Source organism: Gymnoscopelus microlampas (assembly GCF_963454915.1).
Source record: "Gymnoscopelus microlampas genome assembly, chromosome: 3".
In the NCBI taxonomy this organism is placed as follows: Eukaryota; Metazoa; Chordata; class Actinopteri; order Myctophiformes; family Myctophidae; genus Gymnoscopelus; species Gymnoscopelus microlampas.
Genome location: NC_139940.1, coordinates 39,970,361 through 40,173,392, shown reverse-complemented (window position 1 = coordinate 40,173,392; position 203,032 = coordinate 39,970,361). Strand labels below are relative to the sequence as shown.

The 203,032-nt window shown below is 42.6% G+C and overlaps 1 protein-coding gene across 19 annotated transcripts; it reads left to right on the top strand.

Moving 5' to 3' along the window:
• The first annotated feature begins 47,347 nt into the window (after positions 1 to 47,347).
• plecb (plectin b) lies at positions 47,348 to 182,601 on the top strand. Of its 19 annotated transcripts, none has more exons than XM_084053676.1 (36): positions 47,348 to 47,579; positions 134,804 to 134,865; positions 138,873 to 138,887; positions 140,133 to 140,222; positions 142,222 to 142,299; positions 142,492 to 142,584; positions 143,932 to 144,098; positions 148,612 to 148,727; positions 149,636 to 149,742; positions 150,792 to 150,911; positions 152,275 to 152,370; positions 152,516 to 152,643; positions 154,541 to 154,634; positions 155,551 to 155,705; positions 155,878 to 156,202; positions 156,358 to 156,435; positions 156,533 to 156,694; positions 157,187 to 157,291; positions 157,488 to 157,583; positions 157,727 to 157,852; positions 158,019 to 158,171; positions 158,429 to 158,583; positions 158,956 to 159,082; positions 160,228 to 160,411; positions 160,733 to 160,756; positions 161,591 to 161,748; positions 162,531 to 162,709; positions 162,962 to 163,100; positions 163,468 to 163,824; positions 163,993 to 164,076; positions 164,184 to 164,288; positions 164,765 to 164,863; positions 166,791 to 170,144; positions 174,089 to 181,239; positions 181,440 to 181,556; positions 181,737 to 182,601. In XM_084053676.1, exons 1-34 carry the CDS (start codon positions 47,489 to 47,491, stop codon positions 180,251 to 180,253), a joined length of 13,587 nt encoding a protein of 4,528 aa, XP_083909802.1. In that variant the 5' UTR covers positions 47,348 to 47,488; the 3' UTR covers positions 180,254 to 181,239; positions 181,440 to 181,556; positions 181,737 to 182,601. The 19 variants fall into 19 exon arrangements, with proteins under 19 accessions (XP_083909802.1, XP_083909786.1, XP_083909787.1 ...); XM_084053661.1 differs by lacking the exon at positions 47,348 to 47,579 and adding an exon at positions 67,895 to 68,075; XM_084053663.1 differs by lacking the exon at positions 47,348 to 47,579 and adding an exon at positions 84,117 to 84,156.
• The last annotated feature ends 20,431 nt before the right edge of the window (positions 182,602 to 203,032 follow it).

Here is a 203,032-nt window from a genome sequence, read left to right as displayed (position 1 = left end):
TGACATAAAATCGAATATTCCTTGCAAATAACAATATAATGCGCAAGTAATGTTGACAAGCCGCTGGGTGCAGCCAGCCAGCCTGCCAGCCACCCAGCCAGTGAATGAAACAAAGAAAAAAGCACTGTTGCACTGAATGAAATAAAGAGTAAATGTAGTGAGTTGTGTTAAGAAGACATCTGCTGCTAGTTACAAGTTAATGAACGATTCACAGATGTCATCCCCTGGGCCAGACTGTCACTGCTCCAGACTGGGGGATTAAACCTAAAGGCTTAAGGAGAGGAACTGCACTGAAGTGGATTCATTAAGCAGAAGACCACCAGCACCACTAAAACACACATTACGACGTCTGCAGTGGAAAGAAATAAAGGCACCTCCGAGGATTTCTGCTGCACATTTACAGTGAATGGATCTCTTGTTTTCCCTTCAGCTTTGTTCCCCCTGATACCAGCACGGCAGTTGTGGCGACCCTTGTGACCCTTAATTGTGTTTGTGAGGAAGGGCTGGACGTCGACGGCGGTTTGAGTGTTGTGTCGTAGAACTAGAGGATCAGCACGCTTACAAACATCTGAAAGAATGGTCGTCCCCGTTCCCGACTTCTGTAAACCACTTCTGTAAAGTCTGAGGTAGCTTTAAAGGATATTGTGTATGCGCGCGTATGCGTGTGTTTGTGTGCATGCGTGTCTGTGTGCACACGCGTGCATTTTTGTTGTGTGAGTGTTTTACGTCTGTACCGTATGTGGTTAGGTGGCTGAGACTGAAGCTCCCTTTTAATCTGACAGAGAGCATTTTCATTAGTTCTGTTGGGTCCTATTATTAAATCCTGCTTCAAAGGACCAACAAGTGAAACCACTGACAGGAAATGGCTCAGTGGGCTCTAAACAGTATAGATCACTGATACCCATCTATGCTTTAAAAGCAGGATGTTATGGTGCATAAGCACTGTATGTATCCTATCCTTACAGGTAATGTAATAAAGGCAAAGGCCTTGAGAGCCATGCTGTAGCCTACATTGGAGAGAGAGACCCTCTGTTGTTTGTCATATGCTGTTCTGTTAATGCATTCATGGTGGGTCTTGTCCAAAACTTTGGCCCTTACAATCAAGGGGCATAAGTATGACAGGTGACCGGTAATTTTCCTTCAAACCTTTATGTATTCTCAAAAAGACATTGAGGTTGCCCTCATTTGCAGTGTTGTCGAGATACATCACAGTACAATTTCATTTTCACATCAATATTCACATCAATGATAACACAACAACAAAACAGAAACGTTCCCCTAACGTGTGATACAACACAAGTTTAAAAGCAGTTGCAGACATTTGTGGGTCGGTCTGCAATCAAAGATTTAAATTGGCCGTATGTTATGGGAGAACAGATCTTTAATTTAAACTGTAGGTCATTCCAAGTGGTTGGGGCACTAAAACAAAATGCTCTTTTTCCCAGTCTTTACTTATAGGCTACACAGTAAAATCCTTCATTTTTATTCTGAGAGTGTACAATGGGTCCATTTGCTTTCATGCGTTCACTGTCTGAGTTAAAAATGGATACATTAACAATGAGGATTTTCTTCTTCTTTTTTTTACATATTTGCTAAAAATAGATTGCTTACGTGTACAGTATATACGAGTATGGGTGAAGCCGGGGTGACTATTATAACAATATTATGTTTCATTATCACCACTGTGAATCTATTTCTATATTGTTGTTGTTTTTTATCAAAAGGATGAAAACCATTATAAATAATAATTTAAAAAGAAATCAATAATTACAGATACTAAATAGAGTGTTTCTAATTATGAGCTAGATTAAAAAGGTATGATTGATTTTAGTTGCCATGTAAAAATGTTCACAAGCCCACGTCTCAAATACTTGATAATACTTGTTTGATACAGTGTTGCACCATTTCGTGTGTATAGAGGGTGAAGGCATGCTTTCCCACTTTTATTTTGGGAGACTTTTGGAATGTTTAAAAGACATGTTGAGGGCCTTAGGGCTTACGCACCGTGAAGTCTGTTAATTTACTCCGGGAGTGTACAAATGTAACCAAATGGACCCTTATGGGTCCATTTGGTTACAATGTCTTAATGCAAATGGGTAAACTAGCACTGAGGATTTTACTGTGTGAGGGAAAATAAAACAACAGGGAATCAGTGATGTAAGAAGGTGCCAAACCATTAAGAGCTTTGCATACAAGCAGAGAGACTTTAAAATCAATTCTAAAAGATACAGGGAGCCAGTGCGGTGTAGCTAAAACAAGAGTAATAATCATTCTCTCTCTTGCTTATTGTCATTAAAAGTCTAGCAGCAGAGTTCCGAATTAGTTGTATAGTTTCTCAATCTCAATTGACTTTTTTGTTTTTTAAGAGCAGTAAATGAACTGCCTGCTTCCCATGGATTGGATTCAGCAGGGCAAGTAACTTAATTGGGACAAACTGATTGGGAAGGATTAGTCATTTAGCCTCCTGTCGTTAAATTAAGTTTATGTTGTAATGAGTTTGTATAATGGTAGCACCAAATTTGCCCGGACTGCCACTGGGCAAAGTGACACATTTTGGTCAAATGTAGATGGCAGAAGTGGAAGTAATGACATCGGCTGGGCTAATAACATTTCCGTGGACAATAAACGTTGTAATAATTTGCTGGTTTTAATAACTGTATAATGGGGCAATGGTTGCCCTTTGAGTTGAGGGAAATTTGGAAACGTTAACATTCAAATGGGCGTGAGCGTTTGCTATTGATGTACACAGCAACGAGTGGGGACACACTCTTATATCACAGGCCAAACAAGTCTTAATACATACTGTAGAACTAATTTACCATATGGAAATCATGCGCAAAGTGGAGACATACACAAATGTGTGTATCTTTTTATTCCCAAATTAAGACAGATTCTGTCCAGATTGCAAATTGTATCCAGAGTCCATTTCATTCGAGCACAAAATGGCTTCATAGGGGAAAAAGTGGCTGGCTAACACATTTATTGCATAAATAAATATATCAATAAAAAGTAATCGCCTGTTAAAGTCATTTGCAGCGACATGTCAGATTGGAGGACCCTAAGCAGTTATGGAAATCCATAGCTAATGCTCTGTCTAAATGACATGGTGGAGCAGCTGGACACAAGCGTCTACAGATAATGAACATTAGTCACCTAACCCCATTATATGTGCCTCACCTGCTGCACAGGAAGGGACAGGAGTCAAGTTCACTCTAGAGATTCATGCTTTTTAACACCCACCCTTCGTATTAATATCATCGTTATTTTATTATTTATTATTTCCAAATATCCAGAGTTGGATGATAAATGGGGAAATATTTATGAGTCACCACTTGCTCTGGTGCTGTTTCTTTGGTACCAGCTTCATAACGTCAGGTGCAGAGTGAGCTCATGGGATCCATATCCGCTGTCCATTACCGAGAACAGACAGCCATTTCTAAACTGTCCTGGAATAGGGTTTCCTTTGGGCACCGTTAGTTGTGTTTGTTTAACCCCACAATATTATTTAATCCCCCCGTCCCCTCAAACGCCTAGTTTTTTCCAAGCAGGGAACGCAGAACCAGCACCGTGGCGGAATCCTGGAGAACAAGGGTTCTTGGAGTGCAGTAAATTTACACACCGACTCTCAAACAAAAACACACAGGCATTGTCCCTGTCCACCTGAGGGGAAGGAGGCAAAGCAAATCTGTCCTTCCATTCAGGATGTGACATGCGAGGTCTTTATGACCCGAGCTGAATCATACTGTGCAGCTAAAACACATTAGTGATTACCGGCGGAGCAAACAATTCCCCTTACTGGTGCGCTGAGAGCCATGGCACGGCCGTTGTGTTGGACTCGGGAGCCAGCTGGTGAGGACAAATCCTCAAGGATTCCTATTTTCCCCCTCCCGGTTCCTTGGCAGCCCCTCTCAGTTCATAGAATTTTTTATATGTGCCTAGTAGCCGTGTTACTACCGGTTTCAAGGGAGAATTAATCCAAAGCAGGTCTTATTAAAGCATATTAAGACCGGTGAGTTGGATATAATGTGACCAGTAAAGGCCCAGAGGGGTCGTATCTCCTCCATAGCTGACACTAGTGGCCCTTTAGGAGCGGGGCTGAGTGTGCTACCCCTGTAGTGGCACTGAACAGGTTCCAGGGGGGCTATTCGGGGCAATTGAGCCAAGAGTGCAGCATTGTGGGTAAGTAAGCAGGTTTTAGAGGGGTATGTGCGCCGTACAGTAGGGGGTAAAGGAGAGTCTCATTGTCCAGGAATGTTTACCCCCCCCCTTTCCTTCATTCAGGAGCGGATTATGCAGCGCCATGCACCGGAGGCAACCTTTGCCTCCACTTGGAGGGTCTGTATGTGGGGAATATTCATTCATACCGATACACCCACACAACAGACCATATCTCGATAATAAGTGGGCTGGTTGATTGCCCCCCCCCCCCCCCCCCCCCCCAAGCAATGCTATACGAAGGTGAGAGTGAGACTGGGGCCCTTTGCAGCAGGGCGTCGTACTTCCGTCTCTCCCGTTCCCCTCTGCTAGTCTGGGACGGCTGGAGCCGGTGATGCTCTCCCCTCCAAGTAACATGCAGCCGTCAGCCGCCCTTAACGCAGCACTTTTTATTAGGCACCGTGGCGTTGTGTGGGTTGGCAAAAATGTGTTTAATCAGCCCAGCAGCAGGGGAGGTCTTGACCTCATGTCAATAGTTCCCAGTCTTGATTAGGCTTGCGTGTGTTCGTCACTAACTATGTGTGTCTGTGCGTGTGTGTATGTGTGCGTGCGTGCGTGCGTGCGTGCGTGCGTGCGTGCGTGCGTGCGTGCGTGCGTGTGTGTGTGTGTGTGTGTGTGTGTTTGCGCGCGCATGCGTGCGAGTGTGTGTGTGTGTGTGTGTGTGTGTGTGTGTGTGTGTGTGTGTGTGTGTGTGTGTGTGTGTGTGTGTGTGTATGTGTGTGCGTGCGAGCGTGCGCGTGCGTGTGCGTGTGCGTGTGTGTGTGTGTGTGTGCGTGCGTGCGTGCATGTGTCTTGCATTGAATGTGCTTGCATCTGTGTGTATGCGTGTGCTATATGGTGTGTGTGACCTCATGTCAATGGTTCCCAGCCTTTGCTGTGGAGTGTGACCTGCGGTGGTGCCTCTGGTTCACACTCTGCTCTCTCTGGTTTCAATGATTAACTGTAGAAAGTGATGACTAATATGTTGGTAAAGCGGTTGAAAGTATTGGGATTTCAGAACACATTCTTGCTTAATCACAAAATTATCCAAACAAACAGCAAGCGAAACCAATTTATAGTGTGTGACATTGACATTTTGAGATTAGAATACAATTCAGTTCATAATTTATATAGTATAATTATTATACAGTAGGTCTTTTTTTACATGGCCTGGTTGAATGCTGGATTCTGATTGGTCAGTCATAGCATTCAGTGGTCTGTTATCTCTTGATAGCAGACCACTGCTATGTAAAACCACACGTTGAAGAACAGACCCTTGCTATGGAAGTAGAGCTCTGATTAATAGACCGGGCACCTGGATCACATCAATTCGCAGTCCTTGTTTTTTTGCTGTATTCAACATGGCGGACAAGTAAACAATGTCAATTTACATCTAAACAGTACACTAAAGAATGTTTCCAAAAACATTTCAGGCTAAAAATAAACAATGTAGTACTTGATTCATTTTGATCAGCACAGTCAGGGTTTATTTCTCAATAATCACTGCCTGGCTGTTCATGATCCCTTACATGCTATGTTTATGTACTATACTATACTATAGCATAGTATAGTTCTATTCCATAATTCATAGTTTTTATTGTTCATATGGGCTGAATTAGTTTTAGGGACAATCCCCCCCCCCCACCTGCAATATGTGCTGTTGATCAATATGATTCGTATTGTAGGCCTATGTCCTGTATTATTACCAATTAAGTCGCCTACTGAAGTTACCATACATAGTATCATTAAATGTTCTCATTTTCTTCGTTCAATCAAAGAGAGTGTCACTTTTTTATATGAATGAGCAACATTTTTTTTAAAGGACACACATTTTTATTAGCCATTCACCAAATTAAGAGTACTGATACACATAGACATAGTAAACTTAATTTAAAGCACTACACAGCAAACTCCTGAGTGTCAATTTAACTCTGATCAATAGTCTACCTTTACAGGTCCCTTACAGGTTAGGTTGCGAGCCTTTAAATGTTGCGGAAAGTGTTGTCATGTCCGCTTATTAGGCCTATAGGCGACTTTGGGCTTATTTTTTCTGTAAAGTTGCTTGTAAACCAACTTTGGTGGTTGCGGTTTATTTGGGCTTGTTTCTAAAGTGTAGTTGCTTATTTGGGCCAATTATTATTTAAACCAGTGATTCTCAAACATATATTGTAGATCTGCTATTTGTGTGATGTGGCCTAGTCGATTCTTTTGGGCTTGTTTTCATAGACCTGGTTGCTTATTTCTCTCACAAAACCTGGCAACAGCGCAGCTAAACAACGTGAAGCTACCATTGTAGCATCTAGCCAAAACAACGCAACAAAAGACACAAACTAGTCCACAAACTAGACAAAAACAATGGTTCTCTACAAAACGTGAGTTTCGACCCCTACTGCACTGTGCTTAGTGTGCTATATTATTTGTGTGTGTGTGTGTGTGTGTGTGTGTGTGTGTGTGTGTGTGTGTGTGTTTAACTTTAGGGAATGGCTGGGTTCATTTTGTCACAGACCGTGGAAAGTAATTAAGTAGGCTACATTTACTCAAGTAGGCTACTTCCACCAACGTGGGTCTTTTTTTGGAGAAAGAGGGCCCGAGGAAAACCTTTTTTGCTTATACTGCCAACGGGCGCCAGTGGTAATACCCTACAGGCAACGTAGTGATCGTACACGTCGGCCTGACGGTGAATGTTGATCGCACGGAAGGAAACCCTGGAGCCGCAGGTGACGGAGGGGGAGACAAAACCAATAACGCTCGTATCTTTACGTCCGACTATAAATGATACTTTAAGCATGATTCAATCCAGAATCCAGTTTAAATGACTGTCTGTCTGTCTGTCTGTCTGTCTGTCTGTCTGTCTGTCTCTGTCTCAGTCTGTGTGTCCAGTGGAGCTTTAAAATTAGCAGCCTGGAGACTCGACATGGTCTGTAATTATTTCTTGAAGTCACTGGAAGACTAAACAAATCAAATCAAACATTCAAATATCAGGTCCCACCGTACACTACTGTAATGCTCTGGTTCTCAATGACCCTCAGGGGTCATTGAAGAGTTACGGTTATGTAACTCGAGAGAGTGTACAAATGGAACCAAGCGGACAACATTTGTTTACAGGTCCAGTTGGTTCCATTTGTACACTCTCAGAGTTAAATTAACACTGAGGATTTTACTGTGTAGATTATTGGGTCCCAAAGGTAAAACATTTTATCAAATGGGGGTCCGTGACCTAATGCATATCAAACTGGGGGTCCAAATTAAAAGGCTGAGAATCACTGTGTGTGTGTAATCCACACATTTGTCTTGTGCTTTTACTAAATTGCAGAGTGGAGGAATGTGTTTGTTCGAGCAGAACAGGGTACTTACAGTAAACTCAGGCTACAATGTGAAAGTGATGCAGTGAAGAGTGTCTGCTAATCACATGAGTAATGCAGTAATTGCAGCATCTTGTGAGATCCTCAGCTTACCACCCCAGTGCTGAGACTGGTGCCCTTGAAAAAAGCTCACATGCAGATTTATAGACAGCATACTGCAGTTCACCAATAAGCAAGGCCCTAATTGCTGCCTGCATTGTGTTTTTGTCTTTGTGTGTGTGAGCGCGCGTGTGTGTTTATGTGAGTGCGTGCGAGATAAAATAAACCACATTGTGTGTGTGTGTGTGTGTGTGTGTGTGTGTGTGAGGAAGCTGGACAGAACACTCAGCCCTCATTTACTATCTCGCTGTGTGGTTTGGCAGCAGCTCTGTTGGTATACGGGGGCGTGCAGCGGGCATCCGTCTGGGCGCGAGGCAGGCATGGCAGCGCGCTCAGCCCCCCGCAACACTGCATGCGGGTGGGATCAGAGCAGTAGTCCGCCAGGCTCCAGACTGGCAGTCTGTGGATGTGTGAGTGCATGTGTGTCTGTTGGGGCAATAAAAATCTCAATCAAAAAGGCTTATCTAGAGACCATACTGTAGGTACAGACACACGCACGCACACGCACACGCACGCGCACACGCACGCACGCACACACGCACACACGCACACACACCAATGTGAATGCCATGTCAAGAGACACAGCATTGTATAAGCACTTGTATAACATTATACTTACCCTACGTTGACCCTAGTTTAACTTCACAGCTCACATCTTGCGCCGCTAACAAGCAGATCACAATATCTGTGTGTTCCGTAATCATTTCTCACTGAATTAACGCTGTACCATTTATTTGACATTTGTGGTCATTATAATTGCGAGGTGCGATCCAACTACGCTGAATGTGATACAATAGCATGCGCACCACCTTGGACGGCCGCCATCCCTCCCCACACTGTGCCTCTCTGTTGGCTAACAAGCCAAGCACAGTGGAACTGAGCTGGGCTTGCTTAACAGTTGGACGGCAGACCACCCTTTGGAAAATGAAGTTGCCGCTGGAAGTGTTGTTTGTTAGAGGCCAGTAGAGGACATTATTTGATATGGGATCACAGCGTGTGGGCCTGTGTGAGCTTGTGTGCAGATTTTATGTTCTGTACTAAGTCAAGATGGCGTTAATATGTCAAGCGGTCTCCTTCCAAATACCAGATAATGTGTTTCTTTGATTTGAAATGACATCCTGGCAAAAGACTGGATAATATTAGATCTTTATAGAGTTGAAACCCTCTGAGCAGTGCAAATTGTACATAGTTATAGTTTGGTTCTACCAAACCCTGCTGTGATTCCTCAAGCCGTGTACACAGATAAAATGACTCATACAAGACACCACAGTGAAGGTGTACAACGGTTGTTTGACCCAAGCAAACATGTTCTTCCATCATTTAGTGTCACTGTTCCGCAATATTAACCACTTAAACCCTACAGCAGGGGTCGTCAAGTGTGTTTGGCCAGTTTTTTTCCTGGTCATTAGATGGTGGGCCAGAACATAATCAATGGTTAATTTAAGAACTGGAACTTTGACTGACCATCTCATGCAAATGCTGTTGCTATAAAAGTTCATAAAGATTTGTGTGGTATAACTGCATACTGATAGAACTGCGTGTGTAATCAAATGTTACAGGTGCAGATAGAAATGTGTGGGGTAATCATTTTGTGCCGGCCTCATCCTTGAATGTTGTACAAAGGGGATATTTAGTTAATTGAAAAGTTCAAAAAGAACATCTGGAGACAGACAGACACCCTTTTCGAACGGAGGTAAACAATCTCTTTCACATAGGAGCTCAAGGTCTCTTCTTAGATATGGAGAGAAACAGCTGCTTGGTAATCACTCTGAACATGGATAAAGGATTTCTTCAGGTGCTCCATACCATGTGAGTAAATGATGATGATGATGAGATCCTCTATTATAGCACAAGGGTTCTCAAACTTTTTTAATTCAAGGAACCCCAGTTTGATAATTATGCAAATTTAGGGCATGGACCCCCATAACTGAGTGTACAAATTTGCATATTCTGTAACTACAAGAGTGTCTATTTGTACACTCTTGTAGTAAAGACCTTTTAGGGTCAATTTAGTTCCAAACTATCAGTAATTTAGCTGGGGACCCGCTTGAAGCCCTTCAAGGGCCCCTGGGGGTCCCCAGACCCCACTTTGAGTATCACTATACTAGCCTACAGTATATGTAAGACTGTCACATATTGTAAACTATTTATACTAAATAATTTGCCGGGCCAGATATCATCGCTGGCAGGCCAGTTCTGGCCCACGGGCCGCCTATTGCCTAACACTGCCCTTAGTTGACAAGGGGTCCCTCAGGGGTCCTATACAAGGCCCCCTCCTTTTATCCCTCAACACCAAAACTCTTCGCTGAAAATAGCCAATCTGCAAGCTGGTAGAGCTTATAGATCTGCTATTTTCGCAGATTGTTTGTCCCAGAATAGGGACAGGGTTCATGTGGTAAGGCCTGATCTACACTTCATCATACGACAGAGTATTAATGAGGCAGTAGTGGCCTCCCACCCCCTCCCCTCTGTTCCATGCACGCACGGCAGTTGGCACCGCAGCCCCTGAAAAGCAAGACTTTGTGACACAATACTGGGAACGTTGCCAAAGCATCTGTAACACAGGAAGAAAATCCAAATGGGAGACCATTGTAATTAGTCCAATAAATGTTTTAATGTGAATGTATTGGAAACAAAGCGGCGCTTATTGCGGCGCGCATGGCTTTTATTGTGAGACCTTGTAAGCGGATGATGTCTTCTGCACAGAGTCAAAGGGCTCTCTTATTCTGTAGCAATGAAAACATTTAAAAGGATGCCTTACACCAACAAAACCTGTATTCTGCTACTGAGGAAGCAGAAACGTCTATAACTGCTTCCCTGTTTGCAAATACGAGGATGTAATAAAAAATGCATAAATGGATTTAGCTTTAATTCGAGTCCGTTTTTTTTTTTATGATCACTTTAGCCCTGATAAAAGATATGAGAACGGATCTAAAGGCAGATACCACTGCAAGAGGCATGCTGGTTTCATTTGTTTTAAGTATGTGCTTTGTATCATGGATGCTTGCTTGTAATATAATGTTAAAAGAGCAATGTAAATCTGATTAAATGGCACTGCAGAGCTACTGAAATTGTTATATGTGTTTAATACAGTAAAGTAGGCTGCCATGCTCATTACTGAATAGGCGGCTAGGGCAGTTAGAAGATATATCGTATACATGCCTGGAACAACTTTTTGGAACCTGCACATGCACACACACAAACAGACATGCACTCCAGACTGCCCAGCTTTAATGGACCGGGGCTTCCAGTCAAGGCCCCGCGATAGATGTGGCTTTCTAGAGGGTGTTGGGGGGGGCTGGAGGGGCAGAGAGGGGGTCAGGCACGTTCACCACTGGGTGTCGGCCAACCAAATTGCTGCCACATGAATGGCTTGTGCACTTGTGATTAGGAAAATAGAGGGATAGGAAGGTGGAAGAGGGTTACCATGGTTTCAAAGAGATCCGGATAGGTAGGCACACCAACTAAAGGGGTAAACAGAGTGTAAACATCAGCATCTGTATTAGGGCAACTGACTGTTGAGTGATGTGAGAGGGGCCATTCGCGTTCATCCATCGCGGTCGCCATATGGAGCAGCCAGTCAAAGAGGTCCCATCGGCCTCTAATTTTCTATGACTGTGTCCTGTGCTGGTTAATTAACCTACAAGTTAGCCGGTCAGACTCAACAGTTTTGTCTCTGCTTCCTTCCCTCCAGCAGGCAATATATTTAGCCGTCTCGTGTGGAGTGGCGGGGTGGTTGTTTGGAGGTGACATGGCTGCCGGTAGTGGCCTGCTCGGTCATAGTTCTGTCGCGGCTGTAAAAATGTTTGTGAAGTGAAAAACCCAAAAAGCTGTGGTCTTGTGCCAAAAAAGGGTCTTCACTCACACTCGGAGAGTAATGACAGAGCAACAGACGTTCATCGGCGGTGCTCAGCAAACGCTCCCCTGGAGGGCAGTGAGGCCCTAAAACTATGAGCTAAAGTCCCCTGGTCGATGTGCTGTGAAGGCCCCTGCTTCTTTTGCAATCATTCTTCAAATTCTTCGCAATGACAAAAAGGAGTAAACAATCTTTTTTTTTATCATGCCCATCCGATGCCTAAGTCTTGTTAAGCATACCCAGACTGCAATTAGCCTGGAATCTTAATTTGCCTGCAACGTTAATTAATCCATATAACTCGCACAACAGTCTCGTAAAGACCCATGCTGGTATAGCTGCGATACATTATGGAGAATGTGCAATGGAAATGCTTAGGCCCACTCTTCCAACCACTCAGGAGCATTTAGTAAGCAAAATGGCCTTTTTCAACACCACATTCTGTCGCCCACCACTTCTTCCAAGCAGGCGGTCCAGAATGAGCCACATTGGAAACCGTTCTGATTTTATCCATGTTGCCTCGCACCCAGCATAACGTGGCAAGCATTACACGATGAGGGACTAATGATATATTTTCTCAGCTGGAACGTGGGAATCGCACCGCGGACCCAGAGCAGTGTCGAGTCTCAGTAAATTAGTGCGTGCTGCTAAGTGAAAAGTGAACCGCTTGCCAGAGCTGTGTTGGCTCAGGACCCAGGGGGAACCCGCGATACCACATCATGACGGGAGATACAGAACCTATGGGGAGAGGAAGCTTTATGCCAGCAAGACACTCTCAGAAACCCAGACTTCACCCCTCTGACTGCTCGGAAATATCCATTTTAATAAGGGGGAAAAGTGGATTTGGCCAGACAACTTCTATCTTCGCATGGAAACTCATCTGTCCCGGTGTGAGGCGACACCCTCTGTGACTTTTAACCAGAGCTTTGAGCATGGCAGACTTCTGCAGTGCCACTGGGCCTGACAGAATGTGTCAGCAACTTTTGGTGGGTTTCTCTGAGAAGTGATTATCTTAATTGTCATTATCTTCGTAGTCACAATTGGAGTTCATATATGCGTGCGTGTGTATGTGTGTGTATATATATATATATATATATATATATATATATATATATGTATATATATATATATATATATATATATATATATATATATATATATATATATATATATATATATATAAATCTGTCTGTCTGTCTGTCTGTCTGTCTGTCTGTCTGTCTGTCTGTCTGTCTGTCTGTCTGTCTGTCTGTGTGTCTGTGTGTGTGTGTGTGTGTGGCAGGCACGCAGATAGGGCCATATATGGACTGGACATTCGAGAGAGAGGTGGAGAGTGAGAGGAGGACAGAGGGAGGGACTATAGGAGAAAAGGAGAGGAGAGTGAGAGGGCGAGTGGGAGAGACCCTATTGCTCTGGCCCTCCATCTAATGTCTGAGAAAGAAGTTGCCCCAAGGCCAAACTTACATGTGGACCTGCCATATGGACATGCTGACATCACAGTACGCAAATCAGCCATGCACCGGTTTCTGTTGTGTGAGATGTCCAACCAGAGCTCGATCAGTGAGAGAGAGAGAGGGAGAGAGGTAGAGGTTGAGGGAGAGGGGGAGAGAGCCTATTACCACCCACGCAAAAACGCCACGCCAATGATGGGTACCTGAATGCCCCTACGCTGATCAACATGTTGCTTTGTGATGCATTGTCAGCGCAATAACCCTGGTAACTCCAGCAAGCTGGTCAGTCAGTCAGTCAGTCAGTCAGTCAATGAGACACTTGTGGCCATAGAGCTGACCAAAAATATAGGGCCATTATTCTGAAAGAGCCATTCAAGTTAGTTATGAATGATAGCCCTTCTGAAATTATATGATTTCTTGCTTTTTTTGTTCTATTTACCCCCTACAGTTATTCAATTAAGAACTACAAAAATGCTCACAAATGCATGAACTCTGCATTGGGTAACTTATATTTAAATGTTTTAAGAGGGCTACATTACCTTTTTATGATTTTGATTATAATGGCTCCTTATTCAAAACACATGGACGTAGTAATATTCAGCAGCTGCACAACGCAGCCTCCAGGGCATTCTTTGTTTCAGCGAGGAGGAAGAAAGGACCAGAAGAAAAAAGAGAAAAGGGGAAAGGAAAAGAAAAACTTCCACATGCTAACATTTACACAGTGATTTCTTTTAATTGCACTCTACTTTTTAATTTGCCCTGGACTAATGCTTTTAAAAGCAGGCTGGAGGTATTTTATTGAAGTTGTGCCTAGCGCTGGACAAAGTTTCCCTGATTGCTGTGGCCTCGTAGCCTGGCTCCATCCTATCTGACAACCTGCGTTATCCTTTCACTTGCGAGTTGCAATGTCAAACATGCCACAAAGCATTTGGACTTGGACGGCAAGGGGAGCACACTGACTCACTGACTGACTGACTGACAGACTGAGATTCCTTCTGATCCCTGCTTTAAAGTATTAGCTGAATTAACACTTGTTAGTACAGTCTGAAAGAATTCAACCATTTTGAACACGGTGTCGCTATTTTGGGCATGTCATGTAATAATGATACTGATAATGGGCTGTACGATACAGCAAAAATCTAAACGGATGAGAAACAAGACAGCAAAAGTCAATACAGATGAAAAACATACAAAACGCTGAGCAAATACATCTCATAAGATGCTAGTTAAAAGCTAAAAGTTAAAAAGTAGGTTTTCAGTTGACGCTTAAAGTTTTTTAATAGTGAATATAGCAGCTCTACCAGCTCACAATGTTCAACAAAGTAAAGGGCTTAAAGGTGCAATCTGACTTTCATGTCCTACACCGAATTTGAATCTATTGGTCCCCCGGCCGCACAAGTAAGGAAGGTTGTTGAGCTGTAACAGACAGCACAATTGGGAAGTCTATTTATTTCCATTTGAGCTTCATGCAATACCGTTTTTGTCGTGTTTGATATATCTATATTAACCTACTCCATACAGATTGGTTAAAATAAAGTATTATTCACTAAAACAAGTTTATGGATTGCAGCTTTACTGTTAGTAAATCATGGTTGACAAACAGGGGAGCAGTACATTCTGGAAGAATTGTGTTTTAAACGCAGGGTTGACTTCCTCTCTCGTTGTTGGACTGCAAACGCAGATGGCCCTAATAGATGTATGTTGCTGTTTAGGGGGAGGGAAAGAGAGAAGGAGAATGTTTTACAGATCCTAAGAAGCCAGAGGGTAAGTAATATTTAGTTAAAGACTTCCAGTCAAAACAAAGCTTCTGTCAAAAACGGTGAAAATAGACCACTGGCTGATGATCAGGAACTATATATTTCAGACCCACTGACAGCTTGGATGTCACAATTCTGCCGGGGGGAGGACACATCCTATTATAACACTTATCACACCGAGTGTCAGCAACCTGACGACTGATCCAGGCAGCTTAATGTCCTGTAAGAACAAGATGTGACGTCTCTAACTGTCCTCATGGAAAGCCGTGCTTTCCCTGATGAGAAAAACAACAGAGTAAATATCCTCTCCATGATATTTATGATTATGAGCTTCCAGTCCCTTTGGCTGCTCGGGGGTCTTATATCTCCTCCGTCTGACAGTAGTAGCAGTATCAGTTTCAGTAGCAGTAGCAGTTTACGCCGTAAAAAGCATGCCTGGCCTGGGATGGATGATGGCTGCTTGTGTCTGGCGCTACACGGTAAAATCCTCAGTGTTCATTTAACTCAGAGAATGTGCAAAATGTAGCCAAATGGACCCTTTTGGCTACATTCACACATTCTCTGAGTTATAAATGGACAAATTAAATGGATAAATTAACACATACACCTCCATAAAAGACCAAACCGAGCAAAATGGAGACACATCAAGGATGTTAATGAGGGGGAAAATAGGTGGGAAAAAAAGTGTGTTGAGGAGTTATAGCTGGGGTTTGACCCTTACGTGACCCTCTGAACCACTACTGCTACTGTATCTTATCCTGCTTGCTGTAAAGACCTCAGTTTTATGGTCTCAATTTCCCATGTGAAAAATATGCAGCCGTCCCAGCCAGCAGATGTGCTGTTTTAGGCTGGGGAGAACTCTTCTCACACCATCTGTGTGCGTGTGCGTGTGCGTGTGCGAGTGCGTGTGCGTGTGCGTGTGCGTGTGCGTGTGCGTGTGCTTGTGCGTGCGTGCGTGTGTGCGTGCGTGTGTGCGTGTGTGTGCACGCGCGCACGCGCGTGTGAGTGTGCGTGTGTGAAAAAGACACTTGCACCTTGTAAACACACACGCATGCGCTTGCACGCACGCACGCACAAACACATACGTGCACATACACGCACACACACAAATGCATGCAAACAGAATTAGTATTTACAAATTAAATCACACCAACACACACAAGACACATACTGTAGTATAGTATGTGTACCCACACGCACACACACACACACACACACACACACACACACACACACACACACACACACACAGTGGGCGGAGGTGAGGTGAGAAGTGTCAAGTGGTTAAATGCTCACTTGCTGACATCCTCCATAACAGTCTCCATAATAATCCTCATCACATCTTAATCATATGACACATTTTGACAGGGTTTAGGACATGCTGTTTTCGTGATGAATTGGACACTTCATCAGCAACAGCAACACTTCATTAGAGGCTAAATGGAAAAGTGAGTGTTTATGATCTCAATTGACACCTATGCTTTAGTGCCGACTTTAATCACAGCCATATCCCTCTCTCACTCAACAGTACAAAACACACATGCATGCACTATTCTGTTTTTATAACGTTGGCCTACTGTAGAATTTCGGTCTGAGCTGGCTTTCAACTTTCTGGGTATAGGCATTGTTTTGAAATACCACCATCATACTGTAATGATTGTTTGCAAATGTCTATTTGCTCGTTGCGAAAAAGGAAAATGATGTGGAACATTTCCCTCTTATTCCAGATCCGATATTACACGCTAACACGCAATAGTTTCAACCGCTTAAGATACGATGCAACGCATTATTTTGAGTTTGTAGATCTGTTTGCAAATAAATCCTTTTTCACGTATAATGACATGCCCAAAAATATGGACGCCAGTGGTTAAATATTTTAAAAAGAGCTTTCTTTATTCAGCCCTGAATAAAGAAACACACACACACACACACACACACACACACACACACACACACACACACACACACACACACACATACAGTCAAATAACTAGTGGCACACAACCTTTGGCCATGATGATCATCATTATAGTTAATCACCGTTCATTTCCAGTTTCACAAGAACCCGCAGGATCAAACATGGAGTATTTTGGAGCTTTCCAATAGCATGGTCTGTTTGGAGAAATTGAAATGATTTGCACCGTATCAACACTCACAGTTACTGAACCATCACCTCAGTTTTCAGGTATTGTGATGACTAGGTGAAATTGTTTTCTCTTTGTTGTGGCCAACAGAATCAGCTTTGTCCATACAGAATAACAGCAACTCCATCTTGTGGACACAATAGGTACATTTTCTCTTAAAGTTACAATTCTGTTGGGGTTAGTCAGTACAGTAGATCCTGTGGTGCAAGCAGTGCTTCTTAAACCCCCAGAAATAAATCAATAATCAGCTCCAATCTTTCGCTAAAGGCTATACAATCGTCTGAGGTTGCGTCAGAATTGACATGAAGATGTTTGTGTCAAAGACCTCAAAAGCCCTCGTTTGGGCACAGCAGGAACATGACTGAATCAGTCAAAAAACCTCAACAATACATTAACTTCTGACATTCCCCTCTATTATGGTCGGCGTTTGATTTGTGGTCTTTGTGTCGAAGACAACATTTCCCGGACTTGATATATTTTCAGTTTTTAGTATGTTTCATATTTAACTTTGTGCATTCCTTTTCATGTTGTGCACGCCAGTGATGGCGGCTGGACTGTTCTATGGTGAGATGCGACAGTTCAAACACACTGTGGTTCATTAAAGACATCCTGTTGGGTTACAGAGGGAAAAAGATCCCAACCAGCTTACAGTGCTGCATGCACTGGGCTGCCCTCTAAACCCACGCTGGTCCAACCACATCAGGACCAGAGCTAGGAATCACAGAACGGCCGTGGTCGACCATACACACTACACCATTTCCATTTTGTCATTTTTCCTTCCTGCTCAGTGTTCAATAACTGTTGCAGTATTGAGTGTCGCTTCCTTCCAACCACACAATACCGGTAAGCTGAACGGATGGGTGTTCTGCATAGCTTAATGTCAAGTTTTATAATGACAGGACTATTAGTCGTTATCGGATGAAGGACACAGTTTCTAACAGCAGCCTACTGATGAATTGAACCCAATCTCTACTGTACTTTACACAATGCCGTATTTCTATTTTACGAGACAGATAGCATTCAAAGAGAATCTAATAAGAGAGAGCAGCCAGTGCCCACAAACTGAGACACAGCAGCGCTAATGGCATTCTGACAGAGGACGCAGATGAATGTCAGACACTGGTAGTATGTAGAAAGTACTGTAGGGCTTTGGTTTTACAAGGTCATGTTTTTGTAATGAGTAAAAGAAGCCTGAAAAACTGATACATGATATGAATCGATATCTGTGGTTGGATCACATAGTGCTAGGCAGCATATAGTAAAACAAACAAAAACAAAAATACTCAAATGATAACATTGCCCATCCCTTGGGTACCATATATGGCTGATTTCCTGTAGTCTACGTGAGTTTAGATTTCTAATCAATGCCTGATAATGGCTGTAGAAGAAATTATATTTGGCGAATCCTGAACTTTTACGACAGAACGGGTATGTATAAGTTCATTGTGTATGTATGTGTATGTGTGTTTTGTAGTAAGTTTGTCGTAAGTTTGTATCTGACTGCATATTTATGTGTTCATTCTAAGCGTGTACAGTATGTACATGTTTGTGTGAGTGTGTGTGTCATGTGCGTGTGTGTGTGTGTCTGTTCGTGCATGCGAGCATACGAGCATGCGAGCGTATATACGTGCGTGATACAGTAGCTGTGTACCCAGGGCTCTCATCCAAACAGCTGGTACCCATCTGTTGGTGCTGCTGCTGCCCCTGTGGCCTGCGGCTCCCAGAGTGAGGTGCACTGGCACGCGCTTGTCAGGGTCTGAACCAGTAGTGGGGAGGTATGTAGGAGTGTGTGTGTGTTTGTCTGTGCATGTGTGGTTTTGGTTGAGTGTGTGTGTGTGTGTGTGTGCGTGTGTGTGTGTGTGTGTGCGTGTGTGCGTGTGTGCGTGCGTGTGTGTGTGCGCGTGTGCGCGTGTGCGCGTGTGCGTGTGTGTGTTATTTTGTTGGTAATTAATAATCCCATAACATATACCATGTTGATTTGCAGACACGCGTTCTTGTGAACATCAGAAGCACGGCGCTCTGCTGCCCTCCAGGGCTCAGATCCTCACTGCCTGCCCTGCATATACTCTGTTATCGTACAATCCGCTCCAAAACAGTGAGTCATTGTGGGGATGTGTTCACTCTTTCCATTCATTGTTTATGTAAATCATATAGACTGAATTCAACATGTTCCCCCATTTTTCCAGATATTTCCAACCTACTGTAAGCTTAGGGCTGTCTGATGAAATGATGACTCTCTGAAAATATGTATGTGCCATCACACAAACATAAAATTGAAAAGCTTGTGATGTCTTAAACAGAGAGAGCGTTAACACAGTGGCTAGGGGTGGCATTTCCTTTGGTGGAGAAAGCAGATGCCTGGAGTGTTGAGTGGATTAAAAGGATGAGATGATCTTGAATAACGCAGGACACGTTAGGTCTGGGGCTTCAAGGATGGTTCAAAATGTCTTCACCCCGGCTTACTGGCTCATTCAGACAAGGAATGTTTTAAATGTCCCACAACCTTCCATAAACCTAATCCCAGTTTTGATGGAATTCAACAACTTATGCATGACCAAAACATATCCTTTATTTCAGCAAGTACTGTGTATGCATTATTATGAGCTGTACTCTCCAAAATATTCATATTAAGAGGTTTTGGTTTGATTAACCACATGAATCCTAGTGTCCCTACTTTGGGGCGAACATTTAGTGAAAATTGCAGACTTACATGCGTTGTGAGCTTGTAGATTGGCTATTTTCAGCGAAGAGATTTGGTGTTGAGGGGAAAAAAGCGAGCTGACATAGAATAGAGCCCTGTGGGACCCCGGTCAACAAAGTATATTTAGGTTTAATTTGTTACAGGACAAAGATACATGACAGTGTTTCTTTGAAACTAGTTGGTGGATTCTGCACTATGTATCCTTAAATGGAGACAGTGCTGTCTTGTAATACTTGGCTGAACAAAGAAAAAGAAAACATTGTGGTGGTATCACTGAAATGTTGTCGGAAAGGCTGGAGATTTGATGACATTCCGACCATCCACAATAATGTGAAAGGCAGCAGACCTCAATCACCACGGTTGGAGATTTACAGCATTGCTTCTGGCAGGAATGTTTGGGCAATTACATTTCAATTAAATGAGATTGTTTTGAATGGGACAGGGACAGTTAATAATACTTTAATGTATGATATTCTTCAAAATAAACTACAACTTTGTCTACGTCTACTACACAGACTCCCAAGCAATTTAAGCAATTCATATGCTAACATGTCCAGTGGAGGGCAGTATTGGTTTTATAATGACATAACTCTATTTGGCTGGCTGTGCAGGTGTGTGCGTGCGTGTGCAGGGTTAATGTGTACAGTCTATGGTACAAGCTGATTGATGCTAAGTGGAATTTTAATACATTAATTTGAATACATTATACAATGATGAACTGATAAATTCATTGTTGCTACAGCGCTTCTATATTAAATGCCAAAATAAGATTTCAGAGGTGAGTCATAAATTCAGCCTTGAAGTCCCCAGGACCCAGTGGTGGAAAGTAACTAGTACATTTACTCAAGTGCTGCACTTAAGTAAACGTTTGAGGTACTTTTACTTAACTTGCAGAGGTGGACAGAGACCCAGTACTTGAGTAAGAGTACAGATACTCCCTGGTTAAATGTACTCCACTACAAGTAAAAATAGCTCAGTCAATATGTTACTCAAGTAAGAGTAAAATAGTACTTGCTTTTAAATATACTTAAGTAATCAAGAGTATATGCTTTTAAAAATACTTAAGTACAAGTAAAAGTAAAAGTACATTTTTTATTTTTCACATCAATTAATTGCTGTAATTTTTTTTATGACTTTTTTAGCTGCATGCGCTAGCAGCGCGGCTCTATAAACAGCACTAGTCTTAGTCCGACACCCGAGTGAAAAGTGTCGACACCTGAGTGAAAAGTGTCGACACCTAAGTGTCATTGGCTGTCCTGACTGTCCATCACACTTCCCCCCTTTTAAGCCCCCCTTTTAAGCCAATGGGGAGACGGAAATGTAATGGACACGTTAGTCAACGAATTAGACGAAAATGTTAGGGCGGGACGAATGGAGAAGAGATCCAATCAGAATTACTCTTTTTGAGGGACTAGTTGGGAAGGATCCAATCAGAAAGATCCTCATTGTTAAGTTAGGTTAGGTTGAACCACCCGGAAGCAGACCATATTAGGGGCCAGCATGGACGAACACAAATCACAACAAGGCAACGCACGGAGTTACACAGCAGAGAGAGAGAGAAAGGGAGACAGCTTCAGCCAGGAGGGTTAGCCTAAATGCTAGCGTGCTTCATTAGACCTAGTTTGGCTATTAAGTTATTATTTGCCCATGTTCACACTGACTTCAATCTTAGCTATTGTTGGGAAGACCTGTGTGGTGTCACAAAATGTTGCCACCACTTATATAAAAAACATTAGAGCGTTAATTTGCGACGCTAAATGTTGCCAGGTTTGGCGAGAGAAACAAGCAATCCAAAAAACAAGTAATCAGGTCTATGAAAAGATTGGGGCCAAAAAAGCCTGCCACATGCGGCTTTATTATGACTTTGGTCATACTTGTTTTATCACAGGTCAAATTAGTGCAGCATTGGTTCAAAACGAGTAAACTAAATTAATATCTTTATAGCCTAGTGGTGCAGCACAAAATAACCAAATAACCACAAAATATTAAATCTAAATATACTGTCTAAAATTCAAAAAATACTAAAATATGTCTAAAACCTCAGCAATTCCAATGCAACAAAAATCATTCCCCATCTAAGCAGTAGCAGTGATGTTAGGTTTTCAATGTAGTTATAGTGGGTGCCAGGACCCAGGAGAGGTTATTTGAATGGGTCCCAGGGACATTTTGTGATTCTATGAGATATATAAATAAAAACGTTTCCCGATTCAGACATATGCCATACTGTCTGAATGGGGAAACGTGAATGAAAGGCATACAATTTTGGCATACTGAGTATAGCAACATTGTATGCCTTTCATTGTTTTCAAGGTGAAAAACAAACCATGTCACTCTGCCTTTCATGAATATTCAAGACAAACAAGTACCATATGTCACTGCTATGTGCTAACTGCTAGCACCAAAGCACCAAACCCAATTGGGGGTGCTCCTTCCATTCCGACATCTCGCCACTCCGACTAGTGGCTTCCGCGTGCGGTTAGGGTTAGGGTTTGGGTTAGGTATAGGGTTCGTTAACGTCGGAAAGGCGACATGTCGGAAAGGCGAAATGCACCCAACAAATTGATAGTTTTAAACTCTCAAAAGGGATCTAAAGTGTTATACTTGCATCGACAACAAGTGCTGTCCCTATCTACTACTGCTTTTTTTTTTTTGCGAGCAGTCTACAACGTGAACTAGTGTGTTGATACCCATTTCTCTGTCAAAAAACAAATTGAGTTTTGCTGAACATATTGCTTAAATACACACCAACAGCAGCTGGGGCAAAGCCACCTCAGGGTTAGGGTCAGGAACAGCGGGAGGAACAGTCTTCCGAAGGTCAGTCTTCCAACTCGGACCAGCTGTTAACAGAAAAAAGAAAATAATAATGCTGGGAAGCCCTTCCATCACATTGTGACTGGAAGGGCTTCTGCACAAAAGTCAACATGTGACTTCTAGGCAGTGAGACTGTGTTGTCCAGTCTGATCTCTCATCACGCATGCATAGAGCTAAGTGTTATTACACACACACACACACACACACACACACACACACACACACACACACACACAACTCTGCGTCTGAGGGGACTGACAGAGGCTGAGTGGAGCACTGAGTGGAGATTTCAGATGTGCGCGTCAATGTTCGCCGTGTGCACGTGGGTGCACGCTGTTCCTTTTTTGACGAACACAGCGTGTGGCCGTGTGTGGCCAATTGCATTTTAGGGGGGAAAAAAAACAGCGAACCTAAAAGTAACTTGCTTTTGGCCTTCCTAGAAATGTAATCGAGTAAAAGTAAAATATTTGTCTTGGAAATTTACTTGAGTAAGAGTAATAAGCATCAAAGAAATCTAATAATACTCAAGTAAAGTACAGATCCTCAGAATATGTACAGTACTTAAGTACAGTACTCAAGTAAATTTACTCAGTTACTGTCCAACTTTACTTTTGTACTTTACGTATATTCTGATGCCAATACTTGTGTACTTTTATTAATCTTTAAGTTTCTTTTCTTAAATTCTGAATCCAGGACTTATACTTGTAACAGTGAGTATTTCTACATAGGCCTAGTGGTATTTCTACATTTACTTAAGTAAAACATCAGAGTACTTTTTCCACCACTGCCAGGATCCATCCTGGCCTTGACGAGTCCGGTTGGCAGCTGTCCCAGCATTCCTTGTCCAGAATGTCCACATTGTCCAGTGGTTTATGATGAGTCAGCTTCATGAGCCCGTGGGGTCGGCTATTTCTGGATTGATCATCTGAACGGATGGACCAATATTATGCACATTGAGGTACTGGTCTGGACCAGGGGAAGGTGTGTGTGTGTGTGTGTGTGTGTGTGTGTGTGGCACAGACAGCTTTGGCAGGATGGATTGCTGCAGTGCCCCCAGAGACACAAACAGGAGGCTAGTAGCAGACAAACCCCAACAGAGTATATTTTATCACCACACATTAAACCTCATTTATACTTTGTCACGCAGTGAAAAGAACAGATTCTCAAGTGTTGGTTGGACAACATGAGGCTAGTGACCAAACAAAGACAACTAAGAAGTGGCCAGAATGCAGAGTGAGGAGATCTGAATGGTATCTAGGTTACAACACAAGGGGAGAGAGAGCATGGAACACATCAATGCAATGAGGTATCAGAATGCAAAATACTGCTGCTGAATGGTGTTCAGTTGTAGACATTCTGTTATGTCCAGGCATGTACAGTTTGACATTCTGGTTGAAGTTTCAGAACCAAAGTGCTACTACCTGCACTGGCAATGTATGCTCTCACATTTCAGCTTCTTAGACTATGCGGTTTTAATAACATGAAGCCTTAAATATCTTATATGTTCTTTGGTCAGCTGTGCATTATTACCCCTGAAGGACTCTACACACTAAAGCTGGGCCAAGGTTTCATTCAAAACAGTGATTGCCAAAGACACTGACTATGTTTTGAAATGAGAAATACACAGAGCGGATTAACTGAAGGCAAGCGAAAGAGATCTTTTGAAGATCACATATTGTACGGCAGTGATTCTCAATGCCTTTTTAATTTCAAGACCCCTAGTTTAAGGGCGTTTATGAGTCCATTTCGCTCCAATCAATCATTTAGCTGGGGACCCCCACCTCTTCAAGGACCCCCCACCTTTGTCACTTGAGTCATTCCTTCTCTCTCATTATTGCTAATGCATGCTCTCTTAAGATGTTAACGACCATCAGTATCAGGTGGTTTTATCTCTGGGCGTACAGAACATCACAATGGCCATCAAAATATGATTTGTCATATCTGTTTCGCATCTATTTTATGCAGTAATAGCCTTTCCGTTATTACTGTAATGTAATGTGGTAAGGCAGACCTGGATCTATCCTCACCGCCACTATAATCACATAACAGTCTAAAGTAGTCCCTAATGAGTCTAAAAGCCCTGATAGTGGACTCTGTCCCCTCTGGTCAATAGGGGCTTTTGTTACAATTTGGCTTCGGCAGAGTAAAGCTGTCTAGAAGAGGGTCTATCTGTCCGTTTGTCTGTCTGTGTGTGTGTGTGTGTGTGTGTCCGGAGTTAATCTCGCAAACCACGAGACCGATCACTGCCAAAATTCTTGTTCACATTGCCAGTAGGCCACATAAGTACTGTACTTCCACTACCGGTAATTCTTTTTCACATTATGTATATACCTTTTGAAATATTTCACTTTAATTTTATATTGAAAGTGGATAGGGCTGAAACCTTAAAGATTTGGAGTCGTACATCCTCAATATGTCATAGACGACTGATGTCATAGATGACATGAAATCCAAGATCCATATATCCACGCCATAGCCACGCTGTTATCCACATGATTCGATATTTAAATAGCAAGCCTTAAACTCTAGCACCACCCTTAGGGTGGTGTTAGAGTTAAGGCCATCAGGTCATCAGAATCAGTAGGGTGCACTTTGCAATCTGCACCTTGCAAATTAGATTATGTATATTTTGGCCTGAGGGTAACACTAGAGGAAACGTCACGAATGTTTAGGCTTCATCCTCTGGGAAAGCCTGCAGGTGACTCGAGGTTATCCTCTGGGAAGCATGAATGTGCTAAGCAAGTTGCATGGCAATCCTCCCATTTGATTTTGAGATGTCTTGTGTGCAAATTCATGGTAAATTTAATGGGTGATTAACAACACACGTTGTTACATTATTCATAAGACCATTTTAAGGCGTTGGCAATCCATAACGTGCCTAGCTCATTGAGTAAACTTGCACATACTGCAGTGAGGTGGACACATCAGATTGTGAACGACCAGGGAGACATTTGTCACTCACATCATAATTGAATTCTCCTGCTTGACAAGCAGAGGTGAACAGGCATGAGGACACTGGACATAATCAGGAAGGCCAGCCCATAAATTACACTCTTCACCACGGATCACTGTAAGTGTAGTTGTTGGGTAAGAAAAGGCTCATGACACTTTAGTCTGACCTTGAACTTTGTAAATCGCACCTGCTTGCCCAAATTGCATGATAATAAATGTTAATGCATTGCTCCTACTTTACATAATGTACCAGATCACCCATGTATGTATGTGCAATGCATGTTTGGATTGACTTATTCTGTACTTATTAGTGTTTCCATTATTGTTTTGTTGTTCTGTTCAGTTATGTTTGAGACATTTGTGATATATTTGCGCTGTAATAAAAAAATGACTTGTCTTGTACCTGTGCTTATAAGGCAAGACAGAAACACTATTGGCGTATAGTGCCTGGGTACTTATAAGGCAAGACAGAAACACTATTGGCGTATAGTGCCTGGGTGTGGATTGTCATCTCTTGGTTGTAAATGCTGCAGGTGTCAGGTAACATGAGTGGTTTGGTTAGAGGGTTTGACTGTGTGTCCAGGGAGGAGTGCTGCATGGATAATGTTGAGCTTGTTTCCATTGTGGTCCATTGTATACATACATATAATACATATGGAATTAAATACAATGCAAAATATTTTGGGATAAAGCTCACTAGAATAATTAGGTATATTTACAGAGAAAGGAGGGGTGGGGGGGGGGGGGGGGGGGCGGGGGCCAGATGATTCCACTGTCAAGATGCTCAAGGAGTTAAACTACGTATTGTATTTTGAGAACAGGAGTTATTTTTAATCAAGTTTAAAGTCTGCTTAAAGCTCATAAGGCATCACATACATTAAGCATAAGAATGGAGATCGCAGCCTGTGTTTTACACACATGTTTTCACTGCAGCATGTATAGTGGTATATATTCACAATTTCTAAAGCACATACAGTATCGTAACATAACTACATATGTCTGTATCAGTGGTATAAATATTTATGTGCAAAAAAATATATATAATCTTAAATGGGTGCCTATACCTAGAGCTTTTTCCATTAGTCTGCATACCGTAGCACTGTGGTGGTGGTAGTGGTGTAGTATTATGATGAATGTGCTGCTGTAAATGCCCAGTGGTTGAGGCTAAAGGAATACCTCCAACTTCCAATACCAGCAATAACTCCATCTTACTTACACTCACTCTCCCTTGTTTCCATGGCAAATAAATCAATAACCCTTGTTGTTAAATCTTCCAATGTTATTCTATTAAGCTATACTCGTTTCACAAGGGTTGAATAATACATCATTGGCTATAAATATATAGATAGATAAATAGATACATAAATAGATAAATAGATAGATACATACATACATACATACATAAATAAACAAACAAACAAATAAATAAATACATACATAATTAAATAAATACATTTTAACTATCTCATCATTTAGAGTTGTTGGCAAAAGACATTATGTCAAGGCTAGGCTACTATATACAACTCATTAATGAAGCTGAAGGCATTCTAAGGAGCATAATAATACAACAGAAAGAGTTGATTCCATCATCCTTCCTCTGCATCTCACCTATAATGCACCGGCTCTCTCTCTCTCTCCTCAGGACCACCAGCCAGGGCAACTAATCGAACAATGATTCATGGTACTTCACCGCATTAAAGACTCTCTGAGAGCAGACCGAAGCAAGCTGGTGGTTAATTGCTTTGGAGGGTCAGCGGTGTACTGTTGACTCGACCGACTGCAGCGCAATGACGTCTGTCAGCTCCCCCGCTCCCAGTCCCTGCATGCATGATGCCATGGTGAAGAAATGGAAGGAGTATTCACAGATTCGGCGTCCCGTTTAATGAATAATCGCCCGCGGCGTCTAGATTGAATGACGAAGGGAAGATTGTGAACAACTGCGCCGCGGCAACGGTAACCGGAAGACTCGCCCCAAAACACGCTTGCCCCCATTTCTTTTTCGCGGACCGCTCGCCCCCAGTGGTTCTTGTATTCTTGTATTTGTTCTACTAAGGATAAGGGTAGAAATACGTTTAGGTTTAGCCATAGTTTTAGAATAAGGTTAGGTTTTGGCACCGTTTTACTGAGGTTACGTTTAGGAATAAGGATAGGTTAATTTAGGCATAGTTTACTGAGGTTGCGTTTAGGAATACGGTTAGGTTTAGACATAGTTTACTGAGGTTGCGTTTAGGAATAAGGTTAGGTTTAGGCATAGTTTACTGAGGTTGCGTTTAGGAATAAGGTTAGCTTTAGGCATAGTTTACTGAGTGAGGTTACGTTTAGGAATAAGGTTAGGTTTAGACATAGTTTACTGAGGTTACGTTTAGGAAGGTTAGGTTTAGACATAGTTTACTGAGGTTAGGTTTAGGCATAGTTTACTGAGGTTACGTTTACGAATAAGGACGGTTAGGTTTTAGGCATAGTTTACTACCGAGGTTTCATTTAGGAATACTAGCCGAATTTGCCCCGGCGGCGACTGTGTTTTGGGGCGAGCGTTTAGGTATCCGCTGCAACAACACAGATGACTGCGGTGGATTGTGGTGCTGCTAATCGGATCGTCTCTCACTCAAACCCTGCCTCCTGGAAAGGAAAGGAGTGGCTATTTAAACATTTCACACGCCGGGTTTAACACATGCAGACTCCCAGGCTTTCAGCAAGTTGATTTGTTTTGGTTGTCATTAAACTTGTAAGATCCAGCAGACTGACGCACAGAGAGACACGTCAGGTACTTCATGGCTGTTTGACCGAAGCGCAGAGGCACTTGTGTACCATAGAGCCTATAAGGTAGGCTACTGTAAGAAACTGCATGCTTTGTGTTTTATGTTCTAATATAACTTGCTGTGTCTGGGTCTATTTGAAGACACACTGATAATGGTACATTGTGGTACAGCATATTGCATGATGAATGGAATCTATTTGCTGGCGATGCACCAGGCTACTGCTGTTATACCCTATAGCCTGGCTGGCCATTTCTCCATCACTGTGTGTGTGTGTGTGTGTGTGTGTGTGTGTGTGTGTGTGTGTGTGTGTGTGTGTGTGTGTGTGTGTGTGTGCACCTCCTGTCCTGTAACAGTGATGAATGTGTTGTTATGGTCTACTACTAAAGCCTCATTTTATACTTAGTTACGTGCCAGTGTCGTGCTCAGTAAATAGCAGATCTACAAGCACTCCACTTGTCACAAATGTGACGCGTGGGGAACTTGTAGATCTGCTATTTACTGCATGCAACACCAGCATGCAACCAAGTATAAATGAGACTTGAGGCAGGCTGATATACTGGACAATGGACAGAATAATAGTGTGCACCTACTCTCCTGTAACAGTGATGAATGTGTTGTTATGGTCTATACTATCTGAGGCAGGCTGATACTGGATGGAAAGAATAAGCTTCAGTACAGAGAAGGCTGGTGCAGAGGAATTCCCTCAGCATACCATATTATACTGTACGTGTTTGATAGCCTTGGATCAAGACTATCATAGATGTATTTTATGAGTCTGACTTTTACTTTCGTATCTACGATACAAAAGTACAAGTCAGACTCGATGAAATACATCTATGATAATCTTGAGGCTACATGGTTGACAATGTTTTGGGAGTAAAGTCCAAACTAATCTGTGCCAAGGTGAAGCAGTAAATCTTTGCACCATACTGCAATGCCATTTTGAGGACTGGGGGAATGAAAGTGAAGGTGATGCCCTATTTAGTTTGTGCTCACCTATGCATGACTACAGCACAGGTAGGCTATGTGCTTGAACAAAAAGCTCTTTGCATATAATGCAACGTGAATACATAATGCTGTAGTCACTAATGCTAGATTGCACAATTCAAAATATCATGTCCCGTGAGAATAATTACCCGCGTGCTAATTGATCCTGCTGGAGTCAGAACCATGCCACACATTTACATTTCTAACAGGATCTTCCTGTGTCTAGAAGGTTCTGTGAAGGTTGGCTTATTTGTCACATTGAGTGTGCCATTCTTTTTGCAACTCAAATATGTCTGTCACAATAACAAAAATGTGTTCTCCACATTGTGCTACTGAAACTGCAGGTGAATATAAAGTAACCCAAAGTCATGTGTCATTGTCATCATGAAGTGACAGTTGGCAACAGATAAACACCTTCAACCTTCTTTTGACAGATCTTACAGCATTCATGAGTGACTTTATATTGTGACTATATTTAGGCCTTTTCTTATGTCTACATGTCTGAGTGCAAGTTTAGATTGCAGTGTAGCCTATGGTTTTCAAAGTACAAGAATTGCACTGGCTGCTGTAGGCTACTGCATGTGGTGTATTGTGCATGTGACAAATACCATGGTCAGTTGCTGTTGTCATTGTATATATAACCTTTACCCTGTATGTGGTATACAAAAATGGTCAGTTCTATGGGGTGTATTGTGTGTGCACATGTGTATGTTGATGATGGGTGTGTATGATATCCAGAGGAGGCCTGACTGGGTATGAATGATGTAATATGTGTAACGAGGTGTAACATTCCTGTCCCAGGGATGAGCTACTCTACCCTGTCACTGTGCCAGGGTCAGATTATAGGAGCCGATGCACACCACTGGTAAATATGAAACCTAAAGCCAAGGGTCAAGGAGTGAACACGTTTGCTAAATAAAACCCTTAAGATAAGTTATTGCCATAGTAAGTGTGTACAGTAGTTGTAGCAATCACTGCAGTTACAGTGGTACATGGTCAGTACTGCCCTGCCAGCTCAGTTAGTGGCGGTTAAAATGTCCGCCCTCAGATTGGGAGGTCGCTGTTCGATCCCTGGCCAGGTCATACCAAAGACTACAAAAAATGGGACCCAGTGCCTCCCTGCTTGGCACTCGGCATCAAGGGTTGGATTGGGGGTAGAGTCCCTGCGACATACTACTGTCATGTCCAGGGGGTGTACTTGTACATCAAGCTGCCTCACACTGAGGAAACAGGAGCCCTATGGGCCTCATGGCTTGGCAATGCTTACTATTACAGACATGCCAAGAGTGTGCCATTTTGCATTTACAGTAGCTAGCAAGACATACTGTGCTCAGTGTGCTGGTGTATCACACTCTTTGTACTGTATATATGAGTCTGTAGCTTACTGTATTTGCCCCGGTGTTGTTATTGTATAAAAATAAATAATACAATGTCTGTTATTATTGTTTACCGCTACAAGCCTGTATTATAACCTGCCAGTGTCCCCAGTATATCTTACACCAGATAGAAGAAACACCCTCCATTACCTAGACTGTAAGAACTCTTCAAGCTTCAGTACTTTAGCTGAATCGATGATGAAATCTCCCACTCACTGCTGTTACTTTATTTGTGCTGTAAATTCCTGCTACAGCTGCAGTGTCACGTTCTAGTGTCAACGTGGGTTCATCACGGTGACAGCTCTTTAAGGATTTGAACTTTTCCGAGTCAAGAACATGCACTGTACATGTACTGTACCTTCTGTGCTACTGTATATCAAAATAATGGATTATCGTTAAAGGTGTTTCGTTTTCCAGTATGCCCAGATTAATTTAATGAATTTTTTCATTCGTAATTTAGTTTTTACAAAGTTTCTAATGCTATATGTATTAAAGTACTGCAAAAGAAGATGGACTATGCTCATGCACAGGAAAGCTTCTGTTTTGCATACAGGTCTATATAAGCATCTGTTCTCCTCTTGTATAATTGGTTATTTTACTAAGAACACTCAGGGCCTATGCCAGTATGCCTGCAGTTTGCATTTTATTGCAATTCTACTGCACATGGTTAACCCTCTTGCTGTTATCTGTGTCATACACGTTAAATGACAGTTAATCATCAACAGAGAGAATGAGGTCATAGTCATAGCATGCTGGAGAAACCCTGGCGCTCAGATAAATGGCTTGGTTGTTTGACCCCGGATGGGCCACACACTGTTGTCTGCAGTCTGACCTTCTCTCTTTTACACCCTGCGTCTGGGCGGCTTGACGCCTTTCTGCTGGAGCATACTGTATAGTGTAAATCAATCACGAGACCAGTTAGGTTACAGCGTTGAAGTCAGTGTTTCAGTTACTAGTACTTGGCTGGATATTTTGGTGGCTAACTGTTGACATACATTGTAGTAAGGCCTGCTCACCATGAGTGAAATGTGCTCCAATCCTAGATTAAGTTATTTTCTTTCTTTCTTTCTTTCTTTCTTTCTTTCTTTCTTTCTTTCTTTCTTTCTTTCTTTCTTTCTACTATACTGTAAATGACAAATACAACAGGAATCAATTAGTGCAACAATTTCTGATTAACCGTTGAATAATGTGTGTGGGGGTGTGTGTGTGTGTGTGTGTGTGTGTGCGAAATACAAATGTGGTTTGCAATACTGTAACATAACAACAATAATAAAGATAAAGATACAATCATAAGATAAAGACAGAGATAATAAACATAAAGCTCCATAAGGAATTTCTATTGCTTGCAGCAATAGGGAAATTCCTCATGGGGCTTAATCTTTACTATCTGTGTGTCATTTCACCACCGTTGTCTTCCCCGTCCTTCAGGTGATGGCGAGCCGTAAAGACAGACGCCGGGACAGGACATCGTTGGAGGAAAGCTATGGAGAGAAGGACAGTGTTCCCAACTGCCCGGGCGACACCCTGCCTTGGAACCTCTCCAAACTCCAGAGGGTCAAACGATCCAAATCGGCCCCGGTGGAGGTTCTGGACCCAGCAGACCGAGCCGTCATACGTATTGCAGGTGAGCGCACCACAGGACATCTCTGATTGTCACACAATGCATAGTGAGACCGTGCATACTGGTTCAACTTTATACACAGTAAAATCCAGTGTTAATTTAACTCTTATATGTATACAAATGTAACCAAACGGTCTGTTTGGTGGTTACATTTGTATACTCTCAGGGTTACAAATGAATAAATGAACACAGGATCTTACTGTGTAGTTTTGTTAGACACTATAGGGAAGGGGACATACAATAGTGTGGAGATATTCAGCGTGGTGAAAGCTGTTAACAAAAAGGACAAAATGACCTATGGGTGTATTTACTGCAAGTAAACTTTACCTTTGCCGTGGAGATTCTTTTCACAGTGATGGTGACAGGTTTTGCCTACTGAACAGGATATACTGTAGATACTGAGTTATGCATAATGAGGCATGCAGTCTCAGGCTCTTGTCTGCATGCTGAGAGGTGTGGTTCTTGCTACACAGCTCAAACAATAGACTAGGATCCTGTTTAGTTGAATTGTAGGGATTGTGGAAACACAATATTTATTAACTGTACGGGTGCGTAGTACCGCTGCGTTCACATTGACGCTAATTGTCTGAGAGTGGCTACCGCAATATTCATGTTGACAGTTTGCCTGCTGTCCAACGGGCTAATAGCATTTTATAATGCGGACTCTGTAAGAGTGAGAGTGAACGTGAGAAAGCAAGACAGAAATGAATGGGAACGCTGATGCTGCAAATGAAGTCATCTCTGTCTGCATGTCTGACTCATTACTCATTATCTGTAATTGTAATGACAAATCATAACAAAAGCAATGGTGGATTAATCCTTAATTGTTTTTACTGACGTCATGATTCACTTTGTGGCTGTGTATGCTATGGTATTGTAACCTTAACGATCACCCATGGACCCACTTCTAAGTAATCAATGTTTGAATCACAATCTGTACAGCGGTCTCTGTTACTATGGCATGACAACCCAGATAGACTTAGAAGTTTGACATTTCTCAACTAAGCTTGACCTTTTCCTTTACATTTATGAGACTGTTGAAATGTGACGACTGATTCCCAATTCTGGCAGAAATAAGCTAATCTTCATGACTACCATCTCTTATCATGATAATGAAGAAGTTTGTTGTGTGCTCTTCATTTTCCTGATGCTTGATGTTGATGATATTATTGATGATATTAGTTAAATCCCTTATACTGCCATTCCAGATTTCCAGTAGAATTGCATTGGGTTTTGGATAAATTAAGAAACAAGCTCTGTAGCAAACAAAGGGTTTATATTATTCACATATTTTGTTCAACAAGATAATCTCCACAGATCAGCACACTATTCATAATTTTTTAACCACACGCAAGGTTACAAAAAGCACATACAGTAGCGGTCTCAAAATTCATGGTTGTATTATTAAAACGGCTATAACAAAACGTGAAATTCTGTATATTATTCACAGACCTAATTTTCTGCATAAAATCGAATAACTGGTAAAAAAACAAAACATTGAAGATCTGGTGAGGGAACCCACTGCGTGCTCACTTCCAGGTTTTAGGACTACAAAGAGTTGCACTCTTACTGCTACTCTTGATCGTCACAATGAGTCTTTGATTACCGGAAAGTTGTTTTGGAATACTGAGTTCCTGTCAGGATGAACGGAAGTTTACCTCAGCAGCAACCTACTGTACAATACGTCCTGTACTGCCTTTCCTCTGTCCATCTGAGGGCCAGATCAGGCTGTGTCAGCACTAACAAACATGGGGAGACTGAGCCTTTGTTCTGGGGCTCTGCCCACCGACTGCCTAGCTGTTATAGAATTCCTGACTACAGGGGGAATCGTATAGATCACAGTGGTATGTGATTAACTGTTGTCATGTGATTAACTGTTGTCTAGTAGGGATGTTTTTTCAATGCACATGTGTGGTACTGTAGTGGGTTGTAGTGTGTCTGTAGTGCGTTATCTCTCTGGGCTCGTAGGCAAACATTCACAATTTGATCAGTGTACGTAGTCTAGATGGAAAGTGGGGTCCGCGTGCATAGGGTGGATTTGTTTCCTTCATCCTTGAAGTGTGTATTTTAAGATTCTGCCAGGTAACAGGCTGAAATAATGTCCCATGGGGTTCATTTTTAACCCTTTATTACACATCCTGAACCCAAACCTGAAAATGGAAGAAATAGAAGACCACAACTTTTTTTTTTGAAGGACACAACCAGAGACAAATACATTTAAAAACAAAATCCCAAACATTTTGGACCCAAGGAATTAATTAAAGTGGTTATTATTAAGATTCAAGCACCTCTTGACTCTATTAGGCTACAGGACAAAAACAGCACCAAAAAAACTGAGCAGAACTGATCACTGATTTTACTAAATACTTTCTCTTAGTTACTAACTGCATTTTCTTAATCCTTGAAGTGTGTTTTTTAAGATTCTGCCATGTACCAGACTGAAATAATGTCCCACAGGTTCATTTTTAACCCTAGTATGTTAACACATATCCTACCCAAACCCAAAAATGGAAACATATATTTGGAAGTATACAACATACAAATGAACACAATCCATACAATTTGGACAATAATGGTATTATTAAGGGGAACAACAGCACCATCATCATCCATAGTCTCTAATGTCATCATAGCCAGTGCAGTGCCATGTTTGATTACTGTACCTCATTAACAAATTACATGACCTGCCTGATGAAACATGTTCAACATGTCACAAAGTGCTTTACATACAACAGAAATAAAAAAAGTCATGAAACATTCAAATGATTAAAAACAACAAAAACACACAAAAATAATCTAAGACATTTCACAAGTGGTTCTTAAAAATGTCCACTGAGGCTGCAACTCTCAAGACCTGCGGAAGGGCATACCATACCTTTTTTGTTTATGACCTTTTTTCGTCCCGCAGGGGAATTTCAGCTTCACTCACTGAAATTCCCCTGAAATTCCTCCACCCACACCTGTTAGGGGTTAAGGGTCTTGCTCGGGCACATTTTGACACTTAAGACTTAAGACAATTTTTTCGGGGATGGGCTGTTGCGCGACAAAAAAGGACGATGTTGTAGCGCCCTGCTTCTAAATGTTTTCGCCGTTTTTTTCCCTTCACGCCGTTTGGTACCCCCCCCCCGAAGGTTGGTGCCCCAATCACGTGCAGCATGCGTCCCCTCCCCCTCCGCCTAATGGCTGTGTATGGGGCCGACGCTTGCTTTAGCGTGATTGTGTGAGTGTGGCTTCAGGAAGTAAATTCCTGTCCCAGCGGTCCCAGCTGTTGGTACGCAAATGCGCTTCCCTTTGTCTGATGTGCCGCGCAGCATGCATTTTGACGACGCATGCACACCTGCGCACCAGTTATGTGCACCCCTGTCTATTGATCATTCCTCGTACCAGGTTGGGCGGCATAGTTGAATGGTTAGAGAGCCCGCCTGGGAAGCCTAAGGTTCTAAGTGTCCCTGAGGAAGACACTTAACCCCTAAATGCCCCCCCAACTGTAAAGCACTTTGTGAGTTCTCTCTGTGAGAAGTGTTATATACAAATGCAATGTACTGTACATACTTACTTCACCACAACACTCCGTGATCGCCATCCTCTCGTAGATCACGCCATTACACGCACGGTAAATTGTTTTTATCCGGTCGCGGTAATCTGCTGCATAGCTGTGGCCAGTTGAATGTGGCTTGTTTTTGCCGTAAAGCAAGCAGAACGGAGATATAGCCTTTTTTCCCACAGGAAATAAACCGGAAGTAAATGAGCCGTTTAAAAAAAAAATTATGTCAATTCCGAGTCTGTCGTTATCTGGCAGTGAAAGCATCATTCATAGGGTAGCGAACAGAGCCCTCTGGTGGAAAACCACTGAAAACACAAATCTCATCATTCTCGTCAGTGGCAGGCTGCGCCTTGGCAGAATCAGGCAAAGAGTTAAAACCGGGAAAGCATCTGTGTCATTTTAGATTGTTGCTATGTACATGGCAAAAGGATTTTCTTTTTCTTTTTTTTTAAATAATAAGTAGAAGATTTTCTGAAAACTTAAGTTAGGATTTAGAAGGCGTTCGGCCTCAGGTCTAAATGGTTTAAGAGGATTTGAAGGTGGTTGATGGGAAGCCACTCAATTCAGTGCGGACTGACATGAAATACTTTTGACCTATGGCTACTATGAGGACCAGAGGCCATGGCCTAAACAAGTATTACATTTATCACGTCCCTCTACTTGTGACAGTATGCAGCTCTCTCTACAGTCTGTCTCTTTTATACATAGTAGGTGCCTACTGCTCTGCTGCCCCTCTAAGACAAAGACAAATCATTCAGAAAATGTTTAGAAAAATCCCTCTATATTAATTGAAGCATAAAGGACAGTATGTTCAAGGTACTAAGGTAGGGTTACTGACTACTGTTCTAATGGTTACCACTGTATCTCATTCACATACCAGTGAATACCAGGAAACTGAGATGAGCTGAGGACATTCAGCCACTTAGCAGAGAGAGCCTGGAGAATGTTTACGTGGAGCTTATGGATCTGGTTCAATGTAGATCAAAGGAAGAGGTTAGAGGTTGTCTCTGACCAAATGTTTGGAATCCTCAACCTTTCCATTGAACCAGCCCCTCCTCTCATTTGTCAGTTTGTACGTGCTTGATTATTTTCCTGTCCTCGAGTCTTAGTTCCTTCCCACCTGAGTGGAGGAGGTGAGGAAGAGACATGAGGAGAGAGGAGTCGAGGCAGCAGGCATTTATTAACATGTTAAAGCAACATCAATTGAATATGACAAGTGGCACAGCTGCATTTTCTGTACATGTTGTTGTCGTTATAGCCCTCTGCTGTATTTTGTGATCTTCGTCAGAGAAGCATAACTGTTTTTGACAACTAATACAGTACTTATAATTCAATTCACAATGTGGCATAATGTGACAAGAATCTACGGATGTCATACATTAAAAAAATAAAAATAAATCACATGACCTGTAGAAACCTCTCAAAGTTGCAATTAACAATACTGTAGTATAAGTATGGCAAAGAAACAACAGTCTTTGCCTATAAACAGGAGTTCATTTCTTTTCATACCTCAACCTGATAAGGTTGAGTGTTCATCAGTCCCTGTAAGAAATGACAAAGAACAAATTATCTCAGTTCTATACTGTACTTTTGGAATGTCTTTTGCAGACTATATAATGGACAATTAGTTCTGAATGCAAGAGAATGTTCTTGTTGTAGTAATTTGATGTTAGCAGCTGTTTACACTTGTAAACATCATGTCACAATTCTAGCAGTTTAATTGGGTGTAGCCTACATTAAATGATATAAAGGTCAATAAGGAATGCGGTTAGAACAGCGCCTTATGAGATGTTACACAAATGTTAAAGGGCAGAAAGTTTGATTGTGCATTTAACCATATGACTAACATCACTTATCAATATGAGCACTTACATTTGTGGAGGCCTACTCTGCCACGGTTTATATATTCCAGCTGTGTGTCACACCTCACAGATTCTGAAAAGACTTGCATCCTCGCTCATACTCTAGCTAGCTCCTCTGGTAAGCGTCCTCTCTCCTCTCCCTTTGAGATGCTTTTCAGGAATTGAGATGCCTTTAACATGGTCCGCTGAGATAGATTTCCAGGTCACAGTCAGATGGACAGAGGAGAGAGATGATAATGAGTTGACAGAAAATAGAGAAATGAGACGAGGCCCAGCATTCCAGGTCAGGGACAACTTCATCTTTCACCAAAAGTCAAAGGGCATGGCTACAGAATGGGACAGACTCAGCCCTGACACCTTGTGGTGGACTTGAGTTTTAGTACTACTAAACTCCTCAAAAAAGGTTTTGAAACTTAACTTCGGTCGATTATTCCTCCCATTCAATAATACCAATTGGTATTGTATTTTATATTGTTGTTATCGTTGATTAGTCACCTTTACAACAAGGTATAACTTGTAAGGATCATGCAATCGTGGAATGAGCAACACAGCTAAACGTGTGGGTAGCGCCCTAAATAAATGTGCCAAAATCCCCTTAAATTGCTTCTGTTGGTATTTGTTCTCATTTTGAGCGACCTGCCAGGTGACCTGCGACCTGTGACTAACACCTGAACATGGGTCCCGCAACTTTGTTGAGTTTGTGTTACCGTGTTACCCACGTGAGCTGTGTTGCTCATTCCATGTTATACCTCTTGGTAAAGATGACTAATCAATGATAACGATATAAAATACAATACCAATTGGTATTATTGAAGGGGAGAAATAATCAACTTTTTCTTTACTACTGCTACTTGTACACATAATCTCTTTACACTATCTAGCGGTGATTACAATTTCTAATTCCATGAAGTGTCTCTTATAATGGTTTATTGCTCCTTTTCTTCTCTGTTGGCTGCATGGTGTGTGTCTCAGTGCAAGCCCTCCAAAGGGCCTGAGCATTAACTTAACCTTCTAACAGGCCTCTGAAGACTTCTCAATTATTCATAATCATAACAGAGCTGCTATGGTCTGATATGCCCAAGGCACCAGACACACACACACACACACACACACACACACACACACACACACACACACACACACACACACACACACACACACACACACACACACATACACATACACATACACACACACGTCTGAGAGGGGAAGATTTACAGTGGGAAAGATCATTTCAGATTAATTGGCCACTAAGTGATTCAGTGATTCACAAAGTTTTACATTGCAGGCTGAATGGGAAACTCTGTGAGTCATACAGTATGTCTCCAGTGTGTCTTCAGTTCCTTCCTCATAGTATGCTGCTTTCAATGTGCATTGTGAACTCTCTTCAGAAGCCTAATTCTTCATCCGCACAAAGGGCAGTTTCTTTTATTTTTAGCAGATTCTATATGTAAGGCTTGGGAGGAAAAGACAGAATGTTCTGTATGTAGTAAAAAAAAAACGGACTATTTCTATATTATACACCTATGTAATTATTTATATGTCGTTTCCTTTAAGTCCATGTCTGCTGGGCACCTTTGATGCATGACTTAAACATAAAGAAATCTACTCTATAGAAGCAGTGACAATTATTGCTGGAGGGGACATTTTTCAATACAGCACTGAGTTGCATTTGGGCATTACCATTTAATTTTTCATCAGCATCAGAGCTAAATACATTGGCATTTCAGTACAATATTTTCACTATTTAATGCATCAAATAAGTGTGAAATAAATATGTTTCAATGGCTTCGGCATTAATTGGGAATTTGAGAAACCTATTCAACTGAAAACTGCTACTGTTGTCAAAGTTAAGTTTAATGCTGCTATCTTATCAAAAAGCAACAGAAAATAGATGAAGATTGATGAACACAGGTAGACCCACCACCAGACTGCAGTAACCCCAGTGTCCACCAGATGTCACTCTTAATGAGAAAGTCAATCGGCTTAAAAAGAGAGTCGTCCTGGAAACCCATTACAGCCACTGGAAAATGTGTCTCATTCCCAACCGCTAGTACAGTACATAGTATATTCCTTGTGCTACTGATGTTATTGGCACTCAATATGGACCCTTATTTCCACAGAAGATAGGTTTTCCTGCTCATTGAAAGTTCAGACAGAGTAGTTCTATTTCTTGCCGTACTTTTATGTCATGACATGACCATTTGGGTTTCACCGTTAGACTCTGCCCCAGGGAGGGATTGCTTAACCACATCACTAGTGCGAAAGCTGTTGAATTAAGCATCAGACATAGACTCAAGGAGGGGATCTGTGTAAGGGATCTATAGTCATATAGCCTAGACAAACAATAAGCTACAGTACTTACCAGTTATAGTTATAATAGTAAAAATCTTGTGAATAACCAGAAGAGGGTGCCAACTTAGCACATCATTTGCCACGCCGCCTATATTGTCACCATTACAGGTCATTGCAACATTATTGCACACATCCCTGGCCCCAGCTGTCTGGCAGTGAACTTCTATAGCTGTTCCCAACCCTGGCTAGAGCTGATTAACATACACATAATGCTGCTAGAGAGGTACTGTTGGTCAAAGAAGCTAAGGGGAGAAAGAGAAATTTATGGTAGGTAAGAACAGGGCTGTAATAGGGCCCCTCGGAGCGCTAGTAGAGACAGCTGGGTGGAAGGTCACTTTGACAGGAGGGGGACTATAGGGGACAATCCCAACTTAAGAAACGTGTTCTCTCAGCAGAGACTAACGGCCGGTCTGACGCTGCAATAAGTAGCCTTGGGAACCAACGATTCCAGAGCCATGCGGCCCATAGGTCAGGAGCCTATCTCTTGTTTCTGTAGCATGAGCAGGCCTGGAATTTCGTTATTTTAGGGGGAAGGCAAGGCCACTTGGCTTTTGGTGTTTTCCATTTTTTTAGGGCACAAATGCCAGGGCAGGAAGGCCATCAAATAAAACAAGATTTTAGTCCATTGAAATAATTAATTGAATTTAAAGGTTAAGGATTATTTTAAATTTAATATGTAGACTATCTGCAGTGAAATAAATAAATCATGGTATTTACAATCTGATCCATGCTCAGCCCTGCACCAATCAAAGTCACTGGATTGGTTTAAAGATGGGGAGTGAAGAATTCAGAATCTCAACAAAAGACATGACAAGAAAGAGACACTGGTGTCTACATATTGATAAGAAAGAGACAGAGGAGAAAGTGGTACAGTTAGCTGGGGCATTAAGGCCACTGTGGGCTCAGTGCATGCCAATTTTCTGAAGGGCACAAGGCCAAACTGAGGGGCAACGACGGCCATGGCCTTCGTGGCCTCCCTGAAATTCCTGCCCTGAGCGTGAGGCAGCATGGTACAGAATGGTTCAGAAGCTGTGTTTACGTTCACTCTTCCATTGGAATTATTAGACTCCAACCTGTTTCCGGTCACCTAAAAAGGCGTCCACCTACTTCACTCAGATACGGGAAGTAAACCTGAGATGGCATGTCTTGCTATTTTCGTCTTGGACATGACTTACCCCAAATACAACCCCTGACCTCTCAATGTCAGGACAGACACTGTAACCACCAGGGCACTGAGGTGGTACAATAATGTGTGTCATTTAAGAATGGGTGATATTGATCGATCAAATACCACAATATTTTTGACCAAACATCAGTATTGATAATGTGACAATAGCTTGGGGATGACTATTAGTGATTTCAGAGAGATGCTCACACAAAACAGAATTTTCGTATCTAATAACCTAATAATTATGACTTAGCGTCTCATAATTATGAATTAGAATCTCATTATTATGGTTTTTTTTTTTTACTTTACATTGTCGGAGATCCAGAGCGCGGAATCTGTGACCGCCCCTCCATAGCATGGGAAGCGATAGCGTCAATAGGAAAAGAAGCCTGTCCTTCAACCATTCGAACCAATCATCAAAAAGTCACCAGAAAGTGTAGAACTATATGCATTGTTCATACGCATTATGTTACCTGCCAGCCACCGTATGAGGTCCAGAGTCAGAGTCAGTCCAGACTCGCGACAGGCAAATATTGGACTTGGGATACAGCTGTATCCCAGTCAATAACATCTGTTGCCATATACACATACACATCCTATGTGTGTGTGTGTGTGTGTGTGTGTGTGTGTGTGTGTCATTATTTCTGTTTAGACAACAGCAAGTTTGTGTGTGTGCCTGCGTAGCGTACGTGTTTCTGTGTGTGCACGTGCCCGCAAGCATGCGTGTCCCCCAATCTTTCTTTTGTACCAGTGTCAAGCTGTGCCTCACTAATCCTCCTGCCAGTTGCTGTGATTTGTGATGTGCTTTGGGGAATGACATCTCATTCTAACAGCACACAGCACTGGGGCAAACATGAATGATGTCGAGGGAAACTCAACCCATCCCTGCTAAAAGATCAAACAGACCGGAAAAAATCACTGATGGAAAAAAGGAAATATGTTTTCCCTGGGACAATTTGCACAGGGAGTCTCACAGGCTTTCAAACCTGTAATCCAATGGAGTTATGCGATGTAGTCAGAAGCTCGTTAATACTTTTTATCTGGAGATGCAAGGTTTTAGTGTAGCTGTCGAAGACCAATGTGGTCTTGGTTAGCTGTAGGGTCAGAGTTGTTACATGGTGATTGTAGAAAGGCGACGCTATAATAATTCTCCGACACAGGGCCACAGTCAGGTAGAGGTTTCAAAGCATTTACTGTAGAGTGGAAAGATGTACAAGCCAGAGCAAATGTAATTGCTGTCATGACAGAGGCTCTCTCACTCTACTATATGTGGGGGATGACTGATTGTGCATTGTCACACCCAGCTCAGAGCCCAATTAGTTTGGACTCACGTCAGGTGTAGCCTCGGTCCCAGCCTCACTCATCTGCGAAGAGAAGAGCCTGGTCACGACCTAAAGCAGCGAGTGTCTAGGAAGTCCTGAGTGGACAGGATTTCCGTTTCCCCTGGAAACGATATTTTTCGACCAATCACAACACTCGTTTCATTCACAGAGAACGTTAACAGATTTGTAAAGCATCAACGTCATTTCCTTGGGCGGTACTTCCGCCAAATTCAACCATTTCCGGTTGTCAACTTCCTAGACAAGCAACATCCCAGGTCTTGCCCAGCGTGCGTCAGGTGTGACTGCCTGAAACAGCCACCACCCACATCCCACACCACAGTGATCTATGTGTGTTGCGTTGCATGTTGTGTGTTTACTTGTTCATAGTTCACACATACACACAGTGTTGGACTTCACAGTCTCATATGCAAATTGTCTAATGTGGAAAGCTTGTGTGAGTAATCTAAGCCTCACACAAAAGACTTTCCTGCCCCCACATACTCATACACCTGTTCAGTATAAGCGGAATGACGTCTGGGAAACCCCATGTATACGCACACACACGCTCGCACACGCGCGCCCGCTCACACGCACATACGCACACACTTATACATAGAGGCACATTTATTATATTACGCTGGAGTCACACTTATCAGATGAGTAATAAACACATTACGCCTAGTCACACACTTTCATTCCATCTGTGGTCAACTTCCATGTCAACCGAGAGCAACGCGGTGAGCCTGTTTGGGGTCACAGATGTCACGCAGGTGTCGTCATTGAGCTGGATTTAGCTGTGGGAATAGCAAACATATCGAAACCTCAGTGAGAAATGTAAATATTTCGAATGTTCCGGCCTCTGCTCAAACTCAACGTTCTTAGTGCTGGGAGGTCTGGTTGTAGGGAATGAATGGAGGCTATGTACTGTATGTCTGCTTTTGTGTGTTCGTGTGATCCAGTGCTCAGGTATGTTCAGTCTTTAATCTCTCCATAGGGACATTGGAGAAGAGAAGCCTCCCACTGTCTCTACATTATAGCCCACTGCCACACTTCTCTTACACTCCAGTAAATGTCTTTACACACCGGGAGTGTGACAAATAAACAATCCGAAAATGTGTTGGCGAATATTACGCATCAAGCTATTCATAATAGTTGATGCTTCATTTGTACAGGTTGATAAATGTATTTGTGTGGAAAGGTTGACCTCTTTTCAGAGAAAACAATGACATCGCTTTATCTCTGCGTAATATTTGCGTTCTGGGTTAATGAACTCATGGCACAAAAAACAACACTTTGTAAAAAAGTATTTTGGGGTGAATTACTTGTGTAAGGACCTAAAGAGATGAGGGCTTGAACATTGTCATAATATGGAATAATTTCTTGAGAGAAAACACAAATGGAGACACATTTTAATAATTCACTTTTCATAAGAGAGTCCATATCGTAACCAAATAAATTAAAACCAGTGACATATTTAAGAATCTGTCATTCATTTTGGATTCAAATTCAAAAGCATTTACTCAACTTAATTGACTGAGTCCTCAGAGTATTGTCTAACCTCTCTGCATGATAAAGACACATAGCTAGTATGCCAGCAGTCCAAGATGGAGATGTACCAATGACTGAGCCTACAGGTAGCCAGAACAGACCATCCTGTCCAAGAGTTTAACTCACAATGGTGAGTCAGATGTTTACAATATTGACATTCACTGAATAAATCCCCAATTGAGTTTTGAGTCTAAATTATGAATACTAGATCAATGCCCATTGTGAACGATGGCCGGTGGGAAGGCATGCTCCTCGTTGTACCCGCTGTACCGTTGTCATACAGTAGCACCCGTTGTACGTATTGGCAGACTGTCTGTCTGCGTAACTTTTATGCCCATTAATGGAGATCTCTGTATCTGTCTGTCACAGACAGACAGACTGACAAACAGATACAGATATTTTGGATTCTGGACAAACTGGTCTGACTGAAATCCCACTTGGTAACACGCACCCCTTTACTTTATTTGTTTATTTGGACAGGACGATGCATATTAATGGACGTCACATGGACGTAAATACACCGGATTTAGCAAAGATGCTAGTTTTCATCCACAGTCCTCACAAAAAACATAAAATCAGAAAACAGACAAACAGTGGAATACATTTACATAACATTACATAGGGAAACCCCCTGGGTTCCTAGTGATACAAACAGCAAGTTTGAAGTCAATTGAATGGACGGTGCTCGAGTTATACGCAAGACACGCAACACACACACACACACACACACACACACACACACACACACACACACACACACACACACACACACACACACACACACACACACTCTCACACACACACAGATTCGGTTGATTTAAAGATAGATAGTGAGTGGCATATTTCTTTGCACCAGTGAAATGGTTTCCATTTCCATTTTCCTGAGAGAGTGGGTGTAAAAAACATGCACACGCACACACGCACACGCAAGACTGCTCCTCCAACACAGGCGGCCAGGCAGCAGCACAGCGTTTGGACTTATCATGTTTCCTCTCAGGAAAGCCTCTCGTCCTGGCTGATGTCATATTGGCCTTGGCCATGAGAAACCCCTGATAGTCGGACTAGAGCCAGAGAGCATTTTCCTTTTCCTACATTACCATCCACTGCCATTGTACTTTCACCGGGCCCCTATGTAAACCAGCACAGGTTCGAAGGTCTTTAGTTTGAATCATCACTTTTTTTAACCACTTCTTAGACCCTTTATGTTTCATTGACCGTGGTCCCCCAGGGGTCTATACTTGGCCCCCTCATTTCTTCCCTCTACACAAAATCTCTTTGGCGAAAATAGCTGATCTACAAGCTCACAGTGCTTCACAATGGAATGCCTTGTGAGCTTGTAGATCGGCTGGTATCAGACTAATGTTTCCCTATTTTCACCGAATGTTCTCATTTTATCATGTGCCCACAATAGGGACTCTATGATTCACGTGGTTAATGAGGTTTACTCTCATGAATACATACATATTTTTCTGAACTCTGGATGCCTGTATTCACTTCACATCTCTGTTATTAGAGAGGACAAGGACATGAAAACAATAGGGGCTCAGTAATGAAGCAGCTAAATAAAGTGGAGTCTGTTGACACACACTTGGAGTGTATATCCCCAATTTATTATCTTTTTCTCCTCCTCGTCTTGCGGGACTGGTGAATATTCAGTGGTAGCTCTAACATAGATGTCAAGGGCATATCTGCTGCACTGCAGTCACCTTTAAACATATTCTTCACCTCATAGTCAGCGAGGAAAGTGCATCATAAAACAGTATGCCACACCCAGGGAAGCGTGATGTCATTGCCCGGGGCAAAAATGGTAGCTTAAAACTGTGAAAAGAGAAAATGTCAGCCCCTGCGAATGCCAATGGTCAATTGCCATCTGCAATTTGAGATCAATTGGTCTGCCCACTAAGGAGACAAATGTATGAAAAAGGATATGGACAGACGTCATCTTAGTTGAGTGACAAAGTATTGACAATTGACATACCATCTTCATCAGTCCCTGCCTAGGGAAATCGCCTTTATCACTACCAAGGGCGTATCGTCATAGAGGCCAACGGGGCCATGGCCCGGTCTATAAAACTCTGCTCCCCCAGGGGAAAGAAAAACAAAAAAATCAACATAACAACATTAGCACCCCTCACCCTATTCTGTTGTTGCCAACCACAGAAATTCGCCTTTGTTTTCAAATCGGGCTTATTTGCATTCGGCCGAATTGTTAATGGGTGGCCATTAAAAAACGGTTTCCCCGTCAAACCGGTTCTCTTGCCAGGCACCAGCGGCTGTTGGTGGGGGGGCCAGTGGGGCCACAACCAGCAGCGCCCACCACAACGCCAGACCCGCCACCACCAGCAACCATCTCCGCGGCCAGCAGCACCATAAGTGCGCCCCAGTTGCGCCTACAGACCTCTCTGCTATCGACGAGCCAGCAACTCAACCCAAACTAAGCCGCTTCCCAACTATACTTGCATATTGTGTTTTATTCACGTTTCTCTCGCTTGCATTAACGCTGATGGTAATTCTCAATATTCTCAAATATTCTCAACCCCCCCCCCCCCTCCCGGCGGGGGGTTGAGAATATTTGAGAATATTTTAAGAATCTGGCCCGGTCCACGTTAGAACCCACCGTACGCTACTGGTCACTACCTGTATATATCAATGGTCAATGCCCATGTCCAATTTCAGATTGGTTGGTCAACCCTTTGAGGAGAAAAAGTGATTTAAGATGGACAGATAGAGTTTTCTTCATTTTATACTGCAGTAGGATAACATAACAACAGTAACCGACTGCAGTTCAGTCAGTTGCACACAACCCAACCAAGAGTTTTGATTTTTCGGTCCTTATTTGTTTTCTTTCAGTTTAGGATTGAGATTAAATCAGGCCACTGAAGAGAAAATAAAAAAGATGCCAAGCCGCCACTAGCTACTGTAGCATCTTTGAGATGAGTACTTGTTCTATCTCTCTGTGTGCCTGGTGTATTCCCTGTGTGAAATTAGCTTTTTTGGAAACTTAATTTAAAGTATGTCCTTGGGTTATGACAAACTTTAGCAACTCTGTCTCTTTTGATATGGTTAGAGTCTTATCAGTTACTGACATATGGTGAGTGTGTAGGATTTGAGGCTGCAAAGTAAAATCCCCACGAGTGTTCATTTATCCATTTGTCACGGTTAACTCACAGTTGTTACAAATTCAACTCTGAGAGAACTCTGAGAGTCTACGAATTCGTACACTCTCAGAGTTTAAGTTAACATTGGGGATTTTACTGTGTGTAAGCATCTTATACAGTATACTCTACTCTCCTATGCTCTGCTGCTGTGAGTCCAGTCTGTATGTCTTTAAGAGGGAGGGGCCTGACATTCCCATTAGTATCTCTGAGTCAGGCCGAGGGGAGGGGAGGTTAGCGAGGGGAGGTGTGGCGCAGGGCTGTGTGGAAAGAAGTTGGGAGCTGTGGATAGCTCATTCACAACAGAGAAGCAAAGAGGACAGCAGAGGTTGTCTCACCCACACATACATTACTGAGACACAGACACACGCGAGTAAAGAGAGGAAGAAGAGAGCAAGAGGAGAGAAGAAGAAGTTGAAGAAAGAAGGGGAAATAGAAGAGGGGGAGAAGAGGGTGACAGAGCTGTCATGGCCATGTATGAACCCGCCTACCTGCCCCCCAACGCAGAGGAGCAGGACTTCATCCAGGCCTACGAAAACGTCAGAGAGAAATACAAAGGTGAGCGACACTCACGTAGAGGTGGAGGGGGTGTGTGTGTGGGGGGGGGGGGGGGGGTTGACGGTAGTGATGGTGATGACGGCCACAAGCGTGTGTGATGGAGGAGGTGTGTGTGTGTGATGGGAGCGTGTGATAGTGCAGGTGGAGGCCGCATGCTTTGTTTGCATACATTTGCTGGTCAAACACACGTGTTCCCGTGCACATGATGACTGTGATTGTGGTTATTGTGTGTTACTGTGTAGTGCATAGTGTATATACGTCTCTGTCTGTGTATTTGGGTTTCGTCTGTGCAACACACTGTCAGCCATACAGGCTGCATCACTTAGAGTGCTGAGTGCTGTATTGATTGGCACACATGTTCACTGTCATTCTGCCAGTGTCTCTCTCTCTCTCTCTCTCTCTCTCTCTCTCTCTCTTTCTCTTTCTCTTTCTCTTTCTCTCTCTCTCTCTCTCTGTGAGTGTTGAGGTTGTGAAAGTTCAGAGTGGATTTACTGGAGCGCTTTACTTTGATATGTGACCAATAGCAACCGATCTGCTGTGCTGCTGACCTTCGACCTTGATGAAACTGAGAAGCATAGGGGCTTACGTTCAGTCTGGCCACTGCTCTGCTGTAATTGTGTTATCAAGTGCCCCGGCTACAGCAGAGGACATTAACAGGTGACACCGCTTGCCAACAGTAAACTTCCTTAACACACAGAAGGACATTTGGATTTTGTGTTACTTCATCCATCAGCAAAGTGGATGTTCTTGAAAAGCACGCACTGTAGGCTCAACATTGTCCGCATGCCTTCACTGGTTTATCTGACGTGCTTTCCCTTCATTATATCCTTTTAAGGAAATGCTCATTTGGCTGAGATATTAATCAGAGGAACTGGAACTTCAGGATCGCCACTGAAAGCTGTCGTTCTCCACAGCCCTTTACGGTGTTGTACAATCCAGAGATTAAATTGTTGTTTTTGCAGTGCATCTACAGGCCGCTCCAGCTCCCCAGGGCCCTTTCACTTTCATCTTAATGTGCCCCATATAGGATGCTCTCTGGTGGAGTTATCTATCCCCACACTTCTCTTCAGTCACTTTGCCTTTGCTCGATTCGTTCCATTTCCTCCGTCCGTTCGTAAGCTCCTTGTGTCCTCTAATCTGCTTCTTCCAGATTTCTCACCTCATTCTATAGTCTTCTTGCCTCCTTATGTCCTCTCCTCCCTCCTGCTTACCCTTTATGTTTCATCCCTTCCATTCCAGCACATCATCACATAGGGAAGACAGAGCTAGGGCTCCTCTATAAATATCGCCCCAGTTAAAATTTCCTCCCTTTCTCATGCGTTGGGGAGGATCTGGTGCTGAGTCACTTTTCTCTCCCCTTTTGTTTCTGTGCATCAGCATGTTCACATGTACTGTACATATCCTCTTTCTACCTGCTTGTTTGTATGCATGTCATCTTGTTTTTTAGCTGTGCGTGTGTTGTGTTGTGTTCATGGAGTGTATGTACCAGGGGTAATGGGAAACAGAAGCATAGTTGGTGGCAGGTGTTTATATTCCAGTCGTTCCTCTTTGCTCCTCCTTTCACAGTGTTTCTGCTGTCCTTATTAAGGCACATCCCAGAGCCAATGAGAACATCATCTGATGATGTCTTCTTTTCTCTCTCTCTCTCTCTCTCTCTCTCTCTCTCTCTCTCTCTCTCTCTCTCTCTCTCTCTCTCTCTCTCTTTCTCTTTCTCTCTCTCTCTCCTCTCTGTGTTTCATTAATCGCTGTCACCCAATTTAAACCTTATTGTACGCAATCGTGGAGCATCGTTTGTAACGAGCACAAGACTCATCACATGGTGCCAACAGATATTTAATGTGGCATCCACTTGTGTAACATCTGCTCTGCTTCTGCATGAGTTCCTCTGTATATATAACACGCTGTGTGTTTGTAATTAAGTTTGTGAGCGTGCAGGTGTGTGTGTGTGTGTGTGTGTGTGTGTCTATGTGTTTTGACGTGCCTACTGATGCTTGCTAATGGAAAGTATTTTGGCCTGTGATCTGTTCTCAGGGTGGTAATGTGCTTTGTGTTGCAGGGAGTGACATCTTTACCTTGAAAATTTAAGCAATTACTGTAGGCCTACAGAACATGTTATTGTCCATGTTATCTATAGACTAACACCCCTTTGGTTTTATGGCTTTTTTGGCTCTTCGCCAGAGCATCATTCATCGACAGTGTGAATAGATTGTTTTTCTTGCATACTGTTTGGCTGAAATGCGAGAGAACTATCATACTTTTTATTATTGAGCGCTTGGATACGTGGCGCTCTAAAACTCAGGCAGCGCTGTCAAACAACGAGGAGCTAACTGTGAGCCAGCTGTCAACTTGGAGCAAACCGTTGACGAGGGATGTCATGCAAAACCTAGGCTGTATATTCGAAAGCTGTCTCGTGGTATCTTCCAGACGGCGCCATGCAAATAACGTATTTACATGTTCCCTCTAGATACAGAACCTACTGCTGGGGTGAGAGAAACGCACAAGAACAGGATATCGAACAAAATTGTATTGCCTTATTATTTCATTCTGACATGCATTTTGGCTGTTAGACCCACTCGTGTCATGCCCGATTTAAACTTTGTTGTGCACTGGTGTTGTGCAACCAATCAATCAGGCATCAGTCACTCAGTCTGCATACTGTACAGTCAGAATGAAAGATGCTTAAGCCATCAATATACATCAGTTGATTAAAATCACATTATTATGAATATATTATATTCATAGAATACGTAAATACAGGGTCCCCACGGTCATGAAATTCCTGGAAATATTTTGAAATTAAAAAAAAAAGATCCAGTACTGGAAAAGGTTTGGAATTGATCAAACTTCATCAAAGGTCCTGGAATTTATCAAGGGTCCTGGAAAAATATTTGGCTATGCATTGTTTTTGGCTATTGATTTTTTTTAATACAAAACCTTTTCATAAAGATGTATAACATTACACGAAATATGTAACATAAGTAGTTTTTCGCCGAACAGGCTGTGTAACACCCCATCCGCACTGCCAGCGATGCGACGTGACGCGACGCGAGCGGGCGATGAAATCTCATTAAAATACATGTTTTTGAATGAGACCGTCCTGACCTTCCGCAAGCGACAACGAACCGTGCAACGGCGTCGTCCACCCCTCCTATTTTCACTCACAGGCTCTATTTGAGCGAGGTTTCGCGGCTGTGCCCCACCCCCAAACACTTTTTATTGTTTTTTATTTATTTATTTTGCTACACTGTCTATCTTTGGGCATTGTACATAGGAGTAAGAGACACATTATTGCGCTGAATGATTGTTATATAGGCCTGGAAATTGGGCTAAATATTCTGGAAAAGTTTTGGAAAAGTTTTGGAAATTCATTGCTAAAAATGTGTGGGGACCCTGTAAATAAGATATTGGTCACACAGTATAGTTGCTATTGTAATAGCTCTGCTCTGTTGTTGTTCCTTCTATACTCCTCCTGGCAACCTGAAAAGGGAGCCAGTAGACTCATACACAAATAAACAAGAGAGCATGATACTTGGATAACATGAATAGATGATAGATGTACTAACTCCATGTAAATAGAATATTGGCCAGTCAGTCAGGCTGAAGTTCCTCAGTGCTGTCTCACTGTCTCCACCCTCAGCATGCCTTAGCTGGCTGCATGCACTGCATGGGCTTGGCTGTCTTCCTAGCGTCCTCTAATACAATTTGTGACAGCAGGTGATGTGGGCGTCACTGGGCCACCAGCGAGGGGGATTGCCTTGTGCAGGACGTGGGTGTCTACGGCAGGCATCCACATTCTACCCCTGCACTGTGAGCTCCGTGAGGCCCTGTCCTATGCCCCGCGGGGCTTTAAATAACCCCTAAATATAGCCACAGCCTTGTTCGGGCAGTCAATTAAACAGTTGGCTAACTTGATTGTCTGCTTGTGATAATTTAAATACCAACTCATTACTGGATGATAAAATACATTTAAGTGGCGTTATTCTATTTCTTGCTTTCAGTTTAATAATAAGAAAAAGTTGTTCACGCTAAGATCTGACACATAAATACTTCCAACAAGTACTATTGCCAACTATATTTTAAGTGTCTGTGTAAGAAAACATAAAGGAACACTTAACCCATTTTCAAGCTTATCCTCATATTTTCTCATTGTTTCTCACTAATGCTCATTATAAGATGCATGGCACCATTTCTGTCTACTCACTCTGTGTCTCAGAGTCAGAGATGGGCTATGGAAAGGTAAGAAACCTGCCTACCAATGGCATCATCAGTGGGGAAGCCAGTCTTTACTGGAAAGACACTGGATTAGAAGCCATTGTTCTAGCATCAGTAATCAGTTTGCATCAGTTTGAAATGACCAAACCTGTACTACTGATATCACTGCATGGTAGGCAGGTTTCTGAACTGTCCACAGCCCACCTCTGAGACACAGAGCGAGTTGACAGAAATGATACCATCTTATCATATACTGTAGTGAGCAGGACAAATTATATGAAGACAAGGTTGAGAGATGAACTGCTCCTTTAAGAAGCCTAAATTGGGCTACACAGCTCTTTTAAAAAAAGCAGGGCATTAAGTATTCAAGATATACGGTCACACCAGTTTGACTAATTGCATAATTTTCCTCTTCTCCGTACCGTGCTGTAGCTGCATGGCCGACAGTGTTGATGCACATCTTTATGAATGACTGCAGACACTTTTAGCCTATTTGCAGTATGGGTCATTTCATTGTGTGAGGTAAAGGATGTGTGAAATGTGCAGTCACACAGCTTTATGAATGAATGAACTATTTAAAAACCAGAGAGGTTAGCAAGCGTTTATTTAAAACTACTGTTGTGCACTGCAAAGGGGTGTGTGTGTGTGTGTGCGTGTGCGTGTGCGTGTGTGTTTAAAGTTGGCATTGGAGTATATAGGCAGGTCAGGTTTCTTCACTGGCCATGCTTGTGAGTAAAGAGTGTGGCGGTGCTGATGGCTGTAATACCTTTGCGTTTCCTGTTCCGATGGGATGAAACGATAGCGCCAGGGATCGTTTAGCGTCGGGATCAGTGTCAGGATCTTGAAGAATTGTGAATCACATGATTTCCCCGGCGTCCCCTCCCTTCTCCTCCCATCTCTGCGTCACACCCTTTCTCACGCTACATTTAGCTGTCACATTAACAAATGTTTCCATAGTTTGTATTGTATGGAAATAAGGTCATACTGTACATGTAATGTCACGAAAAAAAGTGATTCCCTAAGTGAGTTGATGTTCAGATGCTTATGTTTTATCTTTGCACCTTGCCAAGCGTTACTGTACAACACTGTTCTGAGGTCAGCCTGTACCTTCTGTAAAGTGGTCACAGTATGTCACTCTGAGCTGGAGATAAAGGTCTGAGGGTACGACATTTTGTGCTGACAACATGATTGGTCGTGATGTTCTACATGAGTGTGTGTGTGTTCTCATAAATTGTCCCTCAACCTCTGTGGTAAGCCGTCCATATGTGGATCTACTGTAGCTTCTAGTCCAGTAAAGGACAAAGTGCTGAGGTCAGCTGTTTACTGACGTCAGTGGCAGGTGAAACGTTTGGTGGAAAATGGACCGTTTTGACCGTTAGTAGAAATATTTGTGAATTTGTGGCATGTTAGAACCTCTGTGTGTGTGTGCTGGCTCGTCCAGTATGACATTTCAGTATATTTTTGTGCCAACAGGGTTGCCAAACGGTGCCCTTTTTACAGCCAAAGCTGGTAGTTCCCCCACAGTGAAAAGCAAAAGGGAACATCTGAGTAATGGAATTGCTCTGTTAACCTACCACGCTTCTGTCAAATACTGCAGTAGAAATGAAGCAGCACTTCCATTCAGGCTGTCCAGTGTCTATAGTATACAGTACACTGCAAAATCCACGGTTAAATTGACACCCAGAATGCTGCAGTGTACTGTATTGTGTCTTTATGTGTGTGTCTGTGTGTTTGCCCATCTGTGCAAGACAAGTGTGTGAGAGGCAAAAAGTGCTTTGCTTTGTTCCTTTTTAGACATACTGCTGTGTTGTGAGTTGAGTCAGATCCGTGCTGCCAAAAAGACAGCATGTTGTCCCTTTTTTCACCTAGATTTTATTTCTTTAGCTTTTTCATGTGATTATGTCATGTCGGCATCCTGTGGGCGTACAAGGCCTTCTGGGAGAGATCAAAACTGACAGCGCACAAAGCTGGGGTCCTAGGGTCACGCGGTGTCAGGGGTAGGGGTTGATAAGGGCAGGCTTTTGCCAAAATTCCTTTATAGGGCCTTGTAGGGAGCGAGAGGCGCTCCTCCAGAGACACCAACTCCCACAATCTGCTGGCCCCGAACGCTCGACTCTTTCATAGAACAGAAGTCATTGTTCTTTTATGGTCCGACCTCCTGTGATTTACGAGTGTTAGTGTGCGAGTGTCTCGGTGCACCTCTGTGCGTGTACAGTAGCAGAGGGTTCGAGAGGTGGAAGACAAACGCCAGAGACAATGAGTGTGTTGGAAGGTGGATACATTGCACAGATACTAGTGATACATACAATGTAATTCGTCTTTCTATATTATAGAAAGACCAAATATATACTGTAAAAGTGTTAGTTCAACTACAAATGGAGATTTTTACAGATGTTATCACGTCATGCCCCAATTCGTCATACAAGACTACCGTGCAAAAATGGCAGATGTCCAAGTGAAAGTGGTTAAGTGTGTCTTAACACACGGTTTTATAAATATTGAACCAATGAAAAGTATTAGCAAGAGCTTATGACTAAATAATAACTACATTGGAAACATTGGAACACTGTTTACTTTCCCGGTTTTGGAAATAGAATGTTTCTTCCCGATTGTGACAAAATGGATAAATTAAGACTGAGGACTGTATAGACGTAGACATTGACACATTGACATATATACAGTGAGTTTGCAGTGTAGTAATTGGACTGCCCATACCATATTGCAGTAAAATGCTAACTCAAAAAGTAAAGTCGAACTCATTGTTCCCCTGTCCCTGTCATACCTCTGTCTCTGAATCCGTGAAGTTGCTGAGTCAGACAGACGGACACGTTCTGCTTTGTCACAGTCCAGCGCCACTCGCCTCAGGCCGGCCACAGGACATGATGACCTCATGTCCCCTCCGGACGCTGTGCTGTAATAGGCCTACTGTGGATCTTACCTGATGTGACGTCTCGTCAAGGTCGGCATGAGGCCGACAGGAGTGATTGACAGAGTGATTGACGGAGTGAATGACTGAGTGATTGAGGGAGTGTGATTGGCCGAGTGATTGACGGCTCTCGGCTTATGACGGATGCGTCGCATCAGATCTCTCTCTGCCACCTCCTCTGTATGCGCGCGCTCAGAATGGACACGTGCTTTCGCCATTAGACGGTGCCCTTTAACAGAAACCAGGAGCAGCGCAGCGGTACTTTATAGCGCTTGAGTTCCACCCTGATTTTTACGAGGGTTGAAGCGTAGGCTTTGTGTTAAAAAAAAAATAAGAAGAAAAGAAAGAAAGGTATGGAAAACACATTTAAACAGAGTGTGATGAATGCACCTGGGTTGTGTTGGACACAATGGCTTTCTGTCCTCTGCTCTGCTTTATTAACTAGACTGTTTGTCTGAGACCACAGGGCTCCAGTGACCAATGAAACAGTACTGAGGAAAGCACAACCTCACAGCCATGCCCAAAAAGCCTGTGAGTGTACATGTGCATGCACATGTACACTTACACTTACATATAACACACGTATGCTTTTACATACATACACACATACAGTACATGCATGTACTGTATGTGTGTAGACATATACAGTACACGTTCACGCTTCCACCAAGGTTTCAGTTATAATCTGAACTTTGTAGGGGTCTTTAACGGTATACGTGTCAAACTGTCCCTGAGCTAGGCACTTAACACCTAACAGCTTGTCTTAGCCATCTGAGCAGCCATGAGATGGGTGAAGGTGGAAAAGCAATTAACCTCAGCAGGGACCAGAAAAATATTCGTGTGTGGGTGCATGTGAGAGATGGAGAGAGAGAGAGAGAGAGAAAGAGACTGCTTATTATACAGTATGGTCCAGCAGTTTCACACACACACACACACACACACACACACACACACACACACACACACACACACACACACACACACACACACACACACACACACACACACACACACACACACACACACACACACACACACACACACACAGCAGTCCAATTCTGACAACAATTGTATCAAGTAGACTGCAACAACAACAACCTGAAACTGTCTTTGATATTGCAGACGCTTCAATATCCTGAAATATGCCAACCCAGTCTCAGAGCCAGGACTACACACATTACAACAAACAGCACTATTGTTTCTGTTTCTATTTATTTCTTTAACTTAGATTATAAAGCTCATCATTACATTGAATTAATTTGATTTTAAAATAATAATATTGATAATAATAACTACGGTAACTTAGATAGCGCCTTTCATGAGACGCTTTACATCAACAAGTAAATAAACAAACTAGCTGCCAAAAGTCTGTGTGAACAAGTGTCTCTTCAGTGTGGACTTAAAAAGAGTCCAGTGTTGGCGGCTGGCGAATCTCCATGGTGGTAATGTATTAGTCCCACACAGATATGATGGAGCCACTGGCTCCCACATATGTTTGAACCCTGGATTTCACGCACTGACATACAAGATTGTACCCATGCGTGCTGTCAAGCCTTGACATACATGGCATGCATACTGCATGTGTGCACACACGCATTTACATAGCACATGCACGGTTTTCACACAGACACAAACATACCTGCACACACACACACACATACACATGCACGCACGCACGCACGCACGCACGCACGCACGCACGCACGCACGCACGCACGCACGCACGCACGCACGCACGCACGCACGCACGCACGCACGCACGCACGCACACACACACACACACTGCAACATGGAAGGAATGGTCTATTAAAGCGGTCTATTAGAGTCATCACCTCTGAAGCAGGGAGAACATTCCCTCCCCCTCATTTCCCAACCGTCCTCCCTCACTTGGTGGGCCATTAGAACCATACTATGTTAGGTGTGTGTGTGTTTCCATCAGTTTTTTTCCGCCAGTGTTCTTGTTGTTTTGGAGTTTAGTATTGCTGCTGATAAACGTTGGCCATGGGTTCTCAAAGTGGAGTCCGGGGACCCCCAGGGGTCCTTGGGGGGGGGGTACGGGTCCCCAGCAAAATTACTTATTATAGCGTCACAATAATTTTAACCACTTTAACCATATTTTATACTTTGGCTATTTTTTTTTAATCCCTTGCACACAATATTTTTGAGATGGGGGTCCGCAGCCAAATACATATCATTTTGGGGGTCCTTGACATGAAAAAGTTTGAGAACCACTGACGAAATATCATTCATATAGATGGACCTAATTTTACGCTGTTTTCAACATACACGCTTAACACGCATCTTTCATTTTGGCAACTTGGATGCAATGTGACACCATTCACACAGAAAAAGAAAGAAAACTGAATGGTGACAACGTGCTGTTTACCATACTGTTACTGTAAGTGACGAAGTGCTGTCTGGGCCTCTGTTGCTGCAATTAGTTCAAAATGAATGGTCTGTGTCCACTCTGAAGGAGCACTCTGTTGAAGGAAGACAGGACTTGTTTGATAGCCTGTATAATTTAATCCCCGTTGAGCACTATCCAAATTCTTCTGGAGAGAAGAGTGAGTGAGTGAGTGATTGGAAGCGTTTCTGTTCTGTCTGTGTCTGGGATTTAAAGGACCATACCAGACTTTCTCACTCCGTTTTTTAATATCCTTTTTTGTTCTTGAGATAATTGACTATTCATGATTGTTATTGATGGAGTCTGATGCCTTCCAAAACCTTAAATACCTCACAATCACATTATTAGTACCACACTTGTTGCTATTCACAATCACATGCTATTCGTATTCTGATGTTGGTGTTGTCACTTAGGGTTCCCAGTTTGATCCCCGGCTCCCCCTGGGTTAGTGTCGAAATGTCCTTGAGCAAGACTCTGAACCCCGAACTGCTCCTGATGAGGAGGTTGATGCCTTGCATGGTTTCCCCTGTCGTCGGTGTGTGAATGTGTCAATGTGTGAATGCAATGCACGTTGTAAAGCACTTTGGATAAAGCTGCTATATAAATGCACCATGTACCATTTATGTATAGGACCAGGGGGAATTGGTTTATGGCTCAATTAAGCTATATTATGAAAGTAATAATAATTTAAGTGAGAACACCATCAGAATAGCATTTTGGTGAAGTTTGAGGAAGTTTTCAGGAATTCAATCCTATTGAATTAAAGCTGCACTATGTAACTTTCCTATTCTACCCCGGATTTGAACCCGGTTTCCTGCGCAAGTGTTGACATTTTTACCATTGAGCTATTAGAGCCTGCATGCTTGCTCAGGAGATAAATTGAATCTTGACCAGTTGACTCACAGGTCAAAACATTTGTCAGATCCTGTGTCTAGGTGAGACATGACCTTTGACACGATCTAAATATCTCAATAGGAGAGCAGGGAGACAAAATACAACCACCCCAATTGTATAAGTTATATTTTATTAACATATTAAAATGTATTCATTCAAAAAAAGTTATATAGTGCAGCTTTAAGAGTGACACAAGATGACCCACATGTCAAAAAAGGCTTTTTAAATATAGACTATTGGGTTGAGTGAGTAACACTGGTGAATAATCTTTGATAGGAGATCATGTGTATGCTTATGAGACTATGACTCGTCAGGTAATAATGATGTTCGTCCATTTGTAGTCGGCGTCTGTGTCATTGGCCAACATTGAGAGCTTACAGTAATACTGTTGGCCTGCGGCACGCAGAGCAACTCGAGCCGGTGCGACAGAGTCACCACAGGGGGCCGGAATGTCACGACAGGTCACCCGTCACAGCTGACAATGGGGAGAATGTTCCCCACACGCCATGCATTAACATACACACACATGCATGAAACCACATGCACACTGACACCTCTCTCTCTCTCTCCTCCTCTCTCTCTGTTAATAACACAGTTACACACATGGGAACATACACACGCTACATACCCTTGGATGCTATAAACTTGCCACGAGGCATCACTTTTTACATTCTACTGTGTTAGCAGGGTACTGGGTATGTTCTACTCTGACACTACAGAGCTTAGAAAAGTGATAGATGGCACCAGAGATCATCTAGATTTCCCCTTTGCTTTGACAGAACTTCCAAAACCAGCATTGAAGTCTGATGCCTCTCAAAACATTTCGTCGCTGTTGGTGAAAACCTTGGATCCATATTTCAACGGTGAAACGCAAAAGTAGCGAAAATAATAACTTGACAATCTGAATTTTAAAAAAGGAGCAAAAATAACCGATCTACAAGCTCAAATGTGTCATGATGCGTTGTGAGCTTGTAGATCTGCTATTTTTTCTCCTTTTTTGGGGGAGGGATATAGAAAGTGAAAGTGGTTAAGTATTTACAAATACTTAAACAATGGAAAAAAGTTAGTTTTGAACTTGAATACATAAATACATTCACCCGACAGCGAAGATATCTTAAATACGTCAAAATGACACTTAACTTATGTTATGTTCGCCACACGACACTATATGATGTAGTATAAATCAGGTTTATATGGTTAATATATATGGTTAATATATGTGGTTAAAGCATTATACTTCGTTGTATGATAGCGTCGCAATTGCGACGCGTTGTGAGCTTGTAGATCGGCTATTTTTTAAAACAATTTGAAATTATTTTTACCCTTTCACCTGATTTGCCCCAGGTAGGGAAAATAGGTTGAAAGTGATTTATCACCCTGACTTATAGTCTAATACACTGTGATAAGTACTGTATGCATTCCCCAAATCAAGTTACACAAGGTGCTACTGCTTCACAAATTCCTCTAGTTCCTCTGATAAGACATAAGAACGAAACTCCACCCAAGATGATCAGATACTGTATATGAACCCACGGCCCCTGGTTTTCTTGCGTTCTCTCTCTGGCCTCTTGGGCCATGCGGGGTGTGCCCTTTCATTTGGTCACGCTGGAAAGAAAAAAAGCTTGCTGCTGTTTGTTTTGTTATCGCTGTTCAAATCACAGCTAGCTAATTCAGGCCTTCCTGTAGTAGCGGCAGCACTTTGGCATGGTTGAACCGTGTTGTGTCAGAGAAACAAAGGGTTGTGGCAGTATAGGAAGTGGCTCTCAAGCCTCCAGTGACCTTAATTATTTTGCAGAAAATCCGGCCACGGTTTTCCTCGTAAGGTTTTAAAGGTACTCCTGTGTTTACACTAAGAAAGGATGTAGGTCATATGTTTCTTGTTTCTAGTCTCTGTAAAAAGAAAAGAAAAATGAATTGAGCTCTGAAAGGTCACATGCCGAAAGCAAGTTGGACTATGTTTTCCCTCTATTGTGTCATTGATGCATAGAGTGGTACATCATTATGATATGAGTATATGTTATATTATTTGGTAGTTTGTCAGTTTACATGAGTGCTGTACTTGGAAATAAAACAATAGTACATCAATTTGATGGGAGTTTCTAATAAGCTAAACATGGGATATTCTCTCTCCAAGAGTCTAGAATGGAGGCCAAATGGAGGCTGATCTCGGATCAGATTTCCCAGAGGACCCAGTAGAGTAGACCATGTGAGGCAGGAAGACGTGTTAATTCTGGCCATGCTGAGATCTCTGCGGAAGAATCAATACAACTCAGGCAGACATCTGGGATGGAGCCCATCAGCCCTAACAGAACACAGTAGCACCGTAGCCAGACTGGCGCCTCCAGCTGGACTCTCCGTCACACATACCAGGGACAGAAAAAGAAAAGAGAGAGAGAGGTGGATTGATTCTTTAAGGATAGGGGGGAAAAAGGAGAGGAAAGGAAAAGGGGCAGATAAAGAAGGTGTAAATGGATGGTTGGGGGGGGGGGGGGGTGGGGGGGTTCCCACTTAGCATTGATCGTCTTGTACGGGGTTGACATGCAGCAGTGTTGTTTAGATCGAGGGACATGTTGTAAGGTGAGAGGACAAGTCTCGTGTTCATGGTGGACCTGCCTGCTACTTGTCTGAGAGGTTTTTCATGTTTGGCCACAAAACTGCTGTTTCTGCTGATTCAATGACATGATACTGTATTGGACAACACAACGCTTTATACTGAAACAAGCGCACGTACAGTACGCACTCATGTACACACACACACACACACACACACACACACACACACACACACACACACACACGCACATGCACACGCGCACGCAAACGTCACTATATGGACTATACAGTACTTTACTTGCCCCCCACATGACATCCCTTGGTGAGGGGAATATTTGCAGTGGTATGCAAGCATACAGTCCAGTTCATCTCTCCCTGGAGGGCTCTGATTCTCCCTCTGAAAGTAGTGCATACGTGCTTAGTCTGTAATATCCCGCGACAGAGGGGAAATGTTTTGAATTTGCATACTACTTAGCTAGCATCCATAATTTATTCATTTTCCTGTGTCAGTATTGATTGAACTACTGTCAAATTGTTGAGTGTACTGTATGCGGCCCAAGCTAGCAGTAACTGAAAAGGTGTGTGCTTAATTAGTGCTTAGTGCATTGAGGCCAACCAAGGGGGATGATTGTCTTATACTACTGTTGTTGAGTTGTACATTTAGCTTCCTAAAATAAGTGAATAACATCCTTTTGTTTGCTTGGTCTTATCCTCTGATTTAGGTTTTACAGTGGAAGTACAGCCTCTAGTGGATAATTGCCCTCATAACAGCAGACATCGCCATTGAAAATCCAGAAGATAGAAAGTAGGGAAAATACATAATATTGAAATCAAATTCTGAACAAACAGCTTGGAACAGAAATACATGGACAAGCACTTTAAACCAATTTACATAACTCTCACAATGTTAAAGGATTGCAGGTGATAATATAGTAGTAGTATCATATTACAAAGCATTTAATTTCACCTTGAATCACACACGGGGCTAACATTATCCCACAACTCAAGCATGTCTCATCTTCTTCAGTAACTGGGCTCCATGTCTAAATAAAGCTCAAATGACCGCATCTCCGGGATGGTCTTGGTCCAGCTCCAGAGTCCTGAAGATGACTTATAAGACCCATGAGTCAGAGCCAGGGGTGTGTGGGATCTCTGCGCCCCTGGAGCCTGCTCCCTGGGACCTAGGATGAGGCCCACTGCAGAACGACACTAACATTAAACTATGCCCTCATTTACTACCCGTCCACAAATAGGACATGAGTGGGAGAGTAGCACGCTCTATTTTTCACCCTGTTGATTTCATTGAGATGGTGAGGCTATAGTTCTCGGAATTGGGAGTGAACCAAAGAAGATTTGACAGGACACTGACTGTTTTGAATAGAAGGGTCCCCCAGGGAACCGGGCCGCTGGTCGTCTTAGGGTTGAACAAGAAGGAGACCACCAGTAGGGGTCGGTCACTGTGCAATGTTAACCCTGCACTTCCATTCCCAGAATTCCGTTGCAGGGATATGGCTGGAAAGGAAGTTCAGCTCCCCCGAGCGGAGCTTTTAAACAGCTGTATGCTGTTTCCCTGTCAACATAGGAAAGTGTTGCTAGAACGGCTTGTACGTGTCCTTTCAGAATTATACAAACATAACACCAGGGTTTGCGATTGGAAGGAATTGTAATATTAAATCCAACGGAGAAGTTGCAGTTCATGTTACACGCTCTTGTGCTTTTTGGTTTGTAATCACTTATAGAATCATTAGACGATGAATGTAACTATTAAATGAAGTCAGAATTACTAATTCTAATATCCAATTATTAATTAATAATAATTGGATAATTATGCAAGTTAGATAAGTGTTCCCTGATCAATTTACCTCATTGTGTGTGTGTATGTGTGTGTGTTCATGAATCACTTTTCTGGTCCCCTACCTTCGATAATCTTTACGCAAGATTGAAGTGACAAGCTATGATGTGATCGTACACACAGAGTCATGCATCTATCTCAGTGCAGTGGGGAAGCTGGCTGTGTGCTGACTACTGTCCTGTGCTCTAAGCTGTTACATTGAGACGGAGATTTGTGCGACTGGGTGACCTCAGGCAAATGGAATGTTTTGTCTGGATGTCCACAGCGGGGCTACCGGTCCGAGCTGGACAGAGGGGCTTCATACACAAGGCCGAGAGACAAGAGAAACAGTCTGACATGGATTTTATTGGGGCTAGAGCCTTTGTTGCAGTGTTTAATATAGTCGTTACTCTGTAATCTCTGTTGATCTTGGTCAAATAGTCTTTTCTGCAGTGTGAATTTGCAAACAATTCTTTCTGCGAAACCAAATACGGGAGAATGTTATAACTTTAGCTTTACGAGTGTGTCTCGCTGTTAGGTCGACAGGAATCTAGTCAGAGGAGCAACATGCAATGTCGCAATAAAGCCATCACATAGACAGTGAAAAACATCCTCTGAGCATTGCAGAGACTGAAAGAAGATTCTAGACGGCAGGCGTTGACACTTCAGCCTCAGCACTTTGCAGCCTCCCTGGCCGCTAATAAACTCTTGTGTAGATTGACGGGCTCCCGTTATAAGTCTGCACTGGACTTATAAACTGCAGACCAGCACATTGCTCCACCCGAGGCTGGGCTGGCATGACAAAAGCCAAGCCTCTCATAACTCCCATTCCTCCTGGAACCGACATCAGTTACAAAACACTGCTAGTGGTTCAAAGTTCCATTCCTTTAACCTTGGACTTCTAAACTGTCACCCTGACAGTTTAGAAGTCAAGTTTGACGTTAATGTGTGAAGCTGGTAGAATGTATTAGTAAAGTATGTGTATAGTACTGTATGCTATGAGTAGCTTTACCAACAGCTACAGACCTGTGATATATTCGATATAATGTTAAACCTTTGCATTAAGACAAACAGAAAATAATTTACTGATTGATCGATTAAATTGAACTTTATTAACAAGTTGCTCGTTGTTCCCACTGGGGTCCTACTGTCATTATGACATGTATACAGTATGTATCATCATAGATGACAGTATGCATACAGTATATGAAATAGAATGTCAAAAGTCATCAATGACAAATTAAGAAAATTAATATTCATCATTGATTCAGGTATTATGTGACGATGTAGTGGACCCTCGCTGACTTTTAAGCGTTGACTGTGTCAGTGTTGATAACGTGGATAAATATTGCTACACGTTTTTGGATTACATTTAATGTTCTTTCTTACCCTGGCTTTACAGATCACAAAACAAAAGACCATAATACACAGTGATCCATGGTGAAATCTGCTTGAAATCTCTCACTAAACCTCATCCTGGCCTCATCTCAGACATCACTGACTCACAGGTTGTTATTGCATCTGTAAAGAACCACCAATAACCCATTTAGACCTGAGGCTGATTCTAAAAACACCTTCTAAATTCTAACCTAAGTTTTCAGAAAAAACTCTATTTTTGATTCAAATTATTATTATTTATACTCTGGCTGAAATTTTGCAACCCACCGGAAATTTTATTTTCTGTTTATTGAAGCGATGGATAGATGGGGAGACTCCTGTTACTGAACAAACTCTCTATAGCAATGATTACTTTCAATTTAACTTTAATTGAGCTTTAACCTTTTAACAAAAAACTAGTTTTAACCAAAAAATATCACTTACCCTACCTTTTAAGCCCTATATAATTTAAACTTGTTGCATAACAAATAGCGAAAATACCAAATTAAATCAAACTTATTTATTTGGCACATTTAAATCAACCATAGTTGACCAAAGTGCTGTACAAGTTAAATGAGCAAAGCAATACAGCTAAAGCAACACAACACGTCACCTCGTGAATTAGGGTGAACTTGTAGATGGGCTAAAAAAAACAACCAAAAACCACCATTAGTGAAACATTTTGAAAATGTGCCAAAAATAGGGACGTCAGAATTTATATATTTTGAATTAAATTGTTACATTGTGTGATATTATCGAACATAAATATCAAACATAACAAACAACATGTCAGCTTGTAGGTCGGCTATTTATGATGTGTGACACCATCGAGCGACGGATCATAAATTAGACTTTTACAACCAGTCTTAATTGTGCTGAACTGTGTACGCTGACTGATATTCCTGGAGAACAATGTGTGAATGTGTAAACTACTGTACAGCACAGCCCTTACTGTGGTATCTCGCTCATGATACCCAAATAACCGGGGTTACGCTTGTAACCTATAGCTTTAGCTGCTTTGTGGCTGTAGCATTGTCATTGTTCACTGTGTTTACAGCACCTTTCAGAAAACATGAGTCAGATTGATGGAATGGAAGCCATTCAATAGCAGACCGTAGGTGTGCCAGGCTGGTACCGCAAAATGCATTGTGGGAATTGAAACACGGAGAATATCCGCAATCGAAAGAAAAATGTTTACTTCCTCAGTCAATATAGGCTATATCCGGATGGCTGTATTGTAAATATTGTTGTTTCAATAGACTAGGATAACCATAAAATAAATTAACTGAGTTGCACATCAGAGTGCTCTGAACCAACAACAAACAGGAATCATGCCTGCAAGTGAAACACATAATAAATCAGTCAGTCAAACAGGAGCAGACTGAAATGAAATAAATATTTCCTCCTTTCTGTTCTTATCTGTCTAGCCTTATATTATAAATAAAAGACGTAGGCTAGGATTTCCAGCCATTGACTCTGGGTGTAGTCATCATGGTGGCGTGAGGGATGTCTGGACCAGGCCCTCTGTTTTCCAGCTCATTATCACGTACCAGAGACATTCCCAATGCTCTGACATGTTCAAGAACCAAAACCACAAATCATCCTGAACAAACTACCTGCTCTGTTGTCATGTAGGTTCAACATTTTATAATGTTCCCTGGTGGTATATATTTACCTGCGTGTCTCAGAGAGCAAAAATGTCCTGGCGTTCCAACATACAGTACCTAATTCACATTGAGTATGCGCTTCAATTACATTTAACTTTAACCACTTAAGCCCTATTTTATACTTTGTTGTACGACAGTGTCGCACAGTGAAAATGGCAGATCTACAAGTTTATGTTGAAATGTTTTTGACATTTTGGAACATTTTTGCCTACTGTGTATTTGTCAAAGCGGTTCCGAGTCTAAAAGTAGAGGTTAAATTAACCAGGATTAATCAGGATTTTACAGTGTGCAGCCATTGTTAATATCTGATTCAAATTCCTTCTGCTTTCTCTTGTACAGTGTAGACCTCCTTAATTCAACCCATCACTTTGACACACCAGGGCAGGAAGAGAGAAAGGGAGAGAGAGAGGCACAAGTCCAAAGGACTAGTGGTGTCAGCCAATTCAAACAGTCAAACACATACGCTCACAGCTGGGGCCATCTGTATGTGTGTAGTGTACAATGTTGGCTGTTAGCTTCTTCTGCTGCTGTGCAAATCGGGTGTAAAGACATTATTCAGAAGGAAGTAGACACGCACGACAACCACAGCTACATCCAAGAGCTGGCTTCATGCTAGCTTGGGCAGCGTACACATGAAGAGATGCAGGCTTTTTGAACACAAGGTATTTGCATTTGCTGAATACTTAGATAATTCTAAGCTTAATTCTTTAGCTTGGGATAAATCAACAAAGGGAACTTATTCATGTGTCACAAATAATTATTTCTATTTTTGTGTTTGTGTAAACTGTGCTTGTCGTGCAGCTTTCAATTATTGAGAGGAGAATGTAACTGTAAATCTATCTAGCTATCTATCTATCCTTCCATTCTTCCATCTTTCCGATCCTTATTTTTGTTTCAGTTTTAGTTAACTATAATAACCTTGGCTAGACTTCCACTTTCCCTGTTGCCAAAAATGTGTCACTCATTTCCTCCAGCCTTCCTTTAGTATTTGTGAGGGGCCTTCCTAGTGTTGAATCAAATGATAGCCTGAATCAAGGCTGTTTAGTGTCTATACTGTAGGCCTGCTCAACGCCAGTGGCTGTCATCATATACTCCCTGTCTAATTCATATCCTTGGCTTTTGACCACCGCTTCTGCTGCTGACGCTGCAAATGATTTCCTTAGTTGATAAGAGATGACCAGTCCAGAGGTTGTTATGAAATATGCTTACAGCTTATTTTGTCCTCCTTAGCTGGAAGCTGATGTGATATCTCAGATTGTTTATGATAAGTCTATTATAAAAGGGATTCGGTCTGTTGACTTTGGACATTAGTTTTATTTCATCACATCGGACAATTCATTTTATGACATTGAGCTGTTTGTTTTTCAGTAGAGTTTATTTTGGAATAAAACGATGTTGGCTGCAGATATAATATGACTTTATTTATGGTGATGGTTCCTGGGCTGGGAACCAACTGGCACCGTGTTAAATTTGAAAACAATCAATAATCAACAACACTGTCCCATTGTACACTCTAACCACTCTGATATATTGTGTACGGGGGTCTATACCTCCTTTTTTCCCCATCTCTTGGCCAGAAATAGACGATCTACAAGCTCATGTTGTGTTGCAACGTGCTGTGACCTTCTGCTGAATGTTCGCGACCGGAATAGGGTTCCGGAGGGTTCATGTGGTTAAGTTAGTTTTAGTTTTCATTCTTGACTTTTATCTGTCTCGGATGTTTGTGGTCAGTCTGTGCAAGAAGGGGGAACAGTGTCGTATGGAAACAGCGGCGGGGGAAAAGGGAGGGCCTCGACGATTTGATTTCCCTGCTTCTTAATGTCACATCCTCCCTCTCTTCTCGCTTTCTCTTTTCTCTGTCCCTTGTTATTATCTCCAGCTCTCTCCCTCTCTGTGGTCACTTTGTACAGTACTTACATCCTCACATTAAATTATTATTAGGAGACAGGATGTCCAGAGGGGTTAAATCCTGATTGGCTGAAATGCAATTAAGCCGTCTGGCTTTTTGAGTCACCGATTGGCCAAGTGATGGATAAATGTGTCTCTCACTGAGGCATTGCCTCACAATGAAAAGCCCGGCTTTTAGGTGAAACAGGAGCAGGAGGGAGAAGGGGAGGGGATGAGGGAGGAGCTTCCCCACTGTTCAGATTCCTGTACACACACACACACACACACACACACACACACACACACACACACACACACACACACACACACACACACACACACACACACACACACGCACATACATATACATACACACACACACGCACACACACACAAACACACAGAATGGGTGTGTTTGTGCGCATGCTGTATTAGAGGAGCCAAAACAGAGCAGCCACCCGGCCAGGAGACCTGGAGTAAGAGAGGAGGAAGGTGCACGAGAGAAGCCAGATCAAGCTTACACATTTCTCAGCCTGTAGTGAGAGATTTAGTAGCCGCACCATCGCAGCCTGAGAGGAGAAAGACATAATACCAAAGCTTGTATCAACCTCACACATCATCACTTCATCTCTCCCGTCTTTACCACCATCATCATCATCATCATCACCATCAACACCTCAAGGAGGTCAAAGATTCGCAATGGATGGCTCCAGGTCAATCCAAAATGAGATTATGTCTCTTAAAGGTATTTGACATGTTGATTATTGTATAATATTGTTAGAATAATAGCTATAGCAGGTGCCTGATGACTTTCTCCAGTGATCCTAGCATAGAAGAACCAGTCAGAGATAGAAATAGATGTGTGTAGATGCAGGAAAACGGAGTGTGATCAGGGTCGAGTAGACAAACAAAAACATTTTGTTTTTTATTGTACTCCGCTCCAGGGAGGCTGCCTGGGAGGGGTGTCCGGCCGTGGCATTGTTTGAACAGCAGTGGATGTTTTGCCTGAACGGCCCCCGACTCAGACCCTTTAAACCGAACGCTATTGTGTGATATTTGTACATATAGATCTTGAGTCATCGTCGGAGAGGGAGGAAGAGAAATAGATGCAGGAAGGAAGCAGAATCGGACAGGGCAGAGTAGAGTGGAACGGGCTCCTCTGTACATACGGGCTCGTACTGTATGTGTTTGGCTGTGCGCTACTGTACCTTTGCACTGTTTACATAAGAAAGTGTGTCAGTGCGGCTGTCATAGCCCAGCCAGTGCACACAGGAAAACACAGCTGGTAGAATGCATGTAGGCATTGGTGTCAGTGGTGCTCTGACAGACCTCAGATTTCCCATGCAAACCCACCAGGCAAATGTGAACCAGCATCTTGGCTTAACTAAACTTAGAAGTCCTCCTACCGTACTTAATGCATGGACGGAGTGGAATTTCTGATCGTCGAAGCGCCTTATCAGGTTTATCTCTCTAAAACCAGTTTCTGGCTCGTGCTGAGCACAGCGCAGCATTTTCTGTTGTCACGTTACAATGAATGACAAGCCGGCTCACTAATCTCGAGAATGTGGAGAATTTGATTTCCCTTGTAGACTCCCCTGCATGACTTTCTTTGACGGTGTTGTCCTGTTGCGGCCGAGCTGTCTAGAAGAGGGTACATAGCTTAGAGGGTCTGTGTGTGTGTGACTGTGTGTGTGTGACTGGCTGTGGCTAATCTCACGAATAACTGGACCGATCAGCTCCAAATGTTTTGTGCACGCTGCCAAGTAGTCCAAGGCAGTAATCCCTGAAAATGTTTCAAATATTGTGAATAATTTGTGTGCGAATATCTTTCACATTTTGTGAATTCATAATCTCAGATCCAGCGTTCCGTCATCACTCCTCCATATTGGGGCAAGATTGACGTACAGTTTATTAATATGACATAATCCACGGGGAAACTATGCCGTTATTAGACCCCGTCTTGTTTTTAGAATGATGAGGAGATGAGGATGACGCTAGTTAAAATGTCATCACTTTGTCGTAAGTGTCAGTGTACCAATAGCTTCACTAGCATTCCTGTGGTTATGCAGCCCTGGTGGCAAACATACAGACATAAGCCATACAGACTTAAGCAGATTTAGTAGATTTGTCTATTTTTGACCTACAGAGTATAAATCACACAATATTGCACGGTACTGAGAGTTGTGCAAGAAGGCAAACAAACGGAGAAATGCAAGTGTGACCTGATGATGATGATGGGTGCAGTTCACACTGACCATACCAGCTCAGTGGACTTGTAGTTAGAGTGTCCGGCATAAGATTGGGAGGTCAGGGCGGCGGTTCAATCCCCGGTCGAGTCATACCAAATGGTAACCAATGGTTCCCTGCTACTTGTACACACATCATGCTGCCTCACGCTTCCGAAACAGGAGATAGGCTCCTGAACTATGGGCTAAATGGCTTGGTTCCCAAGGCTACCTACTTACTCTCACATGCACTGACCCTGAGGGACAAGCTGATTTATTATGAGAGGGAAGGTCTTCAGGCTGCAGTTGAAAGAAGTTAGAGGTGGTCTCCAAGATTTACTGTGGATAAATGATCCCGCACAGGATCCCTCACCTCACCTCATCGCACGCACACACACACACACACACACACACACACACACACACACACACACACACACACACACACACACACACACACACACACACACACACACACACACACACACACACACACACACACACACACACACACAGATTGCTGCCCCAAGTCGACACTCATCTCACATAGCATGCACAGAGCCATAAATGAGATTGCGCTATAAATGAGATTGTACAGTACTTCACTCTTAACGCTATCGTACAATGTGGGACAAATGTTTCTCGTAAGTGCCCTGCCGTGACGTGATGTCAGACCTAAGTCTCACTCTCAAAAACATCACGGCTCTCTGAGACAGTGTGTGTGAGTGTTCACACAGACACACTAATAGCAACACTTTTATTGCATCTCACTGCTGTGCAACATTTGAACAAGGACCGTGATGACTTATTGGAAGCAGGCGATAGCTCGTCTGTGATGCCTGTCCATCACAAACTGCAGCGTCAGGGCGCTGGGAAGGCACTGTGGCACTCTCCTTAAGTGCTGGCATGGATTGCGTGTGTATTCAACAAGCAATTTACCGTGACAGTGGCTATTATCCATACATGATTTGGTCAGTGTATAGTGCATCACAACGGTCCCATAATCAAGCTTCTTTGCGTAAAGTAACATGACCTAATATTTCAGGTGAGTGCAGCCAGAGGATGTGTTTGCCAGGAAGGAGCTTGATTGATGTGTGATTAATCCAATCTCAGGAACATCAAAATAGAACGGAACAGTGGCAACGGTAGCATAAGAAGATCATATATCAGTCATTGATTCTCTCTTCCTCTTTCACTCTCTCTCTCTCTTTCACTCTCTCTCTCTCTCGTCCCATCCCTTCCAGTCTCTGTATCTCAGCTTAGGATCAATTTCAGTCATCACTGGGGCCATATAAAATCTGTGATGCCTTGCACTGCTCTGCCTTATGATAGATAGCCACTGACACCTACTGTACTGTGGGATATTGTGTACTATCCCGATAGAATGCCATTACATCCTGTTGTAATCCTGCACTAGTATATGACAGATGCAACAAAGTGTAGAGGGGAGATGCTGTAAATGTACACAGTAAAATCTTGAGTGTTCATGTATCTCTGAGAGTGTACATGGACCTGGTTGTACACTCTCAGATTTAAATTAACGCAGGATTTTCCTGTGTACACATTTCTACATTTACCTCCATTCGATAATATGTGGGATCTTGACATATGGGATTCTCCACTGAAGGTGGATCTCCCAAGTGAATGTTGATGACAAAAAGAGTCTAGAATCAGAATCAACGTTATTGTCACACGTGTATAGGAATGTCATAATTCACAATATGTAACCATTGCATTTACTTTGTCAGAATTACAGATCAACCTACAGTAGATCTTTGAATACAAATTTAAACCATTAAACGCAACAGTGTTGCAGTTCATTACAGTTACATGTAACGTATGATATCATACAGTTCAATAACTTGCTTCCTGTTTTAGTGATTATGGGTACCGTATATAATTGGCAAGAGTGTTGCATGGATTAACTCTATTTGCTGTTGCATCATAGTCCATTAAGTCCTGACGTTAGTCCATTAGTCCTCTATTCTATTAGATACACATACACACACACACACACACACACACACAGTTCAGAATAGATATTGTGTAATACAAAACATCACTTGGCGAAGTCGATCGACTCACAGCCATGTACTGCAGACGTCCCAGTCTCAATAACCAGATGCTCAACAATATCTCTTGTGATTGTTGTGTTGACAAATCTGACTAAATTGACAAAGACTAAAACTAAAGACATTTTCTGTTTATTCAGTTTTAGGGCACGCATGCACGTGCATACGCGCAGAAACTCAAGCGCGCACACACACAGAGTAAAAACAATAATAAAAGTCAAGCATGTTATCTAAAAAGGAAACACTCATAAATATGCAGGAAGCACACAATCATGTGTGCATTCCATAGGCGCATTCCACACCATAGGTGTACAATAAGTGAAAGGAAGTCTGCTTCAAACTTGAACTTAATGCTTGCAAAGAAACCTGCAAAATAAACACTGCAATGTACATTCTGTTCACTTAATATTTTCTGCAATAAAAAAAGTTCCATCATTTCAATACAGTTTGACTGAACTGTTGCTCACTTCTCTCATCACTTTCAACCTGTGTTGGCCATATCATTATCTAGGCAAAAGATTTAGAAAAAGTTAAAAAATAGCAGATCTACAAGCTCGCGGTGTGATGCATTGTGAGCTTGTAGATCTGCTGTTTTAGCAATTTTTTAAAGTAGGGCTGAAGTGGTTAAAACACTGTCATTGTGCTGAATAAGGACTAAGGAAAGGAGAGGCCTCCTTTCCTTAGTCCTTATTCAGCACAATACATTGCCTGTAGGTAGTCTTGGCACATTCACTGAACCACACTCACTGACTCACGTGTACACAGAGTACAGCACACACACAGCACGTATGTACAGTGTGTGTGTGTGTGTGTGTGTGTGTGTGTGTGTGTGTGTGTGTGTGTGTGTGTGTGTGTGTGTGTGTGTGTGTGTGTGTGTGTGTGTGTGTGTGTGTGTGTGTGTGTGTGTGTGTGTGTGTGTGTGTGTGTACTGTACCCTGGTGTGCGCGTGCACATGCACACATTACAGTCATTACAGAGGGAATTCCCTGGCCTGTCTGGGAGTGTTGCTGAGGGAGTTACTGCACGCAGAACCCTGCTTGTCTTGCTGCCGTCATTTCCCCGTTCCCCGTCAGTGTTGACAAAGGAATCAGTCACTAGAGCGAGCAGAGGAGGTCCCTGCTCTAGCCCCGTTTCCGACCTGTAGACTTTATGCTTAGCCCTCATTTCCCTCTGTCACAGTGTGCTGCACCCCTGTTTCCTGTCCAGGACACAGTGGCATGGAAGGTTAAACCTCCTGCGCCGTGGCTAAAGGTGGAGGTGTGGCAGTGCAGCGCTGCTTGAAGAGCATAAGATGAATGTCTCCGCTGGACATGGGGGGATTCCCCTTTGAGCGGTAGATGTTTGGTTTCCCATGATGCGGGAGACCTGCGTTTGAATCCAGGTGGTTACAGAGGCATAGTTATTGTTGTTTGTTGTTAAAGTCCTAAACGGGCTGCCTCCTCAGTACATAGTACAGTAGCTTAAACTCCTTCACTGTCACACCCCAGCCATTGCTCTGACGTCGGCTGACCAGCTGCTTCTGGAAGCAAAAAAAGAAAAAACTGAGATGACCAAGCCTTTGCGGCGGCTGCCCCTAGGCTCGCCCATCCACATTCGTCCTGCCCAGTCCCTGGAGGTTTTAAAATCTTTATTCAACACTCATGTTTTCTCCCTGGCCTTCGATTCTAGTTGAGCATGCAACCCTGGCCATTGATGTGTACTGCTGTTGTAAACCCTTCTTTTTTGTCTCCGCCAGGCCGAAGGCATGGCGAGAGAGTATGTTTTACCCTCCGTCCGTCCGTGTGTGTGTCCGTGTGTCCGTGTGTGTGTCCTGTCTGTGTGTTAGCAGCTAATCTCTGACACCGTTGGCCCGGTCGCTGCGAAACTGTGCACACACACTCCCTGGATGCCAATTCAGAACCTCTGCCTCAAATTCTTCACATGGGCCTGTTATAGCGCCACCTGGAGGCCGATTTGTGCAAAACCCATTTTTTTACATTACTCCTACAGATTTTATCCAAACGTCATGCAAATCGGTACACAGTATCTCTATAGTCATGTGATCAACACGGATCTGTCCGATTTCCCATATTCCGTCCTCATTGGCTAAGGTTTGCTTCCAAAATATGTAGGATTGGTCCGTTTTGAACAAAATGCCTCAAATCATGAACGCAGCTTGCGATTTCCGTGAAATTTCACACACATATTCCCACTAGGCCAAGGAAGAAATGCCACCCTTTTTCACATTGGCCTGTTATAGCGCCACCAGCAGGTCTAATTTAGCAAAACACATTTTTGGAACAAAATGCCTGAAATCATGAATGCAGTGTCCGATTGAAGAATAAATGGCACCCTTTTCACATTGGCCTATTATAGCGCCACCAGGAGGCCACAATATCGTACCTGACCTGGTGGAGACCTGTGCTCCGAGGAGCACTTTCTCTAGTTGTATTTCATTTGCCTAATATTTTGTTTGTTTGTCTTTTCTTGTTTGTGAATGTATTCTCCCTTTTACTGACATGTACAGCACTTTGGTAGACCATGGTTAAACAACCTTCATAAATAAAAGTTCAGTTGACTTGAGTAGTGTTACTGCGCAGAAAGAATGAATGAGTAGCAAACACACTCACTGAGATTTTTTTTTGTTTTTAGCTGTATTAGAAGTATGAAACAGCTGTATTTTTGGCCCAGTTCAATGTGTTTGCTCAGTGATTTGTGCCAGTGTGGGGAAATGCGAGTCTAACTCCTCTCTCCTCTCTGGCCCATTGCTCCCTCACAGAATCATGGCCCAGTTCCTTCAGGGTTGCATGACAAAGACGCTGTGGCCTAGCTTATGGTTTTCTTGGCTTCTGCAGGCTTGTGTTAACCTCAAAACCAAAATGACCGTCTTCTGAATTGATCTGGTTCTGTGTACAGCCAGGTCACACAATTGCCCCCTTGCCTATTTTAGACTTAATATTGTATCTTTTGAAATACTTTTTTTTTTAATGCAATACACATGCTAATCTGTTTCAGAGGTTATTCTCTCACAAACGTCTCAACAGATGTTGTGCCAAAATACCAGCATTTCAAGTTCTTAGTAATCCCTCTTTGATGCATACAGTAGTGTTGCTGGCCCATGATCCCAGTGCATTCATGTGAACGTAGAGCAAGGCCAATAACAAACTGGACGGTCACATTATCAGCAGTTAGCTGATTACAGGGTAGCACTGTTTGAGTCCAGGATGGTTTTTGACCTCCTTTTGCTGCCAAACATTATGAGGCGCCACAGTCGCGGGATAATGATGCATGGATAGGCCTACTCATTTGACAACACAGTGAGAAGCTGTGTGTCTTGTGTGTGTGTTTACTTTGCTCAACGGACGTGTGTGTGTGTGTGTGTGTGTGTGTGTGTGTGTGTGTGTGTGTGTGTGTGTGTGTGTGTGTGTGTGTGTGTGTGTGTGTGTGTGTGTGTGTGTGTGTGTGTGTGTGTGTGTGTGTGTGTGTGTGTGTGTGTGTGTGTGTACTTTTATTACTATACTTGTGAGGACTAAATGTCACCACAACTAGAGTAGAATTTGAAATAGACATTGTGAGGACAATTTTCCTGGTGTTAGGCTTACAATTAGGGAAATATTCCGGTTGAGGTTAGGATTAGGTATTTCCAGGTCATGTTTAGGGTTTAGGATTAGAGTTGTACCTAATTTATACTTAGTTGCAGTGTCATACACTGGAAATAGCCAATTTACAAACTCACAACACATCATGCTGTGAGTGTGATGTGTGAGCTTATAGATTGGCTATTTTCAGTGCATGACACCGGTGCGCAACTATACAACTCAGGCTTAAGGGTTACGTTTTTATATCTGAACAACTACAGTAATACCAACGTGTGTATGTGTTTACTTAACTAAGAACATTTACCCACAAGGCTTAAATTAACACTATGGGTTGTACTAGTGTGTACAGTAGAGGTGTGTGTGTGTGTGTGTGTGTGTGTGTGTGTGTGTGTGTGTGTGTGTGTGTGTGTGTGTGTGTGTGTGTGTGTGTGTGTGTGTGTGTGTGTGTGTGTGTGTGTGTGTGTGTACGACTGCCATGTACGTGATCTTGTGAGAATAGTTTTCTATCACGGCAGCGCTACTTTCCAGCTGGTCATCCGTCACCCGTTGTCCGGCTCCCTGACTCATTAGGCACACACTGAGATGTGAGGGCAGCAAGTTCAGGTTGGCATATCAGTCAGGAGACTGTACTGGGTGAGGAGGAGAGAAAAAAAGAGTGCAATGACCCTCGGTGAGGAGGAGAGAAAAAAGAGTGCAATGACCCTCGAAAGAACCCACTGCTGAACTCTCAGTGATATACAAAGAGCCTTCACAAGATAGAGCCCCACTAGCAGCGGGGCTCGAAAGGTCTTTTCACACAGGGAGCAATTGACATGCCTAGTAATTCATATGAGAGGCTAGTGGGCAGGTAGGGAGGCATGGGCAATCACACAGGCATAGTGACAAGCAGGCGCGATCCAGTGGAACCAAACGGTCTGGTTTGTGCTCATCTCACGCACGCACATGCCCGCCTGCTGCCAGAGTTGAAATCTGTTTAACTTTTTTATTTACTTGAGGAATGGACAGAATCTATACACAATAGACCATGTAGTTGCTCAATCTTTATCAATTTAAACTAAGTGCTAGTTTAAAATTTAGTTTTTCACTATACGGAAGTCTTTTTTCTGTCAGATTTCTGTCAATCTCAAGTGCGCCACACCCACTAAGTGTATCTGCAACATCATGCCCACAGGCGTCAAGCGTTGAGTGGAGCTAGCGTGAGGCTCATTGCATGTGTAAACGTAGCGGTCTTGTTTAAATAAATATATCCTCTTCACTTTTACAGCTGGAAGTCTCCTTCACCTCCTGGACTTGTGTAATCAGTCACTTAAAGCTGTCCACCTCCTACGCTGTGTATCTGTCAGAGATGTGTTTCTTCTAGACTAAGTGCTGTAATATCAGACTCATATCTCACTTTTCAAATTCTGGTCACAAGATTGAAGAAACGGAGACAACAAAGACAGGAAGGAAAGGCAGCAGGAGTCAAGTCTTTTTTTTTTTTTTGAAGACTCAGGAAATTGAAGTTGCTTTATAGAATCTGTTGATATTAGATGAAAGACCAGTCTGTTATTTGCCCCGTCACAGGCTACTGTGCAGCAATGCCCCCTTGTGCGTGTTTGAAGTTGATATGTTTGCTTGTTCAGTATGAGGTGAAACAATGTCCTACTGCGTGAGAATCCTGTAACCAAATAAACATTAAATTCATAGCCACAGTGTGTCTGACCACAAAGGATTTGTCTCTGTACAGTTAGCTATATACCAATACAAATGTCAAATATGTTAGTATAATAACATGAGGGAGTATGCAATGTTCAAGTCAAGGAATATAACGAGACCCAGATGAAATAGAACTGCAGCAATTTATTTCCAATTTCCTACAGCTTGGCAAAACTTTGACTTAGTTTGAACCATGTCAGAATTAGGCCTTTCATTACTGTTAATGAGCCTGTGGGTTTTTCCTTTTCTCCCACAATCAGCATACAATCTACGGGAAAACCAAACTAATGTTTATATTTCCTCATGGGTGGTAGAGTCTCAGTAGACCAATGTCAGACGGATGCTGGTTGTTATCTTGTACAGGAAGTGACTCACTCACCAGGCAACAGAAGTGACTTTGCCATCCCTGTTTTGGAGATGACAGGCTGGATGAAAGGACAAATAGGAAAAAAGAAAGAAGCAGAAAAAAACAGTTGCTTGCTTTTATTGCCAGCTATTTTTTCCATTTCCCTTTCAATGTCCAATCTATGACAGTCAGGCTGTTGGCTTTTTAAGACCAGTTTATAAGCCAGACGGATGAGCAGACAGACCAAATCAGTCAGTTCTCTACCCGGCTGTCAGTGGTGGGAAAGGAATGAATCACCGACTTCCAGTCCTATCAGAAACAATCAAAAAACATGTTTGATCTGTGGGGGGAGGGGGAGGGGGGCTGTAACATGTACCGTTATAGCAATCTCTGAGTCGTAGTAGACACTAATGGCCAGCAGGCTTCAGTGTGGTCTACTTGAGAAGACGGTTGCAGCTAACAATGGTTGGGGTGACTTCTGTTGTTACAAAGGGCATGCTTCTTGAATCTTCCATCCACCCCTTCCACTTGTTTTCCGCATATGGGAATTCCATCAAATTCCTTGGCCATGATCCAAATTGAGATGCTTGTGTGTCTGATTGTGTGCCTGCTGGAATCCCAGTTTCAGTACGATGGCCTTGAATGAACCATTCACCATTTCCTTTACCAAACAATATCATATTATGCTGAGAACTAGCATTCTGCCACTGTGTTTTGAACCTGCTTTTCAACAGATTATCCCCATATGGGCTTTGGACATGCGTGCTTGCGGTTTCATGGCCACGTCCATAACCGCTTTAAAAGTTCTTACATAATCCATGACAATCCTGTGACAGGGTTATCCCTGCATCCCTGTTAGGAAATGCATCATAGGGTAGTTTCCCTTCTCTGTTGTTGAGCTATTTACAGTGATAGACAGTGGGGCCCTTGGGAAAGACCTCACAGCAGAGATAAGCATGTCCTCCTACAGCTGTTGCTTCAGTTAATGTCCCTCTGATGGATAAAGATTGCAAAGAGGAAGTACAGGTGAAGTGCTACAGTACCTGAGCACACTTCACTTCACTTCCTCATATTGTAGTAAAAAGTGCATGTTGTGAGTGCGTGCGTGCGTGTGTATCTGCACGAGTGAGTGTGGAATGAATATTTTTGTGGCTTTGCATGATTTATGGATGAATTTAAAATCTTTATCCTCACTCAAAATCCTGTATTGTATTGTCACTAGCTAACATTTGATGAACATTAAGATGCTCATGAGTCATGATAATAATAGCCATTTATATATGATAATTAATTCAATATCTAGCAGTGAAATTGTACAGAGCATCAAGAGGAACAAACTATCAATAGTAAGACGTAGTCTCTCTCTGTGGTGCATTGGGGATTTTCCCCAAGGAACATGATGACTCAGAACTCAGAAGCTGAACCTTTGGCTTTCAGAATAGGATTAGCGTGCTGATCAGCCTCAAAGAGGGTTTTAGGGAACCCAGAAAGCGTCCTTCATCTCAGGACCAAACTTCAATGTACAAGAGAATAAAAAACTACTGGTAATGACTCATCAAACAAAATGTAAAATAGCATACTTTTATTTGCATTTTATTTTGTTTGACATCTTGACTTTATAACTCTTATATTATTGTTATGAACTAGAAGCTCGGCCCTGCTACGCAGGGCCTCGCGTCTAGCCCGCCGCCACGCCCACGTAGCGCCCGCGGCCACTTGGCAGCGCATATAAGTGGCGTAGCGTCATGAGGGCCAGTGGGGCCGTGGCTCGGTCAGTGAAGACCCTGTAGAGCGGATGATATGTGGCATAGAGGGATAGATTTTAAATCTCCAGAGGAAACATCCGTGGGCTACCATTGGTTCAGCGATGTGTGCGGTCGCCCTGCGGCCCCTCCTCCTCCACCAATGTGCAGTATTGAGAGCCCTGACGTTGGCCTCCTGGTGGCGCTATAAAAGGTAGATGTGAAAAATGCAGGGCAAAGGTTTTTCCTTGACCTGTAGAGAGTGCACATACAAAGTTTTACACAGATTGGTGCAGTTATAGGTAAAAAGACAAATCGGGCTGTTATAGCGCCACCATGAGGCTGATTAGAAAAATCTCAAGTGGAATTTCTTCCTCGGCATAGTGGGAATGTGGGTGCAAAGTTGCACGGAAAGTGCATGCTGTGTTCATAATTTGAGGCATTTTGGTCAAAACGGAGCAGTCCTGCAAACTTTGGAAGCCATTTTTAGCCAATCAGGATGGAATATGAAAAATCTGAAAGACCCGTTTTTTTTAATGACTATAGAGATACTGTGTACCGATTTGCGTGATGTTTGGACAAAATATGTAGGAGTACTGTGAAAAAATGTGTTTTGCAAAAAGCAGCCTCCTGGTGTCACTATAACAGGGCCATGTGGAAAAAATGGGGCAGAGGTTCTGAATTGGCATCCAGGGAGTGTGTGTGCACAGTTTGGCTGGGATCAAGGCAACAATGTGGGAGATTAGCTATCCACAGACGCACGGACGGACGGACGGACGGACGGACAGGGGGTAAAACATACTCTCGCGCCATGCCTTTCGGCCTGGCGGAGACAATAAAAAAACGAAAGTAAAGGAAAAGACCATTACTGCAACAAAAGTAGTCAACAAACTATACTGGTCTTCAACGTGTTCAGGCCAAGGACCCCCTAGCTGAGAGAGAGATGAAGCAGGGACCCCCTCTATATTGTATCAAATTGTGTTTCAGATAAACGTTTGCTGCTCTTTTTTCCCTCTACACCTATAACTCTGCCAAAAATAGCCGATCTACAAGCTCACAACGTCTCGCAGCGCAAGGCGTTGTGAGCTTGTAGATCTGTTATTTTTGGCTAAAGTTCTCCTCAGAGAAGGGATGCTTGGGTTGAAATGGTTCAATTTCAATGGTTGAAATGGTTAAAAATCATATCACAAAGATTTGGCGGACCCCCTGTAGTAACTCTGAGGACCCCCTAGGGGTCCCGGACCCCCTGTTGAAGACCCCTGCTATAAAACATTGGCCAAATTGTCAAATAATATAAGAGAGAGGCAAACATGTTGAAAATAGTCGATCTACAAGCTTACAACGCCTCTCAACATGAGGCGTTTTGAGCTTGTAGATCTGCTATGTTCACAATATTGACTTGTGGAACGGAGTCAAACAAATTGTGGGAGTCTAAACATGTGTTGCACGGGGCGGTCCTGCCATTACGTTAGTTACTGGAGTTGCTGTGGAGCTACACAGTTCTCCAGAAGACACACAAGGCCACAATATACACCATCTACAATGGACTAACTGAGCAGCAATAATAACATTCACCACACGAACGTGCATTGTTGACAAAGTGATTGCACAGCCGCTGCAGGCATGACAACAACGATGTTAGCGTTAGCTACATGCCAACTATCACAGCGCCCTGTCCGTCGTCGCTGCGACTGACTCTGATGGCAGCGGCTACAGCAAGCTCTCTGCGATGCCATTGTCTGGAAACTGCTCTTAGCGTGACACGAGCAATGAGAGTGAGCACTGTCGTTGTTGCTAAGATACGGTGGCGTCTCTGCCCCATAGCCTGTAGATCTCTCACGCATGATTGGCGTAGGCTGCGTTGCCAGGTCTGACTGTTTGTATAAGCGTTTTTGGGCTTATTTGGGTGCACTTTTGGGCTCGTTTCCATAGACCACGGCAGTGCTTATTTCTTTCCCGTGACCGATGTGGCGAAAAAAGGTGCAAAACGAACCATCCGGAAGTAAATTGCGAGATGAAATATATAGCACTTTTTGATTATTAGAGAAGGAGACACATGTGAAGGTGGAAAATGAAATGTAGGAGATTATATAGTTTTTCATGAGCGATTTTTGTAGCAAGTTGTGAGTGAATTGGGCCACTCCTGTGGGCGGGGGGCTGATTAGAACCATTGGGGTTTGGGAAGGAGACGCTCTCTGTTTGAGTGGTAGGATATTTTCGCTAAGTTACTGTCATTACACAGTTCATTATTTCACATCTAGCTGACATACTGTATACCATTGGTTCTCAAAGTGGGGTCCTTGGGGGGGTACCAGGGGGTCCCCAACAAAATAGCATCACAATCATTTAACCACTTTAACCATATTTTATACTTTGGCTATTTAGCAGATCTACAAGCTCATAGCGCGGTGCGAGCTTGTAGATCTGCCATTTTTGAAAAAAAATGAAAATGTGTGCAAATCTTGCTTCTGACGGTCCCCGCAAACTGTTTCTGAGATGGGTCGGATCGGTCCGCGATTAAATACATACTGTATCAATTTGAGGGTCCTTGACATAAAAAGGTTTGAGAACCACTGCTGTATACTTATACTGCCATGTCTCTGACATAAAAAGTGTCAAATTTTGGGATGAGACTACTCATATATTCATAAATTAAACAATCTCGGTCACGGCTCACTATCGAGACGTACAGCTTGAACATCACTCTCAAACAGTGGATGCCCCCAACCCCCAAGAGATTGGATCAAATATTAGAGAACATTTGGTTCCCTTTATCCCAAGTAATAAGAGCCAGAAGGAGAATGGAAAATATTTCCACTTCTGTTCCAAAAGCATGTGTGATTTAGTGTTTTCATCTTCCATATTCAGCCAAACACTTGCTCACCAAATTCCTATTTGCCATTTATTGGTGGTGACTTAAAACTGGGCTAAAACTTAAAGGTAAATCATCTGTTCCTCTGGGTTTGATGGAGGCATTTTGTAGTTACAGTATAATGTGTGTGCTGGAATGTCATTTATGTCAGAGTACATGTAAATAATTAACCCCAGCCACCATCCCCTTCAGCTCAACACCTGCTCAGTACTCCGACTTGATACTACAACACCCTTTGCAACTGACCCTCTAGAGACGGTTCACTGTACCCACCTGCACTGGTTTCAAAATGAAACCCTAGTTGGAGACTGAATTCAATCAGATAATTTAGTTTGGTTGCATACATCTATATCACACTCCTACTTCTCTGACAATGGCAGATGATGTCGACACCAAAATGTGTCCTGAGGCCTAAATAACAATATTCCTCCATCTTTGTTTGTGACCCTGACAGAGAACCACACAACCCTCTCTCAGGTCCCGACATGCTGTACTGTAAGAAACACAAGTCTACATTGTGCGTCTATTCTAAAGCCTGAGTAGGCCTACCCACTACCCACTGGTTCCTCCCCCTCAGCTGACTTAGCACAAAGCCAGGTCTACAGTACAAGCCCATGTGGCTCTGTGCCAATGCACTTAAATGCTGCAACCCCCTGGCACCATGGGCCTGCGGGGAGAATGTCACCCCTGGGTCTCTTTCATCTTTCAATGTCATTTGCCTGACTCTTTCTCTCCCTGTGTGCTTGCGTGTTGATAATCGCTATCTCTTTCTATATATTCATGTATCCATATTAATAACTTTTAAAAAAAACAATATCTCCATACGTATCTTAGGAATTTAAACTGTAGATTCAGCATGGAATTATTTTCCCCTGGGTGGGGCCATCACTCCTGCTGAAAACAGCTAGCGATGTGCCATGTATTCCATCTTCTTGTTCTGCTTTACTGACAAAAAATGAAAACGTATGAATCTCCATTATCCCACAGCCAGCTATGTGCAGGCATTTCATATTTAAGAGTTGGACGGGGTTATGCTTTCTCTTCGTTCCATTTGTCTATTAGCAGAATAACTGGAGAACGGGTGGATGGATTTTCGTGAAACTTGATCAGTGGGCTGCCCCGAAGAGATGATCATTATTTAAGGTCAAGTTCCACTGGGTTGAGGTCATGGTCAAAATTGAGAACAGATGGGCAGATTTTCATGGAACATAGTGCCCAGAAGAGATCACTTTTGGGTTGTAATGTCAGTGGGCAAGGTCATATAATTGGCAGAGATCGATTTCCAAGGAGTGTTTATTCAAATGAAATGGTCCATCAGGTAACTGGACAGAACGTTGCCACGTTTATAACAGACAAAACAGATACATGGCTCTGGATTTCACAAAGTTGGTCAAATTCTTTTCTCAAAAATGAGAAAGAATTTAGAACATTTTAGAAAAAGCCTAAATGGAGGGTGGATGGAGAAGTCAAGTCGAGCAGGAAAGTCTTTCATTAGTCCTTCATAGTTGGCGTTGGCAAGAAAAACGCATTCAAATGAAAACTGTCAAACTGTCATATTTTATTCATTTTCTAAAGAATGACTCAACTTCCAGTTTAGCAGAACAGAGCAGATATTAGATCACAAATAAGATGGAAGTGGGCCATTATGATATACAGTACAGTACTGTATCAAGTGTCCAGCTGAAGTCGACCTGCATAGTCTTGTTTTATACAGATGCATTTGTGCAATAGCTACTGCTGTGCTGGTTTCATATTTTAGTACCTTTTTAGAAGAACACTAGAGACTTAACATATTCCTTTTTTGGGCAGACAGGGTTGTCTCTGTTTTGTGTTTTCTTGTATTATTTCACTTATATCCAGCTATTCCCTTTGAAGTTTGTGCTCTTGTTTGCTTTTGTTGCGGATCTGAAACTTTAGCTCTCTGTCAAACACTTGAGCACCACCACACACACACACACACACACACACACACACACACACACACACACACACACACACACACACACACACACACACACACACACACACACACACACAGACACAGAGGTTTTATTATAGAGGGCGGCTCTGACCTGTGAAGGAGGGGTAGACTCCCATTCTGTTGATCTGCACAGCGTGACGTGTATGAAAAGAGAGAGGTAGAAAGAGACCACAGACTGTGAAAGAAAGTTAAAGATCCAGAGAGGGAGAGAGAGAGAGAAAGGTAAAATCGCGAAGAAGAACAGTCTCTGCCGTTGCAGTTCCAAAGGTCTCTGTCTGTCGCTGTTGGGCATGGACTCGTACTACTCGAGCAAAGGTAAGCTGAACCAGTGTGTGAAAGGAACAACGCTGGGGCTGAGAGGAGAGAACAGAGACAGGAGAAAGCAAAGGTGCAGTGAAACAGGTGGAGAGCGTGCGAGAGAGAGGGGGAGAGAGAGAGAGGGGGGGGGGGGGGGGGGGCTTGGCTGTGGGCGGGGGTGTATAGTAGACCATAGCGCAAACAACACATGCACATCAGGTGTCAATGTTACTGTATGGCGAACCGTAACCACTTGAACCCTATATACTGAGTTGACAGGAATCCCCCAGGGGTCTATACCAGGCCCACAGCTTTTTTTCCCTCCACACTAAATATTTTCGGAGAATGTTTGCTATGGTTCAAGTGGTTAAGAATCCTGAAATATATTCTCTCACTTTATCAATCATATTTGTGTGTGTGTGTGTGTGTGTGTGTGTGTGTGTGTGTGTGTGTGTGTGTGTGAGTGAGTGTGAGTGTGAGTGTGTGTGTGTGGTGTGCATGAGTGATCTATGAAGATTCAAAATTATTTTCCTGGTTCTTCTCCACATTATGTAATACACAGTCCAAACCATTTATGGCAAAAATGAGGTGCTGTTCCACTGGGTTGAGGGGTCAACGTAATTTGTTTAGACAGTGCTTTGGGGTGATGGAGCCCTGTAAGTACAGCAAAACATGAGTGTAAATGTAACTCTGGAGTTAAATGACCACTCAGGATTTTGTAGTGTACGAGTACATGACTTAGAAAGACATCAACAAACACTGCATCCGTGCGAACAGATTATTATATTTTTTACTGTTTACAGTATGTGCTCCTGTCTGTGCTTGCAGGGAAGACCAGACAGAATGTGCGAATACCACTAATGATGGTGTGTACCATAGTAATTGGGGACACTGCGTTTATAATAATAAGAATATGATCCCCACTCCTTTGGGGTATTTTTTGGTCACAGTACATTTGCACACAGCCTACAGTATGTGAAATTGGGACCTTCTGTTTCCCAGGTGGCCTCTCTGTCCATATTCAGCTATGGCTGCCCACTATCCCAGACTTTCACCATACACACCTACCTACCTACCTACAGTACCTACCTACCTACCTACCTACCTACCGACACTACCTACCTAACTACCTACTTACATCTGGTAGGTAGGTAGGTTCTTTATTAATCCCTATGAGAAAATGTCATTGCTACAGCAGCAACACTAACACAACAAAACTTAGATAAAATAAGAGTAGGAAGTAAAATGAGGGTAAGTTAGGGATATACAAATAAACAATACATTCTACAAATATACAGTAATACTGTAGAAATATACAGAAGAGTAAATGTCCAGGTGCGTAGTGCATGTCTGTGATTGGGGGTTGAGGGGGTTTAGGGATGAGTGATAGAGTGTGATGGTGATGTGCTGCTCAGCGAGGCAGGATGAGCCTGTTACTGAACGTGCTGCCTTGCCTGTCCAGAATGTCATGACGGGGATGAGAGGTGTTGTCTATGATGGCCAGCACTCCTCCTCTCAGCCACCACATTCACTGGGTCCAGGGCAGCTGGCCCTCAGGAAAGAACCACACCTTCCTCAGCAGTCTGTTCATCCTGTTTGTGTCTGCAGCTTTTATGATGCGGCTCCAACACCACAGCAGCAAAGAATGGGCACTGACTGATGGAACACATTAGTGTGGTTCTGTATGGACCTGAGCCTCTTCAGTAAGTGGAGTCAGCTCAGCTCTTCTCCCTTCTGGCTCCCACACAGTGGAACGAACTCCCCATTGCAGTTAGAACTGCAGACTCACTCCCAATCTTCTGCCGTAATCTGAAGACTCACCTCTTAAGACTCCACTTTAGCCTGTAGGACTTGCCCTAGTCTTGATGACCTTGCAGGCTTATGCAAATGCTAAAATGTCATTTGGATAGCATATTATGTAGACAGTTACAGTTATGTACAGATTATTTTTATTTTTTTACATTATACTGTTTAGACTGATGATAGGTTATTGGTTTACCTATGATCCTAGATTACTATTTCTATGCATTTGATGTATTACCTCGTGTTTTCCTAGCTTACTGTAAATCGCTCTGGATTAAGAGCGTTTGCTAAATGCCTAAATTGTAAATTGTATATGGCCTCTCTGTGTTTCTACTCCAATCCAGCTTGCTGCCCACCGGACATCAGGTGCACTGCTTATTGGTACAGTGCACCTGGTCTATAGGAGTCATTCTGAAATCCACCACCATCTCCTTGCTTTTTTGCATGTGGTCTTCATACTAGTTGTTTTATTGGCTTCATACTAGTTTTTCAGTCAATTTATACATTTCTTTTCCTCAATTGTGCACCATATTTTATCAGAGAAAGGGCAAAAAATATATGTGCAGGCGTCACCGTCAAGCAATTTCCAATTTTGTTCCCGCATTTTATATAATGTTTACCCGCGCCAATCACCTAATAATTATGCACTCATACAAAACTTTCCCAACTTTTATCATGGTTTCCATGTAGAAAACTCAGTCTCCACCTCTGGTCCACTCGGGTCCATACAGAAGGGTCAGCCGTAGCTTAGCGGGTGGAGAGGCTGTCTGGTAAGGTCACCGCCATGTCCACGTGTTGAAGTGTCCCTGAGCAAGAGACTTAACCCCTAACAGCCCCCCCCCCCATCCTGAGCGGGTGAAGTTGAAACTGAATTTCCCCCATGGAATTAACAAAGACCTCCCCTTCCCATGCCTATGCTTTCAAGGCCTAAGTAATTGGATGCCAACAGTGGCCTTGAAAAGATTCACTGTCTACATACACACTGTGTGTAAGCTTACTCTTGAGCCACCATCACTGTCTCTGTTCCAACAGCCAGTACTGTATGTTTGCAGCGATGCTGGGATGACTCTCACTCTAGCCCATTCAAACCGGGAAAGCATCTGTGTCATTTTAGATTTTAGCGTTGGCTATTCAAAATTAGCAGATATACAAGCTCACGGCGCGTCACTTTGTGTCGCACTACGAGCCTGTACATCTGCAATTTTAGCTTTTTTTTTTTTAATCTTGTGTTTGAAAACAAATAGAACATTTTAATTACTTTTGTTAAATTTGAATTAATTAAATTTGAATTAAAATTTTGAGAACTTCTGATTCAGAAGGCCTTTGTAGAATCGGCCTCAGGTCTTAATGGGCTAGAGTCCAACAAGCGTTCTTCTCTCACTGAATAAGGCCTTTTTAATGCCACACTGCCTGGCGGTGAAAGTTCCCACTGTATCGCCATCAAGCTGTGGCTAGATATGAAGACCCCCCACCGAGTAAAAAGAAGCATCTGTCTGTCCGTCTGGGTGCAGTGGGTGGGGTTTGTCTTTCTGCCAGTGACTGCTGTCTCTAACCCTCCAGATAAAAAGGCCCAAGGCATAGGATTGTGTGTTGGACTTGACACTATAGTGTTGCCCTCTAGTGATGTAGAAATTGTTCCTAATTATGGTTTAATTGACCACTTGTCAATTTCCCGTCTGTCTGTTATTCAGCAGCAGTAGTTCTCAGGTCATGGAATCCCAAGTGAGGATCTTTGGGGTGGTTCACAAACCAAAAATCAAATGCAAGAGCCCAGGTGTTTATTTTTACACATTTTTGTCAACAGTGATTTTGATGTATTTATGTTTTAACCGACTCGCATGATTTGCAAAACTATTCTAATGAGACTGTCCTTTTTGTCAGCTGTGTATGTACTATGTACAGTACATTATGTACTGTATACTGTATGTCACTCTGTGCACAAATTTGGCCACCAGACGGTGCTGAAAACACAGCTCAACTATGCACGTATACTGTTGGCTGCCTTGATTTTATTGCTATTTCAACTATACTAAACTAGATACTTGAAACATTTAGAGCTGGATTGTTGGGGATGGGAATCTCGCTCAATACCGCCCAGAAAACCATTTAAACTGAGAATCCAAATTCTGAATGATTGTCTGGGGGCCATCCTTTTTACAGTATACAATAAATACACAGAACCAGTGCACTGATGGGTCTATCTGTCACTCTTGCAGTAAATAAGCTCATATTGCGCAAAAATATTTCTCATAAATAACACTTATGCAACTCAAGCCAACTGTTGAAAGCAAATGTCAGAGGTCTGAGAAATCCCCTTTTAGAAAAGAGTGCTGTGTGCCGATTCACCACTGTCACAGGGTGGTGATTTATAACAGTTCATGGTTACACACTCCAAACAGTAGGAGTAAAATCATGGTGGGTGGTTAAATTTGTGGACAGAGTTAACACATAATTGACGAGAATCTGTAGCGAGGCATGAATAACTGTACAGTATGTGTAGTCCAACAAACCATATGGGTGGTCTCTGTTAGGGGTAGACTGGAGTGACCCAGTATGAGGACACGCTGTAACACATCTGACCAGAGCTAAAATAGTTGTGGCATTGATTGATTGGATCGAGAGCATTTTAAGTCCACGGTGACCCAGTTTTATGGCACTTGATTAATTCAACCCAGAACTTATTTGAATGAATAAAACATCATTTTAACAAATCGTTATGGCAGAGTATGTTGCAGTTGTTGTGGAGATGGTCTCCCTAATCTTATTCCGAGAAATGTAGACCTTGGTACGACACATACTGGCTGACAAGTAGAAGAGCAAAATCTCCCCCAGCCAAGTGGGGGGTTGCCTCTTGAATGAGCGGTAGGAATGTTGTCTCTCATGTGGTAGACCAGGGTTCGGATCCCGGGCAGGACATAAAAAGTTACGGTATTGCAGATTTAAATGACGTTATTATTATAATTATTTTTGAGGTTATTTGTTTCTATCAGGAGATGCAAGAGGCATAGCCCCATAGCATTTGAAACAACTCTACCATCCACAGTGTAGCAACTCTGGAAATTGGCAGCTGTTGCTCATATTATCCAGTAGATGGCATTATTTGCAAGTTAACTAGAGGTTGAGACATGAGGTTGTCTGGCCTGCATCAGACACAATAATTGGTCTTACATAATCCTCTCTGTAACAATCACTCAGAGACCTTGTGAGCAAAAATACTTAGCCTCTCCACCTTGTCCAAAAAAATAATTGTATTACATTCTCACAGTGCATGTACGTAACGCAATGAAATTGAAATGAACTTATGTCATAGTCAAATGCATTGATTCAGAACTTATTGGTGCAGCTGTCAGTTATTAAAAATCAGCAGATGGAAGAAAATTCACACACTTCATTGACGTATTTGTAAGGGTTAGAGGGCATGTTCTTTCCCGTCATGCACTACTGCTTCCAAGTTTATGTCCTCAGTAGTAGTTCATCACTATGAATATTTCACTATGTTTTCTGATGTTTCACTATATTTCACTATGTTTTCTGATGTTTCACTATATTTTCTATTATGTTAATGTATTTATTCTGTCTGTGTTTTTACAGGTGAGTGCCACTTCCATTGTTTCACTGATGTATGAAGAATGTCCTGGATGACCTGATGGCACCTCAAACAAATGAGTACTCTAATTCAGTGATTCTTAACCTTTTTAATTTCAAGGACCCCCATTTTGATATTAGGCCACCGAACCCCGTTTGATATGATTTTTATCTCTGGGACCCCAATCTACACTGTAAATTCCTTGGTGTTCATTTAACTCTGAGAGTGTACAAATGGAACCATCAGTGGTTCCATTTGTTCCATTTCATCATCACCTTTATTTAAACTCGGAGTACAGTTGAGGGGCAAGCCCTCATTTACAATGTAGCTGAGGTTACAATAATAGACACATTTGTTTCTTAATTATCAATTAGCTGGGGACCCGCTGGAACCCCCTCAAGGACCCCTGGGGGTCGACCAGACCCCATGTTGAGAACAGTGCTCTGACCAAACTACAAAAACAGCATCACTTTCAACACCTGTTCGATAAGGACAATACATGGAAACACACTAATGTCTGTATCCTGACTGACTCAGTGTTTTTCATAATGCTTGATTGGGAGTTGTTTGTTACGTTTTAACTTTGTGTCGTGGTGAGGTGAGAATTGTACAAAATGTGAGGTGAGGTGATCACAGAGATCTCTTGATCTCTGTGATCTTTGTGCCTCACAGTGAGGCATTGCAGCTCAAAAGAAGGTAGCTAGGTTACTGACCATATATCATGCATGGGGAGTGGTAAACTCCACCCCCATGTCATAACTGCAACATGGAATGTGATGTGGTATATTGTGCTGACAGAGAGCTCACAGATAGTCAGTTAAAGTTGTTAAAAGAGTTCTTGGAAAACAGGGAAAAAGACAGTGGTGTAATTATGGGTGTCTTTTGCAATGTTTGCAGGTAGTACTGTATGTGTAACAGACACATACTGTAGGCACTCACACAATACAGAGCCACAATACATGCGTAGAGCACATTCCAGATTCATATTTCAAAGAAAAGAAAAGAAAAACCTAGAGGCATGTTTAAATCACTCAGACGTTTCTGACATCTATGTTTGCACGGGGTCATTGAAGGTTTTGAAGTGTGTCTGGAAGAGTTGTAGTAAAGGGTTGGGCCGTGACTTGCCTTTCCTAGACTGTCATGTTGCTCTGGAATGCTTGTTCACACCCCATGGGAGTTACCCTGTGTGTTATCGTACTGTAACACCTGGGTGAGGCCTCGCCCCCATAGAAGAGGTGACATCTCTACATTCATTGAATTATATCCTTTCCAAAGGTATTGCCTGGGTATGTGAAAAAGACAAGTTTAAAATGAGGTTCCTCTGCTTGCATTTACAGTATTTTTGCTTTGTGAATAATTATCACTGAAGGGTGATTTTTGAATTTCAATTAACCATAGTTATAGAGCAGTCAAGGGATTATGTATTTTTGGGGCGTACGGAGTTACCCAAGTTAGCATCTTCCTGGCTCCCTAAAAAAAAGGCTATGGGATTTTTGCTTTGGATTTTTGATTATTGCTGAATATAAGCAAGTACAAGTTAACAATACTATCTTTTATTTAGCAAGATAATTGTCACAAACACGACTTTTATTATGTTTGAGATGCAATCACCAGAAGTAAAAAGCTAATGAGTAACCTGTTACAATGCGCTAGACCCCTGAGGAGAATAAAATGTTAAAGGTATTCACTGATGTATTTTATGTTGGATAATAAAGTGTGGAAATCGGTTAACCCTGTGTTAACCACACAACCTTATTTCATGCATCTAACCAAAAACTAATTTAAAAAAAGCCCATAGACATTGAGATGAGTTGAACCAGAACTGCAAAATAACTTATTTTTTTAACAGGTTTTAGGACTACAAACCTTCAGTGCTCTATACTGTTATATAAATGTTCAGTGGAAGTGGTAACATTCCCACACTGGATGAGTGGGAATATATGGGCGGCGACAGATAACAATGGTTGTTCAGTAACTTCGAACTTTACAATGTGAAGAGTTGAAAATGCCAAGAATAGATGCTCTCCAGTGATGTGATGATAGCTTCACAAACACATATTTTCTCAAAAGTTCTGTGATCAGAAGCTTCTTTGTGTGTGTGTGTGGTAATGCCATAAGAATACTGAAGCCTTTTTTTTGGCTGGCTTCTCAAAGGGGACTGAGATTATAGGCTTTAGCGTTCACTTGGCAGCAACGCACAATGGTTCTTAAATCATCACCCGAGGTGGATAGAGATCTGAGACATGGGTCCCCTATCTATGACAAACGAAGTTGAGATCATTTTGAAACTTTAATGCAGTGGGTTTTGCATTTCCAAGCACATGCTACCATTGCTGCCTTTCTATTACTGTATGTCTCATTTCCATGCATCAGCTGCAGGTACATAAAATACACAATTCAAACAGTACAATTCAAATAGTACTGTAATGCATATAGAGCCTACCATTTCACCCCATGATACTACCAACGAGTATTTCATTAAACCACCTCGATACAGCAAATTAAAACCATTGTCTTGTTTTGGTTCAGCTCTGGACCTCATTCATGAAACGTGCTTATGATCACAATTTGACCTTAAAGTGCTGCGAGACACGTGTATGCATCTAGAAATGTGTAAACGCCCTAAGAATGCCACATTCTCTATGAAAAATCAATTACAGTAGTGTTACGTGGGAACATCACTCGTCAGCAGCTCTACAAGCTGACAGTGCGTCGCAATGCAAAGCATTGTCAGCTTGTAGATTTGTTATTTTTGACGAGTGACAGTGTCGTACTATGGAGTATAATTAGGCTTTCCTCTTCTTGTTGCACAACCCTTCGGTGCATGCCTTTTATGGTGTTAATCTTCTCAAATTATTTAACACGCATCCAATATCATTCATCACCTGTGTAACACAGTTTCAGTTTCTTGAATCCAATTGGTCTTTACTTAGCAGCAGGGCTAAACTACAATATTTTTGAAATTTAAGAAGAGTTTCTTGAATGAGGAATGTCTCTAATAGTTTTTGTTGAAACCCTCAGGGGAGTTGCAAAGACTTGAAGCAATTTTCAGAGTTGTCAGGGCAGAAACCAGATAGGCTGTTGGCTATAGGAATACTCTGTTCCTTTCTCCCCTGCGGGGCTACACTCCGTCAAGGTCAAAATGTTAACATACACTTAGTGATAGAGTATTATAACTGTCTTCATATAGGCCCTATATATTATTTTCATATAGAACTGAACAGTACATGAGGAATTTGTCCACAGTGTTGTTTGCGGCCCTGGAATGGATCCCACCTGACCCATAGATTGTTTTATGACAGTTGAGTGGAAACGGATGTACACACTGTAGTAGTTTGCCTTCACATTGTTTGGACTGGCATTCCCTGTCTTCAACAGGGAACGTTTTCTCTACGGTAGGTGTCACAGTGGAAAACAGGATACGGCTTGACCCAACCCAGCAATACCGATACGAGCCAAATAGGAAACCTAAATCTCATTTAATGCGGCACTGGTGGCACAAGAGTAATCGTTTTTTCTTTCTTTTTCCCCCTCTCAGTTCAATGAAGATAGACTATCACATATATATGGCTAAAGGAGACAAACCTTCAGCAGCCTTTGAGTTCTGTGACTACAGGGTACAGGGTATTGTTCAAATACCTCACCACATTTTGCAGATAAACACCTAGCAGCATAGGATATTATTATACATCTATGGAGTACACCCTGAGGCTCCGCTGGGTGTGGTTTAATTGTTTGCCAGCATTCAACACTTGGACACTGGCCAGAAGTGTCTCAAAGACACTGGTGGAAAGAACATTTGAACCCCTGTATGTTTTAGCCGGCGGTACAGTAGAGACAGAACAATGAGATATCATATCTCGTTCCACCATCAGGGCGTGATGCTCTCTACTCTTGTACAGTTATCTCCGGTAGTTCACGTGCAGTCAGTGGCACAGAGTGGCATGATGCCTCTCTATCACGGCCGTGTGTGGAGAGTGAATGCTTTACCGCACCGTTGACACATTAAGATCTTCTCATCACATTGTGGCATTGCTGCTGCACACACTTGTTGAGTAACATTTTATGTCGGTTCATGTACAGTGTTCTTATTTCCGAGGGTGTTGAGAGATTGCTGACAACCAGAGCAACATACTCCGTGCTCACCTAATTGGATTGCGCAATAGTGATGCGATAGTGATTAAGCTGATATTAAAGATAGGAAAGACATTCTACAGTAATGCATTTGTTTTACCACTGACCTAATACAGTACTTCTGCAAAGCAACTGTACTGTTAGATTAATTAATTCATGAATATTGTAATATCATTAGATTTTCAGACAGTTTTTCACAACTTTATTTATTGTGTTCCAAGGGTGCCATTGTAAGAACATTTGCATTCAGTGATGTATATTTCTGCAGAGTGTCTGTAAAGGTTGTCTGGAAGTCGTTGACTGAAGTCTTTTCTGGAAATGGGGCCTTGCTACTCTGTCCTCACCTCTCAGCAATGCAAAGCAATAACAGGATTGTGAGAACCGCTAACAGTCAGATAACATCAAGACACCTCTCAAACCTGCCTTAACAAGAAAAAAACTTTCTCAGAAAGAAAAAAGATAGTTAAAATGGTGGAGAGTATTATTACACTGAAAATGTATGTTGTTGTTGGTAATGTATTTAGCTCATCTTAATTCATGATTTTGTTTATCTGATAGGGACAGAGCACATTAATAAACATGAGTATAAAAATAAGATGAAAACATTCCAGAGTTGGCAAGAATGGTAGTTTACGTCTGTAGATTCTTGAATCTAGTCCCAATGCAATGCTTGTCTGCAGTAGGGAGCAGAAAGAGCCCTCTTGTGGGAGATCAACTCAGTGAAAGTCAGCGTGCTAAAAGAGCTAACTAAGTAGATAACAATGACGGTGAGTCACTACTGTAACTGATGTGTGTGAAGCAGTAGAATAGACCCTTTCTTTTCTCAGTCACAAACAAAGTAAGTAAGTTACTGCAAGCCTTCCTTTCAGGAAAGGCAGTGCCTCTTTAGCCGTTTATTTTATTTTCTCTTCATGCCAGAGGAAAGAATGCAACTGATTCATTCTCTCCAGATGGAAGGGGTTTTATGGGAATGTGGTTAATAAATCACGCTATATTGTGCATGTGTGTGTTTGTACATGTGTGCATGTGGATGTGTGTATCTGTCCCTGTGTCTTTTCTGTACATGTTTTGAGAAATCTTCACTTTCTCTGCGTTCAGACATCTACACATGTACTGTAGTCCCTGATTGTCAGGACATCTGTCTAAAAATACACCTCAGCCTCTTCAGGTTGCAATGTAAATCTGCCAATGTGACAACGAGCCAGGAAGGCCAGACTCCGGATCCTGTGTCAGTTTTTTTGTTTGAAAGACTGTTGCCCCTGACAACGGCTAGGCCACATTCCCTGCGACCTCAGCTGCGGACAACACGTGGTATTTACCTAAACTGGGTCCTGAGTGTATGAGTCACATTGTCATAGCAACCCTATGGCCCGCACGACCACACCCGCCCATGTGCGATTTCTGTCATCGGTGACTCAGAGTGCAAATATTCCAAACGATATTTTTATGTAAATCATCAACTTTTGTTTTACCGTTGGACACTTTTCCTTGTAGTGATCCATTTTCCTTTTGCTTTGTCCCATGTACAGATTATTTCCTCCCGTGCATTTCCGATTGTGTGTAACCTAAGCACTCTAACCATAACAGTGTGATGAGGGAATGAATGAGCGCTGCCCTCTCATCATAGTGGTGGTTTGTTGCAGTGGGTGGTGCGAACAGGCTGGCCCCTTTTGGCTGGCACTCACCAGCCTGATGTTTCCAACAGCCATTTTATGCTCTCTCTCTCCACCATCATGGAACTGGATTTCCATTTTGTGCAGGTCTGATTTCAGCTAAGCAGTGTTGGATCTTGGAAAGTTCCAATTATATTGCGTGAGAATGAGGTGTGTGTGTGTGTGTGTGTGTGTGTGTACATGAGCTCAACTTCATCTATGAAGTCTATATCAGTTTGTCCTGACTCTTGCGCAAGACAAGGCATCTTTGGACTTCAAGGAAGTACTGTAGAGTAGTTCTGACATAGCCAGAAAAATGAGGATATAGGTTTGGACAGGTTCAATGCTGTGGATTAATCAGAACAAAGGCGTTCAAATTACTTAGTAGAGGACAAAAAACTCTTTTATCTGAAGGGAAGTTTATTGCCTGAGGTCCGTGTGCACCAGTAGTTTACTTCAGATCAAGTTTTAAGCTCCGCTAGTGATGGGGTAGGATGACGATGTTGGTCCATCATCCATCAAACATTCTGTGGAATTTGCTGTGCACCTTCATGTTCTTCAGAGAGTCTAGCACCACTCTTAGGCCAACAATTCCACTGGCACACAAGATATCTCAAAATCCCATGAATCTTGCTGAGCACATTTATGCCCCGGCCCCCAGAGGATGAAGTCTTAACATTTGAGTCACCCCATGCCCTTTGCTCTACTGCCCCTCCCCAGTTCTTGCATGTATAATAATTCAGTCAGGAACACCCTGGTCATATATTTAACTATTTATTGCAACAAATGGAATACAGTTATACTTGACACGATGACTCCTCTCTTAAGATGCGCCTTGAATTAGCCAAGCAGCATGCTAAGCTAAATCAGGAAACGCAATGCTGAAATCCCCCATGGGAAGCTGGCCCAAATTAAGACATTAAATTTAAGTTTAACTTTAGAGCCATGGAAGACAGATAAAGTGTAGGTGGGAGTCATATTTAAATTGACCACCTTGTTGTGAGAATGGATTGTGATAAGTGGCTGATTAGAAACACTTATTCAATCAGCAGACTGACAGCTGATAAAGCTGGGCGTCCCGTGTCCTGCATGAACTAACGCGATGCTTCATTAGAAAAGGTTTCATTTTATTTTTCATTAGGCTCTTAAAATAATGCTGATCCACTCTGAAACAGTTGGTTATTTAGAGTCACACAGAAAGAATTTGCTGTGTGAGCATTCAGCATGTGTTAAATAAGTTGGTTTACTCTTCTCAATTGGTTCTTTACCCTTCCAAGGCTGAAGGGGTCTTTAACAGCTTGGAAACGGCCTAATTGCTCTCCATAAACCATGCTATAAGTATGCAAGAGACACACTCCTGGACTCACTCTGGGGTTGTTCTTGGACACCGTGCTGGTGCCTTTTGCTTTTAGCTCAGGTGGCCAAAGTTCGTCATTGCCTTTTGTCTCTCTCCCTTTAGTTCTCTCTTACCCTCTCTTTTGCAATGTCCACCCATCGTCTTAATGACTATGGGGTGAGATTTGCGGGAATTCATGGACAAGGCAGCCACTGTGCAAGCAACGCAGTTAGTAGTGCTGGAACAAGACGTGGGTGCTATTAGATGTACTGTATGGGATATTGGCAGGAGGGGCAGCCAAGGGGATGTTTTCTGGCCTCGGATTTATGGCATCAATGTACTGTAGCTTTGTATTTATGGACTGGAATATGAAAAGAATCCCTTGTTCCTCTGTAACCATCTCCCTCCGACGCTGAATGTGCCCCCTCAGTCCCACCATTCTGTCTTCCTGCCCTGTCTCGCATGCCATGAGGCTCCGCCGGACGGGCAGTGGGGTTCACATGGGCGAAAACAAGGAGTAGCAGTGTGATTCAGACAGGGTGGTGGAAACGGCCTGAGCTGCTGTTATTAGTTGGAGGAGGTACTGGACGGAAGCCTTTTCACAATCATGTTAGATCAGAGCAGCATGGACTTAGGAGACCCCCTCGGGGACCGCTTCTGGAGGAGCTATAAGAAAGGTAAGACCACCAACAATATTCAGCTACTGGCTGTGAAGGTGGGAAAGGAATAAGGTGAGGAAGCAGTAAATTATTTTCCCATTGGTCGGTTAGAGGCTTATGTCATAATAAAGGGGTGTGGTCATAACTCAGCTCATAACTCAGCTCATAATAATTCCTTTCAGTCATGTTGTATCGTGCGCTGTTGCTCTCACAAGGGTTTTATACAAAATGTTTATTTGATTAAGTGTCCAAGTGTTTTTTATCATGTATGACGGGACGGATGGGGTGCCTGGTGGCTCAGTCAGTTCTTTGCAGACCATATGACCTCAGGACCTGGGTTTGAATCCAAGCAGATTTACTGTCTATAGTCTGCACTGACCTATTTCAAATTAAGCATAAAATGGCAAAACAAAAAAATATGTAAATATGTAGGCATCAGGGGTGTCGCGTTGATGCATCCATGGCATTACTGCAATACTTACTTTTTTTTACGGCATGGCTCTGCAAGAGGCTAGCCATCTATGACAGGGTCTGTTGTTGTCTGTGTTCTGTGTGTGACTGTCCGGAGCTAATCTTGTAAATCGCTTGACCGCTCAGCGCCAAAATTTGTATGCATGCCGCCAGTAGGCCACACATTGTTTCATCCTTTTTAAAATATTTAACTTAAATGTTATAATGGAAGTCAATGGGGCTATGATCTAAATATTGGATGAATATTGGTCACTAGACAACTGACGTCATACTGTAGTGTAGATGACTGATTTCAGAGGCTGGTCTCATGAAGTCCGAGATCCGCATTAGAGCAATGCCACCTCTATGTGCGTCCCACGATCCACACAATTTCCTAGTTTTATAGCTTTTAAGTATACTTTCTTTATCCCAATAGATGTAGTACGTGTCTCACATGTAAATCCTGATCCCTGGCTGCTGCGTAGCTGAGGGTGGACTTAACCCTGATTCATACTTTGTTGCGTTCTGGCGTCATGCGCCAAAAATAGCCAATCTACAACCTCGCAATGCATCGCACCTGGACGCGTTATGATCTTGTAGATCGGCTATTTTCTGCACGCGGCACCGACCTGCAATGAAGTAACAAGCAATAGAGCTCTCACAGAGCTTGGAAAACAGGAGACGAGGGCTGTTTCAAATCTGTGCACATCTCACTGCTGGAACTCGTTTACTGCACACAAAGACTTTTTGTTCTCCTTCACTGTTGTTTATATACTTTACCACCAAATATCTGAAATCCGATACCTGTTATTTCTTTTATGTCACAAATGGTAAAGTGATATTGGACCTTTGAACGTGTGGCACCACTGAACTACAGTACAACATTTACCCGACAAGGCCACGTTGAGTATTGATACTAATGTAATTAAAGTTTGCCTACAGTAGCCCTATTGTGGCTGGAAGTGAGCTTCCACTGGGCTGGTCATAGGAGCTGTAGGGGGCGTAGCTTAGTCGGTCACCATATCCCCAACACCTGACAACTTGTTAGAGAGATAGAGAGACAGAGGTGGCTGGGACGGGGGAAGGGTGGTTAGTTTGAGGGGCAAGGGTTAAGGATGAGTGAAACTTGGCAGTGTTTTTGGGTCCCGAAGATTATTTTTGGAAGGCAAGGGGGGCATAATCTGTGACTTCACTTCTTTCCACTCTGGAAAAGGAGAAGTCAAAGTGGTCCGTGACTTGCAGAGCTTGGAATATAAGCGAGGCTTGTCGTCTTTATTTTACCTCAAGCACATGCATGTGTACTGTATGCCCGTGTTAGCCAATTTTCCACTTTTACCTTGGAAAAAAGGGACTGCAGAGAACTTTTGCAGGCATCTTTCATCAGCTCCTGTTGCGTAGAATGGGAATATGGCTGCACAAGCTCTCTATTATGTAAAAGCCAAACTTAAGTGTTGCATGAATCCGAAAATATTTATGAGCTACATCTGGAAACGGATTTAGTTGGCTAAGTTAAGAGAACAGCTTTTAGTGGTCTCTGATTGAATTCAGCGCATAATTTATTGTACGAATTGTTGATGTTGAGTGCACATTTATCTCTAGTGTTCCCAAAATAGGGACGCCAGGGTTAAAGTGGTTAACTGAAAGAATATAGAAATGACAATATGAACCACTACAAATTGCAACAATAAACTTTTTTTTTTTTAAGAAGAGGGAAATATGTATCAGGCAGATTCTTTTACAAGATGTTCTGGTATTGTGCAAGACATTCCCTGGTCAATAAATCAATTTGCATGTTGGAGAATGATCAACATGCTTCACTTTCTCTGAGGCCCCTCTGAGCACGCAAGCAATGCAAGCCAAGCACACCAATTCACTTCAATCCATCCATGTTTAATCTCACTAGATCATCTCAAATGAGTTCCGCAGACAGTGCAAGAGGGTTAATCCCTGCTGTTTCATCCCTCTTGCGTTTCAAAGGCTATACTCCCACAGCCTTGCAGTGTGCTAATTGCAGTGGTGGAAAAAGTACTCAAATATCAGTACTGCAATGTAGAAGTACTTTGTTACAAGTAAAAGTCCGGAATTCAAAATGTACTTGAGTAAAAGTAAAAAAAAGTATTGGTATGAAAATGTACTCAAAGTACCAAAAGTAAAAGTACTAAAATGTTTGAAAATAGCAGTTCTACAAGCTCCCAACGCGTCGCGATGACACGTATTGTGAGCTTATAGATTGGCTATTTTCAAATAGCCTATTGTAGGTATAAAATAATAATGTATATCTGCAAAGTAACTAGTTACTAAAGTTTTCAAATAATTGTAGCAGAGTAAAAGTACAATATTTGCCTCTGAGATGTAGTGGAGTAGAATAGTACAGTAGTACAGTACTTGAGTAAATGTACTTAGTTACTTTACACCACTGGCTAACTGACTCACGACTGATTGTCCTGCCAACATCCACATATCATTTCAAGGTGACTTCAGGAACAAGCTGACGACGGGCTTTGTGGCATGGAAGAAGTCACTTGGTGCCATCATCTTACAAATACTGCTCAGTGCTTAGTGTGAGTGTTTAGGAAGGAGCAAAATGTTGTAATTAGTCACCATCTAACCTTTCCCCTCTTTTAAAGCCCACCTGTGTTAAAAGTTTTTTTTTAAATCCGGGTCCCATGTGTGTCAGATTGCTTTAATCCTTCCACACACCAAGTACAGGGACAGGATCATTCCTGGACAGTGCTAGCATCCCAAAACATAGAAATACTAACACTGTATCTACTGTAGATACAATTATTTGTTAGAATTTGTATGCCTCTGTTGACAGTTGTCCATCCGTCCGTCCAAACGCAATAACGCAATATCTCAGGAATGCCTGGAGGGAATTTCATGACATTTGGCACCACTTTGACTTAGTAGTAGATGGTCAAAGGTCAAGGTCAATGTGACCTCACTGAACACGTTAGTAAATTCCTTCCCAGTCTTCATTCATATGAGTCTGGACAGCCAACAAGATGTTTTTACCTCATTAGTATTATTACTTTTTTTCTTATCTTGTTATATTGTATTGTTGTGTCAGAACAGTCTCTGGGGAACACGTCCCACCAACATTTCACAGCTTGTGCCTGTATGAGTGACAAATGAAATCCCTCTTGATTCTTTTGGTGGAGCCACACAACCACAATGCAGTATTTCTAGTTATCTTTTCTTTGTATTTATCAACTGGACCAAAGACACCAAGGACTGGACATGAAAGCAAGGCATCAACAATTGGGGCATTTTATTGACATAGCTGTCAACAGACTAAACAACGGGGCAAAAACATCAGATGTTCCTTTGTGGCTGTGTTAGTGTCCCGTCGCAGACCTCACAGTTACCGCTCCAGCTGCTTTCAGTAATCTCTATCTTTGAGAGATTCCCGAGTGAGGTGTTAGTCCTCTTACACGTGTCAGCTCTTTCAGAGGGGCAGCTGTCCCCAGGATGAAGGGTCAACCACCCTGACTCACCAGGCCAACAGGTTCAATAAAAGACTCTACATCAGGGGTCTTTCAGGCCAAGGACCCCTTAGCTGAGAGAGAGATGAAGCAGGGACAGAATGCAGAACAGACAGGTTGCCGATTAAACCTTTTCATAGATTTCATAGATAGCTATAGACTTGTTTGGCAGCACTGTCATCAGTGTATGTTGGATTCATGTTAATGTGTATTTTCAGACATTTAACCACTTAAACCGTCAATACTTAGTAAACTTGACCTTTCACTCTGTACTTAGTCCAATCTTTTTTCCCTCTACTCCAAACGCCTTTGCCGCCTTGTAGATTGGCTATTTTTGGCTAAGGTTCTCCTCAGAATAAAGATGCTAGGGTTCAAGTGGTTAATGTAAAAAAAAAAATCCTATCACACAAACCTTTGGCGGCCCCCCTGTAGTAACAATGAGGACCCCCTAGGGGTCCCAGACCCCTTGTTGAGGACCCCTGCTCTACATTATGAGACACTTTCATTGACAGAAATGTCAGTCATTCTAACATCTAAAATGTTCACATGCGTCTTTATTTTGTGATTCAAATACGTTTCTCCAATCACTTTCCAGTCATGATTCATGTTCATGAGCCTCTCTCTCTGCTTCTATTCGCATATTTGTCCATACTCAAAATGTATTTATTTACACACGTGAATTGTGTTCAGGAATAAAATCTTCAGTTTGCACTCAACTTCGATTTTCCTGCCACATGGCAAAGTACTGTACAGTAAGAGGCATAATTCTTTCCAGTTGCCTCTGTTTATTTAGAAAACTCCAGTGCCTCCTCTGTATTGGCTGAGGGAGGGGAGTGAGTCAATTTTGAAGCCCTCCTTCAAACAGAGAGCTGCCAAATGTAGCTATTGTATAAATCTTGCTTTTCAGACGAACCACTTGCACTCCTAATTTTTTAATACCTCATCAGCGCACAGTAAAATCCAGTGTTAATTTAACGCTGAAAGTGTAAAAAGGAGGACCCAGCCAGGACCATTTTAAAACATCTAGCGTTAAATTAACAATCTGGATTTTATCTGTAGTTCGCTCATGAAATTGCCTGTAAGAAAATGTACATTATTCCATTGAACTCTCTGAGACACGTGGGTCAAATCACAGTGGCAAAGTCTTATCAGTAGTCGTTTCATTCTTTTTTTGGCAAACCATATTTTCTATACCGCACAGTAGTGTCTATATTGAGCTCACTGGTATGTTTCAGCTTCAATTGAATTCTGAAGAGGACCGTTCATGTGGACTCATACAATAGCCTGTAGGAAATGTTCTGCTGACCTTTGCTTTCTCTGAACTTGGCTGTATAGTGACACGGGTCTGGTATCAGAGTGGAAGGCACGTGTGGCGGAGCGTTAAGCCCACAGAGAACATAGCCTTTACGTTGGGCCGGTAGCCAATCCCCCACAGTCAGTGCTGACAGATCTATTTTGGGAAGGCAGAAGTACGCTCTTACTAGGCACAATATCTACTGAGACCCCTTTCCCTTATGATTATATTTGTAATCACCTGTCTCAATCATTACATTGGCACACATCATCACACACACACACACACACACACACACACACGCACACACACACACACACACACACTCACACTCACACTCACACTCTCTCTCTCTCTATTTTTGACCAATCATTCAGCCGATAATGCCAATCAAATGACCAACCTCCACAGCGTAGCGTAAGAAGGCATAACCACAGCCACAGTCATGGTAATCTGTTAGGTAGGGACTGTGATAGTTGTTAGGTGGGGGGAAATTGAGCAATTACATTAATTAATTGCATTTGGAAGATGCTCTTACAGTATATCGTCGGTGTCCAGCCGGGACCAGCTAACTCCATTTTCAGTTTATTTTTATTTTTTTCATAAATCAATGCTATTGAACCCCCTTTACATCTGTGTAAAGTTTTTTTTTATAATAACCTATGAAAAGTATTAAAAAGCGCCTCTGACGAAAACTCCCAACTCCATTGGATCCTCAAACTGTCCGTCAAAAACAAACAACTCCCCCCTCCTCTCATGCTCTCCACTGCTGCATACTATATATACAGGGTTTTTGCCAATTGTCAAATATAAATACTACAGATTTAAAAAAACGTAATTCAGACTTTTTTTTTTTACCAATTGTCAGATATAAATTTGAACAGTTTTCACTGTGTAATTTCAGCGTTAAACCAATATGCAGGATGTGACTGAATATCACTCATGTCAGACTGCATTCATGCTTTACCCTCCACCTTTAGCAGAGACTTTAAGTGAACAATCATTTGCTCTCGGCTCTGGTCACCGTTTTGCGGGGTGTTTTCACAAACCCAGTGACTGGAAGGTTTAGGCAACACACAACACACAACAGTGTAATAATAAAATGTTTATGGATAGGTAAATGCAACTGTGGTTGTTATTGTTAGTGCAGTAGGCTACAGATTTAATAGGCTACAGATTCTATTAATCATGAATGTATTTTTTTTATTGATATGCCATTTATTTATTGTTGGTGTGCCATGATTGCTTTTGTTAAATACATTTAGTATTGAGTATTGAGGCAGAATTGTTTGTTGTACTCAACTGTAGAAGAACAACAGTGGTAACAGTTAGATCCATGGATGTTTCCAATGCATGTTAAACTAAAAGTTGTTTAAGTACAGTATTCAGCTTGATCTATACTTAGTATATGAGGATGGCGCACACCATAAATAGCTGATCTCCAAGCTCACAATGCGTTGTGATGTGTTGTGAGCTTTGAGATTCATTGTCAGCTGTTCTTATCAATGATTGACAAAACCTCCTAACTCCACTTGAGCTGGATTTGGGTAAAGTGGTGATAATATAATGACAAGTATCTGATAATATATAAAGTCACAATACCAAGTTTGATGAGGCAGTATTGCTTTGTTTTAAAAATATAAGGTTTTCTTCATTTTCTGAAAAATGTATATTTTGTTTTTCATTTCCTGAACAATTACCATTTTGGAGTTAGCTGGTTCCGGCCGGACAGCAGAGATATATTACACACACACACACACACACACACACCTACGCACATGCACACGCAAACACGCACGCACGCACGCACACAGTTGTAGTAAATATCCAAACATGTGAATAAGTAACCAACATACTGTATATCTGCATAATATAATCAAAATAGGTGAGCACTGACAATTGACTGGGCTCTGGGCCAGTGTAAGAGTCACTGCTAAACCTAGAACTTCGCTGAGCTCTCTGTGAACAAACAGTGCATGAGTTTTGAAAAAAGGCTGCCTGGTATTCATTCATTCAACCTTTATTTAAACATTTAGGAAAGATCATTTAGGGAGTATGATTTTTTGACTTGGTTGGCTTCATTTGCATAAGTTCTTGACTTTCCTCCATAATAAAGGATTTAAGACAAGATAAGATTAGATCGGCTTTATTGTTCCGAGGGGAACTTTGCCATGGACACATGCAGTATCTGTTGTTAAAAATACAATGGCAACATAGTGCATACATTCAGTACATACAGATAAAATCCAGTACAAACACGGACTGCCAACACATTGCACACTGCCCATGAACGACACTTTGCTTGTTCTGTGGTAACCATTGTTACTTACGAACTGGAAATTCATTGTGTAATCAATTCAATACCATCTTACTTATTCACGCAAGCTCTTTCACAATCCAAAGTACTCATACTGTACACACACACGCACACAAATACCAGTTTGACAGTTCTACAGCCACCTCCACTCTGTGATAGGCCTTGGCATGCCATAGAATATTTCTTCCAAAGGACTAAGGGATGTACATGACGGGTGAGAATGTTTCTGCGATCACAGGGGCCTCAGTCTCTCTGACGGGACATACACAATGTTCATAAATCACATACCCTTCCAGCTATAACAGTCAGAATAATTACAGTACACAGTACTTGCATGAGGGACATTTCATGGTACATCTGGTGTAGGTGGAGCAATTAATGGTAGAACCCTCTGCTAGCACCTCCTAATCTAAATAATTGGTCATCAGAGGCAAATCAGTGTTGTGAGAAAGGAGTCCTTCTCATAACAGCCTCAGTAAACATATAAGTAAAGTTTATAACCGGCCAGTAGACACTGTCCCAGCTGGGAGGTTTCGTACAAACCTTGTTAAGCAATTATTTAAGGTTCAAGGTTGAAGGTTCTTTATTGTTATGTGTTGTGTACGGTACATAAGTGTGAAATGAAATTTAGTTCGACTCCTCAGACAGCAGCAAAGTAACATGATGAACGCCAATCATAGGAAAACAGGAGAAACAAAAACAAGCATCTTTACATTATATAATACACAATGCCAGTTTGTAACTGTAACATTGTTGGAGCATTATGTAACTCTAAAAAGACCACTTTGCTTTTACTGTAATTGCATGCAGTTATATTTAATATGTGGCTTGCGGGTGAAAGCACCTACAGTATTTCAAAACTATAATGCCTGCGGATTAATTTGGGCAACTTGACTGCTGACCAAGGGTCCCGACATAGCCAAATAGATTAAGGAGTTTTTGTCAGATCACAGTACAGTACGTTTGTGGACGACTGTCTGCAGAAGTTACGGCGTCATCCAGCTGTCCAAGAGGGACACATTTATGGCCATCCGCTGCACCGCAGCAGCGAAACAGGATATTTGACTCACTCGGAACTGGCTCACTTTATATGGCTGTTGCCATGGCAATTCAAAAGAAAACACTTTCCCACCAGTGTTTGGATGTGTGTATTATGGTGGCTATGTGGTTCCAAGCCATGGAAGTGTGCATCATCAGTACTGCCCAGCCACTGCAGCTTCGCAAACTAAAGTCCTTGAGCTCTGAAACTGTTTCAGTTTCCACTCTGTCTGCGCTTTTGCATAAATGAGAGTAAGTGATTATATTTTGAGTATCGTCTCCTGTCCCACCCCACTACGCCTGGTTAGTGGGAGAGTCTCACTGACACAGAGAGAGATGAGAGCGAGACAGATGGACAGAGAGAGGGAAGTGATCTAGGCGATAGAAATATGATATCATGTTTCTGAGAGCATGGAGAAGGTTAGCTAATAGCTTCAATGTACACTTCTTTATATAGTTGTGTGAGGGTGATTCAGGGTATTCCCAGCTATATTGAGGTAAACTCTTTATAAGCCGGCTGAAACAGGGGAGCACAACTTTAGTGCTCCTTACAGCCTATTGCATCACTTTAAAGAGCCACAACGGGAAGCATTGGTCATTCTCTTTATTTCTTTCCACCTGCCGGTTGCTCGTGACCCACAAAATAAACACAGATATGAATAGGCTTGAACTTAATATCACATCTATTATTGGATGCATTCTACCGGGCTGGAAATAAGCTACAGGTATCTGAATTGTTTAAAACGTCATGGCCACAATGTCCTTCCAACTGGAGAAAAAAAATGCTTTGTAAATATGTGTGTAAATATAGAGAGCGACAACGTTACACCGATTTTACAAGATCACAGGGTCCTGTGTGTCTTTTCTTCAAATGTCAGACTGTGGAGCACATCAGAGACAAATGTCAAACAGTCAAAGCACAGCTCTCTGACTCGTTAATGCTCACAGACTGTGTTTAGAGGGAACGTTGTCCAGTGATATCCAATAGTAGAGGTGCAAACTGGACACCTTGTGGTTGGTGGCTTACTGTACATGAATGGCCCATGTGTCTCGGAGTCGGATAACACTATCAAATCCAGAGTGTTCACTGAAGTCAGAGAGAGTAGAAATGCACGTGTAAGTGTCAGTGTCTACACTCTCAGAGTAAAATTACCTCTCAGGACTTTGCAGTGTACATTCATGCGAAATAGGTGTGTCTCTTTTTCATCACTAATCTCCCAGTCGAACAACCCACTCTTAAAGTCTGTGTGTGTGTGTGTGTGTGTGTGTGTGTGTGTGTGTGTGTGTGACACACAGCAAGGGGGGGCGTGTGCTTGCCTGACATGGTATGTGTGTGTGTGTAAAGACGAGTAGGTGGGCGGCTCCGTAAAAGTCGCAGAGCTACAGAACGTGCTTGAGCATTCTCCATAGGTGTGCTACTCCATTCACTTGACTTTGCTGTTATTCTTTCTCTCAAGCATATTGTTACAGTACTGTACGTCTGCTTTTACAAAGATTTGTTTGTCCTTTCCTCCTCGCTGTCATTCAGTCTCATTTATGAGAAGGACTCATTTTTCCATGCCAGCTTCTCTCCAGCATTAGAAGAGAAGGAAGGTAGGAGGAGCTGTACAGAGTGTGTGGCGTTCTCTCTCTCTCTCTCTCTCTGTTTCTATTTCTCTCTCACTCCCTCAGTTGCACACTCTCTCTCTCTCTTTCATTCTGTCATTGCCGTCTAGGCAGCACGGAGCCTGTTCACTTAGAACAGCACATTCTGAACTTTGTTTAGAACTCTTCCCGCTGAGGAATATTAATTTTCTTCACCGGGGAATCGAGGGGAACAAAAAGAAGCTGAAGAAGAAGTAAGGTGAAGAGAAAAGAAAAGGATTTATTAATAGTTTTTCTTTTTTTAATAACAGTTGAAAAGCACGTGGCAGCTGGTTTTGCCACTGGACCATTACACAGTCCAAGGAGTGAGATCATCCAGTTATTCGTCTGTGTCTGGTGCTGTTAGTCATAGTTTTTGAGGAGGCAAACAGTCCTAGAGCACAATGGTGGCTGGAATGGTGATGCCCCTCAGGGAGCTGAGGTCCATCTATGAGCTCCTGTTTCGAGATGGTGTCATGGTGGCCAAGAAGGACAAGAGGCCTCAGACCATGCACCCTGAGATAGCAGGCGTGCGTAACCTGCAGGTGATTCGTGCCATGGGTTCCCTCAAGTCTAAAGGCTACGTGAAGGAAACGTTTGCCTGGAGGCATTTCTACTGGTACCTCAGCAATGAGGGCATTGTTTACCTGCGCGACTACCTCCGCCTGCCTGCTGAGATCGTCCCCGCCTCCCTGCAGAGGGTCAGGAGGCCAGCGGCCACCCTGGCAATCGCCCACCGGGCCGCTCGGGTCCAAACCGTTGAAGGTCCCACCTCTTATGTTCCCAAACCAGGGGGCAAGGCCGGGGCAGAGAGCCACGAGGCGTTTACTGAGCGCCAGGGCTATCGCCACAAAAGGACGGGCGACGGAGAAGAAGAGGGCTACTCTCATGGGACCCCCAGGTTCAGGGGTCGGCAATTTTCGGCCGAGCCCGTCAGACCAAAAGCATCATGGGAAATGGAGGACCAGGCTCAGCCTCTACCCAGGAAGGGGAGGGGCTTCCGCAGTGAAACGGCAGCCATGGAGGTGAGCCAGGTGAGAAATGTTTCTGTGGCAGGCAGTGGCAGTAAGCCAGTCATGGCCAGTCAAGTCCAAAGGCAAAGCGCTCAGGTGATCCAGGTTCAGAAAACATCCTCAGCACAGGAAGTTTTTCAGACAAAGGCAGCAATGCCATTACCTGTGGTTGCAGTGGCTGCAGTGGCTGCAGGTGCTGCAGCATCAAAGCTTTCCGATGAACCCTCTTCTATCAAAGCCAATAGGGAGAAGCCGAAGAAGGCTGGAAAAGAGGCTCCCATGCAACCAGAAGCTGCTGCCATTAAACCAGTTATCTCAGCAGCGCCTGTTAAAGAGGTCAAAGATGAGAAGATGAATGGGGAGGTGTCAGAGGAACCCATTAAAGCAGAAATGATGGCTCCAGCTGAACATCAAATTGCAAAAGAGCAGCCTCAGAGAGCGGCTATAAGTGTTACTCAAGAAACTCCCAAATCCCCAGCTGAAACTGCCACGATCAAGTCTGTCACCTCAACGCCTCCCACTATGCAGCTGAAGGAAGAGGTGAAGGTCCCAGCTAAAGCATCTTTTAAAAAAAATGATCAAGAAGAGGCCAAGAAAACTGCCGAAGTTTCTGTCACTATGGAGACCTCCGTGCTCCCCAATGAAACTGACATTAGCAAGCCAGCACTATCTGCTGATGTAGTCCTGGTGGAGAATAGCATTGAAGTTAATCTGACTCAAGAGCCTCTTGATGTTAAAAACTTGAAAACAAAACTCAAAGCCGTTGAAGTGCCCAAAGTTGCTACGGTGACCATTGCAAAGGAGGCCCCGAAAGTGGCTGTTGAAACAGCCATTACAACGATGACTACATCAGCACCCACAGCTCCTGTTGAAGAGTGCAACAGTGTCACAGAAGACACTACAGAGATACACACACTGTCAGAAGTGAGTACCAGTGTTACAATGACCTCACAGGTCATGAAAGCGGAAGAAATACCAGTTTCTGTTGAGAGCTCCAAATCCGCAGTAGAGGACACTGTGTTATTGCATAATGAACCCTCTGCCCCCCAGCACAATGTTAACATCATCACCACTGAAAAGGTTGTGGAAATAAAAACAGTGACGGAGGGTGGCTCCAAAACTAAAAAGAAGAAGAAGAAATCTAAAGACAAGGCCCTTGATGAGGTGACACTGGATGCAACCAATTCTCCACCCCTAATTATCCCACAATCATCACACTTATCTGCCACCATAATGCCTCTACAAGAAAAGTTGCCCGAGGTTAAAAAACCTGTTGAAATAGAGATAACACAGGAAGTGGCTGATCAAGTTGTGGGCCAGAGCAATGCTAAATCAGGACCAGCTCATTCAGATCAATTCTCTACAGTGCCCCCGGTGGAGGTTGCAGTCACTGCGGCAGAGAATGTTGAAGTGACCAGTGTACACAAAGTAACACAGGGACCACTATTAAGCTCTACTGATGAGGTCACTTACTCTAAGCTGACTTCACTGACCCACAGGGAGACAGTGACATTTGAGACTGTAACTGAGGTGGAAATAGTGACCGTACAAAAGACGGTCAAAGTGGAGCTCACACAAGAATGCTCCAAACCTGCAGAGAAAAGCTCTGCACAGCCAATAGAGTTGCAGGAACCTGCAGGTGAGCCTGCGGCTAATTCCCCAGCAACCATAAACATAGCTGTGGAAGAATCCTCAGAGGCAGAGGAGAAAGGGAAAAATCAGGCTCTACCTCAAGTGTCAGAGACGCTAATTACTGAGTCTGTCTCCCCACCTGCCGCAGAGCCACTAACATTCACAGAGGTGATATCAGTGCCTAAGGCCACCATAAAACAGGGTCCTGTCAAGGGCCCTGGGCCAGCAGTGACGGATGGGCCCAAAAAGATCTCTGTTGAAGGAATGTGCAGCGAGGAAATCACACAGGCAGCAGCTGCTCTCACTAAGGCCCAAGCAGACAAAGGGGAGGAGGAGCCAGCCCTGCTCTCAGAGAAAATCAAGCGGGAGGGCCAGAAAGAGAAATCATCCTCCTCTGCGAGGGAAGCACCCGCAGCCAGAGAATTAGCGTCAGCAGCAGTAGAGGCAGTCGGAGCCGAGGAACAGGACAGCCCCCTCACTGAACAAGGGGAGCCTCCCATAGTTGTACAAGAGTCGGCCACTCAGGCAGCCAAGCGCAGCGCAGAGCAGAGGGAGAAAATACTCTCCGTGACTGAGGCCTCGGAGCAGGAGGAAGACAGGAAGAAGGATCAGGACACACCCTCTGTCACTGCCACACCTGCAGCCGCCCAGCCACACCTGGGAGACACCTGTCAGCCCGTAGACCCTGAAATTGACGAGGCAGCCATGAGGAGGAAGATTGTAGTGGTCGAAGAGATCATTGAGGTGAAGAAAATCTCCAGTCCCGAGGAGGCTGGGGGTCAGTCGCCTCCTTCACCTGTGAAAACCGAGGAGGAGGAAGGAGAGGAGCTGGACCTGGATGTCCTTGAAGCGCTGGCTATTGAGCGGGCGCTCCTGGCAGGGGCAGCAGCGTGCGGCGCACAAGGAGCCTCACCTGACGCAGAGTGGGACCACTCGCTGGACGACCCTGAGGAGAAGACCTGGCCTAACTTCGTAGAAGGTAAATTACTTTACTTCCTGTCCTGCCTCAGCTGCTCTGCTTGCTGAATGTGATGTCACAGCTGCTGGTCGGGTTTACGCCCCTTCTTTGAAGTATGGGAGGTCTGTGCGTTTGGGGGGTAGGTTGATCGGGTGTCTAATTGCTCTATTGTGGTATCGTATGTTTATCGTGTTTTATAGTCTGACACATATATTTTTGCTGTGATTGTTTTGACTTCTCGTTCAAACCATTGTCTGGGAGGATTTGATTATAGTTCTAGTAGATTGAAGTTGCATATCACAGAGCCCATCCCTACAGTACAGTGTATTTTTTGATGTGAGCAGGGGACAGTTTCTCTTTGGGAAAAGTTTCAGTGAGATGACTAAGAGTCAGTTTAGATACGGCCGGCTGTGATCCATTAACATATGTATGTGAAGATACATGTGGTATTGGTGACACTGTAATACTAGGGAAGTTGCTCACGCCCTAGTGTAGAATGTAGATGCTATGCATTTTTTTTACAAAAGCAACAAGACTGAGATGCCTCTCTTGTAGACAACCACAGGTGAAAAGTATGTTATTCACAAATGGCAACATGCTGCAGCATAGATGGTAAACAAAACATGCCAACACACATCCCTAAGTATTATCTCTCAGCACATTGATGTGCTTTAGTAGCAATCATCTCTCAATGAGGACTTTATACTTCCAAACTCACTTTAACAAAGTTAAGAAATTCTAGCTTCTCTTTGGTATTAACTGAGCTTTTTGAGCTCTCTCTCTCTCTCTCTCTCTCTCTCTCAGTCACAGCAGTAGTCTCAAGAGGCATCTTTTGTGTGTTTGCCAGCTGTGATGATCCAGACTTTCAGTAATTCCAACAAGGTGGAGCCGTGTGTGCGAAGCGTGCAGCCTCGCCTGGTCCCTGCAGGAATAGACTTGCGGGGTGGAGGCGAGGGGAGAATCAATGACAGAAGGGGGGTGTGGTGCTTTTGGGAGCCTTTCTCCACTTTACTCCATTAAGCCTGTGTTCTTGGCACAATGATAATGTTTCTGGCTTTCTCCCCTCTCTTGGGTAAGATAAGACTGGCCTGGAGAATGGTCTGTGTGCCCCCTTGCATGTTACGCAATGTTTTGGTTAGGATGTGGGGGTTGCGTAGATGATATATTATCGTAACCTGCTCGGTTGCCTACTTCTGGTACACACACTAAAATGTCAGTGTTAATTTAACTCTGTGTAAAAATGTGTCCATGATGGTGACGATTTTAGTGTGTACCGACTCATGTATTGGCTGAAATGAAAGTACAAATCACTGGGTTTCACTTCTGACACACACACACACACACACACACACACACACACACACACACACACACACACACACACACACACACACACACACACACACACACACACACACACACACACACACTACACAGCGTGAATCAAATGATGATTCTGAATCACTGTCTTATGACTGGACTTGAGTCATTTAATAACTTCCACAAAATAACTTGGAAGGTTATTTGGATTTTTGCAGTCTTTTACAGAGTGGATAGAGAGCAACGCACATGGGCGTTGTCTGTTGTGGGTGTGAGCAAGAGGAGACTCGGGAAGTTGGAACAGTTTGCTCATAGTTCTCTGGGTGTGTTTGTTTGGTTCCACACGTGAGAGTTCTGCAGGTCTGGATCTAATTAGCTCCCTTGTTCTTGGATCAATTTTCTGTGTTAGTCATCAGGAAAGAAGTTCTTCATTCTGATGTTAGATATATGGTACTAAAGCCACACAAACGGCAAGCCCAGCTCATCATAAGATACAATTCATCCTGTATACATTAACTATATGATCATGTTTTGTTCAGAATATCCAAAATATCAAAACAAACTAAATTAAGGCCTAATCTTCATCATGAATAATATGTAATGATTACATTCTAACTGCATCCTCAACCTAAGATTTAAAGGGACGCATTAAGTATGAGGAAGCTACAGTGTGTCTCTAGATGAAGATGCCACTTTAATCTAAGCTCACACATACACAGCAGTACCATCACAACAGATGACCACTCCACAATATTTTTGCTAACTCACTGCTGACATCTACTGTCTGCTATCAGTCATTGTCAGCCAGCTTGGATAACCATCTGTACAGACGAGATTACCACACTGAATTCCTAAAATTCCTATCAACACTTCATATTTTTGTGGCCTTAATGTGCTGTAACTGTGTTTTATTATGTTGTAAATAAAATAAATATATATATTTTTTATACAGAATCATATTCAAGATGAGCCTTATTTAGTGCAGAGACCTAAGTCACTAGGGCATCCATGGTATGTTGGCTAATTGAATAGCTGTCACCAGAATCAGCCACACCCTAGGACCGCGCTTTGGTGTCTGTTTATCTTGTTAAAATGAGGTATCAATCAGTAATAGCCATGTGGACACCAGGTGCATTTGGTCAAGCTGGTCGCATTAACTGGTATCACTGGAAACATTGCTTCTAAGCTCCTTTTCACGAGGAAAACTGGCTCCCAAGTCTGAGATTCCAAGGACACACTCGCACCCCTTTGTCGGAGACTTTTACTGTACCAATGAACAAAGGCCGGCTGTGACATTGTGTCTGTGACATTTGATTACTGAATGAAGCGGGCTGTGCGTGCTCAAACAAAAGCAGTACAACAAGTAGAGATTGTAATGAGCCTGAAGCGGCATTTAAAGTCTACCCACCGCACATGGCACCAGGGGCTATTAGAGCAAGTCATATCCCAGACATGCCATTTAGTTTCTCCAGTCTGTATTTCCATCTCTGAAAGTATGCCCAGTGCATTTTTGTGTAATTCATCAAATGCTAGCTATACTCTCCCTTTCATTACAGCAGAACGTGATTGTTTCTTTTCTGGTTGCCGTGACTCACCCCAGACCAGTCGCAAATCAGTTAGCCTAAATTACGAGCCTGACCTTTCCAAGGTGAAAAAAACAACCAGGGGACGGAGTCCTGTTAGACTTGTGCCCTCTATCAATAGCCTGTGTTGTGGCTCGGCAGCTAGCCGGCGTTGCTGTGTGGGGCTGGCAATCTCGCCTCTGTTTTGCTCAAAACAAAGTTAACCAGTCTAGCTGCTTAGGCCTATCTCTTACTGCTGACTCTACTGTACCTTTGAAGTACCATCTAAAGTTCTATTGGACGCATCATGTCAGGATAGAGAAATGGAGAAATATAAAGTAGAGAAATTATAGTATAGATTAGCCTAAATAGCTGCCTACATAGCACTCTAAGTATAATTCTGGGTATACAGGAAGATCCTCTGTGTAAATTTAACTCTGACAGTGTAAAATGGACCACTATTCGGGTCCATTTGTACACTGCCAGAGTTAAATTAACACAGAGGATCTTCCTGTGTACACAGTGTACGGAGCCCTAGCTGTGTATAATTCTCCAACAACGGAGTGCTAACTGCCAGTTTGTATTGCCTCTCGCTGGCATCCACAGAGGAAAAAGGCTGCTGGAAGCAGCTTTAATTGCCGTCCAGTGCAATCTAATGAGCTCTGCCTGGCCAGCGCCAGAGAATGAGTGGGTAAACTGCTGTAGCCATGGAACCATGTGCTGCCCACTGTAGGCACAACGCACAGATCGATAACATATGGCTTATATTGAGGATTTGTCCAAGAGTGATTGGGATGTTAGTCATTTCCCATGGTGTGTTTTTAACGTCACAGAGGCTTTGTGGTTTATTGGAGTTGACTAATAAAGGTTGCATACTGGAAGATTGTTTAGCTTTGTGAGCTTTCTATAAGTAGAAACACGCACACACTCCCGCCCCCCACTGACGTCTTCCACACATTCTGCAGTGTGTTTATACTTGTTTCAAAGCTCAACCTATAGTGTTTAACTTTTACCATGACCCTCCCGTGGGGTGTCTTTTCTCAGGAGATAACACACTGTCTGCCGCTTCGTGATCGATTATTAACTGGAGCAGAGCAGGACCTCAAGAAGATTTACTGTGTATCCGAACCACTCCCGTATTAGGAGCCTAGGTTAGGTTTCTGTGGCATAAGTGAGCCCAGAGGAATCTGTTTCATGGGGCTCAAGTTTAGAATACCTTATGGGCTATAAGGGCAGACGCGAAAGATGAATGGATTGTGTGGTAGACGTGTACTCATTCATGTACAGTAGGTCATGGGTTCATGCAGACATGTGAGTATGCCAGCTAGTGATTGTATGCCATGAACCTCTCGAAAGCCCCCACTTGGTGTCATTGTATAGCCGCCTGTGCTGCAGAGACATTCAAACGCAGTGCCCACATTTCATACCTGCTGGCCCAGGAGAAGAGACTAGGGCCAGCTGGCTGTTCTCCAGGGACTGAATGAACTTACTTTCAACATTACAGTGAAATTACATGTATGTCAACACTGTCATTTAGAGTACCATATGCATAAGCTCAAACGTGCTATAGTTAGAATATGTAGACCATTACTGGGCTTCCAAAAGCAATGGGGGATGAGCATTAAGGGAGGTCTGGGCCTCTCAGTCCATGCTAAAACATCCTCCACCCATCTATCATTCAATACACAACAGGAGTTCCACTACTGACATCCAAGCAGATCAATTGCCTGTTTCTTTCTTTGTGCTGAAAGATTACAGAGTTACACATGAAGTAAACATTAATTAGTCCTTATTCCTGATGCGTAAAATTCTTTCCTTCCTCTGTTGCTATAATTTATTTCTGTTTTGATTCAGTTCCAACGGTTCTCCCCTAATGACATCCAATTCACAATCTCATACACAAACGAGTAAGCTATGTACCGTATGGCTTCAATGTGCTTTCTGGAACAGCAGGACTTAGGTGATGAGTCTAAGTATGTGCTGACAGTATATTATGGCTCTGCCATATGGTCATCATGCTCTATCTCACTCTACGGAGTGCTCTCAGATGGTTCGGATGGGTGTCTTGACCAGGTGGAGACCTGTGACTTAATCTCACAGAATACGTCCACCGTCATCGCTCAATGAGGGGGGGGAGTTTGCCTGCGTCTCTAGGGGAATCTCCAGGGACGACATGCAGCCAAGTGGCCGCCAGCGAGCTTCCATCAGTTGCTAACTCTGACACAGTGTGATCATCTGGTGGATATTTATAACCCGCATACAGCACCAGCCCTCTCCCCCGGTCCACACACCCCTCTCAGCCCCCCAGGATCCTGCCCCCTTGTCAGTCTGCCGCCCCCCACCCCCTCCCTTAGCAAACGGTTAGGCCAGCAAAGAGTACATTGACAAGTAGAGGGGCAACAGGGCAGTGGCGAGTGAGCAAACAGGAGCCTCTTTTCCCTCCATTCCCCCCTCATTTCAGCTCTCTCAACGGCCTCCTCTTTTTCTCCTTCCCGTCTTTTAAATGAAGATCATTCCTGGTAGGTTAACATTGTATGTCTATCTGTGGCTCTTGGCCTGTCCGTCCTTCTGGCTCTCTGGTTTTTATTTTATCGTTGCTGACTAAGGGATTTTTGTCAGACACAGTGTGTGAAATGTCATTGTGCTTAAATTAAGAATAACATTGGCTGAGCTTCTTTAAGGTTTCTTTAGAATATCTGTTGCTAAGGCTGCCCGGTGCCGACCCTCTACCTTTAACAAGTGTCCTACTGTCCTTCCACTCAGACTGACATATGATAGACATGTGCATCAACAGCGGCAAGCGGGTGTGACTTAAAGAAAGACATGTGCGGGTGTGTGTGTGTGTGTGTGTGTGTGTGTGTGAGTGTGTGTGGGTGTGTGTGTGTGTGTGTGTGTGTGTGATGGCTCGCTGTGGTTGTCTTGGCTATTTGCGATAGCTGTAAAAACAGGGCCACCTGTTATTGTCTCACACAAGCAGTGGACATCTGTGAAAGCCTGTTTGTTGTTGTTGATGTTGTGTGGGGGTTCTGTGGGAGGTGAGGACAAACATTATAATGTTATGCTATCTCAGTGTCACGCCACCCATGTAGTGTGTGTCAGCGTTTCTCAAATGGGGGTACGTGTACCCCTAGGGGTAGAGGGATGTACTACAGGAGCTACATGAGAGAAAGTGGAACATGGACAAATGTCTGTTACTGTTATGTTTAATGATAAAACCTCCTGACCTGTAAGGTTTCAACCAAATTAAATCAAAAACTTGATTAGCACAACTGTTACTGAAAGAAAGCGAATACTTATTTGCTTTATGCTGTTTTATTTTGAACATTGACATCAAACTGGACTTACTGCAGTGTTTTGGCCAATGTTTAAATAAAAGCTGCTTAGGAGGCACTAATTGCTCTCTCACTCCATTTCTGATTTGTAATGTTATATTTTTCAAAAGGTGGGTTATCATTAATTCATAGCATCACTATGCTAGTTGCGGTTTTCTAAGCAAAATGTTTAGTAAAGGGAGTACTTGGATTCAGAGATCATGAGGGTACTGAAGCCAAAAAACTTGAGAACAACTGGTGTATCGTAATGATGTTCAGTAAAACTAGATGACTTTCCTATCTCTGAGATGTTAGTAGTTTTGAGATATTCATTTCAGTACATTCAGTACATGTTGCAATCACAGTGTGATTTAATAGGAGGTATCTGGGGATGAGTAAGAGATGGGATGGGAGGATTTCGTCAGAGCGATGGATGTTTAACATAGTTGTTGGGGATAGGTCAAAAACATGGCTCACATACGGTATTGTGTGTTTGTGTTTGGCATGGATTAGGCTATATGGGCTGTTTGACACATGGTTAGCCAGAACACTTCATAACAATTAAGTAAAATGAAAGGTTATTTTTCCACACTTTAATTTTTGTGGAAACATGTCATCTACAGTAGCTCTGACAAAAATAAAATTCATAAGCATTACGGAATATCTAAACCCCCACTAAACATGAACCAGAGAAGTACATCAAATAATTGAGAAAAAAACAACAGACGATCCGTGCACTTAGGAGTAAGAAGGAGGAAAAGCCTTTATTTATTAAACGGCAACTGCCAACTTGTTTCGACCTTGGAAGGTCTTCATCAGGGCGATAATTATTAAAACAATCAGTTGTGAACTGGAACCTCAACATTCTCTTTTCAGAAAGTAAAACTTGGAAAAGAAGGTGGAGTAGTAGTGGAATCTCAAATGTTTTTGTTAACCCATTAAGATCTGAGGCCGATTCTACTAAATGTCAAACAGTTTTCTGAAAAATGTTTTCTATGTCAGTGGTTCTCTTCATGTCAAGGACCCCCAAAATGATATGTATTTGGCTGTGGACCGCCGGACCCCCATCTCAAAATATGTTGTTCCAGGGAACCCCAGAACCAAAGATTTTAGTTAAAAATGTTTGCTTTAAAAAATATATATATTCAAAGATTTACACAAATTTTCATTGTTTTCAAAAATAGCAGATCTACAAGCATAGCATGGCACATAGTGACGCGCTATGAGCTTGTATATCTGCTATTTTTGAGTAGCCAAAGTATAAAATGACATACTTTCCCGTTATTAATGGGTTAATCCAGATGAATATTTGCTGTGCCAATCATATGTGTTTGAAGAGAGCCACGTGAACAGGGTGACTAGATAGGCTGAGATGAAGTCTAACAAGCCCATTGAGTGGAGTGTACTGTAAACACTCTGACACACTGACATTTAATCACACAGACGTGACGGATATTCTGTATGTTGGGCGGACAATACAGAACAAAAATAACACCACGGACATGAGATTGGCTCTGCGACGAAGGTCCAGAAGAAGCAGACAGGGAAATCCAGTAAATCAAGTAAATAGTCTCAGGGTGGAGAAAACTGGGGGAATTCTAAAGGTGTCGAATGGCATGTCCTCTTTTTAAATTCCTTGCTCGCCCCCTTCCTAGTCCTACTGCCCCGCCCGCCCAACCTCGCTCCCCTTTCACCCGATGCCCATCCACCTGTCATCGCGGAGAAAAATCTTGTCCCCCGGTTTATCAAGGTCCTAATGCCGGCAATCCCCCCAGGACACGTACTCCCCGCCCTGGTGGTTTTGGGGCACATAATCACCCTCATTGCAGTCTGGCGCTTGAGAAAGAACAACGGGCAAGGTAAGGGATGCGGGATGCATTATGGGATGAAAACTGACCTTTCAACATTAGGTCCCCATGGTGGAGAGGGATTGAAGTGGATCAACTGGAAGCTGTGTTGAGCCAATATTCTCCTCCTCTACTCTCTCTCTCTCTATCCTCTCTCAGTTCTGCCCTGTTGGTGGTTGACCCTGCACTGTCTTTAGTTTTGCGCTGATACACAGTATAATGATATTTTTGGTGTCTTATAACCCCTTAAGGGATGGGTCTTGGAACAAGACACGAAAATATGAATTCATTCATTCATTCAAACAAACCTAGTGGTTGGAGATGGCAGTAATGCAACAGTGTATTTTTTGGTGTGTTACTATCATACCAGTAAATCAACTTAAATTTGTGGTTAAATATTGTATTATAATACATTTTGATATCTAGCCTACATAACACCCACTAACACATCTTTATGATTTGACACGATGTGCATCTAAGGTCACCTTCATAATTGTATCCATGCAGTTCATTAGTTGTACCTCTCAGAGACGTATCCAGTGAAGATACCACCACTTGTTTCTCATGCCAATTACTGCCTGGCGATTGAAGTGACTGCCAAAGGGATTAGCCTTCATTACACTGAGACTGCACAGTAGGCCTCCAACTTTGTCTAGCATTTGTGTGACCTGAAAGTGACAGTCTGGAATGGCAGCCCCCCCCCCCCCCCCCCCCCCCACCCCCCCCCCCCCACCTATAGCCGGTCTCTTCTCCACCTTTACACACACCCAAACCTCCACCGAACCCCTTTTTTGTTGCATAAAAAAGGGAGCTGAGTGCTGCTTCCCGTTGTGGAGAAGTTCCTCAGCAATGTGTCTAGTCACGTTTGCTCCGTCTTGATGTGTGTGCGTTTGTGTGATTGTGTATTATTGAGACAGGGCGTCTATAGTGTGTCTTTAATAGGATTAAACACTGTGTGTAGGTGATGGCTCAGTGTACTGTCCCAGTACCAGGACCTGCCGCACCCTGAAATGTCAGACAAAAGTTCAGAGAGTTGAGTGCACAGGTGTGCCCGTCCCTTCAACAGTAACACTTTGATCTCTCTGTTTATGTTTAGGCTGGATTTATGTCATGTCAGTGAGACACGAATGCCCAGGGAAAGCAATAGGATCTTTCATCTTAATGGCTATATTTTTAGATTCCGCGTATGATTACATATTCTCCATAAGGCATTAAAATGTTACCAAACTTTTAAAACATTTAAAATTCAATGATAACATAATTTTTTTACATAAAGTAGGCTAACTATGATATGCTGCTCTTCCTCATAGTGACTGTCGAACAAGGTCTATCAGTTGTGTATCAGCTGCATCAGCTGTCCATTTTCACTGGCACCAGTTCAGCACGATGACAGCCCTGTCCCCCGTCCACTCACTACCACCTCAGCTAAAGTTATCGCAATGAGGTGCATCAGGATCACACTATTAGGCCCCCCAGGGTTTCACCATCTTCTCACTGTGAGAGCTTAGCACGTAGTCAGATGTACTTTGTTGCGCTGGTGGTCCGGAGGTGAGAACACGGACACATACACATGCACACTCCTTTGACCCTGTTGAAACGAGGTCAGTTAAAAGGTTGTGAGGAAAAGGGGAGTGGTCAAGTAAAACTGTAAACACTCTCTCTTTCGCACACAAAAGTTGCATCACTCTGCATTCTCTCAGTGACCTCTGACCCCTTCATCTGTGTTTGTTTGCCATTTCCCAGGTAGCCATACATGGCACGTTGTTGCCCCTGGGGCTAAGCTAGCTAAATATACCAGATTTTTTTTTATATGCTCAGCTCCTGTGCGTGTCTTTGTAAACGCATGCTCGTTGAAGGGTATTATTATAAAGCGTGGGTTTTAAAGCCAGGCTTTTAATGGCATGTTAGATTGCTTTGCATAACTGGCTGGGGAAGAATTTTCCTATCCAGTTTTTCTCAGGCAACACAAGTTGAACAGGTGCACTACTCGGCTAAATCAAGCCCACATTCTTGCTCATTGCCCTCACAGAAGGTTTGTATATAAAGAATGTGTCACGTCACTTATAAATTGCCACTAAAGTGCAACTTCCTGTTTGAGTTACAAAGGCCAATGCTTCTATTGTATTTGACCATATGTTGTCAGCTCTCAGCAATCGTTCCCCGGTTGTCTCAAAGATGGCGGTAGAGTGTCACAGCCCTGTGTTGCCGACATTTTTCAGAAAATAGCAGATCTGCAAGCTTTTCCAAAATATTAGTCAAAACAGGGGCAGCCAAAGCTGAATGGGTAGAGCCTGCCTGTCCCAGGTTCGATTCCTGGCCCTGGCAATGTGTCAAGGTGTCCCTGAGCAAGACACGTAACCCCTAATTGGCCCCCTGCACTCCTCTGTGGGCTGTGTGAAGCTGAAAACAGAAATTAAATTATTATTATTAATTAATATCGGTCATCTGTGATCTAAGTAAGCCTTGTTGAGTCATGAGGCCCTTGGGGCAGGAGCCTATCTCCTGTTTCTGTTGCGTGAGGCAGCTTGATGTACAAGTACACCCCTTGGACATGACGCTAGAATGTCGCAGGGACTTATATTACCCCAATCCAACCCTTGATAATGAGTGCCAAGCAGGGACATCAAATCTGTCATCTAGGACTCTCCAAAATTGGGATTGTTGGGCTGTAGAAGATATCATTTTAACCTGGCTCTGGTTTGGGCCTGGCCTATGGAAAGTAGTGTGTGCTTCCTGGAAACAACCAACACTCCTACTCCGGAGGCATTTAGTGAGGGAGGGCAGCAATCGAATACACTGGTGTGTCATTTTAATGATGCCAGGAGCTGTGCGTATATTCGAAACAACCCATGTCCTCCATGCTGCATTGGCACAGCAGACATAACAGAAAGCTCCAGAATTTCAAAATAAACAGTGAACACATGCACCAGGAGTGCATTGGGTACCCAGGGGGGAGAATATACGGTATCTGCTGCGTTTGTGGTTGAGATTGTTGGCTTTTTCTGGCCCCTGGGCCCATAGAAACACATCCGGTCCTATAATGGAGGTTTATTTATAGACCTCTTGAACCCATCTGGGGATTTCTCAGTGCCCCCCTTGGTCCCTTGGTCCACTGCGCTGACATCAACACTGTTTACTTTGCATGCACCATGTGTTTCGTGTAGCTGTTGCTATTTCTCAGTCTGTGACCACTGGGGTTTCGGTAAACCCAGGGACGGCAGTAGCTGAGGGGGTAGAGAGGCCAGCTGGTAATCAGAAGATCACCGGTTGGCCCCCCGGGCCTGTCCAGTATATGTGCCGGAAATGTCCCTGAGCAACACTTAACCCCATGTTGTGAGCTTGTAGATTTGCTATTTTCGCGTAATGTTAGCCCCAGAAAGAATAGGGACGCTAGGATTCAAGTGGATAATAAAGGTCTACCTTTATTCTACTGAGATCTAATGAGAATCTTCCTACTGTGAATGGATACTACCCTTTCATCCTTTCTATCTCTCTGAAGTGTACATTCTTATGGCTTAATTATATGTTCCCTTACAAGTACAGTTCACAAACTGTTGGTCGGTAATAACATTATAAAGCTCTAAGAGCCAATGTAATTTTTTTACAGGCTAATATTAATGAAACAAAGCATGCTGCTACCAGCTGAGCGGTTTAAACCTGGAGATATTTGTCCATATCAGGCATGACGCGACCCAAAGCCTCGTCTGGTGGAATCCAGGACAGAGGTCAGTCTTGTGTAAAAGGAGTAGACTGAATATTCAGGTCACTGTCCCTTTTAAAAGTGACCTAGGTTCTGTTCAGCTGGGAGTGACCTGTGGTGACCCGTCATAAAGTTTCACCTCCTAAAGTTGACTGGCGTTGGTCAGTGTGGGACCGGCTGACCGCCCACGTAGGCCATTCCATTGGCTAGATTATAAATCAGCACTGAAATAACAGTGTGTTATTACATGCATTGCTAGGTGATGGATAGTTTACTGTTGTTTGTTTATCCTTCAGTGATTTTCCAGGTTACACGGTAACACTGAAAACTACTGTATGGCGATAGCAATTATTATTCATTTTTCGGGGGGAAGGGGGGGGTATCATGAATCATGATAGAATCATGGTACTTTGTTGGTTTTATGTGGAATACAACTTCCCGATTGGAACCGTTTTGAAGATGCAATGAGGATCTATAGCCCGCATTTCTTCAGGGCTCACTAAACCTGAAGTAATAACATTGTAATCTACAACACTAAGAAGTCCTGTCAAATGTCTCACCTCTTTGTCAACTTGTGTATTAATTAGCCAAATGCTCACACTTGAGCAATACACACAATGCAATCGTTTCTTTTATCTTTCTTTTGTTCATGATGAATTTGCCACAAGCAACAATATTATTGAAAATAAATACATCTGTCAAACAAAAAACAGCATATATCAGTACACTTAGCATATCTGATAATGATTTTGGCAACATTATTTAAAACATAAACAAACAGGCCTCAACTTCAAAATCCTTTGTTAGAATTTTCACAATGGGATTACGGCATCCAATTTGAATGTCTCTTGAATGCTTTCCATGCTCTAGGAGCACAATAACTATAGTTGAAGGTCAGGTTGCTGTGATCACACAGGCAGGTGTGGTGATTTTACATTGGAACGAGAAGGGCAGGGCTTCCACGCAACTGTCACCTGTGAAAAAGTGGTGTGTCTTTTTCTTCCGTTTTTTCATGGCTCGGGACCAGCTGGCACATGTTGTCAGTTGCACACATGTGCTCCGGGGGACTATGGGACTACCACCACGATCATCTTAAAAGGACCTGTTGCTCGAGTTCCCACAGGGAATAATGGCGGGCGCAGAAATACCTGATGCTTCTACCGATATGTGGATGTATACCGCTCGTCCTTTTGGAATGACATATGAGCGGCAGGACTATCTCCATGAGATAAGCTATGCAGAACGAAGCAGATATTTGTATAGTAAAATGTGTTGTGTAGGTGAGTTGACCAATATGGATATGGGGAGGAGTTACACAGCACGCACAATGGGAGTGAGACACAGTAGTACAGCCTACTCTATACAGGCAATGCCTCTCACGTAACGTTGCGATTTATTATTAGATTTTGTTCTCACCGTTCACTTGAATTGATAGTTAATCTCTTATTTATTTATCTTTTATCCAACCATTATGCCAGATTGACTATTATATATATATTGTGTTTTGTACACTGAGCAACTTGTTCTCAGCAGTAATTATTCATATGTTACTATCTTCTTATAATTAACTACACCAGTTGCTGTCTGAAGATACTAAAGAAGTATCTCAAATAGAAGTGGTCCAGGGATAGGTTAGTGTAAAATGTATATGGCGCTATATTTGTCAAGTCAGAGTGAACAATATTGACCTGCTGTTACTGAGTAACTAAACAGATATGAATTAATGTCTTGGCCTTAACTCGCTAAACTTAAATATGTGTATAGTGAAGGTAGTGAGCAATTGGCAGGGTTTTATTGACTTTTGGAGCCATTTAGGAGTTTACAATCTACTGTCACCCTTTAACCCTTTACACTTTAATTGCCTTAATTGCTCATGACACACAATATATATAAAGGTGCAGACAAATGACATGACATTTTTTGGTCCATTACATTCTATCTACAGTACATTTTGTAATTCGTAATGGAATATACAGTATAGTCTCAGTTCAGTTTCCCAGCTAAACACCACCTGGACTTGCTTGTGCTTTGGCACAACCTAGTGGTCAGAAATGATAATGCCCTATTGTCTCCCTTTTAGAAAGAAGTAAGCGTAGTTGGTGTGGTGGTGGTGACTTCTGTGTCTTCCTTTCCTCATGAAGTCTGTGATTCATTAGAGACTCCAATGGCTCTGTGTCTAAAAATACTGTTATGAGTAAGAAAGGACTAACCCTGCTCCCCTCACACCAGCTACTGTGTGTTTAGGGACGTTGCTACAGCAACACTTCTCAAGTTCCCCTTTTTCCACATTTACGCAGTCCTTTCAAACTCATGAATAAGACCATATGGAACGGGGATTTTAACGGAACTTAGATTTGAATGGAACTCTAGGGGGAATGGGAGGCCTAAAGGCCCAGTAATAAAGGCTGGTATCTTCGATAGCTCTATGAATTTCTTGAGGGAAAAATACAAGCACCTTTAAGACCCGTGTAGCTGCAATTTGACAAGCTCACCCGTAGAGGGAGGTTGGGTGTCACATTTAGCTTTCTGTGTCACAGAGGTCGGGATCAACTTGCATCAAAACCACTCCAAATGCATTTGCATTGCAGCCAAATGAAAGTCGAGCGAGACACAATGGTGAAGTCCCAGATGTGGGACATTCCGTAGAGGCTTGTGGGGCTGTTTGTGGCTCAATTAGCTATTTTAAAACTCAGCTGTCAGAGCTAATCCAGAGGGGTTAAATTGGGTTTACGGATTCAACTTCAGCTCTTTACTCGGAGCATCTAAAACCTGCAGCCTGGCCGTAGCTCCATGTGGGTGATGGTGGCCAGTGTGTCAGTCTGGGGACACTGCCAGCCATCCTTGTGATTATTCTTAGCTCAGACATCCAGTGACTCTTTTGCATGAACTGGGCCATTGTTATGTGTGTTCCTCCAAAAAAGCATACTTTCTTAACACAATAATATCTTAATGTTTTGTTCATAATTTGGACGTGTATGTATCTCTTCAGAACAGGCCAGTACATTTGAGGCAAGCAACTAGCAGGGTTGAATATCACAGCTTTTATTTATTTGTTTATTTTTAATCCCAAATGTTTAAAAGGAGGTAGCTTTTTGTGAGTTCTGTTTTGCTGTGCTATCACTTAACAGCAGTTGAGACAGCAGTATTCACTATATAGCACTATTCATGCACTGCCCAGTGTTTCCATGTCCGCTTATTATAAGCGACTTTGGGCTGTAAATATTGGTGGTTGAGTTTTTTTGGGCTTGTTTCTAAGTGTTTTTGATTATTTGGGCTTGTTTCCTAATGTTTATAAACCTGTGGTTCTTAAACATTTTCATGGCAAGGACCCCCAGATTAATATGTATTTGTCCCCCCCCCCCATACCAGATCTGTGTTGTTAAATTGTTCCAATTTGTTTTTCTTTCCCAAGACTCTTTTGACAATCGCAGATCTACAATCGCTCAGATGCGACGCGTTGTGAGCTTGTAGATTGGCTATTTTCAAATAGCCGATGTATACAGTATATAGGTTTGAAATGCCCACGTGGCCTATAGTTGCTTCTTTTGGGCTTGTTTTCCTAGACCTGGTTGCTTATTTCTCTCACAAAATCTGGCAAAACTGATAAGAGTCATAGTCAGATGAGGTGGGTTTTAGGGTGTGTGTGTACTGGCTGTCTCTGGCTTTATTAACATTCCATTCCCTGCAGGGTGTGGCAGTCAGCTCTTGCTTCCACTTGCTTTTACCTGAAGTGATAAAAGTGAGGGAAAGTAGGGGGGATTAAGAAAATGGGCAAAAGATAAAGGAGTGGAAGAGAGAGAGAGGGAGAGGGGGAGGTGCACATGCAGAGAATGATGAGACAGAAAGAGAGAGAGAGAGAGAGAGAGAGAGAGAGAGAGAGAGAGAGAGAGAGAGAGAGAGAGAGAGAGAGAGAGAGAGAGAGAGAGAGAGAGAGAGAGAGAGAGAGAGAGAGAGAGAGAGAGAGAGAGAGAGAGAGAGAGAGAGAGAGAGAGAGAGAGAGAGAGAGAGAGAGAGAGAGAGAGAGAGCGCACCCTGTAACCTAACCTGTGTGATTAAATCCTTTCTAAGGCTTTCTCCTCCCTTATGGTGTTGTCTACCCAGCCCCTCTCTAAACCCCTTAATGTCTTCAGTAACACTGTGACTTAAAGCCCCAATAGTAGATTATTTGTGTTCACTAATCTGTTTGTTTTCCATGATAATGTTAATGGTTGTCGCTTAAAAGCTCTGAAACAGCCGCATGTTTGCTGTGTGTATCAGGACCAAGAATCATGTATAAATAACCGTGCACGGAGCAAGAACGGTCTCTGCACTCACTTTTAAACTGTCTTAACATTTATGATAAGCTGTATAATAGAAAATAAAAACAGGGAGTCTCCACAGAGTTAAAGATTGTTGATTTTATCTTTTGTTTATGTGAGTTTCCCAACTAACCTCTGCCCTCTTAACTGCAGAGTGAATGTCTCCACTCAGGCGACCTCCTCCCTGCGCAGCTGTAAACAGCATCTGGTTTGATGTGTGTCGTGGAAAATTGAGCAAAAATAAATGAGCGGATTTATTGAACACAGACCAGTGATTAGAGAGACCATTTTTTATTGAAACGGAGACCCCAAACTTTGCACAGTCAGGAAGTCACGACAGCTTGTGTTGGACTCCTGAAGAAAAGCTGCTGTGTCTTTATTTGAACGAAACAGCCATTTTTAAACAGCTGTCAGCGTGAATCTATAAGCTCTCCCCAGAATGCATGTCTTCACACAGGATCTAGATTTTGTTTACGGTAGTTTACTGGGAAGAAATCCTCAGCTATTAGGTTAAACCTACTATGGGTTTAAGTATACCCAGGGGCTAGTTGAGTATGGTGTGTGGTTTGTTTGTTTGTCTCCATGTTCCTTTAGGTCAAGATTTTCTACTTTTAAATCATACTGTATCTGCTTTGGAGAAAGAAAAAAACTACACAGCAAAATCTCAAGTGTTAATTTAACTCTGAGGTTGTAAAAGTGGTCCCAGTAGGCCGGGTGCCCCTTTCTGCACTGTCCAAACCACAGTGCTCAGTCTATGACGTAAAGTCAGTGTGGGAACAGAACACGCAGCCCACTGTCCCCATCCCCTCCCTTTATAGGGAATAGATAGAACCTCAAACTTTTCATTTACAGAGAAAATGCTGGCTTCGGAATCACACCAAACAGTTTATGCTTTTAAAAAATATATAAATCGTCCATCTGGTTTTGATGAAGTGAGATGAGGGAGCACTGTAATAAGCATGTTGAGACCTTAATGATATGTCTCTCTGGAGAAAAGATCTCATGACTAAGACGTTCCGTGGTCTCTCCGTCCTCGCCTTGTCCCGTTTGGGGGGTTTCGGGTTCCCCTGCAGTATTCCCCCATGGTGTTGAAGAAGTAGTAGGGTGTCTCTACTGGTGTCCCTGCCAGGAGGATATCGCTAAATGCTGTTGTTCCCACCTGTGTGATGGAGACAGTTCTTTACAGCAGCATGATGTCTTCTCTTCTCTTCTCTTCTCTTCTCTTCTCTTCTCTTCTCTTCTCTTCTCTTCTCTTCTCTTCTCTTCTCTTCTCTTCTCTTCTCTTCTCTTCTCTTCTCTTCTCTTCTGTGATGAGACTTTGTTGTGGCATCCACAAGTCACATTAACAGATTGGGAAAACATTCCAAAGACCCATTACAACATTGCATTGCAAAGAGTGATTTGCAGCATAGTTAGTTTAACGCCGGTGTCGCACACCAAACATAGCCGATGTACAAGCTCACAACACAACACTATTTTCAGCTCAAGACAGTGCAACCAAGTATAACAACAATGAGACATGAGACAGACCACCCTGACTCACAACAGAAATTTGGCAAGAAAGGTAATGATTTATTCCAACACGCAAAGAGCAATAAATCATTTAATTGCCATGAATAAATGAAATGAACTGTTAAAATCTAATTGCAACAGATGGTATTAAGTTGTGTGGATTCAGTTGATGTTTTACACTACATACCTATGTTCTATAATTCATTTGGACGTACTAAAACCACTTAACCACTCCTTAATTCCTCAACCTGCCTAGGCGTGGGATCACAAAGGTGTGTCTCCAGATTTGCAAACCTGGCTTCGAATTAAAGAAACATGCACGGCCACACGTGCAAGCGCGCGCGCACACACACACACACACACACACACACACACACACACACACACACACACACACACACACACACACACACACACACACACACACACACACACACACACACACAGAGTTGCTTCATGTTCATAGAGGTGCTGTGATGGAAAGGTGTTTTTAGGTGTCCAATGATACAGCATGATGATCTCAGGCAGTGAGGGTAATGAGATATGAACGTTCCTCATGTCTGGAGGATACAGGTCAGGTAATACCGTATGCTGTAGCTGAGCTGTCAGCACATACTGCCCTAAGGGCACTGGCTTAAACTGCCAGGAAGCGGGCGGATTCCAGGTCTTATACAGGGTTAGTATAACTCAGTGAGTGTACAAGTGTAACCAATTTGTTCACTAGATTTACAAGTGGATAAAGTAGCACGGAGGATTTTACTGTGTAGTTTGAGATGTTATCTCCCTCTGTCTTTCTCGTTCCTACAGTGTGGTCTACTATACGATAAACTCTCTTGTCTGTTTTGTCACACGGCTTGAAGATCCCAGCATTAGGATTTCAAGATACTGGAGTCATGGTTCTTTGTTTGTTATCCTTACATGTGGCAGGTTAAAAACAAGAAAAACTAAAACAAAAGTCCCCCATGAAGAAATAGCCATACAGTTTTAACTAGTGCATTTAAATAGAATAATAGTTTTTACCATTCTCATGTCCTACTGCAATTATATGAAACTAATTGTGAAATATATGAAATGACTCAATACCAATGTGCTACTAATTTGATCTGGGAAATTACTAAATAGATGATAAAAAAGAAATCCAATAACAGTAAAGATAAAATACATGACAAATGGACTGAGCATGCTCAGTGATTTAGCACAATTCAAGGAATTTCACACTGCATACACAACAATGCAGCTTGCAGCTTGTTTCTACTGCTTCTTGTTTTATCACTGAGGGGAGAAGGAATCTCAGAGGAATGCTGTGAATCATGAATGATTAGCCATGCAGGTGTGTGTGCGTGCTTGCGTTTGTGTGTACACATGCACACGTGTGTCACCCTATCTATGACAACCTGGCATCTTTTAGGGAACGAATGACTAATTGTTTTACACCGTTAAACCTTAATCCACGATACTCCAATAAACCATAATTGTGGCACCAAGTTGTCTTTGGTGTCACAGTTATGATTTTATATCACTAGTAGTGACTCAGCTTGTGTGCGTGTGCAGTATTCGTGTTCAAGCAAGCAGTTGCAAGTACATTGAGGTTCTGGGAGAGTATGTGCTCTTGCACAAGCTACCCTAAAGTGATTAAGTGAGTGAGAGTGTGTATGCATGTGGGTGTGTACGGCACAGCGTGCACGCTGGCCACCACCACACCTTGCCCCTGTCTCCCTCTTCTTCTCCGCTCACCACCACCACCGTGACAGAGCAGGAAGGGGGCGTGGCGTACCCACAATGTCCTCCCTCCAAACACGCCGCCACTAAATACACACTCACACATCACGTACGAGGACGGGCCGAGACTCTGTAGCCCACAGGCATCATTTACTCTGAAAGGAGAAGTGAGGGAGGAGGAGGAGAAGGAAGAAAAAGGAAGGAAGGAAGGGCTGAACCCAAAGCAAGGGAGAGAGAGAGACAGAGAGAGAGAGAGAAGGAGAGAGAGAAATCATAGGTTTGTGAAGTGCTGACTGGAGCGTGGACCACAGGACTGCATGCTTTGACTGGCTGCCTCCACAGAGATACTGAGGACCGGAGACTGAGGCGCACACAGAGATTTTAGACAGAAGGATTTTTATTTTTATCTTCGTTATTATTCTGTGATTGTCGAGCAACACTGAGGGACAGTGACAATGAACTCTCATCAGCAGAGGTACAGGAATGCCTCCTCTGACAGCAGCGTGGGCAGCAGAGACAGAGTGTCCTCTGATGAAGGGTACTACCAGGGGATGCTCAAAGCTACAGACGGAAGGAAAGGTATTGATATTGATCTGAGTATTAATCCTGAGTGTTCATTTGACTCTGGGAGTACAGCTCTATTTGGTTACATTTGTACATTTGCAGAGTTACTCTTTTAGACATACTGTACTGTACAGTGTTCAGTCATTTGTTGCTATTTGTGTCAGGTACAAAAGGGATTTAGAGTTTACTGTTTTCTCCTGTGAGAGGGGGAAAAGGAAGCATTTCATGCCTGTAATTTCAGGTTTGGATGGTTTTCAGGTTCTGTGAACCGCTAAGTAAGTCCCTAACATGCTGAAGTTGTGGCCTTAATGGCTAGGCTCTGTTATAATTATCCATCCCATGTGTCTCAGTAGTTTAACTGTCATATGCTGCTGTTGTTTTTAGGCTGAAAGAATCTTTGTTAAATGAAAGCCTTCTACTGCTGTCATGAGACAGTTACTGTACCAGTTAGATTAATTATGGCATAATGGTAACATCATCAGGGAGAAATTCATCACTTCCACTCACACCAAAAGTGATATGATTATCAAAACAGTTAACAACTTGCTCACTTGTATTGGATTGAATAACAAGATGTATAGGTATTTTGGGTTGACTTGCCATATTTTGCCTGTATACTTTGTTGAACACCAGTTAGCAATATGCCCCCCCCCCCCCCCCCGGTCTAAATCTTGTTGGACATGCCAGACATTTTAAAGATTTGCATAATTATGAAGTGACTTAAAGTGCTGACTTCAGGTATAAGGATCTAATGGATGTACCTTGGCTGTTGTGAAACAAATCCTGCCCTGTGCTGGCATGTATGCAGTCAAGGAGTTGGCTTCATAACTCTTCAGCCATTGTGTTTGCATTGTGGGTTACTAGGTAATAAATATTTGATAGATCTGATTTAAAGTTGAGGCATGGTATGGGTGCTGCTGCAGAGCTTTTAAAATACCATTTCTATCAGTTTATCTGAGCTGATATGAAAGAGTGTTGCCAGTGCCACCCACAATATTTTGTCCATTAACACTCCACACGTCTCCGAAACTCATGTGCGCTGTGGATGGCCTATAGGTAAAGGTGTAGCTCTTTCAGGGGATTCCACTTATGTTCGGTATGGTGGATGGCAACCATTGGGAAACATCTCAGTATCATTAGCCAGTGGGTCAAAAGTCATTGACCTTCCAAACAGGAAGAACAGACACTGAGCACAAATTGGCATTTTTGCTGAATGACAGGAGGTAAAAGTTCCATTGGCCTCTAAGCGACCTGAGGTTTCAATAACACAATGGCAGAAATAATTTCCAGAAATAATCGCCCTGATAGAATGTAGCCTCTGGGTGCCTTTTTTATTTATTAAAGCAGCAGTGAATCAATGCCCTGTGTTCTGAAACTGTGGTTTTCATTGCAGGGTGTGTCATATGGACATTTAATATGGCAGCATGTCACGCCCTTCTCAGACTGATAAGGCAGAGAGGACTTTGTGTTTTTGTCCATAGTTCTTTCAGATACAACTTGTGAATGACACAGATTTTTGTTGTTATGTGAGTCACCAGAATGAAACACGTGTTATGAAATTCAGAAGGACATAAAGTGATATAATAAACAATTATATTACCATACAGGATAAAGACTCCTTGCTAAAGCAGCGAGATCGGATGGACCTTAATGTATCGTAATAAATCGCAGGAACATGTCTTGTGGTTTGTTGCCAGTATCTACACTCTAAACCACTCATAACACAAAAGTAGGTGTGTTCAGGTGTGTTGTTTTAATGGGTGTATTCCCTAGAGGGAACACTGTACCTTCTTATTCTGTTGTCCAAAAACAATAGCCTTTCCGTGATAGGGATGGCTGGATAAATACAACGTGTAATGTTTAAGAACCCAAGCACAACACTTCAGTACATCCTTGTTCCTGTGAGAACCTTCTTCTGTGTGTGATGGAGCCTGCAGCGCAGCTTGGCCTGTGACCGCGGGGATAGACATGCCCTTACACACCTTCCTAGACGACGTGGGCACATCTGCCGGCGATGCGCTGTGATGCTGTGTGACTCAGCTGCAGACACACACTTCCCAGACAGCTGTGATCATGTCTGATTCCACCCTGTGACGTCTTTGTTTCATCACATGGAAATAGCACAGCAGCTCTTTGGCAGTTTGGATAATCCGTTTTCCATTGTTTGATATTGTTTGATACAACATGAAAGGCATGAAGACTGCTTGCTCGGCTTGCAAATGTGCCGAGTTCAGATTTTGCAGATAAACTAGCTATATTTTATCATCTCGTCACATGATCAAATAGAGATTCGATATTGAACACATTACCCCGCAGCAATCATCCTCAGCTTTGCATATCTGTATGACAGAACTTCCAAAGAAAATTATTCATTTGATTGAATAGTTATGGTTTATGTGGAATAATAATCATATGTTGCTACAAATCTTTAAACGTTTTTTGTTTACAATTTAACATAAGTTATTCTTTGAACACAGGCAATCTGAATCACTCACGAGGGCCCATTCTCTGCTCAACACATTATTTTTTGTGATCAAATCTTTTTATTTATAGTTCATGAACATTCATGAATGTGAAAACAAAGTAATTAGTCAAATTATGTCACTTTAGGGGCTCCGTATATTAGCATTGTGCACAAAAGAAAAAAGAAAAAAAAACTAAAAGCAAGAAAACTCACAGAAACAGCTGTCCCCCTATACAAATAAACACCCCGCCCACCCCCCTAGGAACCAGGCAACCAACCCTGACAGGTGATCATTCTAAAAGGCGCTTAAGGTTCAAAGAGACCGATTTCCACGTCGTTGACTCCATCACCTCATGTACACGAGATGTTGATAGCTTCAAGTACACAACTAGATATGTTTGCACCACACTCCAAAGGAGAGAAAGAGTGGGGTAACTTCCAGAGCATAGCAAGAAATGTTTCCGCTGCTGTAAATCCAGCTAGTATCTTTAGTTTTTGGTCGGTATCTGGCCTACTGAAGGTTAAATAGATCATTAGGCATGAGTTTAAAAGGCAAATGAGGTGCTGTAATCTGAAACATCCCAGAGAGTATAAAGGCAAGCATCTCCCAGAATCTGGCCAATGGAGAGCATTCCCAGAACATATGAAAATAAGTACCAACAGCCTTCAAAGAACACCATCCAACACAATGTTGGACGGCCTGTTCTCTCTATGGGTCCCACCCCACTCCACAGGCCCCAGTGCAACCGCATTGCCTGTGCTGGCTATACTTACACCCCTGCTCCCCTGTGCATACTGTGTGGTCTAATATTTGACTGGCAGGTCAAAGAATACATGGTACATATACATACACACATGGTAATATGTTACTCAGGTTTTCATCACTATTCAATCACTATTTTTTTACGCGTGGCTGTGTGCCATCTAGTGTGTGTGTGTGTGTGTGTGTGTGTGTGTGTGTGTGTGTGTGTGTGTGTGTGTGTGTGTGTGTGTGTGTGTGTGTGTGTGTGTGTGTGTGTGTGTGTGTGTGTGTGTGTGTGTGTGTGTGTGTGTTTGTCTGGGTTATCTCACAAACCGCTAGATGGATCGGTGCCAAATCTCTTGCGCATGCTTGCCAGTAGGCCAAGGAAGTCCCCCCATGCCCTTTTTCACATGCTGTATGTGTTTTATATTGTGAAATATTTAATCTTATAATGGAAGTGAATGGCAGTCGGATATTGCTGAAACCTTGCCCAAGTATGTCCTACTGTATGTCATAGTTACGTCATAGATGACTGGCATAACAGACTGACCACATTAAGTCCGAGATCCACATGGGTGCCATGACGTATTAATATGTTTCTTATTTATCAATGTCTGATGTTCCATTGTACATTTTGTGTTCACAGATGAACGGGATCGGGTACAGAAAAAGACCTTCACAAAATGGGTGAACAAACACTTGATAAAGGTAAGGTCCTTGTCCTAGTCCTTGATTGCACTCTTTGTTTTTCTATTCACATTCATAATATTCTGTCACTTCAACATCCATCTTCATCTGGGATTTAGTGGGATAATCAGAGTGGAAGTGGAAGTGGAAGAGTCACTTTTCCAACAACTTTATTGTTGTATTTACTCCTCAAAAGATATCTGTTGCATTGGGTGTAAGTTGGGTGTCTACTGATGGATACAGATTAATTGTGTGGTACACATTCATCTCCATAGCTTTAGAAAATCCTCTACTCTCTAATTACTCTGAGAAGACTTTTATTTGGCCTTGATTCATGATGCCGGTGGCCGGATGTTTTATAGCCGGGAGTTTGGATGTATTGTTAATTTCGTAAAGTCAGAATAGGGAAGGGACAATAAAAGCCGTAATCACGGAGGCTTGGGAGATAGAATTCTTCACCTCTAGGCTATGTTTAGGAGGATCATGTTTGGATAGGCTGTCGCTGGTATGCAGATGACATCATGTGGTTTTAACCATCACTGTGACCTGGGCCTGTTCTGGGCCATTTGTGCTGAACTCACACATACGCCATATCCTATTCAGACAGGTTTCCAGGGCAACACAATATTATGCCACCACACGGTAGGATCCCCCCCCCCCCCGCCGGGCTCCTGAAAGTTCACACTCTTAACATTGTTGATTGTTTTGAGTCTCGGATCATCACTATCTGTAGAGCAGGCTCTGACCCATACACACCTCAGAAGTGTCTGTGTGGGAGTGCAGTGATTACTCACAGAGAAGTCCCCCCCCCCCCCCCCCCCCACACACACACACACACACACACACACACACACACACATTACTATACGTGTGAGGACTTCTACATTTTTAACCCTAACTAACCCTAAAGCCCAAGTTATACTCAGCACACCGAAAATAACCGATCTACAAGCTCAGCGATCTACAGCACGATCTGCTATTTTCGGAGATTGGCTATTTTCGGTGCATGACACCGGCTCACAACTACGTATAAATTAGGCATACCACCAACCCCTAAACCTAACCTCTAAATGCCTAATCCTAACCCACAAGTGAATATTTTCCTAATTGTAAGCTTAACTCTTACCATAAAACAATCATTTCTCTTGGGTGGACCAGAAGAAATGTCCTCACCATGTCTATTTCTCAAATTCTGCTATTTTGCACTTGTGGGAACATTTGACCCTCACAGGATAGTATTACTACCAATACACTTATACACACGCACGCACACGCACGCACACGCACACACGTCACTTATTGTCCCACACTTAGCCACTAGTATTGTGCTGTGAGCGGGAGGCTTACCAGAAGACCAGCCTGTCATCGGCGGATTGGCTGTGTAAACTGTCCGTCACCGCTCCTCTCCTCTCACCTACCTCACTTACCGGCCCAGAACTCTGGGCTGAAAAGCGGCCAATCTATCACACTCGAGTCACACCGGCGGTGGTACAGGGGACAGGGGTGGGTCCATTGTAACAAGCCAAACAACTCACTCTGGAGCTTCTCATTAGAAATGAAAAATCATCCCCGCAAAACACATGGCCCCTCCCGCACCCCATGTAAAAATATCCACGCCTGTGTCATTTTGTCCTCCGGAGAAACTCCCACTGGCAGGCTTAAACCATTAAGGGCCTCCTCGTCATTCGCCGTCGTCGCTTGAAAGACAACTCAACCGTTTTTAGAAATGAATGGAACAAGCGAAGGGAAAAAAAAAAAGAATTACGGGAGCACAAAGAGAGCATTTTCCTTCCCACAAACGCACGCAGCGCTAACATATTCTATTCCTGATATAAGTGAACGCTCTCCCCCCTCTTCTGTGTGTTTCTTGTGAGTCATTGACATCTGGGTTCACTTAGCTCCCTCTGAAGAGGCAGATTCAGGTCTGGGCGCATAGTGAGCGGGCCAACGGTTGCACATGTGCTGCACAGACTCCCGGATCTGGATGGCTGCATACTGTACAGTACTGTATGTGCATGCCAGGCCTAAACTGAGGGAAATGCATTGATGCATGGGAGCTCGCATAGAAGTTACATAAGTTAGGATTTATTGCATACTTGTTGCTGCTAAATGGCTTACTTATATAAATGAATGTAATTTATATTTTTTCTGTAATCAATCATGTAGTTCATTTTTAAAGTAGGCTATATTTAAAAATGTGCATACAATGTATCCATAATGAGTAAAATCCTCAGTGTTAATGTGTCCATTTGTAATTCAACATGGTCACAATAACTGAACATGTTGTAGAGGAAAACAAAATCCTTGGCAGGGACAGTGTTAATAGTCTGCCTGTGTAAAAAGCCAGCTCCTCCTCTTTGACGTTATAGGCTTGATGGGAAACTGATGGTTTTATTGGCTGGCTCGACAGGGGCCAGTCCTGGGTGGGTGCAGCTAGAAGGAGCTAGCTATAATGGGCGATTTCCCCCTCACAGAGTAAATCTTACTGCAGGAGACAGAGGGAGAGAAGCCAGGCAGCAGATTTTATGCAGCGTTATGTAAAAGCACTTGTATCTGCAGTGTTCGGTATAGGTGCCACTTCTCTCGTCGTCTGTGCAGAATATATATATTTGGCTACCGATGAACATACCTAGCACTATCAGTTGGTCCCTTATTGAGGATAGAGTTAAGAGGAATTATGTAATAATTCCAATAAAGCCTGATTGATTGATTGAATGCTTTATTAACAGTTTGCAAAGACAAAAAGCACAGGGAAGTACAGCTCAATACAAGGTCAAGCAGCACAGAGACCTCTAAGTGACCTGTGCAGCTTAGACACATTAAGTGTTTTGTTTTGATCCCAGTGCACGGTGCAGTTCCCATGTGTCTGTGGTTTGACTGTGATTAAGGGTTGTCAGGCTTTGCACCGTTAAAGCCTGCCCTGATTTATACTTAAACATAGTCAATGTACGAGCACACAACGCAAGCTTGTAGATCTGCTATTTTCGGCTGTCAGGTTTTCACCTTGAGACCTTTAAACAAAGACGGTTCAAATGGCTTATACTTGAGTCTTTTACAGAGTAATTGCAGCAGCGTGACATTACTTGCCAGCCAAAACAATGTGACTGCGATCATGTGGATCACACAGGCACCTTGTTCAATTAAAGAGTAAACAAGTCTCGGTGAGACTGACAGAATTTCAATGGCAACGTGTAGAAAATCCAACTTGAAATACCATCATAGAGTCACTATTTGTGATATCAGCTCAAAGTATCAATTCTCAAATATACCATATAGTGCAAACAGGCAACACACCTACATTGATTTGATTGTAATGGTATGTGATTGTAATAGTAACTTGAAGTGTTTTGTATGAGTAAACAGTGTCTCCTAGTGGCCAAAGGGTTCTTTACATACGAAAAACAAAACTGTTATCCTTGAGGAGTGAGTTACTGTCAGTAGTGTTACTGTATAATGTTTTTGGGAAAATCGTGCCAACATAAATGAGTCACTGTTACAAGGAACGTGCAGAGTAAATTAGAGTGCATACCTCTTTAGGGCAGAGAATGAATATACCACATGGCACAAGACAAATGTATATCTCAAGATCTGCAAGGCTGAACTAAAATAATTAACCACATGAACCCAAGTGTCCCTATTCTGGGGGCGAACATTCTGCTAAAATAGCTGATCTACAAGCTCACATGTCAAGTTGCAATGCGGCGAAGAGATCTGGTGTAGAGGGGGAAAAGGAGGTGGCCTAGAATATACCCATGGGAGGCTCCGTTCAATAAGTATATTGGGTTTAAGTGGTTAATTATACTATTTCTGTTTTCAATCAGGTTTTCAATTTAATGATCTCATTTACCCCAACGATCCCACCGCTGTGCTAATAGAATTCTCTCAAATTGTCATGCTCATTGACTTTCATCAACCACTTCTGTTTCTCCCCCTCTCATTCCTTTCTGTCTTTTTCTCTTCCATTTATGATCCATCATTCTTCATTTCTCCATCTCTCATCCTTCCTTCTTCCTCTCCACTCCACCCAGCATCGGAGAGCCGAGGTAGGTACTTCATCAGGACTGTACCTCAGTACTTGGTCTAGTGACGTGTGGCCAGTATCTGTTTATGCATGTAGCCCACACAGTCCCTGCAGGTTCTGCCAGCTGTTCACTCCCCAACCACGGCTCAGCTCCCTCTCTGTCACTGCACCATTCCACATCTCTCTCACTTCCTTTGTTTGTTACCGCACACAGCACCATTCAATCCGGGAACGCATCTGTGTCATTTTATAGATTTCTTTGGCTAAGCTTGTAGATCTGCTATTTTTTGAAAAATCTTGAACATTTTTGCAAATCTTTGAATATATATTTTTTAAAGAGAACATTTATTACTCAAATATTTGCTATGCAGTGGTGCTCCAACTTTTCCATGTCAAGGACACCCAGAATGATATGTATTTGGCCGCAGACCCCCATCTCAAAATATATTGTTCCAGGGACCCCCAGAAGCACAGATCGGAGTTAAAAATGTTCACTTTAAAACATATGTTTATATTCAAAGATTTGCACAAATGTTCCACGATTTAAAAAGAAATAGCTGCAAGCTCATAGTGCGGCACTATGAGTTTGTAGATCTGCTATTTTTGAATAGCCAAAGAAATCTTAAAATGACACAGATGCGTTTATGGTCATAATGGGTTAAAGCTGAAACCACACTGATTCAATATGCATGCCAACAAAAGAATAAAACGCAAAAAAACGAATCAAATAATTGTTTAAAGATTATGCTGATGGCCAGTTTGTACGCTGTGTGCGTTTGCACCATGTGGTTATTTGTGTAGAGACTAGCCATCAGCGTTGTATTTTTACTGATCTGGTTTTTGCTAAGAGAACCATCTATCAGCTGTCAGGCTTGTGGCTGCAGCATTCTCCAAACGAACAGGAACTTTGTTCGGCATCAGTAGGGCTAGCTGACGCCAAACAAAGTTCTGAAAGGCGCTGCCAAAGTTCTCAGTTCTTGTTCTGTTGGAGGATGCTTGCAGCCTAGAACAGCAGGTGTCACAGAGAACGCTGGGCTCTTGACTGCTCGCGCTGGCGGCTATACATTCCTGACCTGTGTAGAATTGTACCAGTGGGGATGGTTCTCCGAAGGAACATGTAGGATTAGGAATTACATAATGTTGGGAGAAATCAAACCTATTCAGTACGGTACAGCTATTATCGTAATTTATGGGCTTTCCATCGAGGGATCATTTATCATGTTGAAACTCAGTCCAACTCTTGTCTTCATCTCCTTTCTCCTACCAGGCACAACGTCACGTGACCGACCTGTATGAAGATCTCAGAGATGGACACAACCTGATCTCTCTACTGGAGGTCCTCTCGGGGGAGACGCTGGTGAGTGGACCTGAACTTTGACCCTAACCCGTTTCAAGTGCCGCCTCTGCTACCGTACCTCAACCTTTTAACCTCCAAAACAAAGCCTTAATCCTGTTTGATGAGATCAAATTTGGTTGCCACAGGGATGGCATATGGAATATAATCCTTGTGGCAACAAAGCATAGTCAGTCTCTTCCAAGTTATCAATCAAAAGCTCAAAGTGAGCCAAATCTTGCCAAGCTAAACATTACAGGACATGGTTGAGAAACGACCTGGTATGACAACTCTTGAGTCTAACGTCTTTGTGTTCTCCAATAACAACTAATAACTATTTTTATGACTTAAAAGTGAGTTTCCACACCTTATGTTGTCTTTCTTACACTTTTTGTATTATTTAAATCTAAAGGTTTGCAGAGCAAACTTCTAATTAGAATATCTAGAAGTTAGAGTGCCTTGGTTCTATAACACAAACACCCTTGGGTTCAGACCTCTACACTGCAAAACCCTTAGTGTTATGTTAACTCATTGAGAGATAATGGAAGAATGTAAGATTACATTTTTCCACTCTTGAGTTGAATTAACACTCAGGATTTAGCAGTATACAAATGCCATGCTGTGCTGCCGTATCTCTCTGCTAATATACCAGCTCTGCTCATCTTCCTGACACCTCCATAACTCATTAACCCCACTTTGGCTTTCTCTCTCCCTTTGAACTGTGTGTGCTCCTGTCTGATGCCTGGTTCTCCTTCTCTGCCCCGTCCTCCTCCTTCTCCTCTTCTTCCTTGTGTATGCCTCTTTGCCCCCCTCTCTCGTGTATGCTGCACTTTTCCGTGTGGCCTTTTGCCTCCTCTCTTTGCACTGCTCTTGCTGGGGCTAGCCGAGGGAGAGAGACGTGGTCAGCAGCTTGCGGTTGGTGAGTGGGTGAACTTAGGCACCTCTTTTTGTGCACTGGCTTGGCTGTGCATGGTGAGTGTGACATGATTTTGCATTGTGGCTTAACTGGCTTCTCAAATGTTATTTTGCCTCTCTCTCATTGACAGGCTTGCAAACCATCTAGTTGCTGGTTATAAACATATTTTGTTTTCAATAGTTGCTGTTTGCACTGCAGGACCGATTGACGTACTTGACAACATTTGGTGCAAGCTTTACATTTTTACAAAAATAGTACAACAGGTTTTTTTTTTAAAAATCCATTTGTTTGATAATTAGCTTGTGTATTTTGTTCCACACTAATCTAATCCTCATTACATCTTGGTTCAATTCAGTTTTATAACCAAACAAATATTATATTTACAGTCCTGCATTATTGTAAAATAAGCAAATTTTACCTGGGACTAAAATGACCTAGCTAATAACTAATCATGTTATTGGCTCTGCCATTCCACGATAATACACCCCCTTCATTATTTTTGCTACAATGTACAGTAATCAGTTCTTTTTTTTAAAACTCCATCATTGTATGGAGATGATGAACAACTGGTTTGTACCTAAATTAGGGATGCACAATATTTTCATTTTGGCTGATTGACATTAATACTGATATTGCAATAACGGTGATATAGAAGATATGATCGCAGCATACTTTTGTGATCGTTCTCTCTGCAATATACCACTCCTCCACACCTCTGCACTATTTATGTGCGGCGGAGTGCTATATTTGGGGTTGTTGATTATTAAGTTTGGTATTAAATCATTGTGTCTTCTCCCTTCTCACGTGACTTAAATTGAACAGTCTTTGCAAATGGCTCATTTTTGGTCACTTTCAAAGACTTTGGAAATAATCAGGATTATCGGCCAACACCGATATGATGACCCCTATATCGTACATCCCTAACCAAAACAATATGATTTTCTGATTTTTCTTCATTATTTTTGGTTTTCCCCTATGTAACTACTACAGTCCTACATTTGGTACCAATCCCCCATTCAGAACACTAGAGGATCCTTTCTGATGATGGTATCACTCCATCCTGCCTATCATGTTTCTAACCGTCCTGTTGTCCTCTTGTCTCTCTAGCCCAGGGAGAAAGGCCGCATGCGATTCCACAAACTACAAAATGTACAGATAGCACTGGACTTCCTGAGACATCGGCAGGTATGAAGTATTATAATTATACCTCCTTAACTCTGAGTGTATACAAATGTAACCAAATGGACCCGTAATGGTCCATTTGGTTACATTTGTATACTTCCAGAGTGACAAATGGATACATTACATTTTTACATTTTACTTTGCATGATCTCTGTCTTGGGATTTGGCTTCTTAACATTCCCGCGTCTCTCCCAGGTCAAGCTGGTGAACATCAGAAACGACGACATCGCGGATGGGAACCCCAAGCTGACCCTGGGTCTGATCTGGACCATCATCCTCCACTTCCAGGTCTCCTTCTCTGTCAGTTTTATGTTCCATTCCCATTATAGCCGCCAAAACCTTCCATCTCCGGGATCTTCCACTTCCAGCCAATCAGAAGGGATTCAGTGGTTATCTTTCACTAAGGGATTCAGCGGTTATCTTTCATCGTTCTTTCCTCGTTCACTTGATAATCTAATGAACCCTTTCCTTATCAGAGTTTAAAACCACCATAAGAGATACTAACATGCTAAAAGAGGACAATGACGTGATTAATCACTCTTAATCATGGAGATTAGGGACATGGACATATACAGTTCCTAATGCTGCCCTGCAGAGCCATTTTATAGAACATGAGTCAATAGCTGTCAGGCTGTCGCTGGCTCCCACTGGGAGGGCGTGTCAGGATTACAGTAGAGCTCCTGAAATCCAACACTACAGGCCATGTCCCAGCGCAGCCAAGCTTCTCTTCCTGACTATGCCCTCTGAGCTGCCTGGCAGTTATCCCAATCTGTACCAGCTGAATAGGCAGGGCCACACCCTCCCCAGTCGCCAGTCAAATGATTCAGAGAGAAATGAAGGAGCGACCTGACTGCTCAGGTGAAGCTAAAGAACCATTGTGTCCCACGGACACACCACCAACGGGGTTCCCTTGACTAAATGAAAGAAGAAGAAGGGGGGGGGGAGTATTTCTGTTTCTATGGGAAAACTAGCAGTGCAGTGGTTGACTGGTGACTCATGGAGCCTTGCAGCTCATCCAAGATGAGAGATCAAGGGTGGGGCGATCATGGGTGGAAGATTTCAATCATAAACATACACACACAAAACAGTGGCCACAGCCATAAGCATCCAAAACTCGAGGGAAGCTCTGTCGGCTATGACTCACCTCCATGCTTAACTATTCCCGTACTCCCCAAATGAAATCAGTCATCTGGATGCATTACACAGAGGCAGCTTCCCAGGCCAGACCAGACAGAAGTCATGCTGAGTCCTGTGATCCAAATCAGTGGTTTACACTATTATTTCATGTCAATGATCTCTAATGTTACGTATACATGATCCAATTAGACAGGTTAGAGAGCAGCACATGAAAGCATCCACAAGCCATAGAATAATTGTGTGTGTTCTCACTTTCTTCTTCTTGGCTAATATGCAAAGATTGATTACTTTTCCACTTGGGATTGGCACTCTTTCCTCAAAAATCTTTAGAATATGGATGGGATTCAACTCAAACTCCAGCTTGATCATTTGTATCCTCATTTCCTCTAATGAATCATTTATTTCCTGTTTTCTATAAATATTTTTTTCCACATTATTCCAAACATCTGGCACCTCATTGTATCTAACATTCTCCCTATCTGAAACCTTTCCCCTTAGATCTCGGATATCCAGATTAATGGCCAGTCAGATGACATGACAGCCAAGGAGAAGCTGTTACTGTGGTCTCAGAGGATGACGGAGGGCTACCAGGGCATCCGCTGCGACAACTTCACCACCAGCTGGAGGGACGGCAAGCTCTTCAACGCTGTCATACACAAGCACCAGTGAGTGGTCAATTTATCATTGACTATACAGTAGCTCTCTCTTTAATTGCTAGAGTTTGCATGTTTATCACCTGGATTCAAAACCTTCTGGGCCCTTCTGGGCTTCAGGCAGGGCTACTCGGCTACATTCGCCCTCCTTTGACCTGACCCTAACCAGGAAACTCCCCAAAGTAGGCCTAACCACCTCGATTCAAACTCAGATCTCCCTCGTGGGAAACCAAACATCTACCTCTCAGCCAAAGAGGGAGCTTTTCCGTGTCCACCACTAGCCCAGTGTCTTTATGATCAAAACGTTTACTCGGTTCACTATTCACCAAGTCCAATACTTTTAAGTATTGTTTCCTGTTTCTCTTCTGGGCACTGAAATTTGTGCTTGATATCTCCACTGACCACCACCCAGCCTTTTGGGGAGTCTCTGTTTCCTGAGAAACTGTCTCTCTGTTAAATGCTTGCGGGCCTCAATCACTGACTTGAAACAGTTGTGAAATGCATCATCTGACCTCTGCCGCTGAATAAAAGCTTGCTTCACAGTGACAGCACTCTGGCTGTCTCAGCATTGTGGCAGCCAAACAATACACAAATATAGCTGTGGGATTGTGCACTTTAAAGCTTACAATTCCTTTCAAGTGGCCTGACATGTTGGCGGCACCATTGTACTGTATGCCTCCCCCCTGCAAACCCCAAGCAATATATTGCACCTTGTCAAAATCCATTTAGCACAGTGAAAACTTTATGAACACTGTCTTTTTTTTGGCAAATCAAAAAGACCAATAAAATCTTCAAGAATAGTGTGTGTCATCCACCCAGTGAAGCACAGCAACAATCTCTTCTTTGTTCAAATTCTCTCTGGTTTTATCTAAGGGTATTGCATAATATCCATCCTGAATAGGTGAAAGAACCTTTCTTAAAAAAATTAAGTAAAATTTGGTGAATCCCTATGTGAGCCTTGTAGTTCTTGTTGTGCCACCATTTGATATCGGTCCTCAGATCTAAGCAGTGTCAGCTTATAAAGACTTGAGCATCTATGGAAACACCTTTGCCCATCGGAAAACTGAGAAAAGTTATCCGTTTCATTTGCATCTCTCTACTGACACCCTCTGGTTCGCATGTAAATGTGTTCCTTCCAGCTGTATTGCCATGCTAGTTGTCTGTGCCACGAGCCGCACTGTGCTGCTTGCAGCAGCATGTCCCTTAAATGTCAGTAAGGCAAGTTTTCAGTTTTGAAAACCGTGAACGGCAAAAGCTGATTCCAGTTTCTAACTAATCTTTGATTGCACAACAGTGACACTGTCTGTGTGCAGTAAAGTGTCCTACTTTTATCACACAATGTGTGATATTGAACTTGCTTGTGGTTGCTTGTGTTGAAGACAGTACTGTTTCGTTTTGGTCCAGACTCAGTACTTGTACTTTTTTTGGTTTCTTTCCGCACAGTACGTCATTTGGTTGATGAGGCTTTGTATAGATAGATCCCTGCAGCCTTCCCTTTTAATAGTGGCTGTTGTACTCAGTATGTGTGGCTTGCAGGGGGAGGAGGGCAGGTGGCCACAGCTTGGCTACCTTTATGACACTGGCAGGTATGCAGGGGTTTGTCTTGGCAAATTACTACATGCAATTTTTATTCAATGCAAAGTGGATTGGGGCGAGATTGGGACTAGCCAAACTTTGCTATCGTTGTCATGCCAGTTCAAACCTGCTCTTTTGCAACATTATAATTTTATTGGGCCAGTGTTTCAAATAATTTTAGTCACAATTGGTGACAGAGATCAAGTAACATATATCAGATAACAATTTGTTTTAGTTTTGCCTGCCTCCTCTTGACTAAATGCAAGCAATCCTCTGTTTACCTATTATTTAATATCTTTATCATAACCATTCACCAGACATAACTGTACTGTACCACCAACCACAGTAGCATGATTGTGAGCCACGTATCCCTGCTTACAGTAGTGTGCCTGATAGTACAGGCCCCATTCTGCCTCACTAACTCATGAATTAATGCTTTCACGTCAACCTGACAAGCCCTTAGGCTTGGAATACCACCAGTGGGTGTTGCGAGAGTTGCCAAGTCCACTTATTATAAGTGACTTTAGTTTATTTTTTCTTCTGGAGTTGCTTGAAAATATCACAAGTCGTGGTTTGGGCTTGTTTTAAAAATTGGACTTAATTTCTTTGACATTTTGTGGTATGTTTTCCCTAACACATTGAGTAACAGTCTGCTCGCTAGTCGAATGATATCAAATATTATTAGTATTATTTGCCCTCCCCCAAATCCCCATGCAAATCTATATTTATTATTATGAATATGCACTTATTTGTCCCATGACAATTGGCAACACTGGAAGTTTCCCAGCTTTGGAGCATACAGTCTGGTGCTGTGCAAAAATGAGAGCTCTTTCATCAATCACAATAAGTTATTTAATGGCTCATTCATTCAAAGCCGATAAAGATTATGTTTTATAGACATTGAATAGCCATTGTCTCTGAGTTGGCCTTGCATTTCAAGGTGGGTTAGCGGCCAACTCACGAACACTGCCAAGGACTCAGGTAGTCCATCATGTCCAGTCCGGAAAGAAAACAAAACCAAATGAACAGAAACAAGAGTTGAGATAAAAGAAGTGCAATCACTAAACAATGTGTGGTTTAGTTTTGGAGTCATTATATCATAAAGACTTAGAAAGAGATACCTGCAGGGGCAGGTTCCCTTAAACCTGAGCATGTACCTGCAACAGAGAGAGAGAGAGAGAAAGAGAGAGAGAGAGAGAGAGATTAAGAGTGGTTAGTAGAAGTTCTTTTTTTTCTTCTGAGCCTCAAGGGCTGTGGTTTAGTGTCTGCTTTTCATGAAGGCAGGGGAGGTGTGGTTACCTTTGCCGCGAGTTGTTTTTCGGTCACGCTAGCATTATGCTGTCATTTCTACCTTTTCACCTGCGGAGCTCAAACCCCGGTCCTGGGATGTGGAAGTTCGCGAGTCCATTTGTTTACAGAGAACTTTAATTTCCAGCGGTCACCAAAATGTTTAGCTTGAAGAAGAAGTTGAAATCCAAGAAAAGGAGCGCCAGCTCGACTAGCAGCGTGTCGGACTCTGTGAGCGATCTGGGTGACCGGGTGGTCATGCTCTGTGATGATGGCTCCTCAAGAGGCTCGTCCTGGGACTCAGATCGGGGCTCACTGAGCCCAGGGTCCCCCCGCCGCGGCAGTGAGTTGCTCTCAGGGGACCGCCAACTGAGTTGTGGATGGAACTCTTCTAACGTAAGCGAGAGAGAGCGCGGCGGCAGCTCCTCCGGGCCAGAGAGGCAGTTCTATGTCCGGGAAGTGAGGCTGGTGGAGTGCCCTCCCTTTCATGGAGACCACTATGCTGTCTGCTCTACACGACGTGGCAGAGAGCTGTACGGATGATGGAATTGTTTATCTCTCAAGATGCATTTAATGTTGTAGCCTTCTCTGTACTCCTGTTTAAGGAATCTAAAAAAAGGAGGGAAACAAGGAAAGCCTGAAGTAGCCTAAAGGTGTGGTTAGTTGCCAGTGCAGAACATGCCGTTCTGGCTATCGTATAGCTGCTCTTTGCATGGCAGTGCTTTGATACTCAGCTTTTGTTAGATGCACTGAAATGCCCAAAGGATTCAGTGTACACCTGATCTCATAGACTGATGTTAAAATAGACTGTGTCCGGCATTCTTCTACCGTAGCGTGTATGTAACAAAACCATGGGGCAGAGGCAGTAAGTGCGGCTAACCTCAAACATAACACAGGGCCAGTGGCTTCAGTATCATGCTATTATGAGTGAAAAGGCACAGAAATGGTTGGCTAGATCGATGTAGATTGTCAGTGTGCAGTGTTTGTGTTGGTGCCTGGCGTCGGTGTAGATATAAGTACCATTCCCATCTGCGTTTTTATGTTATGAAACTAATAAATTGCTCAGGAACTCAGGATTCATGACATTACACAGAGAATAGCCAATTGTGTACTACCGTACTGTTGGTGTCACTTTCACTGTGCATGTGGAGATCCACCTGTCAAACTAAACCAATCCTGCCCTACCCAGGAATGATGATGATACTATAGAGTTCAATACACATCCCTTGTTTTAATAGAAATGTTGGTAGTTTTAGACAAGGAGTTCCCAGAAATCATGCCAGGTAAACCCAAATAGCATAGCTATTGTGAAATGGCTGGGGAAATAAATAAATTAATGAATAAATAAATGAACATAGCAAAATTTGCCAATGTACAAGCTCACAACGTGTTGCATGGTGATGCATTGTGAGCTTGTAGATCTTTGCTATTTTCAAAAGTATTTGAAAATGTTTTGACAATTACATGGCCAAAATAGTGACGCCAGGTTGAAAGTGGCTAAACTGGCACAATAATCTCATGAACTGAATTTTAATTGAAATATACAGTATGTTTTTTTTTTATATACAGAATATTTCTTTCCTTCCCCATCCTAGACCACAGGAATTGTTCCACCAGAGCTGTATACTGGTGACTGACAATCCTCGTTTGTGTTTGCCCATAGGCCCAGACTGATTGACATGAGTAAAGTGTACCGTCAGACCAACCTGGAGAACCTGGAGCATGCCTTCAACGTGGCTGAGAAAGACCTGGGAGTGACACGTCTGCTAGACCCCGAGGGTAAGGCTGTTTGCAGGGTTCAAATTGGACTCATTTTAACACATTTTGACAAATTTGGAGAAATGTGTCCCAAATAGGGATACCAGGGTTAATGTAGTTAACCCATTGAGTGCCAGGATTGCCAGAATGATTTCAGAATTAATTCTGAAAAGTGCCATAGTTTTTTTCACAGAAAACAAAGAGTGCTTAGGAAGCGAGATACAGCCTTTTTCAGTTCTAAGTTAAACAAGGAGTGGATGGAGCTGCACATCTTCAGATGATGATATCTTGGGTTCTGAACATGTTTTTCATGTTTGTTTTTTTAGTTTTTTTTTTACTATTTTTTCAAAAACACGTCAAACACGTCATTGGCACCCAGCGCCATAGCGGTAAAAACATGTGAAACACGTTAATGGCACTCAATGAGTTAACATACATTTTCTTAATTAAATTGTTGCATACGGTCTCCATTTCCCAAAAGATTCAGTCTGACCAGAAGCAGGGATAACCCAAACCCTGGCTGTTTGAATCCACACAGTAAAGTCCTCAGTAAGGGAGTTAACGGAACACTGCAGTCATTTCAGATGTGAGCTAATTAAATTTAGAAGAAAATGAAATGTGGCCAACAATGTTGTCCATGCTAAATCCATAATTACTAAAGTGAATAACATGTGGAACATCAATTTGCACCCGTAAGGGTTGATGTTGTACACTCTCAGAGATAAATTAACACTCAGGATTCGGATTGTGTGCCCATACCACCGCGTGTGGTGTGGGCACCTCCTGACCACTTAGAAGCTATTGTTGTTTGTTTGTGTGAGGATGGTTGAGGCAATAATAACAATCAGTCCTGTGTTCAATATACCCATTTAACAACTCTGCATAGTTTGTGATTGTTAATGTGTTGTTCCTTTATATTCTTCTCTCAGATGTTGACGTGCCACACCCTGACGAGAAATCCATCATCACCTACGTGTCATCTTTGTACGACGCCTTCCCTCGTCTTCCTGAAGCACACGGCGGTGCCGCCACCAACGTGAGTGACAGCTGCATCACAGCATACTGTTATACAACAAGTTACTGTAGATTGAACCTATTCTGTGTACCTATTCTGAGACCGCAGATCTACAAGCTCACGACACATTGCAACGCGACATGTTTTGATCTTGTAGATTGGCCATGGAGGCGCTGACTTATTATACGTGGTAGAGCCCTGGCGGACACCAGTCAACTAAGGTTTAGGCTAAATTATACTCCATAGTACGACAGTGTCGTTTGCCAAAAATAACTGATCTACAAGCTAGAAACCCGTTGTTAGCTTTCACGATGGTGAGAAATTAGACTTCACGCAGATTCATGATCAAAATTCAAATCAAATTTCACCAAACTGAACAGGCTTGGGACTGAGCCCAATAATGAGCTTTAGTTGAAACCAGTAGCCCTCATGACCTGAAGCTCACACAGCAATGGAAGTCCTGTGATCCCAGTATGACAGGAAATTAACAACCCTTCATGTTTTTCTCCCCTCTCTGCGGGACAAGGACAGACCCAGATGTGTGTCATCGTCACTCACCTCTACACACTTTACAGAAGGTTATTCCTTCAGCCATTACACTGTAATGGTTGTAAATACTGCAGTGACTACAGTATTTACAGTTGTATAGCAGAACTGTTCTGTACTGACTCAGTTCAGCGTTGAAAATGCGTACACATGCACGCACACACACACAATGCATACTCAAATGCACTGAGAGAGAGAGAGAGAGAGTTAAAATTAGAGACACTTTTAGTCTCTCTCTCAATTCAATTAAAATGGGCTTTATTGGCATGGGAAACATACATTTACATTGCCAAAGCAAGTGTGAAATCTCTCCCCCCCACCTCTCTCTCTCTCTCTCTCTCTCTCTCTCTCTCTCTCTCTCACTCTGTCTCTCTCTCATCTTCACCCCTGCCATTGCCCCCCATTCATTCGTCCCACTTCGCCTGTTTCTTGTCCTGTTAGACAAGACCAGGGTTGTGGGTGCTCAATTGAGTTAGCGTGGTGTGTGAGTTAGCGTGAGACTAACTCTGCTGTGTTTACTGCAGGCTCTGGAGATCCGCTGGCAGGAGTATTACGAACTGGTGACCGTTCTGCTGCAGTGGATTCGCCACCATGTCATGATCTTTGGGGAGAAGAAGTTCCCTGCCAGCTTTGAGGAGATCGAGGTAGGAACCACGCTTGTGGACACACTGGAATTACTGCTAGAGGTCGGTGTGTCTGGTCTAAGTGTGTGTGTGTGGGGGGGAGGGGGTGGTTTTAGCTGCTTAGAATCTGACAATCGGATTTTCCTTTAATAGACAGTAAGATAATGCTGCTCTTCATTAGGTGTTTATTACATTCTTCCACATACAGAAGATGTTATTCACAGACATGTTCCTGTTGTATTTAAAGACAGCAACAAGAGAATCAAGATTCAAAAATATATTTTATTTGTCACTCACTCATAAAGATACAAGCAGCATGATCTTACTAAAAAAGACCAAGAAAAATAAGATAAGAGAGATAAGTAGGTGATAGAATACGGTTAAAAAGTCAAAGTTGAAAAGTTTGTGGGAAGAAAAAGGAAACAAACCTTGATACTGTAGTTAACAGTGGAAATACCTATTTACAAGCTGATCAGCTATCTTGCTTGGCTGGAGGACAGGGTGGAGCATTGCAAAGACTATGAAAATATAATCCTAAACCCTGATTTATACTTCATTGTACAGTGGCGTCCTGTGCCGAAATTAACTGATCTACAGTACAAGCTCACAATGCATTGTGGATGTGAACTTTTAGATTGGGAAATAATTCCTCTGTGGTGAAGTCACACAATGATTTACACCTCTTCAGGAGAGAAGAGAGAATTACGCGACTTCATCTTAACATTTCTCTTCGAAGTTAAATAATGATAACGCTGCATCATTAAAAGCAGGATGCCTTTTCTTTTAACACTCTTGCAGACAACAAAGTTTTCAGCTTAGCGGTCAAACAAATTAAATCTCTTTGATAACACAGGCGATCCAATTATGTTTGACTCGGTTATGGGAATACAGAAAGTACAGGTAACACTTAACATTGGCAACTAAACATACTGTAACTTAGTTACTCAGCATCATGCAATCATCTCAATTAGGAGTTGTTACAGTACCTTTAAGTGATGGGGGTGTTTTCACAAAGTCAGTGCTGTAATTGTATAACAAGTTGTACTCATGGATAATTACCAATCTAAATTCTAGACAAACCTTCACAGTGGATCTTAGCGTTTTATTTAGACTTGGGACTAAAATTTGTGGGGTGAAAAATATACACTGTAGGCCTATATTGTTTTTGGGGCGTGTGTGTGTGTGTGTGTGTGTGTGTGTGTGTGTGTGTGTGTGTGTGTGTGTGTGTGTGTGTGTGTGTGTGTGTGTGTGTGTGTGTGTGTGTGTGTGTGTGTGTGTGTGTGTGTGTGTGTGTAATAACATCTAGAAAATAGTCATCCAGAATAATACAGTAAAAACATTCTTGTATTTAAATTCAGTTTTTATTTTATCTTTCCCACTCTAGATCCTGTGGCGCCAATTCTTGAAGTTCAAAGAGACAGAACTGCCAACGAAGGAGGCTGACAAGAACCGGTCTAAACTTATCTTCCAGTCCTTTGAGGCAAGTTCTCCTCTCCTCTCCTCTCCTCTCCTCTCCTCTCCTCTCCTCTCCTCTCCTCTCCTCTCCTCTCCTCTCCTCTCCTCTCCTGTCTACTAGTTAATGATGACTTACTTATGACATATTCAACCTTCAACCCCCCCCACAGAGTGCAGTGCAGGCTGGCCAGGTGAAGGTCCCCCCAAGCTACCACCCCTTTGATGTGGAGAAGGAATGGGGTCAACTGCATGTGGCCATTCTTGAGAGAGAAAGGCTGCTCAGGGTAGAGTTTGAGAGGTGAGTAAAGTAAAATTGCAGTAATGATATAACTTGTTAAAAAACAAGGCTACATTTGCATACATTTAATTTGCATAGTTACAACAGTGACATACGTTCATACTTTCAGTGATATTCTTTTTGGATAACTCTGGAGAAGCATTTTTTACTCGAGTGGCTTTCTGTTCAAGATTCCTTAGTGACTAGAACTATGTTCTATGAGTTCTTTGAATAGATGGATCCGTTGCACAATTTTTTTCAATTAAATCTCCCCAGTAGAGTGGTGTGCAGGGTGTTTCTGAAAAAAAATAATTATGTCAGGAAACAAATTATGGTTAATTACATCTGCTGGTGTTGTTATTAAGTAAATAGACTGCTGTCTCCAAGTAAAACAAACAAAAACAAAAAAAGCATGGCTCTATCTTATCTGTGGGGTGTGGCTTATTTCATCGTTTGTCTCTGTGTTGAGAAATGGACAAACATAGTTTTTGATGAAAGGCTGCCTTTGTTCACAAAGGAGAGTGATTTATGTCCTAATGAAGTGTATTGTCCTGATTGCATCAGGGAGTACTGTAGACATAATAAACATAAATGTATCTCTCATAAATGGAGAAGACGGGCTATAGCAAATGTTGTGTTTATTCAGTATTGCTGGTGGCGTGTTATGCATGGCAATGGGCTGGTCCTTGTCACAAGATTGCCAGGTCATCTGGCACTCCTGAGTGGCTCGTTCATGGTGAAGCGACATGGAATGGCTGAACAAGCAGAACAAGCATTACCGTTACAGAACTGAGACGTTTGTCTCATTCAGCGCTACTTATCAGGACACGGTGGGACTGTGAGAAGAACAGGGTCTCTCTTACCCAGAACAAACCGTACAGGGATTACGTTTACAGGGTTGTAAGAGCCAAAATTTATCAGGAATCATTTTGAGTGAGAAGTATTAGGTTTGTACATTTTAGAGGCATGGCTTTCATGACAGATAGGCTAGCTTACTTACTTCATCATGGGTCGTTGTACGTTTTCTTGCATGACCTTCTTTGAGAGCTTTGATTTTTATAATTGTTATACACTACATATTTATGCTGCGTTCACACGGGGAGACACTTAGATACAGGCTACCATTACTTTTTAATGGAAGCCAGCGACATGAAGATACAAAGCAACATCCGACGTTTGTAGCTGCTACAAAAGATACAAAGCTACAAATTGTTGTTGAGCTGGGTTCAACTTCCAGATACAAAGATACAAAACTACAACTGTAGCTCCGATAACGCAGCACGTTTGATGACGTCAACGACCGTGTTGAGCAACACAGATACAAAGCGACAGAGCGACAAATATGCTGTGTATTTTTGTATCTTTGTATCTATCTGCCCGTGTGAACGCAGCATTTCACTCATGGCTTTGTGAGGTTTATTTAGGTGGTGCACACTTGGTTGATGTCATATTGGCATTTACGTATATTTTGAAATTCAGATGTGATGATGAATATATCAAAACATAACATGTCATAATCTATAATACAGTATAACATAATTCTATATGTATTTTTTTTTTTAATGCCCAAAAATTATTTGGGCATTTTCACAAATAAGCAAATGAAATAATGGGAGCACATGTTTTGAGGATATTCCCTTTATCCTGCACCTGACCCAAATTGTTGGTTGTGCACACCAGTTCACCTTGTTTTCATATATCTGTATCTGTTTCATGTATCTGGGCATTCTTTCCTAAGTTTAAAGAGGGTAGTGAAAAGTGATAGCAGATAAAGTAAAGGGCAGAGAGGATGGATGGTCTGCAACGCAGCTCACCAGCTGGAATCCAAGTGACTACATTGCAATAGTGTGGCTGAAGCTGGTCTACTATTGGTGCAATCTCATCCATCTTAATGTATCATATTTCTTTGCTCCCTCAGACTCGAGAGGCTCCAGAGGATTGTAGGTAAAGTTCAGATGGAGTCTGGGGTGTGTGAAGAACAGCTCAACCAACTGGAGACCCTGCTGCAGACGGTTAGTCACTCTCCATCTTCCATCATCCCTCTGTTTGAAACATAATTAGAGTCAAAATGAACAAACATTATAGACCTCTGCTAGCTTAAAGCCCCCCAAAGTGATTGCACTACTATGAAAAAAAGATTCACAGACCAAGTACTGCTCAATGGATAACACGGAAGTCATCCATTAGAAAGGATAACATGCATATGCCCTTCATTAATACTTATGTTGAGGACTTAGATTTAACAGATGATCAGAAGTGAATAAAAACTTGTTTTGTGGACAACGGGTACACCAGCTACTCTGACAACGGGTATAGTGGGTATTGCATAACCCAAGGGGCATGCTTTCCCAATGGGCATCGGCCTAGTTTCATAATGCCTAAACATATCTTCACAATCCGATTATGTTTGCTCTGTTGTAGTCAGTGGAGCTTCATGGGTGATCTCAGGGCAAAGATTATTTCAGGGAACCTAGATAAAAAACAAGATCTCAGATCTGCATCTGTAGTAATTGCTGTCAAAACCAGTGAATGAATGCAGTGTTTAACTGAGGTGAAAACATGCTAAAATCTAGGGCCATGGTCCTCAGCTATGTGGCAGGATGTTTTTTAAATGACACATACCAGTCATGTGATGCAGTGTCCTATCCGGAGCAGACTTTTTACAGCCCTTGTTTGAACCAGCTGGCCAGGAACTTATTCATTTCCCAGTAACTCAATAAGAAAGAAACTCTCTAAAAGAAAACCAAAAAACATTCAGTGCCACAACATCCCAATTTAAACTGACATGTAGATTCACAACCTAGAAAACCCCTCAGGTAGAGAGGGCCCTTTTCCCATATGTCAGTCACCATCCCCTATTTCCTCTTGGTGAATGGTACATGTTAGACATGGTAGATTAGAAGAATGTGTGTGTTCTCATCCCTTCAGGACATCCGTTTGCTGAACGCTGGGAAACCCGCCCAGCACACAGCAGAGGTTGAGAGGGAACTGGACAAGGCAGACGGTACGATCCGACTCCTGTTCAACGATGTACAGCTGCTCAAAGACGGGCGCCACCCGCAGGCCGAGCAGATGTACCGCAGGTGAGAGTCACCTCTGCCACGTGAAATAATCCTGGGATAAACAGCTTTATTTGACATTCCTTCACATATTATTAAATACACTGTAAACATATTGAATAATTATGCGAAGATAAAATATAAACTGAAAATTAAACACTGAAATAAATAATAACCGACTCTGTAATTCCCACAGAGTATATCGCATCCATGAGCGCCTGGTGAACCTGCGCAGTGATTACAACCTGCGTCTGAAGACCGCCGTGACCCTCACTCAGGCCCCCATGACACAAGCCACCCAGCAGACCGTCTCCTCGAAGGTACGGCCTGAGCTGGACGACGTGACCTTACGCTACGCCCAGGACCTGCTGGCCTGGGTGGAGGAGAATCAGCGTCGCGTTGATGAGGCTGAGTGGGGCTCTGACCTTCCCACTGTGGAATCCCAGCTGGGCAGCCATAGAGGCCTACACCAGACGGTGGAAGACTTCCGCAACAAGATTGAACGGGCCAAAGCTGACGAGGTAGTGCCGAACCAGTAAAACCATCTTTGGGTTAGCTATGGGAATTACTATTAACTTGTAACTGTGATGTATGTGTATATACTGTACAGGTAGACCACTCATCCCTGGATTAACTGTACGTTTTATTTCTAACGTTTCTCTGTGATTTTCTTCAGACCCAACTGTCTCCTGTCAGCAAGGGGACATACAGAGAGTATCTGGGTAAACTGGACCTTCAGTATGCCAAGCTACTGGTAAATACTAATATACAAATATTGAAACCATATTGAAACAAACCTTTTAACTTGTACTTATAGATAATGGTCTAACACCTTTACATGAACTTTCCAGAACTCTTCCAAGTTCCGTTTGAGGAACCTGGACTCCCTCCATGCCTTTGTCAGCGCTGCCACCAAGGAGCTGATGTGGCTGAATGACAAAGAAGAGGAAGAGGTCAACTTTGACTGGAGTGACAGGAACACCAATATGATCGCCAAGAAGGACAACTACTCGGTAGTGTGCTTTAGGAATCGAACCTGAATTTTTATGTCTCCAAATGTTCATTTTAAACGTCTAAAACCAACGCATTATCACTCCCAATTGGTCATTATTTCTATGCTTAGTCAGGTACAATGTTGATGACGACAGAATGACCTGTACTGATTCCCACAGCTTTTGCACAGGTTGCCACAGACATGCGCTTGGCTTCATTTAAATGTTTTTAACTTGGTTCAAAATTACCTTATGGCAATATTGCCTTGTTACCATTCAGATCCACAGTCTGTCATCAGTCACATAACAGCACAGTTGATTGGACTACCCTGAAATATTATGCAAAAACAAAAAGTGACAGCAAGAAGTCCTGACCAAGCATACAAGCTAATACTTGTGAGGGATGTTTTCAAGACAAGGAGTGAATAAGAACAGGATAAATGAATGATAGAACAAATGAACATGACTGTGGGTCCCAGGGTTGTCATTAATTATCATGTCTCTGTTCTTCAGGGTCTCATGCGTGAGCTGGAGTTGAGGGAAAAGAAGATTAATGACATCCAGGCCATGGGTGACAAACTCATCAGAGACGGTCATCCAGGCAAGAAGACGGTTGAGGTGAATAATACCAATGTTTCCTGTAAAATAATTTGCACATTTTTTATTAACTGAACACAAGACTGCCACCTGGTGGCATTCATGTGCATGTGTCAATACCCTTTTCTTCTTTTATTTTTTTCGTTTCACAAATCTTTATTTATAACAGTCAATACTCATTGTCTAACCAAAGTAATCTGTTCCTTGACCCTGCCAGGCCTTCACAGCTGGCCTGCAGACTCAGTGGAGCTGGATACTCCAGCTGTGCTGTTGCATTGAGGCTCATCTCAAAGAAAACACTGCCTACTACCAGGTATGGATCAAGTTTTTGCATTTAGTTTTTTTAATCTTTCAACTACAAGTTTACAAAGCGTTGCAGATCAGCTATTTTCATGATTCGTTGTACAATGAAGTATATAGGGTGTAAGTTAATTCTCTGTGTTCTTTACCTGACAGTTCTTCACTGACGTGAAAGAGGCACAGGAGAAACTAAAGAAGATGCAGGACAGCATGAAGAAGAAGTACAGCTGCGATCGCTCCACCACGGCCACACGCCTCGAAGATCTGCTACAGGATGCGGTGGTGCGTCATGGCCGCCTCTTATTGTACACATAACTGACTTCACAGACCATGGGACAAATATTCACACACAAATGCTTTTGCCAAGCGGGGAGATTTGAAAATGTCCTTCTTGTTTTAGAGCCCAAGGTTGATTGATTCCGATTGAATTTATCTTGTTTCACAACAGGATGAGAAGGAGCAATTGAATGAATTCAAGACTCATATGACCAGCTTGAACAAGAGAGCCAGGTCCATCATCCAGTTGAAGCCACGCAACCCCACCACCGCTATCAAAGGCAAACTGCCCGTTCAGGCCGTCTGCGACTTCAAACAGATGGAGGTGAGAGTGCCTGCTGTTTACATGTACCATTTTATATCTATAACTCTATCTCTAGAGACCACACATCAGGGAAGGTCATCTTCTGGCCGGTTATTCTCTCTAGCGATATACAAAATTATAATAATATAGCAGTTTTCAATAATTAAACAATAAATAAAACAGACAAAACATACTGCAAAACATGATGATCCATGTAAACACATGAATAGCAAAATAAATGTGTGTTGTAAAATAGGCTTTTCTGGCTCCTGTTTCAGATCATTGTCCATAAAGGAGATGAATGCGCTCTGCTCAACAACTCGCAGCCGTTCAAATGGAAAGTGCTGAACCAGTCAGGCCATGAGGCGGTGGTCCCCTCTGTCTGTTTCCTCGTCCCTCCAGTCAACAAGGAGGCAGTGGACAGCGTGGCCAGGTGAAGTCTTGGTCCAGCTCAATCCTGTGTTCATTTAACTATTAAGCCTCGTGTATGCTTCATCGCATAGTGGTGTCACTTGCAGAAAATAACTGGTTTTCAAGCGAGCAATGTGCTGTGTTGCGATAAGTTGTTCGCTTTAAAATGTGTTATTTTTGGACAAGCGACAAGTTAAGCGACACGTTAAAATAAATGAATTACGTGTGCCGAAAACAGGCTTACAACACGCCGTGTAGTGAGCTTGTAGATTAGCTGTTTTCGGCGAGCGACATCATTGTACATTACCGTGTCTAATAATTGGCAAAGTGCGTTCCCTTACGGTCTCTCTGACATAGTCTACCTCTGTCTCCCTCTGCCCTCTCCTCCTTTTAGCCTGGATACAGGACATCAGCAGATGATGGTTCTGTGGCAGAGACTCCATGTGGACATGAAGAGTCTACTGTCCTGGCAGTACCTCATGAGGGACATCACGCAGATACGAACCTGGAACATCACAATGGTCAGTCTTACAGTACAGATGTTCTGCACACAATGTATTACAGCACTGTTTCCCAAACAGTGGGTCAGGACATGTTTGGGTACATTTAAAACATACATACATATTATTTCAAAAGATTACAAAAAGTTTAAACAAAAAAAACACAACTTTTCATCGGTTGAAAACAACTATTAATAACCACATTTCATCAATTAAACACATTTTCAAAGGTATCTCATAGATAAAATAAAACAATCTAATCATTTCCATAAAATAAACAAAAAAAGTGAAAGAAGTGGAATTAGAACATCTACAAGCTAAAAAGTTTGGGAACCACTGTTTACAGTATACAGTATACCCACAATAAGATCCACAGTGTCCATTTAACTCTGAAGATCCATTTTCATGCGATTCATTCACCCCGAAAATATATAGTTTTGTTGTGTCATGGGTACATTCACACAGAATGTGGATGTAATGTTTATTCGGAACAATGTAGACATTTTCCGAACTTCGGCACCGCAAATAAAGGCATCCACCTGTATGAATAAGGCATTAAAATGTATTTTCTATGCTAAATATTCGCCAGCGAGTAATTCACATTTTCATATAATTTATTTGTCATGCCCCCCGATGTGTAAAGCCATTGAGAATGTAAACATTGACCGATAAGCATGTGGTAGATTATATCATTTTTTTCTTGACCACCCACCCAGCGCCATATGACAATGTGGTTCTAAATTCACTAATGAGTCATTCTGTATATTGGAGATAAGACTATGTAAGACTATTTAAGACTGTTTTTATACCTGGAATAAGAAGGTTGATTACATTAAAGAGAATCTAAATTCAATCACAGGGGGAAATTCATTGCACTGTTTGGAACAGCGTGTCCCCATTATAGCGTGTGAAATCAACAAAGCAGCAAATAGGGATGTCTTTGTGCTCGGATGCTTATTTGATGCTGTCTTGGTATAATAAAATAGGAATAGCAACATGTTCTTAATACCATTATAGTAGCACATTCTTTTGATTATTGTGGAACTGCAAATAATGAATCCCCCGCATTAAAGCCTCCTTTATTTATGCTTTGGCAAAATATATACGTACATATTTTCAGTTGAAATTATGCCATCAAGCTTAACGCCTCCTCTTCTGTTGTACAGTTTAAGACGATGAAAACAGAGGAGTACAGGCTGATGATGAAGACCTTGGAACTCCATTACCAGGACTTCATGCGTGACAGCCAGAACTCGCAGCTCTTCGGCCCCGACGACCAAACGCAGATTGAGGGAGACTACACCAAGACAACCCAGCACTTTGACAGCCTGCTTCGCTCCATGGAGAAAGGTAGCCTACCTCAGAGTTACTCCAAAGAGCTAGTTTTGATTAACCACATGAACCCTATCATCCCTATTCTGAGCGAACATTCGGCAAACAACATTCGGCAAACATTTGTGTGAAAATAACAGATCTGTCTCTGATTGTAAGCTTTTAGAATATAATAGGGTTTAAGTGGTTAAAGTCAGTGCAATGTTGTTCAAACTCAACTGGCTGCATTTGATCATTACATATACTGTAGCAAACATTTGGAATTACTTCTGTATTTTGTTAGTGACTACTGACGTTTAGCAACATCAGATAAATGTGAAATGTGAATTCACCTTTCAGGAGCAATGGTTACTAAACGCAAAGGTAAGTGATGTTAAGAGTGAAGGTGCTCTAAGGCAAGCTATAGCTCACCCGGACAATGTATGGCCATGCGTTTGAGCCATGGATGGGGTGTTCAGTTCCAGCAGTGCTTTTCACCACTCTAGAGCAACTGACAGTTCATGTTCCATGTTGTTCGTTGCTATAGCTCATAGAATTCTGAGTGACTGCATGTTTATTTTTTATTTGCTGAGGATTGTTATCAGGCTTTAAGCTGTGTGATTTTTGTCATGCGCAAAATAGTCATACCACTAAATTGTTGCCAAGGTTGACAATAATAATAATAATATTTGCAAATACAGTAAGCGAGCGTGCGTGTGTGTGTGGGTGTGTGTGTGCGTGCGTGCCTTTGAGATACAATACATGAACACATGCATGTTAGATGCTGTTCCAAAGTGCACTTACCAAGCTACCAAGTATCCACAATTTGCAGTGGCTTGAGAATGCAAAGTTTATAGTGTGAAAGGACATGGATATGACTTGGCAACTTATCTGCAATGTCATAAACATGCCATGTTATACTCCATCACAAACATAGAGCTTCTGTCAAAGATATACCGTATATGTAGAATATTGAATCATCTACATTTGTATTGTACTTTATAATACTATTTTAGCATTTGTATTACCTTGACACATAAGTTAATCCTAGAGTTCCATCTATGGCCCCTTCAATCAGAGGGAGTCATTGTAATTGTTTATTTAAAGGCTAATTTATATTTCATTGCACAACAGGAAAATACATTGTTTTTGTCATACAACAGGGTTGTATGACAAAGTATAATTGAAGCCTAACTCCCTTGTTGTGTTACCCCACAGGTGAACAAGACGAGTTTGTCTGCAAGTCCTACATCAGTCAGATCAAGGACCTGCGTCTGCGCATCGAGGGCTGTGAGGGCCAAACTGTGTCACGCATACGGCAACCTGTGAAAGAAGACCCTCTGAAACAATGTGCTCTAAAGACCACAGAGCAGAAGGTACATGCTCATTATAGAGTTTATTTTTTAAATGTTTCACCATTTCCTAATCACACACACAGTAGTAGATAAACCAGGGGATTTCTAAGGCAGTGGAAACAACAAAAACAGGCACCACACAGGCACCACACAGGAAGACAATGCTCTCCACAGAGCAGCGTGGAAACATAAGACGGCCTAATAGGTGGACATTTGACACTGATTTTCTCACTAATTTTCTTCCTGGTTAGAATAAGTGGTTTGAGAATGTATTATAAAAAACACAAAAAAAACAAGCCTCGGCTCTGGGACAGAGCAATGAGTTAGTGGAAAATGGTCTAGGCGGAGCCGAGTTAGATAGAAGGAAAGAGGGAGGAGGGATAGATTTCGCCCCAACTGTGTGCCTGGCAGAGAACGCTCTGGAGAGGAAAGTCGACATGGAACCGGAGAACATCGCTGCACCTCGGACCGTGCTGTTTAGGCTTTGAATTTGTATGCGGCTCAATGGAGGAGGCAGAAGATGGCAACCTTTCAGGCCCGCTGACCACATTACTACTGCAGTTTCTGTGGTCCGTGCTGGCCCTGAGTCTGTTGGCTCTTATTCAACACCTGTGGCCTGTGCAGCTGGCACAGAGCCCCACACAGGTTGACTCGGATGTGATTATACTTTTTCTTCCCTCCTCGTTGTTGTTTTTCTTCTTTCCACGAGTTTGATTTTTTTGCCGGGCTGAGATGTTTTCCAAGTTTCTCTGCGATTGTGGCCTGTCTTAGTTAACCCTCTCGTTTCTCCTTTCATTCCACAGAAACTGCAAACAGAGCTGGAGGGCATCAAGAAAGACCTTAACAAGGTGGCCGTGAAGACAGAGGAGGTGTTGGCCTCCTCCCCGCAGTCCGTGTCGGCCCCTGTCCTGCGCTCGGAGCTTGATCTCACTGTGCAGAAGATGGATCACGCCTACATGCTGTCCTCCGTTTATCTGGAGAAGTGAGTCATGATTCCCCATGAACCCCACTTTTACCATGCCAATTGAATTTATTTGACCTTATTAAATTGGTGGCCATTTTATTACTTCATTTTATTACTTCATACTCGGAGTGGGGTTTTCCACCATGAAGTAAGAACAAAATGGCCGCTGTGTGAATATGGTATATAACAGGAGAAAATCCACAGTCTTTTCATTTTCTTAACTTTCCTATGCTGCTTTTCCTTTTGCTCCGGTACTTTTCCCTGCCTCAGGCTGAAAACTGTAGAAGTGGTGGTTCGGAACACGCAGGGTGCCGAGGGAGTTCTCAAGAAGTACGAGGATGGCCTGCGTGAGGTGCACACCGTTCCCAATGACGTCAAGGAGGTTGAGACTTACCGCACCCAGCTGAAGGTCAGTATCATTAGGCATTTGCCTCTGCGTTGTATAAACCTTTTAACAGAACAAACAGGCCTCTGTCCTAGAGTCTTACACTTTGGGCAGGAGAGAGCTTTTTTCCGTTCGGGCAGTGTGGAAGTTTGACACTTTGACAAGTTTTAGAGTGCACAGTAGTTTGTTGTGAGTTTTACTGTGTCAAATTGGAGTTGAGGCTCTTGATTAGCATTATAACCCTGTTCTACTGTATGTATGAGTTGCATTGATTGTCAATTAAAACTGATGTATTTATTATAGGCAATAGTTTTATCTACATTATATTGAAGATGGATGTATAAAATGCATGGTATCAGGACATTCTCCTTCCTTTTTGCTAAACCCATAGAAAACGCGAACTGAAGCCGAAGGCCAGCAGCCAGTATTCGATGCCCTGGAGGGAGAACTGAAGAAGGCCGCTGCAGTCAATGAAAAGATGTCCCGCGTGCACAGCGAGCGTGACGTTGACCTGGAGCATTACCGGCAGCACCTGTCCGGGCTCCAAGACCGCTGGAAGGTCGTGTTCACCCAGATCGACCTACGCCTGAGGGAGCTTGACCAGCTGGGCCGCCAGTTGGGCTACTACAGGCAGAGCTACGACTGGCTGATCAGCTGGATCGCAGATGCCAAGCAGAGGCAAGAGAAGATCCAGGCTGTGCAGATCACTGACAGCAAAATTCTGAAGGAGCAACTGGCCCAGGAGAAGGTACATTGTTTGCCCAGTAATAAAGGTTTGGGTAGTTTATCCAGGTTTTCATGTCATAGCAAATTGGTTTCACCATTGGTCATTCATTAAAATAGTGAGATGATCCCATAAACCACACAATTAAACAAAAAACTTAACATGGATTTTTATTGTTGTTGTTCCAAACAGAAACTTCTGGAGGAGATAGAGAAGAACAAAGAAAAGGTTGATGAGTGTCAACAATATGCCAAGGCTTACATTGACACGATCAAGGTACAGTAAGAATCAACCGAGATTGCTCTGCATATTGTTGTGAATATTGTACAGCGTCATATTAAGGAAACATAACTATGATTTTAACCCTTTAATTGTTTTGACAGGATTATGAACTCCAGTTGGTGGCCTACAGAGCTCAAATGGAACCACTAGCTGCCCCACTTAAGAAGACCAAAATGGATTCTGCATCTGATAACATCATCCAGGAGGTTGGTTTCTGACAAACAAAATTTGGTTTCTAACAGACAAAATTTTAAAACCTGATGATTAGGGGCATTAAAAAGTGTATTATATTAGGACTAGGAGGGACCTAGTGGTGTAAAGTAACTAAGTACATTTACTCAAGTACTGTACTTAAGTACAGTTGTGAGGTATTTTTACTTATATAGTATTTCCAATTTTCTGTACTTTTACTTCTACTCCACTACATCTCAGAGGCAAATATTGTACTTTTACTCCACTACAATTATTTGAAAACTTTAGTTACTATTTTCAGATATAAATTATTATATTATAAAACATACATTAACACCTTTAGCCCTATTTTATACATAGGCTTTTTGAAAATAGCCGATCTACAAGCTCACAACATTTCACGATGCGGCGCATTGTGAGCTTGTAGACCTGTGCTGGCAGCATAAAAAGATGACGTTTATGTATTGTCTTTTTCCTCTCTGTGTATCAGTATGTGACTCTGAGGACCCGCTACAGCGAGCTGATGACTCTGACCAGTCAGTACATTAAGTTCATCACAGATTCGCAGCGCCGCCTGGAGGACGAGGAGGTGCGTGACATCTCACTGGGGTTCAGAACCAGTCTGAGGTCTAACTTTAACCCAACCAACCAACCAATTAATCAACCAAATAACCAACCAACCAACCGACCTTCCAATCAACCAACCAAATCAACCGACCTTCCAACCGCACGCATGCATACACACACACACACACACACACACACACACACACACACACACACACACACACGCACGCACATTATGTTCACTCTTCAACATGGACATACACCCCCCTACACATTAATTAATGTACTGGTGACGATTTGTTCCTTTGCATTTACATAAAAGCATGAAACATTGGCATACTGTAGCTAAGCTGTAGTATTTCAATAAGATAGCAGTATTTTAGGGGTCTTAATTCAAACAATAACCCGTTGTGGTGAAAGCATGGTGTTTCGAGTGCAGTGAAATTGAAGTGAATGCATTAGTGAAATGTACTGAGAACAATGCAGACCAAAACTACGGTTGAAGAGCATCCCCAATATCACTTTAAAATCATAACCGTTGTATAAAAAAATATGTTTAAATTGGCCACTTCATTCATTTGATGTGAAGTGATTTGCCATTGTATATTTGCCATAGGGCCCCCCTACCCTTCCTTTCACTGTGTTGTTTTTCCCTTTCCTTTTCTCATTGGTCACTTTGTCTTCTATGTATTTCAAAGTTCTCACTATGCTTCAGGCTGTTTTCCATGGTCTTCAAATGTCCTTTTTCAAATTAACTCGAGTTCAAAGTCTTGATTTCTTTTCTAACCCTAATGTTTCATTTTCCTTTGCTTCTCTTAACTGCTTGCCAGTGCTTTGTCATGATGAATGCTTAACTTGTTTGGGCGTTAAAGAGGAAAATTATACACAGTGCGTCAGGTATCTATATCCTTCATTCTGTCTCTCATCCTCACCCATCTCTCTCAAACTATACTGCATTTATGTATTAGCCTGACCTGCTTCCACTTCTTTCTTAATTATGTTACTGCAGCAACTTCACCAATTCTCTTTGCTATTAAACACTTTGCCCTTGGCGTCTACAAGCACACAACGCGTCACATTGTGATGTGTTGTGAGCTTGCAGATCGGCTACTTTCGCTATTTGTCCTATAACAAAATATATAGGGTTTAAGTGGTTTTAACAAATCCTTCCTTCTTTTACTATTTCTATTGCTCATGGGCACTATCAATCTTGTTAAACTACTGAATAGTGGTCTCTTAACTTAATGCTTGACTGTCCTTTTGACCTTGCCTTTCCTTTTTACTGTCATTTTCTTGACAAGTGACATAAAGAACCCCCTATGAATTAAAAGAGATCAGAAGAAGTTGCTGAGGATGTAAATGGCTACTTTAACCAAGAAGCCAATGATGTTGTACGTAGTGTAGTTTTAATATTGATATTTAGAGCAGTTATTTGTAGTTTGATGGTAAAATGGGCTGAGTGAGGTGTTACAAGGTCTAAACCAGATGAGAAGGAAAGAATATTGCTGATATGCAGTTAACTTGTTGCACAAATTTGAGAGCAACATATTACAAAAGAGCTACAGTTGCATGCCATATGATTTCATTGCTGTATTGTGAAGTGATATTTTGTTTCCATACATTAATTGATACATCCATGCATCATCCATTTGTCTTGTGTTGTCTTGCCTTGAATAATTACTTTAACTGCATCGTGAATTTAACATCACCTTAATGAATATGCAACTAAACGTGTGACTTGATCTTTGAGCTAACTTTTAACATTAACATAGAGTGGGTAATACAATACATTAAAATGCTCATATCAGTGTGTTTATACTGTGATTACCAAAAGTAATTATAGTGTTAATACACACTATTTGAGTTGGTTAATGTGAAGTGTTACCTATAATTTAACCTTTCATGTTTAATTACAATTCTTCCTTTACCATTTGCTTCCACTAATACAGAAAGCTGCAGAGAAACTCAAAGCGGAAGAGAGGAAAAAAATTGCCGAAATGCAGGCCGAGTTAGACAAACAGAAGCAGTTAGCTCAAGCTCATGCAAAGGCCATTGCCAAGGCAGAGAAAGAGGCTCATGAGCTGAAGCTCAAAATGCAGGAGGAAGTCAGCAGGAGAGAAATTGTGGCCGTAGATGCAGAAAAGCAAAAGCACAACATCCAGCAGGAGCTTCATGAGCTCAAAAACCTCTCGGAGCAGCAGATGAAGGACAAAAGCCAACAGGTTGAAGAGGCTCTGCAAAGCAGGGTCAAGATTGAGGAGGAAATACATCTCATCAGGATTCAACTTGAGACAACGGTGAAACAGAAATCCACGACGGAGAACGAGCTGCAACAGCTCCGCAAAAAAGCGGATGAAGCTGAGAAACTCAGAAAGGCCGCCCAAGAGGAGGCTGAGAAGCTCCGCAAACAAGTCAACGAGGAGACCCAGAAGAAGCGCAAAGCAGAGGAGGAACTCAAACGCAAATCGGAAGCAGAGCAAGAAGCTGCAAGGCAAAAGCAAAAAGCCCTGGACGACCTTGAACAACTCAAGATGCAGGGAGAGGAGGCCGAAAGGCAAATGAAGCAGGCCGAAGTAGAGAAGACGAGACAAATCAAGCTTGCCCAGGACGCAGCCCAGAAGAGTGCCGCCGTTGAACTGCAGAGCAAGCGCATGTCCTACATGGAAAAGACCTCAAAGTTGGAGGAATCTCTTAAACAAGAGCATGGCACTGTCCTGCACCTACAGCAGGAGGCCACGCGGCTCAAGCAACAACAGGGGGACGCAGAACAGGCCAGGGAGGAGGCTGAAAAAGAACTTGAAAAATGGAGGCAAAAGGCCAATGAGGCGCTCCGCCTGAGGCTCCAGGCTGAGGAAGAAGCCCACAAAAAGAGCGTTGCCCAAGAGGAAGCTGAGAAACAAAGAGATGAGGCTGAGCGTGCAGCTAAAAAGAGAGCCAAAGCTGAAGAGTCTGCACTGAAGCAGAAGGAGATGGCTGAGAAAGAACTGGAGCGGCAGAGGAAGATAGCCGAGGGCACAGCTCAGCAAAAGCTCACCGCAGAACAAGAACTTATACGCCTCAGGGCAGACTTTGACCATGCAGAACAGCAGAGATCTCTCCTTGATAGTGAACTTTACCGACTGAAAAACGAAGTCAGCGCAGCACAACAAGACAGGAAGCAGCTGGAGGATGAACTGATCAAAGTGAGGAGTGAAATGGATATGCTCCTTCAAATGAAGTCCAAGGCAGAAAAGGAGAGCATGTCCAACACAGAAAAAAGCAAACAGCTCCTTGAGACCGAAGCAGCCAAAATGAGGGACCTGGCAGAAGAGGCCGCCAAACTTCGATCCATTTCTGAGGAGGCCAAGCGTCAGAGGCAGGTTGCCGAGGAAGAGGCTGCTCGTCAGAGAGCGGAGGCCGAAAGGATCCTCAAGGAGAAGCTTGCTGCCATCAATGAAGCCACTCGTATGAGAACAGAGGCCGAAATTGCCCTGAAGGAGAAGGAGGCTGAAAATGAGCGGCTCAGACGGCAAGCTGAGGATGAGTCTTACCAGAGGAAGGCTCTGGAAGATCAGGCCACCCAGCATAAACAAGACATTGAGGAGAAGATAGTCCTGCTCAAGAAGTCTTCTGAGGTTGAGATGGAAAGACAAAAGGCAATTGTGGATGACACTCTCAAACAGAGACGAATTGTTGAAGAGGAAATTCGAATTCTCAAGCTCAACTTTGAAAAGGCCTCATCTGGGAAGCTTGATCTAGAGCTAGAGCTTAACAAACTGAAAAACATTGCAGACGAGACTCAACAAAGTCGACTCCGAGCTGAGGAGGAGGCAGAAAAATTGAGGAAACTTGCGCTGGAGGAGGAGAAGAGGAGGAGGGAGGCAGAAGAAAAGGTAAAGAAGATCGCTGCTGCAGAGGAAGAAGCAGCCAGGCAACGCAAGGCAGCACAAGAGGAGGTTGCGCGTCTCAAAAAGAAAGCAGAAGAAGCCAGAAAGCAGAAAGAAGAGGCCGACAAAGAAGCAGAGATGCAGATTGTCGTGGCTCAACAAGCAGCCCAGAAATGCAGTGCAGCTGAACAGCAAGTCCAAAGTGTTCTTGTCCAACGGAAAGAAGACAGCCTCATACAGCAGAAGCTCAAGGAAGAATATGAGAAAGCCAAGAAGCATGCTAAAGAGGCAGAATTTGCTAGGGAAAAGGCAGAGAGGGAGGCAGCACTTTTCCGTCAACAAGCAGAGGATGCGGAACGGCAGAAACAGGCTGCTGAACAGGAAGCTGCAAATCAGGCCAAAGCTCAGGAGGATGCTGAGAGGTTGAGGAAGGAGGCAGAGTTTGAAGCCGCTAAAAGAGCACAGGCAGAAGCTTCTGCACTCAAACAGAAGCAGCAGGCCGATGCTGAAATGGCAAAGCACAAGAAACTGGCAGAGCAAACACTGAAACAGAAATTCCAAGTAGAGCAAGAGCTCACAAAGGTAAAACTTCAGCTTGATGAAACCGATACGCAGAAATCAATCCTTGACGAAGAGTTGCAACGCTTGAAGGATGAGGTTGGCGATGCTGTCAAACAAAAGGCCCAGGTGGAGGAGGAGCTGTACAAAGTCAAGGTCCAGATGGAGGAGCTGCTCAAACTGAAACTCAGAATTGAAGATGAAAACAAACGCCTCACTCAGAAAGACAAAGATAACACACAGAAATTCCTTGTTGACGAGGCTGAGAATATGAAAAGGCTTGCAGAGGAAGCTGCTCGACTCAGCATAGAGGCCCAAGAAGCTGCACACATGAGACAGCTTGCCGAAGCTGACCTCAATCAGCAAAGAGCACTCGCAGAAAAGATGCTCAAGGAAAAAATGCAAGCCTTACAAGAGGCATCTAAATTGAGAGCCGAGGCAGAAATGCTACAAAGGCAGAAAGACTTGGCCCAAGAGCAGGCCCAAAAGCTGCTTGAAGATAAACAATTAATGCAACAGCGTCTTGATGAAGAGACAGAGGGCTACCAGAAGTCACTGGAGGCGGAGAGGAAGAGACAGCTGGAGATTAGAGCGGAAGCAGAGAAGCTCAAACTTCAAGTATCTCAACTCAGTGATGCCCAAACCAAAGCTCAAGAGGAGGCTAGGAAATTCAAGGAGCAAGCAGATTCAGTTGCTGCCCGTCTCCATGAGACGGAACTAGCCACCAAAGAGAAAATGACTGTTGTAGAAAAACTGGAAGTCCAAAGACTAAGCAGCGGCAAAGAGGCGGATGAATTGCGCAAAGCTATTGCAGACCTAGAACGCGAGAAGGCTAGACTGAAAAGGGAGGCTGAAGACCTTCAAAATAATTCTAAAGAGGTATTGTGTCAAAAATGGCATAACAGTGCAGCTTATGTCATTGTTAACCGTCTATCTGAAAAACTAACCATTTTCCAAATTTTCTTTAAATATCCTCTATTCTATTTATCAAACCTACTAATCATGAAATCACATCCTTTTGATTGTTTTATTCAATTTCTTTGATTTCATCATTATTTTATTGTTTTACAATGCACTATGTTCATGCTGATTATATCCTGGAATGTTGGAATGCTTTCATATTTTCCAGCTTCATGTTTTGTTTTGTTTTTCTTTAAAACAATATATATATAATTGCGTTCTTAAATCATATCAGATTCAAACCAGTGTGAAAGCTGTATTTAAAATAGAAACATTAAGAAATGAAGATTCAATTTTATAATATACTGCAAATAGGTTAAAGCTACAAACCAGGACGTATTCTAATATGTCTCTGCTGTCCGGCAGGACCCAGCTCTCCAAAATGTTCATTTTTCAGGAAATGAAAAAAAGAGTTAGGAGGTTTTGTTCATCATTAATAAGAACAGCTGAATGGACCTCCAAGCTCACAATGAGGTTGGAGGTCAAAAGGGGGTGGAGCCTGGAGTCAGCAAAACCAGCTAACTCCGGTGGACTTAGCTGGTTTAGCAGAAAGTTTGAGGATCCAATGGAGTTAGCTGGTTTTGTCAGAACGCTTTTTAATGCTTTTCATTGGCTCCATTTTTTTACCAACACACAGACGTAAAGGGTGTTCAATGGCCCTGATTTATGGAAAAAAAATGCAAAAGCATCACAATGGAGTTAGCTGCTTTCTGCCGGACAGCAACGATCATAAAACATAATTTTGTATGGCCACTGCTGTTACCAATCTGTATGGTACAGTGGTGGTTCTCAATATTTGCTCCATACCTCTTTTAGTGGTGGATCTCAACATTTGGTCCATAATTCTTTTATGTCTATACATATCTATGTACGTCCTACATAGATATGTGTAGACATAAATATGTAAAGAAGTATAGACCAAGACTATATCAGACCAAATCAAGTCTAACAATAATATATTTTATTTTGATTGTGTTCCCAGACTTAAAAATGTAGTCTGTTTCATAATACATAATGTGATGGAGTATGTTAATACAATACATACCTAGCGCATATGCAGTGGTTGGAGGTGGTTTGCCTTCTATTCCATTGAGAAATTTCCACCCTGGTGTCATGTAGGACACCTGGTTGACAAGGGCAATAAAGTTAGCATACAGCCATAGACAACCCTTAGATCTGCCATCTTGGCTGTAGTTCAGACATTGTTGAAATTGCTTTTCTCCATCAGGAGAGGGAGACAACGGACATAAATGAATTGTAGCTTTAACAAAGTGTGGATCAATAATAGACAATGATAAAAAAGAAAGCGTAACACAACAATTTATTTTGATTACTGATTTTGACCTTTTTTGTGACCTTTGAACTTTACCCATTTAGGGACTAATGACCTTTCCTAAAAGTAATTTTATGCTGCCGTTTTGGTATAAAGTCTCTAAACCGAGACTACCCCTCCCTGTTGGGCCATGATAGTGAATTGTGCATTAAACAATTTAAATGATACAGGAGCTAATAAAAACCCATTAAGTTAATTTTGACATGATCTAACAATACCTATCAAATAACATCTAAGAATTATGCAAGGGATAATTGACAGCGAGGTGGTTATTGTTGAGAAATAAACCCTGACAGGATATTAAATCCTTTAATGATCCTGGAGGGGTTTATTTTTAGACAATGACCGCCTCGCCGTCAAATATCCCGCTTATTACACGGCTACTTAATACATACATTAACAAATTGACCCAAAAGTAACAACAAAACAAAGTATTTCCTTGCTTCCGATAATGAAAGTATTCCATAAATTTATGCCAGGTGCGGCCATCCGTCCAGCGCCACACGGTCGCCTCGGAAAACAACAAATAGAATACATTTTTGGTTACTGCATTGTCTATTTCTCGCTTCAAATGTTTTCAAAATCATTCTTGAGAGCAATGTTTAGCTGTAAATGACGTTGTGCCTTTGTTTACATGGCTGTCGTGTTGGATACAGCATAAAATCAAGCAGCGCAGCAGGTGCTCTGAGTCTTTGATTAGACAGCGGCCTGTTATTGAACTCATCGGCCATTATTCAGAAATAACATACCGCTGAATTCAGTGATTGGCCAATCAGAATTAAGCATTCAACCAAGCCGTGTAATAAACAATGATAACAATAACAACATTTTAAAAGCTGCAGCTAGGTGGATGCCATCCCTATAACTGCATGAAAGCTCCTGAATATTGTTAACACAATTTAAATATTACACGACAATATTACACAAACTAGCTACAGTATTGTAAATGTGAAATGAATCAATTTTGAGCAACTGCATGGCCTATTTCTCACCTAAAATGTTAACAGAAACTTTACCGTAGAGGTGAAATAGAGATCATGTGCAGACAAGCTACCATTGTTCTTTTAACATTTATCTTAACTGCGGAGTTATTTAGAACTGTACAAAGGCAGACTTCACAGCCATAGTAGATGGTTATTATACCACACCTACTGTATCATCCAATCAGATTCAGTAATTTGACCAACCTGTTTTATAATTGTCACCCTGCTGTAACAACCCATTTATACCGCATTAACTTGTTCCATAAACAATGTTGAATTTATGATCATAAAAAAATCATAGGTAGAGTCTACACTCTACATGATAGGCAGGCATATGTGCCGAATGTCCATTCCAAAATGAGCGGTGATACCGTACGTACTGTAATGTCCCCCACAATATAAAATTCTGAAAACGTTACACACTCACAGAACCCCCCTCCTCTCTCATGCTTTCATTGAACAGGGATGTACAGTGTAAAATCACTCAAGTGCTATTTGTTGTCTGGTAGTGTGTGGTGTGGCAATGTCACCACCAAAATTGTGCAAGACATACTGTAAGAGGCCCGGACGGCTGGCGTAGCGGTCCGGGCACCTAGCGTGTCGCGGGTTCGAATCCTGCTGCGTGTCACTCCCCATCTCTCTCTGCCCATACAGTTGTCTCAAAACCATTTAATTATTATAATTAGTTTATCATTAATTATATATTAGTTTCTATAATAAGTGGTGTGTGGCATCAAACATTTGTCTTTAAATGCATTTATTGCATCTGGTAATGTTTTACAAAATTGACAAAATTACAATGCTAAATTCCAAATAAGTCTGACATTTTACAACTGGTAATCCTATTGCTATTTCACCTGCTTCAACTCTATAATGTAACTGGAGCTAAATTCTTGTACAGTATATAGACATTTAAAACCAGTTTAGGTATGAACCCTTCAATGAACCCTTTGAAAATAAATACAATAATTATAAATGAAAATAATCCAAACATTGATTAGTAAATTGACAGTGTGGCCCACTACTTCATACCAGATTGCACTGTCTCTGGGTTTGTTCGGAAATATGCGCTAACAAATGCGGAAATGCAGAGCGGTCGGTGCGTTGCTGTTCAAGTGCTGTGCTCCCAGAGCACTCAGTACACACACACTGACCACTGAGAAATGACTCTATGGACTCACTATGGACATAATAAAATTGGTTTAGGTGCTAAAATACATCAATTCCTAATCCTTTCATTTAAACAAAACTATTTGAAAATTAATCCCTACCAAATGATGATAAACAAAATAAAATTAAAAAACTAATCTTATATTGGAATACAATGGTTCCATAAACTTTAAGTAACCTTTAATATAACAAATGTAATGATCACAGGACTGACATTATAGTCAAACAATACTTTCGATTATGCATAAGCACAGTGCATTGTACAAATTACACCTTTAGAAAATTAGAAATTAAGTCAAGCCGAATCTGTGGAGAATATGCCATACAACATATAAAACCTTTTTTAACTTTTGATTTTGTCTTCTTCCCTCCATCAGATGGCTGATGCTCAGCATAAACTAATGGAGCAAGAGAAGACGTTACTCCAGCAGACATTCCTGACCGAGAAGGAGATGCTGCTGAAGAAGGAGAAGCTCATAGAGGATGAGAAAAAGAAACTGGAGAAAGAGTTTGAAGAGGAGGTCAAAAAGGCCCAAGCCCTCAAAGACGAACAAGAGCGCCAGAGGAAGCAAATGGAGGAGGAGAAGAAGAAACTCCAGGCCACCATGAACGCTGCCCTCAGTAAGCAGAAAGAGGCTGAGCAGGAGATGCTGAACAAACAGAAAGAGATGCAGGAGCTGGAAAAGCAGAGGCTAGAGCAGGAAAGGATCCTGGCAGAAGAGAACCAGAAACTGCGGGACCAACTGCAGCAGCTTGAGGAGGCTCGGAAAGCATCTGAAAAAGTCCCTGTGAACGAAGTAGTCCTTGAGACGACGGTGTCGACGACCAAGAGTGTTTTCAATGGTCAAAATGGAGATGAAGTGGACAGCGTGGGTAAAATTGATCCCACAGCTTTCGATGGCATACGTGATAAGGTCCCTGCGAGCAGACTCCGTGATCTTGGTTATTTGAGCAAAAAGGACTTTGATAAACTGAAGAAAGGCAAAACGACTGCGCAAGAGCTTGGCGAGAATGAAAAACTGAAAACCATCCTCAAAGGGAAGAACTGCATTGCTGGTCTGTTGACGCCGTCCAATCAGAAAATATCAGTCTATCAAGCATCGAAAGAGAAGAAGATCACTCCAGGTACAGCCATGATCCTCCTGGAAGCCCAGGCAGCTACAGGATACATGATTGACCCCATAAAGAACCAGAAACTCACTGTGAGCGAGGCTGTCAAGGAGGGCCTGATTGGCCCTGAACTTCACAATAAAATGCTTTCTGCTGAGAGGGCTGTTTTAGGCTACAAAGACCCATACACCGATGGGAGAATCTCTATCTTTGAGGCTATGAAGAAGGGTCTGATTGAACATGATCAAGTCATTAGAGTCCTTGAGGCTCAGATAGCTACTGGTGGCATCATTGACCCTATTAATAGCCACCGTGTTTCAATTGAAACAGCTTGCAAACAGGGACTATATGACACAGAGATGAACAAAATTCTGGAGGATCCCTCAGACGACACAAAGGGATTCTTTGACCCCAGCACACAGGAACCATTGACATATGCTCAGCTGATGGAGAGGTGTATCGCTGATCCTGACACCGGTCTGCTTATCCTGCCAATCACAGATAAGGCTGCTCATTGCTCTAGGATTTACACAGAGGAGGAGACCAAGGAGGTCTTCAACACAACAACTGTGTCTCTGCCATTTGGAAGATTCAAGGGCAAAACTGTTACTATCTGGGAAATCATCAATTCTGAATACTTCACTGAGGACCAGAGAAAGGACCTTCTCCGCCAGTACAAGACAGGCAAAATCACAATAGAAAAAATTATCAAGATTGTGATCACTGTAGCAGAGGAGAAAGAGAAGAAGAACGAAATTGCCTTTGATGGTCTGAGAGCCCCTGTCCCTGCCACTGAGCTCCTGGAATCCAAGGTCATTGACAAAGATCTGTACAACAAGCTGCACAAGGGAAATACAACAGTGAAAGCAGTGTCCGAAATGGCGCCTGTTCTCAAAGCACTGAAGGGCACAAACTGTATTGGAGGCGTGGTTATTGACTCAACAAAGGAGACAATGTCTTTCTATCAGGCGATAAAGAAGGACATGATGAGGGCAGGACCTGCATTACATATGCTGGAGGCCCAAGCAGGAACAGGATATGTGGTCGATCCTGTAAAAAATCAGAAGCACACTGTCGATGAGGCTGTTAAAGCAGGTGTTGTTGGCCCCGAGCTACACGAAAAACTCTTATCTGCAGAAAGAGCGGTGACAGGATACAAGGATCCATACACTGGAAAGACTGTATCTCTCTTTGAAGCAATGAAAAAAGATCTCATACCTAAAGAACAAGGAATCCGTCTGCTTGATGCGCAGCTGACCACAGGCGGCATCATCGATCCAGTGAAAAGCCATCGAGTCCCACATGATGTTGCCTGTAAGAGAGGCTATTTTGACGATGAAACTAACCAGATTCTGCACAACCCCACAAACGAAACAAAGTGTTTCTTTGACCCCAACAAACAGGAAAATGTCACCTACTCAGAGCTATTCAAGAGATGTGTCACTGACAAGAACACTGGCCTCCAGCTTCTTCCCCTTTCTGATGAAGCCATCAGTAAAAAAGAGGAGCAGACATACACTGAGGCACAGACCAAAGAGGCCATGAATCAGGCAACCGTAGAGCTTCAGTCTGGACCATTCAAAGGAAAGAAGATGACCATCTGGGAACTCATTCATTCTGATTATCTCACGGAGCAACAAAGGCTTGACCTTATCAGACAGTACAGGTCAGGCAAGGTGACCATTGAAAAGATCATAAAGATTGTCATCACGATTATAAATGAGAAAGAGACCAAGAAACTAGAGCAGTCCAACTTCAAGGGTCTCAGAGCTCCTATCCCAGCAAGCTCCCTGTATGACTCAAAAATCATTGACAAATCAACCTTTGACCTATTGAAGCAAGGCAAAACTACACCTAAACAAGTCAGTGATAATCCCAATGTCAGAAAATATCTCCAGGGTTCTGACAGTATAGGAGGTCTGTATTTGGACTCAACAAATGAGAAAATCACAATCTATCAGGCTATGAAGAAGAAGCTTATCAGACACAACACAGGGCTTTCACTTCTTGAGGCCCAAGCTGCCACTGGCTTCATTGTAGATCCATTGAGAAACCAGTTTGTGTCGGTAGATGAAGCTGTGAAATCAGGACTTGTTGGGCCTGAGCTACATGAAAAACTGCTCTCTGCTGAAAAAGCTGTCACTGGCTATAAAGACCCATTCACGGGTGAAAAAGTCTCTCTCTTCCAAGCAATGCAAAAGGAGCTCATCCTGAAGGAGCATGCCATGCCACTGTTGGAAGCACAGATGATCACAGGAGGAATCATCGACCCTGTAAACAGTCACCGTGTCCCCATCGATGTTGCGTACCAAAAGAATATTTTAAACAAAGAAACTGCCAACACCCTCTCTGAACCGTGCGATGATACCAAAGCCTTCGTAGACCCCGAAACTGATGAGAACGTAACATACAAGCAGCTGAAAGACAAGTGCACAAAAGACCCAGAGACAGGCCTGGTTCTCCTCACACTCTCTAAGCCTCAGTCTCCAACTGTTGTGGAGAAGACATACCTCTACACTGAGGAACAGACTCAGAATGACCTGACCAGTACCCAGATTACTCTTCCAAAAATTGAAGGTCTCCCTGATATGCCAGCAAATCTTTGGGATGTCATGAACTCAAATCTACTCCCAGAGCGTGAGAGAGAGAGGCTCATGGCCGAATATCGCTCTGGTAATATCACTAAAGAACGCATGATCATCATCATTATCGAGATAATGGAGCAGAGAGAAATCATCAGAGGGGAGAGTGCGATGTCATGTACCACAATCAGGCGGAGGATAACTATCGAAGAGCTGTACAATGCCCGCATCATTGACCTGGAGACGTACAATGTCCTCAAGCAAGGCAAGAGGAACATCCAGGACATAATGGAGATGACCAGTGTGAAGCAATATCTATATGGCACAGGATGTGTTGCTGGGGTCATGACTGACTCCATGTCTAGGATGAGCATCTACCAGGCAATGAAGAGAGGCTTCTTGAAGCCAGAAATCGCGCTCAGCCTCCTTGAGGCACAGGCTGCCACAGGATTCATTGTTGATCCAGTGAAAAATGAAACTCTCACTGTTGATGAGGCTGTTCGTAAGGGTCTTGTTGGCCCAGAGATCCACGATAAGCTGCTGTCAGCTGAGAGAGCAGTCACAGGATACAAAGATCCATACAGTGGAAAAACCATCTCTCTCTTCCAAGCAATGAAGAAAGATCTGGTACTGGAGGAGTATGCCCTAAAAATGTTGGAGGCCCAGAATGCCACTGGGGGCATCATTGATCCTGAATTCCAATTCCACCTCCCAGCAGATGTTGCCACGCAGAGAGGGTACATCAACAAGGAAACCAATGAGAGGCTGAATGATGATGTCAAGGGATTCGTTGACCCCGTCACTGAGGAGAAGCTGTCATATGCTCAGCTGCTCAAGAGATGTAAATTGGATGGTGGGCTCCGTGTCCTGTCCCTGGGAGACAAGAGGCTGATGTTCAAGGGTCTGAGGAAGCAAATCACAATAGAGGAGCTGCTCCGGTCACAGATCATTGACCAGCAGACTGTCACTCAGTTGAATGAAGGTCTAATTTCAGTGGAGGAAGTTAGCACCAGACTATCACGATATCTTGAGGGCACAAGCTGTATTGCTGGTGTTTATGTAGAGTCCAGTAATGACCGTCTGTCAATTTACCAGGCCATGAAGAAGAATATGATCAGGCCAGGCACTGCCTTTGAATTGCTTGAGGCCCAAGCAGCCACAGGGTATGTCATCGACCCAATCAAAAACCTCAAACTCACTGTCGATGAGGCTGTCAGAATGGGCATTGTCGGTCCAGAATTCAAAGACAAGCTTCGCTCTGCTGAACGTGCAGTGACAGGATACAGGGATCCCTATTCAGGCAAGACAATCTCCCTGTTTCAAGCTATGAAAAAGGGGCTCATCTTGAAAGACCATGGCATCCGTCTCTTGGAGGCACAGATTGCCACCGGTGGAATCATTGACCCTGATGAAAGTCATCGTCTGGATGTCGAGGTGGCCTTCGAACGTGGGCTCTTTGATGAAGAGATGAATGAGATTCTGACAGATCCATCAGATGATACCAAGGGCTTCTTTGATCCCAACACTGAGGAAAATCTAACTTACCTTGAGCTCATGGAAAGGTGTTTTACTGACCCAAACACTGGCCTGGTGCTTCTGCTTCTCAAGGAGAAGAAACGTGAAAGGAAAACCTCCTCCAAGTCCTCTGTGCGTAAACGCAGGGTTGTCATTGTGGACCCAGAAACAGGCAAAGAGATGACTGTGTATGAGGCCTACAGGAAAGGACTTATCGACCACCAGACCTACCTGGAGCTTGCTGAGCAAGAGTGTGAATGGGAAGAGGTCACCACCACCTCCTCTGATGGTACTGCGAAATCTATTATCATCGACAGAAGGTCAGGAAGACAGTATGATGTTCACGATGCTCTCACGCGTGGTCTCATTGACCAGAAAGCTCTTGATACATATCGGTCTGGAAACTTGTCCATCACAGAATTTGCAGATATGCTCTCTGGAAACAGTGGGGGCTTCCGCTCTCGCTCATCCTCCTTTGGGTCGACCACTGGCTCCACCTCATCTTCCCTCATGAGCCCCATACCCACCATTAAAGCACCAGCAGTCATCTGGAATGACCCAACAGAAGTGATCGTCCCCGTAGCTGGAATCTTGGACACAGACACTCTGGAGAAGGTGTCTATCACTGAGGCTATGCACAGAAACCTGGTAGACAACATAACGGGTCAAAGGTTGCTGGAGGCCCAGGCCTGCACAGGTGGAATAATTGATCCCACAACTGGGGAGAGATTCACTGCCACTGAAGCAACTGAAAAAGGTCTCTTGGATAAAGTCATGGTTGATCGCATCAACCTGGCTCAGAAAGCATTCAATGGATTTGAGGACCCCAGAACCAAAACAAAGATGTCTGCCTCCCAGGCTTTAAAGAAAGGCTGGCTGTATTATGAGGCTGGCCAGCGCTTCCTTGAGGTTCAGTATCTCACTGGTGGGCTTATTGAGCCTGACCTTGAGGGCAGAGTGTCTTTAGATGAGTCCATCAGGAAAGGCACCATTGATGCCCGCACTGCTCAGAAGCTGAGAGATGTCAGCGCTTACTCCAAATATATAACTTGTCCCAAAACCAAACTCAAAATCTCTTTCAAAGATGCCATGGACAGAAGCATGGTGGAGGAAGGGTCTGCTCTGAGGCTGCTCGAGGCCTGCTCACAGTCAAGCAAAGGCGTCTCTAGCCCCTACAACGCCAGCGGGCCAGGCTCTCTCAGTGGCTCCCGGAGTGGCTCCAGGACCGGATCAAGATCAGGCTCTCGGAGAGGCAGCATTGACGCTGGCTTCAGCATGAACTTTTCATCTTCCTCTTTCACGTCGTCCTCCACCGGCTACAGCCGCCGATTCTAACCAGGATTAGTTAACCCTGGCCCTTAAAGCACTAGCAGTTAAAGGCCACCCCAATAAGAACATGGGGACTCATCAATTATGATGCCAATGCACACTACAGTTGCATAATTCATAGGAGAAATAGTTTAGGTTAAAATAGATAAATTATTTATTCTGCTCTGCACGTGGTCACATTAAGAAATGGCTTGGTAGCTGAAAATTGAGTTATTTCATATATAATAGATATCTAAACCCATGCCTTACATATCCAGCCTTAACTGCTAAGAACTGCGAGAAAAAGTCCCTTGACTTTTCTTTAATATTGAGCATCAAATCAATTTCTATTTTTGAAAGAAATACAGTGAATTTCTTTTGTTTTCCAAGTGACCACAACTGATTTTATAGTTTGCCTTTTATTCTTTTTAACAAAACTTGTATACTTACGCAGTCTGAAACTAATATATATATAGTATGTACTTTGAAAAGAGATATTTTTCCAGTATTCCTTCTTTTCCTTTGAAACATAAGAGTATCCTCTATTTTTTGTTATCCTTTTGATGATAGACAATGAGATATGCCAACATAGATATACTGTAGTGTTCAACATATGTAGATGCCTTTAAATTTTGTGAATGTTTGTATAGCGGTTGGCCCAATTATTATTATTTTTTGATTATCTGGCTAAATAAACCAATTAGCCAGATCCTTGCCGAACAGAATACAACTGTAAGACAGGAAAATGACACTACCAAAATAAAACACTGGAAAAGAGTGCATCCATCTAAATTACGTGGACTGTTCCCCAACCATCATTCACAGCCATTCTTACAGTGCACTCATGTCCCCTTGCCAGTGGACTTTAACATCCCATCTGTTTATTATATCATTATTGTACACACTCCATTACTGGACAACCAATTCAACCTGTGTTCCTGGTAAACTCAGTTCCAAGATGGTGTCAGGCTTGATCCTGCTGTCCCTGACCTGCAACTGTTGTTTTGGTTCTTGTAAGTTGCTATTTCTTTCTTTTCTTTTTTGTCTTTACTCATCTTTAATTTTCTTAAATTATTTTTTGTCAGATCATTATTTTCCTGTTTCCATTCCCCCCCACCCCATGCAGCTTGCTTGTAATTTGATTTAGCAGGCAAATAATGTGTGTTCAACTTTATTATTGCTATATTGATGAATCTGTATTTCTTTTTAACAGCTGCCCAACCCCTTCAGCATCCACCATGGGAGTTCAGATACTCAATTAGCAGGGGCTTACGAGCCAATCAACTTGGATGGATTTGTGAGCCCACATCACCCTCACCTAGTTATGCAGGTAAACAAACTATATTAAAGTCAATACCACCTAAATCCATTTACATAGTTTCTTTATTTGCATTTTCACCTACAGTATGCTTATTTTTCAAATTTCATCTTTTTTTGTCTTCTTTTTTTCCGTATGCTTTGGTTTGATTTCAAGTCATAATTGTGTTTTTTTATTTATTTTTGTTTCTAGATCTGCCATTGAGTATGTCCTTTCTTCCGTTACACATCACATTTGAAGAAAGTTGAGACTTGTGAACCTGACACCATCTTGGGATGCATTAGGAACAATCTTCATCCATCAACTTTCTGTATAATCATTACTTGAATATTAATGTCAATCATTATGTCCACATATTTTTTTGGAAAAGCTGGCAATGCACACAGATGTGTGGACTTTCATGTCTGTTATTATGAAGATGAACTGTAGCCATTGTATATAGTGCATCTTCATTTATGTAGTCTTAAGTCCACTAAGTAGTAGTTATTTTTCTGTAATGTCTCACTGTAAATTCAGTCAAAACCAAAGTGCTAACATTATTTTTGGAGAGATGTGCCATTTGTTACAACACACATTGCATGAATGTATGTTTTATATAGAAATACTACATTTCAGTTGACAATTTGCAACTCATTTTCTTTAGAAAAGGAAAATGATTTTGAAGCATTGTTATCTTTATTTTGCTTGAGCTCTTTTCCTGTGCCAAGTATTTCTGTTCTGCTTCTTGAATGTGTTTTACCACTGTAAATCCTTTATATTCTGTTTTCATTTTTCATCATGTTTTTGATATTATTATGAATTTGCCCTGCATGTTTTACTAACTTTACAAAGAATATTTTGGGTAAAGATAGATGTAAAATAAAGAACGTAAGTGAAAATGTAACTACTCAGCAAAACATGCTTTTATATGCTGTTTTAAACATTAGCAGCATTTAATTAAAACTAACTGGTTGGATATCATTATGAACAGATATTTGCTTTGAAAGGCATGGTGAGTGGATTCTGATGTATGTTTTAAAGATAACACTACAATGTAAATAAATGTGCTTTCAACAAATCCGCTTGTCATTCATATAAACACAAGATAAACAAGTGCAAGTGGTATTTAGCTACTGAACAATGTTTATTGATTAAACACTCATAACACACTCACACATTTTTAGAAAGATTACAGGTAAAAGGCTATCTTGCCAATGTTTGTTGACAAGCCTGAATATAATTGCTTTTGTTTACCACAAGAGGGCACTGTAACATTAATTTACGTATCTCTCACCAAATCAAATAAGTGAGTCTAAGAAAGTCCCATTATCTGACACAACACAATTTATCATAATTATCACCAATACCAATTGATTGTTTCATCACACAATGTTTAGTGGCATACATAATAAAACATGAATGGCATATTAGTGTTAATCAGTAGCCTATGCATCAGTGGTGGAAAGTAGCTGATTACATGTACTCAAGTACTTGTACCATTTTGAGATACTTTTACTTTACTGGAGTATTTCCAAATGTCTATACTTTTACTTCTACTCCACAACATCTCAGAGACAAATATTGTAGGCCTACTTTTACTCCACTACAATTATTTGAACACTTTACTTTAATTATTTGAACACGTTACTAACTTACTACTTACTTTGTAAAACATACATTAAACACTTCAGCCATGGCTATTTGAAAATAGCCAATTTACAAGCTCACAACGTGTCGCAAAGCGAAGCATTGTGAGCTTGTAGATCTGCTATTTTCAACGGATTTTTACACATTTGGAACATGTGGGATATTGTGCACAATGAGTACTTAAGTATATTTTGACGCCAATACCTTTTACTCAAGTATTTTTTTATTCCGGACTTTTATACTAGTATTTCTACATTGCAGTATTGAAAAAATGTGAGTACATTTTCCACCATTGCCATGCATTAGCATTTTATCTTTTGACTGTTACTGCACGTCTGTATATTTGTTAGCCCACACGTTTGATGGAAGAGCCTGTCATCGCCAGCAATGGGACATTCACTTCACAGGATTCCTCCCTGAGCTCCCTTGGCGACTCAGACCTCACCCTTTCCCTCCCACTGTACCCTCCATCAGAAGCAGGAGACCTCACCCTGTCCCTCCCACTGTACCCTCCTCCACCAGAAGCAGGAGACCTCACCCTGTCCCTCCCAACCCTGTACCCTCCACCAGAAGCAGGAGACCTCACCCTGTCCTCCCTCCCAACCCTGTATCCTCCATCAGATGCAGGAGACAGGGAGGTAAGAACACACAGAATGGAGTGGAAAAGCCGATAAAAAGCCTCAAATACCGTTTGTACGACGGATCATATTTTAGGTATGTTAGCCCTGATACATGATGAGTCATGGATGATCTTCAACATAGTGTTTGCACTTGTTCCCTTGTTGGCCCGTACATCTACATAAACTTTCAGATTTCAAATATAAAGTGCTAACCCCATGGCCACGGATGTTATGCACGGGCCCTCAGTACCCATAGTTTCCGTATTGTTCAATAAAAAGCCTTTTAAACCGATCGGTGGCTATTTTCTCCGTATTTTTGCCATATGCTTTCATCTATGCAACATCCGTGGCCATGGGGTAAGCACTTTATATTTGAAATTTGAACGTTTATGTAGATGAACGGTTCAAAAAGGGAGAAAGTGCAAACACTATTTTGAAGTTCATTCATGACGGTCATGACAGATGACCGTCTCGTCGTGATCCATGGTTAGTTATAGGCCCTATACTTTGCCGTACGACTGTTTTGTTATAACTGCAGATAATTGATTTTCAACCAAAAAACACGATGTCTCATGTTTTTCACTCCAAAATCAGTTACAAGTTATGACAAGCATGTCAATATGATGATGGATAAATTAGGTAGGCTAAAAAAGGCCAAACTGCTAAATTACTGAATCAAACAACTGATGCTAGCATGATAGGCTAACCTTGGGAGTAAAATAAATACATGTATATATTTCATGATTAGCCTATATGAATGTTATAATGTTTACCTATACATTCTTCAAATCAGTGGCTTTATTGTTGCCTCTTTCAGGATGATACTTTGTTTGGGTCACCAATGCTTACATCAAAGGATCACAGTCATGGGTATGGCAATTTTATGTTGTAAAAGACACCTTCATAACAGAGTGGATGACTGTAGTCAGTGTTGGTGAAAACAGTTTGATTTAAAACTTACTAGCTACAACATATAGGCTACCAATATAGAATACAGTTGAATTGAAAGCACTGGATGTGTGTGTGTGGTCTCTTAAACACTACATGACCACCAACTGACAGGTCAGACTCAACAAACAGCTTGAGATCAGATGACAGTTGGTTGATTGCAGTGTTGCCAGATTCTGCGAGAGAAATAAGCAACCAGGTCTCGAAACAAGTCCAAAAGAGGCGACTGTTAGGCCACATAAGCACGTTAAACCTATATACAGTACATCAGATATTTGAAAATAGCCGATATACAAGCACTTTTTTTTCACATTTTTCACTTTTTTCCCTAAGATGTTTTAGAAAATAGCAGATCTACAAGCTCACAACATGTCACGATTGTAAGCCTGCTATTTAAAAAAAAATCTTGGGGGAAAAAGTGAAACCTTTTAACAACACAGCACAGCACAAAATATTTTCAGATGGGGATACGCAGACAATTACATATTAATCTGGGGGTACTTGACATGAAAATATTTGAGAACCAACAACATTTAGGAAACACGTCCAAATAAGCAAGTACACTTTGGAAAAAAGACCCAAAAAACGCACGCCGCAACTACCAATATTTACAAGCGGCTTTACATAAAAACAAGCCCAAAGTCGCTTATAATAAGCAGACCTGGCAACACTGGTTGATGGTCTCAGATTTGTGGCCCAGTGTGTCTGGATGTGCCAGCAGTACAAAGGCACATACAGATAGTATATGTACATGGATTGGCTCTGGGCCAGTGGAATCTGTCTGTCTGCTGCAGACACAATCAGATGAAACAAGGTTCCAGACCAACAGAGAACAGATGCCTCATGATCTAATGATGCCTCTTGTCATCTTTAAGCCATTTCAGACATTTTCCTTGTTAAGTAAAATTCATAATTATTGATTTGGTACATCATTTTACCAATGCAACTTGTTGAATTGAGTCCTGGCTTACATTATGGTGTCAGATCATCAACGTTTCTGCTTCATGCTAGTGCTATAAGATTAAGTACAGATATTAAGCATAGTTAGGCCTATACGATTATGTACAGATACTGAGCATAGAAGATTATATTTACAGATACTAAACAGTTATACGATTATGTACAAATACTGGGATGTGGGGCAAGCCTCTTGCATATTACAACAGCAACAAAATAATAGCAAATGACACTAATAAACAATGCCACTGATTGTTTGAGTGCAGTGATACTAGACTAGTGTTATTATTGCCATTTGATTTGTGTAATCTCTACACGTATAGCTATTTTGTAATAGTCCTCTCTGCTTCAGGAGAGACACAGAGGACCTGAGCCAGTGGCAGTGTGAATTCAGAGAACAAATCAGAGCCCTCAGGCACTGGCTGACGAGCATGGAGATGAGATTGCCTCCTCAGGACACCACGGTCAGTTGGTCTGTACTGTATAAAGGGCCCTATTTTCGACGGTGCCTTACCCATTATCCCAAAATGTCTTTGCCATTTTTTACTATTTTTAAAAACGTTAGTTCAACTAGCCGATCTGCATCGACACGTTGTGAGCTTGTAGATTGGCTATTTGAACTATTTGAAAATGTTTTTAAAAATAGTAAAAAATGGCAAAGAAGTTTAGGGATAATGGGTAAGGCACTGGCTAAAATAGGGCCCATATCTCTATGTCTCCCTCTATGTCTCTTACACTCTCTCTCTCTCTCTCTCTCTCTCTCTCTCTCTCTCTCTCTCTCTCTCTCTCTCTCTCTCTCTCTCTCTCTCTCTCTCTCTCTCTCTCTCTCTCTCTCTCTCTCTCTCTCTCTCTCTCTCTCTCTCTCTCTCTCTCTCTCTCTCTCTCTCTCTCTCTCCCCTCTGGCTCTCTCATCACAGCATTTGGTTCACTTCATATCGATTTACTTTTCTTTGCACTTGCTTCAATCATCAAAACGTCTTCTACATGTAGATACTGTACATCAGCCTGCTTCCATGTGGCTCATTATCCTGACACTGAAGCACCATTGAGAGCAAGATGAAGAGGCAACTGGAGTGCTTGCAAAGACAAATGGCCATCATTAAATGAACAGAAAGTTCATAGTGAAGTTGTTATCCTTTGATATGATGCTCTCAAGGCGCACAGACTTGACAATAGCTTAGATCCTTGTGGCGGCAGCGGTCGGTTTGTGTTGTAATCGTGTGGGCTGGGTGAAAACTGAAGAAGAGTCCAAATGGAGCCAGTGAGTTGTGTCGGACCTCATTCATGTAATCCACTGTCCCCATGGTGCAGTGTAAGCATGCCTAGCAAATGCTTTGGGATACACAGAGGGTAATGCTGTCCAAACAGTAGTAAACTGCAAAGGAGGAGAGACGGGGTGGGTGAGAGAGAGAGAGAGAGAGAGAGGGGGGGAAGACACACACAGAGAGAAGGCTGCATATATTCTTGGACAATGAGAATATGCATGAACAAGATAATATGGAAAATGCATTCATGACAACATGAATGCATTTTCATGTGTTGCAATAAACATCATAAAGAAAATAATTGTCAGCACACTCTCCCACAGTTTATTGTAAGTGTTGGATCGACGTGTCAGTCACGCCTGGATCTTCTTCAGCAATATACCGTACTCACACAGAGATAGGTCTATACAATGTAAAAAGAAGTGCAAGGGATTCTGGGTTTCAGGATGCAGACACTATAGACGGATCCTGAGGTGGTCCTTCAGCACGTCCTGCAGTGAGACTTCTTTAGGATAGAGCGACTGGGTAATCAGGCTCCATTGTGCCAGTGCTGGACAGCCAGGCTCACCAGTGGAGGCCCTCGGCACACATGAGCGAGCATGCTGAAAGGACATTAGACTCAGATGGGAGGATGAGGCAAAACGAGATGAGAGAAAGAAAAAGCAGGAGCTGGCAGCCAGAGCTTTCTGATCTGGCCATCCAGGCGTTTGTTGTAGGCCACATGAGTTGCTGTTTATTATCTTTGGGATTACAACAGAATGGGTGTGTTGTCGTGTTGTGTTGTCTGCATGATTTTATGACTCAACACTGAGATGATTAATTCAGCCTTTTAAATGAAGATCATTGTTTCTATATTGCACTATTCGGGTTAGCACACTCTAAAACACCAGTTGAAAGCCAAAGCCAAGCAACAAAACATTTACATTGATACAGTAAATTAGCAGTTAAGATGGTGGGGATCCATAGTAAATGGTCCCTGAACCCCTTCAAATGCTTTGTGCATTCGTCACGCAAAAGGATTAAGTGTCTTTGATGTATTTTATTGTTATAAATTGGCTTTGGGTGATCTAGTGCTAGGGTCCATGCAAGAGCTCCATTTCCCTGATTGTTTGATTGATTAATTGATTGTATGGTTAAGGACGGACAGATGACTAAATGAAATCAGAGAATGTATTTCTCAAGCTAATGCATTCTCTGATGCAATCCTTCTGTATATCAAATGTAATAATCAATGAGCTAGGGGAGATATTTTTTGGTGAGGAATTCAATAGTCAAATCACTATAGCCAAAAAACCTTCTGTTTTCTTTGGGATTGACATTTATGTGCACAGGCATGTCTTGATAACCACAGCCCTATTTCAAAAATAGTGAAAATTGCAGATGTACAACAAGCTAGCTCACATCGCGTCACAATGCGACGTTTTGAACTTGAAGATATGCAATTTTTTTGTTTTTGAATTTCTTTTGAAAAATATCGGCATTATGTCATGCCCAATATACTGTAGGGACACCAGGTTGAAAGTGCATGGCTAAGGAGTGTTGTGCAATGTAAGGTCGTGGCGTTAAGAGATCTTTGCTTTCCACAGTCTTTTATCTTTATCGCACTGCATCCGACCACAGACCTTTGTCATGGTAATGCTGTCAGTCTGCTCCACTGCTGGTTCCAGTCTGGGCCTGGGGGACTCGTTAGTTAGCCGCATGAATGAGGACATCCCCCACATACAGACCCTTCAACAACACACAGGAGAGCTACACACCTGCTGTTTAGAGCATGCTGCAGCACATCTTAACCTTCTTAACCCAGTTAGAGCAGGGTGGTCCGCTAAATGAATGCCCTGCCTATTTTATACTTTGTTGTATGGCCATTGTCACGCAAATGTAGCTAAAATAGCTGATATACCAGCTAACTTCAACCTCAGTGTTGTGAGCTTGTAGTTCGGCTATTTTATTGAAAATAAATAAATAGTATTCTTGCCTATAATGACATCCCTAAAATAAGGATGCCGAGTTGAAAATCTGTCTGTGGATTTTATAAATATAGAACCAAAAATAAGTATTAACAAGAGCTTGTGACTATAGTAAATATTTAATAACCGCTATGAGTTCTATTCCCCATTTCCTGAAAAGAGGTGGTTTTGAACACCGACAATATGGAATGCCACTCACTTCAATACTTCACATCTTCAAGGGCAGTCCCCAAAATATTAGGATCTCCTTTAGCTGAAGCCTTAGCGACTGGTTGTCTCCCTGGGGTCCTGGGGGATTATGAATAAGTATGTTTTCCAGAAATCAGGTAACCAATATTCCATATTCATGTAAAGACTGGAACTGGTCTATTGAAATTGGATGGCTGGCTGGTTTAATCAATGTAATGTTAGTCTGATTAGTTTTATGTCATGATTTATGTCATGGAGCATTCACTGCTTCACATGTTCCTTTATGTACAAGACAAGCTGGTTTGCTTTTGGCTAGATGAGATAGTGAATATTTGTCAATATAGACCGAGCCATCCATTGGAATAAAGAAAAATGCCTGTTACTCCTGACGAACAACTTTTCATCAACGCTACCTCGCCTTTCAAAACACATCCGTTGAAAACACTGTAATGACGTAATAAATTATGTCACAGAGAAGTCGAAAAGGCACTCAGTCTATTTGGACAGTCAGATTAGGGTCAAAAGTTCTTCTGCCTTTTCAGTACCCCCCGCCCCCTTCACCGATGAGGAACTGCTGAATAAAGACTCTCTGTGTCTTAAAGCGCTCTGGTTTCCCTGAGGCTGTGGCAGACGATGCATCCCAAATAAGCCCTTACACACAACCTACAAACAGGATTGACCGGGCCCAGCAAGAGGGGTGAAAGAGCAGAGCTTATTATCCTTCCCCTCTCTCCTCCTGACAGCCAGCAAACAGCATCCCTGCCCTCTTATGCGGTCTTAACCTGTGGGAACGGAGGCCTGTTTTCACTGCCGTGGATCACCTAAGGATGAAGTTTGGTCAATAGCAGGGTGGAAGATATACTGTTATTTATTTTACAGACTCAAACAGGGATGGAGGTTTTACACCCCAATGGATTATTGTCTATTGCTAGGCCTGTCATGCTTACAGAAACAATTCTTATCTCATACAACATGAAGTAATCTGTCTACTCTGTAAGAGTATTTGGATTCAAAGAGATTTTCCTGGGTTATTGCCACATTACAGCCCCGTTCTTTGTTTTGCCGTATCCCGTTGTTGAATGGAAGATCAGGACTCATGGTTATAAATCCTGTCCTTCCAATCCAAGGAAGAATTGAGTCAAACACGGGTTGATGATGTAGCTGTTGAACCCTCCTAAATCCTCCTTTCCTCAACCAATGACTGTGATTTCCAGTATCCAGGCAGCCCCGCGGGGTCCAGGCAACCACAGTTTTCTGGGAAGCAAGCTCATCTGGTGATAAATGACAGCGTGCATGCTGAATGGTGCTTCTGCTCTGACCCTTATACGGGACCCCCTTCTTGTTTCATGTCTCCTGAAGAGGGCCTAATTACCATGTACTGTGGAGGAGCCATTGAGGTTTTATTTAATTTGACGGCAGAGGAGATGGGGAGATGGTGGAGGAGGGGAAGACAAGCCTGTATGATTAATCTGTATCAGGTCCTCTGGCACACACATGGGACTATGATCAAATTTGGTCACCCCATTCACAGCTAATTTGGAATCACATTAATTTGGAAACGCCTTGTGTTACATCTCATTCTGCAGACGCCCTTATCCAGAGCAACTTAATAAACTGAAAAAGGGGCGCCCAGTGGAGCGCAAATCTCCATCCGGAGGTACGCTTCACTAATAATACTATGGCAGTAACGTCAAACTGCAAGTTGTCCCCTCTCTCTGTCCGGTGCGAGTGCATGCATGAGCACGCATTGTAGGTGCCTGGGTAGGCCTACAGTATTGTCACGTTCAGTATGTCAGTGTTAATTAGACTTGGGCTTTAACTGAATGGTCATAGGTGCACGACCTCTTTGTGTCTCACTCTTTGTGTCTCACTCCCCTGTGTTATAGTGTCAATCCCACCTGTGCCGGAAGGACAGGGGCATTGGAATTGGTAAGTAGTAGATCCCGTATGCCGGATGGACAGCTTCGTTTCGATTGGCTAGTCACTTTCCATAGCCTTGCCAAAAACATATCCCCTTGCTTGGAGAGATGGTGGGTTTGAGGTTATGTATTCACAACAATTACATAGTTGTTGGTGACCAATGTGAAAAAGATATTTGGGGATCGAGTTCCTAGGCCTGCTGGCAGAGTGCACATGAAATATTACACTGATCTGCCAAGTAGTATGCGAGATTAGCTGCAGAGAGGCAAAAAGACACATCGCTCTGGATTAAGAGTGTCTTCTAAATGCTTCAATTGTAATTGTAATTGTACACAGACACACAGACAGGGGTACAAATATAACTCTCCACCCTGCCATTACGGCCTGTGGCAGATAAAGATCGAAGTAATGCTACAGACACACCAAATCCAGCTACAAGGTGCACCGGACCTACAAACGCTCTAGCCAGAGGGTGGCGCTGTATGCTGTATGTATGCAATCTCATTTTAGACTTAAAATGTGTTCAGCACTGCCTAGTTTGATCATTTGACCGGAGTATTCGCAAGCTGGCCGTGTTGTGGTGGAGACCCCATTCGCAGAAAGTTGAATTTAAACAATTTTATGTTCATTTCAGAAACGGCAACTGATCAAAAACCTTGCCATCATTCACCCCATGGTCACTTTGGATGCTATGCATAGAAAATGTATTGAAATCCTCAACTTGACGTGGCCTGTCAACCAACACTAGTCAACCAACAACAAGGTAAACAATCAAGTGAATAGAGAGCTAAGCATCTGCCCCAATAACATCTAAATAATGTATGCAGCACACAGTATATGAATTAAATGAAAGAACATACAGTGCATCTATCTAAATAATGTAGTACGGTAGCACATAGTGACATACAGGGGGTTTCATATGTAGTCCTGTATCATGCTCATCCAAAGTGTATAAAACGCTGCTCCCATGAGCACACTTTTTGTTTGCAGTGTAAACTTTCCACGGTGCTAATACCTCCACCCCTCACTTTTTAATTTAATTAAAATGTGTATTTGCAATTCCCCTATACACAGAATAGAGTCCATCACTGCCAACCCCTACTGTTAGTCTTGCATGTCACCTCCGCTACACATTGCCATTGCCAGACACTCCTGTCTTATGTGTGAATGGACAGTGAGGACTTTCACCGGGAGGGTGACGCATGCAGAGGTGTTATGCCTTCCCAGTTCAGCTGAACAGGTGCCCTTGAACCTGTAGGCGTCACTAGTACTGTGACCAGCCGGCCTCCCACCCACGAACACGGCCAATTGTGGTTTTTGGAGCTGCCAGCCAAGCCGGGTGCACCAGGGAGGAACCGAACCCCAGTCTCACACAGTGGTGGGCAGGAACTTTACCCCTGCACCCCCCGGGTGCCTGCTCTAGTCTTTTTGAGTTTTGAGCACTGGCCCTTATGTGTGATTACTGTGAAATGGAGGGGACGTGGTGTTTTGGCGAAACAATCTAATTAGAACAGCGAGGGTTGGAGATGCTGGATGCTGAATGCCAGGATCAGGTGCTGTTGGTTTACAACAATGCTTTAACTGGCGAGGCAGCGCATCTTCTCTGCCAGCTCCTCAGTAGGAGAGAAAGGGGGAAGGGGATAAACACAACCACTTGGCTGCTTGTTCAACAGCTGAAGACACTACAGAGTAAAATCTGGAGTGATGATAAAATACTACACATAGCAGCAAAGGAGACCAAAGTTCTGCATGTGGTGAGGCAGACTGTAGGGGGAAAATACTGAGGCACTCCGTCTTCAGGTGAACACATTAAATAATGTATTTTACAGATGAGCAAGGCAACAGTTGTTGCCATGCTCATCTGTAAAATAAATGATTACATTTAACTTCTATGCCCTATACGTACCTGTTCCACTGAAGAGCACCTCTTTTGAGCCACTGTGATTGAACCCAGGCAGCGTTTCCTTTCTGTTGTTTTTACAATACTACACAGATCGTGTTGTGTAGGTCTTATATCAGGACACACTACATTTCATAGTTTATGAATGAGTCTGATAAGTCTTTTGTCAGATGGAGGTGTCTGGGCACATAAAAGGATCTTCTTGCATCAGTACCAAGGTACACGGGGGGTTAAATAACTTGACCCCGAGGGGGTCATTCTATTCAATTCATTCTCTTTCTCATCAGCAGCCAGAGTGACAGGCATTTTCAGGGTTTTCTTTTTTTTTTACACCCTTTGCTTTTGTCTTTTTTGTGCACTTTGCATACATTTAGAGGGGGTTGGGACAGAAATGGGTCAGTAATGTAAAAGCTGTGGTGGATAGGGACATGGCTCCCATAGTCCTCTGGAAAAACAAAGCAGTTTTTATGGCCTGTTATCACTCTCACCAAACTGCTTTGTTTTCAGTCATTATGCAGAGAGGCTTTAACTATAGGATGAATAGTAATATGAACTGAAAAGTTAACTCCGGTTAAGATAATTTACTGGTGGTCATTTCAGGTCACAGTCAGGTCGCAGGAAAACAGATGTAACCACTTGTGTCCCTGTATTGAGTATGTCATTATTGGCCAATGTTTTCTAAATAATTCACTTGTGAGCTTGTAGATCGCGGCTATTATTGCTGCTCATTGTAGGACGAAGTATATAGGAAAACAGCACAAAACAACTTAAAATCTTAATTGAAAACATATTTTGACACCTTATATTTATTCAAACTATACTGTACATTATATTGTTACATAATTCATGACAAGCACAACATTTATATGTTGGAATTCAACTATTATAAATCACAGTGTTTTAATTTTAAAAGAAGATTCCTACACGGACAATCCACAGTACTAAGATCTTATATTATGGATGCACACCCAAGTGTTAAACCTGACCAAACACATCTAATAAACTGACTTTGTATTGACAGGTCCAGAGACATATTCTCATCCATAGATTTTCCACAAATCGATTTACACCAGTGAGAGTGGCATCGATTGCATGCTCTTACATTAAATGGCTACAGTATAAATGTATTGTCACATATTTGCACAGTAGTATGCAGGAACAGCCAAATTCCTCCACCTCGTCAGGAGGACGAATACATAATGTCACGGCCGTCTGGAGCAGTTTGAAAACATGCAGAGAGATAAAGCTATGCTGCGTAATGTGAACCACATGCGGTTGTTTATTGAGTCAATGAAGTGGTTCGTCCACCGGCTGGCACTTTCCCCTGCGATTAATCCTCGCAGACACCCACTTAAATGAATGGCCATGTGGATTATGGAGGAGGTTTAGGGGCGGGACATCTGCGTGTCAGAGAGAGAGAGAGAGAGAGAGAGAGAGAGGAGAGAGAGAGAGAGAGAGAGAGGGAGCGGGAGAGGGGGAATGAGTGGTTCACATCAGTTTGATTTTGCTCCAGGGCATAAGCACCTCTGTGTGAAGGTGCCACCTGTATACATGTGCCTCTTGGGTTTCAGTGCACCTGCTGCTACACCTGTCCACTTCCACTTATAGTGAAGATATTCCCTATAGACCTAAAGACACTCATCTTCAAGGGATAAATCATGTCTTGATCTCATTGAGAAAAAGCGATGGTCCAGTATTAAAAGTTATAACTGAAACATATTTGTTGAACAAAAAAACAAACAAAAACACTTTTTTTTTTGTCGCACAGTAAGGGGGGAAAAGAAGCAAAATTTAGATGCTGTTTTCCTGTCGTGCACTTGATTTATTGATGATGTTGTGACCATAGAAAGAGAGATTGATATGAACACACAGCGGGGGTTCTTCCTTTGGCGTTCCCAGGCCAGAACCAGAGAAAGGACTTTACATTATCCATGCAGTGATCGGTATTTTGCGTTCTCTCTCCCGCGCTCTTTGTTTATGGGTCAGAGTTGTAATGGCTGGAAGTGGGTTGAAAAGTAATCTGAGATGTTTTACAGTAATTAGTCGTCTTTGTTGCTGCCGTGGAGACTACTGCACTGACTCTGAATGGACTGGGGGGCTGGGTTTTGGGGGGGATGATGGGTGGGGGTCCCTCCTTTTGTGGCCCGTGTACCGCTCTCCCTGTCTATTGCTGAGTGTGCTGCAGAGAGCAGGGGTTGAGGCAGCTGTCACTTAACATGTGAATGTTTCGAGGGCAGCTCGGGGGTCTTTTGAAAACTCTCCCTTTTTTTCCTCTTTTCGTTCACCCCCCCTCATTTTTCACCCGAAGCAGCGTGGAGTTTCTGAGCCCAAAAGAAAACCTCACAGGAGGGGCGTTGGGATGAGGAGGAGGAGGGGGATGAAGAGGGAGGGAAAGAGGCAAGGAGAAGGTATAGGGTGCACTTTGCCGTCTAACTGCCGGGTACAGGAACAACCTGAGCGGTGCCGGAGACCGTGCCACGTCTGCCCCGCGGCCATACGGAACTGGCACAGCCTGCCCTCCATGCCGAAACTCTTCTTGGCCGAGAACTGTGGGAGTACAACTAGAGCCGTTGGGCTACATTGTGCTCGTCCGGGCGCACTATCACATTGGCGGCATTAACAAGGAAGGAATTCCTCTATTCGCACAGCTCCAACAACAAAGGAGAAAGGGAGAGGAGCGGAGCTGGTGGGAGGAGAAGTGAGGGGAGGGGAGGGGAGGGCAGAGGAGAGGAGGGGTGCACCGTGGAGGGAGGAGGAGGAGGAGGACATTGTTTGCCTGTGGCTGTGGGCAACGGAGAAGCATGAGTTATCAGGGGCATGTGTGAGTGTGTTTGGGAAGTGTGTTTGTACTGTATATGTGAATGAGTGCACCTGTATGTGCATGAGGGTTTATGTATGTGTGTGTTGAGGGGAGCATGCATGTGTGTGAGGAGCGTACACGTTGGGATGTTGGAACTGGGAGGCCATTCAAAGGATGCTCAAACAAAGCTGGATTTTTTTCTCTCTTTCTCTCTTTTTTGAATGGTGATTGAAGCCTTGTTGAATTCCTTCACTCCAGCCATCGTAGCCCGGCTCTGCTTCAGGGTAAGTATGCGTCATGTAACCGCCAAAACTGCCTGTAGGCCAGGATTGGCTTAGAGAAAGTTTAGTTTTTTAGGAGTTTGTTGGTCAGTGGTTGCAGCACAAACCCCATGTGACAATGCAAAGTGACTGGGCTATTTTTCTTCACTTGTCTTGACCAAGCCAAAGGGACCGGGGCCATGGACTGTGAAATGCCAGGGGTGTTCTTGTTCCAACGTTCCCAATAGAAAGTTGTGTCAGCAACATGAATGTGTCATTCTGTTGTAAGTATACTGGCTTCAGTTTGATAGTTTGGTGCCGTGTAAGCGGTGTTTCAGCACAGCAATGTCTCATTGTATTTTTACCGATAAGATGTGATACATGGAGAATCAGATGTTATGTGGTCAAACTAATTTAAATAAGGAAATTAAATGGGACATCATGTGATTCAGTGAAAATGACATTATTTTGGGGGAAATGCAGTATAGTTTTGATAGGAAACATTTTTAACCAACATTAGTGTATAGTAGTAACAGTGCATAGTAGCATAGTAGTAACTGACAATAATTATAATTCAGAAATTATTATTTGCTCTAAGTGCATTGATAAGATCGTAGAATTTATTTTAACGATTTGCATACCTTGAGCCATATCGAAATTAGTTGTCATTCTCATTGCCCTATGATGTTATGTGTTGCATGCTTTGTTTGGGGCCTGTCTTACTGGTGAACGGATGACCTTGTTAGATATCCACCCCAAGATGTTATGAGTCTCATGGGTGAATGCACAGCTGTCATTCTTGATTAGGGACCACTATCATGATTACTACTTAGGCCCTCCGTGAATGGACGCTGACACAACATTATGTGTCTCTACTGTTGTGATTAATGGTCACTATTCACATTCTTTAATTGAGCCAATGTCTGTGGTCTCCAGGCAGAATGAAATGGGCGTGTGTGTGTTTTATATCATGTAAATAGGTCACCAGTTCTGCCTTTTGTACAGCGTGTTGGTGTGTGGGTGGTGCCCAAAACAGGTTGTATTAACACATAATAACAAGATTCTCTCACATTAAAAAACATCCGTTAAGACTACATTTTATGTCAGGAAATAGATACCAAATTCAAATATATCTTCTTTCAATATCTTTTGAAATAACCTTACATTCTGTAAATCTCATTTAATGCTCCTTTGAGAGTGACTATAATCAGATTCATCAGGAAATGGAGTGCGGTCATATATCCGTAAATCAAAGCTGAGCACATTGGGTAAAAAGGCTGGGTCTGAACGACATGCGCAGCCTCTCAAGACAGGTTGAGTGCAGGAGTGGGTTAGGTCATCTCTGGTACGGGTTAAGTGGAGGATCGGCTGTCTGGTTCATGCTTGAGTCATAGTAGTATGGGCATACACACACACATAAAGGATTTTTAAGATGATGTCATTCTGAGACAACCATACCTGTTAAATAAAGTAGGTCATTGCATTAATGTACCGGAGGAGTTCAGCTGGCAATAAAAATGGCTTGCGTGTGCATGATCGATTTGGTTTGGTTTGGTGGCCAAGATAACATCTTTAAAAGCATCCCTGGCTAATAAGCTGTATATGCCTTAATACATTAGCCCTCTATAACTAAGATTTTAAAATCAAAAACACCTTAAATATTGTATTTATTTTAGAAACAGTTCATATTTTACTCAAGCGGGACAATGCCCGTCACAAGCTATGGTCACAAGTTGATGATGTCATATGTCCATGTGTGGTCCAGCCCTATGGAATGTATGGCATGCAGTGCAAATAAAAAACAACTTAATACTTCCTAAGGTTAATTTAATATGAGCATCAGATCAATATTTTTTAATTTGTTTCTATTTTAGTTATAGAGGGAAATTATAATGTATTCAGTCATATAAGGCTTATTAGCCAGGGATCCTTTTAAAGAGCATTTACTGTACTTGTTAGATAACATAAGGCAACATGTGTGTATATTGTAAGATCATCATGTTAGCCACTGTGTAGTTCAGTAAACGACTACTAAACACATCAGGTGCAGTAACCAGACACGCCGGCCCACCCTTGGTCTTGAATTGTTAACCCATGTGGACACGGCCTCAGACACACTCTGCTCTCCCCAGGAGACTGCCGGGGCCGGACAGTGATTCGAGCTAACTGAGTAATCATTGATCTTTGGGCTTTTGTCTGGGCACCACTCTCTGATCTGACCGGGTGCTCCCCGGTGGATCCCATGACCGCATCATGTGCTCGGCAGAGACATGCATGATGAAGGTAATTACTAGCCTAATGCACATGGAGACATCTAATTAAAGTAGCTTCGTTTTTTTGCACCCTCATCTAATTAAAGGCGGTGATCTATCTGGGTTCTAATTGGTTTCATCACTTTAAGGCAGAAGGAAAAAAAGATTTGATTTGCATGTACAGTACATTTGAAATTGCTGATGCTAGCACAATAATAATGCTTTGTTCTGCTGCAGACTTTGTCACTAACCTATGACAAAGATAAATGTCCTCATATTCAAGTAGCATAATACATTTTGGCTTCTTGCAGTTTGATCTCTGGCTGTGCTATTGTAAGGTCATTGTACTGTAAGTAATAACAAGCAACACGGATAGACACATCACTGGGAAACTGCTGTCTTCTGCTCCGACGACCCAGAAAACACACTGAGCAGGTTGAGGAACCAAAGTCTTCCCAATTTCCCCTTCCCTTACCCAAATTGGCCCCCTGCTGATCTGAAGTGACTAGGCGTGACCTGGGGTGGCCTGTGGCCGTCTGTATGGGCTGATCCTTGGCCATCCCGAGAAGAAGGAGAACACTGAGCCTCCCTGTGTTCGCCTCACCTCCGCTCCCCTTGACCAACATAATTACACTCACCTTTAACCTGCAAAACAATGAAGGCACTGAACTGAGGGGCAGGCAGACAGTTTGAAACTGCCAGTGCCAATATTCATTTGATCAGACTGCTTTAAGCAGCACGTGTCACTTTTGGTCAGGTAATATGGTGGTGATCATCTGTCGTTGACAGACATCTAACTTGTTGACGGACAATGTCACAGGTGCAGCACCTGCTTTAGCAGTGGGTGTCATTATTATACTATACAGACAGACAGGCCAAGATGTGAGGTCTGCCCTGGTTTCTCCCTTGTTATAACATTTATGTAGTTTCCTAATGAAACACCAGATCAAGTCCCATTCACTCCCCCAGTCCTCTCCTAACCCCTTCTCACGTTCAATAGTAGTAACAGGTGATTTCTGCTTTTTTATGACTGTCATATCTGATCAGAGTGTTAATGGGTTTTCCAGGACTTGTCTTCTAGGCCACCTTGGAGAGGTGCACACTTTATGTAGGTCTCAATTGTGGGAATGCTGCAGGATTCTGATTTCATGGCTGGGTCTTTGAGTTCAGATTTGTATTTTTCAGAATATTTCAACTGGCATTGACTATGGAAGGGATGAGGGATCATCAATATCTATGGTATTTTATTGACAATCATACTGTATGAGACCTAGCCGAGTGGCTTAACCAAGCTAGATCTACAGTTTTGTTTTCAATACAAGGCACAATAATGTGGCATTGTCCTCATTGAACATTATGCAGATCTCAAAGATCAGTTTTTAAGTAAAATGTTTGCATGTGTTGGACTGTCAATTGAGCAGTAGCACACAGATTATTGTGCAGTTGGACTGTATATCAGCATGGCTGTGATCCGCTCGTGCCATACTGTAGATAATCACAGCCCTGCTGATATGCTTTAAAACAGCCCTACCTCAGTTCTACTACAAACTATTTATCAATAGTAATGGGAGATATTCTGTTGCTTTATAATATATATTTTTTTAATCTGCTCCACCAATACATTATTTCAGGATTCCATCAACAAAACATTTTACTACTATGTCCATGATCAGTTCTGCGTCTGATTAGGTGTGCGGAGTGATCCCTTACAGTAAAAAATGTGCTGCTGTTGTACTTATGCTACATGAACACTCATGGAAGGATGTTTTACCAATCAAATTACTTACAAACTGTTGTTTAATTAAAAAAGGAAGATATGTTTACAATCTATGATGACCCCAAGCCCCCTTGTCTTATTGTAGGCAGCTGAAGGATCTTCTGCATGCATGGCCGAGGGGCCTCCCCTCACCTATTACCTCACTAGCTCCTGGGCTGAAGGATTATGGGTAATCTCGTCAGCCGGCCCAGCTGCCTGGGCCAGAAGTCCAAGCATGTGAGGTCAGACGAGGACTTCCTGAAGGAGTGCTACCAGCGAAGAATAGAGCGGCAAACCCCAGAGCATCATGGGGAAGCCAAACAAGAAGAGGTGGTCAGCGACAACAAGCCCAGGGAGGATGATGCTGAGAAGGAGAGCGAGGAGGCACAAGAAATAGACCAAGAGAGGGAGGAGGCGGTTCACACGCCTGTCTCAGACAAAACCCTCCGCAGCTCTCCTGCTCCTACGATCATGAGCACCAGCACTCTGGATAAAGGCTGGCACCACAGCACGCCTTCCCCAATAAAAACATCTAGAAACGGGACTTTGACTAGGATAACCGTTCCGCCGGAGTTTGGCAGATCTCCGCTGGCTCACCCCGACAAGAGCTCCGCAGAAAGGCGGGCCAGCTTCCAAAGGAGAGACTCCAGGGAAGGAAGCCCCTGGCACTGGAAGACCTTGGCATCCCGCGAAGTCACCGAGGTCACCGAGGTGACCGAGACGATCGTGACGGAAATCGTGGAGGTCACAGAGTATCCGACAGGAGATAAAGGAGGTGACCCCATAGTCACCAGAACTGTTAGGATCCTGAATGGAGTTGCAGAGGAACTTGCCGAGGTCAATTGAAAACAACACCAGCCAACCTCAATGTCATCTTTCCATATCATTCTTTGCTTCATCATTTGATCATCTGCTGTCGCACCTCATTATCAACAATGTTTTGTTATGTTTTTGTTTTTACTATAGCATATTGGTCGGCCTTAAAAATACTACTGTATGATACAACGCAGCATTTTTGTGTAAGGTGTTTGCTTTTATACTGTATTACAGATTCAAAGTGATGGGCACTCTAGCTCTGACCAGGATTCCAGCCTGGATAGATGGAGGGTAGGCTTTGACACTGTTGTGTTTCTTATCAAATCTCTTAACAAATACCATTGTTTGTCCAGCTGTAGCTATGTCAATACTGTACATTCATACACGTGTAGTAGCTATGTAATCTCTATACTGCGTGACACATATAATCTTTCTGATTATCACAGGGAACAAGATCCGCCTTAACTCTAAGGGATGAGTCGACAGAAGTGGAGCCTTACCTCCCAAACCTGGAGGCGTTGCTTACCTGGGTGTGTGAGATAGAGGAGCTCACAGCCAATCAGAAGCCTCCATCTTCAGAGGTCAAAGTAGTGAAAGCTCAGCTGCAAGAACAGAAGGTGTGTTAACAATAACAGAACAGTAACACCATTGTGTCCGTTTTTAGCTATTGCAAGAAAAAAAAAACTCTTTGAAGTAACCATATAGCTGAAAGATTGACAGACTTACCTATAGAAAGGTCTCATGAGGTAATGGAAGAAATGCTCAAACGCTCCTTTTATGACATAAATTCTACTTTATTCACTGATGAATAGGTGGGATTCTTTCTCACAAAGAGCACCAGTATGGCTTTGTAAAACATTTCCTGGGGGTAAGAAAGGAACAGAAAACCCATCCACCATTCAGTTGGAAACGGCTCCTATTGTGAGTTCAGTGGATGAGGTGAAACCTGCCTGATTTTGAACAATGTAAGCGTGACACACGAGACAGGGCTTTATTTACACTGACACAAAGGCAAGTTAACAGGGAAGAGGGCACACATAAATTTCCATTCTCACAGCTAGCAAGTTCAATTTATCAGGAATTATACCATTAATTCATACAAGCAATGTTGAATTCAGACAAGATTATGTCTTTGTCTCTCTATATACTTTTAGTAGGATAAGTGAAAAAATGTGTCCATTATTTAATGAATAATATTAAAATATTGTAGGATACGAGAAAAAAAAAAATTACATTGCCAATATTATTTTTTTACATGAGTGCATCCTGTCGTTTCTCAGCTCCTGCAGCGCCTCCTAGCGGATCGGAGGAAGAGCATGGAGGCTGTGATGTTGGAGGGCCCTCGGCTAGCGGAGGCCCACCCGGGAGAGGAAGGGGAACAGGCAACGGTCAAGCTCTCCAGCCTCAAACACAAGTGGGAGGCCTTGCTCCAGGAGGCGAAGCAAAGGTCAGTACAGTCCCTGGCAAATGCTTTGAGGTCTGCTGTGCGACAGGAATTGTATTCAATTTCTGGTTTAAGGCTAATGCAGGCAGCCAGAAAGCTTACATTTTGCATGATTTATGGCTTGGATGGTGTGTAATGATTTTCTGTTTAGTGTAGTATATAAGTCAGTGGTTCTCAAAGTGGGGTCTGGGGACCCCCAGGGGTCCTTGGGGGGGTTCCAGGGGGTCCCCAGCAAAATGTGTTAATACAGCATCACAAACATTTTAATCACTTTTATCCATTTATACTTTGGCTATTCAAAAATTGCAGATCTACAAGCTCACAGCGCGTCACTTTGTGACACGCTGTGAGCTTTTTGAACGTTTTTGAAAAATATAGAAAATGTTTGGAAAATTGTTATTTTTTTTTTACATACATCTTCTCTTCTGGGGGTCCCTGGCACAAAACCTTTTCAGACGGGGGTCCGCGGCAAAATACATATCAATTTGGGGGTCCATGACATGAAAACATTTGAGAACCGCTGATATAAATTATATATCTAATGTGTGTGATGAGGTTATGAATGTCAGGCATATAAAACTAAGAATCAGTAATAACTAATGGTGCTTGTGGACTGCTGTTGGCAGGAGGGCGAGCCTGGAGCTCATTTTGCCCAGGGCCCAGCTCTTCCAGGAAGGGGTGGATGGCCTGCAGCAATGGCTGATCTCTGTGGAGCAGGACCTTGCAGAACTGCGAAACGCTGAGAGGGTGATGCTCCATGTCCCCGAG

Coding starts and splice junctions, on each gene's coding strand:
- plecb (XM_084053658.1), top strand. CDS start 107,920: ATGGTGGCTGGAATGGTGATGCCCCTCAGGGAGCTGAGGTCCATCTAT. Junction 156,695..157,186: donor CCAAGAAGGACAACTACTCG/GTAGTGTGCTTT, acceptor TCTGTTCTTCAG/GGTCTCATGCGTGAGCTGGA. Junction 164,864..166,790: donor GCCGCCTGGAGGACGAGGAG/GTGCGTGACATC, acceptor CCACTAATACAG/AAAGCTGCAGAGAAACTCAA.